Source organism: Centruroides sculpturatus, unplaced genomic scaffold, assembly GCF_000671375.1.
Source record: "Centruroides sculpturatus isolate CEXI.00-Female unplaced genomic scaffold, Cexi_2.0 scaffold1253, whole genome shotgun sequence".
NCBI classification, from domain to species: domain Eukaryota; kingdom Metazoa; phylum Arthropoda; class Arachnida; order Scorpiones; family Buthidae; genus Centruroides; species Centruroides sculpturatus.
The window spans coordinates 3053-249234 of record NW_019385370.1 but is presented as its reverse complement, the minus strand read 5'-3'; the positions used below and the strand labels follow the sequence as shown (position 1 = coordinate 249234).

Sequence of the window (246182 nt, the reverse complement as noted above, 5' to 3'; positions counted from 1 at the left end):
AATAATAAGTTTCAATAAAAATGATAAAATGAAAATTTAATTTTATCATAACGAGTTTGCTTGAATTTCGTTTCTTCTGAGATTGCAGCAATGCGCGACAGGTAAGCTAGTATATACTATTTCCAGTTTTATCTTCCTCTTCTATTTTAATGAAATTGAAAATTAAATCTTCTGAAACCGTGTTGTCTTAATTTCTTTGATTCACTAACACAAGGTGTGCTTCTATTTCAACACTTGGCAGTGTTGAAATAGAAACACACCTTGTGTTAGTGAATCAAAGAAATTGAAAATATAATAAATAAATTGTATTGTCTTATCTATATTAATTTTAATCTCTATATCATTACATAAATTAAAATATCATCAACGTATCTTTTATAAAATTTTATTCCCAGTATTCTATTATTGTTTCATCTATGTCTACCATTATCATCTCTGCTAACTTCAGTCCTATAACAGACCCCATACTAATCCCTTCTGTTTGTATGTAATATTTTCCATCTACTTCAAAGAATTTACTATCATATCTAAATTTCTGGTTCGACTAACTTGTTTTAGTTTATTTTCGATTATCTCCCATATTATTGACGGATACATATTGACTATTTCAAGACTTGCCATTTTAAACTTATTTTCAATATTTAACTGTTTAAGATCATCTAAAAGTTTGTCTGTGTGTGAATAGAAATCTAGAATTTTGATATGTTTTAAGTTTTTGTTTTAAACATTTTTCTAAACTATACAATGTAGCATATTTAAAATCAATTATAGGTCTGACTTTTCCGTCTATTTTATGCGTCTTTAGTTGTATATTCATTCTTGGAATGCATTCATTATCTCCATTTAAAATAAACTCTTTTTCTGTTTTACTAAGTTTCTATAGTTGTGTAACCCTATTCTTTAGATCCCCATATATAAATGGCAGGAACGCTGGGAGAAGTGTATATATTACCAAGAAGACTACTTTGAAGGGGATTAGGGTTTTATACCTCAAAGTCAATAAATTTATTTTTGCCGACCAAAGGTCCGATACTTTTTGAACAGACCTTGTACCTCGATCATTAAACCTAACCACGCTCTGCTAGCTCGTAAGGATGTGAATCTATGTAGGTTCTAGTCAAAGGTAAACACAAAGAAAATGAAGGTAGGAATGCCATGTGCTGCTTGACAGGATTTTCACTAGTTTGAACATGGCGTGGACCATAGAGTAGAGGGCATGACAATACTAAGTTCTAAAGGTTACATGTACAACTTTTCAACAGTATCTTTACTAGTTCTAGTTTTTATCTTAGTATATTCCATATTAAAAATATTTTGTATTATATACAATGGTATGTTTGAGTTATATTTCACAATAGCATTAATTGAGCAAGACTTTAAAAGGTTCAAATTCAAGTTCTTTTCCATTTCTTTTTTATTGTAATATCTAAATAATCTATATATAAAAATGAATGTATGTCTGTGTGTCTGTCCTATGTCCTTCATGCATTCCCACACCGTTTATCCGATTGCCGTGAAACTTTGGGAAGTTGTTTAATATACTCCCGCGAAGGTTTCTGGCATAGTACATTTATCCTACGATAGATNTTTTAGAAAAAATTAAGCCAAGCTTCTCCTTAGAGTCAAGAATCTTAAAACAAAAATTGACCTACTTTGGACATGTGATGCGTAAAGAAGTTTCCCTAGAGAAGACTATTATGCTGGGAAAAGTGGAAGGTAGAAGGAAGAGGGGAAGGCAACGGATAAGATGGATAGAAGAAATAGAAAAAGTCACAGAAATGAAGCTGGATGAGCTACGAGAGACAACAAGGGAAAGATCAAGATGGAGAAGACTTGTCCATGAAGTCACCAGGAGTCGACGACGACTCGATGGAACTTAACAACAAACAACAAAATTGATTGTCCTTTAGGAAATTATGTAATCTTTCAATTTCATTTTTGTACTGGTGGTAGTTTTTATTTTTTGATTGTTTTCCCATTTTTTCTTTTGATATATTGTTTAATCTTATTGCTTATGTTCATTTTAAAAATTCCAGATTCTATTTCGATTAAGTTATTGCATATACGATCTAAATTAGGTATTATATTTAGAACCTCCCATCTATTAGGGCCATTAAAGTCAAGGCCTTTACATATTGTTTCTATGATACTATCAGGGATCATAACTTGTTTTATTTAGAACCAAAGATTTTCTCCTCTATATCGGGAATTGGAATTTTTCTACTAACTTGTTATGTTTATTGGCTTCAAACCGACATATGTTCTTAGTTCTTCCATTTATGTCTTCTAAATGAGTCTTTTCTTCTTAATTTTTAAATTTTCTTAGTGTATGTTTCAGTTGTCTAATTCTAGTATAGTATATTTAAACTTTATTGCTGATCACAGTATCTTAAGATTAATATATTTCCTGTCTCTCATTGGAATCGCTTCAGTAATTGATTTTGGTAGAGAAAGTGTTCTCAGAGGTTTATTTTCTTTAAGATGTATGTTGAGGTAGTGTAAGTCAATTTCAAAAACATATTGATAGTTTATGAAAGTTTCATAATGTTGTAATTAACATAGAACTGGATTATAGTATCGTAAATGTAATATTTCTAGTGTTTGTCTAGAGAGATATATACGGGTAATACAATCTGCTGTATATATGTGTTCCTGTCAAGTTTGTAAGCAATCTAGAGGTATGTCTCACAAGATATTTTTACATTTGGCCTTTATGAATTTTTTGTAGATTTGTATTTTTGAATCACAATAGTTACCATGGAAATCAATTACTTATTAAACAGGATATATTCCAATATGAAAACAAGTTACTTATCTGCATACTTACAGGTAAAGATAGTTGGCTATCCTCTGGGACTTAGCCAGTGAATTAAAAGAAAGAAGGGGAAATGTAGGGTACGGATAGGGGAGGAAGGAGTGGGTTGGGGAGAGAGGTGAAATGGGTATGGAAAGAGTGGAAGGAAAAGAATAGTTTGAGATCCCAAAACTGACAAGCGTCATAAATAGTTACAAGTAACAGTTGTACAAGGTATTAATTACAGCGTGCCTTTCGGCAAGATGATACGAAACATACAATCAATGATATAAAACATTACTTGCCAGTGGTATATAACAACAGACCAACACTGACACTAAACAATTTGCAGCAACCCTTAAGCATTAATACCACAACATACATTGGCGTGTTTACAGTAGGTATTCCCAATGAAACCAGTCCTCCATGACTGACACAATTAGCAATATCAACTATGGGATGGAAGTTCCAGTTCCAGTGTTGTCTGTTGGGCCTGAGTTCAGATGGGTTGTATATTTGAATAGATTACAAGTGTTCACAAATTTGGCAAACTTCTCTAAAGTCTCCTGGTCTTTACAAAGGGTAGTGAGACCAGGGGGCCAACTTTGACCCTTTTGTAGGCAGTGGTAAATAAGTTCTTCCCGCTGGCTATCATAGTGGAGGGCGTCCCCCACAGTGGTACCATCGCAGTCACATCTGTCGTTGCTAATTTTCTTAAACCTAGCTAGGTAGGAGGGAAAGTTGTCATGGCCTGTGAGGCACTGAGTGATTGCATGAGTAGGGATGAAGTGTCTGTAAGTCTATCTCTTAAGGATGGATGGTAGGAATGGAAGTAGGAATTTAAAAGCAGGTCTTCCAGTTGTTAATGCAGTCCATTCTTTCTGCCATTCCTCCATGATGCAATTTCTGATGGTTTTTTTTGACATGAGTTGCTGGAATTTTAGAGAATGAGGAGATGTTCATAGAGGTAACTTTTTTGGCAAGGGCATCTGCATGCTCACTGCCTGTATGCTCAGTCACCCAGTTAAAACTGATCTGGGTAAACCTACTCAGGTTCCTGGCAATATTTCTCACCTCTAGCCCAGTCTTAGTGCATCTGTTGTTGTTAGAGAGAATATTTAAAACATACCTACTGTCGGTATATACGGCAATGTTCCCTTGTAGACACCTTTGTTTTTAGTTATGACACTGAGTGCTTTGTGGACCACTAAAAGCTCTGCTTGGTTATTGGTACAGTGCCTATGGAGCCGGAAATATTGCTGGTACTTAATAACATGGTCATTATCATAAATAACAAAGGCTGCACCAGTACCATTATCATTGCTGGAACCATCTGTGTAAGTACTCCAGTTTTCCCTCATTTCCCTATTATGGTGATTGTTGATGTTTATTGTATAGTTGCCATTATCCCCTGGGTGCTTATCCAGAGGGGAGCCTGTGATATAGCTATACAAATTATATTCAATAATGGAGGTTATTAAGTTTGCACTGTTTGGTGGTAGCATTCCCTTGTTACAGAGGGTGTGGATTTCCTCGGTGGTGATGTTCTGATGGTTCATATTCATTATTGTCCAGTTCCATACCATTTCTTTTATTCTCAGGTGTATGGGAACCAGGTTTGCTATTATCAATAATGCATCAGTGGGGGTTGTGCAGTACGCCCTGCAAATTCTTATGGCCGCTCTCCTCTGTACCGCAAACAGTTTTCTCTTATTGTGAACTGCAGTTGCTTTATTGCGCCAGATCTGGGCTGCATACAGAATAGCAGGCTCAATAACCCCTCTATAAATCAATTTGCAGTTTTCACTGCTTAGCCCCCAGGTGTTCCTGGCTATATAATTATAAAGGTTGACTCTCTGCTGGACTTTTTTACGTATCTCCATAATATGGAATTTCCAACTTAGGTGTTTACCTAGACCCAACTCTAAGTATTTGAGGCAAGGCACAATCTTTAGTTTATTGTTGTCTAGATACAGAGCAAATGAGCATTGCAGTTGTTTCTTCTTGGATCTTTTCATGCACACCAGGGCCTCACATTTATCATAATTGATAGGGAGTTTGTTTCTCTCACTCCAGCCACTAATTATGTTAAGGATCTCATTGGCTTACTTTTGTAAAGTGTCATTATTCTGATGTGTCATCTGCAAAACCTTGAGCCTTGACGTCCAGGTCCGATTCAATGCTGTTAAGCAGATCATTGTAGACCATGTTCCACAGCCCTGGGCTGCTTCTGGAACCCTGTGGGCATCCCCTGGTAATACTCAAGCACATTCAAGGTGGAGAAGAATAATATCCTACTGTTCTGTTTTCCAAGTAGCTGTTGCACAATTTATATATATTGTTGGGGCAATTGATCTGGTGCAACCTATGCATTATCGTAGGCCACCATAGGTTATCAAAAGCCTTTTTAAAATCCATACTTATTAGCAGTACATGCCTATCCATGCTCTATAAAGTCCTTAAAACCCTGGATAGCGTGGATTGTCAAGCAGCCAGGTTGGAACCCGTATTGGTTCTTGTATTGTAGATTTTTCTTAGTCAGATACCAGTTTATCCTATCTACTAGAAGGCCATCCAACACTCCCCATAGTTGGCAGCAGGCTGATAGACCTATAATTGTTCTCAGTGGATGGGCTGTCAACTTTCAGTATAAATTTGACATTTGCCTTCTTCCAGAGGTCTGGGGAGTAGCCACAGTGTAAGCAGGCATTGTACAGCAAAATGAAGGCAACTGGAATCTCCTGGAAAGCTGCTTTCACCATTTCCTTTGTTATATTATCGCTACCTGGAGCTTTCTTATTGGCCATGGTGTTTACCATACATTCCACTTCTCGAAAAGTGAACCAACTGTCATCCCCATTATTCTGGGGAACAGAGATGGTTGCTCTTACCTCTTCATGCACCTTAAGATCTTTATCTGGATTATCCTCGGGGAAATGGTGGTTATGATGTCATAGGTGCTAGTACCATTTTTATTAGTAAGGTTAGGAATTGTGGTTTTCTTGTTGCCCCTAAAGACAATCTGGTATGACTGAGACCAGGGATCTGTGCAGGACCTGGTACAGAATTCCTTCCATGCCTTTGTCCTTGCATGGTTTATTGCATTTTTGTATGCTTTAAGGCTTTTATCATAGGCTACTCTCTTCTGCTCTTTCCTTTCATTATTTCCAGGCTTTTGCCAATGCCTATGAAGCTTTCTGATTTCATATTTCATTTTTTCCAGTTCATTGTTCCACCAGTGTGTTCTCGTTTTCTTGGTCTTATAGGTCACTGAGTTGTTAGCTGCCCTAACCATCGAATTGGTCATGTAGCCTACTTATTGGTCAATGTCCACCGGACTCTTAAGAGGGCGGATGTTGTAATCTCTCCAGTAAGCTGCAAAGAGATATCTAAAGGTTTCCCAGTTTCTAATTTGCCGATGAAGGTTATCATTTATAGAGTTGATCTGTACTCCGTTCTTTATAGTGGTCAGAACATACAATTATTTCTGCTAGCAACCATTGCTAAGTGTCTCACAGTTCTCAATATAACTACCAATTGCAGTAGAGGCCAGGCAGACATCTGTCCACCCTTTGGCCCTGATAGTAAAAAAGGTTGGATGGTCTGTTGTATTGAGTGAAATGCAATCCTTTTCATCCATTAAGTCACTTAACCTCCCACAGTGGTCCTCATGCTTGTGGAACCAAAGTGGGGATTTCGTATTTGCATCCCCTGCAATTATAAAGTTTTCACTATCAAGGGAGTGGATGACATTACTGAGCTCCTCAATACACTCCTCGTTTGAATCAAAAGGGGAGAAGTAAATGCAGATTATGTAATTGATGGTATCTGAGTTTATGGCAGCCATAGTAATACAATTCGAGCTCAACTCTGGAATCATAACCACATCAACGTCTAATAATGACACCACTGTGGGCCTTTGGTTTTTTTTTTCTTTATTCAGGATTTGTCACTTTCAAAAGTGAGTAATCAAATTTCCAACCATATACGGCTCCTGGATGAGAATAATATCTACATCCAGGTTGTTAGCCATCTTCATCACCAGGGAGGAGGCTGCTTTACTCTTTTGTGTATTAATTTGTAGTATTTTTAACGTGTTACTAGTAACAGCCATGAAGGAGAAACAGCAGCAACCAGATAGAAAATGCATTATGGTTTGTTGCGTGCTTCCTTTCCTCCACCTGGTTTTATTAGCTTTTATACAATTTGTACATTTGGTTCTTCCTTGCAATATGGGCAGTCATTGTATTTGTCTTTGTTAAGACAAAAAATGAAGCATTACCTTTCGTTTTCTTTTGTTCTTTTATTACTTAACTTTACTGACTAGCNTGACTATAGCTGGATGATGAACCCTGCTGTTTCCAATTTTTCCAGAAATTTTTTACTAAAACTCAAAGGTGATGATAATTACCTTTGGAGATGAAGCAATGCTTTGCTTACCAGGAATGGTACTACATCTTTACACTTTTTGAACTGTAAAAACTTAAACATACGTAATTTCCAGTTACTGTAATCTGCTCCATCAAATATTGGTATATTGATATCACTATTCTTCGCCGCCATTACCACGTGTGCTCTTTCTTTGTTTTCTTTAATTATTTAACTCTTTTCGCTTCTTGTTTTTTTTCGTTCTTTTTTCTTTTTAACCACGCTCTGCTACCATGTTAAGACAAAAAATGAAGCATTACCTTTCGTTTTCTTTTGTTCTTTTATTACTTAACTTTACTGACTAGCGGATCTTATTTTACAACGTTTCAAATTGACGAACCTCTGACGACAGAACCCTTTTGCCAGTGTTGCCAGATATCGCTGTACAATAATTAACAATATAAATGTACAATAATTAACAGTCTTTTCATGCAGTGACTGCTCCTGTGAGCCACAACCTTGTGGCCAAAACCAGTGCACCTGTAGCATCTTAGGACGGGAATATAATTGTCCACTACAAGTGTGCCCCATTCATAACATACTCTCTTTATATTAATTAGGGTATTCCGAACTGTTGGAGTTACATTACGCTTACTATAACATGTCTATAGTCATCCTTTTTCTTTGAGTTTATAGCACTTTTAATTCTCGTTTCCTTCTGGAAGCTTTCCAACGAGAACTTTTCCTTGATCTGAACGTTTTGGTCATATAACTTTGTAAGGAACTCGTTCTGATCCTTATCTTTAGGAACATTCAGTATGATCACCCTTGGATTCTTTTTTTAGGGTTAGTAATCTTCACTTTCCCACTTACATCTGGTAGCGTTTCTATTGCATTTTTCATATTGTCATAATCTTTTTCTGAGTTCAGCTTTATTTTAGCATTTCTACTTGCTGTAGGGGTAATGTTCCTCACTCCAATGTTGAGCAAGGAAGGACTTATATTGTCTTGCAGCATGTTCATAACCTCCTCTGGACATATTTTCTTCCCACTGGCGGTGGCCACGGGCTCTAGAATAAGCTCGCATAGCCTCTCATTGGATTTGCTATGAGCTAAAGATTCATCTATCATCATGGTTGTGTTACTTCCCCTCACTGAGCCTAACCTAGCAATGTCAGCAAACTGTAGGTTGTGGCCAACTCCTTAATTTGCAGTGCAAAAACAATTCCGTATAAATTGTTGGCAGCTGCATGAATGTCTAGTGCCACTTGCCTTACTTCCTTCTTCCGTTTTATGGTGATAGACCCATGTGCTTTGGCTGGGAGTGCCTCCATGATAGTATCTAGTCTATTGGATATGATATCTTGTCTATCCATTATATGATCACCAAATCACCAGACAACATTAGCCAATATACACTACCAAATATACAATACCAGCCGGCAAAAACCGAATTAGGTGCTTTTGGAGTAACTCGAATTAGGTTCGAGTAAAGAGTGGAAACAAAGACTACTGGCTAACAGTCTAGAAAAACCATCAATAACCTGATAAATGATAGCCATAGAATTACCGAATTAACACTGAAGAGTGACTAATACACTCTAAGCGTGACAATATCCGATTGGCCCTCAGAACACAGCGAATGGCCTGATCCAAGCCCGCAAAATGCAGAAACTGAAACGACCTTAACTGAGGGAAAATACCTGTAAACAAAAAAGAAAAGTACTGCTGAGAACAGCAGAATGCTCGCTATTCAACAGTATAACACATTTAATGTTAAAAAAAAAGATAACAGACGGTTACATGCGGTACAAAAACACACATAACTTAATATATAATATTCCAGAATAAACAAAATATACCTCAAAATGATCCTCTTGGCAACAGCTAACTAAACATAAACAAAAACCTCACAATTTAGTAGACAGAATGCTGATGTGACAATCAAAAAAGGAGCCTAAGTACACCACGTCTACCCCCCACTTATCTGCATACTAGAAGTCAATTGGAATTAGAAAGAAATAGACTGGTCATCCATTTAATTAAATGTGACAACAAAAAGATATGTGGACCACAGTAGAGCAGAGTATCCTAGGATAATAAACAAAAAGGACTATCTGAAGGTACCAATCTGAAGATGTCAAACTGCTGGCAGACATTGGACTCCTGGAATATGATAAATTGTAAGGTAGATAATGTAAAATTATAAAACACATACTGCAAGGTGGTGAAATATCAAACACTACATATCAATTGTAATAAACAAACTTTCTTTCAGTAATTGCCAGCCAACTCTAAAGTGTATGTACTGTCTGAATACATTTGATATGAATCTTTCACCAAGGTGCATTGGAAATTAAAGTGAGATGTGGACTGGCCAGCACTAGGGATAAGGTTGTTCAACATTTTGTAAGAACAACAAAGCGGAACAACTCCAATACATAAATATGTAAGTATAATAGCATCTAATAATGATTATGATAAATTTGAGATTTATTTATTTTTAAACACAATAATTAATAACAAAACATTTGTATTATTATTTGAAATTGAATAGAAAGAATAAATTGCCAAATTCAGTTTTTCCTTAAAATTTATATTTATTAGAGTAAAATTGCATAAGTGGTGCTGCAATCAGTATCCATGGAAAGGTTTTATACAATTTCTTGAATAAGAAAAATTTAACAAAATTTAGTTATCAAATAATATTTCAATAAATTCATTTCAAATTATATATAGGGTGAATCCAAATTATTGTTGGCAATTTTATATCCTATAATTTTACAACTGAAACAACAAAATAAAACTGCTTACAGAATGTGAAAGTTTAACTCAGTTTTATTTCTCCGACAATAATGCAATGAGTATATGACATCATACGTCAAAATGGTAACTGTTCAAGAGAAAGCAATGTGTGCAATTTGGTTTTTCAAAATACAAGTGCATGTTATCACAGACCTATGGAACAGAGCCATCTTCAGGTAATGCTGATATTGGTTAAAGCAAGTTCAAGAGACAGTAGTGTTTAGCATCAAAAAGGAGAATAAAGATTAGAATGATTCCAGGAAATACTTTATCAAACTAGACAAGTTTCTTTGCAATTAGGTATACCACAAATGACTATAGCTGGATGATGAACCCTGCTGTTTCCAATTTTTCCAGAAATTTTTTACTAAAACTCAAAGGTGATGATAATTACCTTTGGAGATGAAGCAATGCTTTGCTTACCAGGAATGGTAAATTATCATAACTAAAGGGTTTTCTGATCCAATAGTCTAATGCCAGAAGACTGACAAATTATTAACACTAAAAGACTGAGTTTATTCTGTGCCTATTTCGTTACTGGATGCTGAAGGTTTTGTTTTTTTGATTGTGGGATTTGGAATGATAGACTAATTCTGTAACCTCTATATTAACTCACTGCAAATTGCCAGAGTGACATATTATTATTATTCTAGATGTAATAAATCCTTACAGAATATGAAGTGTAATTTTTTGTTTCTAGTTGGAAAATTATAGGACATGGAAACCCTGGCAATAATATAGAAGCACCCTGTGTATAAGTTATGTAAATTTTATTATTTAAATAATATGTGGATTTAATTCTTAAAATTATGATTATATGATATTGTAATTTTAATTTTTTAATATTTGAAATCAATGATACAGTAACAAAATATTAAATCTAATGAAGCAGATACTGCTCCTATAAATGAAACATTCATAAATATTTATAAATAATTCACCTGAACCAAAAGTGTCTTCTTTATTGTCTGAAAGGTTCGACAATGGAGAATTTCTTGGACTTGTATCGGGAGTACTATCTGGAGATACTAAAGTTTAAAAAAATTTATATATTACTATTAAATATAGCTTTATTAAATTAAACTAATCCATCTTTGATTGTGCAAGTCAAGAGTTATTCTTTGTGCTCTTCAATACAGAATTTTTTATTTTTAATTAAAATTGTATTGCTTCAAGACTGGCAGAATTATATATAAATACAATCAGAAATTAGTCTTGAAATTTTTGAAATACTATGGCAAACAAATTTTATAAAATGTTTCCTTTTGTGGAAAGTATGCCATTCCAGTTCCAGTATGCCATTGTAAGTTATATATTAATTTAATCAAAGGGAAATATTCTAAAAACTATGTTCTTTGTTCCTTCTCGCTTCTAGAACTTTCTTTTCTAACTCTCTTCCCTTGGGTGGTGAGGACCGATTCATGGAAGTACAAAAAAAGAGGGCTTGAGGGTACAAGTGAGAGGACGTGGGTCATTCTTTGGACTGGACCTCAGAGTGGACAGATATGAAAGACTGTGTTCCTCATCATCAAGAGCAGCTAGACTGGAGGAACAGTGCTAGTCTGATAGGAACTGGAATTTTATCATAGTTACATATCATAGATAAAAGGAGTATCAAGTAGGTATAAAGGATAACCAAAGGAAGATGACAATGAACCATCAGTCCGAGCAAGTTCCATGTGGCCTCCCACCAAAATTGTACAAAGTTCTGTATATCCTGGATATTTCATTTTTACCTATATCCTATTTCACTATGTATCACTCTCCCTGATATTTTTCCTGGAGCCGAGTCCCTAAGCGTTTTGTGTGTGTGTGTGTGTGTGTGTGTGACTTTTGAAGCTATTCCAAAGCTTTCTCGAGTCTTTATTTTGCTCTAATTTTTTTAGTGTTGTCCGACACTATGCTATTTAGATGATTGCACAATCTATTTGACTCTTGCTGCTTGCCTACCTGTGGTGGTCCTGTTGCCCCATCTCTGGGGTGCTAAAAGCAGCAGATAAATGGCAGTTTTTACTGTCATTTATGTACTGCTAACCCTATGTACTATCCCTTTTTCCTTACTTCCTACTATGTGTGGTGACAGAACTGTACCTACAGGTCAGGACCTTTAGAGGTAAGTAGGGCAAAACTGTTCCCCATCAAAGATGAACTCAAAAAATATATAGAGGATAACCCAAACTTGAAATTTGGTGCAAGAATACACTCTCAGTGCATCCTAGATTTTTTTCTCAACCGGATGATTGAAGTCTTCGACAAGACTCATAAGACAAAGGATACTGAACTCGTAGATAATCCAGAAGCTTGACAAACTACTGGAGAACTCTATACTGAAACAACCTGTACAGACATTTGCTGATAAGTTAAAAGTAAGTCTTAACTCTTCTTCCAGGCCAGGTGCAATCATAATAATAGAAAGCTCAGATGACAAAGATGATGCAGAAACCATCAAAGAAAATAAAAGAAAACCCGAACCCAAGTAGTCTGAAGATAGGAATAACCAAAGTGCATAAGATTAGGAACTGTAGCCTTCTGGTGGAAGTGGAGGGCAAAGATAGAGGTAAAGATTTAATACAAGAAATAAATAATATTCAGAACCTATCAGCCAGAGAGCCAAAGATGATTTTATCAAAGATAGCCATTTATAATGTGCCATCACACTTAGGCTTTCGACAACGTTGGATTTCTCTATTCCAACAGAACAATAATCTTTCAAGCCAATATGAAGAGGATATACGGTATTTCCTTCTTTAATTCTTCTATATCTGTGCAGATAAGACGAGGTGTAAATTTTCATCAAAGTTTTATAGTTTTAGCATAAATCTGTCCTATAATATGACCCCCAAACTATCAATGGCCTATGAATTTAGTTTAGATCAGCGATCATCGTCTGGATAATAACACTATATAGCGTATACGGAATTACGTCCTATTTATAATTTTTTGAAAGAACTTCAAATTTTATGTTATTGCATCTGGCAGCACTGCCTTGTGATTGCTGCAAACATTCATACTGTTTTGAGAATTCAGGTGATGACCTTGACTATTCACAAAAACTTCATATGGTCTATTCTATTTTGTGGACATACCCTACTCTCTACTAATAAATAATTATGGTTTTTCTGTTTTTTATAATGATTTTAATTTATATAAATTTTTATCTATCCTATAAGATGACCCTAGATTTTGGGGGTCTTTTTTCATGATTCAACTATTGTCTTATCTGTGCAGATATATGATAAGTATTAAAAATAAATGGGGGGAGAAACTGGATATGCAAAATATTGCCGAAGCTCTGAAGAATGCTACTGAAGAAGAAGGTAAATGTCGACTAGGTTCACTGCTCTGTCGAAGAACATTACAATATAATAGTGTTTTAAGTGTTGAAGGTACGGCCATTTTGCCAGGGAGTGTATCAGTGAACTGAATTATTTTAACCACTGTGGTGGCAACCACAGGTTCTCAGAGTGTAAAAACAAAAGTACAGCCCCAAACTGCATAAACTGAATCAGGAGTAAAGCAGCTACATTTGCCCACAAGGCCAACCATCCCACTTGCACCAAAAGACAGAAGATTATCAAATCTATTGCCTCTAGAATCAACTATGGATAACCACAGCTTCCACCAAAACAGCAGCCTACATCACCCTACCCAGAGACTAAAATCAACATAGTGCAAGTTAACCTTGAGAGGGGAGTTGTGGCTGTCTCCTAACTTATTGCCTGTGCCTACGGCGATGCGAATGTTCTGATCATACAGGAACCTTATCAAAGAAGCAGCTTCCCACTCGGATGGTCAATCAAGATGAAAAAGCTATACCATTGCGAGGACATAGTGCCTTGGACAATGATAGTAATATTATCATTGGTAATACCTACCTTACTAACTAAATACAGTAATCAATTCCAGACATTTATCAAGATTTCTAACAACAAATATAAATGGATAATAGGCAGTATCTACATCCCAATGGAAGCCAATATTCAGAACATATTGGAGGACCTAGATGACATAGTGGACACTTGTAAGAACGCTCACAAGATTGATAGCAGGTGACCTGAATGCTCATGCATACCTTTGGTTTGACGAGGAGATTGACGACAGAGGTGAGGCAGTTGAAAACTTCATTAATGAGAAAGACTTGTTTATACTCAATGAGCCTGGACATCACTTACTTTTGGAAGTTCTAATAGGACATCCAATGTAAATCTAACTATATGCAATCATTTAGCCTTAAGACATATCCATGACTGGGAAGTATGTGCCAAATTTGCTATCTGATCGAAAGGTATCTAAAATACAACCTATCTGACTTTTATATAAGTGACAATATTAGTATAATATAAGCTTGCTAACTGGAGCTGAATTACCCAAAATATCACTAATCAAAACTTTAACTTCAACAGCATCCCAGATAGTCTCCATGCCGAAGATGAGATCAACAGGTTTATCAACACACTTAATAAATTTATTCCCAGGTACAAACAGAATGAAAGGATTTTGTGAAATGGTGGCGCAAGGAGAGAAGAAGGTATCAAACTTGCCATTCTGATGAACTAAAGTGGGAATATATAGAAGAACAAAAGGCATGCAAGGACCACAAAACTTAAAAGCTGGAGAAAGTTCTGAACCAGAAAATAAGTTATAATTAACAGATTTCAAGAACAAGGATGGTACCCATACTATGAACACCAGGACTGTGTCAGCCTACTGTTGGAGTTTTTCAAGGATGACAACCGGGATCAAGACAATCTTAGTCAAAGGAGCATAAGGAGTAATGTCAAATACCATTCCAATGGCACAAACGACCCTAAGTTCACTAATAATAAAATAGATTGGGCTATAAGTTTAAAAATGATAAGCTAACCATAGAGATCATCAATAATATACATTCTAGGCTCCCAACCATCCTCTGTGAGACAGTAGTTGTAAAGATCACATTCGGTATTTACCCAAGTGAATGGAAAGTTGCTGATGTAGTACCTATCTACAAAGGAAACAACAAGCCTCATGACTCCATCAAGAGCTACCATCCTATCTGCCTCTTACCAAATCTTAGGAAAAGTGTTAGACTGCCTTATTTATTACCAGACATCTTACCAACTGGCTTAGTGCCCATCATCTGCTTAACCCAAGGTAATATAGTTTCAAAAAAGGTGTCGGTGCAGAAGATGCCATCTACAAGGTAGTAAAGGAAATCAGTGAAAACAAAAACAAAGCAATAAGCTTGGACAATAGCAATAAGCTTGGATATTAAAGGGGCATTCGACAACGCTTGGTGGTCCCTTATCCACAACAGATTAGAAACCCTTAACTGTCTGCCAATTTTTACAGGTTAGTACTCGATTATTTCACTAACAGAAAAGCCATCTTAAATTATAGAGATACCGCATAAAAAAAAAAGTTACAACTGGCTGTCCACAAGGATCCTATTCCAGCCTGCTCTACTGGAACATCCTGCTAGATGACCTACTAAACCAAAACTTCCTTAAATAACAAAAACATCACAGTATATGCCGATGATCTGATACTCCTCTGCTTGGCACAATGCAGACTGGAATTAGAGAGAAAGGTAAACAGGCTACTTAATCAAATCCATAATTGGGGAAATAATAATAGAGTTTAATCCTGTCAAGACTACCAACACTATCTTTATAAAATTTAAAGCAGATAAAAGACTCCCTTCAATAAAAATGGACGATAAAAATATTAACATCAACAACTTGAAATACCTTGGAGTTATCATAGATAATAAACTAACTTGGAATGACTACATCAAGTATCTAAAAGACAAGATAGGAAACTTGTTTGCCTGGATTTCGAAGGTGGTCTGGGGTCTTTCTGGTGAGGCTCTGCTGACCATCTTTAATGGAGCCATCATCCAGATCGTCTCCTATGCAGCATCAGTTTGGAGTCATAGGATGGACCTTGTACAGGTAAAGAGAACTCCATTCTAACCAGAGAAAGATCTTAAGAATTACTGGTTCATATCATACTAAGAATTACAGGTACTAGCCAGCTTTCTTCCTTTAGACTTAGAGGTCCCTTTTCTGTTTGATTATTGATGCCATTGCCAAGGACACCATCCCATGTACATTGATGCCAAAGATGCCTGCATTGACAAGACAACTAAAAGACATCTTACAATCAGAAGGTATACCAGTTATTAAAGAAATCAACTATGAAAACGCAGGGATAAAGAAAATCTACACTGATGGCTACAAAAGCCATGAGGGAGCCAGTGCAGCCTTCATTTACTAATACAATAATAGGAATTGTTACCATCAAATTAGAAGAATCAACAAGCTGTGTAGTAACTTCCAGGCCGAGATGCTAGCCATTAAGGAGGCCATCAGTTGGATCAACTTTCACAACAGAAACAGCTCCTTCACCATCTGTACAGATAGTAAATCTGCAATAGCATCTATAAAAAGACAATAGTAGCAAAAATCTTCTCACCAATGAGATATGGGAAAAACTAAATCTGACAGGTAATCTTAATAATTCAATTAATTTTTGCTGGGTTAAAACACATAGACATTGAAAGGAATGAGAAGGTGGATACATTGGCCAAGTAAGGCACGAGTCTCGATATCAAATGTTAAACTGATGATCAGAACTCACTACTGCATTGCCTGGCAGGAGTGTTGGCAAGGCTCTGAGAAGGATGGAGACCTTGCACTCCTTTATCCCAGCCCAGATGTCCATCAAAGAGTTCATAATAAGCATCTTTACATGTGTCACCAACTTCATCTCCCATCATGGTAATTTATTTATACAGGCATGGACACTACTACCAACACTTGCAGCACCTGTCATAAGACTGAAGATCCTGACTGTCATATAAGACTGCATCAGGCTGGAGAGGGTAAGACTTGATCTGACACATTCTTTGTCATCAGATTACAGTGGCCTGTATCTAAATATGATTAAACTTATTATAATTTTTAACATGTTAACTAAAATAAACACGTGAAGCTTACGCTATTTACTTTTAATCTGATTTATAATAAACTCTGGTATCGCAGAGGTAACCATTGTTATACTATAAAATGATAACAGGAAAGACAAAAATACGCACTGATTGTGACATATAGTCATTGTCTGCTGTTGATATTTACTATTGAATTGGGATCCAAAAGAATCTGTACATATTCTGCAAAATAAAATACTTTTTTCAACCATATACTGTGTTTGGTATGATGTTCTTTGTCAGTCAACATGTATTTCACTTCCACACTTTAAATAGCAAAATCTAATAGCTAAAACTTTTCCTGAAAGGAATAAGTCTGATTTGTTAATTTACAAAGAAGTGGTTTGTTGTATAGAAACAAATTTTCAAGTTCTTGCTATTGCTATAACATAATCCTAACTTGTATATCAGTAGTTAGATGATTGATAAGGTGGGCAAAAAGTCCATAAAAAACTTTAATCATTCTGATAATTCTTCCATTTTTTTTTAATGAATGTTAAGTGGTTTGCTTGGCATGTTGCTGATGGGGAAAAATGAGTTCCAAAAATAAACAATAGTTGCATTGACATACAAAAGACTACAGTGAAAATCATTTTCGTTATTTCTGATTATGGTCGTCTCTACATTCCTGTGTTTCAATCAGATCCTTCCACATTGTTGGAATTGAAAAATTCCATCCATTCAGATATGCACAATTTAGCCAAATAACAATGCTTGTATTGTTACTAATTTTCTCCATCAAAAAAATATTTGCCATGCAAACTGACATTATTCATAAAAAATAGAAGGATTATTGGAATGTTTACAGACTTCTTTCCTACCCTGAATTTAACTTGTGGTGAAAAAAATTATCCATACATTCTGTACAAGTTATAATTTTTGAGTTTCAATTCACTTTGATGCTATGACCCAGTTTAATATTAAACTAAACAATGGACAAAATAATTTTGCAGTTTGTTAATTCCATCATTGACAAAAAGTAAATTGTTGTTTGGTAATATTTTTATAGAAGTCTATTGCACACTGTTCTGAGAAAAACTTGAATTTAAATGTCTTAGAAACACATGTTCAATTAATAAAAAGCTTCCACATAGGATATGATATTATATAATAAGATTATTGAACTCTATCATAATTTCCTGCCTATAATCCACAGATCAATTTACAATTACATACCTCAATTTATGCAAGTTAATTAATGCATCATTTATTTGCTTTCTTGGTGCATAGTGTTTTAGTATAAAATAATGGTCTATGTACACTTAATTACATAATTAAATAAAAAGAATAGGTTATAAGAACATACCTGGTAAATATGGTTGCGTAGACCAAATATCAGGATAAAAATTAGAAGAATATAACATTGTTGGTGCGTAATTATTCAATTGTAAATTAGTATGGTATCCTATAAAGAGAACTTCATATTTAATTTATATTTATATTTCTATACATCACCAACATAACTTTTTAAATTTATTAGTACCAATCATCATAAATAAACTTATATTGCTTTTTGCACTATTTTATATACTAAAACTATATTATATAAATATTTACATTATAAATTTTCAGTTAAGCCCCATCTTGATCTTTAAGAAAGCTGATAAATTCTAAATTTTTCAACTATGTACAGCTATTTATATAAATTTATTTTTTCAAAAGATTTTCCATTTGTCATTTATTTTCAGTAATTATTTACTATTGTAAAATGCAATCAAATCTGTTTAGTGGCCATATCATTTGCTCGCCTCTGAAATTGATACCAAACTGAAGTACATCAAACAATAATAATTACATATAGTAATGGGGTCTGCACATAAGTTTGAATTTATCATCACTAGATCTGGTGACTTTTAATCACATGCAATGCAAAATTATGCATTTAGTGATACACAGATTTTGAAGGAGAACACTAATAATTATGGAGAAGATCAACAGATCTTCTCACAGTATTCTTTAGTAATGTATAGAAGAGCAGTATATCAATGTTAAATAAATATAATTAGTCAAACTAAAAACAAAAACTTCTAATCATTTCAATGGCTTTATCTTACATTCAAATTAAGTCAATAAATTTTGTTTAAAAAGAACTGAATGACTGTTTTGAGGATTTTATTTTGAAAAAATCCTCAAAACAGTCATTTGCAATACTTGAGAATCTCTAAGATATTATTTTACTAATAAAATTGATTTCTTATCAAAAAATCAATGTTGGTATAAATTAATTAAAACATTATTTGATGAATCATAGAAAAAAAATTTCTGACAGAGCATATTAGGTAACATTGAAAATAATTTGATATATTTCAAAAGTTATAAGTGCATTGTTATCTGCAAATGATCACTTTTCTAAGTTTTTTACAATAGAAGCATTTTGTTCTACAATTAAAATGTTCTGTATGTAATAAAAACTTTTTTAATTTTATGAAATTCTTTTTCCTTATCAAATCTAATTTATTTTTTAAAATAATTACTAAATAAATGAAATCTTACCTTCATAATGATTTTACTTAAAAATGATTGAAAGGCAAGCATTAAAATAAAAATTTCATTAAGAAAAATTAGAGATTGAAAAAGAGATAAGTAAATATTTAAAATATTATTTAAAAAAATTATAACATATGATAACAATTATAAGAAATTATAACATTATATGTTATAACCAGTGGCATGTCATCCGTGGAAGTTGTAGAAACATCGCTTCCCTTGTATTTTCTAAAATATAAATACATATTGCGCTATTATTTTAAAATTTTAATGTACTTTGAATTACTTAAAATTAATATTTTATTATAACCGCATCATGTATTTTATTACAAATTTCTATGCATGTGAAAAACAATGATACGATTGATATTGTATATTCGAATATAAATTCGTATGTGCCGTATTGTCTAATACAGGATGGCTTCCACAGAAAAAAATATTTGAATGGTGTAAAGCAACCAGATTACAGGAATTTGCACATGTGCTTTATAGAGCACCAACCTCCGGTGGTTTAGCAGTTTGATGCCACACACCAAAATATTGTATAGTGCTTCCAATGATTTTATCCATTAGTCAAGTAACTCCCTACAAGTGACAAAGTGGATTGTTCTAAGATTTAAGAAATAAAGATTTTATTTTTATGTACGTTTCTTTATAAAGCTATATTTAATTATAATTATGTCTGAAAATCTGTCAATATAATCTTTAGAATTTTTATCACTTTTAGATGCTAATAATTTTAAATATTATGAAAAACAATTTTCCAAAGCAAGTTTTAATTCCTTAAGTAAATTTTATAGAGAATTTTTTGATTTATCTAAATTACGTAGTGAATTGCAATATTTATACTTGTGTCCAGACTATATTGGCAAGTCACTCTTAGACATAAAAAATATTATAATTAATAATGATCTGAACATAGACATACTAAAAGAATTATATGATTTAATGTCATTAATTTTCATGGTACCATCTATCAGTGTGTCTGTTGAATGCAGTCTTTCAACCATGAAGCAAATTCATACATTGGCAAGGAACACTCTGTCAGAGGGAAGATTGTCGTCATTAGCGTTGCTTTCAATAGAAAAAGAGCTTTTAACTACTTTAATAAAATAGACGACAAACGACTACTCGGAAAAAAATTGCCAAATAGAGTTAGTTTATAAATAAATAATAAAACCAAGTTCTGATATTTGTTTCATGTCAATATTTATTTTAATNCAAATTTTATGTTCTTGCATCTGGCAGCACTGCCTTGTGATTGCTGCAAACATTCATACTGTTTTGAGAATTCAGGTGATGACCTTGACTATTCACAAAAACTTCGTATGGTCTATTCTATTTTGTGGACATACCCTACTCTCTACTAATAAATAATTATGGTTTTTCTGTTTTTTATAATGATTTTAATTTATATAAATTTCTACTTTAATTTTTTTTTGTATCTATCCTATAAGATGACCCTAGATTTTGGGGGTCTTTTTTCATGATTCAACTATTGTCTTATCTGTGCAGATATATGATAAGTATTAAAAATAAATGGGGGGAAAAACTGGATATGCAAAATATTGCCGAAGCTCTGAAGAATGCTACTGAAGAAGAAGGTAAATGTCGACTAGGTTCACTGCTCCGTCGAAGAACATTACAATATAATAGTGTTTTAAGTGTTGAAGGTACGGCCATTTTGCCAGGGAGTGTATCAGTGAACTGAATTATTTTAACCACTGTGGTGGCAACCACAGGTTCTCAGAGTGTAAAAACAAAAGTACAGCCCCAAACTGCATAAACTGAATCAGGAGTAAAGCAGCTACATTTGCCCACAAGGCCAACCATCCCACTTGCACCAAAAGACAGAAGATTATCAAATCTATTGCCTCTAGAATCAACTATGGATAACCACAGCTTCCACCAAAACAGCAGCCTACATCACCCTACCCAGAGACTAAAATCAACATAGTGCAAGTTAACCTTGAGAGGGGAGTTGTGGCTGTCTCCTAACTTATTGCCTGTGCCTACGGCGATGCAAATGTTCTGATCATACAGGAACCTTATCAAAGAAGCAGCTTCCCACTCGGATGGTCAATCAAGATGAGAAAGCTATACCATTGCGAGGACATAGTGCCTTGGACAATGATAGTAATATTATCATTGGTAATACCTACCTTACTAACTAAATACAGTAATCAATTCCAGACATTTATCAAGATTTCTAACAACAAATATAAATGGATAATAGGCAGTATCTACATCCCAATGGAAGCCAATATTCAGAACATATTGGAGGACCTAGATGACATAGTGGACACTTGTAAGAACGCTCACAAGATTGATAGCAGGTGACCTGAATGCTCATGCATACCTTTGGTTTGACGAGGAGATTGACGACAGAGGTGAGGCAGTTGAAAACTTCATTAATGAGAAAGACTTGTTTATACTCAATGAGCCTGGACATCACTCTACTTTTGGAAGTTCTAATAGGACATCCAATGTAAATCTAACTATATGCAATCATTTAGCCTTAAGACATATCCATGACTGGGAAGTATGTGCCAAATTTGCTATCTGATCGAAAGGTATCTAAAATACAACCTATCTGACTTTTATATAAGTGACAATATTAGTATAATATAAGCTTGCTAACTGGAGCTGAATTACCCAAAATATCACTAATCAAAACTTTAACTTCAACAGCATCCCAGATAGTCTCCATGCCGAAGATGAGATCAACAGGTTTATCAACACACTTAATAAATTTATTCCCAGGTACAAACAGAATGAAAGGATTTTGTGAAATGGTGGCGCAAGGAGAGAAGAAGGTATCAAACTTGCCATTCTGATGAACTAAAGTGGGAATATATAGAAGAACAAAAGGCATGCAAGGACCACAAAACTTAAAAGCTGGAGAAAGTTCTGAACCAGAAAATAAGTTATAATTAACAGATTTCAAGAACAAGGATGGTACCCATACTATGAACACCAGGACTGTGTCAGCCTACTGTTGGAGTTTTTCAAGGATGACAACCGGGATCAAGACAATCTTAGTCAAAGGAGCATAAGGAGTAATGTCAAATACCATTCCAATGGCACAAACGACCCTAAGTTCACTAATAATAAAATAGATTGGGCTATAAGTTTAAAAATGATAAGCTAACCATAGAGATCATCAATAATATACATTCTAGGCTCCCAACCATCCTCTGTGAGACAGTAGTTGTAAAGATCACATTCGGTATTTACCCAAGTGAATGGAAAGTTGCTGATGTAGTACCTATCTACAAAGGAAACAACAAGCCTCATGACTCCATCAAGAGCTACCATCCTATCTGCCTCTTACCAAATCTTAGGAAAAGTGTTAGACTGCCTTATTTATTACCAGACATCTTACCAACTGGCTTAGTGCCCATCATCTGCTTAACCCAAGGTAATATAGTTTCAAAAAAGGTGTCGGTGCAGAAGATGCCATCTACAAGGTAGTAAAGGAAATCAGTGAAAACAAAAACAAAGCAATAAGCTTGGACAATAGCAATAAGCTTGGATATTAAAGGGGCATTCGACAACGCTTGGTGGTCCCTTATCCACAACAGATTAGAAACCCTTAACTGTCTGCCAATTTTTACAGGTTAGTACTCGATTATTTCACTAACAGAAAAGCCATCTTAAATTATAGAGATACCGCATAAAAAAAAAAGTTACAACTGGCTGTCCACAAGGATCCTATTCCAGCCTGCTCTACTGGAACATCCTGCTAGATGACCTACTAAACCAAAACTTCCTTAAATAACAAAAACATCACAGTATATGCCGATGATCTGATACTCCTCTGCTTGGCACAATGCAGACTGGAATTAGAGAGAAAGGTAAACAGGCTACTTAATCAAATCCATAATTGGGGAAATAATAATAGAGTTTAATCCTGTCAAGACTACCAACACTATCTTTATAAAATTTAAAGCAGATAAAAGACTCCCTTCAATAAAAATGGACGATAAAAATATTAACATCAACAACTTGAAATACCTTGGAGTTATCATAGATAATAAACTAACTTGGAATGACTACATCAAGTATCTAAAAGACAAGATAGGAAACTTGTTTGCCTGGATTTCGAAGGTGGTCTGGGGTCTTTCTGGTGAGGCTCTGCTGACCATCTTTAATGGAGCCATCATCCAGATCGTCTCCTATGCAGCATCAGTTTGGAGTCATAGGATGGACCTTGTACAGGTAAAGAGAACTCCATTCTAACCAGAGAAAGATCTTAAGAATTACTGGTTCATATCATACTAAGAATTACAGGTACTAGCCAGCTTTCTTCCTTTAGACTTAGAGGTCCCTTTTCTGTTTGATTATTGATGCCATTGCCAAGGACACCATCCCATGTACATTGATGCCAAAGATGCCTGCATTGACAAGACAACTAAAAGACATCTTACAATCAGAAGGTATACCAGTTATTAAAGAAATCAACTATGAAAACGCAGGGATAAAGAAAATCTACACTGATGGCTACAAAAGCCATGAGGGAGCCAGTGCAGCCTTCATTTACTAATACAATAATAGGAATTGTTACCATCAAATTAGAAGAATCAACAAGCTGTGTAGTAACTTCCAGGCCGAGATGCTAGCCATTAAGGAGGCCATCAGTTGGATCAACTTTCACAACAGAAACAGCTCCTTCACCATCTGTACAGATAGTAAATCTGCAATAGCATCTATAAAAAGACAATAGTAGCAAAAATCTTCTCACCAATGAGATATGGGAAAAACTAAATCTGACAGGTAATCTTAATAATTCAATTAATTTTTGCTGGGTTAAAACACATAGACATTGAAAGGAATGAGAAGGTGGATACATTGGCCAAGTAAGGCACGAGTCTCGATATCAAATGTTAAACTGATGATCAGAACTCACTACTGCATTGCCTGGCAGGAGTGTTGGCAAGGCTCTGAGAAGGATGGAGACCTTGCACTCCTTTATCCCAGCCCAGATGTCCATCAAAGAGTTCATAATAAGCATCTTTACATGTGTCACCAACTTCATCTCCCATCATGGTAATTTATTTATACAGGCATGGACACTACTACCAACACTTGCAGCACCTGTCATAAGACTGAAGATCCTGACTGTCATATAAGACTGCATCAGGCTGGAGAGGGTAAGACTTGATCTGACACATTCTTTGTCATCAGATTACAGTGGCCTGTATCTAAATATGATTAAACTTATTATAATTTTTAACATGTTAACTAAAATAAACACGTGAAGCTTACGCTATTTACTTTTAATCTGATTTATAATAAACTCTGGTATCGCAGAGGTAACCATTGTTATACTATAAAATGATAACAGGAAAGACAAAAATACGCACTGATTGTGACATATAGTCATTGTCTGCTGTTGATATTTACTATTGAATTGGGATCCAAAAGAATCTGTACATATTCTGCAAAATAAAATACTTTTTTCAACCATATACTGTGTTTGGTATGATGTTCTTTGTCAGTCAACATGTATTTCACTTCCACACTTTAAATAGCAAAATCTAATAGCTAAAACTTTTCCTGAAAGGAATAAGTCTGATTTGTTAATTTACAAAGAAGTGGTTTGTTGTATAGAAACAAATTTTCAAGTTCTTGCTATTGCTATAACATAATCCTAACTTGTATATCAGTAGTTAGATGATTGATAAGGTGGGCAAAAAGTCCATAAAAAACTTTAATCATTCTGATAATTCTTCCATTTTTTTTTAATGAATGTTAAGTGGTTTGCTTGGCATGTTGCTGATGGGGAAAAATGAGTTCCAAAAATAAACAATAGTTGCATTGACATACAAAAGACTACAGTGAAAATCATTTTCGTTATTTCTGATTATGGTCGTCTCTACATTCCTGTGTTTCAATCAGATCCTTCCACATTGTTGGAATTGAAAAATTCCATCCATTCAGATATGCACAATTTAGCCAAATAACAATGCTTGTATTGTTACTAATTTTCTCCATCAAAAAAATATTTGCCATGCAAACTGACATTATTCATAAAAAATAGAAGGATTATTGGAATGTTTACAGACTTCTTTCCTACCCTGAATTTAACTTGTGGTGAAAAAAATTATCCATACATTCTGTACAAGTTATAATTTTTGAGTTTCAATTCACTTTGATGCTATGACCCAGTTTAATATTAAACTAAACAATGGACAAAATAATTTTGCAGTTTGTTAATTCCATCATTGACAAAAAGTAAATTGTTGTTTGGTAATATTTTTATAGAAGTCTATTGCACACTGTTCTGAGAAAAACTTGAATTTAAATGTCTTAGAAACACATGTTCAATTAATAAAAAGCTTCCACATAGGATATGATATTATATAATAAGATTATTGAACTCTATCATAATTTCCTGCCTATAATCCACAGATCAATTTACAATTACATACCTCAATTTATGCAAGTTAATTAATGCATCATTTATTTGCTTTCTTGGTGCATAGTGTTTTAGTATAAAATAATGGTCTATGTACACTTAATTACATAATTAAATAAAAAGAATAGGTTATAAGAACATACCTGGTAAATATGGTTGCGTAGACCAAATATCAGGATAAAAATTAGAAGAATATAACATTGTTGGTGCGTAATTATTCAATTGTAAATTAGTATGGTATCCTATAAAGAGAACTTCATATTTAATTTATATTTATATTTCTATACATCACCAACATAACTTTTTAAATTTATTAGTACCAATCATCATAAATAAACTTATATTGCTTTTTGCACTATTTTATATACTAAAACTATATTATATAAATATTTACATTATAAATTTTCAGTTAAGCCCCATCTTGATCTTTAAGAAAGCTGATAAATTCTAAATTTTTCAACTATGTACAGCTATTTATATAAATTTATTTTTTCAAAAGATTTTCCATTTGTCATTTATTTTCAGTAATTATTTACTATTGTAAAATGCAATCAAATCTGTTTAGTGGCCATATCATTTGCTCGCCTCTGAAATTGATACCAAACTGAAGTACATCAAACAATAATAATTACATATAGTAATGGGGTCTGCACATAAGTTTGAATTTATCATCACTAGATCTGGTGACTTTTAATCACATGCAATGCAAAATTATGCATTTAGTGATACACAGATTTTGAAGGAGAACACTAATAATTATGGAGAAGATCAACAGATCTTCTCACAGTATTCTTTAGTAATGTATAGAAGAGCAGTATATCAATGTTAAATAAATATAATTAGTCAAACTAAAAACAAAAACTTCTAATCATTTCAATGGCTTTATCTTACATTCAAATTAAGTCAATAAATTTTGTTTAAAAAGAACTGAATGACTGTTTTGAGGATTTTATTTTGAAAAAATCCTCAAAACAGTCATTTGCAATACTTGAGAATCTCTAAGATATTATTTTACTAATAAAATTGATTTCTTATCAAAAAATCAATGTTGGTATAAATTAATTAAAACATTATTTGATGAATCATAGAAAAAAAATTTCTGACAGAGCATATTAGGTAACATTGAAAATAATTTGATATATTTCAAAAGTTATAAGTGCATTGTTATCTGCAAATGATCACTTTTCTAAGTTTTTTACAATAGAAGCATTTTGTTCTACAATTAAAATGTTCTGTATGTAATAAAAACTTTTTTAATTTTATGAAATTCTTTTTCCTTATCAAATCTAATTTATTTTTTAAAATAATTACTAAATAAATGAAATCTTACCTTCATAATGATTTTACTTAAAAATGATTGAAAGGCAAGCATTAAAATAAAAATTTCATTAAGAAAAATTAGAGATTGAAAAAGAGATAAGTAAATATTTAAAATATTATTTAAAAAAATTATAACATATGATAACAATTATAAGAAATTATAACATTATATGTTATAACCAGTGGCATGTCATCCGTGGAAGTTGTAGAAACATCGCTTCCCTTGTATTTTCTAAAATATAAATACATATTGCGCTATTATTTTAAAATTTTAATGTACTTTGAATTACTTAAAATTAATATTTTATTATAACCGCATCATGTATTTTATTACAAATTTCTATGCATGTGAAAAACAATGATACGATTGATATTGTATATTCGAATATAAATTCGTATGTGCCGTATTGTCTAATACAGGATGGCTTCCACAGAAAAAAATATTTGAATGGTGTAAAGCAACCAGATTACAGGAATTTGCACATGTGCTTTATAGAGCACCAACCTCCGGTGGTTTAGCAGTTTGATGCCACACACCAAAATATTGTATAGTGCTTCCAATGATTTTATCCATTAGTCAAGTAACTCCCTACAAGTGACAAAGTGGATTGTTCTAAGATTTAAGAAATAAAGATTTTATTTTTATGTACGTTTCTTTATAAAGCTATATTTAATTATAATTATGTCTGAAGATCTGTCAATATAATCTTTAGAATTTTTATCACTTTTAGATGCTAATAATTTTAACTATTATGAAAGACAATTTTCCAAAGTGAGTTTTAATTCTTTAAATTAAGTAAAATCAAAAATTTCTCCATTAAATTTATCTAAATTATGTAATGAATTGCAATATTTATATTCATGTCCAGACTATTTTGGCAAGTCACTCTTAGACATAAATATTATAATTAATGATGATCTGAACAAAGATGATATTAAATCATATAATTCTTTTAGTACATTAATTTTTATGGTGCCATCTACCAGTGCATCTATTTGAGTGCAGTTTTTCTGACCACAAAGTGAATTCATACATTTGCAAGGAACAATCAGTCAGAAGAAAGATTGTGATCACTAGCGTTGCTTTCAATAGAAAGAGCTTTTAAATACTTTGATGAAATCGAAGACAAGAGATTTTTATGATAAAGTAATTAATGACTTTGCGGAAAAAATTGCTGAATACTTGTTTTTATTATTTTTTATAAACTAAGTTCTTAATTGACACGAAACAAAAAGATTATCTATTTTATAATTAAAATAGATAAACTGTTTATTTTGTCATTTCCAGTATTTGTTTAAAATGATTATAAAAACACAGCTTCCCTGTCATCAAATGTCACAGCACACCACTGATTATAACATTATATATATATGGAATTATTTCTTTTTGGGCTAATGCTAATGCATATAAAAGCATATTTATAAAAACTTATAGTTTTTATAAAAGCATATTTATAAAAACTTATAGTTTTTAACTTATAGTTATTTATAAAAACTTATAGTTTTTATAAATATGCTTTCATATTATCTAGTTTAATGATTTATAATCCCATACTTCATTATACATTGTTTCCACAAGAAAAAGTCAAGAAGGTCGTATCACCTAAACAAAGAATTTTATGATCTATCATGTCATTACATCACCTGAATTAAATGGTTTAAAGTTAAGTTTTTGATGGAACACAAATTATATGTAGGAAATGAGAGAGAATTTAATGTATAGATGAATACAGTAAAAAAATATGCAAATAAAAAGCATTTTACAATCTGTATATGTACTGTGAACTATCGTTGTTGTTTCTTAAGAGAATTTAGTATGTTGAATTTTGAAGGGAAAAGACTAGTGGAAAAATATCAAAAAAGTCAAATAAGTGAAGGACCTCACACAAAATTAAAGTGTTGAATTATTTACAGCAAGTAAGCACCATAGCTGCTGATTCTTTATCCTAAATTAACCTATAAGATAATAAACTAACAATTTTTGAGACAAATAAAGATCAATTTGTCAAAAAATAGCAAACACTCAAAGCATCTGGACTGAAGATCAATTATAGAATAACATAGAAAATTAACTGATTAAAACAATTTTCAAAATCTTAATGAATTTCGAATATAATAAGCTGCAAATTGTTTAAAATGAAAAATAGCTGTTGTAATGTTTACAATTCTATGATAATTGAATTTTTTTTGGAAAATGAACTTAGGCCACTATCAAAATAAATGGCTCATACAAAGAAAATTCTAAATTATGATTTGGTACAAATATATGTGAAATGAAGTTATGTCAGTTCTTACTTTGAAACCAATAAGTAAATATCTGTCTAAGAAAGATAAAATATAAATTCTAAATCAATAAACCATATATTTAAAGTAAATATCTTTCAAAAAAATATAGCAATGATTTGCATAACTTCTCAGCAAGAGTTAAAAAATTATATGGCACAATCTATTGCAAAATTTTATTAAAACACTAAGTTTTTTTGCCATTTTATAATAATTACTAACATAATTTTGAGGGAAGAAATTGAGTTTCATAAAATATTGTAAACACTAGTAATAAATAAATTCTTCGTTAAATCTGTCCCCACTCGGTATGATGAAAGGTGAAGAGATAAGACCTCTATCTCTCCTCCTCCTCAACCTTTAACCATCAAGATTTAATAGCATCAATCCCTGATGAAAAAATCTCTCTGCAAAATTTCAGAAATTTTCGACAAAAGGCTCGGGAATTATTAAGCTTCAAAGTGGGTAAACAAAATTGTGCTTTCCTCTCACAAACATTCATACATAGAGAAAGCACTCCCCAAATATTTTTGCATTTCTCAACATTTCAAGGTCTCAAGTCCAAAATTATAAAAATCTTGGAAATTGTTTTTTGACTGATCATTATACTTTCCCTCTGTTATACTATATAACAGCCAGGAAAGTAATAAAATAAATAATATATGTTAATAAGGAAAAGAAATATATAAAACTATTTATATATAATTTAAAACTCACCTGTTGACTTTTCTAATCTTAAAAGTGCTTCATTCAAATTGCGAGAATATTCAATTGAATTCCGCTGTAACATGTCAGGAATTTGAATTGACAAAATTTTTTCATTTAATAAATATTTTCTGATTTCAAACAAAATTTTTGAAAACTTTTCATAACTTGTTATAATCACAGTCTGCAACAAAATAAAAACATTAATTTAAATTCTAAAAGCAAAACATAGAAAATCTTAAAAGGTTTAGAAATTTCTTTTTAAGAAATTTAAAGTTTAAATGTAAAAAATATATCACTATTATATACTGAAACATGTTTCTAAATAAAGAATATAAAGATTGCTTGTTATAATTAAGTATGGACATTTTTTAACACTTGATTTCATTTATAAAGGCTGTATATACTATACTAATATTTATATAACAAAATGATTATTCCAAAATTTTATAAAAAATAACAAATTTTGACATACACAACTATGAAGATAGTGAAATTCTGTAATTTTTGCAGTGGAATTAATATATACACACTAGAACATAGACAAAGGTTTCCAACCTACTAAATAAAAATGCATTGATTGGATGTTTGTCTAACATATTAAAATAAGGTAGTGGTTTATGTTAAGTATGGTAGTTAATTTTATCTGAGCAAGAAAAACCAAAGAGTATTGTAATCATCTGTGTTTTTCATATACATAACTGTGATCTAAATTATTGTCAGTAATTTTCGCTTTGTATCACATTTATACCTTTATATATTTTTTATTTGAATGTGTAGAGATTTACACTTTATACTTGTATCCTGAAATTTTAGTCACCAGATAATAGAAGATATATATCATAGAGAGAACTTGCATCTATCTACATATAAAAGCTTCTTTTTCTTGTTCCTAATTATTTATTTTTTTACTTCCATATATCACTGCTAAATGGGCTGAGTAATCTTACAATTGTACTATCATTCTTGATCAATTTATTCAAAGACAATAAATTTATATAATACCAAAACTTCAATTTAATGGACAAGAACAAAATTTGAAAATGTGAAAAACTAAAAGAAAAAAAAATTAAAGTCCAAAACTTGATGTGTTTAACCTTAGAGCTCTTAATAGAGACTTATATAACAGAATAATGAATTAATAGAGGACTAGTAAAGACTAGTGTTCCATAATGAGAGTAGTAATAGTACTAATTGGAGACATGTACAATTAGAAGACATTAAATTTTACTCAGTGAAAAGATACAGGTATTGTTTTGTACAGAGATAATTCTACAATTTAAAATTACTGAAAGTTGTAAAATAGTTAGTGAGCAATAACATATTCTATAGTAAATTGTTATGTTATTACTACAAGGGAAAATCAATAAGTGAAAGATTTTTTTTAAATATAAGGGGCACAAAAGAGTGAAAGGCACAAATAATATCATTGTCTCCTTTATGTTTCAACATATTCACCATTATAATTGAGGCATTTATTTCCGTGATGGAACAGTATCAAAATTCATGTAAAAACAACTCAAGATTTTGAGCATGTAGCCATGCAATTGCTTTCTTTTTTATTTCATCATTATTGGAAAACTTCTTTCCTGCAAGGGCTTTCTTCAGAAAACTGAAAATGTGGAGTCAGGTGATACTAGGTCAGGATTATAGGATGTTGAAGAACCTCCCAGACAAAGATGAATTTGATCTGTGACCATCACTGTTAACTTGCAGAGGAACATTGTCATGAAGAAGAATGATTTGTTTCTCTACCCTTTTCAATGCAGAGCTTATCACAAACATTTCATTGTGTTACAGTATCTCACAGCATTGGTGAACCCTGACAAAATAATTCAGTGTAGATGATGCTGTGTATGTTTCAGAATACAGTCGTCATCAATTTTTGCAGATGTTGGCACCTTGAACTTCTTTAGTGTTGGAGAGCCAGTGTTTCCAGGCCATAATGGCTTTAAATAAAGATATGTAATGATGGGTCCGTTTTTCATTGCCAGTGACAATGTTTTCAATAAAGTTGTTTCCTCCTCCTTTGAAATGTTGATGGTGATCCATGCAGCACATCCTCTGCACAACCTTCTGTTCTTGGGTTTCGAAACAATTGTCCAAACACTAATTCACTTTTCTGAAATGAAGTTTTTCACAGATGACATCATAAGCTGTTCAGTACAAAATGTTGAGGGTGTCAGCCAACCTGTGTAAGTGAATACAACTATCATCTCTGATAGCTACATTGACCAGACAAATGGTTTCATTGGTGGCTGCACAAGGGTGGCTAGAATGATATTGATCAGGCAGACTTGTGTGGCCTTGCTTGAACTCTATTCCTTTATATACATTTTTCCTTGCCATGGTCTTCACTGCACACCTTCACTGTTTCCCAGTGAACTCTGACAGGCTTCCAATCTTGTGTCCACAGAAATCACACACTATTACTCTTTGATCTTCAAGAGACATGTTGTCTCTTGAAGATCAAATGCTGAGCACACAGACCATTTTGCAAGATTGATTCTGTAATATGTCATTTAATTGTTGTCAATCTTCATCACTAGATGCTTCTAGGTATAACCTTTCACACATCTATACTGCATTTTACCTGTCTTCTAGCAAACATTGCATAAAAAATATTTCACTTTAAGATATACATAAAGGATGATCAATAACAGAATTCTTCATTTGTCTTTTTCTGAGTTAGATCAGTATTACAGTATTAATAATCTGAATTACTACTGTAATTCAGATTATTCTGAACTTTTCTACAAGCTGAAGCATAGATTCCCCATTGTGGTGAATCTTTGCAGAATAATTTCAGTTCAAAGATTCTACAGAGATTTGCCATCAGGAACAGCTGAAAATCTACATACATCCACTAGATACAAGCTCTAGTATAAGCTCTACAGTCCCCAAGTTGAAAGGATAGAAAATGAAAGATATCTGTGGCATCACCAGTTCTAATTTTTAAAACTTGTTTTTAATTGATTATTTCATTGTTTTTAAAGGGAAGTTTTTAATTTTGATGGCCAAATAGACTACAAGGAGAGGTTGGTCATCAAAAATTCATTCCAGAACTCTGAAATTGAACAAATGGTGATTCCTGTCTTCAATTTTTAATGTTTAAACATAAAAAAAATTAAGCTATTTAATTTATATTGAATCCTAAAATATTTTCAAGTAAGATTTTCATTCTCATAACTAAAATTACTTTTAAAAGTAAATCAACAATAATTATATAGTCTAATTAGAATCTTAAAGTGTTTGCTTCAGATTGTCAGTGTTTGTTACAAACTGACAAATTTTTTATTGTGTTGTTGTTATTAAATANAATCTGTACATATTCTGCAAAATAAAATACTTTTTTCAACCATATACTGTGTTTGGTATGATGTTCTTTGTCAGTCAACATGTATTTCACTTCCACACTTTAAATAGCAAAATCTAATAGCTAAAACTTTTCCTGAAAGGAATAAGTCTGATTTGTTAATTTACAAAGAAGTGGTTTGTTGTATAGAAACAAATTTTCAAGTTCTTGCTATTGCTATAACATAATCCTAACTTGTATATCAGTAGTTAGATGATTGATAAGGTGGGCAAAAAGTCCATAAAAAACTTTAATCATTCTGATAATTCTTCCATTTTTTTTTAATGAATGTTAAGTGGTTTGCTTGGCATGTTGCTGATGGGGAAAAATGAGTTCCAAAAATAAACAATAGTTGCATTGACATACAAAAGACTACAGTGAAAATCATTTTCGTTATTTCTGATTATGGTCGTCTCTACATTCCTGTGTTTCAATCAGATCCTTCCACATTGTTGGAATTGAAAAATTCCATCCATTCAGATATGCACAATTTAGCCAAATAACAATGCTTGTATTGTTACTAATTTTCTCCATCAAAAAAATATTTGCCATGCAAACTGACATTATTCATAAAAAATAGAAGGATTATTGGAATGTTTACAGACTTCTTTCCTACCCTGAATTTAACTTGTGGTGAAAAAAATTATCCATACATTCTGTACAAGTTATAATTTTTGAGTTTCAATTCACTTTGATGCTATGACCCAGTTTAATATTAAACTAAACAATGGACAAAATAATTTTGCAGTTTGTTAATTCCATCATTGACAAAAAGTAAATTGTTGTTTGGTAATATTTTTATAGAAGTCTATTGCACACTGTTCTGAGAAAAACTTGAATTTAAATGTCTTAGAAACACATGTTCAATTAATAAAAAGCTTCCACATAGGATATGATATTATATAATAAGATTATTGAACTCTATCATAATTTCCTGCCTATAATCCACAGATCAATTTACAATTACATACCTCAATTTATGCAAGTTAATTAATGCATCATTTATTTGCTTTCTTGGTGCATAGTGTTTTAGTATAAAATAATGGTCTATGTACACTTAATTACATAATTAAATAAAAAGAATAGGTTATAAGAACATACCTGGTAAATATGGTTGCGTAGACCAAATATCAGGATAAAAATTAGAAGAATATAACATTGTTGGTGCGTAATTATTCAATTGTAAATTAGTATGGTATCCTATAAAGAGAACTTCATATTTAATTTATATTTATATTTCTATACATCACCAACATAACTTTTTAAATTTATTAGTACCAATCATCATAAATAAACTTATATTGCTTTTTGCACTATTTTATATACTAAAACTATATTATATAAATATTTACATTATAAATTTTCAGTTAAGCCCCATCTTGATCTTTAAGAAAGCTGATAAATTCTAAATTTTTCAACTATGTACAGCTATTTATATAAATTTATTTTTTCAAAAGATTTTCCATTTGTCATTTATTTTCAGTAATTATTTACTATTGTAAAATGCAATCAAATCTGTTTAGTGGCCATATCATTTGCTCGCCTCTGAAATTGATACCAAACTGAAGTACATCAAACAATAATAATTACATATAGTAATGGGGTCTGCACATAAGTTTGAATTTATCATCACTAGATCTGGTGACTTTTAATCACATGCAATGCAAAATTATGCATTTAGTGATACACAGATTTTGAAGGAGAACACTAATAATTATGGAGAAGATCAACAGATCTTCTCACAGTATTCTTTAGTAATGTATAGAAGAGCAGTATATCAATGTTAAATAAATATAATTAGTCAAACTAAAAACAAAAACTTCTAATCATTTCAATGGCTTTATCTTACATTCAAATTAAGTCAATAAATTTTGTTTAAAAAGAAGTGAATGACTGTTTTGAGGATTTTATTTTGAAAAAATCCTCAAAACAGTCATTTGCAATACTTGAGAATCTCTAAGATATTATTTTACTAATAAAATTGATTTCTTATCAAAAAATCAATGTTGGTATAAATTAATTAAAACATTATTTGATGAATCATAGAAANATGACTGTTTTGAGGATTTTATTTTGAAAAAATCCTCAAAACAGTCATTTGCAATACTTGAGAATCTCTAAGATATTATTTTACTAATAAAATTGATTTCTTATCAAAAAATCAATGTTGGTATAAATTAATTAAAACATTATTTGATGAATCATAGAAAAAAAATTTCTGACAGAGCATATTAGGTAACATTGAAAATAATTTGATATATTTCAAAAGTTATAAGTGCATTGTTATCTGCAAATGATCACTTTTCTAAGTTTTTTACAATAGAAGCATTTTGTTCTACAATGACAAAAATACGCACTGATTGTGACATATAGTCATTGTCTGCTGTTGATAATTGTTGCTGCCATGTTGTAATTATTTACTATTGAATTGGGATCCAAAAGAATCTGTACATATTCTGCAAAATAAAATACTTTTTTCAACCATATACTGTGCCTAGTATTTGTTTGGTACATTCTCCTTTGTCAGTCAACATGTATTTCACTTCCACACTNACCACCTTATTGGCAGTGTTGTATCGCGGCTGTTGATTGGCTATGCGAAGGACCACTTGGGTGGACGCAGCACCCGGATGAAGGGAAAGTATAAATGTGCGAGAAAGTGGGCACAAGATGTCTGATGCTGCTAGATAGTATGGCTTGAACAGGTCTACAGTAAGCACAATCTTAGCTATGAAAGATATATCAAGAAGTCTCAAGCTGTTAATGGAATAATGAAAATCACATCTGAGAAATAAAGAGCATTTTAGAGCCCATAATGTAACCTGGAACTGATCTAACGACATAAGAAGTCCAGGGATGTCAGAACAACGATCATCCAAGTGGCATCCAAACCTGAATAAGGCTAATGGGGTTGAGGATCCCTACAATTACAACACTATAAATTACTTCTGAAAAATCCTGAAGAAAAGAGAAAAGCAATCAACATTGGATAGATTCTTTAACACCCACAAATGAAAAAAACATGACTAATAAAAATGCAAGACTGCATATATATATATATATTTATATATTTTTACTATTACATATAAATAAACGTAGTAAAAAAAGCATATATTTTTTTATTTTTTGGCATCTCCAGAATGAATTAATCAAATTTCCATAAATACCTATGGTAAATCGATAATCGGTTAATGAACAATTCGAATAACGAACAGTCTTGGAATGGATTATGTTCGTTAACTGATCACCCACTGTACTGCAAATTTAAAAAAAATATAACTTAATAATAAAATTATTTTTTGGCATTTTTTTACTTTCATGAATTTATATATTATTTTAAAAGCCAAAGAAATAAGCAAATTTTATTAAATATATTTTTAAATATATATAATATANTTAATTTTTAAAAATCTTTTTGTATTTTGTTATAATTCATTTATTTTAAATACAAAATGTATCGATTTAATTTATTAAATATGTAGTGTTCTTTGTAGTATTTGTGTTTAGTAGTTAAATTATTTTGATCCAATTGAATTTGAATATTTTTGAATCATTCCTTTATTATCCCTGCTCTAAATAAGTACTCTATTTTTCTGAATAAGTCAGACTAATTGATCAGAGTACGTATTTTTCTTTTCTGTACAAGGGGCTGAAGTAGCTAGATCGCACACTTTTTAGTTGGACTAACTTTTCAGGAAGGTAAAATTTAAGTGATAATTTATCACCCCTCCTTTCTCTTCAATATTTTTTTATACAAATAAATATTAATGTAAGTTAAATATTAAAAGTACTAACTATAAAAGTATTTGGGTAAACTCCCCAGGCTCCTTTCAGAGTTCAGAGTAGGGTATCCCCTATGAGTGCCTCTGCCCCCCATAAAATGACTTGGTACTTAATTTTGCTGGAGTTTGGAGTTGGAGTCGGCATACTAAAATTATCAGGAGTTGGAGTCGAATGTATTTTTACTGACTCTGCAGCCCTGATCTCTATGCCTGTTTATGTAGACTTGCCAGAAGGGGTCATTTTTGAACTTATTGCTTACCTTAAGTAAAATATTTATATACACAAGAAAAGTTATTTTCAAAAGTAATTGTCTGAAAGGAACTATATTAGTTCTAGTAATATGTATTTGAAGTGAACATGTTTTAAAAATTTCTCAAACTGTCTGTGGTGTATCCCACCATGTATATATATGTTTTATTCACTAATATTCTATGTTATCTGTAATTTCTTCATCTATGTAAATAACCCGCACTATTTTTCCTTGTTTGACTCTTCCGACCTATATGCACTTTCTGGCTTGTTTTGGGCTGAAAAGGAGCACCAACTGACAAGGCAGCATAGGAAGACTTTTCTTCTTTGTTCATTCTTGGAGAAGCAGACGAAGAGAGAACCACATGGGGAGAGAAGGGAACATGTCCATGCAGTCAGGTAGTATACGCTAAGTTCATCGTGGTAAATGTCGGAAGATTGCCCAACTCATTATACAGATAAGGGGAATTTCCTTCTAACATGACCTTTCTGTATTCTTTTTTCTAACCTAGATTATATTAGTTTTTATTTTAAGTTAAGTTAGTTATAATTAGTATTATAATACGATTCTAATGGATTGTGTACTGGCCAGCTTCGGGAGCTGCACGTGTAACCGGATATACAAACCTTGTGAACGAGAGAAAAAGAGGAACGGTTTAGACTTATTTACTTCAAAACGGTCAGAGTGTAATATTATGGATGGTTTCGAGCGCATGTATTTTGAATAATTTGTAGATTAACTGTAAATAAATAATTTCCTTTATCGTTAATTGAAAATTGTGTTAATATGTGGTGTATTATTTGAATAATACGTTTTTCATTAACCCGTCACACCACATGTCATTACCAAAAATAGCTATCTTTGAAAGAAGTTTAAAGATATTGTCAAAACATTAAATATGAGCAGTCTAATTTTGTGGAAAGGGAAGAAATATCACTGCTGATAATTTTTTCACATCTCAACTTAAATGCAAAAATTGTTCAAACTCAAAATGCTTTTTCATTACTTTAACATAATTATTCATCACTGTTATTAAACTGCATTACTATCAAATGGATACTTACTGGTAAAACTAAACAAAAAAATAATATAACATTGAAGTGACAGATCAAATCTAATCATGTGGTGATTCTAGTAGTAAAAAGTCTTGGTGGTTCTAGTGTTAAATGTTTTTGAAACAGATTTAATTTTTTATGAACCTTCTTCAGAAGCTTCAGCAAATATTTTTAGTAATTACTCTCTTGACTACGACATATTGACATTTACTTTTTAATATTATAAGATATATATGTAATGACATGTAAACATTTTTCATAAACTCATATTATACTAGGTACAGCATATGTTGTATAACATAGCCAAGGTGTGGTGTGACAGGAAAATTAATCCTTGAAATATTAAATACAATTGTGCTTATATTTGGTTACTGTAAACAACATGTAAACAAGGATTTTCCTCTCCAAGAAACATCATAAATCAAATTAGTTCAGTCTAAAGAAGAGATCAGCTGCAGTTGGGTAGAAGTAGAGTATTTTCCTCTAAAGAGCAAATGCTCTATCTCTGAAAAGGGTTGAAACCTTCCTGGGAAACAATACAAACCTTTAAGTAGGTCAGTTTCTGCAACAAAATCCCCATTTTCCACTGTGTTGTCCCATTCCAAGACCTTGCTACAAAATGTTTTAATGCAGTTTTCCTTTCACAATAATAGAACAATGAAATGTAGGAGTGTTTGTAATGTGTAACAGAGTAATAGTAAAAGTGCATCTTTGGCCAAATGCTATTCAGTTTAATCAATTGGACCAAAGTATCCAATACGCCTGCAGATAGTACTGTACTTGCATTTGTCAAACCTGTAATTAAGAAGTTTTTTGTGGCTAAGCATCCCACAGTACCCTGCAACCCCAGGGAAACTGGAGAAGAAAGCTGGAAAACAGACTCAATTGTACTACAGTTTATTACAGGCACTTGTAGTTTTCAAATTGTAATGTAAAAATGGAGTTTATCATTTCTGTTTACAGAAAATCCATTTTTATCTCCAGAATATTTAGAGGATTTTGCAATTTGCAATAAAATTAAATAAAACTTTATTGTTTACAGAAAGATTTACTTAAAAATATTTTCATTTTACAGAACCATATAGGGAATAGGTTTCAAATTTGCCTTCTACCCATAACCTACTTCTTCCAGTATGATAATTTGATTTAAACTATTTGCAGAGTGAAATCATAATATCATGCTTACTACACGTCACTTTTCTACATCTAATCATTCAAGGGTTAGTTTTTTCATCTTAACACACCTCGGATTTGTTGGTTGACATATGCCAGATCCAATATGCAAGTTAATTAATATCTATTAAATAAAAATCAAATTACAGGTATACCTCGCCTTACGTCGGTAATTGGTTCCAGGAAAACGACTTAAGTCGAAAAACGACGTAAGTCAAATTTACTTGTCTCCGAATCTACTTGTCACTAGGCTAAATTATAAATTACTATTCCCAGTTCTGTATTTTATTTATTAATGCATTTTTAATAATACATGGTTAATAAAAATCTATTTTAAGCTTACAAATAAATTTTAGTTTTTAATGGACTACAGAAAAAAGTAATCTAAATTTATGAATGAATGTACTGTAAATACAGTACATACATGTAAATGTATATATTTTAATATGATTTTATGTGCTTTAAACGCTTTTATAGTGATATTACGACTTCAATATTTGTGATGGATGGACGTAAAGTCGAATGAAATGACTTAAACTTGATTTTTATTTTTCCGTATACTTTTTTGACAAACGACGTATAATCGGGAACGACGTAACTCGAAACAACGTAAGTCGAGGTATACCTGTATTAATTTTAATCAAGAGCAAATATATAGTGTGGCTGTCCACTATTTTGTTGTATATAATTGTAGTGTATATAGAATATAGTGTATAAGAACTCCTTTCTTCTTTCCTATAATTCTTCTTCCTTCCATTTTTAACCCTTTCCTGTCACGTGACAGGAGCTGTACTATTCATTGGTCCTGCCTGAAGCTACTGATAAACACAAGGTGAGGAAAAAAGACACTTTTAGGTTCACCACTGAGGAGAGGTCAAGCAAGAGTGACCAGAGGACAAGATATAAAGCAAGTGTGAAGGAGAGAAAGAGACAGCATAGACCAAGTAAGAATGGAGACAAGAAAAATAATTGAGATAGCCGTTCCAGAAAGGTCCAAGGAACTGTCTCGGCACACGTTTATTAATAACTGCTTTGTACCTCCCCTGGATGCTAATGGATTGGACATTGACTGCATGAAGTGATAAATGTCAATATTCACCCAGTTCAGGACCCACAGATCTAGCTACCAGTAGATTTCCGAACTATCCTTCCTTTCTTCATTCTAGTAGTAATAGTATTAGGTTTAAGTTTAATTATAATTATCTTAGTTTAAATCAGGATTATATTTATATATTAAATTTTGCCACAGGAAGTTCGAACAAGAGAGGAGATGTTGTAAATATATCTATATATAATTGTCTCTGATGGGCATTCCGTTCTCTGTCAACTCATTCGACTAATAAAACGATTTGATCATTATTGGTTTTGTCGTCTTATCACGTGTTTCACGAACACACTTTCACAATAGAATAAAAACAATAGTTAGTATAAAACTAAAAAAATTAATTCTTACCATGACTTCCTGCCAACCTTTGTAAACATTTTCAAATTTTCGACCTAAAATGTGTATCGTAGACTTAGTCACATCATTGTTTTGATTAAGAAACAGCATCTTAATGGTAGTATTTGTTGACTGCATGATACGATTTAAAATAGGATTATTAGGCAAATCCTTTTTGAAGAAATTATTATTATGTGATATTGCCATTTCTATTTCCATTGCAATTTCATCCTAACAAAATAAAATAAAAAATTTGTTTAGAATTTTAGATGGGAATATATTTGCAAATAAATATTCTTAATATATAATCTGTAAACTTATAAATTATTACAAAAATTACATCTATCTACAAACAAACAACTAATTAAAAATATATTCTGAAGACAAATTTCAAATCATGTAATAACATCTTTTAAGGAAAGATTAAGTATTTTTTTTTAAGTAAAAAAATATTACAGTAACATTAAAATAAATTTCAAATAATGAATAAAAAGAAAGGCTATTCCACCAAATAATATTACAGCAAAACCTTGTTAAGTTGAAGTTTAAGGGGATAAAAAAATCTCAAGTTAAAGTTTCATACCGGATTTAAAACCGCAGAAAAATTTGAGAAAATGTCCCATTATCAAGTTGTTTCTCAAGAATCTGTTCACAGAATGATTGATTACAAAATAGTATACGTATTTTGGCACTTTTGAGTGTGGGACACTAGCGGACACTTTGGTAAAAAAAATACTGATGCAAGCTTGTAATGGCATGTTGTTTCAGCATGGAGCTGTAGCGTTTATTTACTTTAATCATTTATATTCATATGGAATGTATAATAGATATGTAATCTTCAATTTATCTATGGGTGGAGGGTACATAAAAAAAATTGGTTTTCAGTTAAAAGTATCAACAACTTTGACTTGTCTCATTAGCAAAGTTGTTGATACTGTATTATATGGAAACACTGTGACTGGGACCCATAGACAGCTTTGAGTTAATGCAGTTCAACTTAGCAACAGATGCAGAAGTTTTCAATTTGTTTTGTTGCTATGACTGCTAAAGCTTAAGAATAATCCCTGAATAATTTTAAGTATATTAGAAACAAACTGAAAGCTTTTTATTGAAATTTATCAAATTAAACAATAAATGAAAATTGCTGAAACAGTTTTAAATATTGATATAATTTTGAACATAAAAGAATATTGTGTATCTTAATTATAAAACAGAAAATAATAAAAATAGCAATGTTTTTAAATTAGAATAAATAAAATAAAATTATGCACAAACATTTTAAAATAAACCAAAACTTACAGGTTTAAAACAACCTGTAAGTTTTGGTTTATTTAAATGTCATAAAAATCACATTTGTCAAGATGAATCAACAGGTGTGAAGTGGACTGTCCTTGGAAGACTAATGGAATAATCCTTCATTAAGATAATCTGAATAGCATCAATTGCTGGACACCTGAAGGTCCCTAAGTGCAGGATAGTGGATTATTTCCTTGAAATAATCCACTATCCTGCACTTAATAAATTTTTTTAAATTACATACGTTTAAAGAGTCAAGGTATAGAAATAACTTAACTAAAGGACTATCCAAAAGTTACAACTAATGAATCCAAACTTGGCCACATTATTTACATTTTCTGTTTTTGATTTTCATTAAAAAATAAAACTATATTTCAATTTTTTTATATTTAAAAATTTCTTAAAAATAAATATAAAAATTACAGAAATACATAGTTATTACAAATGAATTATTTTCAGGAACTGTATTTACAACAATAATTCATATTTAACAATAAGTGATACATCAAAAGAACTAGAATTCTATAATATAAACTTGGATAGTTTATATTATAGAATTACAGATATGTCATGTTACCAAAAGAATGCACACTGAACATGTTCAAATGATAGTCCAGTTCACCCAATGCATTGTAGCACGTTTGCTGAATGATCACAATTGCATAAGTAATGTGGTCCCAGAGCTCTATCAGAGATGTAATGGCAGCACATAAATCATGTCTTTTTTTTGTTGGGGTATGTAAAGTCATGTAAAGTTCTAGAAATCTGAAAGGAATCTGTATATACTAAGTCATCATTACTGCAACACCCAATACTGCAGTGTGGGAGTTCTACTGCATAGCCCAATTTTGACAACGAATGTTGTGCTTTCACCTGGTTGTCACAAGGAAATCTTCGCAAGTATTTCAAATTTGGAGAGTTTCTCTTTCATTTCATGTTTTGTGTGGATGATCCAGCTCAATACTTTGGAAGTTATGGACTTCAAAAACATGATGATTGTAATAACTATTTTGTTGTTGACAAAAAACACCATAAGCATCAAAAATCAAATTTTACAGGTGCAACAAAAGTAAACTGACCAAACCTCTCAGATTAACCAGGACAGTCACAGTTTTTGACTTTGTCTCAGCTTTAAATAAAACTGGAAAAATGTCCCAGTTTTGAATAAAACGTCCCAGATTATCCCATTTTTATTTATAAGTTTAATTTTTTAATATGAACTATTTAAAGATTTAATTTTTAAAAAATTGTTTTGAAGAATTGTCCTTTAACATTTACTATATATAGAATATTGCCTCCTAGTAAATTACCACAATATTACTTATGTAGAGATGCAGCTAAGCATAGTGCATTATACCTAAATCCTACACTGTCTTGATTCCATACCAGTAAGGTTATTATATTGGTTGGCCTAGAAATATACTTATTAGTCTAATAAGTCCTAAACACTTGATATCTTACAATAAAAATTAATATGTATTAAATATGAAAATAATATATAGCATTATAATATAAATAAAATCATATACAGTGGGTGATTGGTTAACAAACGGTTCGGATAGCAAACAAATTGGATAACGAACACTTTCGCGAAAGATTTTTATGATCGGACAACAAACACTTTACTGAACAAACATAAAAAGAAGCGACAGAAAATAACAAATACCGATTGATTTTCCCTTATCTTCAGGTAACAATTCGAAACCTTTCGGAGCGCGGGAGACATCAACATTGATGCTCAACCCGATACCAATTGGATAGTATCCCTCAGAATTTTGAAACTCTCCCTTGTAATTCCAGCTTTTTATTTATGTTTCTGACAAATAATTTCTATAGTATTTGCGAGACTGTCGGATGGGCACTCATTAAGTTTTATGTCGGGGTTTATTTACGAAAGGTGAAAGTTTAACTGTCCCGTCAGATATTCGTTAACGTTTTAATACTAAATTTCATCCGGGCCTTGCATTTAAATAATTTTTTGTGGACTAGTTGATTTCTGTTCTCTGAATTTTTGTAAGTGCTTTTCTGAACTTATTATTTAAAAAAGAAACTGATAATATTATGGAGCCTAAAAAAAGTAGAGTGTCAAGAACTGCACTCACCGTAAAAACTGAGTAAGAGATAATAGCCAAGGTAGAAAGTGGGCACAAGATGTCTGATGCTGCTAGATAGTATGGCTTGAACAGGTCTACAGTAAGCACAATCTTAGCTATGAAAGATATATCAAGAAGTCTCAAGCTGTTAATGGAATAATGAAAATCACATCTGAGAAATAAAGAGCATTTTAGAGCCCATAATGTAACCTGGAACTGATCTAACGACATAAGAAGTCCAGGGATGTCAGAACAAAAGTAGCTGATGANTGTAATTTTATATTTTTATATTTTATTAAATGTAATACCATCGGCCATGTTAATATTTATTATTTTCTTCAAAATGAATTTTTGTGAAAGTGGCAATAGCACCAGAGGACGTTTTTAACCATATTTGCATTTTATTGCGGAGGCAGCAGCCTCTAAAGAAAGGTCGCCTCCGTGATTGTAATTTTTGTGGACTGTCAACTGGAGCGAACGACGGATGAACAAACGGAAACAAAGTATTGTTAAACGTTGTAATTTTATATTTTTATATTTTATTAAATGTAATACCGTCGGCCATGTTAATATTTATTATTTTCTTCAAAATGAATTTTTGTGAAAGTGGCAATAGCACCAGAGGATGTTTTTAACCATATTTGCATTTTATTTTGGAGGCAGCAGCCTCTAAAGAAAGGTCGCCTCCGTGATTGTAATTTTTGTGGACTGTCAACTGGAGCGAACGACGGATGAACAAACGGAAACAAAGTATTGTTAAACGTTGCAATTTTATATTTTTTATATTTAATTAAATGTAATACCGTCGACCATGTTTATATTTATTATTTTTTCTTCAAAATGAATTTTATGTGAAAATGGCAATAGCACCAGAGGACTTTTTTTACCTCATTTGCGTTTTATTGCGGAGGCAGTAGCCTCTAAAGAAAGGTCGCCTCTGTATATGTAAATTTGTGGACTGTCAACTGGAGCGAACGACAGATGAACAAACGGAAACAAAGTATTGTTAAACGTTGCAATTTTATATATATATTTTTTTAATATTTAATTAAATGTAATACCGTCGGCCATGTTTATATTTATTATTTTTTCTTCAAAAAAGCAAATTTTAATTCACTTCATTTTACATTAAATTTTCATTCAAAAATAAAGAAAAAATCATGTGAGGTGGCACTACCAAAAATAAAATGTCCTGCAATATTAGTCATTGAAATAGACAACAACATTGTGGTGCCTGTCGGCAATGTGCAGATTTGGACCGATAGAGGGTGCAGGAAAAAAGAGAAAAGCAAACTTTGAACGAGCGGCCAACACGAACAAAAGTTAACTGGACCTTCAATCAATGTTGAGCTATAAAAATATTGTACATACATTATACATTGCTGTATATACGGGTAAATAAACAAATATAAAAATCCGACCGGACGTTTCTCATCAGCATCGAATCATTCATTTGGTGACTGAACACCAAAACATTATTAAGCAATAAAATCATTCAAACAACTTCAAACCCTATATTTCCTACCTTCAAATTTTTAGTGTGTCCCAGGTTGAAGTTCAGAAAATCTGGTCACTTTAAACAAAAGCAAGTAATATTGCATATAATAGCCTAAGGTTTTTCCTTGTGAAGGTTCATTATAAATTGTAATCATATAATTACCTAGATTTACTACTGACTGAACTCAATGGAAAAAAAGATTGTCATTTATGAGGTTTCCTCAACAATATTTCCTCAGCCAATTCTATTGGTTGAATGTTTCTTAGATTTCTGTAATAATATTCACACTCCAGGAGTCTACTGTGACATAAAACTTACTTGACCTACAGTAGCAGTTGTGATTTTCATGTGTCAATGACAATTTGTATGTTATCACAATTTTATTTGTATAAAAAAAAATTAATTGCTTTATCTCTTAAATTCCATTAATTAAATCCCATAAAAAACTGATTGAAAAGTAAAGCTCAGTGAAAAACATCTAAATAAAGGAAACTTTCCAAAGTATGGAATAAGAATACTGGAACCAGATTTGACTGTAAGAAGACAACTTATAAATAAAGTTCACATTACACATTGTCACAGAAAAAGACCAATCTGTACTTTGTGCCTTAAAGTTGCATTTTTGTTGCACCTACAACAATTTGGCTGAATATTAGAGCATCTTTGAGCAATATTAGTGAAGGAATTTTAATGCACAATGTACAGCTTGAAGCCTTTTTCTCTGATATTTGATTTAACTGTTTCATTGAGCTTTATTTTTCAACCTAATTCCACCAGAATTTTTAAAATGGGATTTCAAGCATTTTTCACTCATCAATAATTTCATGACTGAGAAATAGAGTTTCTTGAGTAACTTTAAGTGCAGACAGATCATTGGACCACAGGGCAGGTATCAATATTTCTGAAAAAAACTGCACTCATTGGTTGTTTTCATACTACAGTGTCCAGAGTGTACCATGAATGAATGTGTCACGTACAAACATCCATCAGAAGATCATACAGTGACCAGCCACACGTGGTTGATCCTAGAGGTGAGTATTATATGTGTATATTTTATAAGATCATTCTGTGGATTTGTATCAGGACTTAGCTGTAATGCATAGCCATTGTTATCGCATACTCCATACCACCTTATTGGCAGTGTTGTATCGCGGCTGTTGATTGGCTATGCGAAGGACCACTTGGGTGGACGCAGCACCCGGATGAAGGGAAAGTATAAATGTGAGCACTTCCACATGAAAGAAATTTTTATTTTTCTTCATTCTACTTCGCCCTGGCATTGGGAGCCTTCATTGGACCGAAGGAGGACTTTCGAAGCAGAGAAAGGAAAAGTGATCAGAAAAAGGAAGGAAAGAAGAACCTATCGAGAGGTAATACAGTTCCATCTAGCAGTAGAAGTAATCTTCAGGAAGGAAAACTAGTGAATAAGAGTCTAAGATCACCTGGTTCATTAGCAAGATAGTTATTACAAGAATTTTTTTTGAAACCTCTATATGACTGGACATGTGTATAGTTCAACTTGTAAATAAGTGTATAGTTCTTTTCCTTATTTTGTCACATATTAGTTTTATCATCACGAGTAAGGTCCATTGTAAATCAAATTAGTCATGTCATTCCTATATTTGATAAGAATATAGTTTGTATAATTGAATCAAGTAATCAAGGTATTCTTTTGTTACTTTTATAATTAATAAACTAAGAAAGAAGAATTGTCTGTCTGAATTGTTCTGCATCACTGTAAAGTCCTCAGAGCAAATCCCCATCTTTATAACGAGATATATTTCGGTATATCATCGAATAATATACATGTCAAGACTGACATCTGAACAAAGACGTGCCAGTGGAACAGCTTAACCACCAGTACAACATTGTCAAAACATGTCTGTCTTGTCCAATGACCATGTGACATGCTTGCCTAGGATGGAGTTCAATAGCCATCAACCTTCATGGGTGCCTCTGTTAAACATGCGTCATTAAAAACAACACCTTGCATGGGCAAGGGAAAGCTGTCATTGGACCTTGGACAAGTGGAAGAAGGTCATCTAAAGCCATGGTTCTCAATCCATGGTCCACGGAACATGGGTTCTCCTTGAAGCCACTTCAAGTGTTCCACGAAAAAATCAAATATACAATTAAAAATTGTTGCAAAAGAAAAATCAATACAATGTAAAATAATTTTTGTATGGGAACGTAATCAGCAAATGTCAATGATGTCATATATTACACTGAGTGTGCTCTTGATTTCAAAAGGGTTTGCCACCCCTGCTTTAAAGCTGATGTATTGTAAGTGTTCTGCGGAAAAAACATGTCAAAGTTTAGTGTCTCAACTTAAAAACCTTCAGAACTACGGATCTAGAGTGATGAGTTCTGTTTCATGCTGAACCACAGTGATGGCCAGGTCTGAATCTAGCAAACAGCATGAAGTTATATCCCCCTTGTACAGTTGGGTTCAACATGCTGGTGGTGGTGATATCATAGTTTGGGAAACGGTCTCTTGGCAAGGTCTAGGGCCATTTCTCATCAACTCACAAATCTTGAATGGTAAACAATACAGGAACTTGTTAGGCATTCATCTGCACCCATATCTCCAGGTTATGTTTCCTGACAAAGAAGTGCATTATTAAGTCAAAACATGGCATGTCACTACGTGAGAATGGTTGGAGGAACCTGACATTGAATTACACACACTGCCTTGGCCTCAAACTCAGACTGCAAACCTATTGAACATGTGTGGCAAGTTATCACCCACTCCTCCACAAAATGTGCACCAACTGAATAAACTGCTCAAGAAGACATGGGTCCAGTTTAAAACAGAGGATATTCGGCATCTTGTAGAGTCCATCTCCAGTGTTTGCAAAACCACGATCGCTGAGGAACCAATTCATTATCATGTAAGTGTTCCTAATGTAGTGATTGTTCAGTGTACATTCATAAAAATTTTACGAAAAATATAGCATTTGACATACCATAACTTTATCAGCAATCAGCATATATTTCCAATTGAAATTATAATTAATACATACATATAGAAAAAGCATTAAAAATTTAATTTTTATTTTATATTGTTATTCTTCACTTTGTAAATTTAATAATATAAATACACTATAGAACAAGTGTCAATAAATAAATTATTATAATCATTTTAATTATTTTATAATGTTGTTATATAAATATAAAATTAATACTCAAGTTTTATTACTATTCATCAAGAAATCTAAAAACAATTACATAATATAGCAAACTCTTATATAATCACTCATTTAAATATATTTTTGTCTTCCACTTTAGCCAGTAATGGATAGATATGTCAGTTACATCACACCATCTGATATAGTCCTTATTTGGTTTGTATCCCTACATATGAATATAACGAGGAGCTAATGTATCTATTTATAAAAAAAATGAAATTTTACTTTTATGAAACTAATAAAATATTACAGTTAACTTTTTTCAAAAAAAATCAAACTACGAGAGAGACAATGCAAAACAATAGTTTTAGAACAAGATCTACTGCCAAAAATCCACCTTGACACCCATCTATATAAATAACATATTTGAGATCTGTAAAAGCTGGTCATTTATGCCAGATGGTTACCGAGATGATGTTATATTTAGCAATAAAAAAGTCTATTGCTTTATAATACTGACAGAATGTGTGGGTGCAGTGCGAGGATAATTGATACTTTAATCCCAAATATCTCAACCTGACAAGGGATTTGAAAACATTTTTTCAAATTCCTTATCGGGTATTTTTTTTAATCTAATAAAGTATGTATTGAAAATTTACAGGAATCTTTGAAATTTATTGATTTGATTTTGTGATTTACGTATAGAAGAACATTAAAAAATGAATTAAAAAACGAATAATCATATCCGACATCAATTTATGTCTCCTAATATTGTTTCATGCTGTTTGAAACTATCTAGAATGCTAAAATTAAAATAAATTTACTATTTTGTATTGGACACGGTGGATATGCCAGGTGTTATTGTAATCAACCCACGTTCTCTTGAAAAGCTTCCCCATAAATCACTTGTACTCGTGTGTTATGCTCAACAATAAAGGTCTGTTGCTAAAATAAAACAGTTTCATCTATCTTATTTAAATCTGTGTCTTACAGACAAGAATAATCACTCTGTTTCATCAGAGAACTTTTAATGGAGTTCCAATACCAATTGGGAGACTGGAATATTTCAAACATGTTCAATAATCATGCTGATTATTCTTCACAATTGATGTTCAAGATATGTTAACAAATTTTTAGATGGGACAGGAAAGAATCTGAATATGATTTGATACATTGCTTTAGAATCTCACATGTGAGTAGTGATAGAATCAATAGTATAATAATAGATGCTACTAATAATAGATACATAAATTTTAAATCAAATTAAAATGTAAAATATAGAATCATCAATTGATATCAAAATGAGATGGAAAAACAAAACCTAAACAGGCGTGCTTAATTTTATAAACCCACCTGTCGATTTGATGCCACAAGCCTGTCGATGTTTCCGAGTATCTCCTCAAATTTTTCCTTTTCGGCTCTCTGACCCCTTATCACCAATATTCTTATGGAATCGGCAGGAGGATTAAATTTAAAGCTGAGATGTCGTTCCCTTATACTTCTCAAAATGTCGGAGAATACGGTCTGATTCTTTTCGTTCAGACAACGCGAGGGAATGAGCAATTTTAAAACTATCGGCATCAATTTCTGTAAATGCAAAATTATCGTAACATATTAAATAGTAAAATAAGTATAAATGCAGCTTCGAATGAGGCAGTTTTCATAGGAGTAAACAAATAAAAAGAACTATTGGTCTACATGTGATGCTTTGAGAGATATAGCAATATATTCTAGTATATAGTGTGAATAAATATCCGTATATATACTAGGTTATATAGATATATCCGGAAATAGTTAGTGAAATGGCTGTTTTGTGAGCTTTCAGTAGTCTTTCGTAAAATGGAAAACTGTTGATTTTTAGCATTATTTTTTAAAATAGTTTCGGAGTTTCTCACTTTAAAATGTTACCACATTTTTGAGGGTTTTTAAAATTCCTAGGCTGATTTCGGGAGGATTTATCTCGCAAAGGATTGCATGTAGAGCATCGGTTCTTTGAAGTTCTTATTCCTACGGGCACGGATCTGATAAGGTCCCAACCGCCTTAATCGCAGCTGCAATTTTATCGTAAAATATCCCGGCATAAATGCGAAAGTACGTAAAAATTACACAGAATATGTCGGAGAATAAATAACTTAATTCGTCGCCACTTACTCTTATGGCCAATTTAGCCCGTTCGACATTTTCTGCCATTCCGGTAAGCGTCACCTATTTTAAATTGGAATTACGTTAACAATTTACTTAATAAAACTCTGAAAAAAAAGATAAAATAAAATTCTATTCATACTCTATTGCTTTTGACAACTCCATTTCTGTTAGAATCGGGAAAGTGAATGTGACAGTCGGTATCGCTTTTGACCTTTTGAATGGTCTCTCCTTTTTTACCGATCAAGTGGGAATGATCGGTATAGGAAATGTCCATCCTTAAGGTCCCTTGGTCCTTTTGCAAAAAAAAAAAAAAAAAAAAAAAGTTATACAATTTGAGAGTTTACTCTTTAAATAATTAAACTAAAGTGATGATGAACCTAAAGAGATTTTAAAGCATTCTTAGCGATTAATAAGTCTACCTTAACATCTAGAACTTGCATAATCATTTCCTTAGCTACTCCAACATTTATAGGCAAACCTTCTATTTTAACTTGTGGATCTGGAAATATTTCATTAAAAAACATTAAATTATTTTCAGTAAAACTTATAATAAAATTATTTTTGTAAAGAAAACCATCCATTAAAATTTAATCACTTCAAATTGGCTGGAATAAAAAGAAACTATAGGGCTAATATGGTAGGTAAGTTTGAAGATGTGGCTAAACTAACCAATACAGGAGGGGGTTTGAGTCACGTTTAAAATAAATAAAATTCCGTGGGAGTCGGATAATCGAAGAGGAAGGAAGGCAGAACAAAGTGTTAAGCAGGAAATCCAGTCACATTTCCTGGTGCGCATTGATTTGGATTGTTCTCTCGATGCAAAGAGTGATACTCCGAATGGTAATTAGATAATTAGACATTCTCGGCTACGTCACAACCGCAAATTCGCTTCGGAACAAACGATGAAAGTACTTTGCTACGGCGCGTAGAATGGTGAAAAAAAAAAAGAAATGTTATTATAGAACAGATACGGATGGATTCCGAAATAATCTTTAAAAATCCGTTCGTCTTTCGGATAAGACGAAAAATTAGAAAATAATTCGTAAGATCGAGCGAATATTAACGGTAATCCGGAGGGAGAAGAAAATTAACGTCGAGCGGGAATTAAATTTAGTCTCTTTTAAGCGTTTTGCAACCGCCCGGCGGAAGATAGGTAGGAGTTTATAAATAGAGAGAGAGAGAGAGTTGCCATAAAGAAGTCATCGGAAAAAATAGACAAACAAAAACACCGAGTGGAAAAAAACGTCACGTAACAGGACACCAGCAATAAGGCACCCTTCTTTCTTCATTCATAAATCCCCAAACATTCGCTCCTCTTAAATTATTCGTCTTTTAACCGGTTAACTAAGCTCTCTTTTAAATTAAACCGTTTTTCCAACGTCAGATCGATCGTTTCCGGCTCCAGAAGGTCGAAATAGAAGAGAAAAATTAAGATTTTTAAGAAGATCGCCGATATAAACAAAGGCAGCGCTCGTCCCTCCCCTCCGAACAATTTATACCCGGACGAGATCTCCGCCGGATTTAGAAATGTTTCCGACCCGCACCCTCCACGAAATTTCGATCGTTTCGGAGAGAGAGGGAGGGAGAGGGAGAGTCGACCTCTAAAAACCCAGTCGAACGGGAGGAAGAGAGAAAAAAAGAGGAGGGGTGAGAAAGTGTCGACGGGACCTTTTCGGCCACCCGATCCGCGATAAACGTACGGAAGAGGTCGAACCTCGCGAGCCTCGCCTAAGTAGATTTATTTGCACGGGGCCGGACGTACGATCCGACGCGCGACAACACATTTATTAAACTAAGTATTCACATCCTGGATCTATTACCTCGATTTAACAAAATATTGGATCACGGGATACGTCGTCCGGCGATCGACACCCGTGTCTTTTTTTTTTTAAGAAGCGAATCGAAGGGAAATGAATCATTACGGCTAAATCGAACGGTTTCCTTTTTATCCTCGATTTCCGAACAGAAGAAGAACTCTCTTACCTTTCTTCGACTTGGATCCGATCTTCAGTCTCTCCGGCCACGAAACCACCGTGTCCGTCTGCCTCATCACCTGTCCAATCAAACACGCTGTATTATCGCAGTCGGAAAACACGCGTAAATAAAAACAAGATACGAAGCCGACGGCAAAAAACTTTCCCACTCTTCTTATCTGAATTTACTTCTCCCCCCTCTCTCCCTTTTTGCCAGGGCTTCGCATCCGTAAAGGTTCTACTTACCGCCAGGAAGAAATCGGGTCCCGACATGCGACATTCCGACAGATGACCTGCGAATAGAAAGCTCCGGGTCAAACAGGCGTACGAGAATCCCGGTCGGTCCGTAATTTCGACCGGAAAATTACCGACGGGAGTATTAATTGGGGGGGGGGGAGCGGCGGAGAGGAGAAAACGTAAGGCGAAACCGGGAAGAATAATAATAACGAAGCGTTTCATGAGGGAGGGGAAAAAACTTTCTTTCGTTGCCGGACGCAGCCAATTAACCGCGTCTCGGACAGATGTGCCGATATCGGGTTGCAAGGCGACACATGGCCGCCTCTCCCCGGCCACCGCTCCGCGTTTTATCGCTCTCCGGCCTCCGGATTCCGTCTCGGGACGCCGCGCGGCGCGTGGCCACGCGCCGAGCGGCGGTTATTTATCTTGGCCGGGATTTCCGGGAAGGTCGGCGCGCCGACTTCTGGGAAGGACCGGAGAGGATTAGCGGCCCGGGCGAAGAAGAAGGGGGAATTTAACCATCGGCCATCGGATACGGGCGACTAATTATAGACGCACAATCGGGTCTTTGCTACACTTTTTTTTCGGAACAACCGACGTCCGAAGACGTTTACGCAATTTACTTTCCATCCAGTCTAAAAAAAGGGACTTAAAATGTCGTCCGGGCGCGAGAAGGTGGCCCTCCTCTCCAATCGGATATTTCGTTTGGACCCGGCCACGCCTTCTCTTAAGATAAACCCGAATTCGATGGCGGTCGGAGAGGAAAATCGGACAAAGGGAGAGAAAATCCCCACACTGGAGTTGGGTAAAACGCGGAACTTTCCGAAACGAATACGATTTAACCACAAGAGAAAGGGCAAAAAGGAGAAACGATGCGATCGGAAAATTTCGTATCGGCGGAGAAAGGAATTTGGGGAGAGGCGGAAACGGGAAGAAAAAAAAAAATCTTCCCGACACCGGAAGAGAGGGCGATAGAAGCGGGGGTCGAGCGAATCGGCGTCACGGCGTCGCCCGGACCGTTTCAATGGAGGTCTTTGTCGTCGGTTCGCGTGGCGGGGAGGCGAACGGGGAAAGGGTCGACGAAGGCCGCGCGACTCGGGACCGCCCGTCCTTCTTTCGCCGTCCCCCGTAAAAAAAAGGGGCGCCGTCTTATAAATAGGCGCGCCCGTCTCCCACCCGGTCGTCCCCCTCGGACGCTTTTCTATTTCGGTGACGATCGGGCCGCAGAAACCCACGCCGCTAACCGGCTAAAATTAACTAGCGGCCGCCTCTCCACCGGCTTCCGCCGCGCGTCGTTTTTTCCCAGCTAATCCCGGAGCGGGAGGAAGAAGAAGAGGAGGAGGCTTCTGGGAAAGGGCGGGGAGGATACCGTAATTCGCGTCTCGGCTACAACCCGCAATTAAATAATTCTGTAATTGCTCGGTGGCCGTTGCCGGGAGCCGGGAGTAATCTTCTCGCTTGTTAAACGGACGAAAAACAACAACGGCGTCGACTAAATAATTGCGCCGCCGACGCTTTAATTCCGCCGACTCTCGACGCTCCAGATTTGATACCGGACGCCGTTTTCTTTCCGGACACGGACGGACGTTCCTCCATTTAATCCTTTAGTCGACCGCCGAAAAAAGCATTTACCAAACGGAGACGACGCGCCGCGTTAGATCCGAGGCGACTCCGTTAACGCGCGCGTCGGTTTTTCCGAGGAGGAGAAAATCCCCCGCCGACGGAGAAGCACCGCTTTCGCGGTAAATAATTGCCGGGTCCGTCCGGATTTTTTGGTCCCGGCCTCGACTAGGAAGAGAGAGAGAGAGAGAGACGACCCGCCCGCGAATTCCGCGGGGGAAATCCGATCCTTTGGCATAAACCACATGTCGAGACGGCCGGACTTTTCTCGCCGCCCATCGCGCGCCCCCGACGCGACGGACCCGAAAGGCGACCCGTGGCGGGCGAAGTAGGAAATTATCGCCAGACTTATCAAAAGGACGAAACGAAACGAGCGGAAAAAAATAAAGAAAAAAAAATAACTTCGGACGGCGACGACATTACAAAAAAGAAAGAAAACGAAGATCAACGACTGGAAAATCTTCCGATTTAATTAGCCGGGAAGCGGGACGAAAACAATTGTCGCGGAGAACGGCGCGATTCCTTGAAAATTCGGGAAAATCTCTCTTGAGATCCGCGTGTAAAATAGCCGGAAGGGTAAGGGAAGGTGGAGTCTCGACCGGCGAAGGGTAAACAGAATACGGCGTGGTGTCCGCGGCTATTTAAACCGCGCGACGTCGACACAGTTTGTCTCCTCGACCCGGGGATCGGCACGTTCTCTCGGACATCCCGGAAGTCGATTCCGTTTCCGGCCCGCCGCTCGACTCCGTGGAACGGTGGTCGTGACTCGGACCCGAGTAAAATGGCGAAGAAGAAGCGCTCACCCGATATCAGCAACTCCATCTTCCTTCTGTCGACCTTGATTCGTTCTTCCACCGTCTCCGCGGGCCTACCCTCCGCCGACCCCGCCGACGACTCCGAAGACACTCGATATCTTTCTCCCGGCATTCCTCCGACGTTCCGCTCCGCTGGTCGACTAGCTTCGCACTGACCGCCACTCTTCGCGCCACCGCCCGATATAACTTCGGTCGCGCAGGCGCGTTGAGTCCCGATGGCATTAGAGGCTCCCTCTTCCGGCAGCGGGCTTTTCCCTCTTCTTTCGGGTTTTCGACACGAAAAAAATCGAAAGTTTCAGAATGTAAAGCAAGAAATCTGGCTCATAATTTATATTATTATTTTTTATTAAATAAAACAAATATTACTAATAAAAAAAAGCTATTAATAATAATTTTACAAAACTTGACATACAAAAGGCTTAAATCCCATGAATTATAGCCTAATAAATGTGGAACTACCACCGAAAACCCGTCTATCAATGAAACAGTAATGCCAGCTTGGTACATAAAGAATTTTGATGCTTAAAAGATTTACGAACAGGTCCTCCGATTGTTTAGAATCTTAGAAAAAAATCTCGGGCATCTTCTCCCAAAAAAAGACCTCTTTTTTGGGAGAAGATGCCCGAGATCATTTATCGCTTGCGATGAAACACCTTTCTCTGGATTCTAAGCACAAAAGACACCGATAGTAACGATCGGTAGAAACGCCTCCGGTGATTGATTTTGATCCAAGAATGAAAGTGGTTTTCTTACCACCAAATACAACAAGCCCGACTCAACCTATGGACCGAGGAGTTATCAAAATTTTCAAGGATTTATATTCTTCTTCTGTCCATTTAAATGAGGCCACAAAAAAACACGAGAAACTTCTGGAAATCTTTTAAAGAAATACAAACAGAACGTAGTTAGCAGTCACATGTTAAGCGTGTAACTTGTGGCATGTAACTTTTTAACTATGTATAAGCTTGGCATCATACAAATTCTATTCAATTTTGTTAACAATAATGCTATATCTACTAGTAGTAGTAGTAGTTGAAAGAAGGGCCTGCCTCCTGATTCCACTCAAAAGTACGACCTGGAGGTTGAAAAGATGGTGAAAGAAGAGGAAGAGAGAAGAAGGCAAGTGATGAAAAGGAGGGAAGAGTATGCTATATCTACTGCGTCAAATGCTTTAGAAAAATCTAAAGATACTGATATTATATAATTGGGCTTTTGTCTCCAAGTAGGGATGTCACTGCATGTGGGGGTGACGATTTTATTCACCCAGTTTGAAGCTTGATAACTCCTATTAAAGGGCCGAGGGATAGGGAAATAGGTCATGTGTCATATCGTATTAGATCTATAAATTCCCTCTGTCTTTTCTTAATCTCCAGAACGGAGTTACTTAGATGAAAGACGAAACTAGATATGAAATCCTTATAGAAAGGAGGCCCTAATTAATTAACTACACATGAATTTCCGATGTAAATCAGAAATCACGTTATTTCAATTCAAAAATTTCCCCTGTAACGAGTTAGATAATGGAATGTTTCTGTTGCTAACAGGAAAAGAATTATGTACAGGGGCAAGACACTAATAATTTGAGATGGAGAACATTGAATAAAATTTATTATCGTTAACAATAATATATTTATAAGTATAATTACGTAAAACATATTAGCCTAATAATACAGTAATAGTAGTAGTATTATATAAGTAGAATAGCCAGAGAAAAATAGACGATAAAAAAGAAAAGTAAACTTTATGTGATAAGAAAAAACTTACTTATTGATTAAAATAATAAGTTTACATAGTCATAGTGATAAGATAGGAAATCTACGTAATTATGTAGGATGCTGAAATAATGTCCGTTATAATAAACTATGGATAATTGTGTCGAATTATCCCCCTTTACGATGTATATTAAAGAGTATATAAGCGTAATTCATGCTTAGGGAAGAGATGTTTGGTTCACACATTAAAAAAAATCGCCTTAGAAAGAACTACGTTCATTTATACTAGTTGTAATAACTTGCATTGTTTTACTTTCCCGACTGTTGTGTAAACATAACAGGAGAAAGTATTAAAACCGTGTTAAATTTGACACTCCGAGTTCTTTGCAAATTACGTTTTGAAACCTCCTGAATCCAAAAAAAGGGAGAAAATTCCGTGGATATGTATGTGTTTTGCTTGTAGTTGTGTTGACGTTTATTTCGTTTAATATCCCTGAATGGGGTAATGATTAAGAAACGAAACTTGACACGGTAGTTTATGTATAAGGAGCATTGATAATCTAAAAATTTTGATGATTAATTAAAGGTCGAAAGGATGGGGAGATAGAAGGGGGGGTCATGTGTTATACGTCGAGTGGGGTCAGACTTAATTTATGAAGATTTTTACTCGTTATTAGCATTTACAATTTTTTATTAATTAAAAAATAAAACTCTTATCCTCAAAATTGAACTTTGAGTCATTTTATAATAATTAATTAATTTAATAATATAAATACACTATAGAACAAGTGTCAATAAATAAATTATTATAATCATTTTAATTATTTTATAATGTTGTTATATAAATATAAAATTAATACTCAAGTTTTATTACTATTCATCAAGAAATCTAAAAACAATTACATAATATAGCAAACTCTTATATAATCACTCATTTAAATATATTTTTGTCTTCCACTTTAGCCAGTAATGGATAGATATGTCAGTTACATCACACCATCTGATATAGTCCTTATTTGGTTTGTATCCCTACATATGAATATAACGAGGAGCTAATGTATCTATTTATAAAAAAAATGAAATTTTACTTTTATGAAACTAATAAAATATTACAGTTAACTTTTTTCAAAAAAAATCAAACTACGAGAGAGACAATGCAAAACAATAGTTTTAGAACAAGATCTACTGCCAAAAATCCACCTTGACACCCATCTATATAAATAACATATTTGAGATCTGTAAAAGCTGGTCATTTATGCCAGATGGTTACCGAGATGATGTTATATTTAGCAATAAAAAAGTCTATTGCTTTATAATACTGACAGAATGTGTGGGTGCAGTGCGAGGATAATTGATACTTTAATCCCAAATATCTCAACCTGACAAGGGATTTGAAAACATTTTTTCAAATTCCTTATCGGGTATTTTTTTTAATCTAATAAAGTATGTATTGAAAATTTACAGGAATCTTTGAAATTTATTGATTTGATTTTGTGATTTACGTATAGAAGAACATTAAAAAATGAATTAAAAAACGAATAATCATATCCGACATCAATTTATGTCTCCTAATATTGTTTCATGCTGTTTGAAACTATCTAGAATGCTAAAATTAAAATAAATTTACTATTTTGTATTGGACACGGTGGATATGCCAGGTGTTATTGTAATCAACCCACGTTCTCTTGAAAAGCTTCCCCATAAATCACTTGTACTCGTGTGTTATGCTCAACAATAAAGGTCTGTTGCTAAAATAAAACAGTTTCATCTATCTTATTTAAATCTGTGTCTTACAGACAAGAATAATCACTCTGTTTCATCAGAGAACTTTTAATGGAGTTCCAATACCAATTGGGAGACTGGAATATTTCAAACATGTTCAATAATCATGCTGATTATTCTTCACAATTGATGTTCAAGATATGTTAACAAATTTTTAGATGGGACAGGAAAGAATCTGAATATGATTTGATACATTGCTTTAGAATCTCACATGTGAGTAGTGATAGAATCAATAGTATAATAATAGATGCTACTAATAATAGATACATAAATTTTAAATCAAATTAAAATGTAAAATATAGAATCATCAATTGATATCAAAATGAGATGGAAAAACAAAACCTAAACAGGCGTGCTTAATTTTATAAACCCACCTGTCGATTTGATGCCACAAGCCTGTCGATGTTTCCGAGTATCTCCTCAAATTTTTCCTTTTCGGCTCTCTGACCCCTTATCACCAATATTCTTATGGAATCGGCAGGAGGATTAAATTTAAAGCTGAGATGTCGTTCCCTTATACTTCTCAAAATGTCGGAGAATACGGTCTGATTCTTTTCGTTCAGACAACGCGAGGGAATGAGCAATTTTAAAACTATCGGCATCAATTTCTGTAAATGCAAAATTATCGTAACATATTAAATAGTAAAATAAGTATAAATGCAGCTTCGAATGAGGCAGTTTTCATAGGAGTAAACAAATAAAAAGAACTATTGGTCTACATGTGATGCTTTGAGAGATATAGCAATATATTCTAGTATATAGTGTGAATAAATATCCGTATATATACTAGGTTATATAGATATATCCGGAAATAGTTAGTGAAATGGCTGTTTTGTGAGCTTTCAGTAGTCTTTCGTAAAATGGAAAACTGTTGATTTTTAGCATTATTTTTTAAAATAGTTTCGGAGTTTCTCACTTTAAAATGTTACCACATTTTTGAGGGTTTTTAAAATTCCTAGGCTGATTTCGGGAGGATTTATCTCGCAAAGGATTGCATGTAGAGCATCGGTTCTTTGAAGTTCTTATTCCTACGGGCACGGATCTGATAAGGTCCCAACCGCCTTAATCGCAGCTGCAATTTTATCGTAAAATATCCCGGCATAAATGCGAAAGTACGTAAAAATTACACAGAATATGTCGGAGAATAAATAACTTAATTCGTCGCCACTTACTCTTATGGCCAATTTAGCCCGTTCGACATTTTCTGCCATTCCGGTAAGCGTCACCTATTTTAAATTGGAATTACGTTAACAATTTACTTAATAAAACTCTGAAAAAAAAAGATAAAATAAAATTCTATTCATACTCTATTGCTTTTGACAACTCCATTTCTGTTAGAATCGGGAAAGTGAATGTGACAGTCGGTATCGCTTTTGACCTTTTGAATGGTCTCTCCTTTTTTACCGATCAAGTGGGAATGATCGGTATAGGAAATGTCCATCCTTAAGGTCACTTGGTCCTTCTGCAACAAAAAAAAAAAAAAAAAAGTTATACAATTTGAGAGTTTACTCTTTAAATAATTAAACTAAAGTGATGATGAACCTAAAGAGATTTTAAAGCATTCTTAGCGATTAATAAGTCTACCTTAACATCTAGAACTTGCATAATCATTTCCTTAGCTACTCCAACATTTATAGGCAAACCTTCTATTTTAACTTGTGGATCTGGAAATATTTCATTAAAAAACATTAAATTATTTTCAGTAAAACTTATAATAAAATTATTTTTGTAAAGAAAACCATCCATTAAAATTTAATCACTTCAAATTGGCTGGAATAAAAAGAAACTATAGGGCTAATATGGTAGGTAAGTTTGAAGATGTGGNATTCCGTTTTATATGAATTCCATGTTGTACGAGTCACTTAGAATTTACAAATACGTGTTCCAGGCTGTGAACGGCTCACGTATTTGTAAAATCTAAGTGACTCGTACAACATGGAATTCATATAAAACGGAATTATCAACAGTGTTATAGGGGGGTCGACTGTATTTGTAAAATCCTTATCCTTATAAGATCAAAACATTATTTCGGTAATATCTATCTTTTCAATTGCTTTTTATAGCAGGTAAAATAAGTGTTCGTTAACAATTATATTTATTATTTAGTGATAAGAAAGTAATGTTTTAAGCGTTTTAAATCTTAATATGGTAGTAGCCTATATTGTAAAAAAATAATTATTTGCATAAATAATTTACTTACTTTTAGAGAGAGATTTTTATTTAATTTATTACACAAGTGAACATCAGTCTAAGTAAAATAATATCATGAAAATATTAAGGATGTTACGATTTATTTAACCATAATTTTATTCAGGATATATCAATTGAATACGCCTTTTTTAAAAGACAATATAAAAACAAAACCACGAGAAATTGGCCTATATTTCTGCTTTATTTTTAGTTCTCTCTCTTAAGTTTTATATTAAAAAAATATATAAAATTTCATTAAATATTTGTTTTATTATTCTGTATAACGTGAGCATTAGCTGTGAAATTTATCTTCGATGGGATGAAAAACTTGCTTGGTTTATAGGAATTAACTAACTTGTCTTTCATTTATTTTATTGTTAAATAATTATTACAAGGCTAAATAAAGATGAAAAAATAATGTTAATATGTAGAAGATTTATGAATTTTGAATGACAATAAATATGGAATGTGATATAATAGGTTAAATGAAATAAATATGAGTTTTTGTCTCTTAAAAGTATCCACGTTGAAACCAACGATAATTTTCATTGGCAATGATTTCTTAGCTCATACTGAATCTAATAATAATAAAACTAACAGGATCTAAACAGTAATTTGATGAATAATTAAGATTTAAAGGCTGTATTCCACAATCCCCCGTAATAAAATTAAACGAAAACATACTACAAATGAAATGGGGGCTAAGTAAAACAGAACGAGAGTCGCACGAAGTGTGCTCTCTCTAAACTTATTTCGTGTCGTTTTCTCTTTTCTTTTCTGTTTTTTTAACCTTTGATTTCGTTTTAGAAACCTTATAACTCATTCTTTTCCTACAATAAATATTGTTGTTTATTAAGCTCCTCAACTCTCTCTCTCTCTTCTTGTTTGGTAAACACTGTTAGATGCCCAACCGAGATCATCTATTGTCTTTTTTTTTAACTTCTGAATTTTTCTGCATAATTTGCCTGTAGGAACTTGAAACACAGTAACAATACAGCTATACTATAATTCACGTTTTCATCCATTATATTAAAAGGAATCTTGTAAATAAATTGTTTCACGATCGTTAAAAAATCGGCTCTTATCAGCCAAGTCAATGGCGAAATTTAAAATATAAACCATCGTCAAACTAAACAAATATAAGGGTGGTTCAACTTTTGGGCTTATCAAACTATCAACTATCCCTACACCCTACTGTGTACAAACATACAAAATACACAAAGTTTTTAAGCGAATTAAACTGCTTCGAAGATCGGAGTATGAGATTAACGCGAATTTGAAGATTCAGAATGAGATAAAGACTCGAATTGTATTGATCCACTACAGATACATTGTTTGGGGGCCTCAGTTTAATAAGGAATTTAGGATACCGAAATACAATCGAAGCTTTGGTTGGGGAATGCGGAACGAAAGAAGAAAATATGGTGAAAAGAATGCAAACAACGATAAAAAGTTTAATTGGAGAAAATAAGAAATATTTGGGATAAAATATCTAATAAAAGAAATTGTCGGGCGTGTATGAAGATAATGGTAAATACACCCGAAAGAAAGAATTATGTTCGCACTTAAAAAATGTAAGAAGACAGATGCTAAGACCAAGTTTAAGTTTAGAACGAATTTATCATACGAGTAAACTTAGAGAAGTCCTCTCCTTCAAAATTAGCCATAGTAGTACGAAATTGCCTATCTCTTTTTTTTAATTTCAACAGTAATTACGAGAGACCGTAGTATGTTACCAATTTTCCTGTTTCGTTATTAGGAATTTTTGAAAAAAATACACTAATCTGAGCTTAATATTAAATCATTCATGAGAAGCAAAAATGTTACCTGAGATACGTCAAAACATAGAATTAATCCTTGATTTAGAAATAAAACGAAAACCGATGATTTTGATAATAAACGTAGAGACTTACACAATATAAAGTAATACTTGCAACACGAAAGAATGCAAATTGGCAAAAAAAAAAGAGTAGCAATACCCCGTTTATGTGTTGGTTGCACTCCACCTCATCTCTATTTTTATCGGTCCGACTCGTTAAGTAACCAACTACTGTCAAATTTATTATTAAAATTTAACCAGGTATTTTTTTTTTTTTACCTTAGATACGGTTTCTATGGCTTAATACGGAAACTATTTATTTAATTAATGTTTTTAAACTACGTCATCTTTAATCTCCTTTCAGTAAAGTTGTTCTATGTTTATCTTTAAGAACTATTAGCGAGGTTACGGCCGAAGTTTTCATCTGTAAAACGTGAACGTCGAACGTCGAGCGCCGCTACAAGATAGCGGCGCTCGACGTTCGACGTTCACGTTTGAGAGATGAAAACTTCGGCCGCAACCTCGCTAATATGAAGATGTATCTATATATATATATATTATTCAGAAGCAAGTTTTCTAGTAATTGGAATATCTTCTCATAGAAATATTTCATAGTGTAAATAACCATCGTTATTTTCTAATAGAGCTGTTAAGAGGGTGATGACTTACCATTATCAATCAGTAGAAACATCAGTCGTCCTTTTTTAAATGACGGGATGAAGAATGACGAAAACTTTTTCTCTGGCATGTTACTGGAGAAGTACATTACTGATCTCTCATAACGATTTAAAAACGCGAATTCTTGTTTTACTTGCGAAACAATTATGAACGGATCAATTTGGACTTTGTTCATTAATAGGACTTATTACAAGTCGACCCCCCTATAACACTGTTGATAATTCCGTTTTATATGAATTCCATGTTGTACGAGTCACTTAGATTTTACAAATACTTGAGACGTTCACAGCCTTACACACATATTTGTAAAATCTAAGTGACTCGTACAACATGGAATTCATATAAAACGGAATAATCAACAGTGTTATAGGGGGGTCGACTGGTATACTGGTGAAGTTTCTGATTAGCAAAGAGAGGAAATCATCTTAATCAAAAGTGAAAAACAAAATATTTTCTTTATTTTCATCTGTATTTTGACTTTTGACTAAGATTTCCTCTCTTTGCTAATCAGAAACTTCACCAGTATAAGTCCTATTAATACACAGAATCTTCAAGAACTAAATATTTATCTTGAAATTTTTAAGTAAAATTAATATTAGGAATTTTATTTATACAAAATCCCCAACTTAAATGTTATTTACAGAAGGGATATTTACTTCACCAAGTAATCTTTACCATAATTATTTTTAGATTCTACAAATTTCTCAGACATTAAAATATCCAGTTCTCACTTCCTGAACCGCGAATATCAAATATTTTTGGATATTCAATTTCACTGAAGAACCAAAATTCTTAAGAGAAATTACCATATTCGTTTGTCTTCGTGAAAACCATAATACTAACGAATATCGTAATTTCCCTTTGAAGTATTTAATAATATTTAGAATAATGTTAGTGAGACTTGTGGATTCTTCGAAATTAAATGGTTAAATTCAATTGGATTCAAATCTCTGAACTGTATCGGTTTAGAGAAAATTAGAAACGTGGAGGGTCACAGTTTTGCCCAAAATTCCGGTTAATGAAGTGGGTTTTTTTTTAAAAAAAAAAGAACGAAAGCGGCTTTATGATTGATGGGAACAAAACCTCTTCTAATTATAGACGGTACGGGGACCAAACCGGGGGATTCTTCGCCCGCTTTTCTAATTATGGCCGTATTGTCAACGTCATCAAAAAACGGATTCCGAAAAATTTACCTTTAAGATAGTCGGGAGTAATTCTCCATAAATCACTACCCCCCATCCAAACTCTCGGAGGAGAAAATTTAGCCTTCTTAGTTGAACATCCGACATCTTAATTACCTAATTTTTACTACTCACAGAAGTAGTCTTCATTGGGAATAGTTTGAATACCCAACACTATTCATTTACGTCGTTCGACAACACAGAATTTTCCGTAGAAAACACAAGATACCGAAAGTAGGAGAAGATGAATCATCACAAGAATCGATCAAAAGTAGATTTATAAATTACAAAAATTTTATTATACAACAAAACAATACGTAGAAAACACACATTCGCAATTCTGAATTTGATTTTAAAGTTTGTTTTTCCCATATTATGGGTTATATATAAAGGAATACAAATGGTAAAATGGCATTCTCGATAGTTATGGCCAATGTTATCAAATCACAGAATCGTATAAAATTTATACCTTCTGATTATAAATTGTAAAAAAAAAATTAGATATTCTAAATATAATCTAATTTATATATATATATATCTTCTGTTATTTACAAAAATATATTTTCTGTAAGTCATAATTAATCAATTAAATATTTACAATACAATATGATATAACAAAAGTTATAAAAATCCGAAATTTTTGTACAAAATTTTTAAATTATTAAAAAAAGACACGCGTTGGAATAATTTATGGTAATGTAAATATCCGACCAGATGGCGATTTATGGGTATTGCCTGCCAATTCGCCATTGTTTCCAGATCAGACTGTATCAGTTGACCCCCCTATAACACTGTTGATAATTCCGTTTTATATGAATTCCATGTTGTATGAGTCACTCAGATTTTACAAATACATGTGCCGGGCTGTGAACGGCTCATGTATTTGTAAAATCTAAGTGACTCCTATAACATGGAATTCATATAAAACGGAATTATCAGCAGTGTTATAGGGGGGTCGACTGATATTACAGGATGATCAAAATTTGCTCGGAAAAAGAAAAACAAATGATCGATTTTATCGTAATTATCCGAATCTATGCAGATAAAAAAAGACGTCGCCCAAGATTCCTGAGTATTTACTCTGACGTAACAGAGAAGGACGACCCGTTGTGGGACATTAATTACGGATGGTGATTGTCTTCTGCATCGCTGACATCTAGACTCAAATACAAAGAAAGAATTGTAGTGTTTAATGTCTTTAAGAACGATGGAAGAAATCGAAACGTGGCTTACCTTTCTTACCGTGATATTGGTGTCGACGTAGTCTATCGTAAAGCTCGTCTTTGGTGGTACCGTATAGGCTAGCGTTACTTCTACTGAGGGTGTTGGTCTTACCTTGCAAACCCTCTACGAATGTATTTGTTAGTTAGAACTTTCAGAGTATTATAAAAAAGAAAAAATGCTACCGAAAACGTTATACAAACCTTGCATGTAAGTTTCGTTATAAAAATTTGGCATCTCCCAACCGTCTTCGTCGTCTTCGTAGTAATGAGCGTAAGTACTGTGGTGAGAAGGTGCGATACTTTCGGCATAAGGAGCGGGAGCCCCGTAAAAAAAGTTGGCTTGAGAACTGGAAATGTCGTATCCCGATTCCGGAAGCTTCTGCAACTTATTCTTTCTAGACGATCTATATCAAAATGCAATCTCGTTATGCCACGTTTAAACCAGTGCAATTGTCCGTTACGTATAGGGAATAGAAACGTACCTGACACAAATCATCCAAATGAGTAAGACGAGAATGATTATGAAGATGACCGCTCCTGCTATTCCTCCGGCGATATATACAAAATCGGATTTCTTTTCGCATTTTTTACCATAGAAATTGGCAGAACAATGACATCTAGGTTCGAAAGTTTCGGTGTTTACTTCGCACTTTCCACCGTTTTCGCAGTGATTGGTGCAGACATCTGCAATGACAGTTATATATACATTTTAATCCGTTATTTATATAATAATAATAATAATAATAGCGATTTAGCGCCTCTAACAAATTGTATAGCGTGTAATATAAATGAAAATGTTGGATTACAGACTACTGTAAAGCGATCTGAATATTAAAAAAAAATATTTTTTTTACTGTATAGCTTGGTAACAGAATCTACATCATCATTCTACATTAATTATAAACAATCGCTAAATAAAACTATGAATAAATAAAAGTAAAATGAACAATCACTTTACTTTTTTTAATAACTTCTTTAGCATATTTTATGGTAAAAAAAATCTTCATTTGAAACTATAAACTTTCTTGAAACAGGCATAAAACTCACTGGAAATTCACTGGTGTAAAAGAAAACGTATTCCATATCTTATAAGTGAGAAAATTTACAACTACACACTTGATTTTGTTTTTTAATCCTAACAGCAAGTTCGATATTTCCCATTTATCACAGCGTACAAAACCTTATTTCATAAAAAGAAAAATTTGACAACTGATAGTTTTGACCCGCTCGTATAGGGTGAAGGCAGTTGGACAGTTAGTAAGCGCGGTTTCTAAATCGTTTATCGTTACTTTCTTTGAATTTATATATTTAATATTTATATTTTATGTGACGATCCTATTTCTAGCTTCTCACACGTATTAACTCCGTCAGCGAGATAATGTATGAAACTATTTACAGAACGTCGAAGGCAGTGAGATAAACACTTGGCCACTACAAAAACGATTAAACAAGTTATAGACAGATCAAAACATGCGTTAAAAAAAATACAACGCTGGATATTTATTCACATTTTCTTTACAATTACGCTAAACAAGCTGGCATTTTAAATGATTTTTCGTAATAAAAATGACTAATAAAGTTTTAAAATTATAATTTTAATTGCTACTTACCTACACACTGATTATTATCGCGTTTAAACGTAGGTTTACATTCGCAGGCGAAAGAATCGATTTCTTTATGGAACACGCAGTAGGCATTTGTTTCGCATTCTCTCATCTGTCCGTTTATGAGGCAAGGATTGAAACAGTCGTTTTCTGATAGAGAACCAGTCTGAGCTGTCGTCTTATCTTCGGGACAGGGAATACACTGAGGATCACGTTGCTCCTTACTTTGATAATTCCCTTTCGGACAAGCAACGCACTTATCGGTAGTGGTATTTAAGTAATGGCCAGGATTACACATTTCTAAGTTTTAAGAAGTTTAAATGAGACGTACATTTTAACGATTAAGAAAGATTTTAAAAATTTTATATACCCAGAGAACATTGGTTCTGACTTGTGGCCACTTTTAAAGGGGTGGTCCTTCCTGGTGGGCACTGTTCGCAAGTTGGCATTCCTTTAGTTCGATAATAACCTAAGCCACACGGTTCGCACGTCCCTTTCTCTGACAGCTGATAACCGGCCGCACATTCCTCTGTAAAATAAAACAAACAAAGAATAAAGTTTCAGTTTAAATACTAATGTATAAAATAAATCATAATAAATATATATGCAATTAATTTTCTTATGCATAATATAGATCATAATATTTCTTAATATGTCTACTGATTCTTAATTAAAACTTTTTTTAAATGTTATATACAATAATTTATCTAAATTGTGAGAAAAATTAAACAGAATTGTATATTGCAGCTTTTATAAGTTTTGTTAATCATAGTTTCAATTGTAAAAAGAATTATGTTTTAAATAAAATTCTTAATCTTAATAATTTAAATTTTAAATACAATATTTTTATCATTTCTTTTTTCTTTTGTAGAGAGAAATAAACATAAGAAATATTTAAATACTTTAAATATTCTTACAAGTTCATTAATATAAATTTGATTCTTTAAATGTCCTCCATCTTAGAGACAAGCTCAAATTGACATTATTGTAATTCCTGAATATTGATTAATATCTAAATTTAATTGCTAAATATTACAAGAAAATCAACATTTTCCAAGTGTCAGTAGAATATATTTTTTTCAAGATTAATTAATTAACTATAGCTCAAGGATTTATTTAGAATAATCATACAGACTGTAGTATTCCTCTCACTATCATTCTTCTTTAAAAGAGTTGGTTTAAACTAGAATTTTTAACAGTTGCGACAAACTCAAAATTCATGGGCAATGAGAGAGAGAGAGGGAGAGAATCATTATGGAAATTATAGTTTAATAATTTGAGGAAGGATTATAAATATCTTTGATTATTAAATACTATATTCATGAGATAAAATAAACTCTATTTTTTAGATCTTAATAAAAAAAAAAATCTAAAAATGATGTTTAATAAATGGAATAGCCAGAATCTCTCCTAACTTAAATCTAAAAGATATTTGTGGAATGTTTAAGGAAAATATATAAACAGCCTACAAAACCTATTCAGACTTTCTAAGAGCTAAAGATTACAGTGATGAGTGAGTGCAGCTATCAGTATCTTTAATTTATTTATTCTCAGCATGAATCAGTACTGTACATCAGTAAGGTGTGGTCACTTACTGTATATATTTAAATAAAAAAAAAAAATTATATATCTAAGTTTTCTAATAACTGTATGAATACTTTTGAATAAATCAGATATTTACTTTAATTATGAATTTTTAATTGCATTATATAATATTATAACTTTCGTATAAAATTTTATTTAATTCGTCTTTATATAATTTTGAAATATTTAGAAATTAATATAGTCTAGTCTAATGTTTAATTCTGTTCCAAAATATACAAATTTACAATAATTTTTTATAGCAAATATACTAATACCATATTTATTATACAAACATAAACTATAGCACAATATTCTATTAGCTAAAGATGTCACAGCCAGATTATTTATGCACTATAACAGTGCTAATTATTAAGTAATCAAATTATGTAATTTAGCCTAAAGGTGGTCACACTTAGGCTTCCATCTTGTGCTAAAAAATGATTCAAATAACATTTTCAACATTAAAGTGACAGTGTCATTTGATACAATACATTTGTATAAAATAACATTAGCATTAGTATGTTAAATCTGCTATTAAAAATGCATCTGAAGTACGGGAGAAAATATGAATATCACACTAAATAATAAACATGTATAGATTAATCGGCAAATACTTAATTAATTTAAACACTATTTTTGATATTCTTTTATTATTTTGTTCCAGTTTTTTAAAATAAAAAATGGATGGTTTCTAAATGATAATTATTATATACATTTATATAATCAATTTTTGTTATAACATTGATTCTGTTTAATATTTTAATACAAATATTAAATTTTCTTTAATGTTTATTACATGAATTTATGAAATACAATATAAATTTTAATGTAGAAATATAGGTATGACTTAAATGAAAATAAATACACTGTGTACTTAAATATGTATGAGAAATGATTGATTTATCAATCATATTTCATACATATTTAAGTATTGCTTATTTATTTAAGTATTTTTTAATGTAAATTCTCAATTGACAGCTTGATCTTTTTGACATCTTTTATTTTGGAACAACCAGAAAGCTGATGGTGCCAGTCTGGGTTGTAAAGAGAATATGAAATAACCTGTGCATGGAATACAAAAATGGATGAAACATTTGGGAAAATTTGCTAAATCTAGCTTTCATGTAGCACCATCAAATAGATTAATAGTTATGTTCTCTGCCTGTTAGAAATATTACTGGTTTTTTTTCTTTTTTAGTCAAAAGTGGGTAGAGAAAAGACACTGCAGTAGCTAAAGTTTATTATAGTGTTTTATTTTATATAAAATTCACCATTTGAGAATACTGATTTTCCTCATAATTCATATTTCTATTTGGGGTTGAGTTGTTCATTTGTGGTAGCCATCTCAAATTTTGTCTTCAGCACTTTATGAACTTGCAAAGTCTTTCACATCAATAAAAATCTATTTTCTATCTATCTGAATTTTTCTGTAGATAATTTATGTAATGTATTTTGTGAAATTTGATGATTTTAATAAACTTAGCATAGCATAATGAGTTAACTTTGTGATATACATAAATTCATGATATTAAATCATTATTACAGTCTCATGTATTGTTCTATTGATAATAATAATTCAAATAAATATCATGAGCTTATATATTGCAGAATTGCATCTTTTAATCTACTGCTTTGAACTTTGTGTCTGAATAAATGCAACTGGCCATTTTTGGTCCCTTCAAATTTGAAATTTACAGGTATATGAAAATTTTAATATAATAAAATAAATGATTTTTATGCTTTTAAAAACTGGTGACATTATTCTATACTTTCTAAGCTAATTTTATAAAAATGAAGATCTCATTTATCAGTCAACTTGCATGTATTATTTTGCAAAAACTTATAAATGTTTTACCTCTACATTCTTTAACTGATACAGCCTGATTGCTTCGTGTTGTAAGACCTGGTTTACAGGAGAAACAATTAAAAGAACCATCTGATGGTTGATAAAATCCATATCCACACGGTCTGCATATTTGAATGTTTTCATCATAATAATTTCCAGCAGAACATCTTTCTGTAAAGTTAAATTGTTCTTTAATTTTTATATTTATAAACAAATTTCAAAAGTTATGTAAGAATAAATAAATTTGCATATTAAATATATTTAATATGAAAATTTTAATATAATAATAAAACATTTAATATATAACTATGGATGTTTATGTTTGTATAAATTTTAACATTTAAAATATTTACTTTTATACATACCTTTACAATCTTCCACAGATCTGGAGCCTATGTTACTTGTTACACCTCTTTTTCCATTAACCAAAGGACATGACTTACAAAAGAGTTGTCCCATTTCATTCTGATAAGTTCCAATAGGACAAGATACACACAACTTTGTTGTGTTGTCAAAATATGTACCGATGCTACAATCAACTAAAAGAAAAACATATTTAATTTTAATAATGTTAGTATTACAAAAATTTTAATTTTAAATTCTTCATTTTAAAATTAACTTACCACAGTTTGGAGGCATAACAACTTGTCCCAAAGAACAAGAATAATCATTAACCATTGATAAAGATGTGAGATCTGGAACTACATTCGGTAAAGTATCGCGAACGTCAAAAGCAGAATCTTTAAGGACTGCTTTTTCAACAACATTTTGGACTGTCGACTGTTGTCTAGTATTCACATTGGATACAGGATCACTAAAAATATAAATTTTATAATAATTAACCAAGATGTTAGTTTCATTTTTCAATTTAAATCATATTTTCCAAATTTTATCGATTAATTTCTTCAAATCTTTTTAAACATATTTTAAGCAAAAAGTAGACTAATTTAATAATGATTTTACAGACATATCTAGATTCCACTTAAAAAATTGTTACTGTTCTAATTTAAATGTTGACAGTAACTAACATGATTTATCACAATACAAGCTGTTAAAATTGTAATGTATATTACAACAAAGTATATCAAAATAAAACACAATTTTTAATGAAAAAATTCTGTAAAGTTTAATGTGTTTGTAGTTTAAATCTAGTGATTTTCAAGAATTGATAGAATATAGAAACTAAATGTCTATTTGTTTGGCTTTATCAGTGATTAAATATATAACTTGGAACAAAATTAAAACTTAGAAATGTTTTTCTTCATACCATGTGTATCATTTATATAAAATAGATCCTTAATTTTATTAATACACTTATATACCTAACATCAAAGAACTATTGCAGAAATTTAATGAAATTTTAGGTAACCGTATCTTTTGTATTGAGTGTCACAAATGTAATGTCAAACTTGTCAAACTTATAAAATTTGACATTACATTTATAGTATTCAATATGATTATGGTCAACAATCTGCAGAAGAGTTGATGCAGATAATTTCTGCATTGGTTTTTTTTTATTATATTCGCACTACGTCTTTGCCAATATTTATTTCTTATCATTTTGATTGTATTGAAAATATACTTCACAAAATTTTTCTTGCTTCAATAAAATCCTCTGTTCTCATCACAAAAAGATTCAAGTAAGTTTATTTGCAAAACTTATTTGAAAATAAAGTTCTTTGAGAATTGTTTATCTCAAACCTTTGGTGGCAAGAACAAAGGATGTTTAACAGAATCTGAAATTGTATTCAAATAAAAAATATTTTTTGATTTTATGATAAAAGTAAGAAAATTAAGGAATTTGTTTTCCTTAATTTTTTCAAAACTATGATTTATCATATATTAAAGCAGTGTTTTCCAACCAATATATCACAAGAGTGCCTCAGGTGTGTCATGGAAATATTAAATATTTTTTTAGAATTTTGAATAAGTTCTTTTTTAAAACTTCATTTATCTTTCATCACTTTACCACTGGTCAATTGAAGGGAGAAGAAAGTATTCACTAAAATGCCAATTATTGCAAGATTTGCAGCATTACCTCTAACAAAAGTTGTGTCCATCTACATTAATGCTGGCGTACCAACTCTATAAACATTACAGCTTAAAGACCAATACTAGCTCTTTACTCATTGATTCAAATAATCTTTTTATTTCTATATTAAATTTGTAAAATTACAAGTTTTTGTCTTCATGAGTTTAATTTCCATTTTATCAAATTTTTTAAAAATCAACTGTAATTTATTTTAAATTTTAAACATTTTTATTTAAAAAATTATGGTGTGTTGCAGAGTTCGTACTAAATTGAAAGTCTGTTTCTAATACAAAATGGTTGGAAAACACTGTATTTAAGTATTGTGTAGTGAAGTTTGTGTTAATTTTTAACTTAAAATTCTTTCCTTATGTTTTTAATACATATCAACAAAAACTATTCACATCAATGCAACTAAAAAAGCTACATCATCTGTAATATAAAATTTTCCTAGCCTTAACTGCATTTAAAAAATATGTCAAGTGTTTTTGTATCTATAATGTTAACTTCTCAAATTTGCAAACAATTTAAAAATGATTACAGATAATCTATGAACATTTTAAACACCAGAGAGAGTTTAATCATGAGTAATAAATTCCCATGTTTTTGTTTCCAAAAATTTTAATTGATAGATGTGAAAATTATTTTACAAATGTGATGTAATTTGTAATTGTTCATATTGCCTGAAAAAAGAATTTGCATCATAAAATTTTTTAATGTAATAAATATTTATGTGTATTTCTGACTACAAACTATTATTCTAAGAATTTATTTCTGAAATATTAAAATGTAATTGTTATAAGATAATTGAGATTTGCTTCAAACTAATCTCTAATTTAAAATTAATTTATAGTAAAATGAATTTTAAATTTTAAATGAGATTTCTACATCAATCTGACTTACTTAACTGCGGGAAATGAAATGGTAACTACATATACGTCATTAGTTTCGGTTTGTCGCACGACTCTTCCATTTTTCCGACATTTCACAGAGGCTTGCAATCCATTGCAGGAATTAGCAGTTTCGTCAGAACATACATGCCATTCTCTGTTGACTTTCAATAAGCTGTCTATTACTCGTGAATGAAGAATCTTTCTTCCTGAATCAGAACACACGATGGATGAAAGGAAACCCATACTAACTTTAAATATCCTTTGAGCAGGTCTTTTAGCTAACAAAAAAAAAACTTGTTGTTAAGTAATAAAAATATAAACTGTTAAATTATTTTAAAAATTAGATTCTATTAAGAAAATCTATATTTTAATACATTTTCTCTTATCATATTTCCTTCAATTGTTATTTAGGACACAATGCTATGAAAAGAAACTTGGTTCAGAAACTATTAAAACTTCCATAGCAAAAAAATAAGTTAGGATAATAATTAAATATTTATAAACTTCCATTAATTCATAAAATGGGTTAGAAATTCTTTGTAAAAAATTAAATTTGAATAAAAATATAATACATTTGAATATATTCAGCTATTTAATTTTTAAAATATTTCTCATACCAATTATGTATTCTATTTTGAATATAATTTTCATCACCGTACATGCTTTTAATATTCTTTTCAAAATAATTTTTGTTTTTTAATCTAAGCAATCTTTTGACTAGTCTAATTTCAGAATACTTTTTTAGAGCTATATGATACAAAGATGGTATAACATAACTCTTTTAAATGTCAAATTTCTTGTAAAATGAATTAAATATTTTCGGAACTTTTATAATGGTGTATAATTGAACAAAGTGGGATAGAATGGTAAAATGAATATTTCAATACATTTAAATAAGAGGAAATTATACATTCACTGCCATAAAAATTAGCACACTAAGAAGAAGTTGTTGGAATCGAACAAAATTGACGTGTGTGAATTTAACAGTGATATAAGTAAGTGATTACAAAATATAAGCAAAAGGATCATTTATTACAGGAAAAACTACAAATGAAAGGAAGTTCTAGTACCCTATTGGGCCACCTCTAGCATAAATACATGATATGATACAGGCATGGATGCATACAGGTGCAATATGGTATCCTGCAGTATCTCAATCTACAGTTGCTGGAAGCAATCCTCTAGTTCGGCTAAACTCCTAGACTGTCCAACTGGCATTCCAGGTGACATGTTTGAACGATGACAAATCAGGGGACTGGGAAGGCCAGGAAAATGTGGCAATGTGGCAGAGGCAACCTTGTGACACCCTTGCTATGTGTGGTCGAGCATTATCCTGTTGGAAAATGGCTCTTGGGATCCCTGCCATGAGAAGCAACATGTGGCTACAGGATATCACTAACATATTGCTGAGCTGTCATGGTCCCTTGGATCACTATTAGAGGTGATCAGCTATCATATGTGATGGCACTAGGGTGACCACCCGTCCTACTGTGGAAGGACATGTCCTACAATTAAACCTTTTGTCCTACGTCCTACCACCTAACGGAAATGTCCTACTTTCACAGATAACTACTTCTGGGCCAATATGTAGTCATTAATAATAACAATAAACTTTTTTTTTCATATTTTTATATTAAATAATGGATACAATTGCAACAAAGAGTAGTATTTAAAACAACAGGAGTAGTATATCAATTTAAAATTATTTACTTATCAATTTTTAGTGTTTTGTGCTATTTTTACTACCGATTTTTATTGTTTAAGCTGGGTTATCAAATGTCCTACTGGAAAGCATTATAAAACTTCAAATGTCCTACTTTCACTATGTCAATATCTGGTCACCCTAGATGGCACCCCAGACCATCATACCAGCTGTGGGGATGGTGTGGCGTTCATCATGGGACCTCCACACAAACACAGCCATCATCAGTGGCCAAACTAAATCTGGATTTGTTGCTGTAGACAACACAATTCCATTCCGCTGTGGTCCAATCCCATTGGGAGTAACACCACTCTAAACGACGGCCATTACATGGCTGTCAATGACAGCACATGTAACAGCCACCACAATATCAAATGTTCCTCACCCAGGTGCCTCAAAATGGTATGGACAGACATAAGGGCCTATAATTATGGTGTCATCTGTGTCCATATGGTGGACAATGATATGATCAGCTGGGTACATACTTGTTAGAGGCCCAGGTAGTCTTCTTGGCCAGTGGGCTTGCTTAGGGCATCCTGAGCCTAGGCACTGTGTGTATGACTCTCTCTCATCCACTAGTCCCAACACCTCCACACAGTATTGTCAAGAACAGCCTAGGTGGAACTGCCACCTAGGCTGTTCTGACTGTGAGAACCACCACCTAGGAAGGTATATGTCTTCTCAACTCAATGATCCTTCTCTTATCAACTCGGTTAGTTGTTTGTATGGTCTTTGATTGTGATGTAAAAGCATCTCTAGTGATACAGCATCCCTCTGCAACATGTTAACTACAGACAGGATGCCTTTGTGTGCAATTTTTACAGGCCAAGGGGAACACAATTTAATGCCCTCTGCTGGCATTATGCAATGAGCCACCATGCTAGAACTCTAAACATTTCCATATCTGCTCGAGACTTATCTGCATGCCAACTTTCGCAGTGATATGACAACTCATTCTTGGTGCACTAATTTTTATGGCAATGCATGTATTTACATGGCAATGCATTAAACAAAGTACACCTGAAGTACAAAAACTACATGACTACAGTACCATAAAACAGAGCAAAAGTACAAAACTTAAAATAAATCAATATATCAAATAAATATTTAATAATATGCATTAAAATATTCTTATTTCATCAAAAAAATTATGAGTAATATTAAACAAACTCTTTAATACATTAGAACTATAAAATTTCTAACAATTATTATTAATTTAATGTAATAAGATTTATCATAATTATTAAGTAATATTAATGAATATTTCATTTATATTAAAAAAGTAAAATGTATAGCATAATTTTGTGAAATCAGTAAAGAATTTTGTAATAATAGAATAGTAATTTTGTAACTAATATAATCATATGCTCAGCATACTCTAATATAAAAATTAAGATAATAAAATAATAATAATAGAAATAAAATAAAATAGAATACAAGTTTAAAGTCATGTACATGACAAGTCTATCTCTATACTATATTTTGTAAAGACTATCTGGGTTTCTCTTATCTTTAGATCAAAGCTTATGAATTAATTTATTTCTACCTTAAAAACCTTCAGAAAAATATGCTGATAGCAATATTTAGTCATTTCATTTCATTATAAATTCTAGAATAATGTAAATGTCTTGAATATGTACCAGTAAAGCTTTTTACATGTATAAAAAGTATTAAAACACATCCTTAGTTTTTAAAAACATTAAGAAGTTTAATAAAGAACCAAAAGATGTGAATAGAATTATTAAGGTAAAAATTTAATAATTCTGCTCACATCTTTAAATTCATTATTAAATTCTCATCCTTCAATTCAAATTAATCTTTTTAAATTTCTATAATTATAGAAAAAGAATATTTTATAAATGTTTATAGCTAGCCAATAAAGAATTTAAGAATTAATATTGATTACCTAAGAAGAATTATACTTTAATTCTTCTAAGATAATCAATCCTAAAAACTCACTGTTAATCTAAAGTAGTCTAATATGTCAAAAGATTGATTCAGGATATTCACGTGACATAGCTGATAATGCACATTCATATCAGATGTGAAAAGGTTTGATCTTATTGTGTGTCACTAATTTTTCATTTTTCAAAATTTACTAGTTTTGAATATTACTAGTAGAATGTAACATGTTTATTTAAGTTAATTGTTTAACTAATCAAGTGATTTCTATAAAAATTTTTACTGTTCACTGGATTTCATTTGGTAATATTAATAAGAATAAGGAATTAAATATGTCTATCAACAAGCTATGTTTTCAATGCATAAAATAAAATTTTTAACTAAATTAATTTCAAGATTGTCTCTTTTAAACTGATTATTAAACTCTAAAAAATGGACAATCCAAAAATGTTTGGTTTTTCTAAAACAAAATAACCCCTATTTTAAGTACATGAAAATGTAGTTTTTCATTACAGAATTTTTTTGTGAAAAAGTAAATAACTTGATAATATTAAGACTGTGTTTCATCCTCAACTTTGTAGACTAAATGAGTCTATTGTAAATATATCATCATCCTTTGGTATCTATAATTCTTCTAGATCTCATCTAGATTAATAAAATATCACATAATAACACAATTAAGTTTATAGTAATAAATATCTTGGTATAATAGTTATTCTGTGTTTGGATTATATATTATTAGAGTATACAAAAATATTCTATTAATATTAAATAATTTTTAAACAAATAAAAAATTATTTATTATAGTAATAATTATTATTACTTGCACATGCTGGGAAAACAAATGGCATATTTGGCTCTGTAGTTGGACGCCAAAATCCCTCACTACCACAAACATAGTATTTTGGAACCATCTGAGAAAATTCTAAATTATCATCACAGGTTATGGTACAAGTTTTAAAGCTGCCACTTGGTCCCCAGTCAGAACAGTGCCTCTGTCCTCCAACTGGTGACATTGGTATTGGGCAAAAATCATCTGTTAAAAAAAAATTACATTTAATATTACAGATAAGATTCTTTAAAAAACTTTTATAAAAGAATATTGTTTTAATTATATTCATACATTAATTACAAATATAAATATAGAAAATTTGGCACTAGCCTTATTGACTATTGTGTAAAAAAAAGGTATTTTTATAGAAATAAAAATATGTTACATATTGTGTTATATTAAAATATATATATATTAATATGTTTGATAAATGAAACTCCTCTTTCCTTCTATTTAAAGAACCACTGAACATACTTATGATGTATAGTAAGCATACAAACTCTCTTTTAAATACAGATATTCCTTGCTTAATGCAGAATTTGATTAATGTATAAAATTAATTGCAGCAACCCCCTTTTATATACAGCAAAAATTTTAATTAATGTGGATTTTAACATTTGTCATTTCTCAACATAGATATGTTTTTCTTGGCAAATAAGGAGTTATAAATTTGCTATTTTCATTTATTAAAATATAAATATTTGTTATTAACTGAAAATTTGTTCTAACGGGTCATGATTGTTCGGTCGAGTATCGAGGTACCACTGTATTTGATTAACACGATTTTGATATATGCAGTAGTATCAAGGAATCAATTAACCACATTAATCATGGGTAAATCTTTTTAAATTAGGCTATCATTAAATATATGTTTAAATTTATTTATGAAATCTTTCAAGGAGAGAAAAAATGTTCAATTTTAGAATAGTTTGTTAGATAGTAGAATAATGCATTTTTGTCTATCTATAACTTTGCACAAATGGATTTTTAAAAAATATATCTGAAATACAGTCATTGTCTACTATAATATTAATACTACATTAGAACAAATGGTGATTGTATCTGGTATTGTAAAAATATATTAAAATTAAAAAAGTTACTGTAACATTTATTTATAGTTTTGCAGAAGATATAATAAAACTGCATATTTAAGTAAGATATCAGTTACAGAATATTGATTTTTTCAGAGAAACATTAGTTAAGTAGACTAAAATTTATATCATATTCAACTCCCTTATTAATTAGATATGTTAAGATTAGTAGGAAATCAAACGGGAATGTTTTATCATTGAATTTCTTTTTATGAGGAGCAAACCTACAACATCCAGTTGTAACGGTTCAACACTGTTAGAGCGTTATCACTGTTCTACCAACCCCCACACTGGTCTAAAGACAAATAGTGTTATCAATTTATGATCTTATAACATCTTGTTTGCATCAATCTTTCATCAAACATCAAGCTTGTGAATGTGATAATACTAAAATTGTAAAATATTTCAGCCAATTTGCCAATTTCTTTTATCAAGTTTAATGAATTAATCTTGTCTACTATAAAATGTAGACATTAAAAAGATATTAATTGCATATAGTTTGAGGTTAAGATGTCATAAGTTTTTAATTGTCCTTGTTATTTCATTATCCATAAGCACTTTTGTACTACAAGAATGTGAAAAATGAAATTATTTAAGGGGTATAATTATTCATAATCAAACATTATTCTTTTTTCACCTGATTTTATTGCTGATTGTAAGGAATAGAATTATTATATAATTAACCATAAGAACTTAATGTAATTTTCCATATTATTTATTTTTAATTACTCTAACATGAAACATTGCAAATATTTAAGTATTAGCAAGAAAAATTAGTTAGTAAAAATATGCAAAAGTCTGTTTGACTTATTTACTTTTATTTATTACTTACATTTTGTTAAAAACAATCTAAAAAAAAAAAAAATACGTAACTCAAAGACTTATTACTAAAATTAAAAGAATCGCACACATGGCTTTATATAAATTAGCTAAAAATTATTATAAAATGCCAGCATTTGAAATATTAAAAAATAAAAGCAGATATATACATAGGAAATATTCATTGAAACATGTTGCACTGCTGCACTAACGGCAACCAAGACAAGTGACTTATGATACTGTTTCTCTTACAACTCATCCTAGCTACAGAAATACCATTTTGTAATGCTTGGATAAAACATAGTCCACTTAAAGTATTTTCCTGTTTAATGCTGAGAGTCTGTCTTGAGTATTTCAATAATTCAATAATTAATCTTCTGAAAATTTCTGCAGTTCTTATGAATATGATATCATTAATCTAATTACTTAATTTTTTTATTTAGCTTAAAAAATTATATTAATTAACTAATATTAATAAAAACAATTAATAATAAATTACTAATTGTTTTTTTTAGATTTATGATGGACAAATACATAGTGACTCTAAAGAGAGACCTAAAGTCAAACTGCCTTTGAAGAGAGAGTAATTTACTTGCTACTGATTTTTTACAAGTTACATGAACGCAGCCAGAGGCCACGTAAAGTAGCATTGGTTATATTGCACCATTATATAAAGTTTTATAAGCCTTATTATGATTGTGTGCAATAAATGTTAAGATAGAATAGTCATAGACTATATCATTGAATTAAAGAGTACATGTAAACAAATCGAGAGCATACAGCAGAATTCTCAAGTATAAAATGTATAGCAATATCTGCAACGTTCCGATGGTATATAATTTTGCAAAAATTACAAGATTATTTAATCCGGCGCCTATGGAACCAGAATAGATGCCGGATTAACGAATTTCTGTTGTAGTTAAGAATTGAACATCATCATTTATGAAATAAGAAATTCATANCGGTATACCTGGGTATACTAGGTATTAGGGTTGGGTATGACAACGGAGAATAAGGACTTCACAATGACAAAATTGTTAAACAAAGAAAACAAGCGTGTTTATTCTGTGACGATTACACTATCACGGTCTCTTACAGTTCAGGTTAAATACTCTAGCCGAATTGAACCGAACAATTCCAACCGCGAAACATATACAAGATCTGTTCTAATTACATACCACGAGGGTTTGCTTTATCCCCGACATAACACAAGAAATATCACCTTACAATTGTTCGTGTTGATGTTCTCTTCCTTTAGGAACCTCTATTCAGTCGAACCTCACAATGTCCACGTGGATGGAGTTGGATTTTAGTTAGCCTCCTCAGCAGTTCATTCTTTCTCCTTTTCTCGTAGCAAAGATGATCCAGCGAAACGACCCGTCAGAACTTCTAGAATCCAAGGTTGAGACGAAAAAAGTCCACTCTTCAGGCAAACCACCCCTTTTATACCGTCTCCCTGATACATACTACGTCATTACTACGTTTACAACCCTCACCCAATCAGTGAGCACACACCACAAAAAGGTGATTTTCCGACATGAACGAAAATTTTACATACACGGATCCATAATCTGATACGAGATAAACCGAAACAAGACATTACATTTGTGTACAATACAATTAGTGCTGTAGCACTACAGAAGAAAGTATATTGTATTGTTTTTTGCTTTTTGTCTTTAATTTCTACTAACATTTCTACTAACTTAATACAGTTACTTTACGTCATCATAAAACTTGTTCCGCATCCTTGCAAGGTATCGAAGTAGTATGACTTTAAATATAGTCTGAAAATATAGTTTTTTGAAGTTATCTGTTTTACAAAATGTTCTCATTTTTGAATAAACATTATTAATTAACTGACAAATGTGTATTAATTATTGGTAATCATTTTATTTAATTAATTTTGTTGATTTTTGATCTATATGTATATGTTATTAGCCAATTTATGTTTATTTGTTGCTATGATAAAATATGTTTTAAATTTTCAAATATTTTATACCTCTCAAGATATATTAAGCTATTTAGATATCAAAGAAAATACATATTTCTTTGTCAAATCAAAATTTCTATCAATTTTGAAAAATATTTGTAATTAATTAATTAATCATGAAAACAACTATGATAATTCAACAGACATTAGTTATTATATGGATTCATACTGTAGAAAATTAGAATTATGTAAGAAATATTAATTAAAATTATCACACAAATGATATATATATATATATAAACTATACTACTCAACAATTATACAGTAAAATTCTTGGATCTTGGATACTATAGTTTCTTTAAAAATTGAATAACAAAAAACTAATGGTTTTAACTACTTAAAATACTTAATTACAATTTATATATATTAAATCATTCATTAAACAACAGGCCTAATATATTTTTTATCCTTTAATGAAACGTAAATTCAGTATTATGTATCAAATATTTATATCTTATTAGTATTTATGTATCCTAAGAGTATTATGTAAACTGTCTGATAGCATCTATTATTTTATAAAACTAAAGAATTGGAAGAAAATACTTTTAAAAACCAATAATAATAATGTATTAGCATAATTGTAAATTTAAGTAGTCAGATCTTGTTTTTGGTATAAGAGTAAAGTATCAAGAAAATAATACTAATTTACTTTTAGCTGTTGACTTTTTTTAGTCCATACAATGATAAGCAGTATGATGAATGTAATTATGAAGGCCTTTACAAAAAATTGTCAGGGTCCTATCAATCTAAATGAAATTTAAATCATATAATATGGTGCTTTTATCCCTACATAATGTTGTTTGTGATGAGTCTGCAGTTGTGTTAACAAGGACTGAAACTGTTTGTTGATCAACATTACAAAAATAGAAATGCCTGTGCATTTGTCAATATTAATAAAGCAGTCTTATCTTTTGGCATGTCAAAAAATGGAAGATAGTTGAACATACCAGCAGTTGCCATCCTTGCTGACCTCACAAACCACTAAACTCACAATTTTGAATTCTGCGGGTCACTATCATGAATTTTTTAAATGATATAAACATCAATAAAATAATGATCATGAAAGTTCCATTTTACTTTATTAACATAAAATTCACTTGTTTAATTATAACAAATTAGTGTAATTAAAGTTTATTGCTGCTTGTTTGAAAAAAGTTCATGGATTCTTGCCTCTTTTCCATGATGGACAACTATTGCACTCACAACATTATTTATTGTTGATTATTTATTGATTTATTGATATTATTATTTATTGATAACAGGAACATGTTACCAGTCTGTTAAACTGATTTGAATAGTTTTAATTTTATTTTGTGAACATTTCAGTTCTCTGAAATGGAAGCAATGACGTCCATTTAAACACATTTTGCTTTTTTTGTTTCCAAGAAGGTTTAAATGCAATGAAGACAACTACAACATCAGAAATTTGCAAAGTTTATGGCACTGATACTCTAAAGGTGAGAAGAGCTCAGTTTTGGTTTGCTAAGTTTTGAAAGAGCAATTTTAGCTTAAAAGATGATGAGTGCTCTGGTTGGCCAATTGCGATCAATAATGATGATCTAAAGACTGGTTGAAGCAAATCCAAGAACTACCACAAGAGAATTGGCTATGAAACTAAATGTAAGCCAAAATGTGTATGCAGCAATCTTAAAAAGCTTGGAAAATTCCTAATTTAGATTTGTGGGTTCTGCACAAGTTAATGGAAACTGATCTCACATAATAATTAAGTATTGCTGGATTATTATTCGATCACCAAAGAAAGATCCATTTTTAGATTGAGTAATTAATGGAGATGAAAAGTGGATATTATACACTAATATTCAATGGAAATTATCATGGCTAAATCCAATAGAGCCTTCAACATCCACACCAAAAACTGGACTGCACCCAAAAAAATAATGTTGTGTATAATGTGGGATTTGAAGAAAATAGTGTATTATGAACTACTAGATCCAAACCAAATCATAAATGCCAACACATATTGTGAACAATTAAATCATTTACGCAAAGCATTAAAAGACAAAAGACTGACACTAGTAAACCACAAGAGCATTATACTGCATCATGACAATGCGAGACCACACATTGCCAAAGTAACCCTAGAAAAATAAGAGAATTGCAATGGAAAGTTTACCTTGTCAACCATATTCTCTGAATTTGGCACCCTCAGATTATTATTTGTTTAGATCTTTACAGAATTATTTAGATAGAAAAAAGTTTGTTCAAATTGATGTAGTCAAAAATGCTATTGTGGAATATATTGTCTCAAAATCTGAGGACTTTTTCAGAAGAGGAATTGAGAAATTAGTAGAAAGAGGGCAATTACTGATATAACAAAATGGATTGTATATAACTGATTAATTGTTTGTATCTGTAAGTTAAATAATATGTTTAAAATGAACATAGAAAATGCAGACTTATTACTCAACCCAATACTTCAAAACCATATAAAAAGTATTACTTTGTTAATTTAATAACTCATTTTTAAAATCTTAAGATGCCTTAAAATTTATCATTTGGACTTCAGTGAAATATGTTAAATGAATAAAATTATATCTAACTCATCTAATTTCCATAAGTATTTTTAGTGTATTTATTAATAATACATTAGATATATATTGATATAATGAATTATTATCATAATTAAAATTCACAAATTTAAAAGAAACACTAAATTAGAGGTATGAATTGTAAACACTTTTACTCTAATTTAGTATTTCTTCTTAACAGTTAATTTTAATTATAATAACTATTAATAATTTCATTATATCAGTGATACAGCTAAATTTGTAAAAAATTATGAATTTAATAGCTGTGTAAGATACAAATTATCTAATGCAATGTTTTATGAAGAAATTACCTGGTCGTATTCCATTTCTTTCTGTAACTTTAAATGAACGAAGATCATCTGTAAATGTTGGTTCTTCCCAGCTCATAATTGTACTAACATTTGGTGTAATAACCCACATATCTGGTGGACAATATAATACTTGTGGGGGCATTTTATCTTTTTGAAATATATGACAGTTTTCTCCAGAATAACCAACAGGACAGACCTGTTCTCCACAACTTCCAGGACTTTGCTTTTCAACAGTACCATCAACTCTAACAAAACAATAAAATATAACATTAATTTAAAACTTATAAAAAAGACATAAATATGCAGAAAAGTTTTAAATACATTATATATATTAAATATTTTTTTCTTAAAAGCATTCTTTATATCAGATATACCTATCATATCCAGCCCATCTCAAAAGTAATCCATTGTATAAAACAGGAGCACTTTTACAACTTCTAAACTGCATGGGTATTTCAACAGTTATGTCCAACACTCTATTCCACACATTAACTCTGCTAAGTCGTCCATGAAATCCTGCTCCTGATATAGCTCTATTTTCTGAATTAAGAGGTGCTCCCAAACTGATCCATCCACTGCAACATCATAAAGGTATGATTAAAAAATCAAAAGCAGTGATATACAAATTATGTAATAATATTCATAAAATTAATTTTTATTACAATTATAACCGCAACTAGTTTTAGAATTATTCTAAATCATATCTTAATATAAATATTATAAGATACAGTTTAAATATAATACATAATATATATGACTATAAATGACTTTAGATTTTGGAACTACATTTAAATCTTATAGTTCAGATCAATCAATTTATTATAAATGTAATAAAATTTTAGTTTAGTTATGTTCACAAGGCATTCAAAACTTATCTGTGCACCTTCTGTCTGTTATAATAGACAATCAACAAGTGTAAAAATTCCTGTGTTGTCATTTTAAACAGAAACTAATTTTTTCTGTATAAAGTTTTTTGTGTGTGCCAAGTTTGTCTGTTTCTTTTATTTGGATTGGCCTTGGAAGTGTAATTCATTGGCCAGTAGAACTCTTGACATCATACCCTACAATTTCTTTCTTTGGGGATTCATCAAAGATTTTGTGACATTATGTGGCAATAGATATTAATAATTTAAAAGTAAGAATCACAGATACTATTGAACTAACTGCATTATGGTGAATCTCACAATAAATTAAACTGGGAGTATATACAATATATCTGAGAGATCCGCATGGTTTTAATTTAAAATTTTTTAAGATTACATTCCCTGCCCTTGAGCTGAAATTCTCACTATCCTGTTATCATTATTTCCAAGTATTTTTGTTCTTGTTAAATCATGTTTTTACATAACAATGGCTTTGGGTGCAGTTAAAAGTTGTTCATAGTGCACATTTCAGTAAGTAAATAATGTAGGGGGCTCCAATCTTTTTCAGAGAAAGGTCATGTCAGCTGTAAAAGAAGCCTGAGGAGCCAGGTATAAAAGATGTAGTCAAAGGTTAATTTTAAAAGGAGTATTAAAAATATATCTAAAGAATGATTTGTTGCTTTATTATAAAACAACAAGGATTATTTTCAATGAATAAAATAAAAATCAATATAAACATATAAAATGTTCATAATAGAAAAAATTCAAGATAAAGCTAGTGACTTTAGTTTGTCTTTATGTACAGAGTATACAACTTTAAAATTATTAAATAATCTGTACAAATTTACCATTTAATGAAATTTATGATGACACGTGTAGGATTGTTAAACAAAAATTTTTAGAATCTATTTTTCAAAGTTTCTTTTATTAAAGTAACAATATTACAAGTATTTGATATATGTACCATTAGTAAATTGCAAAGCATCCAGTTGCATCTTTTTAGAAAAGTACAGAGAATTTGTACTTACATCTTCTTTGTATCTACTTAGAGATTAAAAACTTAAAAGCAAAAAATACTGTATTATATACCATGCTGACAGCATGTTGTCTAGTGAAGTTGAAAAAATGATTAGCAGCACTCACTCCTCACTACCTAGTTACTAACCTATTGATGCTATATAACTTGGACTTTTTTGTGCAGATTTTAAAAAAGTCTGCTTCTAATATAATTTTGAATAATAATGGTGAAGAATGCAGACTTTATTCAAAAGACTATTAGAAAATATAATCTGATGCTTGCAAAAAAGGAGGAGATAAATTCAAATGACATTTTATTAAAAGACAAAAAATTATCCAAACATTTAAAAATTTAGCTTCAAAATAAAGTACACTAGACTCTTGCTAAACTGGCCATTCCTTGCACAGAGTATCAGATTAGCAAATGCATCAAATTAATGAGTGTATAGGCCTAAAGTCTGCTTAAAACCAATGTGATCTGTTGTCCTTTGATATCATTGTTCTTTTTAGAAGCAGACGAGCAAATATTATGGTACAATGATATACAATACTACACATAGAAATGAGACTCCAAGGGAACAGGATGTGTGACATGACTAACATTTTCATGGAAACAATAGTGCTTAGGCAATCACACTGGAGGGTATGATGGATAATTGAAAGGCCAGATTAACAGGAGTTTAGATTTAGCAGCCTGTTTTTATTTCATCCTTGTGTAGTTTCATGCATTTAATTACTATATTTTTTGCCTTATAAGACACACCATTGTGTTTGGTGCATCGCATTTTTCATGTTGATTTTTGGGGAACAAAATACTCTTCATAGCATGAGACACATTCAGCTTGTAGGTTGCATCCTTTTCTTTTCAGATAAATTTCAGATAGAAAAAAGTGCATCTTATAAGGCAAAAATAGTACCTATTATTAAATCTGTACTAATTATTTTTTTAAGTGAAAAACTCCTTTTTCAAATAATTTATCTTTTTTTTATTAAATATTCTCTGATTAGTGAAGACTCAATTAGTATGGTAATTTTCTGGAATGCATTAACTGCACTTACTAGAGTATTCCTGTATATAAGGAAGCTTTTATTATTTTTGCAAGTGATAGCTTTTGTTGCTGTTCCACTGTTTGCAAATGTAAATAAATTTTTGAATTTACTACATGTGAAACTTTTAGAATTTTGTAATTCCTTACTGTATTCAATAGGAATCTGATGATGACTAATTAAACTAGCCAATAATATTTGTTCTGGTCTAAATTCTATGTCAGTAATTAAATGTTACTTAATTTAATATTAAAACAGTACTTACTAATTTGGTAACATTCTATTCTTTCCATAGCCATTAACAGAGTGAACCACTGCAGTGTCTGTAATTAAAGTAAGGATCCCTCCTGCATTATCCCAAGTGATAACAATATGATGCCACTGACCATCATTCACTGGAACATTTTGAAGATAAGAAATTACTTTCTTGGGTTCCAAATCTGGGAACAATGATATTAATATTCCAGACTCATTTGCTTCAAGAAGAATTCTTTTATTTTTTGGAAGATGAGGTGAACTAAAAATAATCAACAATTTTTCAATATTTTAAATAACAGTTATATATACTGTNGCATTTTTTACCATAGAAATTGGCAGAACAATGACATCTAGGTTCGAAAGTTTCGGTGTTTACTTCGCACTTTCCACCGTTTTCGCAGTGATTGGTGCAGACATCTGCAATGACAGTTATATATACATTTTAATCCGTTATTTATATAATAATAATAATAGAAATAAAATAAAATAGAATACAAGTTTAAAGTCATGTACATGACAAGTCTATCTCTATACTATATTTTGTAAAGACTATCTGGGTTTCTCTTATCTTTAGATCAAAGCTTATGAATTAATTTATTTCTACCTTAAAAACCTTCAGAAAAATATGCTGATAGCAATATTTAGTCATTTCATTTCATTATAAATTCTAGAATAATGTAAATGTCTTGAATATGTACCAGTAAAGCTTTTTACATGTATAAAAAGTATTAAAACACATCCTTAGTTTTTAAAAACATTAAGAAGTTTAATAAAGAACCAAAAGATGTGAATAGAATTATTAAGGTAAAAATTTAATAATTCTGCTCACATCTTTAAATTCATTATTAAATTCTCATCCTTCAATTCAAATTAATCTTTTTAAATTTCTATAATTATAGAAAAAGAATATTTTATAAATGTTTATAGCTAGCCAATAAAGAATTTAAGAATTAATATTGATTACCTAAGAAGAATTATACTTTAATTCTTCTAAGATAATCAATCCTAAAAACTCACTGTTAATCTAAAGTAGTCTAATATGTCAAAAGATTGATTCAGGATATTCACGTGACATAGCTGATAATGCACATTCATATCAGATGTGAAAAGGTTTGATCTTATTGTGTGTCACTAATTTTTCATTTTTCAAAATTTACTAGTTTTGAATATTACTAGTAGAATGTAACATGTTTATTTAAGTTAATTGTTTAACTAATCAAGTGATTTCTATAAAAATTTTTACTGTTCACTGGATTTCATTTGGTAATATTAATAAGAATAAGGAATTAAATATGTCTATCAACAAGCTATGTTTTCAATGCATAAAATAAAATTTTTAACTAAATTAATTTCAAGATTGTCTCTTTTAAACTGATTATTAAACTCTAAAAAATGGACAATCCAAAAATGTTTGGTTTTTCTAAAACAAAATAACCCCTATTTTAAGTACATGAAAATGTAGTTTTTCATTACAGAATTTTTTTGTGAAAAAGTAAATAACTTGATAATATTAAGACTGTGTTTCATCCTCAACTTTGTAGACTAAATGAGTCTATTGTAAATATATCATCATCCTTTGGTATCTATAATTCTTCTAGATCTCATCTAGATTAATAAAATATCACATAATAACACAATTAAGTTTATAGTAATAAATATCTTGGTATAATAGTTATTCTGTGTTTGGATTATATATTATTAGAGTATACAAAAATATTCTATTAATATTAAATAATTTTTAAACAAATAAAAAATTATTTATTATAGTAATAATTATTATTACTTGCACATGCTGGGAAAACAAATGGCATATTTGGCTCTGTAGTTGGACGCCAAAATCCCTCACTACCACAAACATAGTATTTTGGAACCATCTGAGAAAATTCTAAATTATCATCACAGGTTATGGTACAAGTTTTAAAGCTGCCACTTGGTCCCCAGTCAGAACAGTGCCTCTGTCCTCCAACTGGTGACATTGGTATTGGGCAAAAATCATCTGTTAAAAAAAAATTACATTTAATATTACAGATAAGATTCTTTAAAAAACTTTTATAAAAGAATATTGTTTTAATTATATTCATACATTAATTACAAATATAAATATAGAAAATTTGGCACTAGCCTTATTGACTATTGTGTAAAAAAAAGGTATTTTTATAGAAATAAAAATATGTTACATATTGTGTTATATTAAAATATATATATATTAATATGTTTGATAAATGAAACTCCTCTTTCCTTCTATTTAAAGAACCACTGAACATACTTATGATGTATAGTAAGCATACAAACTCTCTTTTAAATACAGATATTCCTTGCTTAATGCAGAATTTGATTAATGTATAAAATTAATTGCAGCAACCCCCTTTTATATACAGCAAAAATTTTAATTAATGTGGATTTTAACATTTGTCATTTCTCAACATAGATATGTTTTTCTTGGCAAATAAGGAGTTATAAATTTGCTATTTTCATTTATTAAAATATAAATATTTGTTATTAACTGAAAATTTGTTCTAACGGGTCATGATTGTTCGGTCGAGTATCGAGGTACCACTGTATTTGATTAACACGATTTTGATATATGCAGTAGTATCAAGGAATCAATTAACCACATTAATCATGGGTAAATCTTTTTAAATTAGGCTATCATTAAATATATGTTTAAATTTATTTATGAAATCTTTCAAGGAGAGAAAAAATGTTCAATTTTAGAATAGTTTGTTAGATAGTAGAATAATGCATTTTTGTCTATCTATAACTTTGCACAAATGGATTTTTAAAAAATATATCTGAAATACAGTCATTGTCTACTATAATATTAATACTACATTAGAACAAATGGTGATTGTATCTGGTATTGTAAAAATATATTAAAATTAAAAAAGTTACTGTAACATTTATTTATAGTTTTGCAGAAGATATAATAAAACTGCATATTTAAGTAAGATATCAGTTACAGAATATTGATTTTTTCAGAGAAACATTAGTTAAGTAGACTAAAATTTATATCATATTCAACTCCCTTATTAATTAGATATGTTAAGATTAGTAGGAAATCAAACGGGAATGTTTTATCATTGAATTTCTTTTTATGAGGAGCAAACCTACAACATCCAGTTGTAACGGTTCAACACTGTTAGAGCGTTATCACTGTTCTACCAACCCCCACACTGGTCTAAAGACAAATAGTGTTATCAATTTATGATCTTATAACATCTTGTTTGCATCAATCTTTCATCAAACATCAAGCTTGTGAATGTGATAATACTAAAATTGTAAAATATTTCAGCCAATTTGCCAATTTCTTTTATCAAGTTTAATGAATTAATCTTGTCTACTATAAAATGTAGACATTAAAAAGATATTAATTGCATATAGTTTGAGGTTAAGATGTCATAAGTTTTTAATTGTCCTTGTTATTTCATTATCCATAAGCACTTTTGTACTACAAGAATGTGAAAAATGAAATTATTTAAGGGGTATAATTATTCATAATCAAACATTATTCTTTTTTCACCTGATTTTATTGCTGATTGTAAGGAATAGAATTATTATATAATTAACCATAAGAACTTAATGTAATTTTCCATATTATTTATTTTTAATTACTCTAACATGAAACATTGCAAATATTTAAGTATTAGCAAGAAAAATTAGTTAGTAAAAATATGCAAAAGTCTGTTTGACTTATTTACTTTTATTTATTACTTACATTTTGTTAAAAACAATCTAAAAAAAAAAAAAATACGTAACTCAAAGACTTATTACTAAAATTAAAAGAATCGCACACATGGCTTTATATAAATTAGCTAAAAATTATTATAAAATGCCAGCATTTGAAATATTAAAAAATAAAAGCAGATATATACATAGGAAATATTCATTGAAACATGTTGCACTGCTGCACTAACGGCAACCAAGACAAGTGACTTATGATACTGTTTCTCTTACAACTCATCCTAGCTACAGAAATACCATTTTGTAATGCTTGGATAAAACATAGTCCACTTAAAGTATTTTCCTGTTTAATGCTGAGAGTCTGTCTTGAGTATTTCAATAATTCAATAATTAATCTTCTGAAAATTTCTGCAGTTCTTATGAATATGATATCATTAATCTAATTACTTAATTTTTTTATTTAGCTTAAAAAATTATATTAATTAACTAATATTAATAAAAACAATTAATAATAAATTACTAATTGTTTTTTTTAGATTTATGATGGACAAATACATAGTGACTCTAAAGAGAGACCTAAAGGTTACTATTTTGCATTAAAAATATTTTTGTATTTTAAAATAAATAGCTCCTGTATTATAAAGAAATTATTATTTTGCACATTAAAACATAATTCTGACATTATTATAAACATTACATTTATAAAACTAATGATGAAACTCTAAATACATACTCAACACGTGAATAGTGAATGAACATTGTGCAGAATTTCCTGCTTCATCTGTAGCCACATAAAATAATTCATAATTTCCTTTTTTCAATGCAACTCCTAAAACACAGAAAAAAAAATAACCGTAAATAAAAATACACAAACAGCAATATATTAATTAGAAAATCAGTTCCATACTACCTTAAATAAATAGTTGGGATCATGAAAAATATTTAATCTAAAGATTTAAGTTTTAACTTTTCCAATTTTAACTACAATTAAAATCTACAATTTTCTAAAGAAGTATTTAGAATATTCTTTACTCTTGGTTATTACTACCAATACTTAAAGGAATAATAAGAAGAAAGTATATTGTATTGTTTTTTGCTTTTTGTCTTTAATTTCTACTAACATTTCTACTAACTTAATACAGTTACTTTACGTCATCATAAAACTTGTTCCGCATCCTTGCAAGGTATCGAAGTAGTATGACTTTAAATATAGTCTGAAAATATAGTTTTTTGAAGTTATCTGTTTTACAAAATGTTCTCATTTTTGAATAAACATTATTAATTAACTGACAAATGTGTATTAATTATTGGTAATCATTTTATTTAATTAATTTTGTTGATTTTTGATCTATATGTATATGTTATTAGCCAATTTATGTTTATTTGTTGCTATGATAAAATATGTTTTAAATTTTCAAATATTTTATACCTCTCAAGATATATTAAGCTATTTAGATATCAAAGAAAATACATATTTCTTTGTCAAATCAAAATTTCTATCAATTTTGAAAAATATTTGTAATTAATTAATTAATCATGAAAACAACTATGATAATTCAACAGACATTAGTTATTATATGGATTCATACTGTAGAAAATTAGAATTATGTAAGAAATATTAATTAAAATTATCACACAAATGATATATATATATATATAAACTATACTACTCAACAATTATACAGTAAAATTCTTGGATCTTGGATACTATAGTTTCTTTAAAAATTGAATAACAAAAAACTAATGGTTTTAACTACTTAAAATACTTAATTACAATTTATATATATTAAATCATTCATTAAACAACAGGCCTAATATATTTTTTATCCTTTAATGAAACGTAAATTCAGTATTATGTATCAAATATTTATATCTTATTAGTATTTATGTATCCTAAGAGTATTATGTAAACTGTCTGATAGCATCTATTATTTTATAAAACTAAAGAATTGGAAGAAAATACTTTTAAAAACCAATAATAATAATGTATTAGCATAATTGTAAATTTAAGTAGTCAGATCTTGTTTTTGGTATAAGAGTAAAGTATCAAGAAAATAATACTAATTTACTTTTAGCTGTTGACTTTTTTTAGTCCATACAATGATAAGCAGTATGATGAATGTAATTATGAAGGCCTTTACAAAAAATTGTCAGGGTCCTATCAATCTAAATGAAATTTAAATCATATAATATGGTGCTTTTATCCCTACATAATGTTGTTTGTGATGAGTCTGCAGTTGTGTTAACAAGGACTGAAACTGTTTGTTGATCAACATTACAAAAATAGAAATGCCTGTGCATTTGTCAATATTAATAAAGCAGTCTTATCTTTTGGCATGTCAAAAAATGGAAGATAGTTGAACATACCAGCAGTTGCCATCCTTGCTGACCTCACAAACCACTAAACTCACAATTTTGAATTCTGCGGGTCACTATCATGAATTTTTTAAATGATATAAACATCAATAAAATAATGATCATGAAAGTTCCATTTTACTTTTTAACATAAAATTCACTTGTTTAATTATAACAAATTAGTGTGATTAAAGTTTATTGCTGCTTGTTTGAAAAAAGTTCATGGATTCTTGCCTCTTTTCCATGATGGACAACTATTGCACTCAACATTATTTATTGTTGATTATTTATTGATTTATTGATATTATTATTTATTGATAACAGGAACATGTTACCAGTCTGTTAAACTGATTTGAATAGTTTTAATTTTATTTTGTGAACATTTCAGTTCTCTGAAATGGAAGCAATGACGTCCATTTAAACACATTTTGCTTTTTTTGTTTCCAAGAAGGTTTAAATGCAATGAAGACAACTACAACATCAGAAATTTGCAAAGTTTAAGGCACTGATACTCTAAAGGTGAGAAGAGCTCAGTTTTGGTTTGCTAAGTTTTGAAAGAGCAATTTTAGCTTAAAAGATGATGAGTGCTCTGGTTGGCCAATTGCGATCAATAATGATGATCTAAAGACTGGTTGAAGCAAATCCAAGAACTACCACAAGAGAATTGGCTATGAAACTAAATGTAAGCCAAAATGTGTATGCAGCAATCTTAAAAAGCTTGGAAAATTCCTAATTTAGATTTGTGGGTTCTGCACAAGTTAATGGAAACTGATCTCACATAATAATTAAGTATTGCTGGATTATTATTCGATCACCAAAGAAAGATCCATTTTTAGATTGAGTAATTAATGGAGATGAAAAGTGGATATTATACACTAATATTCAATGGAAATTATCATGGCTAAATCCAATAGAGCCTTCAACATCCACACCAAAAACTGGACTGCACCCAAAAAAATAATGTTGTGCATAATGTGGGATTTGAAGAAAATAGTGTATTATGAACTACTAGATCCAAACCAAATCATAAATGCCAACACATATTGTGAACAATTAAATCATTTACGCAAAGCATTAAAAGACAAAAGACTGACACTAGTAAACCACAAGAGCATTATACTGCATCATAACAATGCAAGACCACACATTGCCAAAGTAACCCTAGAAAAATAAGAGAATTGCAATGGAAAGTTTACCTTGTCAACCATATTCTCTGAATTTGGCACCCTCAGATTATTATTTGTTTAGATCTTTACAGAATTATTTAGATAGAAAAAAGTTTGTTCAAATTGATGTAGTCAAAAATGCTATTGTGGAATATATTGTCTCAAAATCTGAGGACTTTTTCAGAAGAGGAATTGAGAAATTAGTAGAAAGAGGGCAATTACTGATATAACAAAATGGATTGTATATAACTGATTAATTGTTTGTATCTGTAAGTTAAATAATATGTTTAAAATGAACATAGAAAATGCAGACTTATTACTCAACCCAATACTTCAAAACCATATAAAAAGTATTACTTTGTTAATTTAATAACTCATTTTTAAAATCTTAAGATGCCTTAAAATTTATCATTTGGACTTCAGTGAAATATGTTAAATGAATAAAATTATATCTAACTCATCTAATTTCCATAAGTATTTTTAGTGTATTTATTAATAATACATTAGATATATATTGATATAATGAATTATTATCATAATTAAAATTCACAAATTTAAAAGAAACACTAAATTAGAGGTATGAATTGTAAACACTTTTACTCTAATTTAGTATTTCTTCTTAACAGTTAATTTTAATTATAATAACTATTAATAATTTCATTATATCAGTGATACAGCTAAATTTGTAAAAAATTATGAATTTAATAGCTGTGTAAGATACAAATTATCTAATACAATGTTTTATGAAGAAATTACCTGGTCGTATTCCATTTCTTTCTGTAACTTTAAATGAACGAAGATCATCTGTAAATGTTGGTTCTTCCCAGCTCATAATTGTACTAACATTTGGTGTAATAACCCACATATCTGGTGGACAATATAATACTTGTGGGGGCATTTTATCTTTTTGAAATATATGACAGTTTTCTCCAGAATAACCAACAGGACAGACCTGTTCTCCACAACTTCCAGGACTTTGCTTTTCAACAGTACCATCAACTCTAACAAAACAATAAAATATAACATTAATTTAAAACTTATAAAAAAGACATAAATATGCAGAAAAGTTTTAAATACATTATATATATTAAATATTTTTTTCTTAAAAGCATTCTTTATATCAGATATACCTATCATATCCAGCCCATCTCAAAAGTAATCCATTGTATAAAACAGGAGCACTTTTACAACTTCTAAACTGCATGGGTATTTCAACAGTTATGTCCAACACTCTATTCCACACATTAACTCTGCTAAGTCGTCCATGAAATCCTGCTCCTGATATAGCTCTATTTTCTGAATTAAGAGGTGCTCCCAAACTGATCCATCCACTGCAACATCATAAAGGTATGATTAAAAAATCAAAAGCAGTGATATACAAATTATGTAATAATATTCATAAAATTAATTTTTATTACAATTATAACCGCAACTAGTTTTAGAATTATTCTAAATCATATCTTAATATAAATATTATAAGATACAGTTTAAATATAATACATAATATATATGACTATAAATGACTTTAGATTTTGGAACTACATTTAAATCTTATAGTTCAGATCAATCAATTTATTATAAATGTAATAAAATTTTAGTTTAGTTATGTTCACAAGGCATTCAAAACTTATCTGTGCACCTTCTGTCTGTTATAATAGACAATCAACAAGTGTAAAAATTCCTGTGTTGTCATTTTAAACAGAAACTAATTTTTTCTGTATAAAGTTTTTTGTGTGTGCCAAGTTTGTCTGTTTCTTTTATTTGGATTGGCCTTGGAAGTGTAATTCATTGGCCAGTAGAACTCTTGACATCATACCCTACAATTTCTTTCTTTGGGGATTCATCAAAGATTTTGTGACATTATGTGGCAATAGATATTAATAATTTAAAAGTAAGAATCACAGATACTATTGAACTAACTGCATTATGGTGAATCTCACAATAAATTAAACTGGGAGTATATACAATATATCTGAGAGATCCGCATGGTTTTAATTTAAAATTTTTTAAGATTACATTCCCTGCCCTTGAGCTGAAATTCTCACTATCCTGTTATCATTATTTCCAAGTATTTTTGTTCTTGTTAAATCATGTTTTTACATAACAATGGCTTTGGGTACAGTTAAAAGTTGTTCATAGTGCACATTTCAGTAAGTAAATAATGTAGGGGGCTCCAATCTTTTTCAGAGAAAGGTCATGTGAGCTGTAAAAGAAGCCTGAGGAGCCAGGCATAAAAGATGTAGTCAAAGGTTAATTTTAAAAGGAGTATTAAAAATATATCTAAAGAATGATTTGTTGCTTTATTATAAAACAACAAGGATTATTTTCAATGAATAAAATAAAAATCAATATAAACATATAAAATGTTCATAATAGAAAAAATTCAAGATAAAGCTAGTGACTTTAGTTTGTCTTTATGTACAGAGTATACAACTTTAAAATTATTAAATAATCTGTACAAATTTACCATTTAATGAAATTTATGATGACACGTGTAGGATTGTTAAACAAAAATTTTTAGAATCTATTTTTCAAAGTTTCTTTTATTAAAGTAACAATATTACAAGTATTTAATATATGTACCATTAGTAAATTGCAAAGCATCCAGTTGCATCTTTTTAGAAAAGTACAGAGAATTTGTACTTACATCTTCTTTGTATCTACTTAGAGATTAAAAACTTAAAAGCAAAAAATACTGTATTATATACCATGCTGACAGCATGTTGTCTAGTGAAGTTGAAAAAATGATTAGCAGCACTCACTCCTCACTACCTAGTTACTAACCTATTGATGCTATATAACTTGGACTTTTTTGTGCAGATTTTAAAAAAGTCTGCTTCTAATATAATTTTGAATAATAATGGTGAAGAATGCAGACTTTATTCAAAAGACTATTAGAAAATATAATCTGATGCTTGCAAAAAAGGAGGAGATAAATTCAAATGACATTTTATTAAAAGACAAAAAATTATCCAAACATTTAAAAATTTAGCTTCAAAATAAAGTACACTAGACTCTTGCTAAACTGGCCATTCCTTGCACAGAGTATCAGATTAGCAAATGCATCAAATTAATGAGTGTATAGGCCTAAAGTCTGCTTAAAACCAATGTGATCTGTTGTCCTTTGATATCATTGTTCTTTTTAGAAGCAGACGAGCAAATATTATGGTACAATGATATACAATACTACACATAGAAATGAGACTCCAAGGGAACAGGATGTGTGACATGACTAACATTTTCATGGAAACAATAGTGCTTAGGCAATCACACTGGAGGGTATGATGGATAATTGAAAGGCCAGATTAACAGGAGTTTAGATTTAGCAGAGCCTGTTTTTATTTCATCCTTGTGTAGTTTCATGCATTTAATTACTATATTTTTTGCCTTATAAGACACACCATTGTGTTTGGTGCATCGCATTTTTCATGTTGATTTTTGGGGAACAAAATACTCTTCATAGCATGAGACACATTCAGCTTGTAGGTTGCATCCTTTTCTTTTCAGATAAATTTCAGATAGAAAAAAGTGCATCTTATAAGGCAAAAATAGTACCTATTATTAAATCTGTACTAATTATTTTTTTAAGTGAAAAACTCCTTTTTCAAATAATTTATCTTTTTTTTATTAAATATTCTCTGATTAGTGAAGACTCAATTAGTATGGTAATTTTCTGGAATGCATTAACTGCACTTACTAGAGTATTCCTGTATATAAGGAAGCTTTTATTATTTTTGCAAGTGATAGCTTTTGTTGCTGTTCCACTGTTTGCAAATGTAAATAAATTTTTGAATTTACTACATGTGAAACTTTTAGAATTTTGTAATTCCTTACTGTATTCAATAGGAATCTGATGATGACTAATTAAACTAGCCAATAATATTTGTTCTGGTCTAAATTCTATGTCAGTAATTAAATGTTACTTAATTTAATATTAAAACAGTACTTACTAATTTGGTAACATTCTATTCTTTCCATAGCCATTAACAGAGTGAACCACTGCAGTGTCTGTAATTAAAGTAAGGATCCCTCCTGCATTATCCCAAGTGATAACAATATGATGCCACTGACCATCATTCACTGGAACATTTTGAAGATAAGAAATTACTTTCTTGGGTTCCAAATCTGGGAACAATGATATTAATATTCCAGACTCATTTGCTTCAAGAAGAATTCTTTTATTTTTTGGAAGATGAGGTGAACTAAAAATAATCAACAATTTTTCAATATTTTAAATAACAGTTATATATACTGTATGTATATATATGCTTATATTTTGCTATTAATATAACATTTGAAAAATTATTACCAGATATATAATTATATATATAATATATAATAAGATATATTATAAATAATATATACAGTAATACCGTGACTTACGCTACCCCAACTTATGCGAACCTGGAGTTATGCAATTTTCAAATCTCATCGATACGTCTTTTGTTTGAGCGCCACACAACACTTGATTACTCACATGTAAGCTGAACCCTCCACACAATAGTGTGGGGGCCACACTATTGTTCAGCTTACATGTTCGAACATGTCACGTGGAAACGACACATAGCTACAATTTATTTTGTGTTATTTATTTCTGTGCTTGTTACATCTATGGAGACTTGAGAGACTCTATGTGGTGCTTTCTTTAACCGTGAACGAATCAAAAGACGAGATAAGATTAACAAGAACATTTATTAGCTTACATACATCCAACTTAGATTTTACACAAATTGTGAAATTATGCCCCAACTTATGTGGTTATTGCTTGGTCCCACCTATTGCATAAGTTTGGGGTATTACTGTATAATATTTAATTATATAATATATATTATATAATTAAATGTTAAACTAAACCCTAAATTATAAATTAATCAAATGATAAAACCAGATTCATTAGGCCATAATTTAGCTAATAAATATACAGAAATATGGCCCAATGAATCAGGCATTATCATTTCGTTACTATGTACTATATACCTTTACACAAAAATTTCATGAAAAAAAATCATTTATAAAATATATTTTTACACACTTGCTTCTGTTTTATGGAATTATCCAGAACTTAACATTTTCAGATGTTTTGGTTCATTTTCCAGGTAATCTCCATAAATCAGAAATCAAAATTATGTTTCAATACAAAGTAAAATAAACTCATTAAATTGTTGCATTTTAATTCATTGAAATGAAATTCAAAAGTGGATTTCTCTCTGCTTTTGACTTTCAAAGCCTAAGGATGATCTGTTAAACAGTCCAAAAATATTAGTATTGTTCTAAAAATTACACTGTTAAAGGTGCTTTAATTAATCCAAATATAATTAAATAAAACGTGAAGTTGAATTTATTTTACAAGAACATATTTACAGTAAAAGCTAAATTTTAAGACTGCATTTTATTAATAAATATTCTATATATTGTTTAATTTTTGTAATATTGACATAATTTGCGAGAATAAATTTTTATTATTTATTTTCTTAACTTTTTCTGAAACCGTGCCTTCTTTTATTTGTTAGTCTTTACTACACAACTAAATGCACTAGGTGAAAAAAAACCCAGTAGAAACTGATAGTGCCAGCAAATGTTGAGTGCTGTTTAGTGCACTAAGTTGCAATAATTTTAACAGTGTATATGTGTTTTAAAAGTGTGTATAATAGTTTGCACCACTACGCTAAATGTCTGTAAGATAAAGCTGACAGATGAGGGGCATATGCCCAAAATGCATATCAGTATCTAAGATATTGCAGAATAAAGAGTGATTTAAAAAAAGCCTAGTGGCTATCTATGCACCTAGTTGTATGGTAAAGACTGTTTATTTTCTGTTTAACCTTTAATTTATAGTCTTAATAAGTATCTAAATAATTATGCTTCTTTTCCTACAAGAAAGTTGCTTTTCATCATTCAATTTACATGAAAACTTAAAAACACTAAAATAGTCTGAAATATTTTCTACATTAAATAGATAGAAATTTTAAACTATGTTAAGTTTTAAACTTTTATATGAAGAAATAAAGTATTTTCAAAGTTATATAAATCTCATCTCCAATTTATAATTTGAATCATTTAGAAATTAAAAATTAAGATAAAGTAAACCTTAATACCTAACTACGAACACTGTAAGCAAATACTAAGATAATGTAAAATTCATATTTCAGTCCATTTTCCTATTTCATTAAATCAAGAAGTTTCAGTTACAATAAAAAATCTGAGTAAGGTTTTGAATGAATAGAATTTTATTACACAAAAATACTTGCTTATATTAAAATAAAATTTTATCTATTTTCAAAAGATAATTTACGATGACTTAGAAGAAATATGGCTAACAGCATTACACTACAAAGTTATACAATGACTCATAATGTATTTTGCAACTGAAATGATTACTTGACTTTAAATCTTTAAAATGCTGCAGGTAAAAATCAAATTTACATTGAACAAGATCTTATGATAAAGAGTAATGTTTAATTTATTATATGCTTAGAAAAATAAGGTTTCCCAATGCATCTCCATCAATCTGCAGTTTTTTCTTCTAAAGATCATAGTACAAAGCAATTTGGATGTTAGCCATACTTGTAAATGGATGTATGTTTCATGCCAAAATCGTCAAACCAAGAATGAAATAGAAATTGGAGAAGACTGTAATACCAGCCTCCATTCTGTTCTCAATCTGACAATTTTGGTATAAAACATATATCTATTAATTTTAAAATCTTATAAATTTTACAAAAGTAGAGCAAAATGAAGTAATATATAAATGAAGAATTATTACATGTGATATAATAATACATTTATGATAATACAACTATTATATCATACTACAGTACTTGATTGGAATTAAAAATTCTAACGGTTTATACTTCAGAATAGATTTCTTATTGGGAAAATTTCATAATGATTGTTGTTTTATGCCATAAAATCTTAATTCTGTTAAGTCTTTTAAATAATGATGTTTATTCCTTATGAATATCATATTCACATTCACATATGTTAAGTAAAATTCATTATATCAAATATCAAAGTATTAAATTTATCAGTTAACATTAATTAACAGCTACTTCATATTTTCCATGAAACATGAATGACAATCAAATTTGTTTTATTAAGTATGATTATTTTAAACTTTGTGATACATTTCTCTTATTGTTAGATATACTTATTAGAAATGATTTAAAAGAAATTTTATGAAAATAATATTATTATGAATATTTTAAAAAGTTTTTTGATTAATTAACACCAATTAACAATCTATCTTTTCTTTGTGAGTAAGACTGATGCCCTCATATCTTGGCACCCTAGATGATTGCCTAGGTTTGCCTAATAGTAACACTGGTCTTGATTACAGTGTGTGTGTTTTTGACAATCATATGATAAACTGCCTCGGAATGCTATCAAAATAATCAAAAATTAATGGCAAGTAGTAATTACTTAATCTGTGACACAGTAAGCACTCTTACTTTGTGTCAACTTTCTAATGGAAACATTAAGTGGCCTGCATGATAAATTTCAAGCAAGGATTAAGTATAAAGTCTGTAATAAGTCAAAGAAAATTTAATTACAGCATAGTTAACAGAACTTTTTTCAATAGAGAAACAATGAGGAATAACTTTCTAAATGGCAAGAAAGTAATTTTATTAAACAAATCTACAATTTAGAAATCACAACACATCATAAATATGTTTAGAATATTTTTTGTCATCATATAATTTTAGAATACGTGAGAAAAAACTCCAATAAATTATCAATCAGTATAAAAATATATATTCATATGACATTAGGTACAGTACTTAATATTTTAAAAACAAACAGTCTTGTATGTTCACTTTTCTCTCACAGAATTAAAAGATGTAAATAATCTGTTTTGAACTTACAAAAAACCCTAAATATTTTGAATTTTTTATCAGACAATTAGCATAACACTTATATTACATCACTTGCTGTCCTTGAATGATATCTAAGCAAGATTTCCAAGAATCTCAGATTTCTAAACTTTTAAACAACATAATTTAATTCAGTCAACTGACATCAAGGTAAACTTCTTAATGATGTTTAAAAAACAGGTTTATCTGTTGTTTTAATCAATAATAATCATCTATTCACATTTTAAGTTACTTATAATAGTACGAATATACCTATACATAAACCAACATATAATAGCTTGATATAATCTGGTAGTTGTTTAATCTGCTTAGTATGAATATACCTTCATAAAAAACTAAATATTTCATGGTTGACGGCATAGTGCTTTGTTTTAAATTTTAAAACATTTAATCAAGGATAATAATTATTTATATCTAAGATCTAAATACAGAATAAGGTTTTCTTTTGTTTTACTTATATTCATCTAGATTAAATGTTTCTTTTTCCTCTTAAATATTATTCTTAAGTTATTATCCATGACAGAAATTCTTCATAAATGTTAAAAATAAGTGGAAAAACCATTTAAGATCCAATAAAAAAAATAAAGAGGCAATATATGTTATCTTAAAATATATTTAGACAAAATTAGGATTGATACTATTGATATATAATGTTTATATACAATATAATAGTATTGATAACTTTTTAATAGATTAATTTTTCATTTCTTTTTAATGAAGTATTTGTTTTAATTTATGGTATCATTGTCAAAATACTTTTTTAACCAATTTATATGTTTTTTTTAGAGGTATAGCTTCAAATAAAATGTCATTTCTGTAAGTGAAGATTTGTGTTTTTTTTTTTTTAGTTCATCAATGATGACTGTGAAATGATGGATTGTGAAGACAAAAATTTTTTTTGTATTCTTCACTATATGTTTTACTATAGATAAATAGTTTATCATCAGAAACTAGATATATTTTAATGATAAAATAAACATTAAAATATTGATTTTTATCAAGTATTAAAAAAACAAACTGAATTATATTGAATTATTAAATAAGTATATAAATGACATTTAAAGTTATGTAAATTTGTTTTGTCTATGAATAATTTATGTTTGATTAGACCAATTAACAAAAATAATAGAAAAATTTTTCTTAAAATTGATCATTCCTATTTCATGTCATTCATTACTTATATCATAATATTTGATCTCAAAAATTCAGTTTTAAAGTCCAGTTTTTTATTAATAATTTAAATGGATTTGTATGTATGCATACACTTTTTTTTTTAATATATAAATAAACAAATAATAAAATAAATAAAATTCTGACTGTAAGAAATATATTGTTTTCCAACAATAGTTATCATCATATAAATAAAATTATAACATTATTTACATTTTATATTGTAATTATAAATGATAATAAATATAATAAACAAAAATGTAGAAAACCATTTGAAGTTATTTTTATATGTAGCAAAGTATAAATTATTCAATTCTGATTCTATGTAAACAAACTTGAAATAACTGATTTAAATGCTATAAATCTCCAGTATAAAAACATTTAATTCATATATATTTTCTGCTTTAATTAAAAAATAACTTTGGAGTTTGAATTTTTAAAATGAACATTTTAAAATATTTTAAGATTAAAGATTAATGCTCATACTTATCTTGGGAAAAACTGTATAACAACAGATTAGGAGGAGTCCCTTTACAATGGTTAATATAAAAGTTAATAACTCATGCTCAAGCTTTTTATATCAAAAATTGGGAATCCTCAAGGATCAATATTTTGGTACCTTTGCTTTTCAATATACACCTAAATGGCCTGTTTGAAGTCCTACCAGAAGACAATGTTATTGCTTATGCTGATGACATTGTTATAACATACTCTAAGGACAATTTCCAGGCAGCTCAATTTGAATTAAATAACCAATTATATGAGCTTAAATAAGTTAAGCATCAATACAGAAATTTCTTAAACATAACAGAGCTAACTAAGACCCTTGCTAAAATTTACAGGAATAATGAGGAAAATTCAATGCTACTTAATCATTAATATCATAATCATAAAACATCTATATCACATATATATTGAACCAAAAATTAAATAGAGAATTATAATTTCAGGAACAAGAACAGACTACAGTATATAACTGACTTCAAATCCAGCAAAATTGATTCATTAGAGCCATATATATAAACAGGACTATAATGCAACAGTTTCAATTCAACAGTTATAATGCAACATATACTACCATCAGGAATAAATAGACAATACAAAGACTTTATATATAAAACAAATCTTGCTTAACTACTTCAAATGAATGACTACTACCTCTAATATAATGAACACACACTACAGAAATAAAAATACTGTGACTGACAAGTTTATAACTTCTTAACACCTGCTTGAAAATATTTGATTGGACAGACAAAATACATTAAGAAGTTTTGGAATTGAATTACCAAATACATTAAATAACAAATTGTAAATGGCTAGCACCTTCACTGCAGTGCAAAAGTAACTGTTAATACCACTGAAGATGAAATAGCAATTATGAGACTAAATTAAAATTGTGAGATGCATATATTGTTGTTATTTGATGTTATATTAACCTTTTTTTTTTTTTTGCTTTGTTTTCTCTTGTAATTGAGATGCTTATAATAATTGGAAAAAATACAGAAAAATAAAATATACCTTTTTAAATTTTTTGAAAAAACAATTCATTTGTTAAAATTTCAAAATGTTATTCTTATAAAAATGTAAATAAAACAAATATTAATAATTCATGTTTTAAGTATTGTCAACAGGACCACCTAAGAAAATGGTCAAATGGGTGAAATGCCCTTATTATTTTATATATATATATATCAAATAATAAGGGCAATTCATACCCTTATTATTTGATAATAAGTATGATATGTAACTTAATATTTTTTGCAGTTAATTTACATATATTTATTTATTTTTTTTTACAGCACATTGTTTCTCTTTTATAAAAATAATCCCTACATTCTTACTAATACATTGTATTATCATCTTTCATTTGATTTTAAACTTAAAAAAATTCTGAATGACTCTATGACTCTGTACAGAATTTCTGTTCCTTGATTAAGACTTCAAGCACCTTGAAAAATGGCATGGATTTAGTGTGTAATTAATAAATTCTTTTAGAAATGCCAATAGTGTAAACCTGAAACTGCATACAGGGAGTCTGTACATGGTGCACACAGGATCTACTGTACTGTAAAACCTGCAAGTGGAGAATGTCCCTGAGCTAATTTAAAAAAAGTTTTTTAAATTCTGTATAAAGAAAACCTGTAAGATATGAACAGAAAACTGTGTCTCTGTTATATTTCTGTCATTGATTTGTATTAGTTAGAATCTGTCAAACACTTAAACAAATATTGAATCAAGAAGCCTGACAAAAAACATTACAAATGGAATAAAATCTACTAATATTGATTTTACTGAAATTCTATAAAAATGGATTTCAGGAAATAGTTCAGTTAATTACTTAAGTAAACTATTATTAATGTGTTTGTATATTATTTTGAAAACATAACATACTGTATGTGATTTAGACCTAAAAATATGCCTAAAAAGTGCAGTTAATAAACTGTACAGTACTTTTTTTACTGGCATATAGTATCAATCAATATTAAACAAAGAAGTAAAATATGTTAAAAATAATAAACTCTAATAAGTAATCTCAAGTATGTACATTAAATCTTACAAAAAATTTAGATTTAAACATCTTTTGGTTTCTACATGTGCCAGCAAAGCATATCTGCTATTTTTTGAATTGAGAGGGCCTAGTTTTTAGAGTAAATCTCTTTATAAAAGACTTCCCTTATTGGCTTCACCTCAATAGAAAATTTTTCAATATGTAAAATAAAGAAACTTGCTCTATCCAATTTTATGTTTCATTTTGGCAGAAACTTCAGAAATTACTGTTATGTGTATTCTGTTTCCATCTGTATTTAATCTATACTTTAAGCTTGTGTTCCTGGTCTAACTGTAAGTCCATTCCAGTTTTAAAACAGTAACAAAATTACTCTGCTTTCACAATGCTTCTTATGCTTTAAAAGAATGTATTACCTTAAACGTTAAATATTTCATTGTTAACTATTACTGAGACAAACACAAAGAGAACTTAAAAAGTATTGCTTAAACTCAAACAAGTAAACCAATAAAGATGGCATCTAAAATCTATATTTTCAATGAAAAACACTAACAACATTCACTCAGAATATGTACCAAACACAAGTTTCCATTGCTTTTAGTTGAGAATATATATGGGAATGTATATTTTATTTTTGTGCCCATTTCCTTTTATTTTGAAATAATTTTAATAAATATAACAAATACTTTGTTTATACTCCACCTCAACCAAGTTGATAATAACATAGTGACATGATGTTATTATCAACAATGCGATCATGATAGGTGACTGCTGAAGAACACCTATATACTTATAAACAATATGCTTTCATCAAAAAATTAATTTACTTAATTAAAATTAATTATCATGTACTTGTTTTAAGTTTTTATACATTAATAGTTTTAAAATAACTAAAAATAAGTACACAGTAATAAAATTTCAAGTCATGAGAGATTGGTAAATTCAGTTCTGTTCAAGATTGCTGAGTGTAAAGTAATTTTTACCAAGTACAAGAAAGGCAAGCCTTTAAATAGTGGTAAAAGACAGATTGCTTTGAATGTTTATAATACTTTCTGTTTGCTTATTGTGAATAATTTCATAAAGTAAGGAATCATTTAAATTAATTTTTTGACGGAAGCATATTGTAAATATATTAATATTCTTCAGCAGTTCACCTAACACAGTGATTTTGTGACCTCATGTCATCATCTGTTTTTACTTATGTAACTATTAACTTGGTTGAGATGGCATATAGATTAAATCTTGGTAAAAATATGTTCATATTTAAAGTAATAATCATTTCCTTATTCCAGCCTGCCTAAGACAAAAAAAAAACCTGCTTAAATAAAAAGTTCATGAAGTCCAGTGCAATTGTTATTCTGTCTTTTATAAATCTTATGAAATTTTATCAACCTTATTTCCCAAAAAAATGTTTTGATGAATAAATTATTTATTTTTTAACAGTACAAACTAAAAAATAGTTGACAACAATAAAGTTTAATTTAATTATTTACAATTTTATAATTTATTTACTTATAAGATACTCTAGTAAGCAAAACTTGTTTCAATAAATAAATGTTTTTTCAAATTTTTAAAATTAAAAATAATACTTACTCAACACTATATAGAGTAAAATAGGTTCCTTTTGTATCCGCTGAATTGTATTGAACCCATAATGCTACAGTTAAACTATTTGATCCAAGAGGAAATGGAGATGCGAGGGCAACACTTGAAGAATGGCTGTCATCATTTATGTAGAGATTATAATTGATATTTATCGCTGGAAAAATTTAACAGAAAATTAATAATTATAAAAGTTACAAATTAAATATAAGGAAGTTTTTAATCTGTCCAAAATAAAAATATATACATATATACAATATACTATTGTAAGAAAAAAACTAAACTAGCAATAATATATAATTATTGCTATTTCAATTTCAATATAATAAACTTCTCAGTATGAGACAATAAGAAATTTCATTCACCATTTTATTTTTATTTTTTACTTTACTGCTATCACATAATTCTATCTTACAAGTTAGTAAAACAACCTTCTACATTATAACAGAAATTTTTACCCCTCAACAGAAGACAGATTTAATAAAATACCATATTTGCACCATATAAAACAATACCCCCATTTCAGCACAGAATATTTATGTGTATTTAAGCCATCTAGCACCATTGGTACTCACCATTGGTACTTTTTAGTGAAAATTTTTATTTATCTGGAGAAAAGAGGAGTTAAAAAAAAAAAAACCATTTGCAATTAAAATTTACCATTGAAATAGTCTACATGAATACATGCAAAAGTTGCCTAGTTGTAGCAACTTCATTGAAATGTTTTGAGCCCTGTTTTTGGACAAAAGTCATCTCTTATATACCATGAAACGGTATATGAATCTTAAATAATTTTCAGTTAAATAAATGTAGAGAATGTTTAAAAGAATTCATTTGTTTTATTTATTATTGATAGATGATATTAAGTGATAAGAACATCATTTTTACAGATATACAACATGTTATGATCAAAATGTTTATTTAAATCAAATTATACTTTATATATTGCTAGTTTTAAAGCAATGTTTTAAAACAAAAAGTGATTTCAAATTTGAAATCTCAAATTTTTCTTCTAGTTTGTAACCAAAACACTAAATTGAGAAATTTTCGAACTTTGGTAAATCCATCTATAACTAAAAGATAAAGTATCATTATATCTTAAAGCTTTAATTATAATATACATAATGTTATGTAGTTCTTCATATTGTATGACTGCATTATTCATAATTAGTATAGCTAAATATATTTGAATGCAACATAGTATATTGAAAATAACTTTTAAATAAATAAGAAAAAATATTGTATTTAATTCAATAATAGAAAAAAAAAGCATATAGAATAAAAACCTTTCTCTATATAAAGAACAAAGATTCTGTTAAGGAGTTAAAATAAATATAAGAAGATTTAATCAAAATCTTGTTACATCTACTTTAAATCCTTAAATAGCCAAAGTAATTTATTTAATTCATTTAAGTTTAATGTACAAAATGAAGGAAGTGATATGTACGATGTATCTTTTTGTTTCTTCTTATTAATCAACTAGAAATATTTTATCTGTATAATTTATATGTAAGTAAAAATTAAATTCCAATTAGAAATTCTACAATAAAAATATTCTTCTCGTATATGAGACAAAATATAAAAATAAATGTGTTGGAATTTATAAAATTTAGCAGGAAGATATTTCAGTGGGTGTTGTTGAAATGACATAAGTAATGAAGTATTTTTTTAGAAATCCGACTACAACATAGGAAAAGGAAGCAAAAAGAAAGAAAAAAAAAACTATTATTCAGTTGATAAATAAATTTATAGGTCAAAATTCATATAAAAAGTTGGCTTTATATTCAATAATCTAACTGATAGATAAAGTATTAAAAGCAGGAAAAAATCTTTAAAAATTTTTTGGAACACAATTTAATTCTTAAAAATAAATTTGGCTCCAAATACTAACATTCCAATATTTGAAGAAAGATTTTAATAGAATAAATGACTTACTTTTGGCGCATTTGAAAAAATATACGAAATGATTATTAAAAAAAAAAAAGTGCAAGTTAAGATTTTCTGATTAAAATAAAATCTTATCATAAAACTGCATATATCTACTATTATATAGTGATGATCTTCAAGGGGTAATTGTCACCTATTACTCCTAAGATTATTTTTTATTATTATCAGCTCCTTTATTTCTTTAAAATGATATGTTTTAAAAATTAATAATATTTTTAAGTTTATTATCATTATTAAATTTTGCTACACTTCTATGTTCTACATTTATGTAATTTATTTAAAGTAATTATTAAAGTGATAAAACTTTTATATATTGTTTACTATATTTGTATAAATTAGTAATTGTCTGATATTTGATCCACAAGTTAAGTTCAAAATAACTTTTTAAATCCTTTTTCAGAATATTTAATAAATCTGTATTGCTTGCAATATACCCTATGTACTTTAGTATTGCTAATTAGACAAGCAAATTTTATTTATTTCATTGGAAATTGTGATGTTTATATTATTACCTACAGCAAAAAGAAAGCATTTATAACCTTAGTATTATTTTTAACATAATGAACAATAACTTTTTCTATTTGCAAGACAATTGTTTTACTGCATACAGCGTTTCTTCCTTACTATTACTAAATGTTACGTGCTTATGCCTGCAATACTCTTTTTCTTTTATTGTATTGAGCCAGAAGTTACATGCTAGCAAACCAAATTGCCTGCTTCCCATTAAAATTAAGTTCAGATGTTTATTACATTATTGTAATATATTAGAATATAAAGATGTATTTGTATATTTTTTTAATAAGATTTAGATTTAATTTAATAATCATTTAATGTTTCAATTAAACGGACAATCTCTGTTTTATTATTAAAAGACTCTTGGTTATAATAATGCCAAGAGGTATCATTAACAGAGTCATCTGTCCACTTATCAAACAATTATTGATAGGAGCATTAATACATTTTATCTGTTTCACATTTCATATTTTGATATATTGTATTTTTTAAATAGATAACTAAATATGTAGGAAATACAGAAATAAAATTAACTCATGTGAGGAATATACCATATTTGGTTGTCTGCTTTATGTTTCAGACATATTCTCTATTATATATAATGTCTAGCATTTTCATATATGTATTAGAAGTAATTAAAGTGAAAAAAAATTCCATTATTTGAAGAATTTTTGTACATTTTCACATTCAGATATCTCAGATTGTGTCAATATATAATGTATTTTGAATATATCAACAGAATGGCAGTGTAACCTACATATTAAATGTAAATGAGTGATTATAAAATTGAAACAATATGAAAAATAGAAACATATGATTATCAAAAAATGAATTGTTGCTTGAAATATTTACAGAATGCTTTGTATAAAAAATGTAAGATAGAAACATCTATCATTGTTTTGAATAGAAACAGGTTATTTTTTTTGTTTTATCATCATTGTCTTTTTATGATTTTTCAAAATATAATTATAATAATCAAGTGAATGAAAACTAAGCTAAGAAAATAAAACATCCAGAAGACAAAAAAGAAGAAAAAAAAATCAAAAGACGTTAAATATTCATCAATCTTGTGGCAGGTGTCCTAGTTTCTTCGAGCCGCGCGCCGCATCGCATCACATCGCATCGCGTGGCGCAAGCGAAAAGAAAAATATAACACCTGTCGCAAGTTCGAGCATATTTTTCTAGTTTTATTCGTGTTAGAACGTAGCCCGGTTGCGAGTCGCGAATACTTACTTTTCCTGCAGTCCTCTCCGGTAACGTTGAAGGGACATTTACAATAAAAATCGTTGGTGAGATCGACACACGAGGCACTAGCGGGACACGAAGTGGGCGAGCAGTCGGGAATGTCATCTTGGCAGAATTCTCCTCCGTAGCCGGGTGGGCAGATACACTGGAAAGAGTTGCCCGTCTCTTCGCACGTTGCTCCGTTCTTACAAACATCGGCAGCGCAAGCATCGTATTCCAGTTGACACCCGATACCGGCGAATTCAACAGAGCAGGAACAGTTGAGTCCACTTCCGTAGTCGTGACACGATCCCCCGTTCATACAAGGGTCACCTATACAACGACGTGGAGCCGTCTGGCATCTCTTTCCATCCGTTCCCGACGGACAACTAAGGAAAAAAAAAACAACAAAACAACACTCGAAAAAAAGCTTCAGAACTAAATAAATAAATATACAATCGACAATGATACAATTAAGATATACAACAAACTGTATTTAGTATAGAGTAGGTGTTTTCGCACGTTAACCGAGTCGACACTTTGTGACATATCTTTTATTTATTTATTAAACGTGTCGACCTAATTACAAAACTGGATACTACTACGAGTCGTCTGAAGATGTAGTAAGATAAAACATCTCCCGGTTTTTTTTTCTGCCGGAGGGTAAACGTTTTCGCCAAGTGTTCCAACGAGTTAAAGCGAAAAAAGTAGTTTAATAATGTTTTGAATGATTATTATTATTTTTTTTAAATAATCGATTCAAAAAACTTTCGTAAATTTATTCTCGGGCATCGCTATCGTGTCTGTTTTAGTCGGAAGGAAGAGGTATACAGCCTCCTCGAGTTCTAAATAAGGAGGACGAAACCATTTCCCTACATGGATATGGCATACGGTACTGAAAGAAGCGACTATCCTCGCTATTTCTTAGCAAATATTTCTCTTAACTCTAGTCGTTCCCGTTTCGACTGTTACCAAGATTGGGTTCTTCTTTTATGAACTTTATCCACTTATTCTTCTTACCAAAATCTATATTAGAAAGGGGTAATTGTGGTTTAACATTCCCTAAAAACACATTAATTATATATATATACTTTTTTTACGTTCCATTCTGTCAGATTTATTTGGCAGTTTTTTAAGCTGTTGTATTATTTTTTTCACCTTAGAAAATACATAATGTTATCCATTATCGTGTTTGGCTGGCAGACAAAGTAAGCAAGGAAACAGCCTAAGATTTTCGAGAAAAAGTTTGAAACAATAAGATTATGGCAGAGGTTAAATAATATGTGGACACGTCGAAAGATCTCTGATATCTTTGGCTAAAATACAAAATGCTAGGTATTTTACTTACCTAATATTTTATTCTATCACGTGCCTTATAAGGCGGTTCCACCTAAAATATTTTTATTGATTTGTATACACGATAACCTAATTTCTTTTGTGACTAGGCAACATCTATACAACCCAAGGTTCCAATGGCAATTCTTACAATAGAACTCTTTCAGCTACGTCCTTGTTACTTGTACTACGTTCCTAAACGTTTAATTTTGGCAAGAAAGCGCTAATATATTAACCATTTTATTCACACCGTTACGGTTTTACAGTTTCTTCGTTTAGTCGGCGGCACGGATAAATGAATTTCGTATCGCTTTCCAATAAATTTCCATTTATATACATTAAAATAGAAAAGTAGACTGAATACGACTTTATACAATTGATAATCTCATACACTTTGAAATAGCCGCTAATACAAATATAGAAATAAAATAAATTGGAGGGATTTTCTCTAAAGCGGGGGTGGACTGTAGCGGAAGAGGGTAACGAAAAAAAAAATTCATTTCCTGACCATAAATGGAGTCTCTCGAGTGTTTCGGGCAGGCGTTAGGTAAAGCAAAAGGAGAAAAAGAGCGGGACGTTATTTTTGGCTGCGCTTCGGGCACTTTCCTCTCACTCGTCACAGTCACCATCCCGTCTGCTCCGAGCGGGTTTCCCATTTAAAATGGACTTTGCGTGTCTCCATTTACGGCCAAAAGACTCTCGCCACATATTTAACCGCACATTTTCGTACAATCGAACATTAAATATCATTTTTAAAAATGTTATTCCACATAAAAATATGTTAACGCTCTTCTCATGCCAAAATATATAATCAGATTCTAACTACTCTTTTTAGCGTTGTCTTATTGGGGATGATGATTATCCAACGAATATTTATTTCGGAACTCAGCCAAATTCTTGCGCTTCCCATTTTTCTTTATCTAAAAGAGATTCGAATAGATAGATTTATTTAAAATCCCGGAAATCCTTCAGGATAAATAACATCGGATAGGATAAAACTCTTATTATGATTCGGATCGAACCGTCTTTTATATACGGTTCGATGAACATTGACTTTGAAAACTAGAATGAAACCGTATCGAGGACAAATACCCATCTTCTATATTAATATACGTTCGATAATATCCTCAAATTCTCTTCCTACAAATCATTTTTCGTGTTCCACATTCCATTCGAACTCCTTTTCCTCCCTCCTCCCTCCTCCCTCCTCCCCCTTTGCAACCTTCACAAATCGCGACATTTTATACTTCGTTAACTAAAAGAAATTGATTAAAAATTATTCTAAATTTAAATTTGACAATTCAGAATTTCGTTTTTGACTATTTTCTGTCGCTTGTTGTTTCTCTGTCATTCACCCACACAGTTGATAACCTGCCAACATTCGAACCTTTTCGAATACTTTGTACACTTTTACGGTATAGATTATTCCTATATATAGGTTAATTATTATTTTAGGTATTACTCTATTTAAATAAGTACAGTAATAGTATAATTCCCGAGACATATCGTCTCGATATTCTCGAGTTTCTTCCACGTGCTATAAGGAAAAGACAGCTTCTCCATTATAACACGCTGTTTATTTTTTATTAAATAAAATGTTTTCTCGTTAATTTATGAGATAATTAATGTTATTTTCATTTAATAGTCTACAGATTTTCATCTTTTATCTATTATTAATTGCTATTTAAGTTAATAATTTGAAATTTTTTTACTGTATTAACTACAAAAGGTTGATGGACTTGTTAGGGAATTTTAAAATTCCCTAAAGTTTGAATTTTCATTTAATTTTTCCCTAAATTTCGATTAGTTTTTTCCCCACCCCGCATTTAAGATTGAATCGGAATGAGTTCAATACCCAACCGGTAGCCTTCTATGGTTGTGTTTATGATACTAAAAATGATGATTAAATATTTATAATAATAAAACGTTAAAAATATAATCGGAAATTCCTATTAATAAATCACTCGTAAATAAATTTAATTGCCGATTTCGTTCCGGATGTATAAAAACTTACCGAAAAATTTTCCCTGTTTTTTTCCCTATTGGTGCAAATTCCCTGCGTGCCGAGGGAAATAGTTACGTCACGTTTAAAATTGGGGCGCCCTCTCTGTTCGTCTTCTCGATACGCCGAGGGTGTGAATCGGAAGACTCTAACGAGACATTTGTCCCAAATTTTCGTGTTTAATTAGTTATTTTTCTATTCTTTCTAACGAAGCTTTGCCTCATTTTTAACTTTATACTATAAATAAACATACGAAAACGCTACCGTGAGCGGAATCTTTTTAACGTCACGTGATCGATTGTTCGAAAAATCATCCGGCAGTCGAGACGAGATTCTATTATTGGGTCACTGCCATTTTAAATATTCGACGTGTAGAAATATTAATTTACAAAAAAAATTCGCTCCGTTTCGTCGGTTGTTACGCTAAAATATTTTCCTGGAACGAGATTCCTCTTCTAAATCTAACCCAATAAACTTAATAGAAAAAGTTATTCGAATCGACCAATCAACGTCGAGGTTACAATTACGTTACGGTTAATTCCGGCAATGGAATCTAATATCGGTCATTCTTATTGGTTTAAAAATTTTTACGCTTCGGAAAATTTTTCATATCGGAGTATGTAGAATATTTCGTTTAAATTTAAATTTGTGAATACGTTTAGGGAAAAAATAATAATAAATTTAATTTAATTCTTTTTTTTTTTTCTAATGTAGAAGTTTACTGGGTCGTCTTAGACCCACGAACTAGTTTAACGTTTCTATTTTTACAACGTTCTTTGAGTGAGTTTCCATTTTCGGTTGAACGATTATTCTGTGAAGTTCCGATGAGCAAAATCTCTGGTTATGAGGTGAAAGAATGGATTCTTTTCTATGTTAAATACAAAAAAAAAAAAGATATAATGGTAGTTCGTCCATACGAAATGATCGAGTGATCAATCGGTTCAACGATCGAATCGCCATTTAAATCACATTAACAATGAGTAAAATAATCTTAATAAATGTATATAGTATTTAACCTTGACTGTGTGGAGATGGAATTTAAAATTAGCATAGTTTAATACAGAAGGAATTCCTGTGTAAAAAGGAAATAGGAATGTATCGATATAAAGCAATAGGAATGAAATAAACGATGGGAAAAGATGCGGAACAAAGCGAGTCGCGATGAACTTTTCTATGGCCATAGGAGGAGATGGGAGCTCGGGAACCTCCAGGAGTAGAGAGGGAGGGAGTCTGTATTCCGAAAATAACTCAACGTTCCCAAAATTAACTCGCGCACATCCGACAGACCTAGTTGTATGGAAGTTGTGGCGTGCCTTTCAGTCAGGCTGTAACGCTACACCTCTGCATGACCGGGAGATGCTGGAGCAGTCAGACATTTCATATTAGGCGATGGTTGGAGTAGCGAGACTGAAATAGTGCGGGGAGCCGACTCGACGACCAACCGAGGGGGCCACCGTTCTATCTCCCTATAAGGAATTGTGTGGAATGGGGAAGAGGGACCTTAGCCATATTAGCCTACGCAAATTCTCATTGGTTAATAGAATTGGCTGACGTCAACCGCAGCCCGCAGTTCCTACAAAACCACAAGGCACTAGGTATCGTCCGTTACTCGAGGTCCCCGAACCAACAGAGGTTTAAGTGCTTGCAAGGGAAGACTCACCTACCCAATTGGTAATTTTCTTATACTCGTGTGTGTGTGCCTGTGACAAGAGAACGGACTTATTCTAAAGGATTTTTTTTCTATCTCTTGTTCTTCTCAACAGATAGGTTGTATAGAAGCTTAGTTAATTCAATTGGAGTTTTCACTCTAGTTTAAGAAATTTAGATTTAAGTTATGTTAGTCTTTTATTTTACAGCTTTTTTTCCTTAATTTAGAAATAGTTTTTCTTGATAAACTTTTAAGAAAATAGTTTTAAATTTAAGAGATCTTTTGGATAGTTTAGTCTATCCATCCCTCATTCAGTCAGGAGGGAGTCGTCGGAGGTTACGACTTTTATTGGGAGTGGCTGGGATCTTTCGGGACTTTTTGCATCTCTGACTGGATTTGAGAGAGTCTCTCAAATCCAGTCAGAGATGCAAAAAGTCCCGAAAGATCCCAGCCACTCCCAATAAAAGTCGTAACCTCCGACGACTCCCTCCTGACTGAATGAGGGATGGATAGACTAAACTATCCAAAAGATCTCTTAAATTTAAAACTATTTTCTTAAAAGTTTATCAAGAAAAACTATTTCTAACTTAAAGAAAAAAGCTGTAAAATAAAAGACTAACATAACTTAAATCTAAATTTCTTAAACTAGAGTGAAAACTCCAATTGAATTAACTAAGCTTCTATACAACCTATCTGTTGAGAAGAACAAGAGATAGAAAAAAAATCCTTTAGAATAAGTCCGTTCTCTTGTCACAGGCACACACACACGAGTATAAGAAAATTACCAATTGGGTAGGTGAGTCTTCCCTTGCAAGCACTTAAACCTCTGTTGGTTCGGGGACCTCGAGTAACGGACGATACCTAGTGCCTTGTGGTTTTGTAGGAACTGCGGGCTGCGGTTGACGTCAGCCAATTCTATTAACCAATGAGAATTTGCGTAGGCTAATATGGCTAAGGTCCCTCTTCCCCATTCCACACAATTCCTTATAGGGAGATAGAACGGTGGCCCCCTCGGTTGGTCGTCGAGTCGGCTCCCCGCACTATTTCAGTCTCGCTACTCCAACCATCGCCTAATATGAAATGTCTGACTGCTCCAGCATCTCCCGGTCATGCAGAGGTGTAGCGTTACAGCCTGACTGAAAGGCACGCCACAACTTCCATACAACTAGGTCTGTCGGATGTGCGCGAGTTAATTTTGGGAACGTTGAGTTATTTTCGGAATACAGACTCCCTCCCTCTCTACTCCTGGAGGTTCCCGAGCTCCCATCTCCTCCTATGGCCATAGAAAAGTTCATCGCGACTCGCTTTGTTCCGCATCTTTTCCCATCGTTTATTTCATTCCTATTGCTTTATATCGATACATTCCTATTTCCTTTTTACACAGGAATTCCTTCTGTATTAAACTATGCTAATTTTAAATTCCATCTCCACACAGTCAAGGTTAAATACTATATACATTTATTAAGATTATTTTACTCATTGTTAATGTGATTTAAATGGCGATTCGATCGTTGAACCGATTGATCACTCGATCATTTCGTATGGACGAACTACCATTATATCTTTTTTTTTTGTATTTAACATAGAAAAGAATCCATTCTTTCACCTCATAACCAGAGATTTTGCTCATCGGAACTTCACAGAATAATCGTTCAACCGAAAATGGAAACTCACTCAAAGAACGTTGTAAAAATAGAAACGTTAAACTAGTTCGTGGGTCTAAGACGACCCAGTAAACTTCTACATTAGAAAAAAAAAAAAAATTAAATTAAATTTATTATTATTTTTTCCCTAAACGTATTCACAAATTTAAATTTAAACGAAATATTCTACATACTCCGATATGAAAAATTTTCCGAAGCGTAAAAATTTTTAAACCAATAAGAATGACCGATATTAGATTCCATTGCCGGAATTAACCGTAACGTAATTGTAACCTCGACGTTGATTGGTCGATTCGAATAACTTTTTCTATTAAGTTTATTGGGTTAGATTTAGAAGAGGAATCTCGTTCCAGGAAAATATTTTAGCGTAACAACCGACGAAACGGAGCGAATTTTTTTTGTAAATTAATATTTCTACACGTCGAATATTTAAAATGGCAGTGACCCAATAATAGAATCTCGTCTCGACTGCCGGATGATTTTTCGAACAATCGATCACGTGACGTTAAAAAGATTCCGCTCACGGTAGCGTTTTCGTATGTTTATTTATAGTATAAAGTTAAAAATGAGGCAAAGCTTCGTTAGAAAGAATAGAAAAATAACTAATTAAACACGAAAATTTGGGACAAATGTCTCGTTAGAGTTTTCCGATTCACACCCTCGGCGTATCGAGAAGACGAACAGAGAGGGCGCCCCAATTTTAAACGTGACGTAACTATTTCCCTCGGCACGCAGGGAATTTGCACCAATAGGGAAAAAACAGGGAAAATTTTTCGGTAAGTTTTTATACATCCGGAACGAAATCGGCAATTAAATTTATTTACGAGTGATTTATTAATAGGAATTTCCGATTATATTTTTAACGTTTTATTATTATAAATATTTAATCATCATTTTTAGTATCATAAACACAACCATAGAAGGCTACCGGTTGGGTATTGAACTCATTCCGATTCAATCTTAAATGCGGGGTGGGGAAAAAACTAATCGAAATTTAGGGAAAAATTAAATGAAAATTCAAACTTTAGGGAATTTTAAAATTCCCTAACAAGTCCATCAACCTTTTGTAGTTAATACAGTAAAAAAATTTCAAATTATTAACTTAAATAGCAATTAATAATAGATAAAAGATGAAAATCTGTAGACTATTAAATGAAAATAACATTAATTATCTCATAAATTAACGAGGAAACATTTTATTTAATAAAAAATAAACAGCGTGTTATAATGGAGAAGCTGTCTTTTCCTTATAGCACGTGGAAGAAACTCGAGAATATCGAGACGATATGTCTCGGGAATTATACTATTACTGTACTTATTTAAATAGAGTAATACCTAAAATAATAATTAACCTATATATAGGAATAATCTATACCGTAAAAGTGTACAAAGTATTCGAAAAGGTTCGAATGTTGGCAGGTTATCAACTGTGTGGGTGAATGACAGAGAAACAACAAGCGACAGAAAATAGTCAAAAACTAAATTCTGAATTGTCAAATTTAAATTTAGAATAATTTTTAATCAATTTCTTTTAGTTAACGAAGTATAAAATGTCGCGATTTGTGAAGGTTGCAAAGGGGGAGGAGGGAGGAGGGAGGAGGGAGGAAAAGGAGTTCGAATGGAATGTGGAACACGAATAATGATTTGTAGGAAGAGAATTTGAGGATATTATCGAACGTATATTAATATAGAAGATGGGTATTTGTCCTCGATACGGTTTCATTCTAGTTTTCAAAGTCAATGTTCATCGAACCGTATATAAAAGACGGTTCGATCCGAATCATAATAAGAGTTTTATCCTATCCGATGTTATTTATCCTGAAGGATTTCCGGGATTTTAAATAAATCTATCTATTCGAATCTCTTTTAGATAAAGAAAAATGGGAAGCGCAAGAATTTGGCTGAGTTCCGAAATAAATATTCGTTGGATAATCATCATCCCCAATAAGACAACGCTAAAAAGAGTAGTTAGAATCTGATTATATATTTTGGCATGAGAAGAGCGTTAACATATTTTTATGTGGAATAACATTTTTAAAAATGATATTTAATGTTCGATTGTACGAAAATGTGCGGTTAAATATGTGGCGAGAGTCTTTTGGCCGTAAATGGAGACACGCAAAGTCCATTTTAAATGGGAAACCCGCTCGGAGCAGACGGGATGGTGACTGTGACGAGTGAGAGGAAAGTGCCCGAAGCGCAGCCAAAAATAACGTCCCGCTCTTTTTCTCCTTTTGCTTTACCTAACGCCTGCCCGAAACACTCGAGAGACTCCATTTATGGTCAGGAAATGAATTTTTTTTTTCGTTACCCTCTTCCGCTACAGTCCACCCCCGCTTTAGAGAAAATCCCTCCAATTTATTTTATTTCTATATTTGTATTAGCGGCTATTTCAAAGTGTATGAGATTATCAATTGTATAAAGTCGTATTCAGTCTACTTTTCTATTTTAATGTATATAAATGGAAATTTATTGGAAAGCGATACGAAATTCATTTATCCGTGCCGCCGACTAAACGAAGAAACTGTAAAACCGTAACGGTGTGAATAAAATGGTTAATATATTAGCGCTTTCTTGCCAAAATTAAACGTTTAGGAACGTAGTACAAGTAACAAGGACGTAGCTGAAAGAGTTCTATTGTAAGAATTGCCATTGGAACCTTGGGTTGTATAGATGTTGCCTAGTCACAAAAGAAATTAGGTTATCGTGTATACAAATCAATAAAAATATTTTAGGTGGAACCGCCTTATAAGGCACGTGATAGAATAAAATATTAGGTAAGTAAAATACCTAGCATTTTGTATTTTAGCCAAAGATATCAGAGATCTTTCGACGTGTCCACATATTATTTAACCTCTGCCATAATCTTATTGTTTCAAACTTTTTCTCGAAAATCTTAGGCTGTTTCCTTGCTTACTTTGTCTGCCAGCCAAACACGATAATGGATAACATTATGTATTTTCTAAGGTGAAAAAAATAATACAACAGCTTAAAAAACTGCCAAATAAATCTGACAGAATGGAACGTAAAAAAAGTATATATATATAATTAATGTGTTTTTAGGGAATGTTAAACCACAATTACCCCTTTCTAATATAGATTTTGGTAAGAAGAATAAGTGGATAAAGTTCATAAAAGAAGAACCCAATCTTGGTAACAGTCGAAACGGGAACGACTAGAGTTAAGAGAAATATTTGCTAAGAAATAGCGAGGATAGTCGCTTCTTTCAGTACCGTATGCCATATCCATGTAGGGAAATGGTTTCGTCCTCCTTATTTAGAACTCGAGGAGGCTGTATACCTCTTCCTTCCGACTAAAACAGACACGATAGCGATGCCCGAGAATAAATTTACGAAAGTTTTTTGAATCGATTATTTAAAAAAAATAATAATAATCATTCAAAACATTATTAAACTACTTTTTTCGCTTTAACTCGTTGGAACACTTGGCGAAAACGTTTACCCTCCGGCAGAAAAAAAAACCGGGAGATGTTTTATCTTACTACATCTTCAGACGACTCGTAGTAGTATCCAGTTTTGTAATTAGGTCGACACGTTTAATAAATAAATAAAAGATATGTCACAAAGTGTCGACTCGGTTAACGTGCGAAAACACCTACTCTANTATCGTTTCATTAGTTTCTTTTATATTTGCAAAATAGACTAGAAATCATGAATCTGTTGTTTGTTGTTAATGGAATTTGGGACTTTCAGAATTAGAAAAAGAAAGACAGCCCAGACGAAAAGGGGAATACGTATCCCAAGTTCTGCAATATACGAGCGCCCATGATTATACCGTTTAATACTATATATACTTTATTTCGTGTCTTTCCTATTTGATTTCTCAGCTTCCTCTGCACAGTTTCTAAATAAAGCAAGCAACTTACTGTGCTGCTTGATATATTTTTGACAGTAGGATGATTTAAATGTTCTTGTAAAGTGCCTTATCCTAAGAAATTTAAACATATTCTCTTGATTTCTTCAACTCTCAGTTGAACTGGCAGTCCAAAAAATTTCTCATATCCATATATGTTAAAGTTAATGTTGTCCTTTCAAATTTATTCGTTGAAACAGCTCTGGCAGAGTCATTTCTCAAATGATTAGTGTTTAGCATATCTATGGTATTGTTTCAATTTGTCAAATTCAATACGTTCTTCTAGGTAGAATGAGCTCATTTTTTTCAGTCCCAGTAATTTGACTTGTTTTATTTTCTCATTTATGTTTACATAATAAATGCAAATTTTCTGAAATTAAAGTAATCAGTAATGTATCTTAATACTTTACTGGTTGCTTCAGATTATCCAAGGCTCTCACATGATCGTATATGGTCAACGAATTGTCTAAGTGACCTATAACTTTTCTAACTTTCTCCGCCCTGTAAGCACTAAGAAAACCCAATTTAATAAAGTAAAATTTCATTACAAATACTAGTCGTATCTTGCTTGCTTGCCATGTCCAATCACCTGGAACAACTAAGAAAACCAGTTTTAGCAAACCCATTATGAGTTCTGTCTTGCCTACAATGGGGCAACTGAGTGGCGAAAGATGGAGCCTGACATATCTCCAAAAAATTTCTGGGGGTTTTTCGACCCAGTCCGGATTGGAACCCGGGTTTCCAAGAACAATACTTTACCACTCTAACCATTCGGTCTTCAGTGACGTATGACTGTCTTTGATTATTGTTGGAAATAGAAGAAACTCTCTTACTTGTTTATTGATAGTTAGTTTCTTGTTGTCATACCTCTACTTGAGCAAGTTCCATTTTATAATTCTCTCTAGATATATTTAGTGATGACTGTATGACCTACAGGGAATTTTCAGGTGCTTGCAAAAAATTACGAAGATACTGGTATTTACTGACATCAGATAGATTCTGGTTCTTGTCCATCATTGATGTAAAAAAAGGACCGACTTATCGTATTGTCCATCAAATTTTGACAAATATAATGTTGGTAGTTGCATACGTCATTCTTGTTAAAATTGACTAGCGAAACTGTTGGTTCTGCCTTCGTTGTTCATTGTACAGTACCTCTAGCCTTGTGTTTGCTTTATTGGTTACATTTAAAATATGCTTCCTCAAACGTTACACATTCATCCATAAGTTTTTCACTTTCATCTGCAAGAAATTTGAGTTTCGATTCTACCTTTTGGAATTTGATACACAATTCTTCAGGTTCTTCAAACAAAAGGATATCTGTGAGTCATCTTCTTATCTTTCTGAACCCAGAAACTTTTGGAAACTCGTAAGCTGAGCATTTATCTGTCCTTGATTATCCTTCACTAATTTAAAATCTTGCACAATGTTTCCTTTTTACTCAAAAATGATACAAACGTACCGGTACGTGTGGAAATTAAAAGATTACGGATGTTGCGGCCGAAGTTTTCATCTCTAAAACGTAAACGTCGAACGTTGAGCGCCGGAATCCTGTATGCCTAGAAATTTGACAATGGCGTTTGGAACGTTGAGCATGATTCCAATGATGTTTCAAACGCCATTGTCAAACTTCTAGGCTTACAGGCGCTCAACGTTCGACGTTCACGTTTGAGAGATGAAAACTTCGGTCGCAATCTCACTAATGTCTTATTATTAAATTTAAAGTAAATTATATACTTTACGAACCTTCACATCTTAAGTCTCCAAAATCCCAAGTTCCATCCTCTTCACAACGAACAATGTTATCCCCAAATTTCGATTTTCCAGCAACTGTAAAAGTGTCTTCGCAACTAAAGAAGAAACTAGACTTGTATCGTGTATCTACATACGGTCCATACGAAGCTCCAGCGGTTTCTCTTGGAATACCACAATCGATTCCTATTAAATTTTTAATTTTTTTTTTAAATATAAAAAAGATAATTTAAGAAAACTTAATTAAATTGAAATGATTTTTACTAGGACATGATGGAGATAATCCAGAAAGCCAATATTCGCTTCTTCCTTCTTTGGGATCGTATACGCATTGCCGAAAATTAGCAGTAGCTGTCATTCTTAAAGGTCTACCCATTTCGTTACAGGTAAGAGATATATTGTGCTGAAAGGGAATATAATTTTCGTCATCAACACCATATACTCTTAGACCTTGAGTATGGTCATCTCCTAGCGATGGACAACTGGCAACTATAATAGAAATAAGATTAAAGAAACCGAATAAAAAAAATAGCATCTTGTTACCAAAGATATTTACATTTGCAAGTCGGTTCGGTCCCATTCCAGACACCAGTACTGGTGCACAGAAGTGTAGAGCTTCCCTCCATGACATAACCAAAATTGCATTGAAAGTGTACCACATCACCAAAATGAAATGACGATTTAGTAGAGAGGAGAAGACCATTTTCGGGACTATTCAAGTCTGGGCATAATTTCTCTATAACAAAAAAACGTATAAATCAATCGACGAATTAACATTTTAAAACTGTATATTATTGAAATGTACTCGTACCGACACAAGTTTTATTCAGTAAATAAATGTCTCCATCTTTTAAACCAGTTTCTCCGTACGGAATTTCGAATCCGGAAGTCCCGTTTTCAGTGTAAAGCTCGAAACCATTATTGCATAGACAATTATAGCTACCGGGGTTATTGATACAGCGGTGATCGCATCCTCCATTTTTATCCAAGCATTCGTTAATATCTAGAAGAATAATGATAAATATAGATCTACAAAACAATAACTTTTAATGTAAAAGAAAAGAAAAAAACTTTACCGAGACAATCTTGTCTAGAACATCCCATTAATTCCACTTTTAAACACGGAGCCGTTTGGTAATCTACTAGATAAAAGCGGATAAATCTAGCTTCTAAGTGGAAAGGTAAATTAACTGTAGAAACTCCAGATAAACCATGCGGTAACAGACGAAACTCTACAGACTACAATAACATACTTTTAACAATTTGTACATTCGTAATAAAAGTTTTATGTGTTAAAAACACTCACTCTCTTCATGGGATCGCTATAATCACGAAATACATCTGCCATATCGTTTGAGTATTGAATTCTCATTTTTGTTGGAAATGCCAATGAACCATCCGATCTGGAAACGGGTTGGGTTCGAAAACCTTTCAACACGGTAGGTGCTCGTAAATCGAACTGTATCCAATTCTCTCCGGAATGATGAATCTTTCCGCACCATCCGTTTTCACTGTTAAGACGAACCTCCTATAATATATTTTATAAAATGCCAGTCAAAAATCCATCGTTAAAACGTCTGTATTGAATATAAAGTAGGAAAAAAAAATGTTTACATTTTTATCGTATCCGCTTTCAGTACTGGAAGCTTTAATACTGTGATCGGGAATCGAACCGGTACTCAAACCTAAATCTCTAACAGGACGGCAATCTAAACGGATATGGAAAAGATTTAATAGAGAGGTTGCCTCCGACGTTTTCATCGCGTAAACGTGTACGTCGGACGTTCAGCGCGGTATTCCTGTAAGCCTAGAAGTTTGACAATGGCGTTTGGAACGTCGAGCGTGATTCCAAACGCCATTGTCAAACTTCTAGGCTTACAGTAAGGCGGCGCTGAACGTCCGACGTACACGTTTACGCGACGAAAACGTCGGCGGCAACCTCTCTATTAGTACAATGAAATAATTAACACACCTAAATTTGGTTCGAAGCCATCTTTGCATTTGCAGAAATATGCTCCGGATGTGTTATTACAGTAAGTAGAAGCGCTATCACATGCGCTACTTTCCGAACATTCGTCGATATCTGAAACACAATTAATTAATTAAGTTTCTTTATATAAATAAAGTATTAATACGTAGGGAAAAAAAAAATTTAAACTCAACATAACTCTATGTTTCCTCTTGTATAACAAAGAGAAAAAAATAAAAGAAAGATGCGATAGGAAACGGGTGACAAATCTCGTAACTGTTTAAATTAACAGTTTGACAAATTTGGGTGGAGACAACAATCACGAATGAGTGAACACTTCGTCTAGGAAGACAGTAGTATATAATTATATTCTATTTTCGGTATTAACCATACAAAATTGATAAACGTATCTCGTTTATATATATATAATTTTCCTTTATCGTATATCTACACGCTTTATAAATTATGTAATTGATTTTTCGTCCTATATATTTTTATCATTATCATTGCTTTACTTGTTACGACGATGATACAGATAAGAAGAGAAAAAATAAGACAATAAAATGAATTTCATATATAATTATGCCATAAAATTTAACATTTTATTTAGCATAAGAAAATATTATCTAAAAAAAATAAATAGGATAATTAATGAATATATTAAACACGTACAATCCACAAAATACCTGCAGGTATTTTATTTATAGAAGAATATTATAAAAAAAAGTATGGGCCTATACTGTAACCTATTGTGTATAATCTAAAAATAAGGTCGAGGATAACGTAATAAAATCAAATCACAGGCTTTTAACAACTTGTTAATATTTAAAATTGTGTAAAATATTATCTAAAACATTAAAATAATAATACAGTAGATCCTCCCTATAACACTGTTGATAATTCCGTGTTATATGAATTCCATGTTGTACGAGTCACTTATATTTTAGAAATACGTGTGCCGGGCTGTGAACGACTCACGTATTTGTAAAATCTAAGTGACTCGTACAACATGGAATTCATATAACACGGAATTATCAACAGTGTTATAGGGAGAGTCTACTGTAATAATTCAATTCTTATTGATCCTTATTAAGAAACTTTATAATAAATAATTGCATCATTTAAAATCATCAGATAATGTTTATGACTAAAAAATAATAAATCTAATTATATATTAACAATGCAATTCATTATAAAATGTAGGTCTAAATATATATCAAGATGATTTGCATAATAAATCAAAGCTACTTATTAAATAACAATCAAAAGATTAAATATCTATAATTGTTAACTGAATTAATTAATTAATTAAGGTAAAAATACTTAATTATTATCAAAAAGAATTTTTTTACAACATAAAGATGAAGTTTTAAAGATAAAAATATATACTATAAACTTGACAGGTAAAAGGTGATGATTCACTATTCAATTACTTTTGAACCAAGAATAGATTTAATATATTTAAATAATAGAATTTTCAAAGGAATGAAGGTTTAATTCTGAAGGTAAAAGTCAACAGGTTAAATATGAGATAATCCAGAAAGCCAATATTCGCTTCTTCCTTCTTTGGGATCGTATACGCATTGCCGAAAATTNCGAATTTTATTGGGAGTGGCTGGGATCTTTCGGGACTTTTTGCATCTCTGACTGGATTTGAGAGACTCTCTCAAATCCAGTCAGAGATGCAAAAAGTCCCGAAAGATCCCAGCCACTCCCAATAAAATTCGAAACCTCCGACGACTCCCTCCTCTCGAGTCTGTTTAGTTACTTAATTTGGAAGTTATTAATTTGCAAATTTAACTTTTATCCGCTTTTTACTTGAAAAAAATCATCCTTTTTTGATAGTCTTGTAAGAAAATTTGGATTAGTTAATATAATTTTTGCAAGAATTTTTTAAAAAATAATACTCTTCGAAACAAATTAGCTTTAGTTTTTTTCTTTTTGGCATTTCTTTTTAGGAAGAGGAAAAATAATTTAAAATTTTTAATGTAGATTTTAGAAGTTAAAATTTCAAGAGTTAAGTTTAGTGTGATTTTATTTTTAAATTTAGTTCTAAAGTTTAGATTTATGCTGCTGTTTCTGTATTTTCAAAGAGGACGTTTAAATTAATATCTAAACCATTTAAAGTTTTTGGTCTTGGATTTAGAACGTTTAAGGAGATTAGCAGCAATTTAGAAGCTGTTTTTTTTTAATGATTTAAAAAGCTTAGAACTTGAAGAGTTTCCTTAGCAAAATAGCTAAAACCGTTAGGAAATTTTTGTAAAATTCGAAGCTGTTATCGGAATTTTTAGGACACGTTTTAAATTTATTACAAGTTTCGTTAGCAGAATTTTTCAGCTAAAAGATCAAGAATAATTAATAGAAGAGTTTTGCTCATCTGACGATTATTATTTTATATTTCTTTTTCAGTAAAACATGTGCGACGACGAAGTTGCTGCTCTTGTAGTTGACAATGGCTCCGGCATGTGCAAAGCCGGTTTCGCCGGGGATGACGCTCCCCGTGCTGTATTCCCATCCATCGTCGGTCGCCCACGTCACCAGGTAATAAAAATTCCAGAACGACAAAGACAGAGAAATCGTCAGATAATCGATCGATACTAATTCCGAGCTTAACCTCTATTCTAGGGTGTCATGGTAGGTATGGGTCAGAAGGACAGCTATGTAGGTGATGAGGCCCAGAGCAAGAGAGGTATTCTCTCTTTGAAATATCCCATCGAACACGGCATCGTCACCAACTGGGACGATATGGAGAAGATCTGGCATCACACCTTCTACAACGAACTCCGTGTTGCCCCAGAAGAACACCCAGTTCTGCTTACTGAAGCCCCCTTGAACCCCAAGGCTAACAGGGAAAAGATGACACAGGTGGCTGTCTCTCTCTAAATACCTTTAAGACCCGTATCGATGGGAAAGACGCTTATTGACCGAAATTCTATCTTTTGACAGATCATGTTTGAGACCTTCAACACCCCCGCTATGTACGTAGCCATCCAAGCCGTACTGTCCCTCTACGCTTCCGGTCGTACCACCGGTATCGTATTGGACTCTGGTGATGGTGTATCCCACACCGTCCCCATCTATGAAGGTTACGCCCTCCCCCACGCCATCCTCCGATTGGACTTGGCCGGTCGTGACCTTACTGACTACTTGATGAAAATCTTGACCGAACGTGGTTATTCTTTCACCACCACGGGTAAGGAGACTTATCTAAACGATAGAATTAAGATGGGATAACTTTTATCTCCTCTTAATTCCAGACTAAATCAAGCAAATTCTCTGTCAAGCTAGAATAAGATTAATTTTTCGACAAAATCTATCGAAATTTCGTTAGGGCGTCACTCTGTAGGGTGTTACTCTGCCCCGTTTTCAGGCTGTCCGTCTGCTTGATTTAGACGTCATTCTGTCCGAATTTCTGTCCGAATTTTTGGCAAAATTTAAGATGTAAAAATTTGCTCCTTACAGCTGAACGAGAAATCGTTCGTGACATCAAGGAAAAGTTATGCTACGTCGCCCTGGACTTCGAGCAGGAAATGGCCACCGCCGCTTCCTCCTCCTCATTGGAAAAGTCCTACGAATTACCTGATGGTCAAGTCATCACCATCGGTAACGAGAGGTTCCGTTGCCCAGAAGCCTTGTTCCAACCATCCTTCGTGGGTATGGAATCTTGCGGTATCCATGAGACCACCTTCAACTCCATCATGAAGTGCGATATCGATATCCGTAAGGATCTGTACGCCAACACCGTCTTGTCTGGTGGTACCACCATGTACCCAGGTATCGCTGATCGTATGCAGAAGGAAATCACAGCCCTTGCACCCAGCACCATGAAAATCAAGATCATCGCTCCCCCTGAGAGAAAATACTCCGTATGGATCGGTGGCTCCATCTTGGCTTCCCTGTCCACCTTCCAACAGATGTGGATCTCCAAGCAGGAGTATGACGAATCCGGTCCCAGCATCGTCCACCGCAAATGCTTCTAAGCGATCGAGTCCAACAACACTCACTGCCGTGAAGACAGGTGATTCAGTCAGCCGCAACAACAGATGCTGTCACACAACATATGTGTACTTTCTCCCTGTATTGTTAAGCTCCGTGTTTTGTGTGGAAATGCTGGACTATTTCCTCGACCGAGGCTTGGCTTTTTCTGTAGATAAATTCATATTGTGAAAATTCAAGCCCCGGATGGGCAATAATCGGGTATTTCTCTCATCAGTATATGTGATTCGTTACTAAAAAGAAGAAAAAAAACTGTTTTAAAACTTGCTGCTCTTTTTTCTGTTTATTTCTTTTTTTTTCTCGTCTCACTACGGGCTGAAACAGATGACACACTTTTCCTCCTTTTTTTTTGCCACATACATTATCCTGTACAAACCTCTAATAAAGCAGGGGAATCAGAAAATTCAGATAAGTCTCTGTTACGTTATTGATGATCGCGAAATCGGATTACATTTCTTTCATATTTTAACCCATCTTCCTCTTACTAATTTCATATTAATATTATATTTCCGCGCTTAGGAAAAAGTAAAAATTAATCTTATAAAATATATTAAATCGTAATCTTATACTTACACACACAGATAATCTTGGAATAAATCGATACATTTGGCGTCATTTAAACACGGTTGAGAATCGCATCCTCCCAAATCCATTTCGCACCTTTCACCTGTCCAACCGGGTGGGCAAAGACAATTAAATTTATCGATACCATCCGTACAAATAGCCTTGTTTTGACAAGGATTCGAGGCGCATTCGTTAATATTTTGCTATAAACAATTTTTTTTTACCTTTAAATTAAATTGTTAAAAATATAACACGTCAACAAGTAGATGGCGAAACTTTATACATACCTCGCAACGTTCGCCAGTAAATCCTGGATTGCACTGACACACAAAATGATTATCCATATCAATGCACTTATCTGTGCCAGAGGGATTACAGGGGCTACTTACACATTCGTCTACTTCAGCTTCACACTGTAATCCTACATAACCAGGACGACAGGTGCAAGTAAACCCATCTGCTAGATCGTTACAAGTTCCTCCATTCTGACAAGGAGTTGATTCGCAGGAATCGATAGGATGCTGACATTTTGATCCTGTATAACCTGCATCGCATAAACAAGTAAATCCATTTATCGAATCGAGACACTGGCCGCCATTTTGACAGGGATTACTAGCGCAATCGTCTATATTAGTCTCACATCCCGGACCTGTCCAGCCCAAATGACAAACGCAATAATGCTGGAACAATTTATCTACACATATTCCATTCAGACAGGGACGAACACTGCATAAATCTATTTTTTCTTCGCATCTTTTACCTCTGAAACCCGATGGACATTGGCATCGGAAATCGTTTAAGAGATCGGTACAATTGGCTCCCAATAAACACGGTTGTTCGGCACAATCATCTAAAAAATATCATTATTTTGTAACTAATAATCCAACAAGTCCGGTTATTTTACAAGTTCTTACCTATATCAACTTCGCACGAGCGTCCAGTCCACCCTGGAGCGCAGTTACATTTATAACGTCCTTGTAATAAAGGTATGCACATTCCTCCATTGCTACACGGATTTTCACCGGAAGTACAGGGATTTACGGTTACATCACACTCTTCACCTTCATAGCCTTCACGACACAGACATTTTACATTGCCTATACCAGGAGTATCCTGACACATGGCCCTTTCCGGACACGTATTATTGAGGCAATCACTTTGCTCTATCTGACATTGAAGGCCACTAAAACCTATAATTAATTTATTTATTTATTTTCATCATGGACTTGCATGTAATATAAATTTTTTATATGTTGAAACAACTATATTTACCAGGTGGACAGTTGCACTCATAAGATTGTGGCTTATCGATGCATGTACCACCATTGAAACAAGGCCGACTGGCACAATCGTCTATGTCGGTCTCACACTTGTTACCTGTAAACCCTGCAGGACAATAGCATGTCGGTCTATGATTTATAGCATGGCATAAGCCTCCGTGCATACAAGTGTGGGTGCTGCAAGGCACTATTCATAAAAGAAAACGGATACAAAGGTTAATAAATAAAAAAAATTGTGTCGCACAAATCTAGTACGTGGACATTCTTACCCGCTACACAAGTATCCGACGTTACAGCTCCGGGCAATACAGTCATTTGATTGTTCGGACATTGTGTACAACTGGTTTGACCCGCATTTGACTGATAAAAGTTTAGAGGACAAGGAGTGCAGGGTTCTAGACCTGTATCTGAATATGTACCAGGAAGGCATAGAGCTGTAAGGAACAACAAAATTTGTAATTTATTGGCAACAATAACTCAGACTAATTAGAAATCACTTTTATAATTTTTTCTTGCCTTTGCAATCAGAACTACTAGAGGATCCAGGTCTGTAAGTATAAGTATCGGATGGACATCTTTGACATTCTTTGAATCCATCTTTGGGTGGTGCTTCGGTAAACGTATTGAAGGGGCATTGTAAACAAGGTACCAATCCCGTAGAGGAATATGTGCCATAGCCACATATAGCTGTTGATTAATTACAGAATATTATAGATTCATCGATTAAAATGTGTATAAAAGTAAAACAGAACTTACGTATGCAATCAGCAAGACTCTTGCTTCCTTCTTCCTTGGTATATGTGCCCATAGGGCATGTTTTGCATCTTCCTTGACGGTTCAAATCCTGATAATATCCACGGGGACAATTGATACATTTCTGATCGGGAGAAGGAAACGTTCCAGGAGGACAATGAACTGTATAAAAATTTTAAAAATTATATTTTCAACTTGCTCACTGCTTATCTTATAATATAATAAAAAGAATGTTTTTAATTGTTCAATTTAATAAACTTACGGCATTTAGGTATATCTGATTGATTGGAAGTCGTCAACACTTCTCCAAGTTGACAAGTAAAACCCCGATTGACAATGGATCTAATGGCCTGAATTCCTGGACATTTTCCACCCACATTCTGAGAGGTGACATTTAAAATAGGCTCGATGACAGCGGATGTGCTCGGAAGACTGAGATCAAACACCAGACCGAGTGTGGAACCGCATAATTCGTAAAGGGTGGATTGCTTGACCATAGGCTCGAGTCTTAACGTATAGTTGAGGAATAACTATTTAAAAAAAAAAAGACATTTACAATGGGATTTTATATATTATTATCTTTCTCATCAATTAATTAGACATACTTCATTTTCGGCTATAGCTGCTACGGTTGTATTTTGGAAAAAGACGTCTATTTTTACATTAATGGCCGAACAACGATCGGAAAGAGCTTGATTCAAAGAGTTTTGATATCTTTTAACGAAAACTTCGTATTCTTCCAAACAGGACGAAGAAAGAGCACCACCAGCGCGATATTGAATGTCAGCTACTACATCATAAGTAGCAAAATTTGTATCTGAAAATAATCAAAACCGATATTAAAAAATGAAACAATTCTTTATGAAATTCGAATGCCTCTAAAATTAAATTACCATCAGGAACACACTCTTGTACGATCGAACTTGGACTCCAAGGCATTCCAAGCAGACATTCGTATTTTTTTACAGGTTCTCCATCTGTAAACCTATAGCCTGTATTGCAGGTGACTGAACAGATGAAACCAGGGGCCTCGTCCTTTTCTACACAATTAACTGTTCCTTGAACCGGAGGTTTTAGAGACCAGGAAACACAGTGCGAAGGTTGAACTGATACTTGGAAATGGCAAATTGCTTTATTTCCGGCTTGGTCGGTGGCTGATACAGTAATGTTACGGTATCCTCCGACAGGAATTACGGCGACTGTTGGGGAAATTTCGACAGAGACATCACCCGATTTATCGGAGACGTTAACGTGAGAGAGCATTTCGTTAAAATTTACGGAATAACTGGTTTGTTCCTCGGATAATTCGATAACGAGAGAACGTGGACACGTTAAAGAAGGAGGAAGATCATCTGAAATTGTAAAATTTTGTCTTAAATATTTACAGAAAAACAGAAATTTTCAACGAAATCAAAATAACTAACCAGGTATAGTGATATTGACTGTACAAACTGCAACGTTTCCATCCGAATCGTAAGCTAAATACTGAATAGTTGTGTCTTCAAATACCATTAAAGGAGGAATAAAACCTGGAGGACGAATCTCGAATCTGGCTATTTTTCCTGAATTATCTACAGCTTGAGGAATGGTGAAGTTCACAAATTGAAAACCCTCTTTTGTCTTAACCACAGTGATGGGATAAGTAGGACAATTAAGGAACTGAGGAGGTTCTTGATCTACAAACAAAGACTCTTTTATTATTAAATTCCATCATAATTTCTTAAATACAGTATGTAAATCAACTTACCGACACAGACAGGATATCCAGCATCATATCCCAATAATGCTTCTTCTCCAGTATCTTCACATCCCATCAATTCAAACTTCATGCAAGGATTTCTGTTGTAAGCAACAATTCCCAAGATGAAGAACCTAGCTCTGACGCTAAGAGGAAGATTCAGAACCGATAATTCACCGAAATTTCCTGGATCTCTCGTTGTTAAATTAAATGTCTATAACAAATTAATAGGATGAATAGTTTGCTTCTTCATAATTCGAACGAAAACCTGAAATTAGACTTACCGGAAAATAAACTACAAAGTTTTCTTCTTGGTCTACTTTGTAGAAGAGTCGTAACTCTGTAGGTCGACCAACAACATCGTTAGTGATGACTCCTTTAACAAGAATTGATGTAATTCGATAGACGGAACCAAGATCTACAGTTGCATACAAGAAGGCCAAACCTGGATCATTTTCTGCACACCAACCTGTTGCACTGTTCAAACGGATATTCTGTAAAATTCATCAAAAATTAGTGATAATTGAAAAATCATCATATAAAAAATTTCGTTTTTACCTTCACTTCATAATTACTCCTTTGAGAATTTGCCACAATGGAAGTATCTGGTATAATTCCGGAAGATATTCCCAAAGGTTTAATTACTTTGCATACAGCATCTAAAATAAATTAAATAAATATATATGTATATATGTAATTAAAGATTAAATAATTAAATTTCATATTAATTTTTACTAACTTTTAACGCAGGTAATGGGATCGATATTATACGGAACGAATCCCGCCCTGTCACAAGTAAATGTCACTTTAGAGCCTTGTTCATAGCTTGTTGCAACTTGAAGCCCATCCGGAGGTCTTCCTGGATCTTCGCAAACTGGACCTTTTAAATTTAAGCAAAGTAAAAGTTAAAAAAAAAAATGTAATTTATAAAATAAAATATAACATTAAACCGAATTAAACTTTTATTCATAACATAATAACCACAGTAGTGTAACAATGGGTCCCAGAAAACACGACCCCCTTATCTATGTAAATAAATAAATGAAAAAAATCAAATAAGTACAGGAAAAAGATATAAATATGACAAACACATTTATACACATGTATATACAGCAGCTAAGAGTTCTAGTGGCTACAACCAAAGTACAGTAGTTCTTTATAATAGAGGAAAGTTGCGGCCGAAGTTTTCGTCTCTCAAACCTGAACGCCGAACGTCGAGCGCCGCTATCTTGTAAGCTGAGCTCAACGTTCGACGTTCACGTTTGAGAGATGAAAACTTCGGTCGCAATCTCACTAATGTCTTATTATTAAATTTAAAGTAAATTATATACTTTACGAACCTTCACATCTTAAGTCTCCAAAATCCCAAGTTCCATCCTCTTCACAACGAACAATGTTATCCCCAAATTTCGATTTTCCAGCAACTGTAAAAGTGTCTTCGCAACTAAAGAAGAAACTAGACTTGTATCGTGTATCTACATACGGTCCATACGAAGCTCCAGCGGTTTCTCTTGGAATACCACAATCGATTCCTATTAAATTTTTAATTTTTTTTTTAAATATAAAAAAGATAATTTAAGAAAACTTAATTAAATTGAAATGATTTTTACTAGGACATGATGGAGATAATCCAGAAAGCCAATATTCGCTTCTTCCTTCTTTGGGATCGTATACGCATTGCCGAAAATTAGCAGTAGCTGTCATTCTTAAAGGTCTACCCATTTCGTTACAGGTAAGAGATATATTGTGCTGAAAGGGAATATAATTTTCGTCATCAACACCATATACTCTTAGACCTTGAGTATGGTCATCTCCTAGCGATGGACAACTGGCAACTATAATAGAAATAAGATTAAAGAAACCGAATAAAAAAAATAGCATCTTGTTACCAAAGATATTTACATTTGCAAGTCGGTTCGGTCCCATTCCAGACACCAGTACTGGTGCACAGAAGTGTAGAGCTTCCCTCCATGACATAACCAAAATTGCATTGAAAGTGTACCACATCACCAAAATGAAATGACGATTTAGTAGAGAGGAGAAGACCATTTTCGGGACTATTCAAGTCTGGGCATAATTTCTCTATAACAAAAAAACGTATAAATCAATCGACGAATTAACATTTTAAAACTGTATATTATTGAAATGTACTCGTACCGACACAAGTTTTATTCAGTAAATAAATGTCTCCATCTTTTAAACCAGTTTCTCCGTACGGAATTTCGAATCCGGAAGTCCCGTTTTCAGTGTAAAGCTCGAAACCATTATTGCATAGACAATTATAGCTACCGGGGTTATTGATACAGCGGTGATCGCATCCTCCATTTTTATCCAAGCATTCGTTAATATCTAGAAGAATAATGATAAATATAGATCTACAAAACAATAACTTTTAATGTAAAAGAAAAGAAAAAAACTTTACCGAGACAATCTTGTCTAGAACATCCCATTAATTCCACTTTTAAACACGGAGCCGTTTGGTAATCTACTAGATAAAAGCGGATAAATCTAGCTTCTAAGTGGAAAGGTAAATTAACTGTAGAAACTCCAGATAAACCATGCGGTAACAGACGAAACTCTACAGACTACAATAACATACTTTTAACAATTTGTACATTCGTAATAAAAGTTTTATGTGTTAAAAACACTCACTCTCTTCATGGGATCGCTATAATCACGAAATACATCTGCCATATCGTTTGAGTATTGAATTCTCATTTTTGTTGGAAATGCCAATGAACCATCCGATCTGGAAACGGGTTGGGTTCGAAAACCTTTCAACACGGTAGGTGCTCGTAAATCGAACTGTATCCAATTCTCTCCGGAATGATGAATCTTTCCGCACCATCCGTTTTCACTGTTAAGACGAACCTCCTATAATATATTTTATAAAATGCCAGTCAAAAATCCATCGTTAAAACGTCTGTATTGAATATAAAGTAGGAAAAAAAAATGTTTACATTTTTATCGTATCCGCTTTCAGTACTGGAAGCTTTAATACTGTGATCGGGAATCGAACCGGTACTCAAACCTAAATCTCTAACAGGACGGCAATCTAAACGGATATGGAAAAGATTTAATAGAGAGGTTGCCTCCGACGTTTTCATCGCGTAAACGTGTACGTCGGACGTTCAGCGCNTATCCAGTAAAACATTTATTATTATTTATTTCCTGAAAATTTGTTCTTGAGTAACAGACATGGACTGGTAAATAAATTAACTTAACCTTAATTTTAATTTAAAAAAGGAGCTTGCTTTCACCATAAATGAATAACAAAATTAGTGATTTATAATTAAAACTTTAGTGTGAAAATAGCAAGGGGGGAAAAAACACTTATTGCATGTTCTTCCTCATTACTTGACATTTATATATGATTAATTTTATATTTTCTTATATTAAATACTTAACTGATTGATGTTGGAGGCTAGAAATAGTAATTATCCTATTGTATTAAGTGAGTGTAGAACAGGTTCTCACCCATTGTTAACATTTTTTTAACCTTTAAGAATTTACTAATTAATTTTGATAAATTAGTCTAAAGATAGAAAATAAAATTTATTAACTTATAATAAAATATATTTATTACTGTATTAAAATAAAATTTAATAAAATATCTAAGATAATTGTTTTATGATACAAAGTACACACACACAGCACTCAATTAAAAGATTCCAAACATTATTTTATGTAATTGAGAATACTTTTATGTGATATTTAACCTTGACTTTTACCTTCAGAATTAAACCTTCATTCCTTTGAAAATTCTATTATTTAAATATATTAAATCTATTCTTGGTTCAAAAGTAATTGAATAGTGAATCATCACCTTTTACCTGTCAAGTTTATAGTATATATTTTTATCTTTAAAACTTCATCTTTATGTTGTAAAAAAATTCTTTTTGATAATAATTAAGTATTTTTACCTTAATTAATTAATTAATTCAGTTAACAATTATAGATATTTAATCTTTTGATTGTTATTTAATAAGTAGCTTTGATTTATTATGCAAATCATCTTGATATATATTTAGACCTACATTTTATAATGAATTGCATTGTTAATATATAATTAGATTTATTATTTTTTAGTCATAAACATTATCTGATGATTTTAAATGATGCAATTATTTATTATAAAGTTTCTTAATAAGGATCAATAAGAATTGAATTATTACAGTAGACTCTCCCTATAACACTGTTGATAATTCCGTGTTATATGAATTCCATGTTGTACGAGTCACTTAGATTTTAGAAATACGTGTGCCGGGCTGTGAACGACTCACGTATTTGTAAAATCTAAGTGACTCGTACAACATGGAATTCATATAACACGGAATTATCAACAGTGTTATAGGGAGAGTCTACTGTAATAATTCAATTCTTATTGATCCTTATTAAGAAACTTTATAATAAATAATTGCATCATTTAAAATCATCAGATAATGTTTATGACTAAAAAATAATAAATCTAATTATATATTAACAATGCAATTCATTATAAAATGTAGGTCTAAATATATATCAAGATGATTTGCATAATAAATCAAAGCTACTTATTAAATAACAATCAAAAGATTAAATATCTATAATTGTTAACTGAATTAATTAATTAAGGTAAAAATACTTAATTATTATCAAAAAGAATTTTTTTACAACATAAAGATGAAGTTTTAAAGATAAAAATATATACTATAAACTTGACAGGTAAAAGGTGATGATTCACTATTCAATTACTTTTGAACCAAGAATAGATTTAATATATTTAAATAATAGAATTTTCAAAGGAATGAAGGTTTAATTCTGAAGGTAAAAGTCAACAGGTTAAATATCACATAAAAGTATTCTCAATTACATAAAATAATGTTTGGAATCTTTTAATTGAGTGCTGTGTGTGTGTACTTTGTATCATAAAACAATTATCTTAGATATTTTATTAAATTTTATTTTAATACAGTAATAAATATATTTTATTATAAGTTAATAAATTTTATTTTCTATCTTTAGACTAATTTATCAAAATTAATTAGTAAATTCTTAAAGGTTAAAAAAATGTTAACAATGGGTGAGAACCTGTTCTACACTCACTTAATACAATAGGATAATTACTATTTCTAGCCTCCAACATCAATCAGTTAAGTATTTAATATAAGAAAATATAAAATTAATCATATATAAATGTCAAGTAATGAGGAAGAACATGCAATAAGTGTTTTTTCCCCCCTTGCTATTTTCACACTAAAGTTTTAATTATAAATCACTAATTTTGTTATTCATTTATGGTGAAAGCAAGCTCCTTTTTTAAATTAAAATTAAGGTTAAGTTAATTTATTTACCAGTCCATGTCTGTTACTCAAGAACAAATTTTCAGGAAATAAATAATAATAAATGTTTTACTGGATATTAATATAGTTTTTTTGGTATTGAGGGCTCGTATATGTTTTTATATATTCTACAATATATACTTTAAAGGTTAAGTAAATAATAAATTCCTTGTACTGTACTGTATAAGAATATACAGAACTAGTATTAATATTTTTAGTTTTAAAACAACTATTAGAATATTGTGATAAAGTATGGAAAAACTTGATACAGTCATATTACTTAATTGATTTATAGTAGTTTAGGTGTGTTTAAATGGATTTTATAATACTTAATTTAAGATATATTTGGTTCCTTCAGATGAAACATACTGTAGTGGCAACATTGACTATATTGAGGGAGAATAGGGCACTACTGTACTGTACAGTACAAATGGAGGAGGCTGAAGAGGACTATTTTTTGATTCTTCCAGCCTGTCTGTACTGTCTGTAAATTCTTACATGTACAGTACAATAAATCACGCACTTACATTGGATGCGTGAGTCTATGCTACATCTAATTTCTTCAGGAAGTTGCTTGTAAAATGTTCTTACAAGAAACTTTGGAAAAACAAAACTTATTTCTTGTTTTGATATAAAAAGTTGGTTTTTCTTATAAACTATCACTTAAGTGACTTTTTAAATAAAGTTAATATAATAAAGATAGTATAATAAACAGAGATATTACCTTGACAAGTAGGGATATTTTCGAAGATTTGATTCTGACCACAAGTAATAACAGAACTACCCCGGAGTTCGAATCCTCTGTGGCATTGTACTCTAGCCTGATCCTCGAAAAAGTAAGTTCTTTGTTTGTCCATCACGAAACCATTCTCGATTTCAGGGATCACAGGACATTGCACACCTAAAAATATATTCAGTTTAAATCGTCTCAACATTGACATTTCGAGGAAACTCTTAATTTCAATACTCACGTTCGCATTTGGGTGGAGGACCCGACCACTGACCGTCGCTGTTACAAACTATTACGGGAATTCCGATTCTGGAATACCCTGGATGACACTGGAACCGGATAACCGTGCCGTACGATCGACCACCACCATTCAAAACATTTAACTGAGCGTGAGGAGAATCGGGAAGAGTAGGACAGGAAGATGCCAAACACACTGGTAATCTTTCCCAACGTCCATCTTCTCCGCATCTGATAGTCTCGGTAGGTAAACCACTAGGGAAAGCGAATCCTGCATAACACTGATAAGTAGCCACACCCTTATAGGTTACATTAGAAGCTGCCACTGCAAACCCATTGTCAATCTGAGGAACGGGACCGCAATAACGAACTGAAAAGACAGAAAAACTTCTCTTGAATTCCTCTTCATTAATTTGAATACTTCTTACACGATGCAAATATACCTTGGCATCTGGGAATTTTGGTAACATTCCATTCTCCTCCGTCCATGCAAGTAGAAACTATTCGAACTTGGCCATTACTAAATTCCTGTCCCAGAGGACAAACATAAGTGACTATCGAACCAAAAGTGGTCTCTCTACTAGAAGCTACGGCTCCACTTCCCACTCTCAACGACGGACAATCTGTAAGAAGACTGTGTTTAAAAGGCACTAGAAATATATAATTTAATACCGACAATAATATTTACCGGCGCTGAACTTTGCCCTCCATCCTACTGCCGAATTCAGAGGAGAACTAGTGAATTTTAATATCATGTGTCCGCTACTGGCCGTCAGAGTAATAGAGGGAGGATTGGATCCACTAAATCCCTGTCCCGAATGTAATCTCACGCCGGAAATAGAACTCGAACCATCGTAAACCTTAGAAAATTATATATATTAAATTCTCATATAAAATTTTCAAAGAAAATTTAAAGAGATTTACCTCGACAAAATCATCTTCTGAGATATGAAACTGATCGAACTTCAAAGAAAGTGGACCACCTCCGGGTCTTCCTATTCTGTATACACATTCTTGACTGGACGGATAATTACGGATGCCATAAGCTGGAGAATTAATCTCCCCGAATGGAGCAATGTAGTTTATTTCGCAACCTTGAAACACAAACAAGATTAAAAATCTGAACAAACTTAAGTATAAAAACACGATTTAATACCACTCACCTGCACGATAACGAATGGAAAAACCTTTCCTACTATCCCCCAGACTAGTGTGTAGATAAAAGTACAATTTATCTCCAGTAGACATGATGTATCTTGGGTTTTTATCAGAGGTACCACTTAATCTAACTAAGAGAGGATCGGAAGGAGAAGTTCCATCTCGTATCAGAATATAATCCTGATCTTGTTTTAAATCTATATCAACCACCTAAAATGTATAGAAATTGTATAAATCTTAAATATTACAGCTTTATTTTCTTATATTATAGAAGGTAAGGGAAATAGGGCATTACCGGATCTGAAGCAAAATGGGACACCACGACTCGCTTTTCTACATTATGTTAAGTATTATTGTCACCCTAAAGTATTTACTTTTGTTAACGGGACCTACATTTACTATAATTTAGCGTGTATTTATATATATATATATGATTATTTAAGAATACAGACTATTATTGTAGTTGATTAACTAATCATATAGGCATAAAATTGTACGAATAACACATAATATACTGTTGCAAATCCTTCCTTTATTATAGGTTTTAACCTCGAGTTATTTTTTAAAATAAAGAACTGGTAGAAGGACTAAAGAAAACAATTAAAGACATTCATGAGTGAGAAAATATCTTCACCACGACATCGGGTAATGAACTTGTTATGAACCATTCAACATAGATCTAGGACTACAAGATGAGAAAATTTGTGGCATTCATCAGCTTCAAATTGGCTAAAATCTTTACCAAGGACGAACGTAAAAATATTAAAAGATAATCTAAAAAAAGTAGCTTTGAAAGTAGAGATAAACAGGAAATGAATGGCATAAGCTTCAGGCAATAGTAAGAGAGATGAAGCGAGGTTTTTCTAAAACTTTTACATACAATGCCGATACAATCTTTTCCATTGTTTCCTTTTTTAATTCTTTTGATGACTCTTGCATAGCCTGAAACCATATTTCCTTAAATATTTTGCATAGATTAAATGCAATTTTAATTATTACAAGCAAAGGGAGAAGACCTTCATTGTTTATCACGGGTGAGTTTATTTTTGAAATGTTAGTAAATGGCAAAGACTTTGTTCCATTTCTTCTTCACTGCCATAGAATGTGGGACATTTAGCCTATCTTTTCTTTTATTTCATTATATTACGTAATAATATATTCCTTTCTCACGAAAATCTAACATAATAAAGTTTATTACCGTAAATAAAAACCGTAAGACTTACTTCTAAGGTTACAATTTTACTCTGAGGTGCTCTAATAATATAAAGACACTCCAATCCACCGGGATAAGATTGAGGATAATGAGGTGAAGTGAAAATTTCAGCCTTTTGTGATGCATAAATTACTCCTCCGCATTCCATAGGTTCTAAGATAGAATAGAATAAATATTATTAAAGATTTTATATGATGTTTTTTCCATTGACGAAAAATGTTTTACCTGTTTTCCAACTGGCACGAAATCCTTTTCTTTCGACCGAAGCATCCGATCGAAATTTCACGATCATTAAATTAGAAGCGGTGATAAAAGATCTCGAAGTAACATTTTGCATACCCGAAAGCGTGGCTAAATTCACGCTCGATTCTTCGGTTTTTCCACCCACCAAAATTTGAACTGTATCGAAGTTGGCTTCAGTTTCGAAATCTGAAAACTTTATACAAAAAATTTCATTGAATTTACAATAAAATTGAAGAAATTTCCAATTTAGAAATAAATATTTTACTTGTAAAATGATTCCTGTTCCGATAGGTCCTTCCAAAGTCCATTTACAATCGGAATTGGACTCGTATTTATCAGGATAGTTGGTAGATTGAATGGAATCGCCCGAACTTTGCAAGTGATAATGGCACGATCCTAGACAGAGAGAGAAAAAAGTAATTTCTTAAGAAACCAGAACATTTTGACAATTTAAATTTGTTTTTTTTTCTATTAAAAATACAGTAGATATTTACTGGGACAATGAGTTTCGTCAGATTTATCACCGCAATCGTCCTGACCATCGCATTTCCACCTGGTATTAACGCATTTTCCGTTGCTACAATATAACGAATCTAGAAAGCAAAACCAATTTAATTTAATTGAATATTATTACTGTTAACGTTATATCGAAACTCACTCTTAGGACATAGCCGAACTTGGCACATGAATGGATGAAGAGATTCGCAAGAGGCCAATTCCCATACTTGATTCTGTTGTTTTTGAAGAGTTCTGACGCATTTGCCATTCTGAGGTGCGGGTTGATCGAAATTCCAAAATCCTATAAACTTTGAAAGGAAATTTCCTCCACTGGTCTCCAAAGCGTTAGTCGAAAGATCGTCTACAGCGCGGAGACCTAAAGAAACATAATAGAAACATAAGAAATCAAAAGTTAAATAATCATTCTTTCATGAAGGAAATAAGAATTTGTATACTAATGGAGTTAAATCCTTTCAATTTAAGTGATTCTATTGAAGATTTCACTTTGACGATACAAGATTAACTCGGTGGAACGAATCGAGTTAATTACATGAATCATGTTTCTTCGTTTCCTCACATGAAAAACTCGATTACCGTTCTCAATCTCGATTGTACAGAGTTAACAATACTATCATTAGATAATATCCTCAAAATGAATTCCATTTGAGTAAAATTAAACCTTATTTAAATAAACTATAAGTTGATTCCTTTGTTGAATTAGTTCTATCAAACACCATTAATCAAATGGTATTAATCCCATTTCAATGGAATAAATGTAGCCACGACCGTAGATTATAATTGAACTAAGATCTTTTGTTTAATATGAAGTTTTTTTATTTATTTCTTCAATAAAAATTACCTATCCAATAGGAATTGGTTCCCGAACTGAGTAACTTTTCGGATGCCAAAGAACTGGTAAAATTATTCTGCCAAAAATCTTGTATGGTCACTAACTCGCTACCGTACCTGAAAATAGAATAGAAGAATTTAAAAACTCAAAAATATGTATTGTACAGTACGTATATATCCATATATATATATCAAAATTACCGACGTCACGCTTCAATATACACTCTAACCTTGAACTTTCGACTCGACTACAGTAGAATATTTGTTTACCTCGAAACAGAATTCTACGAGTAACGTTTACAGCAATTTCTTGACCATTTCGGACATCTTTTATTTAATAAAAAAACTAAACTAGGACATTTTCTGGGTCGTAAGATCCATCTCCATTCGTAATCTGGGTTAAAATTATGCGTGTGAAGGAAGAAAAAATATATCGTTTTGTTGCCAGAGGGCATTAATTAGAAGACTCGTGTGTCTCTTCTAATATACCTTTGCATTGGTGATTGCGATTGAGATTGAGATCGTTGTTAAGGAAGCGTATTAGAACCTACTTATTTTTTGCGTGCCATACATTATTATTAATTAATTTAAAAGAAAAACAATCTGCATCGATTGGCTCACGACTCAAACCATTAGAATACAAGGCAATCACATATAGGCTATCGTTAATCGTATCCATTTTTAATTTGACATTGTAATTATAAGAAAGAAAAAAAAACAGGAGCAACCCTGACCCAGATAATAACTACGCGGTTTCTTTCATCGATTCCTAATTTATTCTCTCTCAGTTTTGATTTGTTATTATAAGACTTTAGGCGGAGGGAGAGTCTTAATGTAGAGAGGAGCCATCGAAGCGTACATCAATCGAACGAAATCCACAAAGTTCAGTCACCCGAGGTGTGGCATTCAAGGTGACTCCACATTTAAATTTCTCCAGGGACGAACGAATCGTAGTCTTTTGTCAAGAAACAACTTAAGTAATGACTCTCTCTCTCTGTCAGTTCAGACATTTCTTTCATAATCTTTGCGCCATTCCCGGTTCTTGGGACCAGTTAATTCGCTCAACGCATTTGCAATTGTTAACTGTCGATACACAAAAAATTATACTGTTTATTTTAATTAAGTCCCCCACAAAACAATACATCGAAGCATAAAATTATTCACTCTTATCTTAATAAAATTAAACCTAATACCAGTTGACTCCCCCTATAAGACTGTTGATTATTCTGTTTTATATGAATTCCATGTTGTACGAGTCACTTACATTTTACAAATATGTGAGCCAATCACATCCCGGCACACGTATTTGTAAAATCTAAGTGACTCGTACAACATGGAATTCATATAAAACGGAATAATCAACAGTGTTATAGGGGGGTCGACTTGTAATAGAAGGTATAAGGTGAAAGAAGACAGCCAAAGTTTGATAACAAAGAGACGAATTTTGTCATGTTTTGAAAAATTTGGTCAAGGAGGCTATCAAATAAATGTAATTCATTAGCAAAATCCGACAAACGTTTTCGTGTAGCGAATATTTGAATATTATTGTTGTAGTGTGTACGACCTGTTTCTTACAGCAATTTAAAGATGGCGAATGGACAATTTTCAAGGGTATTTTACCTGGACGGAGAGATAACTTACAACCCGTAGACCGAGTATTTGTAACCGTCACGCGCAGCAGGATGCATCCTTGAACTATCAATTCTGATCCGCCCCTTCTGGACGATAAGAATGTTAACTCGGAACGGAATTTATCGTCTCTCCTTCGTCCAATTGCCAAAGAAAAATAAAGATTTAAATCTCCTTCTCAGATTTAAATACGACTAATAACCGAGTTTAAGTCGTGTCGTCCGTTCTTTGTTAACTTACGCACGGTCACGCTCGCTGACGGAATCGTGACCGTGTCGATCCGTTTGTCGATCGATGTCACGAAAACTTTATATAATATTTTTAGAGTCTAATTCTGAGAATTTGTTTAATTCTCTTTTGTCATCTTAAAATAGTTTAATTAACTCGAGGCGTTGTCACTGGTTCTGTACACATCACGATAGAGACAAGTATTTCTCATGCTCCTCCAACACTAACGTAGAATAATAGATAATTAAATTATTTATAAGTATTCTGATATATTTCCTTCTCGTAACTAATTCATTTAACTTATATCGATGTAATGTACGTAACAATTCGAGCGAAACGTCATACTTAATCGAGGAGAACGATCTCACACGATTTAATTTAATGACTACACTCGACAAAAAGGTATCGCTTATCTTCGAAACAATAGTGTTTTACTACTCTAAGATATATATCTATGGACACTTAAGATACATTTCACGCTCTTTCTTCCTTTAAATTAAATGTAAGTATTGTAAAATAGTCATGTCCTACAGAACGATTTGTCCTTATCCTCTGTCTTAGTCATCTTCAATGTTTTATCCGGGTTTTACTCTCTGAAGAAATGATATTTTGGGCATTTACCGGTTAACACCCTTTACTATACACCCACTAGGGGCGAGTACGTCGCTGGAGATCGGTACAACGCCTATAGAGGATTCCAATATCGGGTCTCGATCATCCGCCATCGACTAAATCTAACGGATTCCGTCTAATTCGATTTATCTGCAACTGTACCCATGTGGGTCACTTCGGTTCCGAGTACCACGGCCATGTAGTTCCGGGCGAATGCTTCGTTTAACTCGATCGTGGTACCGTTTTTCTAATTTTTATTATAAACCGCAACACCAGGCTGTTAATTACTTCAGAGAATTTCGAGTGATGCCAAGAGGAAATATCATTTAAAGTCGAAAATTTAGCTGTAATATGTTATATGTAGCAGGTTTGGTGGAGTGCACTGTATGTGTGCTATAAAACGAATGTGGGGAGATCCTTGGCCTCTTTGACGTCTCCACCAGATTTAGTATGGGGCGTATCGACGGTCTCGAGGCCAAAAAACAACGTTAGAAGAATCTAATAGGAAGTGGTCGAAAGTAAAAGACGACCGTCACTTTTGGAGATGTCTAAACGCCGAAGAAGAATGGACTATTATTAGGAGCGATCGTTCACCTCCTCCGATACACCCTCGGGCAGTTACGGACATTAACGGAAGCTATTAGCAGATATTTCGACACGGACAAATACTCGGTTGGTTTGGCAGAGTAAGGACCCGCCTTTGTGCGACCGGGTACGAAGATTGCGACCAAAATAATGAAAGCAATTAGTGATACTTACCTACGACACACTTCCGTAGCTCGATCCCACGAACGATGCAGATTAAAGAATTTGTAGCAGTCGATGCCGAATTGTACCCAACCTAGAAAGATAACATACGATTTTTACCATTAATCTTTATAGAAAAAATAAAATTCAACCCGATCTGAACTCTCATTAACCGTTATTGGATTGATCCAATTGTGAGTCAATCTCTCCTATAATTGACTAAACAATGACCCTTATTTGTTGGTGCCACGTGCTACAAAAGTATGAAGGAAAATTCCTGAGCTTCAATTAGCGTGTCCCACCTTTACGGGTTCCGAAATTTCTTTAAGGTCTCCCGAATTAACGCGAAAAGACCTCCTAGTTTTGACATGTTAATTCGATATCCTCGTGGGATCCCTCGTTAAAATATAACAAGTTTCCGCATAATTTGACAGAAAATTATGAATTCGGAGGCATTAATTAATTTAAAGTAGATGCCACGCATACCAAAAATCGGCGCTCTGAATTCAATTGAATTATGTGGCCATTTATGATTTTTGGAAAACCAAAGCACGATTATAAAGAATTAATCTTATTTGAATCTCTTGGAATGTAATAGGTATGGGAAGAAGAAAGTGGGTCGAAATAAAAACCCACTTCCGGTTGACTCCCGATCATCGCGGTAATTATGACTTGCGCCAGCTAAACCCCATGGCATCTATGCCTCGGGTTATCGACCTCGAACTTCTTCGGGTCACGGCCAGTTAATCAAGCGAGCGCGTCATAAAATCCACCTGTGGTCATCGACAAAAGAATTATTCGGCCTTCTAACCTCTGAATTGTCACATTTCTGTCCTCCCGTTCGTTACTTAAATGTCTTAACTACACGCAAAAACGTTAATGAATTAATCTAGTGGCTTGGATAATCTAACACTTCGGTAACAAGATCTATAATTTTTATATGGTCCAAATTGGAAATTGCTCAAAAACCAAGTGTTTTTTCAACCAATTTTGCAAAGAATGAATGAGGAAAACTCTAGAAAAGTTAGCTAGATCGACCGGATAGCCTCAAGGGAAGATACCATTCCATTCCATTCGAACTTCATTTAGATTTTCCTGATATTTTCGCGGGTAGTTCAAAGTGGAATGTCGTTTCCCCATTTTTCATTTCGATCGATCGTGCTACGAATCTTACTTGCTTACAATATATATAAAGATAAGACCAGCTAGTTCTGTGGCACTCGTATGCTGGTTCAAAACATTAGCAAAGTTGCGGCCGAAGTTTTCATCTGTAAAACGTGAACGTCGAACGTCGAGCGCCGCTATCTTGTAAGCAGTCTCGACGTTCGACGTTCACGTTTAAGACATAAAAACTTCGGCCGAACACGAATGTATGAAGCTAAATTTGTATTAGGTTCCTATGTATAATACCATAGTATTCAAGTTAGCCTATTTACACTACAAACATAAAACGACAAAGTTTTTTATGACTATAAAAATATTCTTAGACAAATATTTCGTCACGTTAACGACGACAAAAAATAGAAAACAATTGAAGAATCAGACGTCGAGCAAAAACTGGTCGTGCTATAAAAGAAATAAAAATATAAATAAAAAAAACTAAATAAAATAAACGTGTCTTTAAGAGGTACGATCTAGTAATTACCAGGTCCTAATTTCGATACAATAATCGTAACAAATAATAAATCAAATTAAATGTGGTATCCGGAAGGACAACAAAAAATACAATAGGCCTAATTACATATTTATTCTACGTAAGAATACTTCGTCCATTACCGAGGGAGGTAACTACTGAACGATATAATAAAAATACATATTATCGATTATTTGGAAAACAATTCAAAAACACTTGGCAATTTTTCTGATAGAAAACCTTCTATTGTTAAATTTCTTAAACAAAAAATAAAAACTGGATTTTTGTTCGATGATTCACGACAGAATCGAGTGACTTCCCACGAACAGACAGACAAACAGACATAGAGTTAACCTAAATTTTTCATATTATAAGAAATTTCGCTATAGTTAAATACAGTATTTCTTCACATAAAACATAATACTGTATAATATAAGTTTTGTTTATTTTGTACTTGTTCAGTTCCTCCTTAGTCTACTGTATTGTGTTACTATATAGGGCCTACATATTATGTACAGTAGACCACCCTATAACACTGTTGATAATTGCGTTTTATACGAATTCCACGTTGTACGAGTCATTTAGATTTTACAAATACGTGTGCCGGGCTGTGAACGGCTCGCGTATTTGTAAAATCTAAGTGACTCGTACAACACGGAATTCATATAAAACGCAATTATCAATCGTATTATAGGGGGGTCTACTATACTGTATATACATAACATTATAAACTTTTTATGCTAAACTATGCTCAGAATTAGGTTTTTTTTTTTTTCTTTCATATGTAATTTTAGGAAAAGAGAAGGAAAATTATTCGTTAATAATTTTAGAAGCGGAAGTTTTAAATATGTTTTTATTCAAACGAGTTACGACATATTCACACACATTACGAAGAGGAAAAAATTGTGTGGTGGACCACATCATATCATTTACAGCAATATTTTTATTGTTTTTTTTTCACTTAAAATAAAACTAAACGTCTTTAACGGTTTATAAAAGTTAAGTGACCAGAAAATGATTGTTTTTATTCACTTAAACCAAGGACAATATCGAAACATTGCTCTCGTTTTCCAGTCGTTTATGTAAAAAAAAAGGTATTTTCTATCCTATTTTAACTACTATAAGGTTGAATATTACACAATTATTTTGTCATTGATAAACTGTAGTTTACTATTAAAACTTATGCAATTCTCGTATGCACTAAATCGAATTTGTCTGTAAACCGAACAATATAGTAATGAATTCCATACAAGAATTTAATNTTCAGTACTGGAAGCTTTAATACTGTGATCGGGAATCGAACCGGTACTCAAACCTAAATCTCTAACAGGACGGCAATCTAAACGGATATGGAAAAGATTTAATAGAGAGGTTGCCTCCGACGTTTTCATCGCGTAAACGTGTACGTCGGACGTTCAGCGCGGTATTCCTGTAAGCCTAGAAGTTTGACAATGGCGTTTGGAACGTCGAGCGTGATTCCAAACGCCATTGTCAAACTTCTAGGCTTACAGTAAGGCGGCGCTGAACGTCCGACGTACACGTTTACGCGACGAAAACGTCGGCGGCAACCTCTCTATTAGTACAATGAAATAATTAACACACCTAAATTTGGTTCGAAGCCATCTTTGCATTTGCAGAAATATGCTCCGGATGTGTTATTACAGTAAGTAGAAGCGCTATCACATGCGCTACTTTCCGAACATTCGTCGATATCTGAAACACAATTAATTAATTAAGTTTCTTTATATAAATAAAGTATTAATACGTAGGGAAAAAAAAAATTTAAACTCAACATAACTCTATGTTTCCTCTTGTATAACAAAGAGAAAAAAATAAAAGAAAGATGCGATAGGAAACGGGTGACAAATCTCGTAACTGTTTAAATTAACAGTTTGACAAATTTGGGTGGAGACAACAATCACGAATGAGTGAACACTTCGTCTAGGAAGACAGTAGTATATAATTATATTCTATTTTCGGTATTAACCATACAAAATTGATAAACGTATCTCGTTTATATATATATAATTTTCCTTTATCGTATATCTACACGCTTTATAAATTATGTAATTGATTTTTCGTCCTATATATTTTTATCATTATCATTGCTTTACTTGTTACGACGATGATACAGATAAGAAGAGAAAAAATAAGACAATAAAATGAATTTCATATATAATTATGCCATAAAATTTAACATTTTATTTAGCATAAGAAAATATTATCTAAAAAAAATAAATAGGATAATTAATGAATATATTAAACACGTACAATCCACAAAATACCTGCAGGTATTTTATTTATAGAATCCTTCTTTGGGATCGTATACGCATTGCCGAAAATTAGCAGTAGCTGTCATTCTTAAAGGTCTACCCATTTCGTTACAGGTAAGAGATATATTGTGCTGAAAGGGAATATAATTTTCGTCNGTGTTATAGGGGGTGGTCGACTGTATTAATAATTAGGAGGTTCAAGAATTGTGTATTCAAGTGCATTTTTTCAAATAGTAATTCTAATTTTAGACATAAGTTTTAATAAAAATCGTATACAACAATAGAAATGTTTAATAAAACACGTAAAAGTACCGAATAATAATAATAATAAATTTTAAATCGGTGCCATGCAATATCAAGTAACGATAGAAGTAGCGGTTTTTTGGGCCGAATACCAATAAAATTGGACGTTCTACTTATACTCCGCTGCAGGGTGTAAAAAAAAAATAAGCAAATAACGAAGACGACTAACTACTCCAACCTAGAAAATCCACTTCATAGGGGAGGGAAAATAAGGTGTTGCTCTTGTTTGTCTAGGTGAGGTTACTATCACTTAATCAATTGATAAACGAATATTTATACGGGGCGTTAACAGGGTGTGATAAAAATCATTTGTCTCAAGCGAACAGATGCTAAATGACGAATTTATAGTCAAAATTTCGTTAGAAACTCTCGCTATTTTCATATAATAATCACTTGAAAGAGATAGTCTTTTTTCTCTTATTAATAAAAGATATGTTGTACCAGTTAATATTTAATATTACACTACTTAATCTATATACTAAGAAAGAAAATGTAAACGACCCTCCGGATGACTACGAAGTTCCTTTGTGAGATTCACATCCAGAAAAGGTTACTCCTTTCTGCTAGTAATTGTATAGATCTCACATGCTATTTTCCTTATAAAGCGAAAAAAAAGTGAAATTCATTTATCTCAGAATGGGTAAGACACTTAAATTTGATCCAGAAATCCTTTAAAAGGTCGACAACCGATCTGTAGATAGAAGCTAATCGAGCACAGATTAACTTTCTAATTTCCCCCCTTTTTTTAAAGAGATCTTCATTATTAGAACGGTACAAGAACGAGTTGAACGAACGAAGCGAGTTACTCGTTCTCGCAATCTCTTTCCATATAATCGCAGAGCGATAGCGAAGAAAACAGTCGTTTCTCGTTAACTACCTACACACTTTTGGATTACGACCTGGATTAGAGAAGACCGGTATATCCGGAAAAGAAAGTGGGTCGTGTCTCTCTCTCTAAAATTCGCAATTCTGAAGAACCAACCACAAAATTTCCAACGATAATCTTGTATTTTTATAAGAAAAGTTTTCTATAAAAAAATTTACTCACCTTCGGGACATGGAGTTACTGCCAGATCCTGTAAAAAAAGAAATGGAAATAGCATCAGTTACGTGAAATGAAAAAGCAGAGAGGTTGCGGACGAAGTTTTCATCTCTCAAACGTGAACGTCGAACGTCGAGCGCCGTTTACAAGATAACGGCGCTCGACGTTCGACGTTGACGTTTGAGAGACGAAAACTTCGGTCGCAACCTCGCTAGCGATAAAGCGAGATTGCGGTCGAATTTTCTCACAATTCAAACTAATAAACTCATAAATCTTTACATTTTTAGATAAAAAATCGAGGAAAATAAGGAAAAAAACAGAAAAACAATTGAAAATAACAATGAATAACAAACTACTACATTACGGTTTCCTTGTTTTCACGCTTGTACTCGCACCCATAATTAATTTTCTCGTAAATGATGCATCACCGAGCTGTCTCATCATTATATGGGTGGTATTTGGATAAATGAGAATTTTACATACAGACAGAAGCTGCTTGACTACTAAGATACAAGTCGACCCCCCCTATAACACTGTTAATTTTTCCGTTTTATATGAATTCCATGTTGTACGAGTCACTTGAATTTTACAAATACGTAAGCCGTTCACAGCCCGGCACACGTATCTGTAAAATCTAAGTGACTCGTACAACATGGGAATTCATATAAAACGGAATAATCAACAATGTTATAGGGGGTCGACTGTACTGTAAATAATCCATCACTCGAAAGAGAGAAGGAAATAAGTCTTATAAGATCGAAGGTTACAGTAATCACTATCTTTATTACTTCCGTGTGTTCGAAGTAGTATAGTTTACGTATTAAATAAGGTCTTACCAGATTGGTTGTCGGCTTATTTTATTAATAACTTATTCGGCATGAAAAGTCGGATTATTTCTTTGAAATTAGACTGACAACTGTTTCCAGTTCTTCCGACAATCAAAGACCTGAGGCATCGGCCATGATTTGAAATGTGCAGAATGCCAACGGCTAGTATTATTAATGGAAATAGAACAGGATTAAAATGTATCGGAAGGTCGGTTTTTCCTTCCTCTAACTCAATTTAGGACGTTTATTTATTTATTTTTTTTTTGTGGGAAGATTTCTTGACTTCGAAGAACCGTTGACTCATAAGCAGATTTCAAAGGGTTAAAAATAAAATGACAGAAAGCAGCTTTCGTTTAGAAGTAAAATTAGGCTTTTTCCTCCACCCCTAAACTACTGAAGGTTAATTTGGGTTCTAAGGGAGGTCGAGTTTTATATCTTCCAAGTGTAGTTGTGGGTCGCACCCGAATAAAATCGAGTTATTCTACGTCGTTGGGAAGGGAAACACTACTCATTGTCGGAGATTTCGAGTCCGGTTCTACTATCGCAACAGGTTTTGAAGGGGGTGGGAATGCATTCCTAACGTAGTTACAGAAATTACCGACAAGAAATTGCAACAGTAAACGGGCCACTATGTAATTCGAATTATACAACATAAGAAATCGCGTAACACAGGAGAAATTCAGATAACAATTAGGTTCTTTTTGAAGGATCTATCAATCCTTCGAAGGAAAATTTGACCTATTAACTCCTAATCTTACTTCTTAAACAGATTATTAATCTTATAATAGAATGAGAATTTTAAACCACGAGTACGTTCGTAAATTTATAAACTAAAATTGAAAAGAAAGGGGGGAAAAAGCATTACGTTATTGCACACAACTGATTTCCGGTCTTTGATAGTTTGAATTTATAAGAAGTCGTCGTTAAACAATACAATAAATTCACTATTATATTCGATAGAAAATAACTATCACTTCCGAGAATATAGGAATGAGAAAAACCGAAATCTTCAACTGTAGAGGGATAAAGATTAACATACTTAAACACTAGATTTATTTGTATATTTAATAAATATATAATTCGTCACTCTACACATACAATACCGTTAAGTCCGAGTAAACTGTTGTGCTGAACTGAAACGAATGCACTTCCTCGTGATGAACAATTGTGGGCCTACCAGAAATAAGCATTTTGAACTTTCTTTTTGAGGAAGTTTCGTGTTTTCTGTTTCGTTTTATATTTAAACGTCGTATAGGCTTACGTTTTCCGATATTTCGCTAGCATAAAAACGTTTACGGGATTAAAGTATCGCGTAGGAGATGAGGTTTATGTCCGATAAGATGACAAAAAAAAATTCGTTCGATTGAAAGATTAAACAAAACGAATATTCAATCTGAAATTTACTTATAGTCTGGTTTTACCCTAAGGAGATTTGTGGGTGTTGGTCCTATTTACAACCTAGAAACAGCGGTGGAAATCAAAGGTGAAGGTAACCCAGATTACTGGTGTTAAAGTGGTCGAAGGATATAATTTTAGTAGAAATTCCATCGTTTTGTCTTTGTTGCCATCAATCATTTGAGAACTTCCACTAAATTACTAGAGATATCGTAACGACTATTCTGTTTTCTCCCCTGAATGGCTTGTTCTCTATAGGAATAGGGTGGAAGCAAAGATTGTTTTGGTAGCGTAAATATCGTAACTCAAGAAGTCGATAGAGATAAAAAAAATTAAATAAATAAATAACAATGCCGAAACGACTTCTTACGGACGTCTGATTAAGAAACTTAACAGTCATGGCGAATAGGAAAATCCGTGTTGTTGTTGAACGGGGACAAACCGACATTTATAATATAGGTCTTATATAGACGGAAGTCAGAAAAAGAGAGCTCACCTCGGTCAGACACAGGCCCGAAAGGATGATTGCCGTAGCGATGAGATGGGCCAACGTCTCCCGACTCATGATGGGCGCGCACATTAGTCCGATCTTCCGGTCCGCATGGGTAATCCAATGTAATAAAGGGTAAGAATGGCGTACGCCCGCTCGCGGCGGACTCGTTCCGAAGAATGAAGTCTTGGCCGCATTCGTCTGAGCGACGCGTTAAGTCGCTCGACCGGTTTTTGTCTCCACCCTCTTTCCCCCACCGTCCAGCCCGTCATTGGACCGATTTCCGATGTCGTCATTTACCTTCGTTTTATCTCCGTTCGAGCGCGAAATTCGAATTTTAACACAAATTTTAACACATCAATTATCAAAAAAAATGAGGCAAAAAAAAAAAAAAAGAAAAAAGCTACCTTAATTCTTTTACTACTATTTCGGATTAGAAAACTTTCCTTTCATTTTGTCTTAATTTCTCTTTACGGATGGACCCATTTACGCTTCATCCTCCGATCTTTATCTTTTAATCGCTTTTAAAATTTTAATGGGCTTAATGCCGCGGTAGGAAGAGCGTGACAGACGTCCTCCTCGGTACGTCGACCATTTCGTTCTCTGTTTACCTACTTTCTATTTGAATGAAAGATATAACAGATAAAATTTTAAATCCAGAAAAAAAACTCTCGGATAGAATTACAAGACAAATTGACGTCCACAAACACTAAACTTAATGATTTAATTCCCATATTTAAAATTGAAAAGACGAATGATTTGTCGCGAATGTGACCCTTTTTTAAATGCTTGGATGAAGTGTTTTCCCTGATCTTACTGACCCTACCCGACCATAAAAGATCTAATAATTCAATTCTTCTTAAACTTTTCCCCTTAATTTAATGGCACGACCACCATTGTTCTTCGGAAATGTGCATTTTGTTCTTGTTTTTATAAAACGTTTTTATTGTATTGATATATAATGGTTAGTAAGCAATTTTAAAAAAACTGTTTGTAAAATTTTAAATGTCACTGCCTTAAATTTTGTAATAAAATCAGCTTATTGTTTGTTTTTGGATACGAAAAAAAAAAAAACGAAAGTTGTATTGTACTTATTTTATTTCCAATTGTATTATTAATAATAGAGAGGTTGCGGCCGAAGTTTTCGTCTCTCGAACGTCAACGTCGAACGTCGAGCGCCTCTATCTTGTAACCAGCGCTCGACGTTTGACGTTGACGTTTTAGAGAAGAAAACTTCGGCCCCAACCACTCTATTAANCTTAAACAAAAAATAAAAACTGGATTTTTGTTCGATGATTCACGACAGAATCGAGTGACTTCCCACGAACAGACAGACAAACAGACATAGAGTTAACCTAAATTTTTCATATTATAAGAAATTTCGCTATAGTTAAATACAGTATTTCTTCACATAAAACATAATACTGTATAATATAAGTTTTGTTTATTTTGTACTTGTTCAGTTCCTCCTTAGTCTACTGTATTGTGTTACTATATAGGGCCTACATATTATGTACAGTAGACCACCCTATAACACTGTTGATAATTGCGTTTTATATGAATTCCACGTTGTACGAGTCACTTAGATTTTACAAATACGTGTGCCGGGCTGTGAACGGCTCGCGTATTTGTAAAATCTAAGTGACTCGTACAACACGGAATTCATATAAAACGCAATTATCAATCGTATTATAGGGGGGTCTACTGTACTGTATATACATAACATTATAAACTTTTTATGCTAAACTATGCTCAGAATTAGGTTTTTTTTTTTTTCTTTCATATGTAATTTTAGGAAAAGAGAAGGAAAATTATTCGTTAATAATTTTAGAAGCGGAAGTTTTAAATATGTTTTTATTCAAACGAGTTACGACATATTCACACACATTACGAAGAGGAAAAAATTGTGTGGTGGACCACATCATATCATTTACAGCAATATTTTTATTGTTTTTTTTTCACTTAAAATAAAACTAAACGTCTTTAACGGTTTATAAAAGTTAAGTGACCAGAAAATGATTGTTTTTATTCACTTAAACCAAGGACAATATCGAAACATTGCTCTCGTTTTCCAGTCGTTTATCTATAAAAAAAGAAAGGTATTTTCTATCCTATTTTAACTACTATAAGGTTGAATATTACACAATTATTTTGTCATTGATAAACTGTAGTTTACTATTAAAACTTATGCAATTCTCGTATGCACTAAATCGAATTTGTCTGTAAACCGAACAATATAGTAATGAATTCCATACAAGAATTTAATTTTAATAATATAATCTAACGGAAAATAAAATATGTATGCGTATAATTCTGATTTTTAAACTATATTTCTACGATTCAGCATCAAATAATAGAAAATTTCAAACTATTATATAAGTCGAAACTTCCTGGCTATTTATTCAAACAAAAATAATAAAAAAAAAGGATTATAATACACAAGTATTTGAAGAATAATTAAAGGATGCCCAAAATACAAGTATGATTCATAATACCACGTATTGTAATATTAATGAATCGTGTCTACTTGTTTACGTGAACAAACTCCAAGAGCAAGTACAGAAGTGCTACTAACTCGTAAAAAATTTCAATTAATTAATGGCTTTATCGGTTCATACCGACTTTCTTTCATTTATTTTTCAAGAAAAGGGAAAGAGAAAATATACTGTACAGTACGTATAAGAGCAACAACACTTGAGTAAAAATAGAGCAGTAAAAGAAAGGACTCGAGGATTGTCGTATCCTAAGGATTTAGTAAAGCGTAAAGCTTTGTTTCTACGATAGTTATATAAATCACATTTAAAAGTTTTAATATTTATTAGAAGAAAACATTAGAGAAATTGCTGCCGAAGTTTTCATCTCTCAAACGTGAACGTCGAACGTCGAGCGCCGCGCTCGACGTTCGACGTTCACGTTTGAGAGATGAAAACTTCAGCCGCAACTTCTCTAATAATTATTTCGAGATGTATGCAAAATACTACAAAATGAAGGAGAAATAATATTTTTTTTTAGCGTGATCGGATTTATAAAGGAAGCTAACTAACCAAAATGCATGAAAGCATAAGAAAAGAATCGATGAGGCAGAAAGGAATTTACTGGGTTTTTTTTTCTCGCTTATGTTTGCACCTTCCTCCAGACGGATGTGAAATTAGGCCATAAAAGAAATTACTATTATACGTAAATATTTTCCAATTACGAATAAATAAAACCTTTTAATATATAAAATTATATAAACGAGTATAAATACATAGGATACGAGTTTATACTCGAACGTTCTCACATAGAACTTCACCTATACTTTCTTCAGTCGTAAAGAAATGAAAACTTGCTAGATTTAAAACTGTTAAACTATTCAACATCTTCACTTATTTAATTTTAAGTTATTATTATAATTTATTGAATTTTTTTTTATCGTATGCTTCAATGAGTTCCGGATTTTACTGGAAGAATAGAATATAAAGACTGTATATAGTTGTGAAGAGAATGAAGTCCGTAGTTGTTGTATAAGCTGTATTCTTGATTAATTATATCTAACGTAATTAAAATAATTCCTTTTATATAGAATAAACCTACTTTTATACTTTTTTTTTCTAGTATATAATATAAAATCGTAGATGTATTACGTCAACCCCCCTATAACACTGTTGATTTTTCCGTTTTATATGAATTCCATGTTGTACGAGTCACTTAGATTTTACAAATACGTGAGCCGTTCACAGCCCGGCACACGTATTTGTAAAATCTAAGTGACTCGTACAACATGGAATTCATATAAAACGGAATAATCAACAGTGTTATAGGGGGGTCGACTTGTAATAGAAGGTATAAGGTGAAAGAAGACAGCCAAAGTTTGATAACAAAGAGACGAATTTTGTCATGTTTTGAAAAATTTGGTCAAGGAGGCTATCAAATAAATGTAATTCATTAGCAAAATCCGACAAACGTTTTCGTGTAGCGAATATTTGAATATTATTGTTGTAGTGTGTACGACCTGTTTCTTACAGCAATTTAAAGATGGCGAATGGACAATTTTCAAGGGTATTTTACCTGGACGGAGAGATAACTTACAACCCGTAGACCGAGTATTTGTAACCGTCACGCGCAGCAGGATGCATCCTTGAACTATCAATTCTGATCCGCCCCTTCTGGACGATAAGAATGTTAACTCGGAACGGAATTTATCGTCTCTCCTTCGTCCAATTGCCAAAGAAAAATAAAGATTTAAATCTCCTTCTCAGATTTAAATACGACTAATAACCGAGTTTAAGTCGTGTCGTCCGTTCTTTGTTAACTTACGCACGGTCACGCTCGCTGACGGAATCGTGACCGTGTCGATCCGTTTGTCGATCGATGTCACGAAAACTTTATATAATATTTTTAGAGTCTAATTCTGAGAATTTGTTTAATTCTCTTTTGTCATCTTAAAATAGTTTAATTAACTCGAGGCGTTGTCACTGGTTCTGTACACATCACGATAGAGACAAGTATTTCTCATGCTCCTCCAACACTAACGTAGAATAATAGATAATTAAATTATTTATAAGTATTCTGATATATTTCCTTCTCGTAACTAATTCATTTAACTTATATCGATGTAATGTACGTAACAATTCGAGCGAAACGTCATACTTAATCGAGGAGAACGATCTCACACGATTTAATTTAATGACTACACTCGACAAAAAGGTATCGCTTATCTTCGAAACAATAGTGTTTTACTACTCTAAGATATATATCTATGGACACTTAAGATACATTTCACGCTCTTTCTTCCTTTAAATTAAATGTAAGTATTGTAAAATAGTCATGTCCTACAGAACGATTTGTCCTTATCCTCTGTCTTAGTCATCTTCAATGTTTTATCCGGGTTTTACTCTCTGAAGAAATGATATTTTGGGCATTTACCGGTTAACACCCTTTACTATACACCCACTAGGGGCGAGTACGTCGCTGGAGATCGGTACAACGCCTATAGAGGATTCCAATATCGGGTCTCGATCATCCGCCATCGACTAAATCTAACGGATTCCGTCTAATTCGATTTATCTGCAACTGTACCCATGTGGGTCACTTCGGTTCCGAGTACCACGGCCATGTAGTTCCGGGCGAATGCTTCGTTTAACTCGATCGTGGTACCGTTTTTCTAATTTTTATTATAAACCGCAACACCAGGCTGTTAATTACTTCAGAGAATTTCGAGTGATGCCAAGAGGAAATATCATTTAAAGTCGAAAATTTAGCTGTAATATGTTATATGTAGCAGGTTTGGTGGAGTGCACTGTATGTGTGCTATAAAACGAATGTGGGGAGATCCTTGGCCTCTTTGACGTCTCCACCAGATTTAGTATGGGGCGTATCGACGGTCTCGAGGCCAAAAAACAACGTTAGAAGAATCTAATAGGAAGTGGTCGAAAGTAAAAGACGACCGTCACTTTTGGAGATGTCTAAACGCCGAAGAAGAATGGACTATTATTAGGAGCGATCGTTCACCTCCTCCGATACACCCTCGGGCAGTTACGGACATTAACGGAAGCTATTAGCAGATATTTCGACACGGACAAATACTCGGTTGGTTTGGCAGAGTAAGGACCCGCCTTTGTGCGACCGGGTACGAAGATTGCGACCAAAATAATGAAAGCAATTAGTGATACTTACCTACGACACACTTCCGTAGCTCGATCCCACGAACGATGCAGATTAAAGAATTTGTAGCAGTCGATGCCGAATTGTACCCAACCTAGAAAGATAACATACGATTTTTACCATTAATCTTTATAGAAAAAATAAAATTCAACCCGATCTGAACTCTCATTAACCGTTATTGGATTGATCCAATTGTGAGTCAATCTCTCCTATAATTGACTAAACAATGACCCTTATTTGTTGGTGCCACGTGCTACAAAAGTATGAAGGAAAATTCCTGAGCTTCAATTAGCGTGTCCCACCTTTACGGGTTCCGAAATTTCTTTAAGGTCTCCCGAATTAACGCGAAAAGACCTCCTAGTTTTGACATGTTAATTCGATATCCTCGTGGGATCCCTCGTTAAAATATAACAAGTTTCCGCATAATTTGACAGAAAATTATGAATTCGGAGGCATTAATTAATTTAAAGTAGATGCCACGCATACCAAAAATCGGCGCTCTGAATTCAATTGAATTATGTGGCCATTTATGATTTTTGGAAAACCAAAGCACGATTATAAAGAATTAATCTTATTTGAATCTCTTGGAATGTAATAGGTATGGGAAGAAGAAAGTGGGTCGAAATAAAAACCCACTTCCGGTTGACTCCCGATCATCGCGGTAATTATGACTTGCGCCAGCTAAACCCCATGGCATCTATGCCTCGGGTTATCGACCTCGAACTTCTTCGGGTCACGGCCAGTTAATCAAGCGAGCGCGTCATAAAATCCACCTGTGGTCATCGACAAAAGAATTATTCGGCCTTCTAACCTCTGAATTGTCACATTTCTGTCCTCCCGTTCGTTACTTAAATGTCTTAACTACACGCAAAAACGTTAATGAATTAATCTAGTGGCTTGGATAATCTAACACTTCGGTAACAAGATCTATAATTTTTATATGGTCCAAATTGGAAATTGCTCAAAAACCAAGTGTTTTTTCAACCAATTTTGCAAAGAATGAATGAGGAAAACTCTAGAAAAGTTAGCTAGATCGACCGGATAGCCTCAAGGGAAGATACCATTCCATTCCATTCGAACTTCATTTAGATTTTCCTGATATTTTCGCGGGTAGTTCAAAGTGGAATGTCGTTTCCCCATTTTTCATTTCGATCGATCGTGCTACGAATCTTACTTGCTTACAATATATATAAAGATAAGACCAGCTAGTTCTGTGGCACTCGTATGCTGGTTCAAAACATTAGCAAAGTTGCGGCCGAAGTTTTCATCTGTAAAACGTGAACGTCGAACGTCGAGCGCCGCTATCTTGTAAGCAGTCTCGACGTTCGACGTTCACGTTTAAGACATAAAAACTTCGGCCGAACACGAATGTATGAAGCTAAATTTGTATTAGGTTCCTATGTATAATACCATAGTATTCAAGTTAGCCTATTTACACTACAAACATAAAACGACAAAGTTTTTTATGACTATAAAAATATTCTTAGACAAATATTTCGTCACGTTAACGACGACAAAAAATAGAAAACAATTGAAGAATCAGACGTCGAGCAAAAACTGGTCGTGCTATAAAAGAAATAAAAATATAAATAAAAAAAACTAAATAAAATAAACGTGTCTTTAAGAGGTACGATCTAGTAATTACCAGGTCCTAATTTCGATACAATAATCGTAACAAATAATAAATCAAATTAAATGTGGTATCCGGAAGGACAACAAAAAATACAATAGGCCTAATTACATATTTATTCTACGTAAGAATACTTCGTCCATTACCGAGGGAGGTAACTACTGAACGATATAATAAAAATACATATTATCGATTATTTGGAAAACAATTCAAAAACACTTGGCAATTTTTCTGATAGAAAACCTTCTATTGTTAAATTTCTTAAACAAAAAATAAAAACTGGATTTTTGTTCGATGATTCACGACAGAATCGAGTGACTTCCCACGAACAGACAGACAAACAGACATAGAGTTAACCTAAATTTTTCATATTATAAGAAATTTCGCTATAGTTAAATACAGTATTTCTTCACATAAAACATAATACTGTATAATATAAGTTTTGTTTATTTTGTACTTGTTCAGTTCCTCCTTAGTCTACTGTATTGTGTTACTATATAGGGCCTACATATTATGTACAGTAGACCACCCTATAACACTGTTGATAATTGCGTTTTATATGAATTCCACGTTGTACGAGTCACTTAGATTTTACAAATACGTGTGCCGGGCTGTGAACGGCTCGCGTATTTGTAAAATCTAAGTGACTCGTACAACACGGAATTCATATAAAACGCAATTATCAATCGTATTATAGGGGGGTCTACTGTACTGTATATACATAACATTATAAACTTTTTATGCTAAACTATGCTCAGAATTAGGTTTTTTTTTTTTTCTTTCATATGTAATTTTAGGAAAAGAGAAGGAAAATTATTCGTTAATAATTTTAGAAGCGGAAGTTTTAAATATGTTTTTATTCAAACGAGTTACGACATATTCACACACATTACGAAGAGGAAAAAATTGTGTGGTGGACCACATCATATCATTTACAGCAATATTTTTATTGTTTTTTTTTCACTTAAAATAAAACTAAACGTCTTTAACGGTTTATAAAAGTTAAGTGACCAGAAAATGATTGTTTTTATTCACTTAAACCAAGGACAATATCGAAACATTGCTCTCGTTTTCCAGTCGTTTATCTATAAAAAAAGAAAGGTATTTTCTATCCTATTTTAACTACTATAAGGTTGAATATTACACAATTATTTTGTCATTGATAAACTGTAGTTTACTATTAAAACTTATGCAATTCTCGTATGCACTAAATCGAATTTGTCTGTAAACCGAACAATATAGTAATGAATTCCATACAAGAATTTAATTTTAATAATATAATCTAACGGAAAATAAAATATGTATGCGTATAATTCTGATTTTTAAACTATATTTCTACGATTCAGCATCATATAATAGAAAATTTCAAACTATTATATAAGTCGAAACTTCCTGGCTATTCATTCAAACAAAAATAATTAAAAAAAAAAAGGATTATAATACACAAGTATTTGAAGAATAATTAAAGGATGCCCAAAATACAAGTATGATTCATAATACCACGTATTGTAATATTAATGAATCGTGTCTACTTGTTTACGTGAACAAACTCCAAGAGCAAGTACAGAAGTGCTACTAACTCGTTAAAAATTTCAATTAATTAATGGCTTTATCGGTTCATACCGACTTTCTTTCATTTATTTTTCAAGAAAAGGGAAAGAGAAAATATACTGTACAGTATGTATAAGAGCAACAACACTTGAGTAAAAATAGAGCAGTAAAAGAAAGGACTCGAGGATTGTCGTATCCTAAGGATTTAGTAAAGCGTAAAGCTTTGTTTCTACGATAGTTATATAAATCACATTTAAAAGTTTTAATATTTATTAGAAGAAAACATTAGAGAAATTGCTGCCGAAGTTTTCATCTCTCAAACGTGAACGTCGAACGTCGAGCGCCTCTATCTTGTAACCGGCGCTCGACGTTCGACGTTGACGTTCGAGAGACGAAAACTTCGGCCGCAACCTCTCTATTATTATTATCTTCATCTGTTTATGTCGTAAACTGGTGAATTATTAATAAGCGTGTCTGTCAGAAATCGGAATTTCGCATCGATAACGAAACGAAGAATCTCCAGACGGGTCAGTAACGCGTCGAGATTCGCTTAATTAGTTTAAGCGAAAACTCCGACGGAAGTGAAATTTCGCACGCGTGGAATCCGCCGATAATGGCGGCGCGTAAACGAAAGTCGTCTCTCTGGAGCAGTGGAGCGTGCGAGCTCTAAAAGGCAGAAATAAATGACTACAATTATTTTTCTAGGGAAATGACCCTGATTTTTCTAACTCGTAAAAAATCACTCCTACTTTCAAAAATATAATAGAAATTAGCATTGAAACAAATACGTAAAGAGTCCTCACCGTCTTTTCAACCTCCTGTTTTTTTCATACGCGCCATCGTAATATGTGAATGCGATTCTCTTTGTTTTTCTTTCTTACTTTGAAAAAATAATGTCTAATTTTTTTTTAATATTAAGAATTCTTGTAATGTTATTATAATAGAATCTAAACACAAAAAAATAATGTTTCGAAACATTAAAACGATAAAAACAAATTAAGATTAAGGGTGAGAAAGGCGTTAACGCGTTACAGAAATAAATAGAGATTATCGCAGCAGTCGATAATCGAATCTTTTTTTTTTTTCTCTCTTAGAAAATTCCTAATTAGTCTCATTATTTCCGGTGTTCCTCTCCAAGACGGGAGATAAACGGGCAATGTCCCCAGTTTAACAGAATCTAACGAAGCGGAAACAGAGAAGCAGCCTTATCGATGGCGGCGCTTTCTCCGAGTCCAGAGGGCGCAACGAACTAAAGACCTTTCGCGCCACCTGGTGTCCGGTGGTCAATTCGTTTCTTTTGAGTTGGCTTCACCGAAGACACTTTTCATTCTTCTCGTTGCTCTCGAGATGCGGTTACTCGCACGTGCCGGCCCCGTTTTCTACTCGGACGCGAACAATGGGCCTTTGTCGTTCGACGAACGGTCTGGCGATTCACAGAGGGATATTTTACCACCCCTGATGTATTTATTCCTTTCTCCTTTCGCTCGAATTTTTCGTGCACAAGAAAAAAAAATTCCCTCGTGGATTTTTCTATCTCTAAAACAATAGAAACATTTTCCTCTGTACATTTATAAAGGAGTCATTCTATAACTATTCTTATACTTCTCCCCGGATTTTCAGAATTTTATCAATTTGGTCATGTAGTAATGATGACCCGGATTCTTCTCTCTTCTGGCAGCGGCCAATTAAGGTCGCCTTTTCCACTTCGAATGGTCAAAGAAAGAAAGAAAGAAAAAAAAAAAAAAACAATCTTCGGAAGAGAAGTCGAAAAGAATGGACCCTGGCCGCACCCTCTTTACATAGTTTCTATCTAAAACAAAAGTCGAAACTCGAACGAAACTCCCCATAAATTTCGTAACATCGTTTCCGGTTCTTTCTTTTCTCGAATTAAAACTTTCCCTCCATTCATCTAAAGAAGAATTTTATTATTAAAGACGTGACTACGACAACACAGAATAAAATGTTAACCAATTGGAAACACACCTGTGATTTTATGAATCCCACAAATGGGTTTATTAGGGGCAAAACCGATTTATAACTTTTACTTTTATTCCAGTCTATTATTATTTCTTTAACGTTTACTACAATATAATCTAGTTTATTGACACTTAATAAATTTAGAATACATACGTCATTAAGTTTATTCCTTTCGTGTCTTATAGTTTTTTTTAAATAATAAGTAACTCTTCATATTTTAAACGGTTTCCCCCCCCTCTTTTTTAAACTTTACACGTCTTTTAATCAGATTATTCGTACAAAAGAAAGCCATGGCTTTGTATATGACCCAGAAACCTTTACTTTCTTTCAGAGCTTTCTTTAATAATAATTATATACTATATTTTCTCATATTTTAAATGTTCTACTACATTAAAACATCTCGAGAGTCTATTTTTAAATAATAAATTATCATGTTAAATCTACTTTATCATAAGAACTGACACGGTGTAATTACTTTGACGAAGGTAATGGTGAAATCAATGTTTAGTTAAAGTAATTCTTGTGCAATAACTTGTATTGAAACATGAAAATTAAAGGATTTTTCTCCATTGTCTTCGAATAAAATACATTTAGAAAGACGTAACCTAGCATTTATAAATAATTCTAGGTTAATCCAAAAGTAATCATCCGGATCCGTGACATCGCCGACAATTTTAGCATCGTTCGAAGCTCACAAATTATTACAATCTTAAGTTTTCTACTTTGTTGACTTTGCATACTTGGCTGACGTTTAAGTTTATAATTAAACACAAAAAAATATTATAAAGTCGAGTTCTATACGGAGTAACCCTATGGCATGATATAAAATTTGGAATATTTTATTTAAATTTGGAATTATATATAAAATAGTATAATTTAAGAAAAGAGACAATTAATTCACATGGAAGAATAACTAAGAGATGTAATTCCAACACGAAAACGTGAGTCAACGTTTGAACAGACGGAAGAAGAAACAACCAAACTAGTTAAATTAACATTGAAAAAGCTGGTAAGAATAACACAGGATCGTATATAATACACCAACACAGCTGAAATTACTAAACAGGAATGAAATACATCCGTCTAATTCAATTCTAAAGGGGGATGTTTTTTTATACTTTGTCCCGAAAATACTACGAATAATTTTTTGAAATTTCAAATTACCATGACTTTATTCAATTAAATTGTAAGTATAATTTTTCTGTCGTTTCGTGGGTGTTGCAAATACATTTTTTTTATTGTTTTTTTTTTTATTCATTGAATTTTGAAATTCTCACGAAACACGACGTAATTTTCATCGTTACTCAATACAAACGATGTAAATTACTATTTCGTACTTCGATCTCCGACCAACGTTGAGAGATCAGAATCCGAAGTTGTATAAAATACTTAATAAGAAACTATAGCCCATTGATCTGTAAATAAACAATTAACTCTTTCCTCCTATGGGCCTCTTCTTTTTTTTAAGGGTTCGTCCAGGCCAACGATGTGGTAGCGATAACCCCCCCGAAAAATACGTGGGGTTTATCCAACACCTTTTATAATAGTTAAAGTATAAAAAGCTTTTTTTTTTAACAAAATATGATAATAGATGACGCCACCCACAAAATTTTAAATGTTGCCGGGAAAGTTGGGCAACTCGTTGCTAGTTCTTCGGTGCATAATGGAAATTTTATTACGAAAATGTCTTCTGCGTGGCCCGAAATGTAGCATATTTGGTTCCATTTGAATTATTAAATATATCTTTAAACAATGCTGAATAGAGTTACACTTAATACACAGGAAGCAAATCATAAATTGCAAAAAAATAAAAAAAAAATATAATGAAAACTCATCATGATTCACATTTATTGAAATTTCAAAAATTGGTAATTGGTCTATACACAGACGTGATTATTATAGCACGTGGAAAGGAAACGGGTGTTTTCCCCCCCTTAGAAATTGTACAATTCTACATAAAAAAAAATACCACCATTCGACTTTTTGAATAGAAAATTTCATTTAAAACTGCGATTGAAATACGAAATAAGTACAAACAATAATAATAATACTCTAATATAATTATCTACGTGGATACAGTCAGCACTTATTTAGCACAACAATCTAATTTGATATTATCAATATTATTGCTTTCTAACAGGAAAATAATTATACGATTTATGAATTAAATTGTTTTCTAGAAAACGATTATTGTTAATGTATAATTTTAAAGGTTCTTTTATATACTGTAAAAATTCCTGGTAATAGAACGTGAATACACTATGACTGTTTTGTATTCTCTCTTATATAATGAAAAGAGTGGGTGAACAATACATATTTCTGTTACATTAATCTTTCGTATCTACTGTAAATAGGGGAAGTACTTTTGTGGAAATAATCGATATCGTTATATCTGCTAAAACGGGGTTTAAACCTATAAATTCCCACTGTCCACAGTCTGTCCTTTGTGTTCGTTAACATAAACCAGTAGTCTGTTTCTTCTCAGACACGGAGACGATGGTTTATTTTTCTCTTTTATACAAAAATGTATATATATAAATCAGCATTCCCAGTAGTTAAAAACTTCAGACATTACATTCTTTCCCTTATATGGTCGAAATAATAGACTTAAGAATGCGATTTGACTCACAAGGGCAGCTATTTGACGATGAAATCACCGTCAGATTGACCTCAAGATGAACAACCTTGTTGGTCTCATTATCTGTTTATGCTGATAATCATTTTAAGAATACAATTAAATCATTTCCAGGTAGGAGGTTCGTGTCTTCTGATTACAAGTATGTAAGCATCACCCATTTATTAAGTATAACTTCAATCTGAAATAAGCAAAGATTAGAAAAGTCAGTGAAGATCGAAAAGACTGTTCAAATTTGTGATACGTATTCTGGGGCCATACAAAAATATACTAATTAGAAGCAACAGGAAGTGGATCAATCAGTTGACACAGCCATAAGCCTACAAAGATACCAGAGAAGAAACTTGTGGACTGACTGAAGCTGTCATCTTCCCTACAGAAGGTGAAGAATAATAAGTTCTAAGGAAGTGTCTAGTGTTGCAGGTGTTTAGTCCAGTGTTGGGGATATTTAAGAGGAAGACAACAACAGTGGCTAAGAGAACTCGGAAATGACATATTTTTTCATGCAAAAAGAACTAAGAGGAAAAAACTTTCTGGGAAAAACAGCATATGCCAATTACCAAAAATTTATTTTTTCTAAGGTCCTGTCAAAGACAACATTCTGGCAATATACCAAAACCTTCAGAATAGCTCACTGTTGCATATCTTTTGATAATGTCCATGTGCAATGCAATTTAATAGAAATAGTTTTTTTTCAATTTTCTCAACAGTATGTATTTTTGACAGATGCTGTTTTCAAAAAAAGGCCTCAATTTAATTAGGCCTAACACTCTACATGCAATAAAATCATATTTCAAACTAACACATATCTCATTAGCAATGTGCTATCAGTGCTGGAACTAAGATAAATTTTAACTCGCATTATCAGAGATTTTATTCGTCTTGTTAACGCGATTTCCTATAATGCGGAACGCTGTACTAGAGTCTGGTGTATTTAAACTGTAATGAACAACTATTGCATAAAAGTTCATAGAGTTGTGTGTGTGTGTTAAATTCTTTGTCTTTACCTCAAGAATTAAAATGACCGCCATTTTTTAAAAAAATGCTGTATTCTCTGTATTGATATAATTTCCTTGTGATTTTGCTAGTTTTTTTGAGTTGTCAAGAATTGAAAAGGAGTTTAGACCCGAAATGCATACAAGAATGACAATTCAGTGATTAATTTTTCCATGTTCTTCTAAACACACATACTGTATGATAAGTCCTACATTTGTCAAGTTGTGAGATTTAAAAAGCATAACAATTGAATAGGACAAGAAGCTTTGAACACAATATTGTTGTTTCTTAATCCACTAGATCTATCCCCCTGTAAATTTTCTGACGATGCACCTGAATGCTGATATACCATAAATCTGAACAGTCCAGCTTGGTCATATGATCGATTTATTTACAAAGCCTTGGCATTCAGAGTTATAATTAAAGGAAGTTTATGCACCGTACTTATATGTGAGAGATAAACAGCTGACAAAAGTTACAGAATATTTACATGAAGAACCAACAGTATACCAGTTGTTACATAGAGGTGCAATGTACAATATACTAGGATCTCAAAGGTGTATAAAATACTTTGTGAGAAATCGTGTATCTATTAAAAGCATGAATACACAGTTATCTCGTGCTCCCTGTTGTCATGACTTTGAGTCCATGTAGCAGATATAGTCACAGGCCATATCTCAGGGTGAATGTGCATCAATTCCTGAAATTGGGGGTTTATTTAATGAAGCCTCTTTAATTCATTCTTATATGAGACACAGAAGATTTAGTCTCCAGAATAAGTAGAAATATATTGAGCAGAAAATGCAATGCATAAATTACAAAGACCGTAACCTTTATTTCCACAGCTTGGAAAGCTATGGTTGAATTATTATCACTTTGTTTCTATATTGTTTCTTGGAAAGTGGGCTGAGCTTGAAAGCCTATTGCTTGTACACTGGTGATGTGTATACAATTTCACATTCGTTACGCTGTCCATGGACAAGATATTTTGACGATGCATGGATAATCAAAAGTTTGGTGTATGTATATAAATTTGTATTTTACATTATTATTTTGGTTAGCTTATTGAATGATAAATTGATTTTTGCCTTTGCAAATTGCAGAAAAAAAGGACAAAAATATATAGACATATAATGAATTTAAAAAAATCATTAGTATAATACACAGAATTTTACAGGAAATAGTATTTAATATTATATACAAAGTACACATTGAAGATACACCATCAAGTGAAATCAAATTTCTTGTTATAAAACTAATACTTTAAGTTATTTTTAAATTTATTAATATTGAATGTTTCACTGTTTTCATGTTTTATATTATATTCAATTGCAACTAACCTACATAATAGTCAATATTTTGTGTCAGAAAAATTTTATATCAGCTTTATAAAATATTTATTATTGCACAAAGAAACTGTGACAATTAGTTTATTTAATTTCTCACGAGTTCTATAAATACACAACAACGTAATGTTACTCGTAAAGAAACTGACATGTAAATGGAAAAACAACATTCTAGCCAAGATACAAAACATCGTTCAAGTTATCTTGGCCGAAAAATGTTTATGTAAAAAAAGTCAAAAAGTACGTCCGTCTGGAGTACCCTTGGCTACGAGTCTACCACGCGACACGAAACACGATACGAATCGTTTTGATTTTCTCCCGGGAATAATGACATCCGGACGCGAGACGGTCGCTAGGAACAAGTTTACGAAAACAAGTTATCCTATAGATCTAGAAGGCTAGACGACAAAGATGGGAAGGAGGTAAGATACTGGCCGTCGAAATTTCGGTCTCTTTCTCTCTCTCACTTGCACTGGTCATGCTTGGATAGAAGTGCCTCCAATAGCCTTAGTCGTCCCTTGACGTGCTGAAAAATCAATAAGAAGGAGAAAACATTGATTATTGTGATTTACATACATTACCAAAATTAAATTAAATTCTTCTTACTTTGTATTCTCCATACAGTGCTTCCATGGGGATTTTATCCTCTTTCTGAATTTTCCTGTTTAGACATATAAATTTATTAATAATTCTAGACTTTATCTTTCCTATTAATTAAAACATTACAGGAAAATGCTTATTGGTGATTAAGGATTACATCATAAATGGCAAATGTATCAATAATATAAACACAATAATGGATTTTTATCAAAAAAAAAATACAGAAAAATGTATTTGAAATTTCTATTCATCTCTTCAAATCAAAATGGACAAATTTTTATAAAATTATTAAAACAAAATACTAAACAATTACTTACAATCTGTTCTGAATATAGAATATAAAATCAAACAAAAAACTGGATCAGGCATAACAAATTAACTTAAAAAGTTATGCACTGAAATCAAATGAAATGTTATTAATGGAAATGTAATGACAATTTTCTATGGAACAATGGTACAATTTAAATGAATCTTTAGTCTTCAACAAACAATTCCTCTTGCTTAGATAATGCAGTGATATGGTTAGGCACAGAGGCACTGTCTGCTATCCTGTGACAAATTTATCCACAGATGTTGCAACTGCTGATCCAGATCCCTCTCACTCATATATGGCTGAAGCTGTTGTATCATATGGTCCACAAATCTGCAATATCCTAATAAATTGCTGTAATGTGATAAGACATTCTTGAGAAACCCTAATGTTTGCAGTCCTGATATAAAAGACAGTATGTGAGGGTAAAGGATTTCCTGAATGTACTGTTCTGGTTTCGTTTGGTTTTATTTGATTACAGCAATGCAACACATTGGTGATCTGCCAAGGGGAATGTCTCCCGGAAGGTCTTTTATGGGAAACTGGTCCCTATTTAGGTGTTACTAACGTGAAGAAAACCTGGAAAACACCATGTGGCCAGCCAAAAACCCATAATCAACTACCAGTGTTTGGTGATTTTGTCCACTCGGCAACTGGTGGACACTATTGTTCTGTCAAGGTCCCCTGAACCACTACTTATCATTTTGTATGATAAGTCATTCCTATGACTTATCATACAAAATGGTTTCCTAAACTGATGCTGGTAACAAAACCAGTTTTTGGTAAACTGTGGTTTTAGCAAATATTGAAAACAGGAAACAAAAGTGGCATCATTATTATGGTATCATTTTGTTTAATTGACAATGTTTAGATTTAAGATGATTCCACATAACTGATGTAATGTTACATTGAAATTTTCTGGTAGTACAATATGTACATGATACCAATTTGCCATCCTTGAATAATGCTTGTTATTTTAAAGTCATGTTTAAATTTTAAAACTATAAAACCAGAAGGAATTAATTTTCATATCAAAATTAACATGAAGTTTTTAAATGCCAGCTTTTACAAACATCCAAGAAACACTGATCTCTTTTTGGCAGGAGTAAAATGATTACATGGCATAAGATTGTATAGCTGAAAGTGGCAAATTTTCTCTTCAAAGATCTTTTTATTCGAGCAAAACACAAATTCCACTTTTCTACATAATACCATTAATAACAGAAAGAGGTCCATTACAAACTCTAAGTGATTTGTCTTCAGTCATTGCCCATAAGCTTTAACAAAACAGTCAACAAGAAATTGTCCAAGATATGCTAAGATGGTTATTTTAATCCATCAAAAATTTTGTTCAAATATCATGCACTTTTTCAATATTATTTTGTCATCAGCAGATAGTCTTCCTTTCAAGTAGTACCCAATATTAGAATTAATTTGATTACTAGAGTCCAAAATATTATTTGTTGTCAAAAACAATTTAGTTTTGAACTGATTCTCATTTCTGTACTTGGAGTCAAACTTTGATGCATTCAAGTTGTTTTACAAAGTTCTGGAGTATCAACTTATTCAGTATTTCACTTAAGGCTGTAAAATTCCAAATCTGGCTACAACTTTGGACTGAAAACGTAAACCATTGTCTTGTAATTTTGATTTTGAATGGAAACTTCCATGTTTTAATTGATAAATTTTTCCACTCTGAAGTAATCTCAATCTCAGATCTGGTGGCCAGTTTTCTCAGGAATTCTTGTTTTACAAAACTTTAACAGCTCATCTTATAAACATATTTGGGTCATTTCTGAAGAGTGTATAGATGATTTTCTGGTATTCTAATGTATTCATAGTGGACATTTTAAATAATATATTCAAAACCCACAAACCACATTGTTCTTTGTTAGATATATATTTAACATATTACCAGCCAAAATTTCACACTGTTCTGTTCTAAACTCAAATTTTTCTAAACAGTTTTTATTCATTGCCATATTTTAGTCATACATTATTATTCCTGAATCTGGGCTTGTAATATTTACAATAATGCATTACTTTATTAATTATTGATTAATATTAATGTGTTTTTTATTATTTATTTTATTCTTCAGAATTCAAAGCAGTTTTTAAACCAGTTTGACATCTGGTATTCAACAAAACCGAATAATCTTGAGAATTTCTAGTTTTTGTCAGTATTACCCATGAGGTGTGTGGAGCAGTTTGCCACTCACAACAGAAAAGATGAAATTGAAGTGATCACCAATGCTCTTCCCCACTAACACAGTGGTTTGTGGGGAAGAGCATTTCAAGCAGAACTTGCTAAAGAAAATTATGTCGCCAGTCCATAGCAATCCTTGCTTCTCTACCATGGTACCACTACAAATGAAGTCAATGATGTTGAGATGGACATCATTGACAGGACATATAGATGTCATTATACAGGATGTTTTTCAAGTCTTGCCAGATTACAAAGTGCTGTATCATCCAGATGAAATGTCACATCACCATGAAATAACTTGTAAAATGTTACTTACACTTCAAAGTTTGATGGTGACTAATTGGAGGTCTGGCATTGAACAGCTGTATGTCACATACAGCTGTTCAATGCCAAATCTCCAATTGTGCTCCAGTGACATGCAAACACTCTTGCAGCTGTTCCTGGAATCCCAAAATTTCTCATTAATGATGTTTGTCTGGAATATCCTAAATAACAATATGAATTATTTCCTTTAGGTGATGAAAATTTTTAGGTTTTTCAGAATATATTTTCATTTTAACATTCTCCACAGCCAGAAGTTGCAACATGTCAAGTTGGGAGACCTTGTGGGTCAAGAAATGAGCCCCTTATGAAAAATCCATCACTTATCAAATTGTTCATCCAGATAACATCTCACCTGAAGGAACTCCATACATACTGTATTATACAATTTAAATTCAACAAACCACAGAACAATCTACACTTTCTCCCAAACAGTCTTTATCTTGAAAACAACTGAGTGTTTATTATTCAAGAGGTGATGATGTCAGTGTTGTCAATTCCAAAATTTTAAACTTTCATGCTTGTTTTACAAGTTATTTCATGGTGATGCAACATTTCATCTGAATGATATAGCATTTGGAATTCCAGAGGGACTTAAAAAACACCTTGTATATGCAATTTTACTTCTGCTAGTCACCTGCTAATGGTACAAGCAGAGACTGAGTGCTTTAACAAATCTTCCACCTGTATCTCTGGATATTGAACAAAGACACCATTACAAATGTTTATACTTGTCTGACAATCAATTATCTCTTCTTATGGTTTGTCTAGGACATCCAGAGCCTACCTGCCATATATGTGCACCCTAATGTATTCACTGTCCTCCCCATATCTTATAGTCGGATCAGAATTGCTTGAATGGCTGGCAATCATGTTCCAATGATGTGGCCTTTCTCAAACTCAGCCACTTGTAAATAATGTCTTTGCATCAAGTAGACAAGCCTAGTGTTTGAAGACTGAATGACAGTTATCCTGAAAATTCTGAACTCAGTGAACCCTTGCAAGCACTTTTTAGAATACCGAGGTGGCAATTTTAAGGCATGCAATCAGACCTGAACTGTAATCATTTACTGCAAAACTCTGCATACAGCTATCTGAGTGCATAGCTTTTTTGTCAATAAGAGTAGGAATAAAATTACAATACTTTATCTTACATCTTGATTATATCACAGTGAAATGCAATTTTCTTTATCTTTTACATGTCAAAAATCAAATATTCTCTTCTTTAATGAATTATCTTTCAATAAACTGAAATAGATAAATTCTCTACTTGAGTTATGTTTATTAATGAAAAAATTTGTGTTTAAAAATGTTTAATGTAGGATCATTGATTTAATAGTTTACTCTTTGAAATATTTTTTCTTACATTTTGAGATTTTAGTAAACCAAATTTCTGCAAAAATGTGCAATTAATTGAATCCTTTAATTTGCATGTATCCAATAACTTATGAAAAATCATCACCTGTATTTTCTTTGTTTCATTTACAATATATATTCATCCATTAGGGATAGTGCCATTTATTCTAACATGGTTATGCAGTTAGTAAAGTTTATCTCCAAGTATATCACAAATCTTTTTTAATTGATGAAATTACAATCACCAAACAGTTTTTACTTACTCTATTTTACTTGCTTTTGCTAGCTCATAGCTAAGTATTTTGGAATAAACTGCAAATTTTTACTTTTAAGAAATTATGGAAAAAGTTTGTCTTTATTTAAGAGATTTCGATTTATTCAGAATTTTCAGAAACCAGGTATATTTATTGATTAGAGTTGTTGTGTGTTTCCAAAACAATACACAGTACAATTAAATACTACTGTTGTAAATAACATTATATTAAAAAAAATTTAATCACACAAGAACCATACCTTCCAGTTTGTTGTTGAAATTCCTCTTCAAACTCCCTAAGAACCCTACGAAGTCTCCTTTTCTCAGATCGAGCTTGCTGTTGCTGATATAACAGTTCTGATCTGAAAAATTATTTTTAAAATGAACAAACTGTTCAGAAACATTTATATTAATTTTTTAAAAAGTTGACTTACAGTGGCAATTCATGCAGATTAGAACTATTGTATTTTGTCAACCATTCTGATGATATTTCCTGGGTAGAACTATTTGTAGATTCTTTACATTTATCATCGGTTTCTTTTGTTTCAAAAAAATCACTCTAAAATTTATATCATCAAGAATTAGAATATTTTCAGCATGATTAATTTTTAAATACTATAATACAGAAATATACATTTTATTAATGATATGTTTATTTTTATTATTAGTCACAATTTTTAATTAACCAATTTTAAAATTAATATTTTAAGTGATTATATATTAACATTTCAAACTATTGTAATGTTAATATATAATCACTTAAAATATTAATTTCATGACTAGAAATGATGCCAAATGAACACAATTTAATTGTCACTTATTGGATATTGATCTTCCTTTATAATTTTTTGGTAAATGGAATTTATTTAGAATTTATCTTAATGTTCTTTCCAAAATAGTCAATGAAAAAGAATTCTGGTGCCTAAAGAATAAATCACACATTTTTATATAAACAGAGTATCAAAGTAAGTTAAACTTTATAAATGTCACAACTCTGAAATTTAGTATGCCAATTTAGATTTATCAAAGATAACAGATTAAAATAAGTTACTTCAATGATTCTTTCAAACTATAAAATTAAATTTTATATTAAACTGTACACCAACCTTGGAAATACTTTTTGGAGATGTAAAATCCATAGCAACATGTTCCAGAATGGGTTGAAGTTCTGATCCAGAATCTTTGTTTTTGTTAACTAGAGAGTTTGAAGTGTTTGGTCTACCAAGAATTCGTTTCACACTGCGATAACGATCATACAGTGGTCTCATGATGTCTCTGTCCATTTTTGTGGTTGGTCTCCCATGTATGCTTTCTAGCTGCAACAGGGCCTTTTGAATTGCTATTTTTTCATCCATAACTTGTTCATTGGTCATATCCTATATAAGTTAAGAAACAATTATTTGATTAATAACTAGCCAGATAAATTCTATGATTTAAGGAGAAATATATTACTAAAACAGAATGCTTGATATTTTTAAATTGTTTAAGAAGTACTACTTTTTAATAAAAGAGTTATTTTCAATCTAGCAATAAGTTTGACGTTTAAAACCAATATAAAGTATCTATTTTAAATGATTTTTGCAAAGATATTGTATTACAGTAGAGTATTGTTTATCCAAAACGTCAGTTATCCGAAAGAATTCCAGTTGACAAATTTAAATTTTCACTAGTGCTGTGGCACTGCAATCTTTGGCTATGTCTTGGGCTACTCAATATTTTTTTTTGTTGGTGTGTGTGTTTTAACTGGCAGCACTGGCATTTTTGTGTGGTGTTTTTCTGAGGACTGTGTGTCGTGCTAAATCGAACATTTTTGATACTAGATTAACTTCTGAAGTAAAAAATTTTTTTTGTTTTTATATTTTCCAATATATTTATTTTGTTTGTACAAAATAAAGAAATAATTTTTAACGATACAATAGCCACAATTATTATTTTAAAAAGTTTACATTAGGCTTAACATTGACGAAAATTCAACACAAAGCAACATGCAACAGGGAAAAATTTCAGCATGAGATAGGTTAATATATTTTTTCATACATAATCAGTTATCCGAAAAATAAGTTATCCGAACAACCCCAGTCTCCAATTGATTTGGATAAACAACGCTCTACTGTATTTTAATTCATACCTCTACAAACTCAGGTCTATGAGCACATTTTCTCTTATCAGATAAATCTTTCAATGCTTCATCTAGAGATTCTTCTACAGAAGGTTTTAACTTGCTACAGGATTCACAAATCCCTCTACTATTTGTGGTATCTTCCAAAATATGTACATCTCTCGTTGGAAGCCAATGAGGTCTGACTGACGGTCCTCCTGATTCTAATGAATGGCTTTCTTCTTTTAATGCTAAATAAAAACATATTTTATATTAAGAAAAAACTAAATGCAAGCATTTCTAATGAGTGAGCTAAAGTGAAATATATTGACTCAAATATAGGTTGGTTTCCAATTACGGAATCCTTTTTGAAAAATTAGGACCCAAATATAAGTTGATTTTTTTATTATTAATTTTATTTGCATATACAAAACAAGCAATTTACATTAAACAATTTGGAAAGTCATTGAAACTTTGTCATTGTCATCATTCCTGCTTCCTATTCCATTGTCATCATGATGTCCTTGAACAGTATATCATCCTCTGTTCTGTCCATGTCTATAACACATTCCTTAAAGCTTTTTATTAGATTGTTGGAGAAGACACAATTATATTGTTATTCTAAGTTTTACAAGGATATGTGGAATTTTTATTATTTTTTTTACACAACTGACTATCAAAATTAGTTATATTCAATTCCATTTCTTTCTTTTCAAATTACTTTAGTTAAAAACATTTTTGAATTTGTACAGTCAACCACCCTATAATACTGTTAATAGTTCCGTTTTATATGAATTTCATGTTGTACGAGTCACTTAGATTTTACAAATATGTGTGCCGGGCTGGGAACGGCTTTTGTATTTACATATTTGTATTTACAAATCACATTTAAATCATACCTAACTGATTGGAAAATTGTACTCAAAGGGTTTGTTTTATAGAAAGAAATATATGCATTGAAGTCTAAAACATAATCATATCAAATACATAAGTTTACAATTACGATAGAATTTGATAGAAAAGCCAGGACAGTAAATACAAATTTAGAAAATTTATTAAAAAATATTTTCAAACAAAACAATACATTATTATCATCATTGTCTTATTCTTTCTACACACCTCAGGAAATAACAATAAAAATTTACACTTTACAACAAAATAAATTTCATTATAAATTTTTGACAACTTTTCCCAATTTTTATGGTCGCTCAATTAGTATAGACTCAGAGAAAAATAAAGTTACCAAAATAAAATTTCTGTAGAAGTTACCAAAACTGACTGATTCTGTTGAATACACTGACTAAACTAAGCCAAAGTAAAACACAATATGCTAATCAATTATTTACAATCATGCCAACACTCAACTCCTGCACATAATTTGTGGGCTCAGCATGATGGGTCACAACTTGGCTGGCATTTAACATCACTAAACAATTGACATATCAAATTTTAACATTAGTTTAACTTTCTACAATGTGTATCACATACAATTATTGAAATTGAAGGAAATTTTAATCAAGCTCAAATACAGGATGAGAATGATTTTTTATCCCCTTTACAACTGGGGAAAAACATGCCAATATGATATAATAAAATATTTCACTTTAGCTCATTCATTCATTCAGTAAAAATTTACATTCTCCAGTTAGATAGCTTGAATTAGAAATACATTGTACAGTAACAGTTAAAAACCAAACTATTAATACAAAATTTGGAAGATAATTTACCAAAATTTATATTTTATGGTCAATAATTAAATTATCTGTGATAACTTTGAAAATATCACTTTTGTATAATCATCAGAAACATAATGAATACAGAAATATTTATATTCAAATGAAAATTGCAGGTTTGAGTATAATTGTTTCTTTAAAACTACACATTCACCTTTGTTACTATGAAAATAACTTAACTTGAAATAATAACTACAATGTCTACTTAAAATTATATTTTGGTTATTATTATTATTATTATTATTACTATTATTACTTCTATTTCACATTTTTTATCAAGCTAAATATTAACCATTGAAAATTACTTAATTACTGATTTACAAGTAATTAAAAGAATTTTGTTACCTTTTAACTCTTTCCTTGCTTTATTCAAGTTAGTGATCAACTTCTTAATGTCAGGAAAATTCATTTTTTCCGCATGAGATGGCTGTAAGAAATAATCTTATGTTAATTTTTGTTATTGCTGAAAATAATCATTTGTAAATTATCATACTAAATTTGTTTTTATGTCATGTAAGTAGTGTGTAATATAATTTAGATATACAGCAAAAATATATTTATAACTTCAGTGGAAATTCAATTTTCCAAATTTTTTTAAAACAACATACCACTATAATATAATAAACAGAGACTAAACACTCAATGTAGCTGGAAATCATTACATTTGTCAATTGTAGCATTGCAAAACTCGATCATGCACTTAACATTATGCTAAATTAATTTACCTTCAAATATAGTAATTGAATTATAGTATTTATTGTTCATAAAACTTTAAATGTATAATACTTAATGTACCAAAAACACAAAAACAAGTTTCTGGATTTTGTGTTTTTGGATCTGAAATTTTGTTTATAGAAAGCCTCCCAGTCCCATCAAGTTCAGATAGTTGAGTTTCAACTGTATTAAAATTTCATAAAAATATTTATCATATTATTTCATCAAAAAAAGTTTTGAGAGTATTAAAGGAAATATTTTTATATCCTGGTAAGCAAAATTTCAAAATGCTGCATTGTAGAATGTCTAAGATTTTACAATTAAATTAGCATCAGCAAATATTAATTAGAAGGATAAAGTAATATTTTCAAGCCAGACTTAATATATAAAATATTTGGAAATTTTGAACTATATGTTCTTGATTCAGAAGACACTAAAGCTCCAAAAATATTCCCTAAATAAATAAATCTAAAATTCTAAAAATGAGACCATTGTGAAGACAATCATAAATGAATGCTGTCAGATAAATGGAAGTTTTTTGTTTCAGGTAATAAAGATTCATATTAGATTAATTTTCTTTGTAAACATTCAGGAAGTTTTAAATTTTTACTTAACTTATTTTGATGTTAACAAATCAATTTAGAATGCATTGATACAGTAGATATAAATATTGTCAATAACCGTTTATGAATATTATCACTTATCTGTTTACAATTGCAATTACTCTTTATTACAACAATTGAAAAGATTTTTTTAAATGTTACACACACACGTTTTCAATTGAGAAAATATTGTTTGTTGTCTGTTATAAATAAGCCATTATTTACAATTCTTTAAATTAATTCCAAACCAAAATTACATAAGTTATGAAAGAAATTTGCATTTATATATGAAAAAAGTCATATTTTACACTTAGTTACAGCAGAACAATATTGCTTCATTACATCATTAAACAATCCAGCAATAAGTTTCTCAACTTTCCCAGCAACATTTAAAATTTTGATCACGTCATCTGTTATATTTTATTAAAAAACTTTTTATATTTTTAACTATTATAAAATAGCAAAAAACCTTAATTCTAAGGATAGGATGGGTTTTATAAAAAATTGTAAATGCTAATAATGAGTAAAATTGTCATTAAGTCTAACTACTGGAGATACACATGACCCCATTATCTCCCCACCCTCTCAATCTTAAATCAACAAAATTTAATAGCATCAATCCACTACACAAATCTCCCTTTAAATTTCAGAAATTTTAGATAAAAAGTACAGGAGTTATTAAGCTTCAAACTGGGCAAACAAAATTATGCTCCCCCCACACACAAACTAATATCCATACATAAAGAAATTATTCCCAATTTTTTTGTATTTCTCATTTCAAGGTCCAAAAATGTAAAATCCTGGGGGGGGTCATTTTTTGACCAATCATACTTTTCCTCTGTTATGTATAACAGCTGGATAAGTAAACATAATAAAAAGTGTAGAATATTATATGTAGTTTAATTATAGATTTAACTTAAGTTTAAATTTTTTAAAATGTCATGCAACATGCTCTGTGAATCAGCCTGTTAATAATTTTACATTTATGATCATCACAGCAGAATCACAACTACATAAAATTATAATTAAGTCATTTTTATGGACATGTAAATAGCAAATCAATTTAAAAAATTTTAAAAAGCATTTGTAATAACTTGTTTTACTTACTCTGTATCCATGTTCTTCTTCGAATGCTTCATCAAACTGCTTTAATTTTTTCTTTAAACCTTAAAAAGTAGATAAGAATGTTCAAAATTTGTCATAAATTATTTTAGAATTTATCATTTACAGTATCAACTTATTACTATATAAATAACTTATTATATTTATACTTACTATGAATTTTCTTGTTTAACTGTTTAATGCTAGAATTAGCAGGATCTTCCTCTCTCATACTGAAATATAAAATAATAATTAGAATAATTTTAATATAACAATTTATAATAAATACATTATAACTTAGAGCTAACTTATTAAATAATTGTCTGATGGTTTGAATTAACAGTTTGTTGAATACCCAATTTCAATAAAAATATTCAAATTTTTTCAAATAACGAAGTATTTCAAATTATGTTAAAATGTATATTACTATGGTCAACACAGCACACAAAAACAAACACAATTAATTTTTCTCTTAAAAAAAAATACAGTCGACCCCCTATAACACTGTTGATTATTCCATTTTATATGAATTCCATGTTGTACGAGTCACTTAGATTTTACAAATACGTGAGCTGTTCACAGCCTGGCACACGTACATTTCATTTTTTTTTTTTTCATTGAGTAATCATCATTTCCCCTACTAGGGGATCAGAGTCCTCCCTGTCCCGCTATCGCACCACAGGGAAAACGTTTCTTTATTACAATGTTTCATTACAAACATGGCACACGTACAGTGATACCTCGACTTACGCTACCCCGACTTACACGAACTTGGAGTTACGCGATTTTCAAATCTCGATTCGTCTTTTGTTTGAGCACCACACACTCTTGATTACTCACTCCCCCCACACTATTGTTCGGCTTACATGCTCGGACGTGTCGCGCGGAATCGACACATAGCTACAATTTATTTTGTGTTATTTATTTCTGTGTTACTTCAGAGACTCTATATGGTGATTTCTTGTAACCATGAACGAATCAAATGATGAGATAAGATTAACGAGAACATTTATTAGCTTACATACATCTGACTTAGATTTTACACAAATTGCGAAACTATACCGCAACTTACGTAGTTATTGCTCGGTCCCACCTATCGTGTAAGTTTGAGGTATTACTGTATTTGTAAAATCTAAGTGACTCATACAACATGGAATTCATATAAAACGGAATAATCAACAGTGGTATAGGGGGGTCAACTGTAAATAAATAAATAAATAAAAATACTATGCATTTATAAATATAAAAATCTTGTATTGGGATAACGACTAACATATTCAATAAAATGATAATATAATAATTGAACTTACTTTAGATAGGACTCCCAAATATATTGATATTTATTATATCATTGTATATTATCCTACAGACCTTTACTCTACCTAATAAACTGTTATCATCAGACTATTTTTGCCTTGCTTTCCAAACACAACCGAACTTCGTCTTCTCCTCAGACCTAAGATGGACTTCAGAAATTGTCTCAAACTATAGTTAGAATTTTCAATTGCCAGATTATATATACGAGTTTATATCAAAAAGTAAAGGAAACTTAATGTTCTTCTTTTTGTTAAACCAGGAAAAAAAAATTTGCAGAAATATAGTCAAAGCAGTCTCTTGCTCCTTTAAAAATTGCTCAACATCAATCTGCAAGTTTAATGAAATCTAAGGACTTGTGCGTCACTTCTTTAACTTTTTCTGAAAAATCACACATCCATATGTTTTTTTTTTCCCAGAAAACTAAAAACTGATAAATTATACACTGCTATATTTTTAAAAATAAAATTAACATCACTGTTGTTGACAAATATTGGTTAAGCTGCTCAACAACTTCAACAGCACTTGTAATGCTATTTAATTTCTTCCATTCATACACTTTGATGAATAATATTTTTCTATATCATATGAACACCATTCTGTAAATCTGGGAGAGTTTTATCTCTTCTAAATGCAGAAATCTGATCAGAGTACAGTTGGAAATTGGAGCCAACACAGTTATATCTTGGCCTTTAAACCAAACCAAATACAGTATATGCAACTGATATAACTTTATATTTTATCTGTAGTATTAGATAAAATTATTTATAATGATCTTGGAAACTTGTCCTGATAAGTTTTGAAAAAGTTGCCTTTACTTTTTGTATAATATTTTATTCTTAATGAAAATAGTTTATCAAATCAAATAATATATCATTGATTCTATCCAATTTACTACAGTATTTGTATAAACTTCATATAAACTATTTTCAAATCGCTTTCCTCTCTACTCGGTAACAGTAAAAGCACTCAATGTTTCATTAAAAAATATCTTTACATAATAAATTTCCTTAATTTTCAATTATTTATTTAACATTTAAAGTTATTTAAATCTTTAAATATTAATATAAATATATCATTAAACATAACACAAAATTAAAAAGCCAATTTATTTGCATATAGCAAATATTTATCTTTTGTTATATATATAGTAATCATAATCTTCAATACTTGTTGACACTAATAAATAATGTTAAAATAATTACCATCACAAAATCCATGACACACAGCTGCAATAAAATTTATTAAAGTACTTTCACCTTTTTGAAAATTGAAAGATTCTTCAATAAATATAAAGAAATTGTCATTAAACATTTTCAACGCATACTTCAAAACACTGAGCAGTTGTATTTCTCAGAAAAAATTATTTCCAAAATTAAATTTCTCTCTTTTTAATCCAACAGAAATGTAACTATAGTAAATTACAGACAAAAATGCTTTAGAAAAAATTATTGCAGTAAGTCTTCATTTTAACAAAATAGTATAAACATGCTTAATTCAGGATCCATTAAATTAAGGAGAAATTGTAAAATTAAAATAAATTAATAACTGTAAATGACAAATTGCACATTTAATATGAAATTACAAGCATAGACTAAGAATATCATTTTCCAAAAATTATTGTCTTCTTCCATGAAGAAATTTTATATAAATAAAAATGGAGTATGCATTTTCTTTATTTATTGGAATGTATAATTCTTTTGCATTTACTTCATTATTGATAATTAAAATGTAAAAACTGATATTGTGCAGGATATACAATCAGTGAAATGACTTTTATTTTAAAGCAATTTCCTTGAATACTTCATCTATATATTCTTTAGTCTGTGATTATAAATTCACGAAGAAACTAAAAAAAAAGTATTGTCACTTCATTATGTTGCCACTGTGTTGAGTTTGAAACAAAATATCAAGAATCTTGTGTCACATGACTCAAAATGGCATTATCTGAGTATGGAAAAAGTAAATTTACAGTATTTCATAAATCAGAAACAAGATTTTATTACACACACAATAATACATGATGAATGTACTACTTGTACACTACGTTTTCAATATAATTCTCCAGATGATTGAGGCATTTATCACAACATGCAAGTTTGTCCATCCTGGACACAAATGTATATCTTTGCTGTATGATTCATTATAATAAAATTTTTTGTAATGTCTTCATTGCAGATGAAACAATATCTTGGTAAGTTTACCTTCAAAGAGAAAAACAGATGAAAGTGATTGGTACTAATTTGAACTTTATAGGAGAGATGGTCCAACATTCACAAACAGAACTTTTGCAATAAGTTCTGAATCCACTACTAATGTATGGTTGACATGATTCTCTTTTATAATAAGCTCAGTTGTAACAAAGACCAGGATGTTTTCTGTACAAACAAAAATCGTCTACTTCTTTGGGCTATAATACTGAATTTTCACAGCTGTTTTCCTGCACAAATTATATGATTCAATATTAGAGAGATTTCTATTGTACATATCAACAAATAAAATTTCAAATGACTTTGGTGTCTTGAATATTAGGATTTGCAAACTTCCTTTCCAAGCTACCTATGTATTAACCAGAACTACATGAAACAAAAGTGCTTTCCAAGATGTTGATATCATATTGAAACAATGCAAAACACTTGTCTATATTATCTGACAATAGATTCAAATCCTGTCTAAACCAAATCTTACAAGTAGAAAAAAAATTGACTATCTTAAATACATGTAGACAACCAAGCTCTAATTAGCNTGTTAACATTGTTGTTTATGAAGATTTGAAAAGCCAGTAAAAATACATTAAATGCAAAAATATCTGAGAACATTAGAGTTTCTACTTGATATATATAAAAAGTCAGACTAAGTTTTTTCTTAGAAAAACAACAATTTCATTCACCCCACAATTTTATGAACACACAGTGTTACTGACAAAGATATATTTGCCTCCTTCAATCACGCAAATAATATAATATAAGACGTCTTGTTCTACAGGAGGAGAAGGTGGAATATTAGGATCCAAGTGTAAGCTACCAAAAAAATTACATTTTATTTAAAAACTACAAAAATTTTAGATTTGCTTATTAATATTTTTATTATTATCAAAGTTTTATAGTGTTCTTTTGTATTCTTATGTAAAAATAATATAATATTGTTAACTAGTTTAGAGTAGGTTCTGAAAGTTCTTTCATTGTTTTCTTGACACTGATAGGTCTTTGTTACTTTAATGGCATTATTGTTCATAATGTTTCACTTGAGAGACTTCAATAGTCATTAATAGTTCAATCAACAGTTTTTAGATAATTTTTGTAAATATTGCCCTTAGTGAGTAATTAAAATTAAAAACGATCAACAGATTTGAATTCAGATAAACAGAGGACACATTCTTCTTGAAATTACATATTCTCTAAATATACCATCCAATACTTGTATCGAATAACAGATTATGTTCTGTAGCTTGTCTTGCTGAAGGTATGCATTTCGAGTTTTGTTGTCATTTAACTGGACAATAAATGTAAAATTTGAAATAAACCAGTTTGATTGCATGAATTTCAATTAATTCAAAATGAAAAAACTTTATAGTCCATTACAAGTAACTTTAACAAACCTTACAATTAGTATTATAAAAGTTTCTTGCTTCAAATTATAAAACTTGTTCATAGTAGCATTCTGAATTGATGGCTTCAGAATAATAAAATCAGACAAATGATATTTGCAATCTTTTGAACCCAAACATCAACATTTCAGGATATAAGAAAAGCTTTGTGAATACTATTAGGACTTCCATAGCACTACATACATATTTTTCAGAGTTGAGTAACCTGAAAAGTAAAATCATGTTTTCTCCATGTAAGCAAACAGATCCATAAATTTCAATATGTAAACAGTTCAAACCATTATTTTCTAGGAATTATCACATCCACAGACTCCAAAAATAGTAGCCTATCAACAACTTTATTTTACCCAGATGTATTTTGGAAATCACAATATTTCCCCCATCAGTGGTCTGTTATTGTTCTCATAGTATGGAGGCACTTTGATCTAAATAGACAAGTTAATATACACATATCACTGTTCAGATTAAATTTTCACTTCAAGTTTCAAAATAGCTGTATTTCGAAGTAACCAAATTCTTTAACATGTAAATCTCTATATCCCATACCAGGACAAAAGTATAGTTATGAACTAATGTGATTTCAAATTATCCAAGTTTAAATTAAAGATTTCCTCTGTGGTGTGTGTGTGTGTGTGTGTGTACGCATATATTAATATATATATTCATTCAAAATAGTGGAGAGAGATATATTACCTGTATAAATGCTTCCATGAGAGCATTTATTTCATACAATATAATGTTTAATGGTACTCATCATTGTATATGTTTTACATAAAAATAATAAACTGTTAACATATTTTAATAAATTGTCCTTTTTCATCATTAGTTTAATTTCTTTGAATTATACAATGGTTTTAAGTTGAAAAATTAGTGTAAAAACATTAATGTTGTTTCAGAAGGCTTTAGGGCAGTTCAGAGACACATTTGTCACAACCTCTGAAAACCACAATGTAAGCATTTTCCTAAGCTCAGACTCTTCTGCTTCCAGTTTTTGATTTATGATTGTAATTATTGACATAGACCTATCTTTTTTAAAAATTTTTTCCAAAATCTTCAACTAGGCACAAGTGAGGCCGTGTTAACAGAGTTTTGATGCTTGGGCACAAATGGAATCCTTAAATGCTCCAGTTCATATCATAATGCAGCAGAAGCTGGCAATTTTCCAATTCCCAAAATAATTTTGCTAAATTATCCACAGTTGTAGCCTTCACTTTCCTTCTTTCTTTAGGTTCACTTAACAGGAATTTGCAACCATTTTCAGGTATTCTATCAATGTTTACCTTATTCTCCAATCTTCTAAGAACATTGTATATACATGGTCTGTTGATTTAAATTCAGTCACAAAATGTATATCATCTGATTTCTTCCACGTTAGATTTTCAGTGTAAAATTTGCATACCACATTTCAGCGATCTTCCTCTTTACCATACACCATCTTTTTATTGAAAAAACAGTTCAAACCATGTTTACATGCATATTATTTGGTCACATGCAAAGAAAATGGAAATGACAAACAATGATATAAAATTTTAATTTTTTAAAGCAGCTACATTTTATGCAAAATTTTTTTCACTATATAATATATTATCTTTTGAATGTAAATCAAAGATATTTGTCTCTTTCCTGTTGAGGTTTGTGTGTGTCTATCATTGCAGTTTCTAGTTTGAAACAAAGAAACATATTTTTGTCAGTATCATCACAGCTATTGTGCATTAAGTACTTCCTTTTGTGTTTGCATTTGTTGCCATAATGCTATAATGTCTGCATTTTGCAGCTCCAGAGGAATACTATATCTGGGCCACAGAATCTACAGTGGACTTTGAAAATTGACTTGATATTGCTTTACTCTATTTACTATGCCTATCTGAGTCCAGCAATAGTTGGCTAGATACCAAAACTATACAATATGGTGTGCTCTATCACAGGGTGGAGAAATGATTTAAGAAATTTGTTGATGGTCAACTCTCCTGACCATTTAAATATGAAATACAGTACTTAAAAAAAAAATTATTTGAAATAAAAAAAATACCTAAAGATTGAGTTTTTGATGCGTTAAATCCCACAAATACACAGAATTGAAAAATGCTAAATGCCTTTTTCAATTCTGTGTATTTCAATTTTTAGTAATGTTCTGTGTAGTAATGTTAACATTGTTGTTTATGAAGATTTGAAAAGCCAGTAAAAATACATTAAATGCAAAAATATCTGAGAACATTAGAGTTTCTACTTGATATATATAAAAAGTCAGACTAAGTTTTTTCTTAGAAAAACAACAATTTCATTCACCCCACAATTTTATGAATACACAGTGTTACTGACAAAGATCTATTTGCCTCCTTCAATCATGCAAATAATATAATATAATACGTTTTGATATTTCACACTACTCATATGATGTTTTTCCTCTCCACAGTTTCATAGTTAACAGTAGATAATACTATAAATTTCCAGAAGATTCTAGTTTAATCAAAGATGATATGCATTATCTCGGAACAAAAATTTGTGTCATCATGTAAAACTTTATGGCTTGATATATCAATATTAAATATTCTTTGTCTTCTAAACAATCCATATTTCACTATTAGTAATTTATCTTTAGTCTCTTGAAAGTTTTCTTGTTGTCATCTTAGAATCATTTATAAAATATGATAATATTGTCAACATTAATTGCCAAAAATGTTCTTAACAAATTTTCCAAGTTCAAACTGTTACACATTCATCACTGAATACCTGACAATTTTGTACATATTTGTGACCAAAAATTCACAAAACCTCTGCTTTTTGATAATGATAATTAGTATTAATAGTAAAGCAGGGAGTACCCATTACATATTATATGCTACTTTGTTAAGTTCCCAATTTAATCAACATTTCATGAAATTTCAAATCCATCCACTATAAATTCTTAAGATTCTTTTACATAAGTAATTAAATATTGTTATATATGTATATATAACAATATTTAATTATATAATAATATACAGTATTGAATTATTTTTTCATTCTACATTCTATAATACACATTTAAAATTGTTTTAATTAAATACTTGATAAAACTATTTTCTTACCTTCTATGAGAGAGATAACTCTTGTACGCACTAGGTGATAATGGTGCTTCATAAGAACTATAAAAAAAGTATAATTACTACTTTACTAATTTAAAATTTTACAAAAAGTTAGAAGTGATTCTTAAAAATTATACATTAATGATCTCTATAATAGCTCACTTCATAAACTTTATGATAAAATTAATGATCATATGCTTTGGCTATATTTTTGAATTTAAAGCAAAAAATAATAATAATAATTAATAAGTCTCTAAAATGTTTAGATATTTGAGCATCAATTACAATTTAAGTATTTATTTTATATTCTATACTGAAACTTAAGAAATATCACATTTTTAAATACATTATTAAATTTTTAAATCTTACTTATTGTAATCATGATTATTATCATCATTCATTTTGTTATCAAAATTAGCAAGTCCCAAAATATACAAGTTTCAGGTATACTAAAGTTCAGATAAATTGGCATTTTTAAACTGTCTTTTCACACTATCATCTTTAACATGTGGCTGATATGACTATACATTATCAGTTCTTATCAGTTATTGAAAAGTCTTTATCATTGCATTAAAATATAAAACTTTCATTTCAGATATTATCATCAGTTGTGTTATGTTATTAAAATTAGCAAGTCCCAAAATATACAAGTTTCAGGTATACTAAAGTTCAGATAAATTGGCATTTTTAAACTGTCTTTTACACTATCATCTTTAACATGTGGCTGATATGACTATACATTATCAGTTCTTATCAGTTATTGTAAAGTCTTAATCATTGCTTTAAAATATTAAACATTAATCGTTCTAATTATTATTTGTTCTCAGTACAGTAGTTTAAATTTCTGGTATCTGTTACTTCAACATTTACTAGATGAAAATACTATTAAGCAACTATTATTATTATTAATTAATTAATAATTACAATAGTTTCTTAATGTTATAAATTGATTATTATTATTATTGTGCTGGGTTAAGTGGGTTACTTGGTTCACACCGGTGGTTGTGTACTATGCCGGACCAGAGTCAAGGCATAGCAACCAAAAACAAAAATTAAATAAGTGTGTCAGTGTCTGTATTCAGGAACTTCCTAACAATGTGGCATGTATTCAATATAGTGGCCTTCTGTAGTGTGATGTATTTATTTCTATTCAAATGTAATGTTCCCAGGCTTTTGTGTAGTGTGTGTTTATTGCTATTATTATTATTGTTGTTGTACTGCTGAATTTACTTGATATAACACTGCACTGCTGTGTCAACTGATCAGGTTATGTGATTTCATTTACATGCTAATTCTGTACAGTATCACCTACTTGTTGGTAAAGTAGTGTCCAATTTAGATTGACAATGCCTAGAGTCAGATTTTGTGTGTTAGGTTTAGGATAAAATATATCCTAAACCTAACACACAAAATCTACACGAAAAATTACACGAAAAATTACAGTAAACAGAGTTATCTAGGAAAATTTAATAAACACATATATATGGTATCTACAGAATATTGTATAAAAATTATATTTGTATCTTCAGAGTAACTCTTGAAAAATATCTTGTTTCTTTCCTTTTAAAATCAATTCTAACCTATTGCCACACATCTTACCATAGCAATCAGGAAGCTGTGGCAGCTGAAGGATTTGTTAAATAACATACCTAACAATGTAGTCAACAAGGATGATATAGATGCCAATTTCAATACTAGTAATGGTAATGACAAGTCTGAAGTAGAGGCTTGTAGTAATGAGGTTAATGAAGATGAGACTGTTGAGGAGAGCAAAAGATAAAATAGCAACAAGAGCAAAGATGGTGATGATTAAAGCTACAATGTTTATGTAACTACATAAAAACATGTTTGCTACATAAATCAATCATTTTTGTTAATATTTACACATTTATTCAAAAATTGAATAAGTACATAGTTCTTTATTTTTGTAATTTTAACTGAATTTTTACATTTCTGTAGACCCAGTAGACAGAAATGTATATTCAAACATAAAAAAAAAATTCTGTTAAAATTTACAAAAACTATTTTCCTTCCTTCATCTCCCTTAATGCAATAATGAGCTCCAAGTGACCAAAAATAGTTATCTTTCTGTTATATTTCCACACATTTCTATGCATATTGCATTTTAATTGTTAACTAGTGAAAATCCAAGGAAGAAAACAACAAAGCTTAAAGTATTGATAGAAATTGCAAACTGCAAGGAGATGTTAAGGAATTTGGTCAAAACATCTTCAGCATGAATGGAAAAATTTTTCTGGCAATGTAGCTGTAACAATTGATCAGCAATATCAGGTAATCCAACACCTTCATACTAACAAATACATGAAAGCATCTTCATGCTGTACATTGATTCAGCAAACTCAAATACAGTCTTGTAGTGAAACAGAAATTTTCAAACAAGCTGAAGGCAAGCAGTCTTTTTCAGACCTATCAGCTTTCCTAGCAGTGAATATACCTTTCTATAAACTTAAGAATCCTGTATTCCAAAAATTTGTAAGAAAATATTGCAACAAATCTGTGTCTTATTAATTTACACTCAGGAAAAATTACTTGCCTGACTGCTATACTGAAATGATATTGCATGTTAGGAAGGCAGTAGGAACAGAAAAACTTCTGGCTGTCCATAGATGAAACCGTGATACAACAAATCATTTCACCTGGCAACATCATAATTGGAACTCTTGAAAAAAACTGGAAATTTCCCCTGAACAAATTTATTTGCTGCATATCAAAATGCTTGAGTATACAATCCATTTGACAGTAGCAAGTCTTTTCTTTTTCTAATCAATCATAAAAATTCTCTGGCTACACCAAATAATGCTATTAAATTTTGTTGATTAACGGTTGAGGAGATGGAGAGATAAAGGGGGTCGAGTGTCATATCTGGAGTGAGGTCAGATTTAATAAAGACTTTACTAGTTACTAGCATTTACAATTTCTTATAAAACTCATCTCTAAACCCTCAAAATTATACTTTTTGCCATTTTATAATACTAAAAATATAAAAAATGCTTTAATAAAATATCATAACAGATAGTGCCACCAAAATTTTAAATGTTGCTGGGAAAGTTGGGCGACTGAGTGCTAATTTATTTAAGTTTTTCTGTCAAACTCTCAATACATTCAGCTAACCTTATAATCATAATATTAAATCTAAGTAACAGGTTGACAATTCAAATTATATGAAATACCTCATATGAAGCACAAACAACAATCATAATAAAGATCTTTTTAATAAATTTTAAAGAAATATTTATTTTAATTTTACCTTGCTTTCCTTAAAAAATTAACAGACGGAGAGAGCATTGCATCATCTTCTTGAGCAGCTTTTAATAATGGCCAGCTGAATCTATGCTCTGAAAGAACAGGCTCTACAAAATAAAGTAAATTTCTATCAATTTTGTTTTCAAATTGCATAAAAAAGAAAAAAAGTTTGTTTTTAAGCTACCTAATAATATAATAATTTAATACAATAAAATTCTGCATTAAAAAATAGTAAAATATAATTTTCAAATTAAAATATTTTATAACATTATGAACAGAAATTGCCTCAATAAAATAATTATAAAATTCATTAATACTGATTTTCTTGATACTATATAATCAATTTTGCTGGAAAGCTAATCTGTTAAAATATAGAAGCAATAATTCATGATTTGTTATTGCTGGATTCCTTCATAAATTCTATTTTTATTTACTGTTTTGCATGAAAATTATCTGCAATCAATCTATACATTATTATAATCAACTACAAAATATTTTTTTTTATAATAATTGCAAACAATTGCTAAAATTCTGGTTATGAAATAATTACTTAATCAGAAAAATTTTCAACCATGTCTGTGGTCATCTTTAGCTTACAGAATAAACAGAGTAAATTTGTTTTAAATTATAAAAAAAAACAAAGAAAAAGAAAAATAAATACATAGATATATCAATAAAATAACAAAAAATGTACATAACAAGTAAAAATATTATATAGATGAGTAATGTACAAAAATGTTCATTGCCAACAGAACTTAAAAAATAAATAAAATTGTCCAAATTTAGCTTTTATAAGATTGATAAGGGTGAGAGAAATCTCACCTATGTGCTAATTAAATACATGCACTGTCTAAGATTTAAAGCATTGTATTCATTTATTATTGGCAGTTTATTCCCAAAGATGTGAATATATAGGGTGCACCAAAAACACCTGACAATTTTCAAATTTTAATTTGTAAGACACTCATTAACTGTCTCTGTAAATATGACAGGCTATTACATTCAGTGTGCCTTGAAGTTCAGCTTGAGACAGAGTGTTGGTCTGTGCAGCATTGCATTGCAGCAGTAAAGTCATTTATCAAGAAAGAATCTATCATGGCTACACAATGCAACTTTTAACACATTTGGTTGACGTGATGTTCCAGTCACAATACTCTACTGCTATGGATGAAGAAATGGTATCAGGAAGGAACTGTGAAGGACAAGACACATTCAGGACATACTTGTTTGATATATATATACTGGAACACATTGATTGTGTATGGGATGCAATCTTGCATAATCATCAATGGTCAGCTTGGCAGATACCAGTGTTTCCTAAATCCTACAGAAAGATCTTCACTATAATCCTTACAAAATCCAAGTTGTACATAAGCTTACTAAACAGGACAAAACAACTTCAATTTTGCAATGAGATCTCAAAGCTTCTGCATACTGAAGAGGGTCTTCTGAACAGGTTACTGATGAAATCTTACATATATTTATCCAATCTTCCCGACATTTTACTTAAAAATATAGCACCGTATTTTAAATTTTTCTTTCACTTCAAATAAACTGTATATAACTGAAAGAAATTGTTGCACACACACATAACCAAGCTTTATGATTGATATATTTAATTTTAAAAAGTTGTGTTTTATTTCATAATAAATTTTAGAAACAAAAACATTTTTGTTTAAAATAATGAAAATGATAAAATTCTTATTTTAAGTTTTCTGCAGATCAATTTATTTTCTCCCACAGACTGGTAACAAGTCACAGATCAAAAACTTTGGAAACCAGCATATTAAAGTATTTGCATGAAAACCCAATAATATGACTAACAAGTTGTATAATTCATCATTTTTTTACACACAGTAACAATTAATATTCTTTGAATCATTTGGTTACTTAAAAACTTCTAATAAAAATTAATAGTTTTCATTTTGTTTTAATATTAAATCTGTTTCATATTTGTTAAAATAGAATTCTTTAGAATATTTATTAGAAAATAAAAATGTAAAAAATTGAAGAATTTCTTGTTAATACACCATTAATGATAGTTTATAATTGAAATATTTCAATTTAACTTAAGTCTACTACAAATAGTTGTTATTATATACAGTCAACTCACTATAAAACAAACACTGATAAAAGCAAATTTTGCCATTGCCCTGGCAAATTGTAACATTAATTTTCATGCAATAAAGCAAACAAAAATTTTACCAGAATTCATTAAAATGAACTCTAAATTATCTTAACAATCCCCCAAAAAGTAACCTTATTTTCAATAATGACTTTATTATTCATGTCAAAAAGTGTAAAAAGCAAAGTGGTACTGTAATAAATCTTCTATAGGAATAGAATAATTTTCTTCTCCTAGCAAAGATGGTTCTTGCCTCCAATTGTAGAGCAATTCAAACATCTGAGTTTAGCAGACAATTCTACTGTACTCAGAAAATAGGAGTTAAAGTTAAGGACACCCACCCCTTTAAATGGATGCAGTCCCATGCTAGTTTTCCATATCAGGAGGGTGTATAGAGTGATGCTAGGTTCAGCTACTTTGTGCCAAAAAATATTTTCTACTTTTTTAATCTTTAACAGAAAAAAAATCACAAATTTCTTTTAGCTTTGTTTTGTTTAACCACTCCGAAATACTGCTCCACATTTAAACAGCAAATACAGTCTATTCCTCATTTTCTTTGATTTGAAAATTGTTTAGATCATTAATTTATTTTTGTAAATAACTTTAATTTTATATAACTATCTTTGTTAAGTAAATTCAAATTATTATAATTTAGAGTTTTCGATTGCTTATTAATCTGTAACTTGGTAAGTTATACAACCTTGACTCTGAAAATTGTTAATACAAATTTTTGATAAAGTGAACTAACTACTCTTCCCCTGGTGATTTGTATTAATGGGAATTGACTGTATAGATTAAATTTTTCATGTGAAAATATCAATATTAAAACTTACCATTGCCATCACCATGTTCATGTAAAGAAGTGAGATCTAGAGGAGGAAAGANAATCTTGTAAGCTTCTTTCGTGTTTAATAAACGGTTGTGTTGTTTGTAAACGAAGCATCTATCTCTGACTCAACTGCTTCCACATGTCGTTGATTGTTACCGCTCGGCAATCCAAACGGCAAGGGAGACGATGACGATACATATCACATATTATTGTTCGTCGAGAGATTTTGTTATTTCTCCCCCCCTCGGCCCCCACATTCAGCTACTTTGTGCCAAAAATAATTTCTACTTTTTTAATCTTTAACATTTAACAGAAAAAAAATCACACATTTCTTTTAGCTTTGTTTTGTTTAACCACTCCGAAATACTGCTCCACATTTAAACAGCAAATACAGTCTCTTCCTCATTTTCTTTGATTTGAAAATTGTTTAGATCATTAATTTATTTTTGTAAATAAATTTAATTTTATATAACTATCTTTGTTAAGTAAATTCAAATTATTATAATTTAGAGTTTTCGATTGCTTATTAATCTGTAACTTGGTAAGTTATACAACCTTGACTCTGAAAATTGTTAATACAAATTTTTGATAAAGTGAACTAACTACTCTTCCCCTGGTGATTTGTATTAATGGGAATTGACTGTATAGATTAAATTTTTCATGTGAAAATATCAATATTAAAACTTACCATTGCCATCACCATGTTCATGTAAAGAAGTGAGATCTAGAGGAGGAAAGAGATCACTTTTATCTGGTGAACTATTAAAGTTTTCATCATGAGTTGAATGAAATTCTGTGTGTGTGCAAGAGAGTTCTGAATAATCACAGGTATTACTTTCTAAGACTTGTTTATGAGATTTACTGAGAGATTCATCTGAATTGAATTTATCATCTTGGAAGCTGTAATTATCTTTCCATAATGTTGATCCATGATTATTAAATATTTTTTCTTCTTTCACTTTATTACTAGGTTTTGGTGGTCTTTGTTCTATTACATTTTCTTTAAGTGAATCTGTTTCCTCCTCCTCTTCCATTTGTGAAACTGAAGTTGTATCTTCTTTCCAACACTGTTTCACTGTTTTTTCATACTCTGTGGTTTGAAAACTATTAATTGTAGCATTCTTCTTTCCATAATCAACATGATTCACTGATGAATAGTGTGGCTTCTTATACTGAAAAATTTTTATTAGTTTCTCATCAGTAAATTAAAGATTAATTCTAAATTCTAACAATAAAATTTTTCCTACACTAATGAAATTATTAAACAATTAGCCTAACTTCAAACAGCTGTGGGGTTCAGGGGCTGTCAAAATTTATTATGCACTTTTTGGGTAGGGTCCTGCCAACAGGTGTGTTTTATCAGACACACCGTTGATTGAGACAAAATAAATGATTAAAGCGCAAGGGTAAGAGCCACTCCAAAGGCCAAAAATGAGCCTCTCAGGAGGAAGAATGCAGAGTCAGATATAACCAATTAAAGAAAATTTATAACACAAAATGGAAGTTTAGAACAGAATTATAAAATCTGATTTTTGGAAATTTGCCTATCTCTATCTATACAACGAGGGGGTGCCTAACAGGGGGTATTTGAACTTACGCGACTCACAACATACCAGGTAAACAAGTTGTCTTTTCTTGAGCTACTCTCGCTCTGGTGCTCGTCCGTTCTCTCTTTCTTGCTTTCTGCGTCTTTCTCACTTTTCTCCTCTTCTTTTTCTGCTTCTTTCTCTCTTGCTCTCTGTCTGTCTGACTGACTTTTCTCCTCTGTCTGTCTGTCTGTCTTTCTCTGGTTGCTCCTCTCTTTTTAAACACTTCCAGCATGAGAAAGTCTGTCATTGGGTGATGATTCATTGGCAGTGTCGTCACTGTAGCTGAGATGGTGTTTTCTTATTTAGTAATGACATTGAACTTTCATAGAGTCATCTCTGAGTTGACGTGACTCATCTTTGCTTTGGGATAATCATTATTCATTGATTGCTTTGACTAAGTTCTTTGTTTAATATGTAAACATTGCCGAAAACAAGGGGGGAAATGCGATGTTCTCATTTCTATATATATATATTATATTTTCTTTTATAATTTTAATTATTTAATTGCTCCTTCCTCTCTTCCTTGGCATGTTGTGAGATTTCTGATAGTTGGATAATAAACCGTTTTATTGTAATTTGTCTTTTTAAATTATTGCGAGTCGATATTAAAATTTGGAAAAGGGGATCCCTAGATCGGTAANATTTCCTCCTACAACTTCGGTTGTTGTTCAAGATACAGTTAAGGTTTTAACAAAGTTCAAGTGAATACATAATTAGTAAAAAAAAGTTGAAATAAAGTAAATAAACAAAAATTATTACAAATGTCATAAATAACAGTTCACAAATGCATACATAGTTATTTTGGAGGGGGAAATGGTGGTCTTCACACAGCATTTCAGACTTGTAAAAATTCTAAAATTTTTAGAAAATACTGTGATTAAAAATTTGTTTTCAAATGTAGTAATAAACTTTGTATAACAATATTCTGTTAAAAGTTGTATATTCTTGTAATAAATTCAATTTAATTGTATAATTTCTCATAATATAGCAATATTATTATACTATTTGAATATAAATTTTACTGTCATAAGCTAAATTATGATAAATGCATCATTTCATTTGTTTTAAATTCAAAAATAATATTTAGAAAATACAAATTAGTAATGAATTTAAAGATTTATAGAAAAAATATTCATAAACAATAAATCATACAAAGATATAAACTTTAGAATGTATGTATATACCAATAAATAAAAATTTTTTAAAAATTTATATATCCTTATTCACACGTACTTCAAACTTTTGGTACTTTCAGCAGATTTCTTACATTTTATTATAAAAACATTTTTGACATTTGTAAACAAAAATAAATTTACATTTTACAAAATTAAAAACTATAATATTCCAATTACCATATTGCAGTCATTAGATATATCCATTAAACTGATGCATTTCTCTTCAACAAAATTCATTTCATGAAAATTAGTAAAATCTAACTCTCTTCTTTTTGGCTTAGGGGGATGTGGGCTATGATCTCTAATATCATGAAATGTTAATTCTTTTACTGTTATGTTGTATTTCATTTTTAAAGTAGTATTTTGTTTATTCATATCAATCTAGAAAAATAAAGAGAATTTACTTAGTTATAAATCATTAAAATAATTCTTACATGTATTTATATTTGAATTTCCTAATACAACACAGATATCTATTTCTATTCTATTTTCATAAAAACAAAATCAAACAGAGCAGTGTAATGTTTCTGTGCTGAGAATCTTATGATAAGATGTACAGTATATCTCAGAAAAATTTAATTTGTATAATCCTATAAGGCTTCTTGAATTATTTGAAATTTTAGTTTTAAAGGTTATTAAGGTCATTAAATCTTTCTTCTTCCTATAAAAGATTATTTTCAGGATTTACTTATTAGGCACATAATTACTTTGGATAAAATCCCTCGATTTTATTTTTGTCAATGTGTTTCAATATATTAACTTTTATTCTAACAACATTTTACAATGTTCTATTGTATACTTTCATAATTAATTCTTAAAAATTTTTGCTGGATATGTTCTACATCATTCTAACCTACCGAACTGAGTTGTTTTAAGCTAAGGAAGATCAGATGTATTATGATCCTTTATTGAAAGTGTTGGTTAAAAAAACAAAATAGCTTACTTCAGATATTTATATAATGAAAACTAAACTGAAATTTATAAAAGCATGCCTAATAATACCATCATATTACAATTTTTGACTTCATATACAACAGGATAAGATTAGACTATATATATAAATCAATCTTTAAGCTTCAATTTAATACCAAATGTACTCAGAATTGGAACAAATATATATTTTACTTTTTAATTACCTTCTTTGAAAATGTTTACATTAAAAATTTTAATTCACAGTGTATTTTTACATGAATTTTTATAAATCCATGTCAATTTAATATATGGAAAAGACATACAATGAATAATTCATTAAAAAAAGTTTAAAAATAAATGAAGCCATTATATTAAATATCACAGTGATTACAATTTTGTAAAATTAATATAAATAATTTTTGTCATTTCAATTCCATATTACAACTCTTAATATAATGATAAAATCCAATTAATTATTTCTAATAAGTAATCACTCAATAATTTTATTAAATTATTTTACCTCTTTCTGTAATTGAGTGTTTTCAATATTCATGGAATCTGATAATACTCTTACTTCCTCATGGCTGTTAAAGCGTCTGATATGTTCTTTACCCGTAAAAAACAATTCATCTTTTTTAAATGGTGGTCTTTCTTCTGAGCTTGATCTCAAAGGTTGCAAATCTTCCCCCGAAGGCCTTCTTTCTTTGCGCTTTCTACTTAAAACTGAAAAATTATTTAAAAAATTTTTTTTAAATAATTAAAATTTTAGCTGGTGACAAAATTTTTTATATATATTTTATTTTTATTTTTTCAGGATAATATGCATTATTTTTACATTAATTTATCTTTGTAGTTTTAGCATTTATAGATTTAATGTTTTTATTCAAATACCAAAAAACATTTTGACAGAACAACAGTTTTGGTCTCTTTTTTTTTTTTGCATTTTTGGCTAATTGGATATAAAGGGGGGTGAATTGGTCATTGAAGGTGTTGGTGAACTTTTCAGTGCAGCTTATTTAACAACAGTGTAATTACATACCAGGAATTATCAGTAATTGGATTTTGCTAGATTTAAGAATGTGGTTATTTATTAATAGATTAATTTTGGAATTAATCACATGCCTATTATTAATTGCTGGAATAGAACCTAACCCAGGCCCTCTTTCCCATTCTCCCCAACATTTGAGTCAAATAGACATGCAAAAGAGGGGGGCGTGGTAGGCTATGAAAGAAAAATTCTAAAAAAACAGTCAAAGAAAATCAAGTGGAAGATTTATTGAATGAAGAATACTTTCCAATTGAAGAGGATTCCAATAGAGATAGTTTCAAAACCAAAAGATTTACAAAAATATCTGAATACTTGGAAGCATTAAGGAATAAGGATCCCCTGGTACAGGAAGAATCACAATACACACTTAAATCAATATATGAACTTATACAAAATAACTTTTCACATCTTAGTAGAAAATACAGGGAATCAAGACAGAACTTAATTTAATGAAGGAAGAAAATAAGCATTTTCAAGGACTAGTGAATTTGTCACAGAAAATGGAAGAAATAGATGCATTATCCACAAATAATAGCTTTTTAAAAGGTATGTTTGAATTTAAGTTAGATAAATTAACAAATGAGAAAAACGAATAAAAATATTATAGTTATTAATTTTCCATTTATTTCAACCAATTATGTCATGAAAATCCATCAGTTCATTAAGGAGGATTTGAGAATAAAAAATAGCTCTATAAAAAGCATAACCAGGTTAAGTAACGATAGAACTAACCCTATTATGAGGATTGCATTGGATTCCTTGTACAATAGAAATTTGATGTTAAAAGAATTTTGGAAATTAAAAGCTAAAGCTAATAGTGAAGAAAGGACAAAAAAACAATTTTTTACTGTTGACTTATTCCAAAGATCTAGATTAAAAAGAAAAAAGCTACAAACTATAATTAAACAAGAAAAATTAAAAATAAACAAATTAATTATTAGAGATTATTATTATATCCAAGATAAAAAAATATTCATGTACAAATTAGAAATTTCTACACCGGAGTATTTATAATACACGTACCTCTCTGCCTTTTACTGGTGTGCTCCTTCCAATCAAATAATAAAGTAATTGCAAACGTTTTCAAACCATTACAGCTCTTCTTCGGGCATTACAGAACTTCCTATTCGAATTTGTGTTTCCAATCCAACAGCACCACAAATGTGCAGATCCGTAATGACGCTGTTGGTCGCACGAGACAATATTCCAGAAGATATTCCATAACTTTAAATTCAATTGGAAACACAAATTCGAATAGGAAGTTCTGTAATGCCTAAAGAAGAGCCGTAATGGTTCAAAAATGTTTGCAATTACTTTATTATTTGGTTAGAAGGAGCACACCATTAAAAGGCAGAGAGGTAGGTGTATTATATTCATGTACGATACCAATTTAGATAAAGTGATACAACTAAATATTTTTTAGGAGGGAATTCTTAGAACTTATATTGAGGGATTCAGATGATGACTCAAATACTTAAATGTTATAATTATAAACCCAGGAAATTAGAATTGGTCAATTGGAATTAGAAATATAGATATATAATTAATTAATGATAAATTTACAGGAACTTTCCTTTTATTAATACAAAATGTATGATAGTAACTTCTAATAGTGACTCTGGATCATTCAAGTCTGCAGGAAAAATTTCTTGGTATTTGTCTTCAGTGAATACATGGAATGCAATTAATACTAGAAAGGTATACAGAAAAAGTAAATATACTGCAGGTGCTTATGTTACTCTGACCAAAATTGAGTGTTGAGAAGAAAGGTCAATGAACAAGGATTTCAAGGACAGTTTTGGAATATATATTAATGTTAAACAATCACAACAGGAGATTAAAAACCATATAAGAACTAGAGTAACTTAATAGCAGTACTGGAATAATACTGATTTAAAAATGTTATAAGAATGCTACAGTTAAATTTAAACAGAGTTGATACAATAATCTGTTATGTTGTAGGTATTTTTCCCAAATTTATATGGTTTGTTGTTTTTTAAAAGAAGTACTACAATTACAAAATGGATGTTACTTCGTGTGTTGAATATGACCATTAATGTAAATATCAAGTACAAATTTCTTCTCATATAGCAGAATTATGACTAATTATTGTTTAAACATTTTGTTAAAATCTTTGTAATCAAGTTATATAATATGTTTTAATTTATATTAATGAAAATGTATATCTATGTTAACAAAACAGTTAAGATGTATCATATTGAATTAATATGTTGTTAGATGATTATGATTGATTAATATTTGAAACACCCCTTGTAACAGGTTAAATCCTAATACAAATAAACATTACTTACTTACTTACTTAATTGGATATAAAGATAAAAATTTACATACATAAGTTATATTCAACAATAAACTTGAATTAACAAACATACCATTATCACTTCGTCCAACTGTTATGTTTTCTTCAATTATGTATTTGGAACTTTTCAGATCACTGTAAAATATTAAAATATGTTATTAATTAATATTCACTGCTATTTAATCTTTCTATTTATTAAAATCAATATATGCAACAAACTAGTTGTCTAATTTTGATTTTTTTTAATTATTCATTTAATCTGTTTGTTCTAGTCAAATTTGTTATTACTGAACAATCTTCAATAAGAGGTAAATTGCTAAAATTTACTTATTGACTTTATTTAATTTATAGTAAAAGCTGTTTTTGTATATATTTCTACATTCCTTGATTACAGTGCACAAGTTTTTTATGTTTCATGCTTTACATAAAAAATGTAAACAAACAACAAAGTAAAACATGTCAAATAAATTATTAGGAAGAGAGAACAAAATTATGTATAAACATAAAAACACTATTTGTTATGCACTGATTAAATCAGCAGATAATTTGATTCTTAAGAGGAAAGAAAAAATAATCAGATAGTTAAAAGAATGTGAGAAATTAATTTCAACAGATAATACATGTTCTAAATATCATTTATTATATAATAATTAAAAAGCTAAAGAGAAATTATTCTTAAGATCCTGAAAAGTACTTTTCAGGATCAGGATTGAGGGTGTTTCAATAAGTAATGCCTTTTATTTTTTTTAAACAAACATTTTAATGTTTATTTAAACATGAATATAGTAAATGAAATATGAATATAGTACATAAAGTTTGAATTTCTGGCAACACTATTGCATAATAGGAACATTTGTGTCACCTGTCGGACATTTCTGACAAATGGAAAGAAAATAGCGTGCATGCTATCATTGTCCACGCTCAAAGAGCAGCAAAGTGTTATTTGTTTTCTATGGGCAGGGGACAAGAAATGTGAACAAATTCACATGGAAATGCAGAAAGTATACGGTCATGATTGAATGGACTATTCAAACGTCCATTGATGATGCAAAATGTTTAAAAATGGTCATCAGTGTGTGATTGATGAGCACAGGTCAGGCCATCTGGTAAGTGCAGCTTCACCTCAAACATTTGCTGCTGTTGATCAAATGATTCAAAGCAACCTTGAAGATGCTGTCAGAAAAATTGCTCAGTGTCCTGTTTGGTCCTCTGAAGAAATTCCTGGTTGGAGGAAGGTTCCATTCTGATGAGGAGGTTATATCAGCTGTTTGTAGATGGTTGTATGGCCAGGAACCAGCATTCTACAACACAAGCACCTTCAAGCAGGTACACTGCTGGGTAGCCTAATACAGAAGTAGCCTAACCCACATATTTGATTTTGTATATTCTGTATTTTCCATATGCATTAAAACTTTTGCTTAAAAAAATAAAAGGTGTTACTTATTGAAACCCCTTTGTATATGATTTTATTTTTGGACAACAGATACTTGTAGAATATCATTACAATTAAACATGTAGTTGTTAGTATACCATTTTAGCACTAGTTATCTATTACACAGGGTGGGGTGAAAATAAATGATTTAAAGTGAGTCCCATTTCCACACGTTAGTAGTATGTGAGTTAATATGTACAGTGATTTGTAGCATTGACAAAAAAAAAATTTCATACTTTTGTTGTAGAAAAATTTTTCATTTGATACACTATATCAGTGGGATATATAATTATGGCTAAATTCTAATGTTAATTTATATAAAGAAAACTGTAATGATCAGTCTGTCAGTTTGGATGTTTATTGCCATATCACAGGGAAATACCTGAACACATTTTAACCAAATTTAACCAACTTCTCTTGAATTGACAGATCCAAAATGTGAAGGTTTACACATATATAATGTAAAATAGGTAAATGTCTCTTCAATCCTAAAAAAGAAATCCTTCGGTAGACTGTCTTGCAACTCTACAGGTTATAAAACTCCTTTATTGTTTTCAAATGGCATGCAAATCGACCAGCAATAATACAACATGATAGAGGGCACAAGTCAATAATTTATATTGTAAGAATTATGCATTGCACGTAAGATAAATTATTTTGTCTGTTGAACCTTTTAAAGATTATACAACATATACTACTGTGTTCTTTTAAAAATGAAACACTTGTAAAGAAAGCCTGTATGCATGTATATTTTGTAGATAACAACTTTTTAGAAAAATTTGTTATAAATAGTTTGTTAAAATGTTACTAACAATTATAATTTATAATTACTTGTATAGCATAATGAAAATTATTTCGATGTAATATGCCCTTAAAAGAGAAAATGGAAATTTTTGAAAACATTGTAAATTGAAACTACAAGTACTGTATTAGTGTGAAAAAACATGTGGAGTTCCTTAGGGTATTATGAAATGTGTTTTATGTTTTGTAAACATTTTCTACACGCGTTGTTTTTATGTCAATTCAATAATTGAATTTTATTTTGTAGCACTGAAGAGGGGCTAGAAAATTAAACTTGCCCGAAATAAAGGAGTTTTATAACCTGTAGAGCTGTGAGACAGTCTACCGAAGGATTTCTTTTTTTGGATTGAAGAGACATTTATCTATTAAACAAATAATACAGCTACCATTAGAAAATTCAACTATATAATGTAGATTTTGAGATATATATAAATTTAAATGTAATGGAATTCTGTCTGTCTGTTTCTTTGTTTGCTAGATGATAACATACATCAATCATCAAATGCCATCAAGCAATTATCTATAAGAAAGTTGTAATATTGAAGTGTAGTATTATGTTTAGAGAACTAACATTAAGAAATAATCAGTGAGAAATTAGTAAAATATGTGAGAAATTAGATAAAGTAACGTCACTGCGCTAGATGTGTTACATATATGCATGGGAGATTTTTCAAAGCATTTTGTGTTGTGTTCATGGTTACTTATTCCTAACTATATTGGTATAAGTTTTCTGTGGTGGTCCCCACCCCAACCACCCCTAATGACCACTCACACACTCTTAACTTAAGCACGTGCAATTTTTTATTTTTTGCAATTTCATTATTGTAAATACTCAGGTCAGTAAATGTACATTTTAGTTACTAGGACCATTGTTTTTAACTAGGGTTTCTCATTTCCTAGTCTTTTGCTTGTCTCAGGATTTTGGAAAAAAGTGAACTGTTTCTTGAGATCCCAGAATAGAATTAATTATTTTTAAGATATACAAAATATCTTTAAAAAATGAAAAATAATTATATCATTTAATTTCAAGTAATTTAATACGTTCTGCAACCTCCAAAATCATATTAATAATGCTGTGTAAGATATATATTAAAAATTACCTTTGAATTACATAGAAATTTTCACAAATAGAAAAAATTTATTAAAGTTTGCTGGAAACTGCATACAACAACAGCAACAACAAAATGCTTTGAACTGAGTTGAAAATTTAAAAAAAATGAACTTAGATCAAACTTGTAATTTAAAAGGTAATTTTCATTTTTTAAATAAAACATAATACAAAATATTATTGTAAATTTTTATATTAAAATTTTAAAAAGCAATGATGATCAATACTCTGATTACTCAATCTGATTCTTATTTTAGCAATGAAAAGGCCTGCTACCAAGAACACTCTTTCCGATTCAATTGATGTTAGTGGAATCATATTTAATGCATTTAAGAGAAGACAGATGTTATGTGTTTTTTCACTTGTAGCCTGAAAGATTTCTAGTTTGTTTTCGAAATTGTAATACTTCTTTTGCTCTCTAGTATTCTTGATTTGTCTACCTCGGCTGCTTTAATAGAAACATCAAGCTTATAGCCCAATAATTCAGCAGTTTGTTTGTCTTTAATAATCAGGTTTACGAAGAAAAACTTCATACTTGCAGACTTCATACTCGTTTGTATCCTTGCCCAATTTACACAACCTGGCATTATGCAGTTATTGAAGCCTGGTTAAAAATTAAGACTGCATAAGCATAATTATTCTATATATTACAGGTTCTGACAAGTAAAGAATTTTCAGAGTCCTGCCACAAATAAGTTACATATTGATTATTGACCATTTGTGAGATGACATAATGAGCAAGCATTTAAAAAACTAATAAATAGGTTTAAAATTAATAAATACAAATGTATTCTGACAGTTTATGAGTTAATTACACTTTCTATTTGCAAAATTTCCTCAAACTTTAAACTTTCCTCAAATCTCAAAATTTCCTCAAACATAAAATAAGAAAAAAGTGAACTTTTAAGAAATTTGCAGGGTTTCCTGGAATGAGAAGAATTTCCCAGATTAAAAAACAACTGGATCCCGTTTGAGAAACCCATTTTTAATGTCCTCTCCCAACCAACCTCACCTCCTCAAAAGCCTGTTTCTTGGACTTTTGAGGGAGTGATTATCTCCCAATACAAAATTGTGCCCCCTGAACACCCATAGAAAAAAAACATCCCCAAAGTTTTTGCATTTCTCAATATTTCAAGGCAGAGTTCAAAAATGTAAAATTTTGGGGGGGTCAACAAAAGGGGAGGATGATGATTAGTCAAAAAATAACCCCAACCAAGAATTTTACATTTTCAGATTTGAGATCTTGAGATGCAACAACCTTTGTTATATATAACAGAAAGAAAAAACCCTCAGAGGACAAGTATAGCAACCAGTCAAAAAATGAACTCCCAAGATTTTCATATATTATATATAACAGAGCAAGGAAAATATGACATTACAAATAATCCGGAACATTTAAAATTGGTTTAAAATGTATGAGTGTGTGCATGCGCAGACAAACTGTACATATTGATATAAAGAGTACTTAATTAGAAGTAAACATTTTTGAAATTATACAGTACAGATATTTCACTTTGTTATTATAAGCATCATTGGAATATTGACAATTGGTAAGTTATTATTGTTGAAGATTATTTGTGGAAAGCTAAATTGTATTCAACAAAAAAAATTTGGTTACTTCCTAACTCAAATTTATTATTATTTAATTAAGATGCATTATGTTAAATAAAAGTAAAATGAGCAAACAACTAATTTGCTACTTTTGTTTATTATACTTGAATTAAAAAAATATTCTCCAAATATCTTCTTCGGTGTATAATATATTGATCTTGAGAGTTTGATAAATAAGTATGATATCAGAGTAAATAAAACAAATCATGAAATATAACAATACTAATAAATAATCTTACCTATCAATAATAAGAACAGGAATTTGCTCATCAGGTCCTGTTGACTGCAGTGATGTAAGTGCTAGTAAGTTATCATCTAAAGGAGGAATATCTACAGACAATGGCTTCAATGGCAATAATGGCATCACTGAAGAAGGTACTGGTGAAATCTATATCAAATTTTTGAAAGTCCAGTAAATATTTTTTAAAATTATGTACATTTATTTGCTTATACTCTACTTTAAAATTTATATTATTTTTAATGTAGATTATAAATCACTTTAACAAAGAACACTATTCAATACATAATGAACAAATTATTCACAAAACTTACTATACAAAAATTATTGAACATAGTAAGCAATAATATCAAGTTTATCAGCAGATATTAAACACTAATATCTTTAAATAATTTTTCATTTACTTGATTTAAAAACTCAGTAATTATTGTCAAAATGCATGACATTCATTTGTTAAACAATGTTGAGGATGTATTCCACTTAATTTTAAAAATTTCAAGAGTCTCTATAAAAGAAAATTGTACAATTTCATACTATAACATCTACATTATATAATTTTTTAATGGTTTTTTAAATCTCATTTTGTTAATTTTTACTTTATATTGTACTTTTTACTGATTGTTGTTTTGCTCAGGATTTTGAGTTGGTGACTGTTTTTCAAACATTTCCTTTTGTAAGAATATAGAATAAAGAATAAAATAAGAGTAAGACATTTTAATGTAGTAAATTTTGGAAGGTCTATGAAAAACAAATTACATTTACATCAACTCATTAAGACTTTAGAAAAAAATCTTAATTTGATGAACTCTACTGTGTACATTTGATGAAAACCATTTGTTGACTTGTGAACTGAAATTATCAGCATTCAAATATATATGCTAACATTCATTACTGAGAGAGAAGTACTCTCAAAACTAAATGAAAAATTATGCTTAAGGATCAAGTTTTAATACACTGAAGATTTCTTTCATATTAACATTGATCCAAAAACTTTATATTAAAACTTTTTTGAATTTAGAATCCACATATAAAACATTTATGTATATTATACTAAAGGTATAAATGCATGCATACACAAGAATTTATTAAAACCATACTCAAAATGTATAAAATTTAATAATATTTCTTCAGAAACTATTGTAATAATGACATCGAAATTCACATACATTCACCAAAGATTTGATATAAATAAGAAATATTTCATTGTTCATCTGAAATTAAAAAAGTAATTCAAACAGTAAATAAAACATTAAGTTTAATATATTATAATATTCTTTATTATTTATAAAATTTATCTTAAAAAAATATTTAGTGTGAATTATTATTCATTACGGAATTCTTCTGACAAAAACAATCCTTTTTTTCTTGAACATTTGAAAATTTTTAAAATTTTTCATTTCTAAATTTTTCACAATAATCAACTGATTTTCGTACATGAAAATTTAAAGTAGTCTGCAAATAAAAGTCAAAATAACCTGATATATTTATTGAAAATATCTGCAAAAAGCATATTCTGCTTTGAAAATAACTTATTTCATTAATAATAATTTAAAATTTCTCTCAATATGAATTAAGAGTTATGTAATATTAACTACACTGCTGGCCAATTAAAATGCAACACCTGCAATATCTAGTCCTACATTGTGTTGCATTTTACTTGACCAGCAGTATATTTATTTCTGTATTTATTCTAAACATGTAATGCAAACAAATACAATTATTGTCATAGAAAAGAAGAAAATTAATTTTTAATGCATTTTTCTATTATAATTACTTTCTGACTATAATAAGCTAACAAAAATTGTTTTTGTTTAATTTCAATAAGCAAAAAAGGAAATATTATATAATTAATATTTTCTTTACATTAGAATAAATTGACTTTTTCAAGAAGCAAGACTATTAGTATGTTATTTCAAATATGTTCTTGTATCAGACATAAACAACAGAACCCCAATAAAATGATTGTTCTGCATTATCCAAAATCAAACCTGTAAGTGAATACACTACTATAATTCATAAAAGAAAGTCTGAAATGATATATATTACAAAATAATTTGATTCCATTATTTTTTATCATTTGATTTCAATGCAAATGTGATTTCAACAAATCATTCATATTAAAATGTAACTAAAGTAAAAATAATTTTAAGAATAAAAATTTGTAATATATTAGCTGTATAATAATTATGTAAAAATGTTGTTCTTTACAAGTGATTAAAGGTGCTACCATATAAATCTTTTACAATTCATAATTTTTAATCCAAAATGGCCTGGTCATCTGTTTTGAGATTTTGGTTATCATCAGTCCACATTACCTCAGATAAATAGGATTTTATTGTATTTTGATTTAATACTTGATTCAAATTTCTATCATATTTTCTGTAAAAACTCAGCAATTCTTTTCATATAATTCACTATTACATCACTATTACAAGATCAAAATTCATGTAACACTGCAAATAAATACCTATTTTTAAAAAAACAGCACAATGTTGTATACAGTAGAATAAACTTTTTCAAGATTTTGGTTTATCATCATCACATCTCAACAGTGAAAAATCAACTAATAAACTTGATATTACTGTTTATGATTACAAGATCTTTAACTTAATAAATCTTTTATCAATTGAATGTGTGAATATTAGATGTTATAAATGCAATCTATCTTAGTTACTATTACAAGTGACTTGATATAANCAAGATTATTAAAACAAAACTACATATAAGTTTAGTGAAATAAAATTGATTATTAAAAATGATAATCACACACAACACCAAATTTATACAAGTAATAAAAACATACTGTCTTTCAGCATTACTTTAGTTTAATATAAACAAAAATTGATTATTGAATATTATAAATTTTTTCAATTGTTATTTAAGATTTTTATTATATTATATATTGTTGTAAATAATCAAGTTATGTATTAATTTACTAGAATATAAAGGTATAAAATAAATCTTTGTTATAGGTTAATGATTTAATAAATGTTTTAATTCTTAAATCTTTGTTATAGGTTAATGATTTAATAAACGTTATAGGTTAATGATTTAATCAGACCAAAACTTTACCTGAATAAAAGAGGAGAGAATATACTTCCTAATACAGCAGCACCAGTTTCATTTTCTTCTTCATGACAAGTTACTTTGTGCAAAAACTGAGACAAATATTTAACAACAGTATAATTTTTAGGGGGAATATTTTGAAGACTTTGTTTTAAATTATGCATACATTCTTCTCTGTTTTGACCTAAGAATAATTTATTTGTTTATGAAATAAATTTAATAATTCAAAATCAAATTATTATTAGGCAAGTAAGTCAACCATGTTTTAATTTTAAAATATACAAGTTATGAACTAAAATTATTCTAACTAGGACATAAACTATTTGATATAGTTTTAATAAAAATGGATTGGACCAATAATTGTTCCAAAATAAAATATTTATTAATAAGAATGAAGTGATTATAATAAAACATGTAAAATTAATTAATTTATGATTTCAGTTACTTATTTTTAATTTTATGAAATAACAAATGAATGTTATAAAAATTTTGCATTACTTTACCTGGAAATTACTATACAGTATATACAAGGTGTAAAAATAAAATTAAGTGAATGCTCTTATATACAAATGCATGCAGGAAGTTGCAACATCATGCCTATTGTAGACTGATATGTCAAGGAACACATCTTAACATGGTGTACACCCACTTTTAATGAATGCATAGCTAAGCACAGCTCAGACAAATTATGGAGAAACACACATCAGGAAACAAAAATTGAGCAAAAAGTTAACATCAAGTCCTATTGCAAATTGGGCAAACTGACCTCAAAGATGTGTGAAATTTTGCAGCAGGTTTACAAAAAGTGTGTATGATTGGTTTGCATGCTTCTGCCATGGTAAAGAGTTATTAGGGAATGAGAGTCATGGTGAATGGCCCTTCAGTCAGAAACACTGACAATGTGTGCAATAGTTGATAGCAAAGGATTATCAACTAGCTGTTCAATTAATATCTACACCTTAATCAAGAACACTTTGTATGTTTCAACCCACATGATGTTCTTGATTGGTGCCACACAGCCAGACAGATAATTAGAAAAAGCACAGGCAACACAACTGCTACTTTTGCATAAAATTTACATTATTTCTATGAAAATAAAAATATGGTAAAACAAAAATGAACATTACTAAATATTTAAAATTTTAAACTTAAGTATGTGTTCAAATTTGTTTTAAATTGTGTATCTATGTTAGAAATTTACAATGCACATTTCTTTAAAGTTGTATGAATAATTTTTGAAGACTTCCATTAACCACATTTTTGTATTTCCATCACATTATCTGATGATATTGAGACTGAGAATGGAAGTTTTAATGCATAAGATAACTGTTACATTCCAAAGTTCAAACACTTTTGTGATATTTTGTCTAATATTTATTTTTAAAAAAAGCTAGTAATTATATTTTATTAGATTTCTGATCAAATTTGTCAAAGCCTCAATCTAAAATTTATTTCCTAACTATTCATATTCATCATTTATTGCACAACAGTGACATATATTTTCATCAATTCAAGTTATTGATCTATAGTAAGTGAAGAATACAAAACAGGAAGAAATTTAATTGCAAATATCAATTTTTTTATAATTTTTCAGAATACATTTTAAAACACAAATTTTATTGTAAATTAATACAAATGTCTAAATAGAATTTTATGAAATTTTGTATAGCTTTCATAAAATTCATTTTTACTCAGTAATAAATTTTTGCATAAATATTAAGAGAAAAATGGACACTTCAAAATTTTACATTATTTTTTTCAATTATTTTCAGATTAATCTTTGAAACTATTTAGATAAAACTCAAATAGTTAAATCAAACCCATGATTAAGTTTACAATATAATAAAAGCAAATTATACAAATAAAAACTTATCACTAAAAATTAGAATTGTAATTAGACTTTCGCAAATTGTTTTATATAAATCATTATAATTTCTTAGAAATACCGTAAGAAATGTAATGAAAAATTTAAGAATAAATTAATTTTTTCATTACTGAACTAGAAACAAAATTTAAAAAGCAAGTTCATTGTTCTTTGTTTACAATCAAAAAATGCTAGACTACTATACCTTTCTATTTTCAAAACACTTTGAAGAATTAAAATGTTCTCCATTTACATCTGTTTCTGGCTTGGAAATATTCACTTTTTCAGTTCCAAAGATATTATAGTAATCAGAAATAAAAAAAATAACAACTTTATCCATTAATAATCTTTGCTTGGTATCCAACTGTTTTACTCTGTAATATTATAAATTGTTACTTAATAAAAATTTGTTGAAACAAGATTATTAAAACAAAACTACATATAAGTTTAGTGAAATAAAATTGATTATTAAAAATGATAATCACACACAACACCAAATTTATACAAGTAATAAAAACATACTGTCTTTCAGCATTACTTTAGTTTAATATAAACAAAAATTGATTATTGAATATTATAAATTTTTTCAATTGTTATTTAAGATTTTTATTATATTATATATTGTTGTAAATAATCAAGTTATGTATTAATTTACTAGAATATAAAGGTATAAAATAAATCTTTGTTATAGGTTAATGATTTAATAAATGTTTTAATTCTTAAATCTTTGTTATAGGTTAATGATTTAATAAACGTTATAGGTTAATGATTTAATCAGACCAAAACTTTACCTGAATAAAAGAGGAGAGAATATACTTCCTAATACAGCAGCACCAGTTTCATTTTCTTCTTCATGACAAGTTACTTTGTGCAAAAACTGAGACAAATATTTAACAACAGTATAATTTTTAGGGGGAATATTTTGAAGACTTTGTTTTAAATTATGCATACATTCTTCTCTGTTTTGACCTAAGAATAATTTATTTGTTTATGAAATAAATTTAATAATTCAAAATCAAATTATTATTAGGCAAGTAAGTCAACCATGTTTTAATTTTAAAATATACAAGTTATAAGTTTTTGAAAATATGTATGTACAGGTAAATATGTTTTAAAATTACTCTAAATTTTTGTGCTTATAATTAACATACAATTTTCAGATTAATAAATTTATATTATCAAGTTTATCAATGATTATTAAAATTATGACTTTCAAAATATCGTTTTGAATTATATTCAGCTAACAAAATTTTAACAAAAGCTAATAATATTTCTTGTTTTCTAATATAGCTTCTCATTCCTCCATCTTTCAATTAGTTTTATACAATTAATGAAACACTAAACATAAATTTAATGTTATGGTCATTTTCTAGAAAACAGGCTCATAACAATAACAAAACATTTGATGATTATTTATTGAATTTCTTAACCAGAAAATAAAATGTGTAGCATCCTATAAATTCTGAAATTATTCAATGTAGAAATTGAAGATAACTGTTTAAACAACTAAAATTATTATTCAGTGACTTTTTTTTTGTTGAAAACTTCATTTGTAAGATTTAATTTTATTATTATTTTTACACTAGTCAGTTTCAGCAGTTTAATAAAAACTTAAAGTTTTTAATCTTTTAATAAAATATACTTTTATTTAAGAAATGTAAAAAGTAAATAAAGTTTTAACTGAAAGTCATAATATCAAATATAAGCTCAATAAAATATCAAATTATAAATATCCCTTACAAATAAAAGCAGTTTAAAAAATAATGATACAAATTTAAAGTTAATGATTCAGCATCAAAAATAAGTAAAATGAACAAGTATTTTCTCATATCAGTATTTATATTCAATAGAATTAAAATTTCTGTTGTCATATAAGTGATCCAGCTTAATATTTATTGTCTTAATTAGTAGAACAAACTGTACTGGTCATCAAAAACAAGAAAATTCTCCTGAAAAAGTTTCTACTAGGTATTTTGTTGCTTTCAAACAGAGAAACAAAAATTAATTGTACAAATATATTGATATCTACATTCTACAGAGTGCTTATTTTTCATGTTAAAACATTTTTAGTCTATACTACCTTTGGATCATTATGTTTTAGTGTCATATTTATTCCAATAGTTTTATTTTTCAAATAGCCATTTATATATAATATCTTACTTATACGCAAATATTTTAATTCTATATTTTTATGATTAAATGTCACTTTTAAATTGTTTAATTTCATTTAAATTCTAAAATAGCAAAAGAACATTACATTAACATCATTACAACTGCATAGTAAAATCAATAAATAAGTGTATAAAAAGCACAAATTACAAATTTCAAAACAATATGCACACACAGTAAAACATCAATAAATTTAATATTAAATATGATTCCTAATAAAACAGAAAATATACAGTTTTCAACATTAGGATGTATGAGTTTCAGATATCTTGCTTCCATACATAACACTTATATTCCTAAATTTGCTTTGCACATGCTAAATTTAAACTTTGTATATTTTCTACTAACAAGATTTTGGACTATTATGCAATGGCAATTTCTATTAATTAATTTTAGTTTTGATAACACCAAAATCATTCATCAAAACTAATTCTTATTGTCTTGTTTAATCTATGATATTAACACTTTTAAACAATGTTTTATGCAGAACAACATTTATTGTAAAAAAGTAAATCTTTCCTCTTCTAATAAAAGATTTAAAATTTTTTTTAGCTTTCTGAACTAGAACTCATTGCACAACTTTATTGCTAGACTTTTAGACATTTGATTTCTGTACAGATTATTAGACATGCATTAATTCCAAAATCAGGGAGTCTGTATATATTTCTATTTTATTATTTTTTTAATTTAATATTTTTAAAAATTTATATATGATAGCATCCTACAAACTCGACTTAACATGGACTGAGAAGATTACAAGTTACCGAAAATGATGAGTTTTACAGCATAGAAATGATGTTAGTATGAACAGCAGAATGTTTTCAAGAGATTATATGTGCAAATTTATGTGTGTTAACTATGCATCAATACTGACTATTTCCATTTATAGTTAGATTTTAATGTTAAAACATATTGGCTATTTAGTGGATACTTTTGAGTTAGTGACATTCATGTTGTGGTGTTTTGCAGTGTAACCTTGGCAACAAGACTATATTCTTTGTTCACGTGTGGAATTAATACTATTATCAAATGTTGCCAGTAAAAAACAACTTACTTGATCCTAGTGTAAAATTATATAGAGGTAAGAATTAAATTACATGTAATTTTTTTTTTTGAATAAGTGAATTTTTTTGAATAATGTGATGAGTTTTACAAAATGTTGATTTATTGAAAGTCGAATTTCTAGGACTACCGTATTTTTTAACTTTAAATTTTATCATACTTTAATAAAAGTTTTACCAATACAGAATGAAAAACATTAAAGATCTGAATATTCTCTTTAATGAAAAACAACTAAATGAAATACTGTATTTTCTTGATTCTAAGAAAACTTCCTTTTTCCATTTTTACTAGTCTGAAACAAAAATATGTCATACATTCATAATCCAAAACAACAATCAGAAGTCTTCACAAGTGGACACATGATGCATTATGCACCAATAATAGATTTTTTGCTGTACCACTTAAAAGTTACTTCAGTACAAATGAGCTTTGCTAATGGGTATTTAATTTAATCTCACTTAACATTTATAGTGTCTTTTAAGATGACATTATTATGAAGCAATAAAAATGCATCATTACATAAGCAGAAGAGCACAGAAATAGAAAAATGATACAAATGCCATTGACAGTTCTAACTTCTTGTTCTTTAATACAACTTAATATTTGTTTTACAAAGAGAAAAATCAAATAACTTTTAAAATTTGATTTTATACTTATGACTTGTTTTAAATTGAGAAAATACAGTAATCTCGTTAGTAAAAGAAATGAGATCTAATATTCTCAAATTAATAAAATTTCATTGCAATGTTTTTTGGCTAATGAAAATTTTCAACTTTCGTAAAGTAAAAATGCAATTTCAAATCTCTTAATTTTACTGTTGTCTAATTTAACTCAATCTGAATTTTTCAATCTTAAAATATAAGTTAGTATTCTCAGAATTTTGTTTTAATGAACTCATGTATTCATAAATTTATATATTCAATTTTTAGTAAATTTTTATGAAAAGAGACTGAATACAAAATTTTATAACTTTTAATGATAATCTATTTTGGTTTGCAAGTTATCTATACTACAGTTCTTTTCTCAGCTAAACATTTTATATTATAGTGTTTGTAGTGCTGAATGAAATTACATTAGAAATAAGGTTCTAACAGCTGGAAAATATAGATAAATCCATATTCAACTCTACTTAAAATTATCACCACCATTTAATCTTATTCTTAGTTTCTCACTATCATCACAATGTAACTTATAATTATAATTTTTCAATAATCATTTATAAATACATATAAATGTGTTAGTAAATTGATAAAATAACACAAAATATATATTAGATCCTGCTAACAATGAAAAACATGATTACAGTTCTCTTAATTATTGAAGGATTTATTAAACTCATATTTTACCAAAATAAAAATATTTTTCTGTTTCAATTAATTAAAGTTAAATAGTCATAAACCGAAAAGTTTGCCATTTAACATAGTAAACTACAATGCAACAGAAATTGAATTAATATATTGCTTTGACATTCATTATATTAAATCTTTTTTAATGTTTTGTTGTATTGTATTTTAATATTTTATATCTTTTTATTTATTAAAACATTATTTCTTATTGGACTTTCAATAAGAGTTTTATGTATCTGTTACTTATATTATTAATTGGAATTTTGTTATTAAAATCATTTTTCATATTAATTTATATTATCTTTGATTTCATTAATTTAAATTTTGGAAAGATAAAATTTATTTTAAAATTACTAAGAATTACTTTATGAAACATTTTAAATAAATTTATTTCACAAAAATTTTTCAATTATACATAATTTTATTGTAATTTAAAAATAATTTGTAATATATTAGGGTATTAATAACTTCAAAATTATGCAGATCTTTTCATTACTATGAAAAAGCAGCATAAAAACTAGTCTTATTTATTTGCCAAATTTGTAGTTTACATAGTTTCATTCTTGTTTCATTTGCAATAATTATGAGTTTCAAAATTTACTTTTACTTCTAGAACATTTTTATCATCATGTGAATGCTATTGAAACTAAAAAATTATTATAAAATAAATGAATTATTTTAAAAATTTCTAAATAATTTCATTATATTATGGCTTGGGTTATTTAATATTCATATCATGAATACAGCACAGGATTAGTGTACACATCAAGCTTACAAAATATAAAATTTAAAACATACCACTTAAAGCAGTTGTAAAAGCAGGTTGCATAGATGATGGTATAACTGGATCAGCTAACTCTAATAGAAATAATTTCAACAAATTTGCTGTTAATAAAACATTTCCTTCAGTTTCAAGAGGAGCATCTCCTACTTGGTCAAAACAAGATTTCATATACTCTATTTGCCTTTGATTACATTCTGAATTAAATAATCTTCGTTCACTTAAACCTAATACAAATAAAATTCAATTACAATTTACTTGTTCATGTCTTATAAACAATTTACTAGTCTAAATAAAATTATACAATAAAAATTAATAAGCAATGTTGATAAATAAAATAACATTTAAAATAAAAAAATTTTTGATGACTTCATAGTTAAAGGAAATTTAAAGAAATAAATTTAAATTATTTTCATTAAAATAAATCATTTTTATAAAGCATAACTAAACTGTATAAAAACATTATATTTTTAGTTATTAGAAATAATTAAAATTTGTAATATATCTTCTGATCTTAGAGCAGTAATAAGCTAAATTACAAACTTAACATTTAATAACTGATTTATTGATTTATTTTCCATATTTATTTATTAGATCTTTTCAATTCACAGATCTTAAAATAACTATTTAGTAAATAAATAAATTACATATACAAGATATACAAAAATAATTTTATTTATTTTTCAAGAAGCTGCAATATTTATTTAGTAAACAATGTAATTTTTTTAAAAATTTATTTTCAAAAATATCCAAACTTCATTTAAATTTGTGATATTAAAACTCTAGAAAGTAAATTTACTTTCCTTAGAGATTTATTAAATTTTGTTTTTTTTCCTTCTATTTCTCAATACATTAATGTGAATTATAATTTGTTTTTGACTACTACTAAGATTTCCTAAGAATTATTTAATAAATGTAAAAATTTCTGCTTACAATAGCCAAACTCATGAAAATTCCTATTTTTCATAAAAAATTTTGGAGATTAATTGGATATTTCTTTGATAATGAAAAAATTTTTTGACAGTAGCAATCTTTCTAAAGTTTATGCCATTCAACAACACAAAAGAATATTTCAGAAATTTCCAACATTTTCAAAAAGCCAACTTTGTGCTAATTTGATTGTAAATACTATACTAACAGAAGCAATTATTCCCAGCAAATTACAATGTTAGTTTATGGAAAGTTCTTGAAATGATTAATTTTATTTTTAATTCAAAACTTAAATTTTTTTTAACTATATACTTGCTTCTTGGCAATTTAAAAAGTTCTTGCCTAATATTAAATATATGATGCATTTGAAATCATGACATCATCTTGACTACATATACAGTTTAAAAATCTATAAAGTTTATTAAAAATTTTTAGAGCAGTAACTTCCATTTTTTTTAAAGCTTTTATCTATTTTAATCAAATATTTTACATAAACTTGCTTCTGAGCCAAAATATATATAACGCTTTTTTCAATAGTGATAAAATATTAAATGTTTTGATAATTTCTTTCTGTATTATCATACTGAAATTTTTTATATTACTAGATTTTGCTTATTACACATTAAGAAAATTTTTAACAATAAATAAATTTGTAATTGAATAGAACATAATAAAATAAGTTATTTAAAAAAATAAAAATAAATAGATATAAATAAGTAAATATAAAACAGTTATTGGATATATAGACATGAAATTTACATGAGGTTCTTAAAATTAATTCTTTAAAAGAAATTCCCAATAGTTTAAATCTTCGATAAGAGAGTAACTACTTTAATAAATAATACATTAATCAATCTAAATATGAGTGACTATGCTTTAAATTAAAAATTTTAACTCACAAACCAAAGAGAAAGAAGAAAATAAGACCTACTAAAGAATGTATTTTTTAAAATAACTAGAATATTATATTGTCTTACATTAACATAACTAGCAACAATCCTAAATTAAACTTTTATTGATTGAACTAGAAACACCAGTAGAAAACTTATTTCTTGTTTTGTTATAAATATATCAAAAAATATTTTTCAGGAGTCATAGCTTAACCTTGGAAGTTTAACTAAACTATTTTTGTGGCTAAATATCCTCAGAAGTATTTAAAAAACTGAAAGTTCTTAACTTCTAAAAAAATTATAGTTTTTTATAATTATTTTGATTAAGGAAATAAATAAAAAATATGTTATATTTCTTTCATTTCTTGTAAAATGAAAGATCTGGATTGAAAGACAGGTAAAAAGTACAATTTTGATAATGTAAATTACTTTTTTCCTCAATTAATTTGCTGAACAATATAGCAAAAAATGAATACTATTCCAATAAAGAGTTTCTGTTTATTGTAAGTATAAAATGTTTTTCAAGCCTTCCTGATTCATCTTCAGATACAACCTGGCTTTTATAAAATTTTATACATAAATAAACAGACCTCTAATGTTTTGGAACAGCGTTTACTTTTCTATATATGTAATATGGGGTTGGAAGAAGCTAATGATAATTGTTTAAAAATCTTATCTTTTAAAACTATTTTTAATAATGAAAAATCATTATAATAAAGAACTTAAAGTTTTTAATAAAATCTAGAAAATTAGTAATTGAATCTGTTCAAATAACAAAGCCTATTCTTTACATAATAATAATTTTCATTTATGTAATGAATTAGCATGAATTAATTTGAAATTAATTCATTATATAATTTCTTGTTATCAAATAGATTTTTGTTTTTAATTTAAAAAATTAAAAACAAAATGAAGATTGTTTTCATACTGTTTTAATTTTTGCTAATTATTATTCAAAAACAATCTATTATAGTTAAAGATTTAGTTTTTCATCTTGCATTTAATATTTCATTATTAGTAAAATTATATATAGTTAAGCAAAATATTATGATAAAGCATGAGAGAGAGAGAGAGTGTGTGTGTGCGTGCGTGCGTGCACACACGATTATCACTTCCTTATATACATATATATAAAATTTTAATCTGTCTAAATGATTTGAAACTGTTCTGTGAGTGTGATGAATTCAATCTAAAATTAAAATTATCATTTACAAAATACTAAATATTAGTATGTAGATATTCAATATGTGATGAAAACTTATACATTTCCATACACTTATGCAATTATAGATAAATAGATGAAAAATTAAAATTATTATTTTAAGAATTTTCAGGATAAAATTATGAATGAAATGATTATCTTGTTGTTAATTATTTCTTTACTATGCAAGTATTAAAAAACTATCATTGGCCCATCTATATATGGACAACATATATTACAGAATGTTGAACATATCATATGATGATAATATTAATGTAAATTTAATAAATATATTTGAACAGAGTTTGTACTTACTATGTGGAGAACAAATATATAAAATAATTAACAATTAATACTTTATTTCATTAGACATGCATCTTTGTTATGTTTATAATAAGTGTTACACCTGTTTACACTGATACTCATGTTTTAAAATAACAAAATTATGAATACAGAAAATACAATGGTATAAAAGTATTATACCATAATTCTAACTATTTTACATCACTTTCTCAAATTCAATTTTGGAAAATAAGTTTTCTTTATGTAAATAATTTATGACCAAACATTTTTGAAAGCTAAAAGAAATTAAAATGTCAATATATGAAGCTTATCAGTAGTTATTCAATATAAAGATGACATGTAAACCTAATGTAAATATAGAAGCAATAATGTTGACGATAAACACCTTCTACATAAAATTTATAGCATTAAAAAAGTTAATTACAATTGAAAATTTAATCAAAATTATATATGATATTTAAAATAATTATCAATAGAAGAAAAAAATTTAGAATTTTTCAAAATGTTAAACCAACTTTACCTTTCATTTCTATGAAAGTACATAGTCTATAAAGAACATAGGGTACTGCATGTTTACTTTTATCATTTTGTTCTTTCAAATCTCTTAATGATGATCCAAATATCTGATGCTGTAAATTAGACTTCTTTGAACATTGCTGATCCTGACTTCTTCCAGTTTCACAATCAGCATTCTGACTCTAAAAAATTTTTTTAAAGTATTATAAATAAATACTATGTTCTAAAAACTTTCTGACTAAAACAATGTTTAAACTAACAAGTTTAGTATGTTAATTAAAATAATATAAAACATCTATTTAATTTGAGAAATTTATTTCATATAATTTGAAGAACTATAATCTGTTACCTAAAGTAGAGATTCTTCTTGCTAACAAGTAGGACTATTGTAACTAAGAGCTTCACATTCTATAACTTCGTTCTGCTCCTGTTAATTACTTGTTACCAAGTAATTGATAATTGTTTTGTAATTAAGGTTTTTGAATTATCAATTAGTAATAAAGTATACTTAGTATGTGTATATTTATTCAGATATTCAGGTTAAAAAAAAATTGATGTGTATTCTTGAACAGTAGAATAGTAACACGATTGCTTCAAAATCATATGTAAACTGTATCGACATCAGAACCACCACACATTCATGAATATTAATGTGTAAATATTTATGTATGTATTATTATAGAAAAAAAATCAGGCCTGGGAGTGCCACTTCCCCTTTGAAAAAGTGAGAAAAGTGAGTTGAAATACAGAATAAGTGAGTAAAAAAGTGAGTGCAATACAAGTAGCCCTTGGTTTATGCTGGCTCAATTTATGCCGATTCACAATAACTCCGCTGCGCAATTCACCATTTCGCGGTGTAATTCCCCAATTTTCCCTATGCTAGACTGATTTTCATTTCAGTGTCGGCGTATTTACCGAGCCGCAACATTGTATATTAGTTACAAAAGATTTTCTGTTTAATATTATTGGGTATGCATACATTTGCATTAAATTAATATTAAAATACTNTTATGCATACATTCTTCTCTGTTTTGACCTAAGAATAATTTATTTGTTTATGAAATAAATTTAATAATTCAAAATCAAATTATTATTAGGCAAGTAAGTCAACCATGTTTTAATTTTAAAATATACAAGTTATAAGTTTTTGAAAATATGTATGTACAGGTAAATATGTTTTAAAATTACTCTAAATTTTTGTGCTTATAATTAACATACAATTTTCAGATTAATAAATTTATATTATCAAGTTTATCAATGATTATTAAAATTATGACTTTCAAAATATCGTTTTGAATTATATTCAGCTAACAAAATTTTAACAAAAGCTAATAATATTTCTTGTTTTCTAATATAGCTTCTCATTCCTCCATCTTTCAATTAGTTTTATACAATTAATGAAACACTAAACATAAATTTAATGTTATGGTCATTTTCTAGAAAACAGGCTCATAACAATAACAAAACATTTGATGATTATTTATTGAATTTCTTAACCAGAAAATAAAATGTGTAGCATCCTATAAATTCTGAAATTATTCAATGTAGAAATTGAAGATAACTGTTTAAACAACTAAAATTATTATTCAGTGACTTTTTTTTTGTTGAAAACTTCATTTGTAAGATTTAATTTTATTATTATTTTTACACTAGTCAGTTTCAGCAGTTTAATAAAAACTTAAAGTTTTTAATCTTTTAATAAAATATACTTTTATTTAAGAAATGTAAAAAGTAAATAAAGTTTTAACTGAAAGTCATAATATCAAATATAAGCTCAATAAAATATCAAATTATAAATATCCCTTACAAATAAAAGCAGTTTAAAAAATAATGATACAAATTTAAAGTTAATGATTCAGCATCAAAAATAAGTAAAATGAACAAGTATTTTCTCATATCAGTATTTATATTCAATAGAATTAAAATTTCTGTTGTCATATAAGTGATCCAGCTTAATATTTATTGTCTTAATTAGTAGAACAAACTGTACTGGTCATCAAAAACAAGAAAATTCTCCTGAAAAAGTTTCTACTAGGTATTTTGTTGCTTTCAAACAGAGAAACAAAAATTAATTGTACAAATATATTGATATCTACATTCTACAGAGTGCTTATTTTTCATGTTAAAACATTTTTAGTCTATACTACCTTTGGATCATTATGTTTTAGTGTCATATTTATTCCAATAGTTTTATTTTTCAAATAGCCATTTATATATAATATCTTACTTATACGCAAATATTTTAATTCTATATTTTTATGATTAAATGTCACTTTTAAATTGTTTAATTTCATTTAAATTCTAAAATAGCAAAAGAACATTACATTAACATCATTACAACTGCATAGTAAAATCAATAAATAAGTGTATAAAAAGCACAAATTACAAATTTCAAAACAATATGCACACACAGTAAAACATCAATAAATTTAATATTAAATATGATTCCTAATAAAACAGAAAATATACAGTTTTCAACATTAGGATGTATGAGTTTCAGATATCTTGCTTCCATACATAACACTTATATTCCTAAATTTGCTTTGCACATGCTAAATTTAAACTTTGTATATTTTCTACTAACAAGATTTTGGACTATTATGCAATGGCAATTTCTATTAATTAATTTTAGTTTTGATAACACCAAAATCATTCATCAAAACTAATTCTTATTGTCTTGTTTAATCTATGATATTAACACTTTTAAACAATGTTTTATGCAGAACAACATTTATTGTAAAAAAGTAAATCTTTCCTCTTCTAATAAAAGATTTAAAATTTTTTTTAGCTTTCTGAACTAGAACTCATTGCACAACTTTATTGCTAGACTTTTAGACATTTGATTTCTGTACAGATTATTAGACATGCATTAATTCCAAAATCAGGGAGTCTGTATATATTTCTATTTTATTATTTTTTTAATTTAATATTTTTAAAAATTTATATATGATAGCATCCTACAAACTCGACTTAACATGGACTGAGAAGATTACAAGTTACCGAAAATGATGAGTTTTACAGCATAGAAATGATGTTAGTATGAACAGCAGAATGTTTTCAAGAGATTATATGTGCAAATTTATGTGTGTTAACTATGCATCAATACTGACTATTTCCATTTATAGTTAGATTTTAATGTTAAAACATATTGGCTATTTAGTGGATACTTTTGAGTTAGTGACATTCATGTTGTGGTGTTTTGCAGTGTAACCTTGGCAACAAGACTATATTCTTTGTTCACGTGTGGAATTAATACTATTATCAAATGTTGCCAGTAAAAAACAACTTACTTGATCCTAGTGTAAAATTATATAGAGGTAAGAATTAAATTACATGTAATTTTTTTTTTTGAATAAGTGAATTTTTTTGAATAATGTGATGAGTTTTACAAAATGTTGATTTATTGAAAGTCGAATTTCTAGGACTACCGTATTTTTTAACTTTAAATTTTATCATACTTTAATAAAAGTTTTACCAATACAGAATGAAAAACATTAAAGATCTGAATATTCTCTTTAATGAAAAACAACTAAATGAAATACTGTATTTTCTTGATTCTAAGAAAACTTCCTTTTTCCATTTTTACTAGTCTGAAACAAAAATATGTCATACATTCATAATCCAAAACAACAATCAGAAGTCTTCACAAGTGGACACATGATGCATTATGCACCAATAATAGATTTTTTGCTGTACCACTTAAAAGTTACTTCAGTACAAATGAGCTTTGCTAATGGGTATTTAATTTAATCTCACTTAACATTTATAGTGTCTTTTAAGATGACATTATTATGAAGCAATAAAAATGCATCATTACATAAGCAGAAGAGCACAGAAATAGAAAAATGATACAAATGCCATTGACAGTTCTAACTTCTTGTTCTTTAATACAACTTAATATTTGTTTTACAAAGAGAAAAATCAAATAACTTTTAAAATTTGATTTTATACTTATGACTTGTTTTAAATTGAGAAAATACAGTAATCTCGTTAGTAAAAGAAATGAGATCTAATATTCTCAAATTAATAAAATTTCATTGCAATGTTTTTTGGCTAATGAAAATTTTCAACTTTCGTAAAGTAAAAATGCAATTTCAAATCTCTTAATTTTACTGTTGTCTAATTTAACTCAATCTGAATTTTTCAATCTTAAAATATAAGTTAGTATTCTCAGAATTTTGTTTTAATGAACTCATGTATTCATAAATTTATATATTCAATTTTTAGTAAATTTTTATGAAAAGAGACTGAATACAAAATTTTATAACTTTTAATGATAATCTATTTTGGTTTGCAAGTTATCTATACTACAGTTCTTTTCTCAGCTAAACATTTTATATTATAGTGTTTGTAGTGCTGAATGAAATTACATTAGAAATAAGGTTCTAACAGCTGGAAAATATAGATAAATCCATATTCAACTCTACTTAAAATTATCATCACCATTTAATCTTATTCTTAGTTTCTCACTATCATCACAATGTAACTTATAATTATAATTTTTCAATAATCATTTATAAATACATATAAATGTGTTAGTAAATTGATAAAATAACACAAAATATATATTAGATCCTGCTAACAATGAAAAACATGATTACAGTTCTCTTAATTATTGAAGGATTTATTAAACTCATATTTTACCAAAATAAAAATATTTTTCTGTTTCAATTAATTAAAGTTAAATAGTCATAAACCGAAAAGTTTGCCATTTAACATAGTAAACTACAATGCAACAGAAATTGAATTAATATATTGCTTTGACATTCATTATATTAAATCTTTTTTAATGTTTTGTTGTATTGTATTTTAATATTTTATATCTTTTTATTTATTAAAACATTATTTCTTATTGGACTTTCAATAAGAGTTTTATGTATCTGTTACTTATATTATTAATTGGAATTTTGTTATTAAAATCATTTTTCATATTAATTTATATTATCTTTGATTTCATTAATTTAAATTTTGGAAAGATAAAATTTATTTTAAAATTACTAAGAATTACTTTATGAAACATTTTAAATAAATTTATTTCACAAAAATTTTTCAATTATACATAATTTTATTGTAATTTAAAAATAATTTGTAATATATTAGGGTATTAATAACTTCAAAATTATGCAGATCTTTTCATTACTATGAAAAAGCAGCATAAAAACTAGTCTTATTTATTTGCCAAATTTGTAGTTTACATAGTTTCATTCTTGTTTCATTTGCAATAATTATGAGTTTCAAAATTTACTTTTACTTCTAGAACATTTTTATCATCATGTGAATGCTATTGAAACTAAAAAATTATTATAAAATAAATGAATTATTTTAAAAATTTCTAAATAATTTCATTATATTATGGCTTGGGTTATTTAATATTCATATCATGAATACAGCACAGGATTAGTGTACACATCAAGCTTACAAAATATAAAATTTAAAACATACCACTTAAAGCAGTTGTAAAAGCAGGTTGCATAGATGATGGTATAACTGGATCAGCTAACTCTAATAGAAATAATTTCAACAAATTTGCTGTTAATAAAACATTTCCTTCAGTTTCAAGAGGAGCATCTCCTACTTGGTCAAAACAAGATTTCATATACTCTATTTGCCTTTGATTACATTCTGAATTAAATAATCTTCGTTCACTTAAACCTAATACAAATAAAATTCAATTACAATTTACTTGTTCATGTCTTATAAACAATTTACTAGTCTAAATAAAATTATACAATAAAAATTAATAAGCAATGTTGATAAATAAAATAACATTTAAAATAAAAAAATTTTTGATGACTTCATAGTTAAAGGAAATTTAAAGAAATAAATTTAAATTATTTTCATTAAAATAAATCATTTTTATAAAGCATAACTAAACTGTATAAAAACATTATATTTTTAGTTATTAGAAATAATTAAAATTTGTAATATATCTTCTGATCTTAGAGCAGTAATAAGCTAAATTACAAACTTAACATTTAATAACTGATTTATTGATTTATTTTCCATATTTATTTATTAGATCTTTTCAATTCACAGATCTTAAAATAACTATTTAGTAAATAAATAAATTACATATACAAGATATACAAAAATAATTTTATTTATTTTTCAAGAAGCTGCAATATTTATTTAGTAAACAATGTAATTTTTTTAAAAATTTATTTTCAAAAATATCCAAACTTCATTTAAATTTGTGATATTAAAACTCTAGAAAGTAAATTTACTTTCCTTAGAGATTTATTAAATTTTGTTTTTTTTCCTTCTATTTCTCAATACATTAATGTGAATTATAATTTGTTTTTGACTACTACTAAGATTTCCTAAGAATTATTTAATAAATGTAAAAATTTCTGCTTACAATAGCCAAACTCATGAAAATTCCTATTTTTCATAAAAAATTTTGGAGATTAATTGGATATTTCTTTGATAATGAAAAAATTTTTTGACAGTAGCAATCTTTCTAAAGTTTATGCCATTCAACAACACAAAAGAATATTTCAGAAATTTCCAACATTTTCAAAAAGCCAACTTTGTGCTAATTTGATTGTAAATACTATACAAACAGAAGCAATTATTCCCAGCAAATTACAATGTTAGTTTATGGAAAGTTCTTGAAATGATTAATTTTATTTTTAATTCAAAACTTAAATTTTTTTAACTATATACTTGCTTCTTGGCAATTTAAAAAGTTCTTGCCTAATATTAAATATATGATGCATTTGAAATCATGACATCATCTTGACTACATATACAGTTTAAAAATCTATAAAGTTTATTAAAAATTTTTAGAGCAGTAACTTCCATTTTTTTTAAAGCTTTTATCTATTTTAATCAAATATTTTACATAAACTTGCTTCTGAGCCAAAATATATATAACGCTTTTTTCAATAGTGATAAAATATTAAATGTTTTGATAATTTCTTTCTGTNGTGAATTGTTTTTAAGGATTGCTTATGGTGTAGAAATGGCAAAAGGATAGACAGAAGCAAGGTTTTTTTACCTTTGTGAATATGTCGTTTTGTATTTATACACTTATTAAATAAAAAAATAATCACTTTAAATTGTTTAATTACAGAGTGCTCAATTAAGAACTACTTTGTCATTTGAGAGAAATTTTTTAACCTTCCTGAATATTTTTGTAAAATACAACTCTATACAAAAGAGTTGTATAGAGGATCAAAGGACAAAGGACTAAATTCATTGACAGTATAACATAAGTAAGTATTCAATGTACTGTACATAATCACTAATTAACAAAAAACATGTAATTGTCAGTACTGTCAAAGCTTGCAGCATCTGGAAAGGCAATATTCTATAGACTAATGGCATAGTCTTCTATACATTTTTATGACCCTTAAAATAAATGATGTAAACTCCACCATTGCTGGGTACTTCAGCCATTATATTAATTTAATGTAATATAATATATTAAGCTGTACTAAGGAAATTATCTTATAAAATTTGCAAACATTACAACTCATGATTTGATAGTACAATTAAAGAGGGCAGTTGATATTTGCCCAAAATGCATTTTGTAGAAAACCCATAAAAGAAAATAAAGATAAAAGAAGCAGTATAAAATAGATACATGCCATTTATTGAAGAAGATCAGTATAAAATATTGTTCCAATACAGTTATAAAACATTGTACCAATGTACCAATATTATACAAAAATACTGGTATAAAAACTCAAAACATCTCAATACTGAAGCAATACTAGAAAACAAAATGGAAATAATATTGAAATACTGTATTGAATTACAGTATTTCAATATTATTTCCATTACAACCTTAGCCCAATATTTCTGTGATGCTGAGAAATGATGAATATATTCTCATTTCTTTTAAAGGGAAGAGAGTATTTTATCATAACTATTCTACAAACAATAAACAAGCATTAGATAAATTGCATGCAAAACATTAAAATTATTATTAAGAATATTTTAAATTTAAAATCTCATATGAAAAAATATTACTTCTGTTCTATGAAATACATAAATTATCAACATAATTTTTGTAACATTGTATTTCAGATGTATAAATCATTTTTCAGTTTACATGCCTTAGAAAGATCAACAGATTATGAATTTAATATTAAAAATAAAATATTCTCAGTTGCTAAATCCCTCTTTTTTTTTTAAGGTAATGTAACAGCACTACATATCTCTAACCAGCAATTCTCAAATCATTACATACTGAGGCCAAATGCATTTTCCTAATTTTTTATTAACTAATAAAACAAACTTTAAATGAATCACTACAAGTCTGTAAAGAAGATTTAATGATCTAAGAAAATTACAATTCAAAGCAATCTTATCTATTTTTAAAAAAACTTACAATCCATTTTATGATAAACAGATACTTTTATTACTGATGTTATATTTATACATACCTATGTTGAAGCATTCTGGCTAAATTATTAAGTTTGTACTATTAAGTTAAGTACTATGAAACTTGCATGTATAACAAAATATGCAATCTGATTTTATTAATTTATTTCTGTATATAAAAAATTTATTTATATATATATATATTGGTTTTTACATTGTAAATTATGTAACATATGTTAAATTCATATCTAAAAAGCTTCAAATATTTCAAAACTCATATTTTTTTAATCTAAACACTATTAGAATTCTTTCAAGATATATATCACAAAAGAACACTTTGCTTTTATCTTTCTTTACAAATCAAAAATTATCATCTTTTTATTCAGATCTTTTTTACTTTCTTTACTGTTTGAAAAATTGAATATATTAATAAATTACATCCCATATTTTTTTGAATAATTGTTGAAAGCCAATTAAAAGTACAGTGTACCTCAGTATATGTCTGCTTTAAAATACGTCCTGTTTGGATGAAACAAATTTTGCTCGGTATATGACTTTTGTTCAGTATACGACTTAAATTCAATTATACGCGCTATCTACAAACAAGTAGTACTATCGATGTACTAGACCAGACTAGATGTTCATGGTGCCACGGTTTATAACTTTGTTAAATTTCTTTTTATTTTAATATGTAAGTAAAATGTTGTTATTTTTATTAATCATGAATTGCAAAAAGGCAACAGAAAAATAAAAAAAAATGACTAGAATCACAATGGAACTGAAAAAAGAGATTGTTGAGAAATATGAAGGTGTGTTCGAGATTTTAACTGTTTCATACCGTATTCCGAGAACGACGATATTGACAATCGTGAAAAATAAAGGCATTATTAAATTTGCTAACGTTGCAAAAGGGGTTAAATCAATTTCTAAACAGAGATCGAAGACATTAGATCATGTCAAGAAATTGCTTTTGCTTTGGATAACTGAAAAACAGTGCGCTGGAGACAGCATATCGGAAGCAATTATTTGCGAGAAAGCTAAAAAGATACATGCTGATCTCATGAAAAATCAAGCAAGAACTAGCTAGGAAAGCGAGGTGTTTAAAGCCAGCCATTTTTTTTTTTTACATGAAAATGGATTAATCATTTTTACATTACTTCTTATGGGAAAGGTTGGTTTGGTATATGTCCTATTCGGTATAAGTCCAAACACCAGGAACGGATTAAGGTCGTATACCGAGGTTCCACTGTACTTATAAAATTACTTTAGTGTTTTTAATTTGTTACTTTAATATTAAATTTTAAAAAAATTAATCATGCATCTGATTGTTTTCATATACAATTAATAAATAAATATAATTGTTAATTGTCAGAATTATTGATAGAGAATATAATTAATCTATTAAGTCAGTTTTAAAATATTAAAAGTTAAACATTTTTTTATTATGCAACAATGAAGAAATCCATTTATATCTATTTGACACATTAATTATATAATTAAGAAATAAAATGTGTAATCAAATTTTAATGACTACTCATTAACAAAAATTACAGCACAAACTTTTTCTATAATATAAATTCACATACTTGATATCAATATATTTCATAACAATTTCTATTAAAACAATTTAAATTCAATTATCTTCAATTTTTTAATTACATAATTAAATTACTATACACAGTTACCTCTGACAGAGTTGTCATTTCTATAACATTAACTTGAGCACAAGAAGGATTCCGCATTCTTTCCCATAAGCAGCTGACTAATCCTGATACTACAGCTGCAAGGGAATGTGGTACCCTAATAAAATAATGAGATATTTAAGAATTTTTTAAATTATTAAGTAAATATATTTTATATAAATATAAAATATTTGTATGAATATAAGTAAACATAATAAGACCATTACATACTCATTAACTCAAGCATTTATCTTATATAAAGAAGCTGAAAAGAACAGAACTAAATAATTAATTTATCATAGATACAGTTTAAAATTAGAATTAATCTAAAAAGGACTACATCAAATTTTCTCATCATCAACCATTATTTTCATTTTTTTAAATACACCCTCATTGGCAAAGTTATGCACAAGATAGAATTGCCTGATTATTATACATCTACCTCTCAGATAAGCATGTAAGATTAAAGTTAAGATCTGACTGTATGCCAGATAATGACAACAGTTTTAAATTACTGCTCTATATCCTATAAAAATGATCACAAAGGTTCAGGTGTTCATTTATTTGAACACAGTGAGATACTTTCAATGTACTGTAGAATCTTGCTTTAACAGATCACCTGGACTATCAAAAATCATCTGTTGATCTGATAATCCACTGTATCATGAACAACAATTTCCTGCACAAGCAGGAAAATATTCATTATTTGAAAAAATTTCCATTTTAATCCTCTACATAAAAGATATACCTGTACTTGAAATTATTCAGTCTTTTGAGATCTCCATCCTTTATTCTATAGAAACACACATTACAAGATCATATACAGCAGAGTCCCATACAATGAGGAGATATGTATATGTTCTGCATTATAAAAAATCCTGTTATCGAGACATGAATTATCAAACAATTTTATGCAAGTTTAAACATATGCCTAGAAGCTGAAAATATATACCTCTGGATGACAAAATTAGAATTTTGTATGAGTACTAATCACAAGTTTTTTGGTCATGTTATACAAATTCACATTATAGCGGAGAGCATTATACATGCATTCACTGTATTATGCCATGCATGTGTACAACAAAGCTGACAAAAACTATATATACTGTAAGCACAAAAAGAGGCAAAGTACATATACTCATTAGCACTTCATTTGACTTCATGATCTGTTTTGATGATGTATTCAATCAGCAGAAAAGCCACAACTGCTTGATATTAACAATCTTATGTACATGTTATTCGTCTAAGCAGAAACTTGTCAGGAAGGCCTTCATGATTTGGAAAGACTCAATTTGCTTTGCTAAATTTCAACACTATATTAGTACAAGCATCAGAATATTCACTAAGTGGTTCTTCCTCAATAATATAAGTCTGCTGACTCTCTTTGTACAATCTTCAAATACCAGACATGTCTGTACAATGCCATCAAAGAAATTACACACAGCTGACAAAATTTGAAAAATATTACATCATCAGGCTAAGAGAAATAGAATAGCCATTTCACAAAATTGCCTGCCATCTGGGCTGTTCTATCCTGACTATGAGGAGGTGGTGGTATTTAAGCAGTGGATATGTAAGCCTGCCTGCTATGTATGCAAACACACACAGCAGGCAGGATGTTCCAGACACAACAGCAACAGAAATGATCTGATCATGTCATAAGCACAAACAGTTGCAAAAGTATCTTTGTTCACTATCTAGAGACAGCTGAAAGCCTTGCTACAGAACCCTATCTCTTCTGTACCATTGGCAAGCAACTAACAGAGGCAAATTTGTATGCATGTTTCCTTTAGTACCTCAACATTGTTGACTTTGTTTTCAGTGGTATCATGATAAAGAAACATGGACTGCTATGAACTGACAGCATATCTTTAACATTAAATTTCAGTTTTGTTTGAGGACATATGACCACTGTGTTGGTATGGAGGACCACTAGTCATATCTTCAATCTTTACTATTGGGCAGCACATTCCCCCATGTTGGTATGCTAGTCTGAGGTGCTATCTTATAAAAGTTGATTACCCCTAGTACTGAAACAAAGGACATTTATGGCATAGTAACATGCTTAGGAAATCCTACACCCTAATTTGTTGCCTTTCATGCATGATGGCAGGACTGCAAACAGCCATTTTCCAGCATGATAATGCCTGGATGTTTTTCAGACTAGGGTTTTTCAGGAATGTCTATTACATTGCCATACTTACTTGGCATGCCTGATCTCCAGATTTATTGCCCATTGAGTATTTGTGAGATCAGACAGGACTCCAGCTTCACCATTTACAAGAATGAGAGATCTACAATAGCAGTTGTAGATCTATCATCATCTGTGAGCAAATCTATTGCAGGATAGAATATGGTGCTTGTAAGTCTCCATGCATGACACTATCACCACATATATCCTGGAAGAAGAGATCCTACAGGATACTAAAGATTTATTTAAATTATACCATTGTTCTGAGGAAACTGTACCATTGTTATGTTATTATAATATCTTACTAACATTTTGTTCATGTTAATAAAAACTTTCATTAAATTCAAATGCCTCCTTAGTACATAAACTTTTTCATTAACGATTATATTGAATCATTGTTTCAGTACTAATACTATTATTAAAATTACATTTAAAATTAAATATTTTAATTTAGAAAGTTAATTGTGTAATTCATTCTTAAAATAAGAGGAGCTTGTGATATTTATGATAAATCTACCAGTTTTATTAACATATAGGCTAATAGAATTGATAGATTATATAGTTATACAGGAAATTCTTGTTAATATGAACTCAGTTCAAAATCCTGTTAGTTTGTAACTGTACTTTTGTCTCTGCTGCGGATAGAGAGATTTGCATGTTAAGGAATTTGATTAATTCAAAATACAGCTACTTTAAAATTCAAAGTGAAAGTTCTCTCTGAACTTTGATTTAAACAATTAGTTAACATACTCTTATCAAAGTGTCTCTATAAGAGAACAATAGACCAAGAACAGTTATGCTACCTGGACCTTTTGTCCAATCTCCTCTTCCAGTATATTTAAAATTATGATATAACCATTACTATGGTGCCAACTGTAGATGCATTCAGCACCCTTGTTCCGTAAACTCCCACATAAGGCATTCAGCCGGCCATTGCATTCCCAGCAAGGCATATATATAAATATAAACATCTTACTAAACTCAATACATTGCAATAACACACCTTCAACTGCTGTCTTCCAGCTTATTCTAAAATTATTTAATTATATCGAGAACAACTCTAATCTGGTCAATATGACTTTGAATTTACAGTAATGCATTTTTGGGTGTCACCTTATCCATGGACTAATCTTTTTCTCTCTCATCTCATAAAATACAACTGGATTTTAGGATTGCTAGATTGGGCTATGAGTAGCAGAAAGATATTTGTAGGGCTCTAGGCTACTACATTTGGGCAATGTATTACTTTTTGGGCTACTTTAAAAATAATTTGGGTGACATTTTGAAGAATTCTACTACTTTACTTTTTATAAAACCTATCTGGCAACCTATGAGGTTCTCATCGGACACTTGGCTGTTTACCTTCACATTTATATTATTATTATGTTGGGTTTAGTGGGTTTTACTCGGTTCACACCGGTGGCTGTGTACTATGCTGGACCAGAGTCAAGGCATAGCAACCAAAACAAAACTAAAATTAAATAAGTGTGTCAGTGTCTGTATTCAGGAATTTCCTAACAATGTGGCATGTATTCAATATAGTGGCCTTCTGTAGTGTTATGTATGTATTTCTACTCAATTCTAATGTTCCCAGGCTTTTGTGTAGTGTGTGTGGTATCACACCTGTACAGGAAAGAACAACAGGTACAATAACTACCCTATCCATCCTCCATAGATGCCTTATTTCCTGGGCAAGTTCTGTGTACTTGCTAATTTTTTCAGTGCATGTGTTTTGTACATTGTGAGTGTTTGGAATGGCTATGTCTATAATGTATGTGATTTTATTGTGTTTGTCAATGAGTGTGATGTCTGGTCTGTTGTGGTAAATTGTTTTATCTGTGATTATGGCTCTGTCGTAGTACATTTTGTGCGTGTTGTTTTCCAATACTGTCTGTGGAATATACTTGTAGTATGGTTCGTGGATGTCTGCCAATTTGTGTTTCTTTGCAAGCTCTTGGTGTATTATATTTGCTACTTGATTGTGTCTATGTAAGTAATCTGTCTGTGCCAAGAGCTTGCAACCAGAAGTGATGTGTTGTATAGTTTCTGGCATGATGTGACATTTTCTGCATGTGTCATTTGTGAGTGTTGTATCTTTGAGTATGTGTTTTCTGTAGTTTTTAGTATTTATGACCTGATCCTGTATGGCAATCATGAATCCTTCCGTCTCCCCAAAGAGGCATCCCCGATCTAACCAGCTGTTTGACGCAGTTTTGTCAACAAAATCCTGGGCCAGGTCGTAAGGATGCCTGCCATGGAGAGCCTTTTGAGCCCATGATTGCTTAATGTTGTCTATGCTTTTTATATGTTGTGTCATGTCTGTATGTTGTGAGTGTAAGTTTAATGGTGTGTTATTTGAGTCTGCTAGAGTTACTGCTTTATGTAACTGTGATGTTTCTTGTTTCTTGTAGAAAAACTCTCGCAGTGACTGTATTTGTTTGTAGTGAAGGTTAACTATGTCAATCAGGCCACGTCCGCCTTCTTTACGTGGAAGGGTTAATCTTTCTGTGGCGGATTTAGGATGATGTTGTTTATGCTTAGTAAGTGTTGTTCTTGTTTTCCTTTGGAGTTGCTCGAGATCTGTGTGAGTCCAATGTATAACTCCAAAAGAGTATGTGAGTACTGGGATGACATATGTGTTTATTGCTTTAACTGTGTGTTTTGCATTTAACTGTGTTCTAAGTATAGCGTTTAACCTACTTTGGTATTCTTTAATTAATCGTTGCTTTATTTGTGTATGTTCTGTTAGTTTGGCCTGTTGGAATCCTAAGTACTTGTAGAACTCGCCCTCTTCCATGGATTCAATAACGTCTCCATTTCCAAGTGCAAAATCTTCTTTCTTCAGGATTCCTTTTTCTATGTGAAGTTTTTTGCATTTGTCTAAGCCAAACTCCATTTGTATGTCCTTAGTGTATGAATGTGTGATTTGTAGGAGTTGATGAAGTTGTTTTTGTGTGGATGCATAAAGTTTTATGTCGTCCATGTACATGAGATGTGAGAGTGTAAACTGTGTTGTTTTTTCATGTCTGATATTGTAGCCATAATGCGTGTTGTTTAACATGTTGGATAATGGATTCAGGGCTAGGCAGAACCAGAGAGGACTCAAGGAATCTCCTTGAAAAATTCCTCGCCTAATGAATATTTCGTTTGTTTGTATGGAAGTGTTACTAACCCTGAGATGTAGTGTTGTTCTCCAGTGCTGCATAGTGTTTTCGAAGAATGCAATGAGTGATGGATGTATTTTGTACATGTGTAGAATATGTAGCAGCCAACTGTGTGGAACACTGTCGAATGCTTTTCTGTAGTCTATATATGCCATGTGTATGTTTCTGTGTTGTTTGTGTGCTTGCCGTAGAATGACTGAATCTATGAGTAACTGTTCTTTGCATCCCCTGTGATTTCTACGGCAACCTTTTTGTTGTTCTGTAAGAATGTCGTGTTCTTCAACATGTTTGTATATTTTGTTTGTGATACAGGATGTCAATAATTTGTAGAGTGTTGGAAGACATGTAATTGGTCTGTATTGTGTGGGGTCTGTGGTTTTGTTGTTTTTAGGTTTCATGTAGGTGATGCCCTGAGTAAGAAATTTTGGCATGTCTTGTGGATTGATGATGATGTGTGTTAGATGTTTAGCTAGTTCCTGGTGCAGTGATGTAAACTTTTTGTACCAGAAATTGTGAATGTTGTCTACACCAGGTGTCTTCCAGTTGTGTGTTCTGTTAACAGCGTAGCGAATGTCGTGTATGTTTATTTCAGCACAGGGCATAGTTGGTATGTTGTGCAAGTTTCTGTTCTCCTCCTCGATCCAGCCTGCATCAGCATTGTGTGTAACAGCATTGGACCAAAGAGAAGACCAATAAGTTGTGAGTTCTTCTTCTGTTGGTGTGCCACTGTGCTGTGTATCAGTGTTTGTTTTGGTACTGATTTGTCTGTAGAAAAGTTTTTCATTGTTTGTGAATAATTTATTTTGTTGTTTTCGTAGTGTACATGTTTTGTATCGTTTGAGTCTACGTGCTTTGGCTGCGAGTTTTTGTTTTAGTGTATCGATGTATTCTGTAATGTGTGTGTTGTGATGTTCATGTTTTGTGTGTGTTTTAATTTTCTTGAAAATGTTTTTGAGTTGTTTCTTTAATTTGGGTGTTATGTTGTTTTTAGTGTATTGTGTCAGCCTGCCTAATTGCTGTCTAATGTCATTTATTTGTGTTTCTATTCTTCTCTGCCAGGCAGGCTTGTGATAGAATTGTGTTTTGTGTGTGTCTGTCTGTGAGTGTATTTTCAGTCCATGGTGTGTTACTACTGTGACTGCCCCAGCATAAACTAATGTATGAATGTCTGAGAGTGTAGAAATTGAATGAATGTAGTTTGGTAGTAAGTGAGTGTTTACATAATTTAGTGTTTTTCCTACTACCTTTGACGTGTTGATTTTCGGTATTCGTGGTCTTTGTGTGGGATCTGTACCTGTATATTTAGTGAGTGTTTCCTGAAATATAAGTGAGAGTGTATTAACTAATTCTATGTCTACGTTATCAGTGATGGATGGGGAAGTGCCTGCAGTATCATTAGTGGTACTTGTTGTGTGTGTGCTGTAATCAGTGCTTGTTGCTGGATTATCCTGACAGGTTACGTGATCTTCATTAATGTTAAATGTTTCTGTCTGTTGATGTATTTGATCAGCAACCTGTTGTTTGATAAGTTCAAGTGTTGTTTGTGGGATAAGGTTGTTGTGTATAATTGTTCTTTTTTGATCAACAACCCTTTGTTCGGTGACAGTGAGGTGAGGATATTGTTGTGTGAATCTATGGTGTAGTTGTTGTCTGTATGCTGTCATGTTTGTTTCGAGTCTTGTGATGGTGTAGTAAGTGCGGATGATAAACTCGTTCATTTCTGTTGTCCATTTCATCCGTTGGCGTGGTTTTCCAGCCTTTGTGGTCTGTGGATGCATTGCCACAGAAACACCAAGGCTAGGTTGATTCCTCACATCTGTTGAGGGCATTGCAGTAGCCATACTTGGGCCGGCGCTGCTTTCACCACCAGTAACCAAGGAAGACTGTGACCTATTTTTTGAACGTGAGCCTCTGCCTAACCCACGAATGCAGACCTTGTTAACCCAAGCGACGTCTGAGCTGGTATCACACTTTGATCTGGTTACTATCATGATTTATTATTATTATTATTTAAATCTAAAAACTATAGATATAAAATACTATCAAACAAATAAAAATATTACAATTATTAAAATTATAGTATACAAAAAATTTCAATGCAATGATCAGGATGTATAAAATTTACATTGTTACTTAAAAACATTTTTCATTATAGCATAAAATTAAAGTATGGCAATAGCTAAGTTTAACTAAGAAGGGACTGAAAGAAAGTATGAGAAGATATACCATATGTAAGGGCAAAATGCTCTTCAAAAAGAAAGTTTGAATTTCTCATGGAACAGTACAAGTTTTGTTCTAAGCAATTTGATGTTCAAACCTTTGAAAAGTTCATTGTAGAATTATAAATTCATAACATGGAACTGATATTCAGTTAGTGTTTGAATATCAGAATGTCCAAATATACAGATCAGAAGATGGGCATTAACATGTCTGAAAACATTAGTCTATAGTTTTAATAAATTGTGCTGGAATTTAAGGTTTGTGAATATTGAGAAAGAATATTTTAATATGTAATGAAAAATATACATAAAAATATGCTCTTTAATGATGCCAAACTTAGATTAAAAATAAACCAAACTGTCTTTTGGCATTAAAATGAAATGCATAAATATACATATTTACTCATTTCAAGAATGATAATTTGTTAATGTATTTTTAACCTAAAATTATAACATTTACATCACATCTGTTCAATTTTATATGAAAACTACATGCTACAGTATGATTTAAACAAGGCATTTGAAATTTGTCAACATACTTTTTTAAAAATTGTAATTTGAATGATATATGTTCAACCTGAAGATGACATTTTGAAATATTGAAAGTACATAAACCTCACAAAACCCAATATACTTGTAATCCAGTTGTTTAATTACAAACAAGTACTTTCAACCAAAATTGTTTACTTGCAAAATTTTTAATGTCAAATGACAGGTTTATTCTTAATGAAAAATATACAAAAATATATATATTGCAGAAAATGCACTTTGTATAAAATTAAGAAATCCATATAGTAAGTATTTTTTGTACAACAAAACAAAAAAATCTTAGATTAAATAATTAAATTTATACATACTGTGTGTGTTGTATGTATGTATGTATGTATGTATATACACACAAACAATTTGACAAGTTAATAACATTAATTTTAGTTTATTTCAGAAATTTTTCATTTATAAATGCAGTCAGGAAGAACTTCAAAATATATGCAAGAAATTAAAATTTGATTATTTTTGTTTAATTTTTATTTATTAGTATTTGTTCTTCATTTGGAGATGCTATAACATACAAGTCTCCAAAAGCTTACATACACAAATTAAAACTAAACAACATACACACAGTCTTCCAGCAAATAATATGTATAAGAATCAAATAAAAATGGAATGTTTTTGGCTACTTTCGGAGGCCTACATCAAGTCTCATATGATCAACTCCAAGTAATGTTCCTGCCCTCCATATTGCATTACAGGATACCAAGAGACAATTTTCCTATCATAGGCGAGGCCATCGCCCAGTGGGCACCGAGCGCCGAGACAATGACAGTCAGGCCCAAGATAAATGCTTGGGCTCGGGTTCAGGTGGCCTAGTGGAAACCAACTCTCATTGCATTCATCACTACTCGAGTCCAACCCTCTTACCTTAACATGAGTTTTGGTGCAGTTAAACTGCACTTAGAGTACTCTACCTAGAGAGAGGTGCTCTTAAGAACGGGCAGTGGGGTCTCCCTTCCCTAAAGAGGGAGACCCTGCATATTGCATTCCCTTAAAATAGATCTAAAAGATCTATTACTTTTCCCATCAATTCCTTTAGTCTCTTCAAGTTTCCTTTACTGGCTGTTAGCATTCTAAGTACTTGTTCAAAGGGCTTGCTCCAATCAACTTGTTCAGTCCCTAGGCGAAAGTCTTCTATAAGAGGACAGTCAAGTAAGTAGTGCCTCGCGTCGCTGCAAGAGCATCCACAGGAGCAGCTATCATCTCCTTGTCTGAACTTGGATTTGAAGTGGGGAAACCTCCCGTGACCAATCAATATTTGCGTCAATCTGTAATCACAACTTACTGGAGTTCGGTCGACTTCAGGCACGAAGGCATAAGTCGACCTACCTACCGTACTTCGAGTCCAGCGCTCTTGCCAGTGTGTCATTGATCATTGAAGTAGGGTACCTTTTATGTATGTAGTCGAGGGTTCTACCATCCTTGTTACAAATGGGCCACTGGCTCCAGCCTTTGCCTGGGTAATGATCGACACGTTCATTACCCAGGATCCCAATGTGGTTTCGAACCCAATGCAGGGCAACGTGTCGTTCACGCCTCACCCTCAGTACTCTACCTCTGATCTCATGTACCAGCAGATCGCGATGGTACCCGTTGCTCAAAGCCCGAAGCAACAACTGGCTATCAGAGTAGATTGTGACCGGCTCTGGACACGGGTATAGTAAGATCCACTGGGATGCCCCCTCCAGGGCCACCAGTTCTGCCTGGAATACAGATGCCTCCTCGTTCAGTCTGACTAACTGACTGACTGAACGTATGAACTCTGTCACAGTAGACACAGAACGCCGCACCTACTGCGCTGCCATTCTTTGAGCCATCAGTGTATATTTCAACTCTGATATTTGCCGGTTCACAGACATCCCAGTCCAGTCCAATCCTATAGGCAGGATGGACTCGTAATACGTCTCTCTGACATCTTAGTCTGACTGGGTACATCTGATCACAATGCTTAGCCTCTATACATTCCACTGTTGTTCGATAGAAGGCTGCCTCTTGGCTGACTACCAGAGGCAACGGAAGCATCCAGCCAAGACCAGAGCTGCCTCGGTAGACACAGTTCTGTATGCCCTTGAGATCCACAGGGTGGGCCTGCATCAAGCATGGATTATTACAAAATGTTAGCAGTGATTCTAAATTTAGAACATTCTTTACAATTATGTTCTTTTGACATCAAGTTTGATACAGGCACCTGAAGAGGCCAAAGTATTCTGTTTTTATTTGATTCCAATACATATTTGCTGGAAGTGTGTGTGTGTATGGCATTTAGTTTTAATTTACTGTAATATAGTATTAATAATATATAAAAATGTTTCATTTTCATCTAATTTATCATACATACAAATTTTATAAATATATGTATAATGCAATTCTTGATAATGTATGTAAAAAAAAATAAATAAAAGAAAAAGGAACAAAATTTAAATATTTAATGTGAGTACAAAATATTTCTACAATCCATTTTTAGTACAACTATAAAATGTTTATAAACATGCTTAACATAAACTTATTTCAATTCATTATTAAATAATAAACATTTATTACTGAATATTACTGAATATTAAATAATTATAAGAAAATAAATTCACATCTTAGAAATCAACTCCAGCAAAAGTTTAATGAAACAAAAACATTTTTATCCTAATTTGATGTCATCATATGCTGTATATTATTGAGTGTTCTTTTTATTCAAATATGTTCAATTTTGAAATACTCAACTGATGAAAACTTATCAAATTAGGATGAAAACATTTTTGTTTCACTAAACTTTTGCTGGATTTGATTTCTAAGATGTGAATTTATTTTCTGACATTCCCTCCAGTTTCTGTATTTTGTTCCATTATAAAGAATAATTATGTTAAGATAGTTATTAATCATTAAATCATAACGAACCTTAAATTCATATTTTCCAAGTGAATATATTTATTGAAAAAAGTGTTCATATTTGTCATCAAGTTCAAATTAAAGATTAATATTTACTTATAACATTTGAGTACTGTAATTTTGAGTAGATAATCATGATATCATATACAGGTATACCTTGCCTTACGTCAGTAATTGGTTCCAGGAGAACGACGTAAGTCGAATTTACTTGTCTCCAAATGTACAGTACTTGTCACTAGGCTAAACCATAAATTGCCAATTCCGGTTCTGTATTTTATTTATTAATGCATTTTTAATAATATATGGTTAATAAGGATCTATTTTAAGCTTACAAACAAATAAATTTTAGTTTTTAATATAGTACAGAAAAAAGTAATCTAAATTTACGAATGCATGTACTGTAAATACAGTACATACTTGTAAATGTATATATTTTAATATGATTTTATGTGCTTTAAACATTTTTCTAGTGATATTACGACTTCAATATTTGTGGCGGACAGACGTAAAGTCGAATAAAATGACTTAAACTTGATTTTTATTTTTCC

At 30.6% G+C, this 246182-nt stretch overlaps 6 protein-coding genes, 3 long non-coding RNA genes and 1 pseudogene across 11 annotated transcripts; 2 read left to right on the top strand and 8 right to left on the bottom strand.

The window, feature by feature from the left end:
* Window positions 1-1593: 1593 nt before the first annotated feature.
* Window positions 1594-18372, bottom strand: LOC111638230. The gene is made up of 3 exons (XR_002758827.1): window positions 18244-18372; window positions 7483-10995; window positions 1594-7076 (listed from the first exon to the last, which is right to left on the bottom strand). It is a non-coding gene; the product is annotated as an uncharacterized LOC111638230 (long non-coding RNA).
* On the top strand, window positions 9209-16519 carry LOC111638231. Its single transcript, XR_002758828.1, has 3 exons — window positions 9209-9350; window positions 9441-9611; window positions 14371-16519. It is a non-coding gene; the product is annotated as an uncharacterized LOC111638231 (long non-coding RNA).
* A 22036-nt stretch (window positions 18373-40408) lies between the features above and the next one.
* LOC111638236 (protein bicaudal C homolog 1-B-like) lies at window positions 40409-51659 on the bottom strand. Its single transcript, XM_023383897.1, has 4 exons — window positions 51510-51659; window positions 51377-51430; window positions 50579-50812; window positions 40409-41441 (listed from the first exon to the last, which is right to left on the bottom strand). Exons 1-4 carry the CDS (start codon window positions 51642-51644, stop codon window positions 41169-41171), a joined length of 696 nt encoding a protein of 231 aa, XP_023239665.1. The 5' UTR covers window positions 51645-51659; the 3' UTR covers window positions 40409-41168.
* An 88-nt stretch (window positions 51660-51747) lies between these two features.
* Window positions 51748-56267, bottom strand: LOC111638233 (protein bicaudal C homolog 1-B-like). Its single transcript, XM_023383892.1, has 4 exons — window positions 56004-56267; window positions 53590-53636; window positions 53354-53423; window positions 51748-51869 (listed from the first exon to the last, which is right to left on the bottom strand). The coding sequence occupies exons 1-4, from the start codon at window positions 56125-56127 to the stop codon at window positions 51748-51750; spliced, it is 363 nt and encodes a 120-aa protein (XP_023239660.1). The 5' UTR covers window positions 56128-56267.
* A 2514-nt stretch (window positions 56268-58781) lies between these two features.
* On the bottom strand, window positions 58782-61310 carry LOC111638235 (protein bicaudal C homolog 1-like). Of its 3 annotated transcripts, XM_023383895.1 has the most exons (5): window positions 61270-61307; window positions 61094-61173; window positions 60816-60971; window positions 60682-60735; window positions 58782-60117 (listed from the first exon to the last, which is right to left on the bottom strand). In XM_023383895.1, the coding sequence occupies exons 2-5, from the start codon at window positions 61118-61120 to the stop codon at window positions 59872-59874; spliced, it is 483 nt and encodes a 160-aa protein (XP_023239663.1). In that variant the 5' UTR covers window positions 61121-61173; window positions 61270-61307; the 3' UTR covers window positions 58782-59871. The 3 variants fall into 3 exon arrangements, with proteins under 3 accessions (XP_023239663.1, XP_023239664.1, XP_023239662.1); XM_023383896.1 differs by having other exon boundaries at window positions 61052-61310; XM_023383894.1 differs by having other exon boundaries at window positions 61094-61308.
* Window positions 61311-66267: 4957 nt separating this feature from the next.
* On the bottom strand, window positions 66268-157173 carry LOC111638232 (sushi, von Willebrand factor type A, EGF and pentraxin domain-containing protein 1-like). The gene is made up of 54 exons (XM_023383891.1): window positions 156984-157173; window positions 154272-154299; window positions 149027-149108; window positions 145809-145915; window positions 145110-145325; window positions 144946-145044; window positions 144717-144847; window positions 144434-144644; window positions 144219-144361; window positions 143001-143205; window positions 142762-142931; window positions 142526-142697; window positions 142281-142460; window positions 141842-142207; window positions 141595-141771; window positions 138510-138604; window positions 138202-138423; window positions 137972-138134; window positions 137707-137898; window positions 137452-137631; window positions 137160-137384; window positions 136890-137081; window positions 136289-136429; window positions 136108-136208; window positions 135834-136043; window positions 135559-135763; window positions 135236-135487; window positions 134705-135163; window positions 134417-134628; window positions 134074-134341; window positions 133815-133973; window positions 133575-133745; window positions 133328-133492; window positions 133051-133245; window positions 132693-132968; window positions 132066-132628; window positions 131788-131981; window positions 112985-113364; window positions 109283-109448; window positions 100090-100341; window positions 97270-97470; window positions 96896-97140; window positions 93352-93447; window positions 90721-90933; window positions 74567-74834; window positions 72258-72448; window positions 72000-72173; window positions 71644-71805; window positions 68575-68733; window positions 68211-68504; window positions 67083-67284; window positions 66802-67004; window positions 66611-66724; window positions 66268-66533 (listed from the first exon to the last, which is right to left on the bottom strand). Exons 1-54 carry the CDS (start codon window positions 157065-157067, stop codon window positions 66499-66501), a joined length of 10566 nt encoding a protein of 3521 aa, XP_023239659.1. The 5' UTR covers window positions 157068-157173; the 3' UTR covers window positions 66268-66498.
* Window positions 117829-131621, top strand: LOC111638237 (annotated as a pseudogene).
* On the bottom strand, window positions 118651-120105 carry LOC111638238. Its single transcript, XR_002758829.1, has 2 exons — window positions 119798-120105; window positions 118651-119700 (listed from the first exon to the last, which is right to left on the bottom strand). It is a non-coding gene; the product is annotated as an uncharacterized LOC111638238 (long non-coding RNA).
* A 15389-nt stretch (window positions 157174-172562) lies between the features above and the next one.
* On the bottom strand, window positions 172563-184283 carry LOC111638234 (protein FAM13A-like). Its single transcript, XM_023383893.1, has 9 exons — window positions 184224-184283; window positions 184056-184114; window positions 181978-182059; window positions 179930-180150; window positions 178908-179177; window positions 178236-178360; window positions 178062-178163; window positions 173362-173416; window positions 172563-173281 (listed from the first exon to the last, which is right to left on the bottom strand). The coding sequence occupies exons 1-9, from the start codon at window positions 184279-184281 to the stop codon at window positions 173219-173221; spliced, it is 1035 nt and encodes a 344-aa protein (XP_023239661.1). The 5' UTR covers window positions 184282-184283; the 3' UTR covers window positions 172563-173218.
* Window positions 184284-188262: 3979 nt separating this feature from the next.
* Window positions 188263-234774, bottom strand: LOC111638229. The gene is made up of 13 exons (XM_023383889.1): window positions 234632-234774; window positions 224620-224797; window positions 220793-221002; window positions 216209-216386; window positions 215623-215791; window positions 210489-210637; window positions 205371-205432; window positions 202450-202652; window positions 201195-201398; window positions 198942-199425; window positions 195304-195406; window positions 192039-192095; window positions 188263-188383 (listed from the first exon to the last, which is right to left on the bottom strand). Exons 1-13 carry the CDS (start codon window positions 234686-234688, stop codon window positions 188263-188265), a joined length of 2175 nt encoding a protein of 724 aa, XP_023239657.1. The 5' UTR covers window positions 234689-234774.
* Window positions 234775-246182: the final 11408 nt, after the last annotated feature.

Bases quoted from the DNA above. Each gene is read 5' to 3' on its own strand.
- LOC111638236 (XM_023383897.1), bottom strand. From the start codon at position 51,644: ATGGACATTTCCTATACCGATCATTCCCACTTGATCGGTAAAAAAGGA. The intron at 51,431-51,509 runs GTATGAATAGAA...AATTTAAAATAG, and splicing joins GAGTTGTCAAAAGCAATAGA to GTGACGCTTACCGGAATGGC. The intron at 41,442-50,578 runs GTGGGTTTATAA...TTATTTTGTTAG, and splicing joins TTGTGGCATCAAATCGACAG to GATGAAATTGCAATGGAAAT.
- LOC111638233 (XM_023383892.1), bottom strand. From the start codon at position 56,127: ATGCCGGGAGAAAGATATCGAGTGTCTTCGGAGTCGTCGGCGGGGTCG. The intron at 53,637-56,003 runs GTGAGCGCTTCT...TTCTATTCGCAG, and splicing joins GATGGAGTTGCTGATATCGG to GTCATCTGTCGGAATGTCGC. The intron at 51,870-53,353 runs GTAAGAGAGTTC...AAATATTTCCAG, and splicing joins CGGATCCAAGTCGAAGAAAG to ATCCACAAGTTAAAATAGAA.
- LOC111638235 (XM_023383894.1), bottom strand. From the start codon at position 61,255: ATGGATGGTTTTCTTTACAAAAATAATTTTATTATAAGTTTTACTGAA. The intron at 60,972-61,093 runs GTAGACTTATTA...TTTTTGTTGCAG, and splicing joins TGCAAGTTCTAGATGTTAAG to AAGGACCAAGTGACCTTAAG. The intron at 60,736-60,815 runs GTATGAATAGAA...AATTTAAAATAG, and splicing joins GAGTTGTCAAAAGCAATAGA to GTGACGCTTACCGGAATGGC.
- LOC111638232 (XM_023383891.1), bottom strand. From the start codon at position 157,067: ATGTGCGCGCCCATCATGAGTCGGGAGACGTTGGCCCATCTCATCGCT. The intron at 136,430-136,889 runs GTTCGTAAAGTA...TAAATTTAAAAG, and splicing joins TGGAGACTTAAGATGTGAAG to GTCCAGTTTGCGAAGATCCA. The intron at 133,246-133,327 runs GTAAGAATGTCC...TTTTATGAATAG, and splicing joins GTCGGATACTTGTGTAGCGG to TGCCTTGCAGCACCCACACT.
- LOC111638234 (XM_023383893.1), bottom strand. From the start codon at position 184,281: ATGAGAGAGGAAGATCCTGCTAATTCTAGCATTAAACAGTTAAACAAG. The intron at 180,151-181,977 runs GTAACAAAATTC...GTTTTTATTTAG, and splicing joins AGCAAGGAAAGAGTTAAAAG to CATTAAAAGAAGAAAGCCAT. The intron at 178,361-178,907 runs GTTGGTGTACAG...TATAAATTTTAG, and splicing joins CTCCAAAAAGTATTTCCAAG to AGTGATTTTTTTGAAACAAA.
- LOC111638229 (XM_023383889.1), bottom strand. From the start codon at position 234,688: ATGCGGAATCCTTCTTGTGCTCAAGTTAATGTTATAGAAATGACAACT. The intron at 216,387-220,792 runs GTATGTTTTAAA...AATTATTCTTAG, and splicing joins TTTTACAACTGCTTTAAGTG to GTCAAAACAGAGAAGAATGT. The intron at 205,433-210,488 runs GTAAGATTATTT...AATATTTTACAG, and splicing joins CCTGTTCTTATTATTGATAG to TGATCTGAAAAGTTCCAAAT.